This window comes from Pituophis catenifer, unplaced genomic scaffold (genome assembly GCF_029215685.1).
Source record: "Pituophis catenifer annectens isolate HBS135680 unplaced genomic scaffold, rPitCat1.0.hap2 SCAF_6, whole genome shotgun sequence".
Classification (NCBI taxonomy): Eukaryota; Metazoa; Chordata; class Lepidosauria; order Squamata; family Colubridae; genus Pituophis; species Pituophis catenifer.
The window spans coordinates 33610919-33899276 of record NW_027256886.1 but is presented as its reverse complement, the minus strand read 5'-3'; the positions used below and the strand labels follow the sequence as shown (position 1 = coordinate 33899276).

Sequence of the window (288358 nt, the reverse complement as noted above, 5' to 3'; positions counted from 1 at the left end):
TTTTCAAATATCTGGTAACTTTTTAAAAATTTACAGTTAAGCTGAAAAATTTAGGTTGGTCCCTTCCTACCTGCAATGGTGCTGATCATTTATTTTACAAAAGTAACATTTTTATAATTCATTTTTATAAAGAATTGGAGATTCTGATTTGCAATGAAGTCATTATTCATACTAATTTGATTTCAAGAGAGGGTTTAATATTTTTAGATGTCCATATTTTTAAAAATTATATACCTATTATGCAGAAATTGGATAGATAACAAAATAGATTCTCAATCTCATTCTTATTGCTAATAGACTTATTTTCCACCTTGAAAAAATAAATATTTGGCATCAAATATTCAGTGGACAAAAACATTGATGATACTTGCAACTTTGTTCCTTATAAACACAAATTGTGCATGGAAAATTCAAATGAAATGCAAACATCTTTGCTGAAAATTTTATTTAAAGTTGCATGTACATACAGACATGTAGGAGATGGTTGCCTTTTTCATTTATTTGTTTTCTTTAAGAAAAAAATTAAAAAGTTATAACTACATTATATACATTTTACATAGTTTGGTTCTTAGTTTCTATCTTGTATTGACAAGTACACTGTTGGATTAACTGGAAAATACTGTTTGAAGTTGTATGTGTAAAAGAATAGTTTGAGTAATCAGAATGGTACCAGAAAATATTGATACATTAAATATAACTAGCAGGAAATCCAGTTTGGTGAAGTGGTTAAAACAGCATGAAAATCTGCAATAAAAAGAATGTCATTGTAAATATTGTTGTTTGCTGTTACCATTTCAGTGATGTGTTATTGTGTGTGTGGGGGAGGGGGGGGCAGTATGAACAATGGTAAAGGACAGGACAATGTTTATGTCAAAAAGTATCATTATCATAAAAACATGCAAAAAGTATGTTTAGCAGATAGAAATATAGTGAGTTTTACTATAGATCTAGACATTTCTACTTGAAGAAGAGGCACTGAATAGGTATACCAAGGTTTGTATTCTTCTTATCATATTTTGTTAAACTTCATGGAATGTATTTTCATCAATGCTGAAGGACTATATCAGAAACTCTCTTTTATGTTACAGAAAGTAAGAACCTTCAAATGCAGTGACATTGATATTGCCTGCTCTGTGGTTGTTACTGCTGGGTGAAATTCTGAAGAGGCAGTTTGATTTGATGAAGCTTCAATCAAAGTGCCTCTTTGAAGCAGTGTCTTAGATTGAAGCCATGTTTTCCTAAGTGCTGTGCAGCTTCAATCCAGATGTTAAAATGTGAGGTTGCACATGTGGTGCCCTCTTTCCATTTGAGCAAAGCAGCTGGCCAGATTGATGCAGCCCAGTTCAGTGCTTTGATTCAAGACACAGAGATAGAGCAACTCAACTTTCGAAGTTGAGCATTGCCTCCACTGGGATCACTGTGATGATCTGGCTTGAAGGTCTGCCTGAATTTGGAGGGGCACCATTCAAGAGCCCTACTTTGCTTTTCACAGAAATGAAAAACACTTTGTCATAGTAAGCAGTGGACAGAATCCCAAGAGTTTCCAGGAATAAGGCTAACTGAAAATACAGTTCTCCAAAGCTCTCCAAAGTTCTCCATAAACAAATAAATAGAATAAAGTAAGATAGATAAATTATTTATTATTCCATTTTTTGAATGCTCAGGTCTCTTTTCTAGCTGAGCCAATTCAAGTGCAGTGCCACCTTTTTCTTCAGTTCATCTTTATGTTATCTTTCTTTGTTCCAAGATGAAATGGATATTCTAAACATCAGAACAATTCAGAGTTACAATCGACTCACCCACTGCTAACAATGCTTCTTCCCACCTGAAGGTCACTGGTTCAGAGGTGTCAATAGGTCAATCCCGTCAGCTTTTAAAACCTAAATCTGAGAATTCACTCGGCTTATGGTTTTGGAGATCAGCATCTGCAAATAACTAAGGTTTCTTGTTGCAGGTGTATGCTTTTATTGAAACAAACTGTTATGAAGATTGTAAGGTGTGTATTTTTTTTTCTTTTCCCCCTGCCATTGCCTTTTGAAGTTGACTTGAATGCTTGTCTGTTGTCTTCCTGCAAGTTTAGATCTTGGATTACAGAATGACAGTTACATTTACATAATGAGCTGATTTAGAAAAGTTGAAATAAAAAAAAGCTTACAGTAATCAGAATTAGAAAAAGCAAATAAAGTCTGAAAACAAATTGTAGCAAAAAAAAAATGCTATTGTTGTCTTTTGGTTTGAAATTTATTGGAATGATTTTAAAATGTTCCTTTTTGTCAAAGCAATGCATGCTATCCTTTGCTATATTTCCATTATTTGGAATTTATCGAATTGTCTTGAACTGTTTATATATTATTATAACATAACTGCTTATATATTATTATATTATTTTTCTTATTGCTTTGCTTTATTTTTACATTATATATAATATTAATTTCACACAATACATTTTTATCTTTATGTTATATATTATATATATTAATATATTTTATTTAAAATATATTAATACATAATAAATTCAGTTCGGTAAAGTTTATTTTAAGATATATGCCACTCAATATGCCACTAATATTAATAATAAATAATCCTGTAATAATAATCATGATAAAAGAAGGCACTGTGGGTAAGTGGTTCTTTGCTCATGCCCAGTTATAATCTGTTTAATCTATACTAGATAAATTGCATTCTTCTTCAAAGAGCAGGTTTACAGTTTATAAGGATCCCTGGATCTAACCCTGTTACTTGAGATGCAAATTACCATGGCAGCATGGGATCCCTTAACCTGGATTTGCTGATGTACCTGCCACATCGATGAGGTATAACATGTATTTGTGATCTATGCTCTCCAAATATATTGATTGGATTACTTAATTTCTTCAAAATTAAGAAGAAACTTCAACATTATTCAGCTGTCTGGTTTTTAAGTGATACTGATCGATCTGATACTTATTTCCTAATCAGATTAATCAGCTATGTGCTATCAACTTTTTTGGTCAATGGGCATATTTAGAATCCCTAAACACACATACAGTTTTATGCTACACTGTTATCACTTTCACTGGTTGTTTTCTATCCTTCTCTCCTGTCTGCACTCTTATGAACATATGTAGGACTTTGGACACATGGATTTCCATGTGTCCTGGTAATAAAGGTTTACCATTTGTACTGATAGCCACTAAAAGAAAGAATGCAGCTTGGAAGCAGAAAAAAGGCAGACAAAAGAATAATTCCAGCCACCCTATTTTCCAACAAAACAATGGATTGCAGCTACTCCTTAGTTACTACTCTGTGATGTATGTATTTCTCTTTAGCCAGGTTCTTCCTACGTAAACCAAGATTTTTATGCAGCCCTAGTTCAGTGAAATCACAATCCACTAGTTTCTAGGCTTTTTTCAGGCAGCCAGCAAGCACCCTGCTGCCCATTGGGAGACTAAGGAGACTTAAGATAGATCTATTTCAGACTTATTGGTCTCATCAGTTAGCCACACCCTCATCCCATGTATCCTCCCTGTAAAGGTACAATATTTGTCTGTAGAACCTGGCTAAAGAGAAATACACATAAAGGCCTACGAAAAGAAAAGAAAACAAATACTGTACCTTCACAGGGAGGATACATGGGATGAGGGTGTGGCTAACTGATGAGGACTAATAAGTCTGAAAAAGATCTATCTTAGTCTCCTTTTGTTTCAATTTCTACTCTCAAAATGATGCTATAGAGCATTGCATACCAGAACAACTAGACACAAGGACAGTTTTTCCCCTATGCCATCACTCTGCTAAACAGCTAATTACCATAACACTGTCAAACCACTTAATAAGACTGTATTACTATTATTCTTCTCGTAGTTTCCATTGCCTTTCTCCTTTTCTATTTATGACTATAACTTTGTTACTCGTATCTTTATGATTTATATTGTTTTATTTAGTTTCCTAGTATGATTTCTGTTGATTGCCTACTTAGTATCCTATGACTATCACTAAGTGTTGTATCTTATGATTTATGATGAATCTATTTTTATGATGACTATGATCATGATTTATCACTTATAGCTTTTATGTACACTGACAACTTAGGCACCAAAGACAAATTCCTTGTGTGTCCGATTACATTGGCCAATAAAGAATTCTATTCTATTCTATTCTATTCTATTCTATTCTATTCTATTCTATTCTATTCTATTCTATTCTATTCTATTCTATTCTATTCTACTCTACTATTTGTATTTCTATTCTAGTTTGATGATGTTGAATGTATTGCTGTGGGATGTAAGCTGCTCCAAGTAAAGGTACCAAGTAAAACTACCTTAACTGATGGTGATTTTGTCAAAACCAATGGTGTTCAAATGGTCCTCCAAATATTTTCGGATTATGCTCAAAATGCCTAGTACTATTGGAACTGTATTTGCTTTCTTTTGCTACAGTCATTCCACATTTGTTTGGTCTTTGTATTTTGTGATTTTCTCCAGTTCTTTTTCTTCTCTTCTCCTGTTTCCAGATGCTGCCAAATCCTCTATCCAGACTTTTTTGCCTTTTTTATTGACAAATTTTATTATTAGTAGTAGAGGTACCCTTGACATATGACCATAACTTAGCCCAAAATTTATTTTGCTAAGTGAGACAGTTATTAAGTGACTTTTGTCCCATTTTATGACTTTTTTCACCAGTGTTGTTAAGTGAATCATTGCAGTTGTTAAGTTAATAACCATCATAAATATGAACCAATTGCCAAGCATCCAAATTTTGGTCATGTGACCATGAGGATACTGCAATGATTGAAAGTGTGAAAAATGGTCATAAGTCACTTATTTCAGTGATGATGTAACTTCAAAAAGTCACTAAACAAATGATTGTAAGTCAAGGACTACCTGTATATGGCTTTCAGCTGCCAATTTCCCTGGTCAGGTGGTTTGGTTGAGATTTCTGCAAGTTGATATTCCTGGAGGCCTTCCAGGTTCAGGAAGACTGGAGACAATAATGAAAGCCTTTACGAGATCAAGTGCTCCATGACAGAGACGGCTGCATTTTTGTATTTCTCTTTCTAATTATCCTCCAACATTAGTAACTTGATGTCATGGTTTTCCCCTGCATGAAGAAAAAGATTATCTTCCTTGTGGTAAAGATGTAGAAGGATGGCCCACCTACAAAGAAAGCTGTTATGCATATCACTGCCCTGGGGTTTGCAACTTCAAAACAGGAAGCATATCCAGATTGAGGTGCTCAGGAAGAAAAGTGATGTGTGTGGTTATTTCATACACTTGCATGAACATATTAAGCATTTAATTTGAAGAGAATCAACTTCAGGGAGGAAGCTGAACAATGGTTAGCAGATTGTGTAAAACAGCTCCAGGTCCTCCTTTGATGTTCATTGTAACTGACAAATATCTGCTGATATAGTCTACTTTTTTTTTTTAGAAATGTTTTTGTGATGCTTTAAAACGGCTTGACAAATCATTGAGGAGAGTGAGGCAGCTATAGCTTAGTGGCAGAATACATGCCTTGTCTGCAAAGAGGCCTAGATTCAACTATGAAATCTCCAGATAATCAATGATTGCGTATGTCCTAAATATGTCCTTTATTTGCACATTTTTAACATCTTTGTACAATTTCTTATTATGTGTTTTCTAGACCAATAAAATCATTGTCCAATATGTACAAAGAATATTTCACAAAAATATTTATTTCATTTTTAATATTTAAGAAGTGATTTTATGGTGAAAGAAAGCTCTAATTCAAAATAATTGAGCGCTATGCTACTGAACATATCATTATTCTTAGTCTACCATTAGAAGAGACAAGAAAAGTGTCCTAAGGTATCAGATGACAAATAATTCTACTATGAAGGGGTTTATTTACACATAAAATGCGATGGAAAAAAAGGGCAAACATAGTATTTGACTTATCCCAAGGAAAATATTTTTCTTAAAAAATGCTAGTATTTAATAAGCTAGTATTTAATAACATAAAATCTTGTTCTTCTTATGATGCTCCCAGATAATTTCTAGTATCGGTCCTATAAAAAACATTGAAGAGCTTGCACCTATTGTGTGCTATATATCAATCACAGAACTTATAAAATAAAATAGTGAGTTAAAAATGAAAATTCACACTATTCCCTATGAATCTTCAACTTTAAAAATATATTGATATCTTGATCCTTTAACTATAATCATTTGTGTAAAAAAAAAACACCCATGCAATCCTCCATTTTAGGACTAGTGACTGCATTTTTCTCAACAACAACAACAACAAAAGAATAAGAGAAGAGTAGTAACATTTCATAATTATTCAAAAAGACTGTCCTAAGGAATAAATATAGGAAGTCCAGAATCCTTATTGAAGAGGCTACAAGATCTTAGAATTTTAACATTTCTCCTTCTGAAAAATACAATTAAATCAAGTAGACTTGATTTAAAATTTATATTGGCTTAAATATATTGATATCTTAATTTCCAAAAACTTAAGTTGTCACATTTGACCATTACAGCAAACAAATATACATACATTATGACTAAATAAAACATTTAATAAATAAGTAAGCAAGCCTTTGAATTTTCTAAAACTTTTCACCCAATTAAATGTTGGACATTGAAAAAAACCCATAATCTTTAATTATCGTGAAATATATTGCAGATATTAGAATTGATAATGAAGATATTGAAGTTCAACATTCTGCCATTTAGGATCAACCATCAACAATGAGAGAACAAGAAGTAAAGAAATATGCTGCAGACCAATACTTGGCTAAGCAGCCATGAAGACTTGGAAAAGAAAGCCAGTGGGTCCAGTGGGTAGGGCACCAGGCTAGAAGTCAGGAGACTGTGAGTTCTAGTTATGCTTATGGCATGAAAGCTAGCTGGATGACTATGTGCCAATCATTCCCTCTCAGTCCAATCCACTTCATAGGGTTGTTGTTGTGGGGAAAATAGAGTTAGGACAAGCAAGAATATGCTCACCACCTTGAGTTATTTATACAAAGAATAAAAGCAGGATAAAAAAATCTAACAAAAGTTATTCAAGGGTCTTGATGTGTCTCTATCTATAAAGATCAGACCCATGCAAGCATTGATATTTCATGTGAAAGCAAAATAGGAAGAATATTGATGCTGGATTTTGAAGAAAACTCCTGAGCAAATTTTTTTAAAAAAATCTAATTATCATCACTATATCATCAAACAAATCAGACTCAGTGCTGATAGACATGAAAACCAGATTAGGGACACATTGTCATGGAGGAAATCTAAGTAGTTGCTAAGAGTTGACAACAACTTGATGGCACATAATAATAGATATTGCAGGAAGTTCAGGTATAAATGATTTATGTTGCTAGATGCCAAATATGAAGGCACGTTTGCAGCGCAATTAAAAGCTGGATTGCAATTTGAACTAGCTCGCTTTATCCTGAGCTTTCTTTCTACATGGATCATCTTTATTGTAATCCTGAGTAAAAAGGGCTGCTGATAAATAAATACTATTCTAGGCTTTATAGACAAATTAAAAATTAAGACAAGTTTTTTAAAAATTCATATTATTTGATACTTCTTAACTATAGAATTGCTGATCTTCTGCCAACAATATGTTTCTTCTTCAAAATCAGTATATCTCAGAATCTTCCCATGGAGACTATTTATTAATAATGGGGAGTATGATCGTTTTAGCTTGAGAAACTATGCAGAGTTTCAATAGCCTGAGTAGTTTAGTTCAGCCTTTAGTGATATATCATCATGCAATTTCAGCCCATGGTGAAAGTTGCACAGACTTTGTTTACCAACAATTTGTTTTCTGTTTGCACTTAATATAATCTTCCAAACCTCCCAAGAGGAGCCATTACCAACTGCACAACCAGGTGTTACTGAATTTTAACAGTAGAATGGCCTCGGAATTGGTGGAATTCCAAAGGCTACTCACAGCTGCCAGTGCCTTTTGTCCCCACTTTTATCCTGTTTTCTGTCTGCTACAGCCGGGTCCCATTTCGGAGCAAATGACAGACAGCTCCCAAACTTGACCACCTGGCTCTTAACAAGAGGCAGAAAGGAAAAGCCTTCGAGGACCCACTCCAGATGGAACAGAAAATTCATCAGCAAGGCTCAAGAAAGACACTTGAAGCACTACAAGCTTGTATTTTGTGTTCTGATTCTTTTTGCCAATGACAGAGCATTTGTTGGTTGAGATTTGGAGTTGTCAATTGTTTGACCATTCTGACACAAAGTCAAGGTCTTTTTGAAGGATAGCAGCATTGTTTGGTGGTGTTAAATAGTTTTACATCATCAGTGAAGAGTTACTTATAATATGTTAGTTAATACTAGTTAGTTAAAGAAAGCTGTGTCTTCTAAGAAATTTGCACCAGGAACAATGAATAACTTAAATCATATAACTCTTCTTTCCTGATGATACATTCAGAATGATACTTTATTTGAGAATAGATAAGGAAAACGGGTGCAAAATAGGCACTTTATTTATTGTATCCAAAGAAATCTGCAGCTACTTAATTAGTGTGGGATTTACAGAAACCTGAGATACTTGATGATCCTCTCTAATGCCATCTTATTTAGACTGACTTGTTCTGTCCTTTGTTGTTGTTGTTAGTTGCGAAGTCATGTTTGACCCATCGTGACTCCATGGACAAAGTTCCTCCAGGCCTTCCTGTCCTCTACCATCCTCTGGAGTCCATTTAAGCTCATGCCTACTGCTTCAGTGACTCCATCCAGCCACTATCGTCCCCTTCTTCTTTTGCCCTCAATCTTTCCCAGCATTAGGCTCTTTTCCAGTGAGTACTTCCTTCTCATTAGTTACTTGGCTTCAATATTCACTTCCACAAAATACAACTACTGTACATGTGGAAAGAAGCCCTCCCAAGAAAACAAAAGGTCTTTTCTTGCTCTTAAAATTCCACTGTTTCCAGAATTCCAAGTGATGTTTGTAATAATTTAAACATCAGCTAAGGGATCTATTAAACACTAGTGACTAGTGACATTTGTTTCTTAAAACTGATTATTTCTAACACAATTTCATATTGGCCCTTCCTCTACGTTATTATACTGAATCACTTTCTAATAGCTGTTTACCCTCCATCTGTCTCATAGCTATTCTTACTCTCTGCTTCTTGAATCTTCTCTCTCATATTTATTGTTGCACTGATGGGCTAGTTTGGAAAATCCCCATTCATGAAGATAAAGATAAGAATACCTCAGGCACAGCTCTGTGATTAACCCACACTGCTGGGTCATCATATGACCAACCTCTTCAGCAAGTATCTCCTCAGCAGATGTTCTTTTTTCTCATTAGATTGATGTAATATAGATTGAAGAATAAGAAGGACATTCTGAAATAAGATAAGACAGGCTCAGAGAGCCTCTTACTGCTTTCCTTCTCCTTCCACCAGGTTCATTTGATATCTGTGAAAGAGTTTCAATGCCACTATACACTTCTATCTATTTCTGCAGGAAAGAGAACAGCATTGAATATAGAATGATTTTAAACTTTTGCCCATAGCTTTTTGAACCCCACAGCAAAATATATAATGTATACAGTGGAGCTATTCTTCCAGTTGCATCCAGAGGTTGTGTGAGGATAGTAATTCATCCCTTTACACTGCTATATTTTTCATCTTCAATTAATATCAATATTTAGAAGCAAATCACTTTGACTTTAATGGAAGACACCCCTCAGACAAATTATTACAAGAATGCAGCCTTATTCCCAATTGATACATTGAGAGAGAATTTAGTAGATTAACGCTAAATGTTTTGGGAATTTCCATGGGAATCAAGTAATTCTGAAGTTTTTGATGTCAAATTTGGCTTTATGTGTATTTACAATGCCTTCTTTTAAAGGCAAAACGAGATATAGGCATATCATTTCGATGAAAAACGTATTGTTTGGGAAGAAAATCATGATATGAAACAGCCTCAATTAATAAGAAACTCTCATAATGCTGAATCATCCAAAATGCTTGCATAATCAAACAATTGCATACTTATGTATCACATGCATATTTTGCCCTTATATGGAACTCTCAGCACATCTCAGCACATCTTCTCCAGAAAGTTGACCTGATCCACACACATCTTTACATTAGCAGCATCTCATTCATTTGACCCCACTATAATCTGGTAACAAATTCATTGGTAATTTATATGATGATTAGTCACAAACCTTTTGTATGCTGATAGCCAGAACAATCATTTGAGATTGTATCTTGAGACAGGACACTAAGGTTATTAAAAGAAAATGTATTATACTTTAATAAGATGACTTCCTTTAATGAAAAACAGAGCAATTATATATGAAACTGGAAAACCTATGATTATTTATCCACCCATCCATCCTGGACTCAATGAGCACATTTGTGAAGATATTACATGCATAGCTTTGCATTTTTAAAATTATATTCAAGTATAACTTTACTTAAAGTTCTCAAATTGTGGCTTTAATATGTTTAGCAAATTTCCCAATTTTAAAACATATGTTTCCATTTCAGGGTATTGTGCACATATAGTTATGAAACATATTTTTCAAAAGCAGAGGTAACACATCGGGTAGTCTCATTTATGTTGTCTTACATTGTAATTGTCTAGTGTTAGAACATGAATAAGAATAAAATTAATCCCATATTATGTAATTATGAGAAACACATACGACACCACTCTCTTTCGTTTCCACATAATTATATAATTGTTGAACCTAGAATATTTACTCAGGTTTTCCATAGTCTTATATTTTAATTAGCACAGCAGTCTACTTTTTGTTTTGGATATGTTGACAAAGAGAATTATTGAAATCTGGCTGAGCTGGGGATGTAGCCCTGGTAAAAATCTCCCTGGCTGTATTTCAACAGCAGAAGTGACAACAAGGTTATGGAGGAGTATTAACTGGGATTGTTTAGGAGATTCTTGCATTGACAAGGAGCACTGCCTAAAGTGATTCTTTTTAAGTGAAATTGGGCTACAAGCAACTCTACTGTTGGTTCACTAACTGTCTAAGTAACTCCCCTCCCCTCCAACCCCCCCCCCCCCCATGCTCCATAGCTTCTGCAGCTTATTTGGGGTAGTGTTGGACTTATATCTCCTGAGTTGGGTCTCATGTAGCTTGTGAGTTCATATCCTCCTGGGTTTTCACAAGATTGTCATCAGTATCAGTGGCATCAACACATATGGACATGATCTTTACTATAGAACGGATGACACATGATCTGAACATGTAGGACATTAACATCTGACCTTTGCAGTAGTAGAGTACTTCCTAGTTAAACTGTAGAACATGGAGACCTGGACCTCTTCAAGGGCAGCTGACCCATTCACAGGTGTTTATGAATACACATGATTTTCAAATACTTGAGTTTCCCAATAATTTAGCAGGCAGTACCAACTTGGACCTGCTCAAAATGTGGAATATGGAACGGTACTTGAGGAAATACTCCAGAGCCTTTGTCCAGTAGTTAATTCTGAATGGATACTTGGTATATTGAGGAGCATCTGAAAAGATGCCTAGAAAATGGTGACAGAACACCAAAAGTAGATGTGAACAAACACTGTTAAGAGTTCAGTTTAGTGGCAATCTCAATTTTTCTCTGGTCTTACTTTATCTGCCAAAACAAATACAGGGATGTCTTAGAAGTTTTGAATCAGTTCCTGAAGGCTGTAAGAATTTGACTGGGACAAAACAGGCTTAAATTAAATCCTTTCAAGATGGTGTGACAGTTTTGTCAGTAAATATGTGGATAATTCAGTAACTTCAATTCTGATAATTATTTTTGACAGGATCATATTCCCTCTGAAAGGGTTCATTTGTGACTTACAGGTCCTCTGGAGTTGCAACTCCTGCTTTTGCTCAGCACATCAGTTATGATCTCCCTTGATCAGGATGCCTTGGTAACAGTTACTTGCCCTGTTACTTGTGCCTGGATGATCAGAAACATGTGTTCTGTGAGGCTGCCTTTGGAAGTGACTGAGAAGCTATGACTAGAACAAAATGAACTGGCAGGGCTGCTGACAGAATTATTCTATCAATGTAGAATAACATTTACTAACCCATTAACATTTTCTGGCTTTCCAGAGAGGGACTACTCTCTTAGTAAGGCTCATGGGGCATCAGACATTCATGGTAGTGACCCCACCTTATGGAACACCTTATCTCCAAAAGTACAAGTGGCCAAAGCCTTCATTGCAATGAGGAAATAAGCTAAACTATTACCATTCTAGTAGGAATTTGACTTCTAGTTTTGTTTGGATAAGCATAACAGTTATCTGTCTGATATTATTTTAATTACTCTGATTTTTACTCTGTACTACACCATCCATGGTCCATATAAATTTGGTTTATAAATATATGTAAGAAAACAAAACACAATAAAGCTGTTTAATCTAAACCCATGATGACGAACCTATGGCACACGTGCCCGAGGTGGCACGCAGAGCCATCCTTCCGGGCACGCAAGCTGTCGCCAAACTCACCTGTAGCTGTGAATGCACGTGCACCCCACCTGGTGTTCAGGCCTCCGGTGCGCATGAGCGCAATTCAGGGGACCCAGCTGGTCTTCAGAGCTTGTCTGTGCATGTGTGCATGTTTGTGCATGTGCGTGAGAGTACTTGCATACAGATGCGCATGTGTACATGGCGTTTGCATGCATGCATTGCATGCACAAAAACTATGTGCATGTGCAGATGGTGCGATTGCGCACACAGCACATGGGAGGGGCTGCAGAAAACCTACTTGCATGTGCAGATGGTAGAGCTACGTGAAAGCCATGCGCATGCGCAGATAGTGTGGTTGCATGCGCAGCTGGTGCGGTTGCACATGAATGCACGTGAATGGAGAGGAGCCACACATTAGTGCAGATATCACGTGCATGCATGAAGCAGCAAAGCATGTACCTGTTTGGCACTCAGTGAGTTTGGCACTCACCACCTCTGAGCTAGACTATTCGGTGGGCTGTGAAGGGACTTTATGTCATGATGTATATTCACTCCAGACGTACATTTTCCACAGTATTATAGAATTGCTCAGGCAACATAATCTGAAGCCGTTACACTGGTTTATGATACAAGCAACATTCCATGGAAGGCAGCCTTAGCTTCTAGAAGTCGTTCTTCCATTTGCTCCACTTAAATCACAATAGGGAGCTTTTTGTCAAGCTGAAGAAAATAACAATTTTCTGCTTGGATGACATGTTAGAAAACTAAAGAAGACATGATGTCTTAATACTCTTTCTCTTCCCTGCTGTGTTCTCAAAACCAAGCTTTACATAGTTCAGTTTCCACTATTGAGCTAAGAGAGATGTGGTATTTAGTGGTTTCCGAGCTTAGTTCTTTGTTTGCAGGCATTTCATTATCTATATAGCTAACATCATCAGTGCTGTGAATGTGGGGTGTAATCTCTGTTTATGTACTCTGGCTTGCCCTGCCAGAGTTGCTGGGTATGCGGTTTTCTTCTTGGTTGTTCCTTGATTAGGGTATTGTCTTCAGCTTGATTGTTTAATTCAAAAGAGACTGTAAAAAAACTAAGAAGGAAACAAAAAGATCGGAACACATCCTTTCCAGCAAACAATGCACAGATAAGAAGGATGAGCACCAGACAAACTATCAAGCAGAAAATAATATCCCAATAAAGGAACTGTTAAGGAGAAAACCTTGATGACACCTGAGGTTTCTTAATGTTCCATCTTCTTCCACCTCTACCTCCATCTCCTCCCAAGGCATTAGGTGCTTCCACTTATTAGGTCTTAATTGCACTATAAATGGGACTATAGATGCATATCTGAGTTCTTTCAAGGTGTCAAATATGTGGAACAAATGAAATCCTTGCATAGATGGAGAAAAGTATTAAAGTGGCAGCATCTGTCTTTGTTTTTGTATATATCATTTAATGGCTAAAATGAATAGAGTAATTTTCATTTGGAAAAAACATAAAGTCATATCTGTATGAGTTTGTGTATATCATCGTAATTTAAACCTTCTCTTTAATATCAATATATGCCATTTTTCAGAAGGAAAAAAAATGAGGGAAAGAGATAAAGCAATGTATTTGAATATGTTGATAATTAGATAGATTTTCAATTTTATTTTTTTTAATAAGGAAAATTTGTAGATAAGTAATGAAATTGTATTGCCAAATGCTCTTCCTTCCTCCCTCCCTCTCTTTCCCCATAAAACATTGCTAAACTGTTGGTGAACTTTAGAAGAAACAGACCATGTGTTGACCTGTGTATAATATGAAACCTTGAAAATATTAGGAGGTTGCAGACTTTGGAACTGTGAACCTCAGCTGGAACTTCCTGCTGACTGGCTGCCCAGGTTTGAAGGTATCAGGTTGAGTTTTGTGCTTTGTCGTGAACAGCATCTCTGATCACAGTTGACAGTCTACTTTGAAAGTTTGCAGCATTGATGAAAACTCAATCTGCAACATGACATGATTGCAAGGAAAGTTATTGATTTCGGTGGGAAGGCAATAAAAGAAAGCAGCGTTCCTGCTGCTTTCAACAAATATATATTTCAATAACTATCCTTATCAATTAGTATGTAATAAATAAACATGGCATTTTCATCAGAAAGAATTTTGGAATGAAGTTTCATGACAGCTAGAAGGCTCTTTTTTTTTCTTTCCAAAACAGGATTAAAGATATATTACATTATTTATTCTGATCAAAGAAGGTCAGTGCATATGGAAGTGCACATATTTTCTACTGGAGGGTGAATTCGGCAATGCAAATAATAAGCTACAATCAAATGGAAACCATGCAGAATGTCATACATGTATTTTTGAAGAGGCAAATTGGAATAGATACAGGATTAAAAAAGACTTTATAGTGGTGATATTTTATGATTCCTCACTTATATCTAAATCCCTCAGTGACCTTATGCTATTTCTCTAATCAGTCCTAGTTGGCTGCCATCTTATATTTGCAATAATATTTTATAGTCATATCATTTGAATATTTTGTTCAAGGATAAGTCAGAAATGAACTCATTTCATCTCTGAATGGTAATCTAACAAATACAAGAAATGAATTTGTGGGCAGATCATTATGTATATGTATATGTATATGTATATGTATATGTATATGTATATGTATATGTATATGTATATGTATATGTATATGTATATGTATATGTATATGTATATGTATATAGTCACCCAAACAAACATGCATCCATGAAGAGAAATTATAGTTCTAAGTGCAACTATTCATATTAATGAAAATAATTTAATGTATTAAACTTGTGGCCTATGGGCCAAATGCGTCATGCACTGGCAATGCCCAAACCCCATTTTAGTGAAGTGGGAAAATGCGATGAAAACGTGACACTGTGAGTTTGACACCCCTGTATTAGCACAATGATTTATATCCTAAAATAAGTCAAGGTGGTCATATAGAGAAAATGAATTGCAAAACAAGTATATGAAGAAAGGATGAATGGATTAAATTGATCAAGTGACTAAGTGGACCTGATAAGATCCACAAAATAAGAGGTGACAAGTTGAAATGGCCTTTGAATTTAAACAAAGATGGTTTGCAAGTCTAGAAAGATATAAAAAAGTACACTGACTGGTGTTGATGTAAACTAGATTTAGATATATTTTCTTATCTTTTTTTTTTACCTCAAACTAAATTATTGAGATACTATTATTTTTTTCTGTGCTTTGGCTAATGTTGCTTACTCAGAAAAGGAATATATATATATTCTTCTAGCCAGGTTTTCCCTACGTAACCAAGGTTTTTCTGCAGCTCCAGCTCATATATTCATATATATGAATATTTATTTATATTCTTGTTTAATAGTTGTAATGAGCAACTCAGTTGTTAAGTGAAGTGGTTTATAGGTGAAAAAAAAGTCACGTGATCATTTTCTTTTTTATTTTTCTTTGGCTTCTCTTTGCTTTACAGCAGGGGTGTCAAACTCGCTTCCCATGGGCCAGATGCGTCATGCACTGGCCATGCCCACCCATTTAGCGAGGAGGAAAAAAGTCACAATATGTCACATGATGACAATGTGACATCACAAATTTGATACCCCTGCTTTACAGCATCAGAAGGATATGATCCCAAACAGCCAGGTGACCCTAAATAACAGGTAAGATTTTTGGAACTTGACTTACAAGGAAGCCAGTAAAAGGGAAAAACATATAGCTTCCCTCCCCCTCATCATTGGAATGCTCACCCCAACACTGAGATAATTAGAAAGAAGAGAAATGATGTTTGTATTTATATTCATTGGAGAACAGATTACAAAAAAGTAAGCATGCATACAATTACACATAGAAAGGAATGTGCCAGTGAGGGCAAATAAAAACATTTAATGTGAAACTGATTAGAGTCTTGTCAATTTCAGGTAGCAGCTGCATGTTGGCCAAGCATTCTAATCAACTAATTAAAGTCAGAGAACTGAGCTTGTTAACTTGCAATTATCACTTTTAGGAAAATGATGTGCTGCAGAGAAAAGCAATTCAAGAAGAGATAGCTTGTTTTTAAGCAATCTCACAGCCCTGCAAGGGGACAAAATGGTACAGGATAACATGTACTAACCAACTATAATGGCAAACATATAACTAAGAAAGATGCTATGAAAATCATAACTGTGGGTATTGGTTACAAAGTTACTTTTTGCATCACTGTTGTCCCAAAGGTGCTTTTCAAAAGGCAGCTGGACATCTTTTTTTTTTCTTGAAGATGTTTCACTTCTCATCCAAGAAGCATCTTCAGTTCAGCTGAAGAAACTTCTTGGAGAGAAGTGAAATGTCTTCAAGAAAAAACAAAGAAGTTCAGCTCCCTTTTGAAAAGCACTTTTGGGACAACCATAACCTGGATGACTGAGAATCTCCATAGACATTACTATTGTGATTGTGAATTGCCACTGTCAAGACAGTTACTAAATGAGGAGTACCTATATTTATTGATTTGATTTGTATAACCACCCATCTCACTTTTACATGACTTGAGTTGCCTTACAATAAAATAAATAAAATAAACAATATCACTAAAATAAAATGAATTAAAATGCATAGCAGCCATGCATCATTCAATCAACAGGAGATGAGCTCTATCCAGAATCCCATGTCCACATTTTCAAGGCTATATGGAAGGCCAACAGGGATGAGGTCAATGTTATTTTCGGGGAGTGGGAAGATAATGTTCCAAAGGGCAAGCACTAATGCAGAAAAAGCCAACAGGAGTGGAGCCATCAGCTAGATCTCTCCCCTTCTCTCCATCAACACTAACTGGAACTGATCCTGGACAAAGAAGAAAAACCAACATAGAACTGTGCTGCTATGCCCCAACTCCCTGACCCAGGCAAGAAGAAAATTATGATTAATAGTACCGAAAATTGTTGAAACATTTAAAAAAAGAGCAAGGATGGATGCACTGTCCTTATTCTGCTCCTACCAAGGTAATCAAGAATGTAGTCAATGCCATCTTGGTCCTATACACAGGCATGAATCTTGACTGAAAGAAGCTCAGATAATCTGAATGAAATTTGTCCATATTTGTTCCATCCCAGAAGGTCTTGATCAGCCAGAAGGGATATATATTTAATATAGAAATGGCTACATTAACAAACTGAAGACTGTTTGTTATAATTATGTTTTCTAGAAGAACTGTGTCAAATATACTGTATGTGGAAACAGAAAACTTTTCTCTTTGCCTGCATAAATAATCTGTGATTGGTTTGCAGCTCCATACTAGATGTAGATGACTGAAGATGTCTTTTGAGAAGTATAGCATCAATTGATTAGAATATTCTTTTAAAAAATCATGTCTTTTTAAAGAAAGGGAAAAGAAACAATTCTTTTCATAGTGTAATTAAAGGGGAATCCTAAATAGAATAAACAGTGGACTTTCGTTATGACTTAGTTTTATGACAGAATCAGAATTCTAAATACTTGAAAACTGAAGAAGAAGATAGGTTTACATTTGTTCAGAAGGTAAAATGTGACTGATAAAAATCCTTCCTATCTTGGTATTAATTAGTTAGGACTGGCTATTTTGGAATAACTGCTCCTGTAGAACAGTAGAACATATGCCATCATATGAATATTATATTTTTTAAAAAAAATGCTCCTCTCCTGGCTAATTCCTGTTTCACTTGCACAAAAAAGCCATATAATGTTTTTGATAATTCATCATTTAAAAATGTACACGAAGTATCCTAAGTAATTATTGCCATTCTCTCCTTATGAGTAATATCTAGTATGGAAAACACTGTAAAAGATGAAAACACTTCCTAGTATAGCCATTAGATTTCATGGAACTTGTACTTGTAATATACAGTAAATGTTCCGCAGTAGATGTCTATTGGTGTGTGTAGATGTCCTTCATCTATTTGCTGACCAATGAAAGCAATGATTCAATCCAGTCTTAATTACTAATGAAAACTGAAATTTGTACATACAAAACAATTATTAAATGCTGTAGTAAGTTGAGTATCTATATTTTGGCAACTTCCTATTTGTAATGCTTTCTGTTTTAGAGATGCTTTTCCAAATGGTGCAAAATATTCAGTTCAATATAGTATGGCAGAAAAACTAACTGTGACTTGCTTTGTCAACCATATAACACCAGTGCCTTTTTTTCCTGCCAATCTCTTTATGACCCAATGTATAAAGCTCAAAAGGGTTGGGATTAAGTTACTTTCCTTCCATATTTAGTCCTAGTCATAGTCCTGCCCAGACTGAAATATCTTTTTCAGGGTCTATTCCAACAATGCCTTTTCCAAATGAAGTTCAACAGAGGGCAAACATAGCTGGATGGGGAGAAATGGGCTCAGGCTCAACCCATCCAAGACCGAGTGGCTGTGGTTTCCGACGTCCCGATATAGTCAGCTGGCGCCATCGCTGGCTATTGGGGGCGAATCATTGGCCCCCACGGAAAGGGCTCGTAACTTGGGCGTCCTCCTGGACTCACGGCTGTCTTTAGAAGAGCACTTGTCAGCCGTGACCGGGAGGATTTTTCATCAGGTTCGCCTGATTCGCCAGTTGCGTCCCTTTCTAGATCGGGACTCGTTACGCACAGTCACTCATGCCCTCGTCACCTCTCGTCTGGACTATTGTAATGCTCTCTACATGGGGCTCCCCTTGAGGTGCACCCGGAGGCTCCAACTGGCGCAGAGTGCGGCCGCGCGGGTGGTTATGGGAGCAACATGGAGCTCCCATGTAACACCTCTCCTGCGCGAGCTGCACTGGCTCCCGGTGGTCTTCCGGGTGCGCTTCAAGGTTCTGGTTACCACCTTTAAAGCGCTCCATGGCTTGGGACCTGGTTACTTACGGGACCGCCTACTACCATCAACAGCCTCCCACCGACCAGTACGCTCCCACAGAGAGGGGCTCCTCCAGGTGCCGTCGGCCAAACAATGTCGGCTGTCGGCCCCTAGGGGGAGAGCCTTCTCTGTGGGGGCACCGACGATCTGGAATGAGCTCCCCCCAGAGATACGGAGGATTCCGGATCTGCGCACCTTCCACCGCGAGTTGAAGACGCTTTTATTTCATCAAGCTGGCCTCGCCTAAATCTTCTCCCTTTTAAGTGTAAATTCTAAATTTTTAATGTATTTTAAAATATGGGTATCTTAAATTATGGGTATTAATTCAGCCAAATTTATTTAATTCATTTTATTCGATTTTAAATTTTGTATATCTATGTGTTTTTTTTCATGGCTGTGCACCGCCCTGAGTCCTTCGGGAATAGGGCGGTGTAGAAATTCAATAATAAAATAAAATAAAAATAGCATTTTGGTCCTAGTATCTAAAATATGAAATGACTTTTGCAAATTGCCTAATCATTGTGATCCTTTTGATGTCAGGTAAGGAAGAGTTTTCATGGTAAAATCATTTTAGGAATGTTTAAAATCACAAGTATATTCTGCTATGGGTATTATTTTATGATGATGCTTTCATTTCTCAGTCTAATTTGCACTAATTTGCAGATAGAGTTTAATTTACCTGTTTCTAAATTTTATCATTTCAGGGTTTTACATGATGTAATCTAGAGCTGCAAATAAAAAAAATTGTATAATAAAGCTAGGGAACACTTTCACATAAATGCACAATGCAGATGGTCTTTGATTTACAACAGTTCATTTTGTGACCGTTCAAAGTTACAATAGCACTGAAAAAAGTGAATTATGACCATTTTTCACATTTATGACTGTCGCAGCACCCCTATGGTCATGTGATTTACATTCAGACACTTTACAGCTGACTCATATTTATTACAGTTGCTGTGTCCCAGAGTCATATGATCCCCTTTTGCAACCTTATGGCAAGCAAAGTCAATGGGGAAACCAGATCCACTTAATAACCACGCACTGCACTGATTCACTTAACAAATGGGGTGAGAAAAGTCATAAAATGGGATAAAACTCACTTAACAAATTTGTCACTTAGCAACATAAATTTTGTTGTAATAAGTTGAGGATTATCTGTATAAATATATTTCATTGATGCAGGAAACCTGGAAATAGAGCCCAAGAATAAAAAGAAAAAGACTGAAAGAATACAAGAAAATAGATTCACTGGATCGAAGATGGTGGCAAAAGATGTCATATTTGGATGCCCAGATGCTGGAAATATATTTCATACTTGAGATCGAGAGAAATGGTTTGCCAATATCTTACAGAGCAGTGTTTCTGGATTTAAAGTTGCCAAAGTTGAGAAACACTGCTATATCGGCAAACCATTTTTTAAAAGTGAAGATGATGGATTTCAACTCCCAGAATTTCACCAACTGGCTGAGGAATTCTGGAAAATTTATTTATTTATATCCCACCATCATCATCATCATCATCATCATCATCATTATTATTATTATTATTATTATTATTATTATTATATAAATAATTCAGGTGGTGAATATATCTGATACTCCTTTGTCCTCTTATTTTCCTCAGAACCATAACCATGCCAGTTAGGTTGGGCTGAGACAGAGAGAGTGACTGGCCCAAAGTCAAGGTTGAGAAGCATTCTCATAGTGAAATAATTCACATGTAAAATTAGGGGACAGAATCTAGAGCAGCATGTGACAGAATGAACATGTGTATTTCAAATTTCTGCATGCTTCCCTTTAACTATTTGATTCTCCTTTTCCTCAACATGGCCTAACAAGGCAAAAAGAATGTGACTTACATTTCTTCTTTTTCTTGGGGAAAAAAAAAGCTGTACCCATAAAATTTTGGATGGTGAGGATGAATGAGCATTTCATTCAGTTTGTTTTTAATAAGAAAATATTTTACTCTCTTTATAAAAAAGATCAAGATATTAAAATGATGGGAGAAGGAAGCAACTTGAGTCATTCATATATTCAACTTTTCTACAGTACTCCAAGTAGGAGTATAAATTCCTGCCTTCCTCCCACCCACACCCCCAAAAAGACCTATAGTAAAATGTACTTGAAGTTCAGGTTGACTGTTGCAGTGACATTAAACTTGCTTTAATTGCAGTAATGTATCCTTTACCCCTTGCATATTATATGTATGAATTTCAGAACCTTAAAGATAATCTAATCCTTTCATCACAGGTGATGTGGCTTGTTTAGCGTCACTTCAAATATTTTTCTCTGCCTTTAAATCCAATATTGGATCCACACATTTAAACTTAAGCTCATTATTTTTTTTACAGTGAATATGTTCCACTTGTACACTTTTATTTTAAACAAATAGTGAAAAGGCAAAGCTAAAGGAGGACACTGAACCCCATGAGGCCATCTTCCTTTGAAAATGTAACTAAATTAGGGGTCCCTTTTGAGGTAATTAGTGATGTTATCTTTCTGGCCATTTTTTTAAAAAAATTGTTGCTGAGAGAGTGAGAGCAGAAGAGGGAAGCTTTTTAGTGTACTTGGGAGGTCTGGCAGATTTACTTTTTTGGCATAGTGCATTGCCGGGGAGTTGAAAAATCATCTGATATTGGATTGTTTTAACCAGATGCAACCATTTTTCTTTTTGTGTGCCTGTAAGTCAGACAGCAGCCTGTGAGAAGAGAACATAACTGTTAGGAGAAAACTATAAAAGTATGAGACCTTCACAGATGATGGCCCCACTTTCTATACACCTATGTTTGCTTAAGTAACAAAGGGAAATGCCCACAGACTTGAATTTATCTTTCTGCTGAAATGCTGTGATGATAAAGGATTGAGGAAAATACTGTATATACAAAATCTCATAGGAAACCTAAATCAAAAATATTTACTAAAATAAGTGCCCAATCCATTTTGAAACCAAAATATTCCTTACAAATTACATTTTTGTTATTCTGCTGAAATGGATATCAAAAGCAAAACAAAATAATGGAAGGTTGCTTTATTGTTGCTCTGTCTTCTGCAAAGTCACAATGGTTTTCCTTTTAAGAAAACAATAATATAGATTTATGAAATAGTTTTCAGAAAGCTGCTAGTCATCCTTTTAAACTATTAATCAAGCCTGATCAATATTTTCTACATTATGCTATAGTGGTTGTAAAGAATATTATTTTGTATAAACCATAATGGTTCACAACTTTTCCCCACTGTAGACTAGGTTTTTCTTCAGGGACTATAGCAAGTAAGTAATTATAAGTAATTAGTTTAACATTGTATGTATGTATGTATATATGAGTGTGTGTGTGTGTATGTATGTATGTTTTTATGTATGTATGTATGCATTTGTTTGTTTGTTTATTTGTTTATTTATTTATTCTATATTATTTGCAGACAGGACTGCCAGTTTGTATACAGGTACAAAATACGAACTCAAGATAAAAATATAACTCTACGGTAGGAACTTAAGAAAAAGATTTTATTTAAAAAAAACTTTAATCACAAAGATTTGAGAAATAATTCTGTTTAAAAGTCTTATGTAGTTATGATTAACTACAGAAACTGAAAAATGTATGGAAAATGTATGGAATGCCATAAATGTGACGAGGAAGATTTCCAAGTAGATTGACAGCTTATAATGATAATGCCACATACCTGGCCCTTCCATGTTTTTGTGTTCATTATGGCACATCAGAGAGTCATATTTTTATGTGATCATTCAGCACAATTTTTAAAAGCATCTACTTTTGTTCTGGAACTGCATGAGTCCATCATTCTGGCCAAAATCTCCTTTAAGCATTGAACCTAAATTGGGGAAGTGACATAAACTAGAGACAGAGATGGAGGCAGACTTGAAAGAAGGAGTTGTGCTGCTACAAGACTACCAGCCTGAAGTGATATCAACATTAGTAATTTTAGACATACAGTGCTTTGGTGTTTGGGTTGTTGGATTAACAATTCAAACAATTATTAATATATGGCTTTGAGCTATTTATCATCCAGTCTGTGGGATATGATGGTTGCAGTTTATCACTAGTAACAAAGAACATTGAGGTATGTTTGACCAAGAGTAGTCAAGAGGGGAATAGAAAAGCAGAATGCTAGGGACACCTCCAAATACAGCCAGTCATAGTTATTGAAGACTCAATAGACGTGAACATACATTATGGTTAAGGTGACCAGACGTCCCGCTTTTGGGGGGACAGTCCCGATTTTTAGCAATTTGTCCCACGTCCCGCGGCGTTTTAAAAAAGTCCCGATTTTTCATTCTGCCTCCTGAGTCCCGGCTGCCTCCTGAGTCCCAGCTGATGGCTAGAGGAAAAAAAACTGTTTAAACTCTTGCTGCGGGGCTTCAAAGGGCCGACCTACAGCTGATCAGTGTTAAAAGAAAACAAATGAGTAGACCCATGCAGTTAGCCCCTTACAGTTTCCGCATAGGTTAATTGGCTGCAAAGAGTTCCTGGAGCAGATTTTTTTTCCCCCTAGCTATTCTGAAAAAGCAAAAGCGAAAGTAAAGCTGCAACGTGACAAAATGAGACAGAGAGAGATTACTTTTTCTTTTTCTTTTTCCTCACCAAAAAAGGTAGGTTGAAAACTGCAAACAATGGGAAATTTAGGGCAAAAGAGGAGAGTTCAAGATTTTAAAACACAAAAGAAAAAAAGCTCCATTTAACTAGGGAATTGTAATAATTGAGATACTAATAATAATTGTATATTGTGTTGAAAGCAGAAATGGTTAAGTTGTGGTTGGAGGAATATATGTGGGAAATTATTTGGTTTATTATTATTGGTAAATATAATTAATTGATTTGTAAGAAATTGGATTGCATGGAAATAATTGGAATATTCATGTTCATATTGATTAATATACAAAAAGATAGTTATATAACTAATTGATTTATATTAAAATGTTGAATTTGTATTAAACAACTGTATTACATAATTACATAATTAACCAACGTGAGGATGGATATAAAAATAGATGACAATGAGAAGGGGTATAATATAGAATAGAAGGGAAAAATTGAATTTGATTAAGATTAGAGATGAGGATGAAGGGTAATATTGGTTTTTTAAAAAAATAGATGAAGAATAAATATGGCAAAAAGGAAATATAGAAATTGTAAAGTTAATTGAAATGACTAAACACTGTTTAAATTTGTGACCAAGCCAAATATTCTGTTCAAAGAAAATACATTGTATGTTTGTATGTGTGTTTCTAATTATTGGTATTTATTTATATTTGTTCTCTTTATTCTTTAAAGTTTAACAATTCATTCTTTATCTTAATATCTTTATATTTGCTTGGGGTTGGCTTTCTTCCCTTTCATCTTTTTTATTGTACAGCAATCTTTCTCTTCAAACCTACCACCTCTCTTTTCTTTCCTTCTTACTTTCTCTTCCCCCATCCTCTTTTTCTCCTCCCTACTTCCTCTTCCTTTCTCCTTCTCCTCCTCTCTTCCTCCCTGTCTTACCCTCACTCCTACTCTAATTTCCCTTCCTTCATCCCTCTCTATTGCTGTAATGCATATGGACTACTCAGAGGGCTGAAAAAGTTATTTTTGACTGGTCCTCACACTTTTGACCAGTCCTCAAACTTACGACTGTCCTCACATTTTACGTTTTTTGCCCTATCTTATCACCATGGTGAAGAGAAGCAGTTGTGAAATGAGTGACATGGTTGTTAAGAATGCTGCACGGGCATAAATGTGAGGATGGTCATAAGTGTGAGGACCAGTCAAAAGTGCGAGAACCTGTCAGAAATGACTTTTTTCAGCCCTCTGAGTAGTCCCTATACACATAGCCATGCCCACCAGTCACATGACCTCCAAGCCACACCCACAAAATAAGCCACGCCCACAATGGTGTCCCTCTTTACCAATGTTAAAATCTGGTCACCTTAATTATGGTGAAACATAGTCTATATTGATTTTTGGTGTGTTTGGATCCTAGCTTATCATGGGTTAGAACAAAAGACCTTATTTGAAGAATAAATTCCAAATAGATTGTATGAATTGGTTCTCAGGCAGTAGCTTTAGATCAGTGAGTTTATCCTCAAATATATTAGGTTTAAATCAAGACTCTTAAGTATATCGATATGGTTAACATATAAAAATGAAACAAACTTAAAAATATAATGTGATAGAAAATTGCACCAAATTAACCATTTAGCAAGCATCTCCTTTACACATTTTTTTGTGTTTTTGCTAGGCCCCCAGAGCCTTTAGGGATCATATTGCAAACTGCAGAGAATGCACCCAAATGAGCCTAGACATTCCAACATGCTTCAGAGGTTCCCAGGAACAAACTGATCCATAACCATGGCCAGCACAGTGCTGGTATTTAGGGAAATTAAATAAGGTCTCTGAAAGATTAATGGGATGTGTAAAGAAACATCCTCAAGACAATCCTTTCAGAAAACCACTTCTACCATCTCTTGATATGCTGCACTCAAATACCATATTTTTTTAACAGCTTTGATGTCTCCCTGTGACTTCTTCAACTACTGTTGCTTCCATTTTCCTTCTTTGCTGAAAAGTACATTCAATGATGCTGAAAAAATTTGCCCTGTTGTGAATATATCCTGTTATAGATAGCAGGTAAATACAGCAGCAGAAGGTTATGTGGCAAATATCTTTTAAGATATTAATCGGAAACATAATAATTACATGGGTATGAAAGCTAAATAGACTAGCTAAAGAAAGGTGTCACCTAAAACAAAACAAAAACTAGTGATGGTTTTAATGGTGATGAATTGTAGGTTGTTGATTTAATACTTTAATCCTCTTATTTGGTAGAAACAAAACCCAATACTACAACAGCATTTGCTAACATTGCTGTTTACTATTGAAGTCTATGCCATGTGTTCATTTATTAAGGAGTTTCCATTGTTTATAAGAGAGTGATTGTTCCTCTTAAATGATACTTTGTTATGTCCTGTTGTTTAACCCAGTTCTCCTGAGTCTTAGAATTTTTTCTCTAGGAATCTCTCTCTCCCAAAAAAAAACTGTTTAAGTGAACCTTCTCCAGACAGGTGCTCTCCAGATGTGTTGCACTGTAGTTTCTTTCATTCCTTTAAGACCAGTGGAAGTCATAGTCCAACACATCTCAAAAATGGAATAGGAGTTTGATAGTATATATTTACTGAACTCTATCAGGAAAGAGAGCCCTATCTGGAAAGAGAAGCACAAATGTTTGTGTGTGTTAGCAATGCTAACATATATGGATATATATACCAGTATATAAAGTATATATGCAATACTACACAATCCAGAAATTGTACCATGAGACTTTTATACTGCATAGACAATCTAAATTCAAGAAGCTATATTATGAAATACTTCCCTTTACAGTCTATTGATCATGTGGATATATTGGGAAATCATGAATATAATTCCATATTTTTCTCCATAACCAAAGCACAGAAGGAAATTACAGTATACAGAGCTAAATATAAGAAAAAGACTTTTATTTTTGCGTGATATTTGCCAACTTGATTCACAAACTTTTAGACTAACGTGGCACTGTTTTGCATTTCTCTAAATGTTGCAACTGTCCTTAGCAACCTTAAAAGAATCCACATTTGAATGGAACAATATTTTAAAGAAGGAAAATGTTTAAATCAATTTTTAAGTAAAAATTTCAGATAAGGTTTTGTTCAAAAAGTACTAACTGTTGTAGGAGTAAAAGGAAACAGAAATCTACATCAAATGTCATGAATGGAGCCATCCATATCAGAAAGATGACAAAGAGGGTGTTTGGAATAATAATTCAATAAAAGGAATTATTCTATTTACCTGTAGTGTATGCAACATAGTCACCTCTAGTTATACTTAACATTTACAAGAATAAATTTAGTACATTTTTAATTTTTAATCCTTTCTACAGCCTCTTACTATAGATGGGACTGGGCCAGAGGTGGGTTTCAGCAGGTTCTGATCAGTTCTGGAGAACCGGTAATGGAAATTTTGAGTAGTTCAGAGAACCAGTAGTAACAATTCTGATTGGTCCCACCCCCCTCTATTCTCTGCCTCTCGAGTCCCAGCTGATCAGGAGGAAATGGAGATTTTACAGTATCCTTCTCCTGGAGTGGGGAGGGAATGGAGATTTTACAGTATCCTTCCCCTAGATTGGGGATGGAATGGAGATTTACAGTATGCTTTCCCTGCCATGCCCACCAAGCCATGGCCACCAAGCCATGCCATGCCCACCAAGCCACACCCACAGAACCGGTAGCAAAAAAATGTGAAACCCACCACTGGACTGGGCCTTTGTAGATTTGGCACTGTGGCTAGATGTTAAAATTAAACTGAGAATATTCTTATGCAATATCATGGAAGCCAAATACAATGGAGACACTTTCAATATAGAAAACATGATCTTACTTTATGTAAATTATGTCAAACAGAATGCCAGAGAAAGCAGGCATCTGTCAGGTACAGATGGAGAATTATGGCTCCAAAGTGAAATGTTCTTATTTCACCCGCAGATTGACCATATAACCACAAACTGATCACTTATTTAAACTTCATATTTGGGGGGTTGTTCACCGAAGGGTTTACATCCAAATGTCAAGATAAATTTAAAGTAATGAGGTATGCTGAATCAGCACTGAAGACTTGTTTTGATTCTGCCATCAATATAGTTTCCAAAGTAGCATGAACATTTAGTTTGGTGATGGATTTGATGGATTTGTACATTTATATAAAGAGGCTCTTCCTTCCCCCACCCCCATTTCTCTCATTTTGTAAGTTTTTCCAGTATTCTACAGCAGATCCTGCTACAAAAAGTTGCACAGGAGAAACTCTTTTATCAATTGTCTGTTCTGTCACTGAACAGATGTATCAGATTCAATCTTGAGAACTTTTTGTTAGAGAGTTTTTAGTCTTTTATTTATCAATACATCTCAGGAAGACGGCAGATGGAGCATGGTAGATGTTTAGGTGGCTGTTCAGTAGGAATTTTGGATAATCAGTTGCCCCTATTTTTAAGACAGAAAAGTTAGAAATGTTAGGGAGTGCTGAAAATCTTTTACTAAAAGATTTTCGGGGAAAATTCTTTTCGAGATTTTAATACATCAGAGAATTACAATCCTTTTTTATACCGTAGACTAAGTTTTAAACATGCTATTATCAATCCTTAGGAAACTCTTGCTTTGTAAGTATTAAATATCACCCACACACAGACACACAGACACACACACACAAATACAGCTATGCAGATTCAGATTTTGCTCCATTTTCAGCTTTCAGTTTTTCCAGTGTTGAAGATGAAACATAAAGTTAGATGGGTTTGCAGGTCTCACTCTTTTGTAATTGATACCTTTTAAATGTTGCTTATACAAAACAAAGGCTTTTTATTTTGGAGGCAGCTGCAATCCTGCAATGCTTTTATGGGAATAAACATATTTAAACAAATGTTATGTTTGAGTTAGCATTTTTAAACATAATCTTATGTTTACCTAGAATTCTTTACAGGCTATTTAACTCTTAGCAGCAACCTATAAATATTTGGATCAATAAATGAATAAAATGCCCTGTAATGTCCTAAAGATTATATATATATATATGTGAAATGAATGTTCAAGGAAGTTTACTTCAATACAATAATGTTTATTTTAAAAAATCAGTAAAACAAGCTTTGGTTTGTGAGAACGTAAACATAATATAAATTCCAAAACGTCCAATACAAATTTCCAGGTTCTTTTTTTTTTTTCAAGAAGAAGTAGGGCTTTCACCCCCTTCTGTTTTCAAAAATCTAGATAGTTTACATGTCTAACTTGAAACATTCAGTGTTTAACTCTCCCCAACACAATTATTATATGTATATCAATAATACAATCCTAATTTTCAAGAAGACAAATAGTTTGTTCATATTCAAAGTTCAAAGCCAAGGACAGATCTGAATCTTCTTCAGAAGGATTGATTTATATTCATTATTTGAATAATCTCTTAGATTAGGCCTTGCTTCTGAATGAATTTGCATTAAATTAGGCTGTAGATTTGTAGGAATATCATAGTTAAATTATGTACAGTTATGCCTTTCATTTGGAGGTTGGTGTATTTCAATATTCTTTTCAGATTAACAGATAAAATCTCATTTGTTTAATTTCTGATTTATAAGCACCCTTTCACAGCACCGAAATTCCTATTTCTCACAATTTCTACTTATTACTATCTGTTTTGCTTACTGATAACCAGCAATGATTAATTGACATGTCCTGCTGTTTCTGTCAAAGTAAGCAAAGAAGGGAGCTGCTGGCTTTAGCAAACTTTTCTTCACAGGTATTAATCACATGAATTCTCCATGAAAGAACAGAAAATGCAGCAATATTTTTATTAGTAGAGTTTGTTTATGTGAAAACATGACATACAATATTTGTGTAATGCCTGTGAAACCTTAAACTTGGCTTCAGGAACAAAGACCTTTCAACTGATGCTTGACTTCAATCATGCAGCCTTGTCACTCCAAGCAGCTGGTAGGAAAACTCCAAAGCAAAAACAGAATACTGTTGCTTAGACCATTCACAACTTCTACAAAGTAACCAAACAAAGAAGTGCAGCATTTTCAGAAGTGTTTGAAGAACCTGACTAGGTGTCTAGATGGCTAAGACACTGAGCTTGTTGACCAGAAAGGTCGGCAGTTTGGCGGTTTGAATCCCTAGTACAGATCTCCTGCGTGAGCAGGGGGTTGGACTAGATGAGCTCCAAGCTCCCTTCTAACTCTGTTAATATGTATCTGTACTATTAACTGTTAACCATTTGAGTGAAGGTTCCTTTCTTTGGTGACCCATTTCAGCTTTACTTTGGTGGGTGTTCTTGGAGGAAGTTGCCTCCCGCTGGTCACTTTTTATTGTACACTGGTAATATTTGTACTCGTCATTCAAACTGCCCAGCTCCTTTTCTCCTTTGCTTCAGTATTGAGGGAATTCTAGGATTGTTGGGCCTTGTAAAAACAAGTTCAATAGATTTCTTTCTGCAAAGCCCTGCAGCCATAGAATCTTTCCACTTTAGAAGCAAGAGAATCAAATATTTGTACTTTTCAATAAGAAGATTTTGGCTCTTGTCCCTTGGTAGGGTGGTCAATGGCTCCAATGATAATAGCTGCAATATTAAGAAGTGCTAAGTCAATGGTGAGGAAAGGTGAAGTTAATATCCTTACCTTGCCCTGAAATCTAGATTATATCAAAATCAATTGAAGGGAGGAATTTATATTCTTACTATGGTATGTATATCTATGTATGCATAGATAGAGGTGCAAGCAAGGTCTTGTCCCCAATGTTTATCCATCTCTAACTAAAAACAGGAAAAGTAGAAGCCTGAGAATCTCCATTACCAATTTAGGGAGGTATTAAGTCCTATCTGAACCTTTTATATCGCAAAGACATAAAGGTGCTTTACAGATTAAACATTTCTGCTGTTTTCTGCCTACTTGCTGCTGAAGGAATATGGTGAAAAACAGTGAGGGCATTGTGACCTTCTTGCGGATTGTTCTTAGGATGTAAGATAACATATTTGGGGGCTGCAGTCCTGTATTGTGTAGCGGGGGTTATCCCAGTCAAGACAAAATAGCTATCTCAAGGTAAAAGTCTTGAAAAATTGCACTCTATCAGTTGTTTGGGTCAGAGATACAGACATACTGGATCCTTTGGTTGGGACCTGGGACAAGGCATTCCTTGAACATTGATAGCTGTAGCTGCAGATTTGCAGAGTAGGACAAACACAAATGTTTTCATACCACTTCTTGAGTTCTAAACAGGTTCTTGATTATACAAAGATGGATTTTCAGAGCTCTTTAAAGCCACAGCTCTTTAATATTCAGGTCTTTAGCAGTAGTAAATAGGAATGATTACACTTCAAATAAAAATGGCTTATCATAAGAATGTGATGCTTTGATGTTATATTACCATAGCCCATCTCTTATTCCAGATCACTTTGATGCTTATTATGATCACTTTAGTTACTTATTATTTTACAGAATGTACTATTAACCCACATGTCATTAAAATAGCACAAAGGCAGATCCCACTGTTTTTCCTATGCTACCTAATAAACAACATAGAGTATAGGGATGCAAAAGCTGTAAGCTTTTGTTAAAGCCAATTGTTAACAAATCAACTAGTATTCAAGCAGCTGGTAAAAGAGCTGGTTAGGACCAGACAAAGAGGAAAGTTTTATCTAGCTGACATAAAGGTGCTGTGGAGGAAACAGGTCTGCCTAATATTTCACAGGAATTATGCTAGAAGATGCTATAGCATCTTAATAGTTGAACATTTCCCAGTGGCCTATGCAGTGGTGGGTTGCCCCTAGTTTGCACCGGTTCTATAGAACTGGTAGTAAAACCAGCGGGAGACTCCGCCCACCAACCTCGACATCATCAAAATACTTCTGCGCATGCGCAGAAGCGCGCATGGCCCCGTTGTGAACCAGTAGTAAAGGTAAGTAGAACCCACCCCTGGTCCTATGAGTTATTTCACACAGCAGCACTTCTTCAATAGAATTGGTTAAGTATAGTAGAGTAGAATTTGTAAAATGTGTAGAATTCTCCATTCTACACTTCATTTCTTGGAATCTCATAACACAGCACTAGTATGCAGTTTTGTTTGTACTGTATAATCCTGTTTTGGATATAAAGATCCATGCATCTGATGGTAATTTCATACCTAAATCCAATGGCACAAGAACATTTTTCAAGGGGAAGACTGATGGTTCTCGATCTTATTTCTGGATCCTATCTTCTCTCCAGAAACATCTGGCCCCATAATTTGAGAAATATATATTTCCATATTACTTACACAGCTCAACTTAGTCATCTTTGAAAGCTAGGTTTGAATGTAAAAAAGGAACTGGTTCCATCATTATAACTGACTCCTGCATCTGAAGTGATAAGGACAGATGTTATCCATCAACTACTCTTAAGAAGTTAATGATATCTTCATTTTATACGTATCTTCTGAAAACACTGCACACTCTATTTGTGTGGGTGCTGCAGCTTATGAGGAATCAAATTCCAGCTTGTTGACATGACCAATTTCAGCTGTTCACAAGGCAGAGACTTTAGAGCTAATGTAGACTATCCATTAAATTCAGTTGCTGTCTCTTGTAACAGTCCATTAGTCAATAATACTCTTGCACCAATTAAATACAATAATACCTTACAAAATTTAGCAAAGGATCAGAAATATAAACATTTTAAAAAGATACTTTAAAAAGGAGCTGCGGTGGCGCAGTGGTTAGAATGCAGTACTGCAGGCTATTCTGCTGACTGCCAGCTGCCTGCAATTTGACAGTTTGAATCTCACTAGGCTCAAGGTTGACCCAGCCTTCCATCCTTCCAAGGTTGGTAAAATGAGGACCCAGATTATTGGGGGCAATATGCTGATTCTGTAAATTGCTTAGAGAGGGCTGTAAAGCACTGTGTAGTGGTATATAAGTCTAAGTGCTATTGCTACTTTGCATTGACCTAATCTTTAGGGACTAGACCTATATGCTCAGGGATTTGGTGTAGCAGAAAATGTCAGGATGCTTCTCCACATACCAGAACATATATATTCAAATGAACATTTCATGAGCTTCATACAGTCCCTGCCAACAAAAACTGATCTAAAATATATGGAGCAATTTTCTAGCACTATCCACATCAACAAATCCAAAACTAAATAAATTACTGCCTTTTCTGCAGTAGTCCCCTCTGTGTGGAATATCCTTTCTTCAATATTTGAATGGTCCCAACTCCGTTGGCCTTTTCTAAGACGTTAAAACTTGGCTGTGCTTCCAAACCTGGGATGCTGAATGTGTTAAGGATCCCATTTCTCAGCCTTACTGTTAACTTGGCTGCTGTGCATAGTTAGTTTTGTATATTTTTATTATTTTGAAAATTGTTTTTATAGCTTTGAAATTGTAAGTCACCCAGAGTCATTGATTGAGATGGGTGGCTATAGAAATTTAATGAATAATTATGTTAGAAATAATCTAACTGTGTTTAGTGAGATTTATTCTCCTACCATTAGGCAGATGGCTACTTGAGTAGCAGTTGGTAGCATTCTCCGTCTGGAGCAAAGGATCAGGACCATAGGTTGAGTTGTAGTTCAGAAAGATTTATTGCTCACACCTATACACAAGAATCTAGTCAATTCATGGTCAAGCAGTAAACTTGTGCTTGATAAGGACTAACATAATTCAAGGGGGGGTTGAATTTGTGACAATGCAAAGACTCTAACTCAGGGATGGTGGCACTGAGTACCGAAAAGCAAGCACTTGTTCTTGTCTAAGTCACAACCTGGAAGAGGAGCTGCCCAGGCCGCATGCGCGCACCCGAAAATGTACTTCTGGTTTCCGGTGCATGCATGCATGCCGGCCAGCCAGTTTTCCGGGTTTCTGGTGTGCATGCGTGTGCGACGATCAGCTGGCCGGCCGCATGATTACGCAGGAAAACGGAAGACTAGCTCTTCCAATTTCTGGCACTGCTGCATGCACAAAGGCCAGGTGATTGTCACGCACGCATGCATGCCAGAAACCCGGAAGAGGGACGGGTGATGCTGTGTGTGCCAGGTGACATGGCTCCACCTGCCACTTCGGGCACATGTGCCATAGGTTTGCCATCACGGCTTTAACTGATGATGCTCCACCCTCCACCTCTTCCTGGTCTTCTCCTACATTCTCTCCATTATACCAATATTGAGCAAGCTTGTATGTCTTATGTCACTGCGTTTTTATATTTACCAGCTGAGCTCTCATTTCTGGACTGTCAGACTTTCCGTAGCTTGCCAACTTCTTATCAGTAAGCTCCGTGTATCCGCATCCACATTCCATTCCACACTCATTCTTTCCTTTGTTCTCTTGCCAGAAAAGTCTGGCTGAGAAGCAGCCGGCACGAACTTTTTCAAAATGTAACTTATTAAATCAGTTAGGTGTTTTATTTTCTTTATAACAAATAAATGAGTTTTCTTAGAAAATATCTTCGGGTTTTGTTTTCTTAAAGTATACTTGCAAGGAAAGGTCTTGATCCTCCCCTCGTAATCAGGTGCGATTATCCCAAAAGCAGAATGGGATTAATCAACACCCTGACATCTTATTTATAACCTGTATCTCCTAGGTTCATTTTCTATTTCTGCATAGACTTGGAAATGTTTTCCCATCACCTGGGATAAAACAATATCCATCAATTAGATCATTTGACTATACCTGTGAATTATTAAGGGTGAGTATAGGTAATGCAATATCTTGGAATAGCTTTTAAGGTAGATCTGCGTATAACTGATCAGCTTGTTGTGGTAACAAGTATATGCCTTTGCCTCAGAAAAAAATAATGCCTTCGGTTTATTGGATTATTAGATGAACTATATTTCTGCTTCTTTATTCCATTAATAGAATCGATTGGCCATTCAGCATGGTGAAAGACGAAAGGGAGACAGGTAGAAAGAGTTCTCTACAGTAATCAATTGCACTGAATAAGGGCAAAACGAGAGAGAGAGAGAGAGAGAGAGAGAGAGAGAGAGAGAGAGAGAGAGAGAGAGAGAGAGAGAGAGAGACAGGGTAGTGGTGGTGATGGAGTTTCATTTGGTTCTGCAGTTATTTGTTCAGCATGCACTGCAAATTTTTCTGGCTAGAGACATGGGATATGGTAAACCTTTGGCTGGATCAATGTCCAACTGCTTTTAAGTTACGGAACGAGTTACTCTCTCATAAAGTTCAGACCTGCCAGACTCAATAACTTTACAAAAAGTGTTCAGATGAAAATTGCTTCAAGCAATCCTAGTGGAAAGCCAGCACCTCAACCCTAGTTTAAAGTTATGATCCTTATCATAATTAATTCAATAAAGAAGTAATGTACTTCAACCTAGGCATAGAGAATAATTTTCTATCCTGACTGGTATAAACTTTCAACTAAGGATATTTCAACTCTGGATCTGATCTTTTGCGGCAAATAATACATTACAGATCCGAAGCTAGCAAATTCTGGCTGATGTTGAGCTTGAAGAGAAAGAGTGATCACATTGTTGTAATAGATAATACAAAATAATTTTATAAATATGCAGAATATTTGTTTCCACATATTTTTCCCGACTATCATGTTTTTACCTCTGGAAAATTGCTAAGCATGGCAATCTACACTCTAATTTTGTCTTTGCCACTAAAAATTGATTAATGAAGCATCAAATGAGATTGATTTGCAAAGATAAATAATATACCTTTAAAAACATTAAAATTGTAAAAATAATCCTGAAGAATCACCATTTTTGATAATATGCCTTATTCTCTGATGGTTTATTGTTTTGTAACTTTTCACTGACAACATAATCATAAAACAATTCTGCTACTTTTTTCAGTGGTAATCAGAATTTGCTAAAGATTACTCAGTCATCTGAAATGTAAATTAATAATCATCTGAGTCACATTAAAGTGATGATGACTTTGTACAGTTGAATGTTATTTATTACCATACATGCTTAAACAGTTTTGAAAATATTCTTGATTTATTTAGTGCTATAGGATATTTACTGTAATGTCAATGTTAAATATATTTTTATACTTCTTACTAGTAGAATTATTTCGGCTTTCTAAGATTTGCTTTAATTGCTTCATTTAAATTTATAACAATGTTCTTGTTTCCCAAAATAAACTTTACCAATCATCACTTTTAAAAACATCCAAAATGATTTTTTGTAAAAAAATGACAAATAAATACTTCTGCATTTTATTTTTTTTTTAAGTTGTATCTTAGTATTTAATTTAGGGTTTTCATTTAATGAAATTGGTTGTAGAATGTGATATATTTTTTACTAGTTTAAAAGTTGAAGATTTTTAGGTCATACCGTAATATTTTATTAATTAGCATGACTGCATGTTTTCAGTATTCAAAATCAAGGAATTGCGCTAATCCAAAGAACCACACTTCTTAACGGAAATGGGTAGTTCTTTTTCTCCAGTGGCAGTTTTCTGTGCCAAATGGTATTTTTCTTTGGAAAGTTAATTTTAAATACGGAAAGCTCACTTAAAGTACTTCTTTGAACATTAACCATATTGTGCAGATTGTAATAATTTGTATGTAATAAATACACCGGATTTCATGTTGGAAATGTACTTGCAACGTACGCGCATGTTCAAAATCTATATGCTACTCCTTATCACTTGTTTCTACTCAATTAGTCCCACTGAAGAGTAATGGCTACCTGCTGCCATTCTACCTGCTACCGACATTCAGCCCCCAATATGAGGGATAGACATTAGAAATAACTCTGGGAATATTCAGGAATCAATGAGATGAGTGCACTGAGCATCTTTCTTCCTTTTTTACCACAAAAACTGCAAGGGAAAAAAAAAGAATTAAATAGAAATAAAGTATATCTAAGTGCTGATGTAATATACTAAGATATATTGTAATTCTTTGTACAGCCAATGTTTTTTGTAGGATTTAAATATCTGTGAAATTCTAATGCCCTCAAGCCTTGGCTCTTTTATTTTATGGATGCAACAGTTGAGGTTTTTTGTATACCTTTTGTGAGCATTCACAAAATGTTCTAGATATACCAAAGTTTTGAATCAATGAACCTATGAAGTACAATCCAGAAAAGGCTAGTCAGGATTATGACTACAATTTTATGTGCACTGCATATTGGGTTACAACACACAATGTGCAATAGAATCAATTAGCTTGTTTTGTCCAAAAACGGTAGTCTAGATTAAATTTGTGACTTGCTTCTAATATTAAATATCTGCAGTGTATTTAAACATGCTGACATGGTTCTAGTATATACTATACATTAAAAATAACATCTAATCAGCCATTGTTTGGGAGAGTAATATTTACTTTTGAGTGGCATTTCTAGAGTTGTAGCCCCAACACATCTGGACTAGCTGGGGAATAATTTTATAGACTATATTAACCAGAACCAACACCTAAAACATTAGTTTTTAAAGAGCTAAAGTGTCACCCATTGATACTTGTTTGATAAAAGAACTGTGAATGATGTAACCCATCTCTTCTCCATGTTTAATAGAAGAAACATGATAAAAAGCAGTAAGATTTATAATAAGCATATTTTAAAGGAACTTGTGGGTATCAGTAAAAATATCATATAATAAAAAATATGCAAAGAGGATTATTTGGAAACCACAAAGTGTGTCTGTGCCATAATTCTGAATATATTTACATGGAATTTTTTTGTATTTTTTTTGTGGGATTTTATTGCCAAGCAGTGGTATTTAGAACAAAACATGATAACTTTTAGATTAAAGACATCAGAATAAAATTCCTAAAAATGTGACAATATTGTTCTGAAAACATTATTCCAGCTTTTTCTGCAAGCATTTTCACCAGAAGCCATTGTGTAGTGATTGAGGCCAGTTTAGATTAGCTAGTTGAAGACAGAGCAAAATGAAGTTCTAAAGAAGACATATCCACATATTGGACACTGGTTACATTTCAGCCGAATATTTGACCAACACTTATAATCCCCCTCCTTCTCTTCCTTGAATCCCCCTTGGATTGATTAAATTGGCTCAAGATGACACCAATAATTGGCTCAAGATGCTACTTGAACAGACCCAATGATCCATATCTTCGCATTCCCTAAAATCAGTCTTTTTCAGCTCTGTGTTAGATTTAGGAAGGTTTACATTGGCTCTGTCACAAACATTTTAATAAAGTCCCAGGGAAACCTCAAACTGGTGACATCATTGAATGGTGTTAAAAAAAAGTTTCATTTTCCTGGTAAGCCATAGGCATTTATGATCTTACCGGCAGTTCTCTTTCTCTGTGTTACTTTGTCATTCCACATTTCTTAGAATTAATAAAGCAGTGTGTCAAATGGGAGAAAAATACTGTTAACTAATCATTTTAAAATTTCTGAATATTTTTTAAATATTTTAATATTTACAAGTAGTAAAATGATATAAAACTTCTAAAGATTTAAATATGTATTTTGCCCTAAGGATAACAGATTTTAATTACTTTTGGGCATTTAAAAATAAACAAATGAATAATGGTATGATATACATTAAATGCAACTGAAGTTTCTCTTCCTTAAAAAGTGCTAGCATAGTAAAGGAATCCTATCTCATCTAGAAGATGAATATTAACTTGCCACAAAACTGGACCACACAAACTGTCATCTTAAATTTGTTCCTTGTAGGCATCAGCATCAAATATTATATTCTTTCTGGAAGGAGGAAGTAAAAATGTCTTTCACTGAACATACCGTGAAATTGATTTCTCTGTATAGTACACATATTTCTTTGAGAAACTGCTAACGAGTATGTACTCTGGATTTACTGTAAAGAACATCAGCATCTTTTCCCCTAAATTTTTATAGGAACGGCTCTTTTTCAGGATTGTAACAAGAATCATTTCAATGTGCAAAACATCTGGAGTTCTGTTCAAACTTGCAGAACTGCAAGGGTTGAGAACTACTCTCAACCCTTTCCCCCCCCAAAAAAGTAGATTCTTTTGAGAAAGAAAATATTTACCAAAATAAAAATAAAAAAAGGAGAACATATTATGTTCTTGATTAATTATATTTTTGATCTTGATTAATTATAACTTAATTGACACAGCGTAAATATTAGGTTGAAAGGTCATCATTCTAGTCTGGAAAACAACAGATAATATTTTTACTTTGATGTGTAATTTCTCTCCTAGTCTCCTCAATGGAATATTTTTCAATGATCATATAGAATTTGAATTCCTTCTTTTCTATAGATAGTTTATGAAACCTTCTACCCAATTCTATGGGTAACAACATCCTCTCAGCATAATTGCTAATACTGTATGCATTTTGTTTATTTCAACCATGTTAATTCTAATTGCTCTCACAATAGGTTGGATAAATTTGTCTTCTATGGTTTTATTTATGTATTTAACATTTTGTTAAATATTATGTTTAATCAACCAAAGAAAAGAATTGTTAAGCAGATCTATCAAATGGACCTGTATCACTTATTAATACATACTTCCTGTCTGTCAAAGTACCTCAGTAAATGAACTGAAACACATGGTAGTCATTGTGTTAAATGTTATTTTAATGTCGTACTGGATTTTTGAACGTAGTTATACAGATCTTTTCCCCCTCCAAATGAATAATTTGATATCTGCTTACTTTGTAACAATAATTAACAAGAAAGTTAATTATTCATGCTTTTTAGAAGACATTATAAAAATATAAAATTTTAAATGATATTTATTCTCACTTCTAACAATATTACTCTTTAAGATCAGTAATTACGGTTTTATTCACTTAAAATATTTATCTTCTACCTCTTTCAGAAATAACTATCAAGGTAATGCAGAAAACTCAAGCACTAAAACAAGAGTTATAATAATAAAAATTATTAAAAACATTGGCAATTTGGCATACTTAAAAACAAGTCAAATGACTAAAATAAGGCTCCTCCATATCTCCATTATCTGGAGACATACATACAAATATAGATAGCTTACAAATGAAAATCAATATTTTAATTAACTTAGAAAGAACTGGCATTGAATACAGAACTTTCAATAAGAACTTTAAATAATTATCTGGTATTGTGGGCAAAATATCATACCAAATAATTTTGTACCAGATGAAGTGTCTGTTTTTTAAAGGAACTCCACAGAAGAGCTAATTAGAGAAGTCAACATCTGAAGTAACGAACACATAGTGAGTTATTAAATAGGATTGACTCAGATATACTGCATCTGATACACGAAATATAATTGTGCAGTGCAGAGTAATATAGGATCAACAACATTTTCAAGAATGTAAGTTTGATTTTTCAGGTGACGCATAGCCTATTAAGATTGAATTCCAATCTCTGAGCCAGGCTTTCTATTAACCAACAACACTATCATCTTGTCTGGATTTAATTTAAGCTTTTCAGTCTTATCCAGACCATTATTAAACTTAGGAATTGTTCAAAGATATTGACTGTTCCAATGGAGTTGTGTTACACAGAACAATATAACTAGGTGTATTCAGCATATATCCATTCTTTGTGGGGGCTCCTTGTCACCCGAACCCCACTACAGGAATAGTTCCCACTCTTTAGTCTTTGGGACTTGAATGCTATAGTGTTCCTGGGGTAAAGAACAATAATTATAATTTTAATCACAATTTTATATTATATGTTATACTATACTGTGTATTATTTATTGTTGCATTGACTATGGATATTGTTTTTATGTACTACTTAGAGTGGTCTTGATTGAAGCAGTTTATAAATAACTAAACTATTTGCTGTAATTTCATGTTAATATTGGAAAACTTAAAGGATAAGAAAACACACAGGTTAATGGAATGTTATGTGGCAAAAGGGAAAAATGCCCTATAGTAGAGTTTATGGCAGTGTACATAGGATAGGAACCGGAATTCAAAAAATGGAATTCCACTCGTAATGCTTCAGGGCTTGACTCCTCCTTTTCTTTGCAGGCCACTGGACATTTCTGCAATATGTTCTGGCGGACTATCATTTCTTTAGAATTCCATGGGAGATTATATAAATGTGAAGAGAAATTGCTAAGGAATGTTAAATAAGAATTGCACTCTTTCTTTTCCTGCTCATTGATCCTTCTCTTTCATGGAAGGAATCCTGTTTACAAAAGTATACCTGCAGTGAATAAAAAGACATTTTAGTATCTTATTTACTGTTCTATGATCATTTTTCTCCCAAATTAAGAAGGTGAAATCAGGAAAAAATTAGCATAGCAATACCATCTTTTCATTTCTCACTTAGGTTTTGTAATCTAACTATTAAATTATCATAATTCTCAAAGCCTACATTTATTGTAATTAATCATCCCTCCCAAAAGTAAAGATAGCACTCATTGGTGCTACCTATTTAGTAGGGACCCAGCCTTCTACAATACTGATTTTTATTGGGCAGATGGTTGAATTCCTGTAAAAAGCATATTTACTAGATCATCTTAATTTTCAATCTGATAATTCTTTATGCTTCAGATGCAACTCAGATGAACTTATGACTACTGGAAAAAATGACAAATGGAAAGTTACAATACAAAAGTAATGTGTATTTTTTATTTTTAATCATCTTTTATTATACTTAATTTACCATGAATATTTAGATTTTGTAGAATTTGAAATAAGATGATATAAAAATAGAATAAAGAAACAGATTTCTAGCCACAATGACCCTTAGCCTTTAAGGCCTTCATATTTATAGCAGGAGAGACTGCATTATTAGATTTCACCGCAATGTGTGCTTAACTCTATGAAATGTTTGTATTTTAACCTAATTTTGTATAAGTGATACTCTGTCCTTTTAGATACAGTAGAAATAAAAAAAGGTAAATTGTCATTTATAGCTCTATTGTATATCTAGTTCCAAATGGTGGTGGAACCCTACTGTATTGGATTAAATCTAGCCCATATTCTAAGATTTTAGTTTGGGGAAGAGAATTTGGATAGACAAAATTGAATTTTGTTCAGATTGAAATATGTTGGCTGCAACATATTATTATTCAGAGGTGCAATCTACTAACATTGACAAACAACAAGATTTATGGAGATAATTTTCTATGGTGTTCCCTAATTTGTTATAAACTTATGTGTTTATTTTAAGAATTAATAACTTGGCCCTTTATCCAGCAGTGAGTTTTAGGTAGTGTACATAAACATTTGAATGTAAAAAAAGAAAAGCAAGTTAAACAACATCAAGCATTTGATAATCAATAAAACTGAGAAAAGCCAAACTTTTTAATATCTTGAAATTCTTAAAAAGAATGCATGTCAATGTCAAATATATATATTTCTCAGGAGACATTTCAAAATTGGGGTACCATAATAAATAAAGAGCATTTTTAAAAATATACTTACAATATTATTTTCCTAGAGTTGGAAAACAAAAAACAATATTTTCTGGCAACCAAAATGCATGGCTTCTTGTTCAAATATTTATGCTTTACAACTTTGGAACCAAATTAATGGATACATCACTTCTGCTAATATTTATCAGGAAATGTTTTAATGATGATGATCGGATTGTAGAACTATTGTTTCAGAATTCCAATTTTCTGCACAGTGAATACAAAACCATGCACTGGATAATAATATATATAGTTCACCCCATGGCTATTGAAACCTTGGGGAAGAGATATTCTGCATTTTTCCAACAGCACATCTGACATCACCTTAGCCAGAAAGGCTGATAAGGGTAGCAAGAAAGCCATTATATCAGCAGAAACCCTGATCCATCTATCTGGCCTAACTCCAGATGCAAGCATTTAAGTATAACACATGAATGGACATGTCTATAGGGGGAGGAAACTGAATTACTTAGAAATGACAACAATACCCTCTGAAGATGTTATCAGTTAGAAGATGCACAGGTCATTGCCAACAGCCTTTACAGTGCTTTACTTCATCAGCATTGAAGTTGGTTATCCCAGGTCAGCTACAAATTCCCTACTCGCATATGCTGGTCTTATAGGATAGCATGATATGAAAGATCACTTCTTCTTGGCCCTATATATCCTTTCCATTTGGATGCTTTATCAATGCCTTGATCATTTTGAAGATTTGCAAAATCAAATAGCTTTCAATCTCTTTTGTATGAGAAAAAAGACACCTGTAGGGTAGCTGATAATTGTACATTTTTTTCAAACATTCTTTTTATTTGAAGATTTTATTTTACCAAGTAATTTTATATTTGATTCTTATTTTCTCTGGTTGTGGCGGTCTATTCTTTTTTTTAGTCAACATTTATTTGAATTAATTAGGAGTTCAGACAGCCCTGTTCCTAGCATGGCTAGCTGTTCGGGAGCCTCATAAAAGCACTGTGCATGTTGTAGTAACATCAAATAATTTTTCAAACAGAATTTGTAATCAAGTAGTATTATAACTATACTTCACCATGGGAATTAACTTTTAACAACATATCTAATATTATAGGGTTAAAAGGAAGCTGGTGTTAGGGGGCTGCACTTTTAAAAACATGAAACCATGTCCTCATTTGGCAGAGATTTTTCCAACTGTTAATCTTAGTGAAGTTAAAACTGATTTTCATTAGCCAAGAAATTGCTTTAAATATACACTTCTCACCAAAACAAATTGTCCCAAGGCTTTGTGAGTCTTAAAGTTAATTTCAGCTTTCCTTCAAATTAAATACAAATAAAACATTCTAACTATATAAACAAGGACATATTTATTCTTAACACATTAGTTAAAGTATGATACCATTCCTTAACTGGTTAAGAAAATAAACAGTACTTTCAAACTAGAAGCTGTTATTTTAACTACAATTCTAATAGGAGTTCTATCAGACTATATGGATGGTAAGAAATGGAATAATCTCTGTCAAAAATGACACAAATTTCAGTCAACAATATTTTAGCCAAATTTAAACAGATCTCTTCCTCTTATCTTTTTTACTCCCCTCTATGTTTTGCATCAAAAAACTTTAAAAAAAATAGCCTTTCCTTCAGAAAAAGGGGGAAATGCTTACAGTATTTGTGAAAAGCTAACTTTTACCCTGAAAAAATGTTAGATTAAAAACAAAATAACTGTATATGTTTAAATCATGCTAACTACAAACATATTTCCAAACAAAAATAATTTAAAAAGGTGATTTTCAGGTTTCAATATGCAACAACTTTTTAAATTTTCCAGTGCACTGACTTGATGCTGTACAAATGTTCCCTTCCTTCAAAGAGACAAAAAGCATGTCCTGCCAGATCTGATTGTATGTTGAGAGTGGATCTGATCCCCTTGTCACTAAGGTTACTAATCAAATTTTCATCTAATATCAATATGCTCATGCAGGATTTCCTGATCAAACACTAAAATATGCCCCTCTGTACCCCCATTAGCTAACATGTTTTATATGTACTGGGGTCATCAAAAGTGTAATTCCCTGAAAGAAATCTAATCCTGCCTTCTTGTCAACTCGCAGATAGGTAATAATAACTTTCTATTCTATACTTTTTACGAACATCAATAGCATGCCAGAAATTAATATCTTATTTTAATCTCACAGCACATGTTTAAAATAAAAGTAACCTTTATGTATGCTCGCATTATTTAAACCAGCCAGGTGAGAAAGACGGCATTTTCAATCAAAAATGTAATTTGTGTATTTCTTTATGTTCCTAAAGCAATCATAAAAATGGGCTTGATTTTAGGGTCATTTTGAAAGCTATAGCACTAACCTGAGAAGGTTTCTAGAGCCCTTCATTTTCAAGTTGAAAGCACTGAGACTCCTAATAGAACCAGAGATTGTTTAGAAACAAATACAAGGATTAATGAGAATCTGAATGATACATAATAAGCAAATCAACTCATATGCAATAACGTATCAGGAGAACCAATGTGCGTTTTGAAAAACTATTGTAAACTAATTGACTCTTTGCTCTATGTTCATCATTTCATGTCATCTTGATGTGGTGTGATTAAGTACTACTATTACTCTTACAATGATTGAGTATTACTATTAAATGTAATGGTAATATTTTTTAGCATAATTTTTTACATAATTTTGCTTAGTTTTTCAATGTACCATGTTCACCTGGAAAAAAATAATTACCTAGGTCTATGTGCTTTTATTTGTGTCTGCAATATTTCTGTTAAAACAATAAATGAACTCAGTAAAATTAGAGCTTCAATAAACACTTAAGCAAATAATGAAATCATCATTAACTTAAATCCACTAAATGAGTTAACCATATTGGAAATATCCCATCAGGTAAAAATAGGTTGGCATGGCAGAGCCCTCAGCCATGCTTTTAAGAGTTCTGCATTTTAATGAAGATGGTGGTCACAAACAAGTGAAGACCTACCAGGAGATTTAATCTGACTTGCTCAGATATGGACTGAATATTCACATTTCAGAAAACCTGTGTTTGGCAGGCAGCAGTGGATTGTATATACCTACAGTATGTTGGGACACATATTTAAAATGTTGTCAATTTGGATTAACATTTGCCGCACAAATTGCCAGATCATGTACCTTTCAATGACTTCATGCCATTTTTTAGCCAAAGAAAAAGAAACCTCAATTGATGAAGGACATTTGATTTTATCTATAGAAGGACCATTTTGACCATTGTATTTTGTCTTTAGAATTGTGTAAAGGGGAGGTGTCCAACTTTGCCAACTTTAAGACTTGACTTCAACTCCCAGAATTCCCCAGTCAGCATTAGAAAGTGCTGTGCACAAGTTGAATGAAGTTGAAATCCACAAGTCTGAAAGTTGCCCATGTTGGACCACCCCTAGTGTAAAGCATATGTTAAAAGCCAGCAGTTTTTTTTACAATGTTTTACATTAACTGGTAGAATGTAAGTATTGGTATGAATATGATGCTATGTGAAATTCAAAACAATAGAAAGATTATACATGAAATCTTTCATTTTTTTATTCTTCAAAGGCTTCTCAGAATATTTTTAAAAATCATATACAATCAAAACTAAAAATGAATTCATAAATGGCTGATATAATTCATATCAAATATTCTTTTTATATGAAAATGACCTTGATTTGAAATAGTATTCAAGTTTGTTACCATAACTACCACATTAATATGTGCATGCTACACAATAACAGGATTTAGAATCCTCTTGAGGGGTACTGTGATCTATGCAGCATATTTAAACAAACCCCAGTCAATCAGAATTTCACTGTTCTGGATGTGTGGAGAAATAGAGAGAGTGGTGAGAGAGAAAAGAAATAATGTTTATGTGTTAATTTGTAAAAACATTAGTTATAGTACTTCATAAATGTTTTCGTAAACTTATTTTTTTAAAAAATTCTTTCTTTTTAAGCCATTTGGGAAAGTGGAGCATTTTAAAATGCATTTTATAAGGAGAATATGGATTTTGTGATATTTTGTATGAAAAATTGCTTAACGCATTGAAAGCCGCCCTGAGTCTCTGGAGAAGGGTGGCATATAAATCAAATCAAAAAAACAAACAAACAAAAAATAACGTGTATTTGTTGAATTCAAATTTTATTAGCTGTTCAAACAAGGTTGTTGCATTTGAAGAAAGCTGCTCTTCAGTATTAGTATTACATATCATGGAGACTTATCAGCACTCAAATATTGCTCAAAAAGTATGATTCCCAAAATTGTAATTTGAGCTTAAAGTTGAGATTTCAAATTAAAGTAAAAGTGAGTCTGCATACACAGCTGATATTGCATCATACCTTCAAATCTTCTTTAAATTAACTATGTCAAGGGACTCCTCTAACAGAATGTGATTCTGATAAAGAAAAAGAAGTTTGAACAGTATCAGTTTACTCTGAGATTCAAAAGTTTCTTTGGTGGTATTTCAAATAGCAACATCTTTTTTGGGGAAAAAAAACTAGAACAATCTATGTATTTGTTTAATTAATCTCTTTGTTTTTTCACTGCAGTCAGACTTCTATCTGTATTAAATTAGATACATGAATAAATATTGATGTTTGATCAAATATATAAAATATGCATAACTGTAGAAACCACTCAAGATTTTTTGGGTGGTAAAGGTAAAGGGGCTATTTCTATATAGTAAAATCTGTACTTCTGAAGCACAATTGTATAATGCTTTACTTTGAAGAAACTCTTATTTATGTGGTTATAGCTTATTTATTTATTTATTTATTTATTTATTTATTTATTTATTTATTTATTTATTTATTTATTTATTTATTTATTTATTTATTTATTGAACTTCTATACCGCCCTTCTCCTTTTGGACTCAGGGCGGTGAACAGCCAAGATAAAACATTTATACATAACATTACAGTTAAAAATAGATTTAAAATAATTACATAAATTTGGCCCGTAATTTAAAACTTGTCAATATAAAATCCGTATCAGAATTTTAAAACCAACTATAAAATCAAGACAGACCGGCTAACTGAAAAAAGTAAGTTTTTAGGGCCCGACGAAAAGTCCGGAGGTCGAAGATCACTCGTATTTCTGGGGGTAGATTGTTCCAAAGGGTAGGTGCCACCACAGAGAAGGCTCTCCTCCTGGGGGTCGCCAGCCGACATTGTCTGGCTGACGGCACCCTGAGGAGGCCCTCTCTGTGGGAGCGAACCGGGCAGTGGGAGGCTATTGGTGGCAGAAGGCGGTCCCGTAAGTACCCCGGCCCTAAGCCATGGAGCACTTTAAAGGTGGTCACCAACACCTTGAAGCACACCCGGAAGTCCACCGGAAGCCAATGCAGCTCACGCAGGAGAGGAGTCACATGGAAGCGCCCCGTCACTCCCATAATCCCCCGTGCGGCTGCATTCTGCACCAGTTGGAGCCTCCGGGTGTACCCCAAGGGGAGCCCCATGTAGAGAGCATTACAATAGTCCAGACGAGAGGTGACAAGTGCTTGAGTGACCATGCGTAGGGAGTCCCAATCCAGAAAGGGGCGCAACTGGTGTATCAGGCGAACCTGATAAAAAGCCCCCCTGGCCACGGCTGTCATATGCTCTTCTAAAGACAGCCGTGCATCCAGGAGGACACCCAAGTTGCGGGCTCTCTCCATGGGGGCCAATGATTCGCCCCCAATAACCAGTGATGGCGTCAGCTGGCTATACCGGGACGCCGGCAGCCACAGCCACTCGGTCTTGGAAGGGTTGAGTCGAAGCCTGTTTCTCTCATCCAGACCCACACGGCCTCCAGGCACTGGGACATCACTTCCAAGGCATCGTTGGGATGGTCTGGGGTGGAAATGTACAGCTGAGTATCATCAGCGTATTGATGGAGCTCCACCCCAAAACCACGGATGATCTCACCCAGTGGCTTCACATAAATGTTGAACAGGAGGGGCGAGAGGACCGACCCTTGTGGCACCCCACAAACAAGGCGCCTTGGGGTCGACCGCTGCCCTCCTGTCAACACGGATTATGATCAGTTGGAGAGATAGGAGGAGAACCACCGCAAAACGGTGCCCCCCACTCCCAGTCCCTCCAGCTGGCGCAACATGATACCATGGTCGATGGTATCAAAAGCCGCTGAGAGATCTAATAGGACCAGGATAGAGGAATAACCCCTATCCCGGGCCCTCCAGAGATCATCCACCAACACGACCAATGCCGTTTCCGTGCTATACCCAGGTCTGAAGCCGGACTGGAGTGGATCCATCCAGGTACTGGGGGAAGCTGTTGCGCCACCACACTCTCAACAACCTTCACAATAAAACGAAGATTGGAGACTGGATGATAGTTAGCCAAAACAGCCAGATCCAGGGATGGCTTCTTGAGGAGAGGCCTCACCACTGCCTCTTTCAAGGCGGCCGGCAGGACACCCTCACTCAAAGAAGCATTGATAATCCCCTGGAGCCAGCCTCATGTAACCTCCCGGGAAGCCAGCACCAACCAGGAGGGACACGGGTCCAATAAACATGTGGTCGTGTTCAGCCGTCCCAAGATCCTGTCCATGTCCTCGGGAGCCACAGGATCGAACTCCTCTCAGATAACACTCTCAAGGCCTGCCTCAGTCATCTCGTCTGAACTAACCCAGTCGGCGGCCAAGTCTTCCCGAATCTGAGTTATTTTATCATACAGATACTGTACAAAATCCTCAGCTCGGCCCTGCAAGGGGTCCTCCCGCGCTCCCAGATGGAGAAGGGAGTGGGTCACCCTAAACAGGGCGGCTGGGCGATCATCTGATAACGCGATAAGAGCGGCAAAATAGCTAGATTTTGCCACTTTTATCGCCACTAGGTAGGTCTTAATATGAGACCTTACCAGTGTCAAGTCGGATTCGGAATGACTGGCCCTCCAACCGCTCTCTAGGCATCTTTTCCGGCGCTTCATCTCCCTCAGCTCAAACTCAAAAGTGAGTTTGGTGCCGGGTCAGAGGCCGCAAAGGCACAACCCGGTCCAAAGCCCCGGCAGCCGCATTATCCCAGGCGGCCACCAGGTCATCAGCCGAGTCATGAGCTAGAGCTTCAGGAAAAGGCCCAAGCTCCATCTGGAACCTATCAGGGTCCATCAGGTGCCTGGGGCGGAACCACCTGGTCGGCTCCGCCTCCCTACGATGGGGTGCGGCGGTCAGAAAGTCAAGTCGAAGGAGCGAGTGGTCAGACCATGACAAGGGTTCAATATCTACATCCCCTATATCAAGGCCACTCAACCACTGACCAGAGATAAAAACTAAGTCCAGAGTGTGTCCCCCCATATGAGTAGGGCTGTGAATTACTTGGGTCAGCTCCATGGCCGTCATGGAAGCCATGAACTCCCGAGCTGCCTCAGATGTTTCACCGATGGATGGCAGGTTGAAATCCCCCATGACCACAAGTCTGGAGGTATCAGCTGCCACCTTGGCTATAACATTGAGGAGTTCAGGCAGGGTTGTTGCCACGTGGCAGGGAGCCAGGTACGTGATCAACAAACCCATCTGCGCCCCACGACCCCACTTCACAAAAAGGGACTCACATCCGGCTATCTGAGGTACAGTGGTCTCCCTCGGATCAAGACCTTCTGTTAGAATGACCGCCACCCCCCTGCCCCTGCCCTGAGCTCTCGGCTGATGAAATGCATGGAAGCCTGATGCACACATTTCCATGAGGGAAACCCCCCCTCATGGCCCAACCAGGTCTCCGTGATACCTGCCAGGTCCGCTCCCCCCTCCTGAATAAGATCACAAATGAGGGGGGCTTTATTTACTACGGACCTGGCATTACACAACATCAGCCGGAGACTCGGGCCCTGAGACTCTAAGCAACCTGGGGAACGGGAAGAGCTAAGGGGACCGGGACATGCAATCGCTCGAAGATAGCGAGCGCGTGTCCCCACCACATGATACGGCCCCCTGCTCCCGCCATACCTGCCCCTCCCACTCAGCGTATTAATGGAGAAACCCTCACTAGAAGGCATTCTAACAGTCCCCTTTCCCCCAGAGTCCATACCCCCTGTGGCACCATTAATAGCAGCCGGACTAGTCTCCAACCCCCGTGAGTTTTTTTCCCCCAAACTCACATTACCTCCCCACCCCTCAGAACCCCTTAAAAATCTATTTAAAAATGTCCTTAAAAAAACCCTCAGTCCCCTTTTTGCGACATGCCACCTCTCGGGGTCGCAAGATCCGTCATTAAGGTAGGCCTTCGATAACATAGAGGGCCAAGCCTGCGAGAGGGGGGAATCTCGCAGCGCAAGAGGCTTTGCCCTAGAATACATTTAAAAACACTAGAGTGATAATACAAATTTGGCCCAGACATGGCCTAGGGGTCTATAATGATGGTTTCCAATGTCCAGGAAGCAAGACTAAGTTAATCGGAAGAGTCACCACTACCCTCTCACGGTAATGGGTAGGAGTTCTCACGTTCAGTCCAGCTGGGGGAACTATCCAACCACCCTCTCACGGTGGTTGGCCATACTAATCAAGGCAAGATGGAAAAAGTCAGAAAAGTCCAAAACTACCCTCTCACGGTGGTTTGGCCCTACTGGCCTTGAGAAGATGAGCATCCCATCCACGGCGAACGTAGTATGGAACTGGCTCTATCCATCCTCCCCTAACTGCCTTGTCTTCCATACAGCCGGAGACAGGACGAAAAACAGAGCCAGATCCCAAGCTCAGGGGTAAGAAAGTCCACATTGGGCCGATAGGCCGATAACAGGGCCAGAAAAAAGGGGGAGGGGGGGAGGCCATCCATAGCGACCCAATGCTTGAGCCGTCCACCAGCCTCTCCAACCCCAGGTCTTTCCACGCAAGCCCTTAATGTCAGCCATGTGTCCTTCAGCCCCTGAGCACAATGGGGTTTAACTCCCCCATTTCATTTCAATGCCGAGGCTTGATGTTCCTCTCCTCTCCTCCAACGCCAACGCCAACAGCTCTCCAGCACCATCATCAGCCACTACCGCCTGATCTGTCCCCGTCCCCACACACACACACAGCCAGTCGAGGGTTAAGGAAACACTTTGGAACGCACCCAGTTCTTATCTCCGACTTGGCAGCGATAGACACACCGTCTGCCAAGTTACTTTATTTTCACAAACAGACAGATAAGATACGAACGTTCAAGAAAGTCCAAACAGAAATAATATTCCTCCCAGCAGTTCCGGACGAGGCTTTAGTGACTGTCCAAGGTTTTGCTTTGTTCGTCACAAAAGATCCTTGACCACCACTGTCTATTATATAGTCTCTGGGGTGTGGTCTCTGGGGTGTGGTCCAGTGACTCAGTTCTAATCCCTAGCACGCCTCCCAAGCTGCTGCAAACGTTTATCACGCCTTCGGAGGCGTGCGTCCAGGAATGATGTGTCATTATCACTCTGATCCGAAGCAGCTGTTTCCTCTCCCTCGGCCGGCACTTGAAACAATGCCAGAGGGGAGGGGCCTGGAGAGGGAGGCCTGGCTGACTCCTCTTCCTCATGCTCGGAGCTTTCTTCCTCCGATGGGACAGGCTCAGAGGGCGGGGCCACAACACTATCCCCCACCGCAGGGCCCTTCCCCCGGGTCTGACGGTCGGGATGGGGTCGGGACGGGAATTGTTCGTGGAAAGCCCGCACCAGGTCAGGGGCCTGAACGGCAGACGCGTCCACCCAGGTGAAATCCTTGGGCCCGTACCCCTTCCAGGCAATGAGGTATTGGAAGCGCCCCTTCAGCCAACGGGAGTCCCGGATACTGTCAACCTCGTACGTCGAGGCATCGTCCTCGTCGGCTGCGGCTGGGGGGGCAGGCGTCGGCAGGCGGCGGAGATGGCTCGCGGGGGCCTCAGGGACCAGGAGGGACCGATGAAAAACAGGGTGGAGCCGCATGGAGCGGGGTAGAGTCAACCGGTAGGCCACCGGATTGATGACCGCCTCGATAGGGAAGGGACCGATAAAGCGTTGGGCCAGTTTCCTCACCGGCCGGTCCGTGGGGAGGTGTTTCGTGGACAACCACACCCGATCTCCTACTTCCAGCGGTGGCGTCGCCCGGCGGGCGCGATCGGCGAACCATTTATAATCCTCTTTCGCCCGGATCAGCTGCCGCCGCACCAGTTGCTGCACTGCCTGCAGCTCCGAGAGGAAGTCCCGGGTCTCGGGAACAGGGGAGTCCATGATGGTCAACGGGAAAAGCCGTGGATGGTATCGGACGTTGGCATGGAACGGCGTCATCTGGGTGGAGGTGTGTTGGGAGTTATTAAAAGCGAACTCTGCCAGGGGAAGGTACTCGGCCCAGTTGTCCTGCTGCTGGTTGACAAAACAGCGGAGGTACTGCTCCAGTATGCCGATGACCTTCTCCGTGCCCCCGTCAGTCTCCGGATGGTGCGACGATGACAGGCACACCTGCACCTCCAGCGCGGCCATCAGGCTTTTCCAGAAGCGAGCCGTGAACTGGGCCCTGCGGTCTGAAACCACCCGGTCCGGCAGGCCGTGGAGGCGGAAGATATGTTGCAGGAACAGGCGAGCCGTGGTGCGGGCTGAGGGCAGGCCGCGGCACGGGATGAAATGTGCCATCTTCGTGAGCGCATCCACCACCACGAGGACAGTCATGTACGTAGCGGACAGGGGCAGGTCTGTCAGGAAGTCCATGGAGATGGCTCCCCACGGTCTCTCCGGTGTCGGTAGCGGCTGGAGGAGTCCGGGAGGGGGGCCGGACACGGCTTTGGCCTGTCGGCACGTCACACAGGACGTCACGTAGGCGTGCACGTCGTGCCGTACCCGAGGCCACCAAAAAGTCTGCGTCACCAGGTTCAAAGTCTTAAAGAAGCCGAAGTGCCCCGCCGCGGGGTTGTCATGACACTGGTTCATGACGAGGGCTCGGAGCGGACTCGTGGGCACGTACAGCCGACCCCGATGTCTGAGCAAGCCCTCCTCCATGGTCCATGGGGACGCGGGGCTGACGTCCGCTCTCCGCTGCTGCGACCAGTCGTCCCGTCGCTGCGCTTCCAGCACCTGAGCCCGCAGGTCCACCGGTTCCTGGACTGCGGCCAAGGAGTCCGCTGGCAGCACCGTCCGGGGGGGAAGGGAGTCCTTGGGGTAAAAGTATTCCGGCTTACGGGATAGCGCGTCCGCCCTCTGGTTGAGGTTGCTCGGAATGTAGGTGACGTGGAAGTTGAACCGGGCGAAAAACAACGACCACCGGATCTGCCGCTGGTTCAACTTCCGTGCCGTGGTGAGGTGCTCCAGGTTCCGATGGTCCGTCCGCACCTCCACCTGGTGTCGGGCCCCCTCGAGGTGATGTCGCCAAGCCTTGAACGCGGCCTTGATGGCCAGCAACTCCTTTTCCCAGATGGTGTAGTTGCGCTCGGAAGGGTTGAGTTTCCGGGAGTAGTATGCGCAGGGAAAAAGAGTGCCGCCATCCACCGGAGCCTGTAGCAGCACCGCCCCAATCGCCACGTTGGACGCGTCCGTCTCCACCACGAACGGACGGTGTGGATTGGGGTGCCTCAGGACTGGCTCCGTGAGGAAGGCCTGCTTGAGGACCTCGAAGGCCTGCTGCTGCGGGGGCCCCCACTGGAACGGGACCTTCTTCCGAAGGAGCTGGGTCAACGGCAAGGTCAGGGTGGCGAAGCCCGGGATGAAGGTCCGATAGTAGTTGGCGAATCCCAACAGACGCTGGACGTCCTTCACCCGACGCGGGGGTTCCCAACTGCGCAAGGCCTCCACCTTGTGCGGGTCCATCGCGATGCCCTCGGGGGTGATGATGTGCCCGAGGAACTCTATGGAAGTCTGGAAGAAGTAGCATTTCTCCAACTTCGCATAGAGCTGGTGCTCCCGCAGGCGCTGCAGGACCTGGCGGACATGCTGGAGGTGACTTTCCGGGGTCCGGGAATAGATCAAAATGTCATCCAAGTAGATCACCACGAACCGATCCAGCATGTCCCGGAACACATCGTTCATCAAGTGCTGGAAGACCGCGGGGGCGTTGGTCAACCCGAACGGCATGACGGTATACTCGAAGTGTCCGTACCGCGTGCCGAACGCCGTCTTCCACTCGTCCCCCTCTCTCACGCGCACCAGGTTGTAAGCCCCTCGGAGATCGAGCTTAGTGAAGATCGAGGCCTCCCGCAACCTCTCCATCAGCTCCGGGATCAGCGGCAGGGGGTAGCGATTTCGCACTGTGATGGCATTCAAGCGCCGGTAGTCGCAACACAGGCGCAAGTCCCCCGTCTTCTTTTTAACGAAGAGGACCGGGGCCGAGAGCGGGGAGGTCGATGGATGGTCATTACATCAGTACTGTGGGTGGGAGGGGCAGATATGGCGGGAGCAGGGGGCCACATCAGGTTGTGGGAGCACGCGCCCGCTGGCTCCAAACGGTGGCACGCTCCGGCCTCCAATGCTCCTCTCGTTCCCCAGGTTGCACAGACCCTCAGGCCCTGGGCCTTCGGCTGATGCTGTGCAACGCCCGGTCCATGGTAAATAAAGCCCCCCTCATTTGTGATCTTGTTCAGGAGGGGGGAGCGGACCTGGCGGGTATTACGGAGACCTGGTTGGGCCAGGAGGGGGAGGTTCCCCTCATTGAGATGTGCCCACCCGGTTTCCGCGCATTCCATCAGCCGAGGACACAGGGGAGGGGCAGGGGGGTGGCGGTTGTCATTAGAGAAGGTCTTGGTCCGAGGGAGGTCACTGTTCCTCAGACGGCTGGTTGTGAGTCCCTCCTTGTGAAGTGGGGTCATGGGGTGCAGATGGGTGTGCTGGTTACGTACCTGGCTCCCTGCCACGTGATGGCAGCCCTGCCCGAACTGCTCAATGTTATAGCCGCGGTGGCGGTTGACACCCCCAGGCTTATGGTCATGGGGGATTTTAACCTGCCATCCGTCGGTGAGGCGTCTGAGGTGGCTCGGGAGTTCATGGCTTCCATGACGGCCATGGACCTGACCCAGTTAGTTCATGGCCCTACTCACACGGGGGGAAACACGCTAGACCTGGTTTTTGTCTCTGGTCAGTGGTTGAGTGATCTTGAGATAGGGGATATAGTGATCGAGCCCTTGTCATGGTCAGATCACTCCCTCCTTCGCTTTGACCTTCGAACCGCCGCACCCCGCCGCAGGGAGGTGGAACCACTGAGGTGGTACCGCCCCAGGCGCCTGATGGATCCTGATAGGTTCCAGACGGAGCTTGGGCCATTTCCTGAGGCTCTGGCACACGGCTCGACTGAGGAGCTGGTGGCCGCCTGGGATAGGGCGGCCGCTGGAGCTTTGGATCGGGTCGTGCCTTTGCGGCCTCTGACCCGGCGTCGATCTCGCCTGGCTCCTTGGTTCACCGAGGAGCTGAGGGAGATGAAGCGCCGGAAAAGACACCTGGAGAGTGGTTGGAGGGCCAGCCATTCTGAATCTGACCGAACACTGGTAAGGTCTCATATTAGGACCTACCTGGTGGCGATAAAAGTGGCGAAGTATAACTATTTTGCCACTCTTATTGCGTCATCAGATAATTGCCCGGCTGCCCTGTTTAGGGTGACCCGCTCCCTGCTCCACCAGGAAGCGCGGGAGGACCCCTTGGAGGGTAGAGCCGAGGATTTTGTACAGTATCTGTATGACAAAATCGCTCAGATTCGGGAACATCTGGACTCTGACTGGGTAGATTCAGCGGGGAGGACAGAGGCAGGTCTTGTGAGTATTATCTGGGAAGAGTTTGATTCTGTGACGCCCGAAGACGTGGACAGGATACTGGGCAGACTGAGCGCAGCCACATGTTTACTGGACCCGTGTCCCTCCTGGTTGGTGCTGGCCTCTCGGGAGGTTACACGAGGCTGGCTCCAGGGGATTATAAATGCTTCCTTGAGTGAGGGTGTCTTCCCTGCCGCCTTGAAAGAGGCGGTGGTGAGGCCTCTCCTCAAGAAACCTTCCCTGGACCCGGCAGTGTTGGCAAGTTATCGTCCAGTCTCCAACCTTCGCTTCATTGCGAAGGTTGTTGAGAGTGTGGTAGCGCGACAGCTCCCCCAGTACCTGGATGAATCGTCGTATCTGGATCCGTTCCAGTCGGGCTTCAGGCCTGGGTACAGCACGGAAACGGCATTGGTCGCGTTGGTTGATGATCTCTGGAGGGCTCGGGACAGGGGTTGTTCCTCTGTCCTGGTCCTATTAGACCTCTCAGCGGCTTTTGATACCATCGACCATGGTATCATGCTGCACCGGCTAGAGGAGTTAGGGGTGGGGGGCACCGTCCTACGGTGGTTCTCCTCCTTTCTCTCTGACCGGTCGCAGTCTGTGTTGACAGGGGGGCAGAGGTCGACCCCGAGGCCCCTTGTATGTGGGGTGCCACAAGGGTCGGTCCTCTCGCCCCTTCTGTTCAACATTTATGTGAAGCCGCTGGGTGAGATCATCCGTGGTTTCGGGGTGAAGTACCACCAGTACGCTGACGATACTCAGCTGTACATCTCCACCCCGGACCACCCCAATGATGCCCTTGAAGTGATGTCCCGGTGCCTGGAGGCCGTGCGGATCTGGATGGGGAGGAACAGGCTCAGGCTCAACCCATCCAAGACCGAGTGGCTGTGGTTTCCGACATCCCGATATAGTCAGTTGGTGCCATCACTGACTATTGGGGGCGAGTCATTGCCCCCCACGGAGAGGGCTCGCAACTTGGGTGTCCTCCTGGACTCACGGCTGTCTTTAGAAGAGCATATGACGGCCGTGGCCAGGGGGACTTTTTATCAGGTCCGCCTGATTCGCCAGTTGCGTCCCTTTCTGGATCGGGACTCGTTAAATACGGTCACTCATGCTCTTGTTACTTCCCGCTTGGACTACTGCAATGCTCTCTACATGGGGCTCCCCTTGAGGAGCACCCGGAGGCTCCAGCTGGTCCAGAATGCGGCCGCGCGGGTGGTTATGGGAGCTCCCATGTGACCCCCCTCCTGCGCGAGCTGCACTGGCTCCCGGTGGTCTTCCGGGTGCGCTTCAAGGTTTTGGTTACCACCTTTAGAGCGCTCCATGGCATCGGACCGGGGTATCTACGAGACCGCCTTCTGCTACCAATAGCCTCTCACCGACCAGTACGCTCCGATAGAGAGGGGCTCCTCAGGGTGCCGTCGGCCAAACAGTGTCGACTGGCGGCAACAAAAACAACGACCACCGGATCTGCCGCTGGTTCAACTTCCGTGCCGTGGTGAGGTGCTCCAGGTTCCGATGGTCCGTCCGCACCTCCACCTGGTGTCGGGCCCCCTCGAGGTGATGTCGCCAAGCCTCGAACGCGGCCTTGATGGCCAGCAACTCCTTTTCCCAGATGGTGTAGTTGCGCTCGGAAGGGTTGAGTTTCCGGGAGTAGTATGCGCAGGGAAAAAGAGTGCCGCCATCCACCGGAGCCTGTAGCAGCACCTCCCCAATCGCCACGTTGGACGCGTCCGTCTCCACCACGAACGGACGGTGTGGATTGGGGTGCCTCAGGACTGGCTCCGTGAGGAAGGCCTGCTTGAGGACCTCGAAGGCCTGCTGCTGCGGGGGCCCCCACTGGAACGGGACCTTCTTCCGAAGGAGCTGGGTCCTGGAAGGCGTCCATCAGCGCCACCTCATTCCAAGCCGAATCCTGGCCTAGCAGTCGGAACTCTGCAATATAGTCCTGCAGGGGGTGCTTGCCTTGGCGGAGGTCCTTGATGCGCCTCGCTGCCGTCTGCACCCGGAGGGGGTCCTCAAACATGGTGCGCAGGTGTTGTAAAAAGCCCTGAAAGTCCAGGAGCAAGGGGCTATCTTGCAACAACAGGGGCGTGGCCCATCGGGCGGCAGTGCCCGAGAGGGAGCTGATAACAAATGCCACCCGAGCCCGGTCATCCGGAAAATCCTCCGGCCTCATTGCCATAAACAGTTGGCATTGTCCCAAGAAGGCCGGAAACATCTCCTGCTGCCCAGAAAACCTATCTGGCACGTTCACTGGGCATCTCGGACGGGGAGGGGGAGGAGGTGGAGCTGCAGGAGCATTTCCCAAAGCAAGTTGGGCAGTTAGCTGTGCTACTTGCTGTTGCAGAAGCTGATTGGCCTGCAGTATCTGCTGTAACTGCTGCTGCAGCTGTTGGTCCATCGTGGGTTAACAATGGAGTATGCGGTGACGAACAAGATGATCTGTCCCCGTCCCCACACACACACACAGCCAGTCGAGGGTTAAGGAAACACTTTGGAACGCACCCAGTTCTTTTCTCCGACTTGGCAGCGATAGACACACCGTCTGCCAAGTTACTTTATTTTCACAAACAGACAGATAAGATACAAACGTTCAAGAAAGTCCAAACAGAAATAATATTCCTCCCAGCAGTTCCGGACGAGGCTTTAGTGACTGTCCAAGGTTTTGCTTTGTTCGTCACAAAAGATCCTTGACCACCACTCTCTATTATATAGTCTCTGGGGTGTGGTCTCTGGGGTGTGGTCCAGTGACTCAGTTCTAATCCCTAGCCCGCCTCCCAAGCTGCTGCAAACGTTTATCACGCCTTTGGAGGCGTGCGTCCAGGAATGATGTGTCATTATCACTCTGATCCGAAGCAGCTGTTTCCTCTCCCTCGGCCGGCACTTGAAACAATGCCAGAGGGGAGGGGCCTGGAGAGGGAGGCCTGGCTGACTCCTCTTCCTCATGCTCGGAGCTTTCTTCCTCCGATGGGACAGGCTCAGAGGGCGGGGCCACAACACCGCCCTCGACCTGGTTGCCACGCAGCAGCTGCCATTGCCACAGCGTCGTCCTCGGCGTCGGCCACACCCGAGCTCCCAGCGTACCCTAGCACCCCTGGAACATCCAAACGAAACCTCCAGAGGCATCCAGGGCATCCAGGGCCAGGGGGAAGCTCGCTGGGCATCACCACTGCCGCCGCCACCGCAAACGCTCCGGCCGCCGCCGCCTCAGCCAAACAGGAAGGAAAGCGGTGGAGCCGATGCAGCTGGGCTGTCGGCATTCGGCCTCGGCGTTCTTCCACCTGCGCCGTCTTCTGCTCACTTCTCCCCAGCCGCGAGGTTCCGGAGGGCAAAGAAGCCCTCATCAGGCTGGGGAGAAGCTCCTCAAGCTGGGAAAGGGGCTGCCGGTGTTCATGGCAGCCCCAAAAGACCCCTACCAGCCCACAAGCCAGCCATCCCTAGATGCGATCAAATGGGCGTTGCCATCTTGGGGCATGCGCAGAAGGTTTATTAGTCTTATGTAGGAATGCAGCCTGGAAAGAAAGTGACTTTTAGAAAGGATATCATATTTCTCTCATCGCCACATAAGCTCACCTAATTTCAAATATGCAAGACCATAGAAAAGCCTTCTACACCAAAATATTTCTCCTGTACCAGTGGTGGGTTTCAATTTTTTTTTACTACTGGTTCTGTGGGTGTGGCTTTGTGGGTGTGGCATGGCTTGGTGGGCGGGGCTTGGTGGGCAGGGCAGGGGAAGAATACTGTAAAATCCCCATTTCCTCCCAATCAGCTGGGACTTGGGAGGCAGAGAATAGATGGGGGCAGGGCCAGTCAGAATTTTTACTACCGGTTCTCTGAACTACTCAAAATTTCTGCTACCGGTTCTCCAGAACTGGTCAGAACCTGCTGAAGCTCACCTCTGTCTTGTACAGTATTTTGGTCTTACTTTATATGTTAAGAATTCTATATCTGCATGGGACAACAAAAACATAAGACTACAGGGGAAATCTCTAAATAGACGAAAATGGGAAAAAGTTATAGGGATGGTCATGACATCTATTTCTGACTACAAGTGATATCACCATGATATGGTATCTTAAGTATGCAAGATTTGCAGAAGAACCAATGGTTTAAATTGTTAGACTGAATGAGGAGGGCAAGTTGGGCAAACCTGGCAAAATGTATGGTAGTATTAAAAAGTGATATATTCTACTTATGTGTCCCTTGGTATTCCAAAGCCCACTCTGCCTTTGAATTAAAGCACTTGCACAGCTCTAATAACTTAAATGGCTAATGATAATGAAGCAGACATGTCTGCTGGGGAATGAAGGTAAGGATAATAATTAAATCAGCACTATGCCATTGCAATACAAACTTGCCCTCTTTGTACATTTGTCATCTTGATCCTGTGGATGCCCCTAGAGGAGCCACAAAAGTGCCTACTTTATTATATATAGAAGATTGTCCTATGTGTCCTTGACTTATAACCATAATGGAGCCTGGAATTTCCATAGTAAGTCATTGTGGTCATAAGTTGACACACCCATGTAAGTGGACCTGATTTTACAACTTTTTCTGAGGTGGTTGTTAGGTGAATTCAGTAGTTGTTAAATGAATCCATATATTTCTATTGGCAGGATTTTTTTTTTTACCAAAAGCCAGCTGAAAAAGCCAGAAACCAGCAAAAATCATCAGAAGTTATGGTCACATGACCACAGAATGCTGCAAGCAGCCATAAAGATGAGCCAGGTGCCAAGTACCTGAAATGCAAGTCATGTGACCGTTGGGGTGTGTGCAGCTGACAAAATTCTGGAACCAGGTAGTAAGAAGCTTTAGGGTCCATTATACCTTTGACTTCTAAGCCACTGGTTGTTAACTGAGAACTATCTTTATTTGTAGTTCAATACATATATTATGGTAAAGAAGATATAAATCTTTCTATAAGGCTATTGATTGCACTGGGGATGGATATAGAATATAAAGGGTTATTTATTTATTTAAGAGATTTATATAACCACCCTTCATATCTGCCAGGTGTGAAGAATCAGGATCATGTATAAGTTTCAGTTCAGAAGATTTATTACGCAAGCCAATATACTGTACAAGAATCTGATCAACTAGCAGCCAGCACTAAATTGGCATTAGATAACAGTTAACAGAATTCATGATGGCTGGTAGAGCCCTCTCTTGCCTCTACTCTCCTGACTCTGCCTGTTCTTCTATAATATCAGCCATAACTCCGGGTAGTTCATATCAACATGTGGATAAAAATATAAAAGAAAGACTACAAAGAAGCATCCAAAAAGCAACTCCCGGTGCCCTAACATTCCCCAACACATAAACAATCACTGGGCTCCAACCTTACTCTATTCCAACATCTGGGGGAAAAGCCAGCTTTTGTTGGAGAAAGACTGGCTGACCCAGGGGGAGTAGTCAAATGGGGAATTAGTCTGGAATCCTGTATGGGCACAAGGGGAAAAAGTCTGACCCACTTGAATGCTGTTGAACCCAAATGCAAACTGTCAAGTCTGAGGAGATTCCTCTGTGTAGGCTTGAAGATTCTGGAACAACTACTAATTTTCTAGATTTAGATCCCACCATCAGAAGCCAGCAGGGCTGTTGCAACCTCTCCCAATACCTTCCGTGCCAATCCACCCTTGGCACGGAATATCAATGGATTTTATTACTGATTTACCTCCAATCCACGGCTATACCTCCATACCACCATTTGGTAAAAATGGATCTTTTTACCAAAAGGATGCATTTCATTCTTTGCAAGGGTTTATTATTGCCAAAGAAACAGCTCAATCTTTTTTGGACCATGTCCAAAAAGACCACAGGCATGGTGTTTAGATTTCATTATTCTTCTAAATTTATACATAAAGTCATCTTGCTGCAGTTACCATATAAAATATTAATTCCTCATATTTCTTTTACAGTTCAATGTCTCTTTTGTAAATCCCAACAAAAACAATTCTGCTTTCATCGTGATACTTTAACAAGTTCACAATGTATAATAGAAGTTTCTTTTCCTCTTTCTATCAGTATTTCACGTAAAAATATCAAAAAATGAAACAATGTTTTCCATTCCAAAGATGTACATGTAGCTTAATCAGAGAATTTCAGTTATTCATATGTTTATTCCTATTATATTCCCAAAGGCATTCCAATTTGGAGCTCTGTGAACTAAAAGCAAAGTATCTGTAACTGGAGGAGGAGATGATTTCTGGTTGCATTTCTCAAACAGAATTCTTCCTTTAAGGAAGAATAATTATTTGCTTCCTTAATTCATGCTATAAAACAGCATGTGTCAAGTTCTTACATAATGATGTCCAGGGATCCCTGTGTACTGTCTCATTTTACCATCAGGAGGGTCTTTTCAACCTCTCATTTGAGACTGTTGCTGAGGATGGATGTCAACTGTTTTCAGAAATATTTGGCTCAGTCAACACCCACTTATTGCTTTTACATAAGCAAGACAAGAGAAAGAGTAGCAGAGAAATGTCAAAGATTTGAAAACAAAGGGAGAGCAAAGCAAAGAGAGATTAGAGACACTGAAGATTTCATTAAAAAAAAGATAATGAAAAGTATAATGAAAAATCCCTATCTTCCACAGCAAATTTGACCATTTGCTTTTGTCCCAAAGTGAAAAATGAAAAAAGATTGATTAAATTGAAGATGAAAAGAGACAGGAAAGACATTTGAGCAATTCAGATTTTAATTCTAATTTATAAATTTTACACTTAAAATTCAAGTTATGTAAATTAAAAATGCTGGGGCTATCACATTTCCAAGCTCACAGTCCTCTGAATTTGCTTTCCCCCCTTTTTATATAAAAAGTTGATTTATCGGTTAGTATACACTAAATCAATGTCCCAGTGAAGACAATGTGCAAAGATGCATTGCACTACAGAGAAAAGTTTGCAAAATATTTGCAAATATTTGGCAAAATTGCATATATTAGGAGAGACGGGCTCCCAATTGTATATGGTGTTTGTGTGAATTTTAAAAATAAAGTTTGTTGCGGCATGTATATAATTGAACATAAGATTTAAATATAACATCCAAGCTTTAACTTGGACACGAGAAATTATTAGGACATTGAAAAAATAGGAAATTTTGATCAGCCCCTCAAAATCTAATGGGATTAAATTTATTCTTAAATACCTTTAGTTTTAGTTTTATTTTGTTTGCAAGTCGAGTGTTAGGCATGAAAGATCAGATCCACACATGAAGGTCCAATGAAACTGCTTTATTGCTAAACAGCTGATGTACAGCATACAAATCTTCTTAAGCAATGGTTAACACCTTGGAGTTAGATAAGGATCCATGGAATTCAAGAGGGGCTGGACTTAGTCTGCTTGTGGCTACATAGGGATTCTAGGTTGGTCCCTCTTTTAACTCCATCCCAGGTTCTGCCACTCTTTCTCCTACACTAAATTGGTTCTCTCCATGTCAACTATGTAATTTGAACACAACCAACTAGGAAGTTACCCAGCCATCTCCCCTTCTACTGCAGAGATGCTCCAGTAATTCTATTTCTATAGTTATTTCAATTTTAATTAATATTCCTGTGATAACACAGACAAGAGTTTAAAAAGGGATAATAGTGGGTTAGGCATACCCCTGTGATAAAATGAAATGAGGAGGTGGATTCCCAGGTGGGAGGGCTGCATTCAGAGAAATAAAAGGCAATATAATTCCAATGTTATGTGTGAAAGAAAGAGGGTAAAGATAGCCCTTCCCTAATAGTTATTGAAGTATATGATAGATACAGATAGTAGAGTTTAAGCCTAGCAAGATTTTGTCCATAGGTGTGAAACAATAACCGAAGTCAGCTTGGAAGAATCTCACTCTGTCATTTTTGGTTTTGGATCTGACAATCCCCTAATTCTATTTGTGATTTATAACAATTTTGATTGTGCGTGGGCAGATTATTTTAAATTTTTTTAAAAATGAAAATTAGAGAAAGAAGCCCTCTGAATACTAAGAAATCTAAAAAGTTAGCTCAGTAATCCCAGGTCATGTGTTTGAAGTGTGTGAACTAGACAAGGGAGGAAATTACTGGGTATTTATATCATGTGAATTATCATTATTATTATTATTTATTAAATTGTATACCGCCCTACTCCCGAAGGACTCAGGGCGGTGAATGTGGCTTCTTCACTTCTATTCCACATGTTTGGCTGCCACTGTAATGATGGAAAAAGAATTAAAGACAAAGCTTGGTGTTTCTGATTTAGTGATTGAAAGAAAAAAAATCCACAGAATATTTTTTTTTTTAAAAAAGTAATATCTAAACATAAAATAGGAGGACTAGGTGACTCCTGATACTATCCAAGATTGAAAGCAAGGGCTAAAACTAGAATGGAAATGTTTAAGAACTAAACCATAATTAACACATTTTTACTTTCTGATCTGGTAGAAAGTTCTCTACTTGATGAAAGGAAATACATTTTTAAAAGTCCTATACTTATGGACAGTATTAAAATTAAATCCACTTAGGAAATGTAAACACCAAAAACTCTTAAGCATATGTGGTACCAATTAGCCAATATAATCAAACTTGATGGAAAGAACTTGTTTCAACAATAGTTTTGCTCCATTTGAAGATTTGTTCAGTGAAATGAGAAAGAAGTAGAACAGGATTCTAGTCTGCTACTTATTTCTGGCACAGTGGATTACCTTTAATTAATAGTCATTTCTGTTCAAGGTGTCAAATATGGAAAAATATTTCTTGTAAGTGGGAACTTTGATTATTTATTTGTAAAAGGTTGTATCTCTAGAATGGGATGAAGTACAGTAGAATTGTTGCCTACAAAAAGACAAGCTGTTCAAATAACTCTTTGAATACTTTTAGGTTAATATGACATCAATGCTAAATAAGGAATTGGTGTTTCAACATTCTATCTTCAAAGTTTTGCTAATACAGATAAATATTTTACTAACATGGACATGATACAGCAGTTAAAAGTCAGATAAATGTCAAAAGCAATGAATAACTGCCATGCAAGCACTGAAGAATATGAAGGGTCCTACTGTTTTCACAGTGTTCAGATAATTATTACAGAACAACAATTTTTCTCTTCTAAAGAAGTGGACTTTACTTTTTACTTTAGCAAAACTAAAGCAAAAGAAAACAAAATTCTTCAAAGTACTCATCTACAAAATAGTTTTGTATGTCCTTACTAGCTCCTCATCATCAGCTGGGGTGTGATTCTGGGATCTGGTTCAAAAAAATTGTTTCTGAATATATAAACATGAAAGTGACAATTTCCTTCATGCCAGCAGTATAACACAATACATATCCTCTGAAATGTCGACAGGGTACGTAATCGAGAAAAAAAAATATTAGAGAGAACTCTTAGTATAGTCTTTGTTTTGAAATGTGAGAATAGCAATTGTAGAATGTTGTATTTTTGTTGTATGTTTATAAAATGAATGCTTATAAAATAAAAGCCTGTGGCAACCGAGATCACATGGCCAGATGGCTGTGGCTTTCAATCGTACTTTCAAACATTTGTCCTATATGAGGCTGCTGCTGAAAGATTGCTTGGGTGCAAATGGATGTGTAGCATTATTTATTAAAAACCATTTTAGGTACCATTTTATGTTCTAAGTTACTAGATTACTTACATGTACTAAAATACTGGAAGTATTTAGGGAGTAAATGACATGTTCATTTATCATATCTAAATCCAAACATTTGTTTTATAGGCTGTGGCTGTATTTCTAACTTAATATATATTGTGCAACATGCTCTTTAGCCAACTTATTCCAACACTGAGGGAATCTATTTTTCATGAATGAAGGCAAATATACATGTCCCAGGATAATGTTGCAGGATTCAATCTGGGCTGGATCTTCCAAGGTTTAGTCTTCCGAGCTTTTGGACTCATGCTGGAGCCCATCTTCAGGGAACTTCTCTCTCATCAGAATGTGTGCTTTGGGCTATTCTATGCATAGTATTTTAGACTGATTATATGGCACACTCTGCTGTACATCAAAAACATTTCAGAATCAATAGAAAACAGCTTCCGAGATCTGCAAGTGGGCATTGCACACTACCCAGAGGTTACCACACAAGGACAAATCATGCATTGCAAAGCTCACTTAGAGATGGGAGATACTTCTAATATAATCTCCTGGATCCCCTGCATGGATTGCTCCTGTGACTATGTAGGACAGACAGGGAAGAAGCTCACCACCAGATTGGAAGAACACAAGTGAGCAGTCAGACGAGGAGACCTGAACTCATTGGTAGCCTCTCATTGAAATGAACAAGGACATACACTCAATATTGCAGCTACTAAAATTGTTGGCCAAGCCAGGGAAATTTATTTATTTATTATTTATTTTATTTTATTATTCATATTTCTATGCCGCCCACTCTCTGAGGACTCTGAGCAGCTTACACCAAAGACAGTATACTAAATAGCATATTGCCCCCAACAATCTGGGTCCTCATTTTACCCACCTCGGAAGGATGGAAGGCGGAGTCAACCTTGAGCCGGTGAGATTTGATCCCCCAAAGAAAAGGCTCTCCCCCTGTGGGTCATCAGTCAACATTGCTTGACCGACGGCACCCTGAGGAGACCCTCTCTGTGGGAGTGGATTGGCTGGTGGGAGGTTATCAGTGGCAGAAGGTGGTCTTGTAAATATCCGGGCCCTAAACCATGGAGCACTTTAAAGATGAGAACCAATACCTTGAAGCACACCCAGAAAACCACCGGGAGCCAGTGCAGCTCGTGCAGGAGAGGTGTTACATGGGAGCGCCATGTTGCCCCCATAATTACCTGCGCGGCTGCATTCTGGACCAGCTGGAGCCTCCATGTAGAAAGCATTGCAGTAGTTCAGGCAAGAGGTGACGAGGGCGTGAGTGACCGTGCATAAGGAATTCCGATCCAGAAAGGGACGCAACTGGCATATCAGGCGAACCTGATAAAAAGCCCCCCTGGCCACGGCCGTCATATGCTCTTCTAAAGACAGCCGTGCATCCAGGAGAATGCCCAAGTTATGAGCCCTCTCCATGGGGGCAAATGACTCGCCCCCAATAGCCAGCGATGGCACCAGCTGGCTATATCGGGACGCCGGCAGCCACAGCCACTCGGTCTTGGAGGGGTTGAGTCAGAGCCTGTTCCTCCCCATCCAGACCCGCACGGCCTCCAGGCACCGGGACATCACTTCAAAGGCATCGTTGGGGTGGTCTGGGGTGGAGATGTACAGCTGAGTGTCATCAGTGTACCGATGGCACCGCACCCCAAATCCACGGATGATCTCACCCAGCGGCTCCACATAAATGTTGAACAGGAGAGGCGAGAGGACCGACCCTTGCGGCACCCCACAAACAAGGTGCCTCAAGGTCAACCTCTGCCCCCCAGCCAATACGGACTGTGACCGGAATCCTGAATCTATTTTTCTTTGTAAAATGTTAGAGGCGGTGCATGCCCTTGTTTCTTTTTAGATCTAGTTCTGTAAGAATGATAAAAGAAAAGGTGTCATTGTGCAAAATTTTCAAGGACAATATCTTCCAAAGTTTTTACTTTTATGGCTAGCCTAGCCATGCTGTTTCTCTTAGAAAGTTCCAATAAATTTTAGAAATAAAAGGAACAATTTTCCAGGTACTGTGTTTCAAAGATGTTCTTAACTGACACTGCAAGCTCTGGTTTTAATCTTTTTTTTCAATCATCATCATCATCATCTAGAAACTTTTATTGGCAGAGTCTGTTTTACATGATTGCCTGAATGTGATTTTCTTTCTCATGCACTCATGACCTTTCTGACATTGGAATAAATCTTGCTTAGTGGAGCTATCCAAAGATATACTTGGAATCATAATATTAGAAACAAGTTTGGCTTTCATGCATTAGGAGCCAATTATAACCAAGCATATTTTCTACAACCAAATGGAAGTTATTATGAGATTACTTTATCTTCACTAAAAGTCAATTGGATGAAACAAGGATTGCCAAAAGAAGGTTCCCCAACTAGATTATACCTTTCAAAGTAGGTTCCTGATCTAACCCAGAAACAAGATACTGCATTTGTTTGATTTGTTTGATTCCCAAACAGCACAGTAAAGTTTGATGACAGTTTGAGAATAATGGAGAATGTAATAAGCAGATAAAAGCAGATAAAAGCCAGAGATTCATAAGGAGTCCCTAGAATTTGGGACATAAAATTTCTGGTTTCTAGTCTTCCAACCTTTGAGAAATGAAAAGAGATTAGTCTTTTCTCTTAAGGCTCCTTAGAAATTTTGATGAAAGCTTGTGGTTCTGTTTGCATTAATCTGTAGGAAAGGCAGAAAAAAATGGAAAAGATTCCCTAAATTGAATTAATTTGATCAACTATCTCACCAGTTTTATGCTTGCTGATGTTTTGTTATTAAAAAAAAACATTGTGGGCATTATTTCTCAATTTAGCACTAAGCAGGGCATCAACTTCACTTCTGATGCAGCTAAGCATCTGCAGTGATATTGCTATGTGGGGAATTAGTAATAACAAACCAGTTTCAAAAAAATTCAGGAGCGCTAGAGGCTTTTTGCTTCAAAACCGGTAGCTCAGCAGAACAAATTCCATAAATGCCACTTGGTTTGAAAAGCAAGGCTTGCAATTTAACTAATTATGAACACAAGGTCTAACCAGTTATCTATAATTTGATTTGTATAAAATGGATTAACATAATGGTTGTGATTATTGTTAGATAACTTCCTCCTCCCATTCTGCTGCCCAACCTACCACTTTTAAATTCTGCTTTTTTTCAAAAGCAGTCTGCTCTAGAGCACAGAAATGTTTTGTTAAAAAAAAGAGAAAAGAACAAAGTCCTTTGGGGCTTCAGATACCAGTATGTTGTATTTATTTTTAATTTCCCTTCCATAGAAAACTGTCACCAACACTCTGTGGGAAAGATCCCTGAAGGGAGAGGGAAGCAATCAGGCTAAGATTATTCCAAAAACCTGTTCAGCTGAATGCTTTCCTCCCTTTTCCCAAGGTCATGATCACAATGCTCCAATTGGAAGGAATCCAGAAGCTTTCCTAAAGAATATTTATTCTATACGTATTTACCATTTTTAGAATGCCTTCTATTCTTCTTTGGAAAAATTGTTAGTCTAAGATATTAATAATTATCATATAGATTTAACATTTAGCATTATTTATTCCTGAGGTGGTAGATATGTCTGTACTATGATCGTCTCTGGATGACTATTTGATAATCACTATATCTCAGCCTAACCTAATTTAGAGGCTTGTTATGAAGGTGAAAGATATATATGCTTCTTGAAGTTCCTTAAAGTAAGTTCAAATGTGAATGTATAGAGAAACAATACCACTTTTGGGGAACTAAATTTAATTGCAAGTCAAGATTCAGATTTCCAGATAGTTACATCACCATATTACATAAATGGGCAGAGCATTCCGAAGGAGAAACAACCCCAAATAACTAGCTTTTCTATAAGCAGCTAAACTGCCTGTAATATCACTCACCAATTTTGACTTCCCTGCACACTTTCCCTTTCAGAAAAGTGTAGTATAACCACACTGTTGATGAGAAAGGGAAAAGGACCTTGGTCAAAAGCCATAATAGATTGGATGGACCAGTCTGGTAGTGGCATTAAGATTAAGATCTAACCCAGGAATGAAATCCAGCAGGTTCTGACAGGTTCTGGAGAACCGGTAGCAGAAATTTTGAGTAGTTCAGAGAATCGGCAAATACCATCTCTAGCTGGCTGGGATGGGAATGGAGGTTTTGCAATATCCTTCCCCCAGGAGTAGGGAGGGAATGGGGATTTTGCAGAATCCTTCCCCTGCCACGCCCACCACGCCACACCATGCCTACCAAGCCACGCCCACAGAATCGGTAGTAAAAAAATTTGGATTTCACCGCTGATCTAACCCAATGGGTTCACACAGGTGCATTATACAGTTATATCTATAAATCAATTGAAAACATCATGATATGTTTATGATTTGAAACTGCAACAAAAATGAGAACATACAATCTCAGAATACAAGGGATGTAGTAAACATCCCCAAAATTGCCTATTTGAAACCCATATGAATTGTACTTCTCAGATAAGCTGCCCATTAATTTCTCCCTTTTTTTGTTGTTGCACTGCAAAGCATTTTTTATATAGAGACTGTATAGTTTGCTGCATTCACTAGTTTATTTTTTAAAAAAATATAGAAAAAATTTCTGGTTTATGTTGCAATATGCAGCAGTCTGATGTTTAAGATGGCAGAACACAATGGGGAACTATCAATATTGTTTCCTGCATGACTCAGGCTGCTTCTCTTTGACTGTATTCTGGCTTTATAGCAGTAAATTGCTTACAGGTATTTGAATTGCATTCCAAAATATGAATGATGCTAAGTCATAAAACAAATTCCAGTGTCTAAATTAAACTATAATGTGCTTGATTAGATTTTGGCTTCATTTAGTAAATCAATTTTGCCATTTATTAGTTGTTATGAATGAACTCTGTGTACAAAATATGTGTAACTAGGTCAATAGTGAATTAACTCTGCTGTCCATAAGCAAATCCAAAATGGCACAATTTTAAATTCCAATCCAATAAATTAAGACATTGTTGAATATATACAGTACATTAATTTAAAAGCCACACTTCTCCTTACAAAATTAATTTCCAATCCTTGGCAGCACAACTTCCAAACACTTATAGGCTGCGAGTCTGACTGCCTGACTAGGTTATCAATCTAACTGCATTTACTCCTATCTGACCAGACGGAATGGTAGCGATATAATGAAGCTTTACCAGTCCATTTGTGGCAGAAGCGGTTATGGCGCTTCCCAGGGATAGCAGCAGAAACTCTGCATCTATAAAATTGCAACTTCTGGCTGATTTAATAGAACGCAGCCGCGCAAGCTTCTTGTGGGTGCACCTAGGTACACACACATTATACCAATTCTCCGTGAGCTGCACTGGCTCCCTATTGGTCTCCGGTCACAATTCAAGGTGTTGGCTATTACCTTTAAAGCCTACATGGCTCAGGGCCAGGGTATCTTCGACACAGCCTTCTACCGCATAACTCCCAATGACCGGTAAGATCCCACAGAATTGGTCTCCTCTGGGTCCCGTCAGCTAAGCAATGCCAGCTGGCGGGCCCGCGGGGGAGGGCCTTCTCTGTGGCTGCCCCAACTCTCTGGAACCAGTTACCTCCTGAGGTCCGGACCATCCCCACCCTATTGGCCTTCCGAAAAGCGGTGAAGACCTGGCTTTTCCGGCAGGCCTGGGGCCGTTGATCTTGCTCTTGCGATCCGACGAGATCCGGCCATAAATGGTGTGAATGAGTTTTAATGTTTTTAATTTTAAAATGTTTTTTATAATGATTTTAAATGCATTGTGAGCCGCCCTGAGTCTTTGGAGAGGGGCAGCATATAAATTGAATAAATAAATAAATAAATATGTTGCAGAATCTCTGTAAGATCTGATTGCAATGGTGGCATTGTGGATCCATCAAATAACCATTAGCAGGGAATGCAATACATGATGTCACACATGATGGTACATTAGGTTCTTTGTCAATGTAATTCCATGTATTTCCATTTAACCTAAAGTTTTACATTCTGCTAGGAAATTATCCTATGAAGTCACCCTGTTATACCCAATGTGAATTATTCTACTTTTTATCTAGATGGGCTATTTCTAAGATGATTTGGTCTGGAAAATATTATTCAAATATTTATAGAATTAAAAAAAAACTTTTGACTGCTTCATAGTGGCATTCATATTTTCAGCAAAGACATCTTTAAAGAAGGCAGGAAGGACCATTCTTTCCCTGTCTGTGTAATGATTCATCACAACCTCCTGTAAGTTTAACGACTGTGGAATTTGTAGAACTTAATAGCAGCATGTTCTTTTAAAATAGATTCAATTATTTATTGTTGTTGATGAAAATTGAATTTCAGTACATCCAAATGTGGATCTCAGATCTTCATGAGAATCCTTTCTCTAAACTGGAAGGTTTATTAATCAAGCAAGAGAAAATAAGGGAGAAAGAAATCTTAAATTTTCTTTAATAATTAGAAACCTGAAACTACCTTGTGGAAGCCTAAGAGAACTGGAAATTGTTTTAACACTTTGTTTCATGAGAAAGGAATTCAACATAAAGATCAGTCAGTAATGTCCACATATTCAATTTTCTTTCTTTTTTTAATTCTTTAAAGAGCCACAACTGGCTTTCATTATATTTAGCTGCCAATTTAATCAGTTTAAACTGTTTCAAATTTTTCCCTCTGATGAAAATCTTAAGTCAGATTCAAATTTGAGCCACTTTAACCTGCAGCTCCTGTCAGCACCTTTGTTTATATTATATTGTATTATTATATTATATTGTATATACTGTACTATACTATACTATACTATACTATACTATACTATACTATACTATACTATACTATACTATACTATACTATACTATACTAAAGGTAAAGTTCCCCTCGCACATTTCTGCTAGCCGTTTCCGACTCTAGGGGGCAGTGCTCATCTCTGTTTCAAAGCTGAAGAGCCAGCGCTGTCCGAAGATATCTCTGTGGTCATGTGGCCGGCATGACTAAATGCAAAAGGCACACAGAACGCTATTACCTTCCCACTAAAGGTGATTCCTATTTTTCTATTTGCATTTTTTACATGCTTTTGAACTGCTAGGTTGGCAGAAGCTGGGACAAGTAATGGGAACTCACCCCGTTACGCAGCACTAGGGATTTGAATCGCTGAACTGCTGACCTTTCGATCAATAAGCTCAGTGTCTTAGCCACTGAGCCACCGCGTCCCCTATTACTATACTATACTATACTATTATTAACAGTGCATTAAGCTAAAGAGCAACTATATCTTATGAATGTGAATGTTAACATATGTCTTAATGCAGAAAATTATGAATCTGATGTACCCATATCCAAAAACATACTGTTTTTTTATCAGTGTAAACTGGTGTTCTACCGATTTCTTCTTAAAAATAAAAATTATACTTATTGAGTTTCATTTAACATGCATATCATGATTCTCAGGAGAGGAAATTATTCCATCAGGAAGATATGATGTACTACACGTGAATACAAATTAATGTATTATCATCACCTATGCCCCTCCTCAGGCTGTGAAATGTATGAGTTTGAAAACAATAGAATAGAATTCTTTATTGGACAAGTGTGATTGGACACACAAGGAATTTGTCTTGGAATTTCTGCATATGCTTTCAGTATACATAAAAGAAAAAATACATTCATCAAGAATCATAAGATACAACACTTAATGATAGTCATAGGGTACAAATAAGCAATCGAATCGTATTAGGAAACAGTCAATATAAATCGTAAGGATACCAGCAACAAGGTTACAGTCATACAGTCATAAGTGGGAGGAGATGGGTGATAGGAATGATGAGAAGATTAATAGTAGTGGAGATTTAGTAAATAGTTTGACAGTGTTGTTGGATCATCAGTTTAATTACAGAATGTCTCTAATAGATTTATTGATGTAATAAATACACCAGAAGAATTTGCCTTTTTTCAGAGATTTCACATAAAGAAGAAATAATATGAATCCTGTATCACAATAATCAACATAATTGTTGACTGATCAGTATCTTGGAGTCCTGTATATGACACAATTCTCCATGACAAATTATTATCTCCCTCCACATGTAAGAAAAGCATAGGTCGCTAGGTCAGAGGCTCATGTAGTCTAAGACTGTGATACACAGTGGTCAAACAGATGCATTTATAAGTTTGCAATCATAGACTTGTGAGGAGGGCAATAGCTTTCTTTGTTTTAAGGCATGCTGCTTGTGATTCAAAAGGTAATGAACAGTTAACAAAACTATTTATCTGGTCGCTTTTTGCCATGCTATTCTTATGAGTGAGAGAAGCTGGAAAGAATGTTTCACTGATTTCCTAAGAAATCAGTGGTTCCTAGTTGGCAGGAACAAGCAGAATTTTTAATCAAGGACAAAAGATACTTGAGGTCCTTATCAGCTGCCATTTGTCATCTTGGACAATCTATCCCACATACGGTTTGTCATCACACAAGAAGCAGAGTAAGCATGACCCAATGAGGATAAGACCATTAAAATCATGGAAGAGTCATGAAGTATATATTCTAATCCCGAGTCTTTAATGTCATAAAAAGATATTTAGTGAGAATGTCCATATGCCACAAATTAGTTTATGTTTCATTTATTTATTAAACTTGCATACTGCCCCTCCCCTCAGAAGCAACTCTAAACTGCTTGCAGCCATTCAATAAAAATATACTATAAAACATTAAAACAGTAAATATGGATCATAAATTTTAAATTCAATTAAAATAAAACTTGTCAAGATGGAGAGAGAGGGAGCAAAGTGCACATAGGGAGAAGGTGGGGTATTATCTATTCCATTAAATACCTCCAAAATGCCATACACCCGTTGGGGCCCCAAACTAGTCGGGCACAGCCATGTCTTCAAGGACTTTAGAAGGCCAAAAGAATGGAATGGGTCCCAGAAAGAACATGATGTTCCAGAGGGCAGAAGCCATGACAGACAAGGCTGTTCTTTTGGATCCTGCCAGATGAAATTTCTTGGCCAGGTCCATAGCATGGCCCTTCTGCTGGCATGGGTGGAAAAGGCTAATCCCATCAAAGTAAGGACCAATGCCATGAAGGGCTTTAAAAGTGATAACCAATACCTTGTATTGGATCCAGAACCAAACTGGCAGCATGGCATAACATGGATCAACCTAGAGGCCCTAAGATCTGCTCACAAAGCTGCATTCTGCACCACTGAAACTTCCAAATACTCTTCAAGGGTTGGACTACTGCAATGTGTAGAGCACATTGCAGTAGTCCAAGCTACTGATCACGAGATGATCAAGGCATGAATGACTGAGCACAGGGACTCCTAATCCAAGAAAAGGTGCAACTGGTGTTTATCCCACCATGCAGTGACAAAAGGGGTTGAGAATAAGCATACTTCCTAAAGTACTTTGAATTCTGACCATTTTTTGGTAGCCCAGAGATAGAAAACATACTTTTATATTCTAGGTTTATCCATCTTTGTCAGGCTAGCCATGGTCAACAATGCTGAAATAGATAGTCTGATACAATATAAGATCTGTTCCAATGCAAATAAGAGATAATCAAACAGAAACCATCTTAAAAAAAGAGTGTCATAGAGGTCTAAACTTCAAATAATTTTTAGTGAATTCCCACTCAACATTTTGTGGCACTTTAAAGTCCAACAAATTATTTCACAAAACTTTTCACAACACTTTTTTTGCTGTTTTAATCAAGCAATCTGTCTTTGAGAATTAATTCTTCAAAAATTCTATCCTGTTTATATAAACAAAGTATCAAAATTAGGAAGAACCCTAAAATAGAGGGAGGGGCCCCTAGCTTTTGCCATATATTAACTGGCAAAATTGGCAGCTTCTCTTAAAAAAACTAATAAGGATGTTGGGAACTGATTTCTAGATAATGCCCTCTGTTCACAGCTAATCACAGTGTAGATAATAGCTGATAAACATCATCACTATTTAAACTACTTGGATGTTTATAAAGTTCAATTCCTCTTCAATAATGTAGGAAAATTACATTATGGCAAGTGCTACATATGTTTAGCTATATGTGATTTGACCCTTGTGTCAAATAGTTAGACACCACTATTTTTTCTAGACCTAATATTCCTTCTATACTAATTAGTTTACTAATTAATTAATTAATTTACAATGTTTGGGATATTCTGTTTATCCAATGAAGGTGTCTAGATCCCTCATAATCCAGAGTATAATTAATCAGTGTGGGGCAGTTATATGTTAGGATCATCAACTACATGACAAGTAATGATTGGACGTATTAAGGCATTCCATTCCTTAAACTCAGATTGTATATATATGATCTCTGTTGGTCAGTAAAAATCTATTTTCACAATGGAGGAACCCCACTTCTGAGATCACAAGTGTAATTTTCAACAATATATTCCTTGAGCTGAGCTATTATTTTTTATTTATATATCTAATTTGAGATTCAGAACTCTTGGATCCCATCCAATATGATAAGTGTCACAGCGACTGACAGCGTGTAGTTCTTTCCTTATATCAATTTTAGATTTCCTTCACATGACAGCACATGAATATGACCCAGTTAGTGATGCAAAGTAGAAATATTTAACTGCCAAATTTCTTGGAAAAAAAATGAGAAAAACCAAACCCCTGGAATGTCAATGAAATCAGAATGCCTGAGGGGAAGACTATGTCCCTTGTGCTTCATATTATCAGTTCTTAATCCAAGTCTATTTAGACTCACATGAAAATGGAGAACAGGTCTTTCTTTGAACCTGACCTGCCCCAGCTGCAATTCACTTATCTGCATTTCATTTCTCTCTCTTTACCGCTTCTCCTACTCTGATCTACAAAGCTAGCTTTTTAATTGCTTGGAGATACCAAGTTGTTTTGGTGCGGTCAAACCACAGAGGCGACGTTTATCACAAGCTAGTTACACAGAGAGCCAGGTCAGTTCTCACCATCGGGAGCTCTTATTTCCATCAGTGACATTTTGTACTGAAAACAAGGCTACTGATTTGGCGAACACAAACAAGGCTGCTTCCTTCTTTGGAGATAACTCTCAGTTCCATCAGTAAAAATGGGGAGAAGGGAGTCAGTGGCCCAAGGATACTCCTGCTTTTGGGTTATGACTGATTGGGACCAGCTTGGAATAAACAAAACAAAGAAAATGCTTGATTTTAATATCTAGTCTTCTCACGGACAAAAAAAAGAATGCCGTAGTATTTTCATTTTTAAAAAATCAGTGTGACCCATTGTTCTGCTGAGGCTAATGTGAAATGTAAACATGGCTCAACAAAGCTACTCCCACCTAAAGCACAAATGATACAAATGTTTAGACTGGACCTCAGAGAGTAATCATTGGAAGGAATTTAAATAAAGTACAGATCTTTCAACTGCGTTAAGTACAACTGTTAGGATAGACCAAAAATCACACAGAGTTTTCAAGTTTCCTTTTTTTTTTTTAATTTGATTTATATGCCGCCCTTCTCCGGAGACTCAGGGCGGCTTACAATGCGTTAAGCAATAGCCTTCATACTTTTTGTATATTTATACAAAGTCATCTTATTGCCCCCACAAACTGGGTCCTCAATTTACTACCTTAGAAAGGATGGAAGGCTGAGTCAACCTTGAGCCTGGTGAGATTCGAACTTACAGTAATTGCAGACAGCTGGTGTTAATCACAATGCTATCAGTCTGCTGAGCCACCAGGCACCAGGTTCAAGTTTCCTTGAACCCTTCCCTCAGCTAAGTGAGGTGGTGGCCATTTCAGAACATAATAATATTTATATATTATTATAAATACATGATATAGGTGGATAGAAATCTGAAAAATGATGGCAAGAAGTTTGAAGATGAGTACATGTGTTAACTCTAATGTAGTGATTTTAAAGAATATCACAGAAAGCTGAAATTACTTGCAAAATAGTCCCATTGATTTCAATCAATGGACAGCTTTATGATGTGATTTGTGTCCAATCAATTAGGCGATACCATTTGATGATGGCTAGGAAGCATCTTTTACAGCGTGTATCAGGTTCAAACAGGTTCATCATTAGGGACAAATGGTTAGGGACCCATAGAGGTAATCAGATTTAATTCTCCCAACAGGGGATGTACTAGTAACACCAACACCAATCAGAAAACCTGGTTGTGGAAAGTTGCTATACTTTATGTTATATGTACATTCACAACTCTACAAGAAGAACACATATGCAGCACCAATATTTAAATTATATCAAATACGACTCTAACATAAGGAAATTCCTTATTACTATAATACAGGCTAATAGACTGCCTATAAAAATAGAGGGAGGCTGTCAATAAATCAAATAAATTATCAGATCATACCGTATTTATCAATAAGATTTTTTTCAGTTTTCTTTTTATTTCAGCAGATCCCAGCACATGTGTCAAAATTTGGGGAAAATTTGGCATATGCTGATTTTTTCTCAGGAATAGAAATGAATGTTTCCTTTGTTCATTGTTATCAATACTTATTCAATTTGCAGCCACTACCATGAGTAAGGTAGCAAAATTAATTGGCAAAATTCTGTGATTCTTTAGTCAGTTTCTAGGGAATGTTATTAATCATGCTTTCATTCCATTAATAGTAATAACAGTAAGAATAGTGATTCCTGACAATAATCTTACCAAGCATTAAATATAAAAAATATGCATAAATTGCTGTTTATCAATACAATACAACACAACACCTTTAAAAAATAGAATCTATGTATAAAATATAGGTTCAGTAGTACCATCTGAAATGATTTTTTTCTAATGATGGGACTTCTCCACTCAACATCTTAATGATATAGCTACAACATGGAGTCAGCTCCTGAAATGTTACAAGAATTCTAGGATCAAGTTCTATTTTATTTGTTAATATTTTCTGAATTCCTACATGTAATTGTTTAGATTTCCCAGAAATAAATTACGAGTTCACAATCACTTGCAGAAACCAGCTGGGTGACCTTGGATCAGTCTCTTTCTTTCAACCCTAGGAAGGAGGCAATGGCAGAACACTACTAAAAATCTTGCCAAGAAAATAGCAATTGCTGAACTTGGAACATACAACAAGCAAAACCTATGCTATATTACTCATTTGCAAACATTATCCTGTCTATCACTGGTCAGGAAACTTTAAAGTATAACTGTAAAGAATTTAATAATGTACTGTCTTAGAAAATTGTAGATTGGTTCTTGAATATTCTGAAACAGTATCCGATTTGCTTATATACATGCTTAATATTTCCTTGACAATTTGTTCAGTTCCTTTTCTGTTGTAATAAATTGCTATTATTCCATAAACAATGTATTTGTAGAAAATACAAAACAAATTTCTTTTTTACAATTCTTATTACATTTATTTAAGGTAAGCCCAAATGACCAGGACTTTATCATTTGTTCATTAAACTATCCCAAACATTATTGGGTATTAAATGCAACTGCCAGTTAAAGCAAAATAACACATGATGAGCTATAAATGAATGAATTCTTCTGACAGCTGAAATTTAATTGATGTTTGTCAAAAGAAATATTCCTTAACTCAATGTTCTTTAGAGTTGAACTATTATTATTATGGTTGATCTCACACAGTCAGCCAGATATTTACACTGGATTTGTCATTTTTATCCACCTATTGAGTCATTATTATTATAATTTTATTATAGTTGCCCACATCCATTGACTCTAGGAAGCTTACAAATACAAAACAATTTAAGCAGTTAAGACATACAGTATCATAGGCAACATGGAGTAAAATAATCATAACAGAAAAGAATGAAATCAAAAGCCCCACAAAACACATCAATCTTGAGGCCTGCGACCAAAGCTAGGTAGTGTTTTGGGATTCCCAGGAGAGAGGGCAGTGTCTACATCTCTGGAGGGATTCTGTTCAGCACAACAGAGAAGGCACATTTCCAGAAGATAACATTTAGTAAAAGGAACCTGGAGCAAGATCACTCTATCAGAACATGGCATGCACATAAACAATTGGATATATATGGTCCCTAAGGTATCCAGACGCTATGCCAGGGAGTGACAAACTCACGGCCCACAGGATGGATGTGTCACGCACTGGCCATCCCCACCTCCATTTAATGAAGGGAGAAAAGTCACGATATGCCACATGATGACAACATGATGACGTGAGTCTGAGACCCCTGCCTTATGCCATAAGGGCTTTATAGGTCATAACTAGCACCTTGAATTATATCTAGAATGTTATCATCATTTAAAGCATGAAAGTGAGATTCAGGATGATAGGAACCATACTTCAGCCTTGATGAAAGATAGTCTATTGGGACAGTCTATTACTAACATTAACATACTAGCATATAATAATTTTCAAAGCATTTTAAGATGTACTCCTTTTCACACTAGTGTAGGAATAAAATCCAAAGTTTCCAATAAAGCTTACTTTCCAGTAAGACTTGAAAGATATGTAGATGACTTAGACTATAATACTATATCCACATTGGAGGAAAGAAATCTCAGTGAATTGAATAAATTTGCTTCTGTGTCGTCAAGTATAGGATTACAATATTAGAAGATATGAATTATTTTATCTTTCTATTTGCATATCTGGATCTCCATTTCAGCAACACTATATTTGCAGCCAGATTAACAAGAAAGAGAGAGAAAAAACCTCAGCTATTCTTAAGCAGTCTAAGAAAGGAAACAGTGAATATCATAACCAGCTGAATCTACAGAGAGAATTAATATTAGCCGGATATAATTAGACACATTGGACTTCAGCCAAGACATCAGGGTTAACACCTTTGTGCTTGTAAAAAGTACCATGGGATCCTTAATAACCATAAGTAGTTAGAACTTTAGCTTTTCCTTCTCATTGAAAACACAGATTGTCAATGAAATAAGTCCTCAGTTTTAAAGATATTTTGGTTATATTTAAAAGCATGGATAATAATTCGTCTGAAGGGTGATATTTGATAAGAATACAAGGTATAGACTGGAAAATCCAAGAGATTGGGTATTCTGAATAAAATTTTAGTTGGATTAATACACTTCAGTAAATGATTTAAGTTAGTACAATGTGTGTAGCCAGCCCTTTAGGCTTATAAATCTGGTTTGTGGTTTGAACCGATGATGAATACAATAAATCATAGTTAAACAAAACATGGCTTAACCTTGGAGATGGACCATCTTTGATGAATCAGGGCACACAACTCAGCTGTCAAACTTTCCAAAGTGCCATAGGGAACCATCCAGTGCTGAGGCTGAAATTTCTTGAACTCTTTTCTACCCATACATTTTAGAATGGGAATGGAAAATGGCTGATCTCTGGGATGCAAATTATATAATTATAAAATTATAAAATATAAATTTTTCCCAAATTTTAATTTGCGAAAAAAGACTTGTCAATTCACTGTCAAAACTAATCAGCTTTGCTTTTGACCATTTGTGGTGTATTCTCATGGACTAGGACTAAATGTGTGGTCAGTCATTAATCATGGTTTTAAATAGCTCAACACTAAACAACCACACAATTTAATATGGTTTCTGAAGTAAATAATTATAATGCCACACATATGCATTTCAACACCACGGCCTTTTCAAGGCTCTGGATTTTGTAGTTATGCTACCTGGTTTTGTGACTTATTAGACCTTTAACAAATCTTCCAGATTCCTTATTAATTTGTCATTCATTAAAGAAGCAATGATTGTGTAGCTTGATCAGTTAACATATTTAGAGTATCTTGTACATTGGAACTTTCAAGGAATTATTCTGCAGAATAATAAAGGGGAGGAAACGCCAGACGTAAATATCTTAGCTTCAAGTTATCTTTCAAAATGCATTCCCAGTATGCTTGGTGCTCCAATTGGCTTCGTTTATGCCTTTGCAGAGATAGCTGTTAATTGCTTCTCTGATTAGGGTTTGCACCTGCATCTGTGGAATAGAAGCTATTTAAAATGAAGTGGTTTAACAAACTGCTAGAGTGAAGAGCAAAAAAGTTTGACAGATAACTATCATGCTTGAAATAATGATTTTTCTATTAATATAGAAAAGTAAGCATATTTCAAGAATCACATATTCTCTACCTTATTCTGTTTTAGTATGTTGAAGCAAGAGGGAAAGAAAGGTACAGTTTTAATTGGGCTTTTTCAGAAGTTAATTTAAAGAAACCAATGTGCTGATTATTTGGGTCAACCAATATTTTACATTGCATTTTTCACCTAGTATTTTGGAGTTCTTTTAAGCAACATAGAGGAACTAAATAGTTTGTTTCCTCAGCTGCATTTTTTAATCAAAGTGTGATTTTAGAACTATAGTAGTATAAAAATTAATGACTGAATTCATACTATACATAGTTTCATGGTTGGCTTAACTATGGCTTATTGAATAACCATTTAGTGGCTGTTTTCACAGATAGGATCCACTATATGACATTGATTCACTATAAACCTTCATTTCTAACCCACAGTGACTGACTCTGTAGACGATACTAAAGTATTCTGGTTTGCTTGGTTTTTTGGCTTAACATGCTGTATGAATTCAACTAATACATTAGTTTTTCTGTCTTCTGTGAGGTTATTTATTTATTTGTTTGTTTTAATTTGTATACCGCCCTTCTCCAACAGGACTCAGGGCAGTGAACAGCCACGGTAAAACACAACATATAAAATTTAAAAGTAATTTAAAAAACATTAAATAATTTTGGCCATCAATTTAAAACAACCCAATTAAAACCAATTACAAATTAAAACTGCAAGGATGGGATCAAGCCAGCCCGGCTAGATGAAATAGATGTGTTTTCGGGGTCCGACGAAAAGTCCGGAGGTCTGGTATCATGCATATCTCTGGGGGTAGGTCCTTCCAGAGGGCAGGTGCCGCCACAGAGAAGGCTTTCCCCCTGGGGGTCGCCAGCCAACATTGTCTGGCCAATGGCACCCTGAGGAGGCCCTCTCTGTGCGAGCGAACTGGCCGGTGGGAGGCTATTGGCAGCAGAAGGCGGTCTCGTAGATACCCGGCCCTAAGCCATGGAGCGCTTTAAAGGTGGTCACCAACACCTTGAAGCGCACCTGGAAGACCACAGGAAGCCAGTGCAGCTCGCGTAGGAGAGGTGTCACATGGGAGCGCCCTGTCGCTCCCATAATCCCCCGTGCGGCCGCATTCTGGACCAACTGGAGCCTCCGAGTGCACCCCAAGGGGAGCCCCATGTATAGAGCATTGCAGTAGTCAAGGCGGGAAGTGACGAGTGCCTGACTGACCGTGCGTAGGGAGTCCCAATCTAGAAAGGGACGCAACTGGCGTATCAGGCGAACCTGATAAAAAGCCCCCCTGGCCACGCCGCCGTATGCTCTTCTAAAGACAGCCGTGTATCCAGGAGGATGCCCAAGTTGCGAGCCCCTTCCGTGGGGGCCAATGACTCGCCCCCAATAACCAGCGATGGCACCAGCTGGCTATATCGGGACGCCAGAAGCCACAGCCACTCGGTCTTGGAAGGGTTGAGTCGGAACCTGTTTCTCCCCATCCAGGCCCGCACGGCCTTCAGGCACCAGGACATCACTTCAAGGGCATTGTTGGGGTGGCCTGGGGTTGAGATGTACAGCTGAGTATCATCAGCGTACTGATGGAACTCCACCCCAAAGCCACGGATGAGCTCACCCAGTGGCTTTACATAAATGTTGAACAGAAGGGGCGAGACGACCGACCCTTGCGGCACCCCGCAAACAAGGCACCTCGGGATCGACCGCTGCCCCCCTGCCAACACAGATTGCAACCGGTCAGAGAGGTAGGAGGAGAACCACCGAAAAACGGAGGTTAAAACAGGAATCATGAATTTGTGGCTTAACATATTGAATAGCCCAGCCATGTGGTTACTTGAAACTTTAGTATGTTTTGCTAACTGTGGCAATTGGGTTAATTCAGTAAATTAGCAGGCAAACACAACTAGTATGGTCTGTAACAATGGCTTAGTGCAGGTTTGTCAAACCTGTGGCCCTCGAGCTGGATGTGTCAAGCGTTGGCCACCCCACACCCATTTTAGCGAAGGGGAAAAAGATCACGATATGTCACATGACGACAATGTGACACTGCGAGTTTGACACCCCTGCCTTAGTGCAAAGTGTGAACACCATCAACAAGAAAATTGTTATGAAAATGATGTCTATGGCTAATATGACAGTCAGAGTTGATGTAGCAAATTTTTATTGGCAATAGTTGGCTCAAAGTTTGCAACTACTGTATGCTTATGATCATGAGATACTAGAGTATAAAGGAGGTTTGTATTATCTTCAAAGTATTTGAGAACATGAAAAATAAACTAAGATCAATAAATTATTTTATATTGGGAAAAACCACTAATTTTACTTACAGTAATGGAAATTGTTTTGAGTTCAGTAAGAGTACATTGGTAAAAGTAATTTCCCCTGAAATAAGAACTTCCCCTGATTTAAGTGGTCTTGATTCTGCATATTCATTTAATTTAGCATCAGGCTAAAATGGGATAGATTTCGCAAACATTATTGTTTATCTCAAGTTGCATCATTTTGATGTTCCTTGGTACTAATTGTGGCTGGAATAGTTTCTAGCAGCCAAAATGAGCCCAGACTGCTACTTTTGGATTCTGATATTTCAGCTATGATAGTATTCATGGTTATTTGATTCATGGTTTGCTCAATGAATCCAATTTTCGAAGTTTGTTAAACATACTGAAGTATAAAATCACATAAGCTGGGTTTGCACAACATATTAAATTAAAATGTGGCTGGATAGTGTCTATTCACTGTATACTATAAGCAAATTTGTTTGGCAAAATACTTTTTCATAATTGAAAAACAGTGGTTTAAATAAAGTGATACTTTATTTAATTAATTTCCTTTTGCCTGCAGTTTAAAATATTTAAAATTTCACATTAGAGATTTGGATTCTACATAAAGCTCTTTTTAAGGAAAAAAAGTGTACCAAGTATATGTGCATTCTTCTTTTTTATAGAAATTCAAGAATTCATATTTTGAAAACAACATATTATCATAAAGTATCAAATCATTAAATCATTCAGTAAATGATTAACATTCCTCCTGTTAATTCTGGTTCTAAAAGCTAGTCAAACGAAAATTCAGTAGACCTTTCTGATCAATTAATGTTAGAGAAAGTAAATTGTAGACTTGGATTAATCAGTTCTTCAGCTATAGTGATTTATGGAATCTTGATCTATGAATACTTTTTCACTTTGTCTTTTATTTACATTAAAATAAAACTTCTCATAGAATAGGGGAACAATATCAGTGTTACCTAATGAAGTAGAAGGCCAAGTAGCTGCTGCAGGTTGAAATATGCCTAGATAGAACCATTGGTCCAATAGGCAAAACAACTTCAAAATCATGAATACAAATCTTAACTATACTCTTGCATAAACATTTTTGAAGCTTTTTTTCAAATTCTACCCAAAAAGCTAGTGCATAAACAAAGAGAAAATAAATAAAATACCATTTTATCTTCTATGAACCTATGAATGCTAGGCTTTAAAATATTGAAAAATGGAAACAATTTAAACTCCAATGTTAGTGGGATGTTGAACGCTTCCTATATTTTCTCAGGCATACTATAGGCACTCCCAAAATTCTTGGGTTCCTACTGTCTAAGCTAAAAGCATTAGATATTATTTATTGGCTACTGGGTATTTTTCCACCTCTGACTCCCATACTTCTCATCCCTGAACAAATCGAGTATACTTGAAACTCTCATGCACTTAACCTAAAATAAAATAATCTGGAAGAATCATGAGACTGGTTCTTTTGGTTCCATCCTGACTGAGCTGAAGCAAATAGCAATACAATGAAGGTGGCTTGCCAACTGACATCCTCCCAAGTCTCAGTTGATCAGGAGAAAATGGGGATTTTGCAGTAACTTTTCCCTGGAGTGGGGAGGGAATGGAGTTTTTACAGTACCCTTCTCCTGCCATGCCCACCAAGCCACGCCTACTGGTTTGCTTCATGCATGCACTTTGTGCCCAATAGGAGCAAACCGGTTTGCTCTCACATCAAGATTTCCACTACCGGCTCTGCCGAACCAGAGAGAACCGGTAGCAACCCACCATGGGATGTATCTGTGTCAGGGGTGAGTTCCACTTACCTTTGCTACAGGTTTGCAATGGGAGCGCGCATGCGCGCTTCTGCACATGCACAGATTTTCCATGATAACATCTGGGCAGGTGGAAGGAGCCGCCCGCCGCCATTGCGAGAGGTTTGCAAAAACCCAACTGAACCAGTAGCAACCCACCACTGATCTGTGTGCTTCAAATGGTAGAGTTATCTAAATCAGTTCCTAAGCATTAGTGATTTGCTTTCTGTAGTCTGGATTTTAGTAGATTCATATTAAAATAAGATGAACAAAAGAAAAACCAGAAACTTGATGAAGATCCTTGCTCCCCTTGCCTGTAACATTTTCTAGATGTTTATCAAATTGGAGGGCTTTAACTCTTTTATGGATTTCTTCAAGGTTCATTTTATTATCCAATTCACTTTATAATTTTTTTTTTGTTCTCTATATCCTGAATCCAGAGTCTTTTCTCTGTGCAGAACATTGCATTTCCTGTATGGGCACTGACCCATAACTGTGAACAGATGTGGCTCTTCGGACTAGACAAAGATTAGAGATGATCTCCTGCCAGAAACACTGCTGTTATTTCAGTGCTGAAAAGAGAATTTAGAGCACCTTGACCCATCCAAGGAACACCTTACCCTTTGCTTTGCTGTGTTGCCAGCTTTTTCTTCTTTTCACATAATGTCACCGATGAAGCTTTAATGTGTGGGAGGAGAAGCTATTGCTGTTTATCAAACCCTTTGAAATGTCCAAACTTTTTTTGGCCAGAACTGGGAAGCACAAATTTTATTTAACTAAATAGTGAACTCAAAACAAAATAGTGGCTTTTCCCATTCTAACAAGACATTAGGAATATGGCAGCAATGGCATATGTGGCTACAGTATAATTGCTAATGTTGCCACTAATTCTGGTAGGTTGCAAACATTACGACTAATAGGACTTCATTTGTACAAAACTCAAAATTCCATTGCAAGGTAGCATGGGACCAAGAAACAAAACCCAAAATCATGATTATAGTTTATAGGTGTGCTATGAAGATGAAGGCTGGTCCAGTTCTTAATGACTACCACTGAATTGTATGAGTAAAAAGTTAAAGGTTTCCCTGTCAGTTGTGTCCAGCTCTAGTGCTCATCTCTATTTCTTGACCAAGGAAGTCAAGACTATTTCCATGGTCCTGTGGCCAATGTGGCTATACACCAAAGATGCATGGAATGCTGTTACCTTCCCACCGAAGTGTAGTAATTAATCTACTTGCATTTGCATGTGTTTGAACTGCTAGGTGGACAGGAGCTCACCCCACTGCATGGAGCTTGGCTATTGAATCTAGCTGTCAGCTCTTGAGCTGTATGAGTATTCTATAAGTAACTGTACGAGTATTCTATAAGAAATCTATAAGAAAATGCTCTTTCCTCTTTTCTTTCTTCTTCCCACATTCACTCAAGATATGGAAGTAGATATTACAGTGTTATGGCCCTTTGTTTTCCCCTTAAAATTCTATGGAATTTCACTTACATATATAGATAAAAGGTACACACCCACATTTGTATATTGTATAGAACATACAAAGCTAACATATTCTGCCCTGTGGTCAATATCTGTTATAAAAGCACTAAGGTTGGAGTAAGGTCATTAGATGCAAGGAGGCAGAATCTTGCTCCAACATTACAACATCCATGCTATGTGTAAAATGAATACATGATATGAAAGGAAAACAGAGTTAAAATAACGTATGGAAATGAAGAGCCAACCCATGCCCCAGGAGCAGTGGTGGGATTCAAGTAATTTAGCGCAGCAGACTAAAGTGCAGCAGACTAAAGCACTGTTATTAACATCAGCTGCCTGCAATTACTGCAAGTTCAAATCTCACCAGGCTCAAGGTTGACTCAGCCTTCCATCCTTTCTAAGGTAGGTAAAATGAGGACCCAGATTGTGGGGGCAATAAGCTGACTTTGTATAAATATACAAAAGTATGAAGGCTACTGCTTAACGCATTGTAAGCCGCCCTGAGTCTTCGGAGAAGGGCAGCATATAAATCAAATTTTTTAAAAAAATTAACAACCGGTTCTCTGCCCTAATAATTTCTTCCAACAACCAGTTTGCCAAACTGCTCAGAAAGTTAACAACCGGTTCTCCCGAAGTGGTGCAAACTGGCTGAATCCCACCACTGTCAAGGAGCCACTAACAAAGTCGACCATCTCTTTGTTATGATTATGAGTACAATCTATGAGCATCCATGAGTCTGTCTTCCTCATTTTTTAATATACAATGGTTAGCAAATAAAATATGATTAAATAAGTCAGCTGGGTTTGTTCTTTAGTTAATTTTAGGATATTTAAATAAAACAATGCTCAAAGAATGGTGATAACAAAAAGATAATGCAGAAATGCACTAAGCATGTTTAGCAGTTGTTACAGTTCACAAAGAAGGGGGGAAATGTTACTTTGCTTTAAAATTGCCCATTAAATTCTTAATATCTGCCCACCTTTTTGAAGAATTTCGCCAAAATTCTCTTCCCATTGAACAGCAAATAGTGTCAAGAAAATGAAAAAAGATCAGCACACCTTTTGTTAAAGTATGTTTATTTAATTATTTTAGCCAAACAAACCTTGCCACAACTCAGTGGAAAACTAACAATCGCAATTGATTATCTACTGACATATAATTTTTTACATAGCCCATAGTAGTTTACACCATTTTTTCCCTTTATTTATTGAAAACTCAAAGCGCAATTGTATATTTCTTTACACTTAAAGGATAGAGTTCATTTCTTAATATTTTTAGAACGAAATTGAATAAAAGAAGTGCTAATTGAATTCATATCTCTATGCTTGAAATAGATTTAGAAAATAATGTTTTTGAAAATTAAAGGAAAAATGTGCCAATTTAAAAAGGAGCAAGAGATTCTTTGGAGAGAAAAAGGATGTACCAGGTGCTCCCAGCTGTTAACAAGGACTTTTCTAGTCATGTCAAAGTTTAGTTACATTAGAAATAAATGCTTCCCAAGATACCATTCTGTTTATTACCCTCCATATGAATACTAGAATGATTTCAGATTTTTCCAAAGATTTGGAGCAGCATCTAAACATGATGAAAAAGATATTCTTGTCATTGAGTTTTATGTATCCATCATATTTATTTTCGTCCACAGAGTGGCTTATGTGTTTATCTACATTAGATTCTGGAGTTCAGCCAATGTACTAAATCTGACTGTGAATTTGTTTAATTTAGGCTTGCAAAATATGTGAGGATTTGATCATGGTTTTGTTAAATCTCCCACAGTTAACAATGTATATGTGTGTGTGTGTGTATACATATATGTCATCATTATCATCATTTTAGCCATTTTCTGTGTACTGCAGGATGAAGGCCTCTTCTGCATGTTACCAATCAATATGGTTCTGAGCTTTCTTTTGCCAATTGGGCCCGCAATACTTGGTTATGTCATCGATCATCGTGTTTTAGGTATTTTTTTTGAAAAAAGTTTTTTTATTTTTATTTCTTATACACATATTGTAAATGTACATTCTCTTATCCATAATTGATCATATATATACATTTTTTTTAATGAAAGCATAAAAATAAGACATTTTAATTACATTTGGGGTTACTCTTCTACTCTCTCTTTTCCCTCTTTTTACAACAAACCTTCTTCTTCTTCTTTCTTTCTCCTCCCTCCCTCTCTTCTTCAACTTTCTTCCTCCTCTCCTCTCCTCCGCTACTTCCCCTTCCTCTTCCCCACTCCTCCTCTCTTTTCCCCCTTTCTCACCTTCTCTCCTGCTCTTGTCCCCTATCCTTTCTTCCTCTCCTTCCCCTTTCTTCCATTCCTCTCTCTCTCTCTTCTCCTCTTTCCTTTCTTTCTCCTTTGTTGTGCAATATTTCCCTTATTTGGTATCCAAGCAAATTCAATTTTCTAATTATAAATACTTTCTTTTCAATTTCTTTCCCATTTTACCCAAACTATCATTTCATGATAGTTCATGACAATGAACTATCAAAACAATTAATTTGTTTTCTTTTCAGCATTGTTTTCCTTGACTTTATTTTTCCATGAATGTTTGGACATTCCTTTGCATAGCCTTATTTATGTCCAAATCGAAGTATAGGTTAAGAATTACAGTACTTGAAATAGCAAAGAATAATATTCACCAGTGTTTAGTAATACTGTACTTCTTTTCTGTCTTTCATAGAAGCCATAAACAATTCTGTCTGCTGAACATAAGTTACCTAAAGTGAGAGCTCCTATGTCAGTGTTTCTCAACCTTGGGAATCTTAAGAAGCATGAACTCCCAGGATTCCCCCAACCAGAATGGAGAATTCTGGGAGTTAAAGTTCACATATCTTGAATTTAATTGTTCCCAATTTAAGAAACACTGTGTCTCTGGCACATCCTTAGGTATTACTTCCGGATGAAACCTGGAAACAAACTTTATGCATTTTCTACCATCTCAGGACAAGCTGATAATGGTTGTATTCTTTTTCATTAGGCACATTATTGCTCCTTTTGTACAGAACTTATGCCAGGTGCTTATGAGAACTCTTTGAACCCAATTCTATGCTTGGTTCTCCAGTGCAGTATTTCTCTGGCTGGGAATGCTGGGAGTTTAAATCCACACATCTTAAAGTTGTGAAAGTTGAGAAACACTGCTCCAGTGTGAGAAAAGCTTTTCTCCGACACAGATTATTAGTACTTATCAGCATCCCAAGGCTGGTAACTCCCTGTGCTTGTAATATCTTGCAGCTTCTTTCAGATAACTGGAGGGTTAGCCACACCTGCATACGCAGATGCCGCCAACAATATTCTTCTTCTTTGTCAATTCCATGGTTAATTTTAAAATATCATTTCTAATTAATCCAGGCATTTCAAAAATACTTTTGACTCTGAGTTTGATATAAATTTTGTAACATGCCAGTTATTCACATTCTGTTTAAAAATTGTTTTAATTTTGTAAATTTCCTTTAAAATTTGATCATGTCTATATAAATTAAATTAGATAAGCATGTAAATTAGGCTTACACTGTATTTTTATATAATTTTAGAAGCTAGAAAGTTTCTTTATCTTTCCCTATGAATTGAGTTATTCTACCCAAATAATGATAATTCCTTTATTTCATAGATATATGCTAAAATGTGTGTGTTGTTGTTTTTAATAACCCAGCTGGTACTCATACATAAAAATGATCTAACAACCATCTCAGAGAAACCTAAAAATACCAGGGGAGTAGCAGCAGTAAATGAGAACTGAAGATGCTCACTGACTACAGATTAATGACTGGAGAGAGAATGAGTGGGCGTAAGGAGAATGGAATGCAAGATGTGGAAAAGGAAATGTCTGTCTGGCTAGAACCCTAAATAGAAGAATTTGATTTTAGCTGTTGTTGTTGTTGTTGCAGGCTACTTATTATTTGATTTGCTCTTTTAGAGCCCTTTAGTCAAGGAACATTTAAACCCTTTGAAAAGTAACAATTTGTTTGAAGCATTTCAAGATAGATGCTGCCCATTATTCACTGCTGAGTGAAGAGTTTCTATGACCATACAGATATACAGTCATTTCCCATATCAAAGTAGATGTTCTGAATGATTAGGATGATTTTCCTATCCATCTACAATCCTTTCCCAATTGGTTGTTATTTCATCTTTCTTTTAGTCAGTGGTATTATTTGTACCAATGATACTTTATTTTCTTAATAGATTCATGATGTCATAATATATCATGAACATAAAAACCCACAGATCTTTTTAAATAATCCATTTATTTCTTAAATCTCTTGCTGACAATCAAGGAAGTGAAGTAAGCTTCAGGTCAATTTTGGTTTCTCAAATCACCCACAATTTATTTATATATATATATATATACATACATATATACTGTATATATACAGTATGTATGTATGTATGTATGTATGTATGTATGTATGTATGTATCTGTATGTAGGTATCAGTGGTGGGTTCCTCCCAGTTCAGCCCAGTTCCGCCAAGCCAGTAGCAGTGACAATATGACGTCACCGAACTGGTTCTCTTTGTTCGGGAGCTGGACCCTCCTGCCCCCCCATCCCCCTGCATTATTCTTACCTTTTATTTGGCCCCACCTCCAATCTATTGCTGCCTCCTGAATCCCAGCTGATTGGCTAAAAGGAAAAAAACTGTTTAAACTCTTGCCGTGGGGCTTCAAAGGGCCACCCTACAGCTGATCAGTGTTAAAAGGCAGTGTGGTGGTAGACTGGTGCCTACAAAAACAAATGAGTAGACTGGTGCCTGAAAAAATAAATGGGTAGACCAGTGCCTCCAAAAACAAATGAGTAGACCGGTGCCTCCAAAAACAAATGAGTAGACTGGTGCTTCCAAAAACAAATGGGTAGACCGGTGCCTCCAAAAACAAATGAGTAGACTGGTACAGCTCTGCAAGCAGTTAAAAGCCTGATAGATCAGTGCCCCTGCTAAATCCTAAAGAATTGTCACATGACCATCAAGCCACACCCACAAAATAAGCCACGCCCACAGAACTGGTAGTAAAAAAAAATTAGAACCCACCCCTGTTATGTATATGTGTATATATATATATATATATATATATATATATATATATATATATATATATATATATATATATATATTGGAGAAGAACTAGGCATAGTACACCACTACATATACCTTGTCCAATGGATCTCAATGGAAGATGATACAATAAAAGAAATTGAGTGATGTGTTAAATGTGGTTGGCAGGCATTCAGCAGGCTAAGCATAATTTTCAATCACACTCTCGCCTTATGTCTGAGAGAAAAGTTTCTATCAGTTTGTGCTACCTGCTCTAACATATGCCAGTGAAACATGGGCACTAATCTCACAATCGATACAAAAGCTACAAGTGGCATAAAGAGCCATGCAAAGATACATGGTCAGCATTACAAAACAAGATAGAAAGACCTGCACATGGATTACAGAACAAATGAAAGTATATGATATCATCAAGAGAGTAAAAGAATTTAAATGGAAATGGGCTATTCACATAGCAAGAAGAACTGATGGCAGGTGGATAAGGCAATCATAGAATGAATCCCACTTGATAAAAAGCATCCACAAAAAAGACCTAAAACATAAAAAAAAGATTAAAAAGTAATAGAAATTCAGATGAAACCAAGTAAATGGAAAAGGGGGATTGGAGGGGAGGGAAGAAGATTATAAATATTGCTGAGCACATTGTAAGCCGCCCTGAGTCTTCGGAGAAGGGCGGCATATAAATCAAATTAAAAAAAAATAAAAATAATTGAAGGTATCCAGGATCAAATGGTAACTTTAGTATGAGGGCATTCACAATATTCCATGACATACTTCAGGAATAGGAGAAGTAAGAAAGCAATCCATATGTATGCTACCTGTAATCTCACTATCCCCATGCCTGCTAGCTTCAATTCCAGAAGGTTGCCCATTTAGAAGAAGATCTGAAAGAGGTACTGAGACAGGAGGATCTTATATTATAAATCATATTAATCTATGTATTGTATTATTCACAGTATTATGTTGCTATCAGAAGTGTTGACGTGGGAGTAGAAGTTATGTTGCAAACCTCAGGAAAGTACAAGAAACAGAAATAAGGAACTTGTTAAATGTACTGATGAGCTTAATGATCTATGTTTATATCATCCCTGTAATGAACTTATATTAAGAAACATATTACCAGAAGTGTTCACGGAAAGTAACAGACGGTGTACCCATATATGGAAATAGAGTCAGAAGCATAACGCCTCTCGCGTGGCTAGAATTGCAAAATGTATAAAAGGTACACCTTGGGCATAGCCCAAGATTTGGAATCTGACATGTGAATGCTCCGAACCTTTGCTAGCAAATAAACCTGTGTTCTCCAACTTTTGTGGTCTTGTCTCCTGCATTTGGGAAAGTGGGTTCTCCCGCTTCATTTCTGGCACCCAAGATGGGACACAACGAGTCATTGGGACTCTCTGGAGGGTCACCCCTCTGCCGGGGGCCTTGTTGAGTTAGAGATGTTCAACTTTTCTTTCTTCTCTGTGCTTTTAAGAAAAAGCCCAAGTTTATGTGGAAACTAACTCTAGGACTAGGGGGAACCTCTCCCCTTCTGGTGACACTCCGGGAGCTGTCCCTCTATGAATGGAAGAAGTGAAGAAAACTCCTGCAGGTGTTACTCCGGAGGCTAACACCCAACGCACGGGCGACGAAAGGAACTTATCCTGGAAATTGCGATCCCACAACTGAACAACTTGACAGAATCTGTGTAGCTATATGTATTGTAGGCCTTGTAGGAATCTGATATGTGAATGCTCGGAACCTTTGCTAGCAAATAAACCTGTGTTCTCCAACTTTTATGGTCTTGTCTTCTGCATTTGGGAAGTGGGTTTTCCCGCTTCAGTACATATATCTAGGCTCTAAGCCAATTATGGGTCCAGATTCAAATTAGAAGCTAATAATTAGCTTCTTTATTAGAACCTAATAAAGCTTCTAATATTGACTGGTGCAATATATCCATAATGTAGAAAACACAATTGTCATGCAAAGCCTGTCATTACAATATATCTAATGACAGAAAAGGGCAAGAATCTACTTGAGTACTGCTGTTTGCCATTGTATTCCCTGATTGTTATATTCAAATGCATGTATATAATATGTTTGCTGTTCTCAGTTACCACAGTGTCCAATAAGCCAGCATCTAATCTTCATTTGATTCCAAGATGATTGCTTAAGTTTCAAAAACCCTGGATAGTCACAGACAGGGCAATGCACTTTGTAAACCTCAAATGCAATGCACAAAAAAAGTAAGCTAAGTTCTGTTACATAAGAAATGCCAGAAAATCCCTCTGAGTCTTACCAGTTCAGCTTAGGTTGGAATTTGTACAAGTAATGTTATCTAAAGGAAAAACATATGAGAGCAAATTGAGCAGCACAGAATGAAAATGATTAAAGCTGAACCTAGAGGCAAACTTACCTTTAAAGGATCAGCCATGGATCCTTATATCTTTGAAGGATTGGCTCTCAGGATATCTTAGACAGCTTATACTAAAATAAATCAAAGTATTGGTTAATTTATCCAGATCTGTCCCTACCCGCTCCAGCATTCCTGTGGCATGATCCCAAAACTATCACAGCAGCACACACATTTTGGATTAGCTGTGACTATTGGTTCAAAGAAGTCTGCCACTTGAAGAATGAAGAAATAGTGAAGGGGAGGCATCAATATTTTATGATAGAAATCGTTGCAGATAACCCCTCCAAATGTCTCTGCTGCATGAAACCAAAGGACCACTGTTGAATTTAGCACAGCCAATTATGAAATGATTCATACCAAATTTCTCCACAGTATGTCATCTAAATTAAGCAAATATAGATGGAACTACATTATTGGCAGGAAAAGCAGCAGTTATCCGTGGATTCAATATGCGTGGTTAATGTAAAATAGCTGCATTTAGTGGATATATTATGATTATATGAATTTGGTATGGCTAGCAATGTCCATGTATGCGGTAGGTTAACAACTGTGAAAAAGAATTATATTTCAAGTTGTTTCTTTTTCTATCACTAGAAAAATGGAGGTTTCATATTTGCAAGTATAGATGAGTCATGCCTGTTCTGTATTTCCGACAATTGTTTGTCACTAATTTGTCACATGGATGCATTTTTTAACATAGTGAGTTAATGTGATTACCATATAACAACAGTACAAATACTGAATTTGGGACATGCTGAATTCTGAATTTCTTATCCAATCTTCCAACCCATACTACTTAACAAAACATAGTATACACAATTCTCAAGTAACCATGAAGGCAGGTTTCAACTTTAATCACTGTTAGTAAAACATTAATTGAATTAGCTGCATGGAAAGGAGCAACATTGATCCTCAATCCCACCAGCCAACCATATCATTAAATTAAGCTAATCTAAATAACAACAGCCTACTTCAGCAACTGGAGCTAGCTGAAATGGAATTTACTGAATTAGCTTATGAAAATAAAAACAAATGTTTAACAAACCTATTGATAAATATTATTTAGCTTGTCTTTAACCAACAACAGTTTGTGTAACAATTTTAAAAGAAAAATATTTAAACAAAACTTATGAAATATTTTTTTATTGTATGAACTATCTTCATGGATCTATATATCTGGATCTTCGATTAGCTATGATGAGTCACTTAGATGACAAAGTATATTTCTAATAAATCATTCTTCTTATTCCACAATAGGATGGGGCAACTTGCAATTTGCTTATGATATACTCAAATCAGTGGAGTCTTTGTTTGTGGCCTGTATGTAATTTGAAGGAAGAAAAGCCTAAAGACACAAACCTCCAAAATGAATGATTTGAGGAGCTGGAAAATGGCTGTTGCTGGACCATATTACAACCTTCAGGTTATCAAAATCTGACTAGACAGATATCTGCTATCATGTTTTCCAGCTCACTTTTGAGAGTGTTCCTATTACTACTTACTTTTTATGGAAAGTAGAAGACCTCACATGTTCCATACATGTTGCTGCATTTGCCCTGTAAAGTAGATAACAACATGTTCTAATGCATTCACAGAAAGCCATATCAGAACATTGAAGAGTTTAGTACTTTGGAGAAATCCACCAGTCTCTTTCATGCTATTAGATTTGCCACAATAGAAAAATAGAAGCAGAGCCGTAGAGACTTATTCTGAATGAGTCTCTTGGAATGAAGTATTATGAGCAAGAGTCATCATAGAGGGTCTGTGTGTGAATAATGGTTTTGCAAGCTACTGACAGGATATATTAATGGAAATATGTGGCGCACAAATAGCTAAACCTTAGATTTCATTTTGAGGAGAGACCCTCAGAATATTGATGGGCAAGATTGCCCCCAAAGTTGCAGCTTTTTCAACAACAGACATTGTGGAAGGTGAGATGAAAGCAAGTCTCTGTCTTAGACTGAACAAGCAAGTAGCGTTTCAACAAATAACACATATGGATAGTCTGGAGACCAAGAGGTATTGGGGAGAGAAGGGTTAAACTACTTGACACGTGGGTGCTTATAGGTTTCAAATCCTCTAAATGATCTAGCAATATTCTTGGTTTCTAAGAACTCTTGGAGGACTTGAAATTAATATTTTTTGCAATGCTAGCTGTCCATATTATCTCAGATTAATTCTGAGTTATCAGCTAAAAGCTCAAAGTTATGAGCAGGCCATACATTTTTTTAAAATGAAACTAATATAAATCAAGAAGTATTTGTTAAACAATTATAAAAATGCAACTATTGGGATGCCAATTGAAATGGCTGTGGACCAGTAAATCATCTGGACTTGGTTTGTTGTATTATCTGGCACAGGAAAGTTTGGCAAATAGTTTATCCATGGTTAACCCCAATCCTTCATTCTATCGATTTCATTGCCATGCATGCAGATTTGTATCAGAGAATATTTATTACACAAATTGAATTTTGTGTGCAACCTTAGAGAACAATGTTGCAATGTGGGAACCTCTTGTCCTGCACCAGCTATTACCTCCCAGGATTAGGCTGTCAGTCTTCAGTGGGCTGTTTTAACTTTTCAATTTATGGTTTATTTTCCTAAAAACCTGAGGTTTAACAAAGTGTCTTGAGCCTGAATGGTTTTATTTTGACTATGTCAGCATTAGCGCTCAACATCTGAGTACTGGAAAAAGATGGAACAGTATTTTTTTTCAAATATTTTTCAAAGACTGCTTAGATTATAACTAAGATCACTGACCTGTGTATTACCATCCAGTTAATGAACTACTAAAACTACAGAGTAAAAGTATTCCTTGAAAAATAAAGGATTTCTGCAATGTTTAAATTCATAGTTCTGCTCTCTTTATAAGATTTAGAAATAATCTAGTATATATTTTATAGGTCAGCTGGCAATACAGACTGCGGCCACAGCCATACAACCAAGTAAGCCATCATAATAAAACAATTTCTTTCTTTGTTGGATTTGTACCAATAATCTTACATCGTCTTAAAACTGTTAACTCAGCATTAATTCAGTTTGTCTAGATGACGTTGTTCAATATCTCAGATCATAAAAAATCAATTTCTTGCTAATGGAAAACAATAATAAGCGCAATGGCACTATCATCTGAATTTAATAAGAGTAATAATGTGCACAATAGAAATAAACAAACAACTCCTTTTAAATTTAAGTTCTGATCAATTTCTAAACAAGATCACTTCCATATTAAGCACATATCTCTTTAGGTTCTACTGATTATCTTGAATTACAGAATATTTTATGCATTGAAAACATTTGACATTCATTTATAGAATTCTAGACAATGATAATTAAATGTTAAATAAAAATATAAAACACAAAACAGCAGCTGAATTGCAATAATTGAAAAGCTGTAACTTTCTTTCTCTGAGGTATGGAATCCTAAAAGATTGCATTTCGTAACAGTGAAGGCTAAATGATAGCCTTCTTGTTTGTTCTTTCTTGTTTGCAGTAAACAGGTGTCGTAGGGTGCTACTGATTCTCATAATAATTCTCTATTTTGAATTTAGAATTCTCATGGGAAAACAGGAATACAGTTTGAAAAAATCAGATAGTTTATTATAGATACTAGTAAAGACGAAGGATAGCTTCTACTTAGATCTCTATATATGGAAATTCTATGGTTTAATCCTGAGCTTCTTTTTCCCACTTTTTGTGATGGATTGTTTGCAATCTGTTTCTCACATTGGCCAAGCTTCAGCACCTGGTCTGAGTTTACAAATCAGTTTATCTGGACCTAAGCTACTTGTTTTTGGTCTTGCCAGGTTTAAGCCTCCCACAGCTTCAGATTTTATTTTACTTTAGCTCCTGACACTGTAAAAACAAAAAACAAAAGTTGAAGAATTCAGCTCTCCAGTAATGTCACCTTATCATTAGTAAACCTCCTTCTACCATCAGAGGTCATTAAAAATGTGTCACCATCAACTAAAAATTCTCCCCCTGTTTGAAGGGAAGATTTTTACTAACTTCCAGAAGGTTGTCTGTAATGAAATGCGATAGGCTTCCTTTAGAAAGTATGTGCTAAATCTTGTCACTATAAATCAATACATTCTTCCAATAATATTATTGGGACCTAACATTTCTTATTGTTGGCTGGATTAATTCTTTAGAAACAAATTGGGTGCTGATGTTGGTTCTCAATAATTATGACATGTCTAAATATTCAATTAGGAGGTTGTGGTGGGTATGCTGAGTTGATGACATGCTATGAGTGACTATTAAATATAATCACACCTATTAAGCAGATATTCAGAATGTGAAAACTGAAGTCCTTAAAATGTATGCTGTCACAAAATTAAGCAATTTTTAATGCAATAAATCTTTCCGTATACTAGGCAATATCCTGAAAGATGACCCAATATTCAAAAATTATTGAATTTTTTTGCCACAACTTGACAACTATAAAAAGATACTCTGCAGTAATCTCTACCAGATCTCTGGAAGTGTTTTCAAACTTAGATGAAACACTCCCTAATCAAAATTGACTTTGAGGGAAATGAAATGCATAAAGAAATGACAAGCTAGCAGAAAGCTAACCACTCATGTGCCCCAGAGGCTGCTTCCAAAGTTCACAACCAAACCAAGACCTGGGAGTTAACCCTAAATGTCTTTCCTGAAGAGATGTGACCCATGGTATGACATTTAGATGACATGGTCAAACTACTGGGAACAGAATGAAGACTTTCATACTGTAGATCAAATCTTTACAATGCTTTTCTATTTCCATGGCACCTAACAAAAATTTCATAACTTTCATTTTTATTAGTCATCGGTCCGATGCTTGAATTAAAAGGTAAATTCTCTCATTCCAAATCTTTTTAGGATGCCTTTACATAACTTTACAAAATTAAAATAAGATATAATTTAATAAAAGGAAAAAATGACAGCTAATAAAGCTTGTTTCAAAAAAAAAAAAAAAGAAGAAGACACAAAACCACACAAAGTTGTTAAATGATATGCAGGTGCTCTGTATACATTCCTTCCTTCAATATGATATGAGGCAGATAGATATACTGCAAAGCTGGGAAAGCTACAGTAGCATGTCCTGAAATACTGAAGGCCCACACTTGAACACTCATCAACATCAGTTCTACTTCACATTTTTGTTTACTTTTGTACAGATATCAGAGTACAAAATAGAAGAGTACAAAATGGATAATCAAAAGTGAAGGGCACATGTGTATAAAATTTGATGTGTTTCAGCTATATCTGTCACTGTGTGCAGTAGGGTGAGGGGCAATCTGATTCCAGATTTGCATTTTGCAATTTGATATGTATACCCCAGCACAAAATATACAATCCCACCCATCCAGTGCAAAGGGCACACATGTATAAAATTGATTGCATGTTCCTTTAAATTTTTTAGAACGTGGAGGCCAATCATTTATAGAACACCATCTCATATTTAAATATGGGACTTGAATTTTTATCAAAATGCTTTTTTAAACTTAATGGGAACGATTGTGTATATTACTCAGATATTCACTATAATATGCACAATATTTATTCTGGAAATATTTATAGCATAAGACCTGTTCTGTACAATGGAATGTTCTTTTCCTTGAAACAGAATCTAGATTTTTGTTTTTAGAGTTCCCAAATTAAGAACAGTTTAGGCCATAACCTGCAATGTATGGCTGTGAAAACTGGACCATAAGAAAGGCTGAGCGCCAAAGAATTGAGATCTTTGAACTATGGTGCTGGAGAAGACTCCTGCGAGTCCCTTCGACTGCAAGGTGATCAAACAGGTCAGTCCTAAAGGAGATCAACCCTGACTGCTCTTTAGAAGGTTAGGTCCTGAAGATGAAACTCAAATATTTTGGCCACCTAGTGAGAAGGAAGGACTCACTGGAGAAGAGCCTAATGCTGGGAAAGATTGAGGGCAAAAGAAGAAAGGGACAACAGAGAATAAGGTGGCTGGATGGAATCACTGAAGCAGTAGGCGTGATCTTAAATGGATTCCAGAGGATGGTAGAGGACAGGAAGGCCTGAAGGAACGTTGTCCATGGGGTCGTGATGGGTTGGACACGACTTCGCAACTAACAATAACAACAAGGCCATAACCATGCCATGATTTTTAATAATAAAATACACAATTAAAATGAACTACTCTAAAATATTACTTGAATAAGTGCGCAAAGACTGTTATCTCTGTATTTATTTCAGGATTTAATTAAGATTCTCAATAAAACTAATCACTGTTCATTGTCCCTGTATTCACCAGGTTATGGATTGGCTGTGGTCTTTAATATATTGTATTATAATTGACAGAACTGGAGGACATCAATTGAAAAGAGGCTCTCTTAAGTTTAATTGTTTGTTTCAGTTGATAAACAAGACTGATGTTTGTCAACCTAAGTATTATAGGGAGACAATGAGCTAGAAATCAATTTCTCTAGCAGGAAAAAAAAAAAAGCAATAAATGTATTTTTTTTAACTTGGGAAAAAATTAAATCTAAACGACTGCCTGACTGAAAAGGAAAATATTTTTCTGTTTGTTTAATTCATTGCACTTTGACTTCCTGATTATATTTATTCATTATCTTGCCAGAATGATTCATTTGTCATTACAGACTCATTCTAGAATAGCCGTTGAAGTCTTTATTGGTTTGATTTAACACATTCTAGTTGCATTTTCCATTCCAAGAATATTTTAAAGAATGCTCACTGCTAAGAGCTTCAGCCATGACCACACGCATTTTGGCTGGATTTCTTATACCATCTGAGTTTCTTTCTTTTTTTGAGACAGAGTAAATTAAAAAATGCGTTGAACAAATTTACAAAAAAAGTTGGACATTTGCATGTTTAGTTCAATTAAAAGCCCAAATCACAAATAAAAATGGTATCACTGCAAGGCTGTGTTCACCTACAAAGAGTAATAAGCTTAATCAGTAATCCTGGATTTACATCTGAATTAACATGAACAGGACTATGCTATAGATCTCAGAATGGCCAAATGTCTGTATGTTTGTTACTAACTTTTTCTCTCTGTACTGAGTTTAGAACTGCTTGATTTAAAATATGATTGTACTCTGTCTTAACATTCATTATATGGGACTTCAGAGGGATATGCCATATAAATATTAATTTATTTAAAGAAAAACTCATTTAAATGAAAACTAATATTAAATGGTAATCATAAAAATGTTAGTGTCGTATTTCACATGACCTTACTGAGGTAGAATAATGCGTTATACTGTACAGATAAATGTGCCTGTGCAAAATAAACATTTATCTTATGCTGAAATGTTTAAATAGATCGTCGTTTCAGCTGAAGAATGATGAAAAGCGAAAAGTCTTCAAAGAAAAAAACCAGAAAGTCCAGTTAATTCTTGAAAAAGCACCTCTGGAACAACCATGACTCAGATGACTGAGAATCTCCATAGACATTTAAATCAGATGATAATATTAGATAATACAAATTGATAGCCCGGCTATCAATTTAATGATTTTTAAATTGGGTTTTAAATTTTTGGGCTTTTAAATTTCAGCCGAATTATGTAATAATTTTAATTATTTTTAACTGATGTTTGTCTTTGTGTTTTTTAATAGGCTGTACACTGCTCTGAGTCCTTCGGGAGAAGGGCGGTATAGAAATAAAATTATTTATTTATTTATTTATTTATTTATTTATTTATTTATTTATTTATTTATTTATATTAGAAAGACCAACATTTTAAACTTTGGATACCATCACAGAAAAAGTCCTTTTGTCATTATTAGTATGATCCTACTGTTCCTTAGTTAGAAGAGGAAAATTTATTTGTTTTGAAAGATGAAAAAAGTATGACATTTTCATGAAAGATGCAGTTTTTGCATTTACTTTTGTTGTGAGGTGTTCAAGGGTTGTGAGTAAATGAATTATACAATCCTAAACTCATTGTATAATTATTTTCATAACCATCTACAGCCTCTTGCCATTCAGATAAATCGTCAATGGCAATTTTATTGCCATTCAATAAAATTGTCATCTTCAGGCTGGTGCCTTCGGCTTCGGCTTTGCTCGCACGAGTGGGAACTCGTCGAAACGTCGCCAAGATACTCTCAATCTTACACAGGAAAATACACCAAATACACCAAAACTTGCATATATATCTATATAAATAAAAATGTAAATGTCCATTTGTACATAACCGCACATCTCCGAAAGTTCTTCACCGATTGCTTTCAAATTTTGACACAATATTGCATTTGACTACAGGCATGTTTTTATATACTTATATTATATACATGTCACACCTGTGACAGGAAAAACATGAAAAACATTGGAAAACATTGAAAGACATTGACAAACATTGAAAAACATTGAAAAATAGCGCCATCTGCTGGACGTAAAACCTGATTACGTCCAGCAGATGATTATCCCAGCCCTGATTACCCTCAACAGATTTCTGCTCCTTATATTTAGACTCTCCATATTGCTTGCAAGAAACTGCGCATTTGGAAGGCAGAGACGCCCGAGGCCATATTCTGCCAGCAGGCTCGGCAGGTATGCAGCCGGCTCCCCGGGAAGCCCTCTCAGCCGGTGCTTCTAGGGCTGGGCAGGGCCCGCTTGAGCCTAGCTGTGACCTCCCCCTCCCCCGGCCACCCCACGAACTAGCCTCGCCCGCTGCTGTTACCCATCCCCCTCACCAGCTGCTCTCGGGGCTCCCTCCAAAGAACACCTGGCAATGAGGCTGCCTAGGTCTCCTGAGTGGGAACCCTCTGTCCCTCTCCTGACTCGAATCGCGCCTGGCCCAGTGCTACCATGGGCCCCGAAGTCAGAAAGACCAGCCACTAACCGGCGCTATGAGAATCTGGTCGGTGAGTAGGAGATGGAGGCAACTGGAGCCTTGGGGTCGCCTTTGACCAGTGCCGCCTTTGATTCCCAGGTGGGCACTCTGGCTGTTCATGGAGCCTACATGAAATTTTCGGCCTCTGGTAGAAAAGGGGCTCCGGGGAAGCTTCGGGGGGGGGGGGGAATGGGCAGGGGGGAGGAATCCACCAATTGTCTATTATTGTTGATAATAATCAATCAGCTTTCCCATGAAGGTCTGGTCTGGAAGTCTAATTTGCTATTTTTGCTATTTTCTTCATAAAATATTTCTTCTATTTTTAAAAATATCACTGTCACCTTTATCTGTTTAAAACTTTCTTGGATCCCAATCTTGTTAAGCGTTTTGCTTTTAAATTAAAATCCTTTAAGGTAGTGTTTTTTTTCCTCTCTTCCTAATTTCAAAAAGAAGATACTAACTGAAAATCTTTGATCTTCACTACCATTCAGGGTATCTTTCTGTGGTTGTAAAATAATTAAAATGTAAAGAATTTAAACTCAGTTCCTTCTCCTTGCAAAAAGCAGCTCTTCCAGAGTAAAAATGAGCAGTCCCAAGTATCTCTCCTTATTTTTGGCCAGTGATTCCACTACAGTGTTGTCTCCCACAACAGAAAGATATCCTGAATGGTAGTGAAGATCAAAGATTTTCACTACCTTAAAGGGTTTTAATTTAAAAGCAAAACACTTAACAAGATTGGGATTCAAGAAAGTTTTAAACAGATAAAGGTGACAGTGATTTTTTAAAAATAGAAAAAATATTTTCTGAAGAAAATAGCAAAAATAGCAAATTAGACTTCCAGACCAGACCTTCATGGGAAAGCTGATTGATTATTATCAACAACAATAGACAATTGGTGGATTTTATAAAAGAAAAAGATAGTATTAGCTAGACTCTGACTCTGTAACTATGCAGAGCTGAGACTAATGTGCTAAAGACAAAGAAAAGCAAAATAGAAAATAAAAACCTGCATTTTACTTTCACCATTAAAATAAACATACTTTCACTTTTTCAACATGGCAACCATAAGAAAAGCTGCTAAATTAGAAAACATACTAGAACAACTTACAGATAAAGGCATTTCACCAGATTTATTGCAGAAAATATTTGAAAAATTTGGCAAAAGATGACTGCAATAGTTAAAAATGAAATGGAAGAAGGCGGCGTAGGGCAACTGGCTGCAAACTAGAACCCAAAATGGAAGATTTGGGACATGACAGAAGTTATAAATAGAAAGTGAGAGAAAGGTTTGGACAATTAGCATTACTGAAACTGAGAGATTCAACTGAAGCCAGAACTTTCCCCCTTTGGACAAAGAAATAGCAGTTAGAAAGAAGCCAAGGAAAATTATTTCAATATACAATTACTGTGGTAACATTATTATATATAGAGAGATAGAAAGATTCAACACTACCTACTATGGAAAAATAGTTGGTGAAACTTACAAAACTTGCTAAGAGAGATAAACTATTTCATTTATTATAGAAAAGACACTATCTACATTTATTGGTGTCTTATAGACCTTTTGTGTACTTTTAAAAAAATGATTTATAATGATAATTTTTGACAATTAGACAGGATAGATTACTGAAAAAAATATTATGACAATATAACTTTTGAGAAAAGGGTTAAAAAAGATAACAGTATTTATTATCATTGTAAAGAATATTGGAAGTCACTTTTTTGTATTCTTTTTCTTTTTCTTCCATTTTTCTTAAACAATTTTTCTTTTCTTGATCTTTTTGTGTTCTCTTTTATTTCTTTTTTCTTCCTTATATTAGTTTAGTTTTTAGCTTCTTTTTTAAAATTTTCAACTAAAATCACATTAAAAAAAATAAATAATAGGGCATGGGTCACTTGGATAAAGAATGCATGAGTAAGTTGACTGGTGAGTCTATGCTTAGAAAAAAAACATGTTTCAAATATGTAGTTCAAGCATTCCCATTTGTTTGTATACATGAAAAAGGAATTAGTATAAAACTAAGAATTGACTGGTGCCTTTTTTATGATGACTGAGAATTAGTGAAGGATACAAGGATGATGAGAGGTTCTGAATAGGTTAACCATTGTGGGCAGTGTCAAGAATATACATGGAACAAAAGGAAAAAGGAAAAATACTGAAAGCAGAACAATTGCAGGACAAGAAAATAATAATCTTGTTTGAAAAAGTAATTAAAAGATAAATTAATTTTCAAACAAAATTAACCATAAGTATGTGTAAAGAAAAAGAATATGGAAGCTGCGCAAAAGAGAGTGAAAATTATGAACAGAAGATCCCAGAATCGTATGAAGTGATGCCAATGGGAACTGAGAAAGTGACACTTGTTGGAATCAAGTGAAAGAGGCTGTGGTAACAAAAAATATATACAGTATATAAGTGAATGACTGTTGCAATATATATATATATATATATATATATATATATATATATATATATATATATATATATATATATAATGAAATTGAAAGATATGTAATATCAACAAGGTAAAAACAGTGGCAAATAATGTAGTCAAAGAAAGCAAAAGAGAAAAAGGGGAAACCAGAACAATTTGGATGTATAGCAGACACAGTATTGCATATTTGGATGTATATATAACATTTAGCAGCACTTAGACAAATTAGCCAACTACAGGCACATCAAGATAATTTACATTTACACATCATTCAAAAGAGACAATAAAAAAGCTAAGATGGAAACAAAAAGAACAGGGCAAGCTACTGTATATAAACAGAAAGCAAACTATACTCACTTGTAGCACTGAAGATGTTATCTAGTTGGATAATGAAACATCTCTAACTAAACAACTAAGCTCAGAGAGCACCAAGGACTCCACAATACAACACTGTTTTGGAAGCGGGTGAAGAAGATTGAACAAGAGGAACAACTTATTAGAATTATGAATTAAAAGATGAAATGATTTGGGACCCAATTAGTTTAGAGCACTGTATCAGAATGATAGTGATTTGTTTAAAAAAATAACACAATAAATATTAATGTCCAAGAAAAATGATGAAAAAGAGCCTTGATAGTACAGTGGTCTACGCACCCTGTTATTAACACAGCTGCCTGCAATTTGCTGCTGGTTCGAATCTCTCCAAGGCTCAAGGTTGACTCAGCCTTCCATCCTTTCTAAGGTAGGTGAAATGAGGACCCAGTTTGTGGGGGCAATAAGCTGACTTTGTATAAATATACAAAAGTATGAAGGCTATTGCTTAACGCATTGTAAGCCGCCCTGAGTCTCCGGAGAAGGGGGGCATATAAATCAAATTAAAAAAAAAAAAAGAAGTGATGTAATAATGTGGAAATGTTGAAAATTCGTCAGGCTGCAGATACCGTACAGTGTAAGATTTTTGCTTTTCAGCAAAATCATACAAAGTGTAAGAATTTACAAAAGACTTATTTGTACAGTTGTTATAGAGAAAGCATACGATTAAATTAAATATGGAATGTTTTGCATATTTATGGAATTGAAGATCAGTAACTGAATGTAGTATTCCCTTTCCCTTCCTTATTATTTTTACTCCCTTTTTGCTAAATGTTGCTTACCCTACAACAGAATAGTATGATGCATGCATATAGTAGGCACAGTAATTAGTTTTAAATGTGTTCCTACATCTGAATATTAGCACTAGTGGGCCATAAACTCTTTGCAACCGGGTCTTGGAAATGATGGATGAGCACACACACATTCCCATTTTTGCAGGCAGCAGGTGAGTTCCTTTATGTGTGCTCCATTTGTGTGAGAGGCGGGCACGTGTGCATGCTGCTCAGGCAAAGGGAGCTGCCTGCTCATACACATGCTTGCCGGCCACTTGCGTGGAACCATCCCCTGCCCCCCAGTCCAGAAAGCCAGAAAGGTTGGGGAACTCTGCATTAGCATATGCATTTTAATGGCAATCTCTATACCCTTTGCTGTCTGTTTTGCAATACAGAAATGATCAATGTCTGAATCTAATGCACTAAGATGAAATCAACCTATTATTTGTAAGCCACTTATAAGCCCCAGCAGTTTTTTTTTAGTGTCATGTTTTTAGTTGATTTTTTTTCACCTTAAAATAACTGGAGAAATAGGCATGTTAAAGTTGTATGAGATAAAAGACATTTCCACCCTTATATCATTCAACCTGATATATCAGGTGATATCATTGTATCACTTGATATGACTCCTATGTATAATACTCATCTATTAAGTTCAGTATTCAAGCTGAATAATGCTGCCTACCTCTGTACTGAACTGTGGACTACTCTCGTTATCTTCTGCCACAGGAAATCAACATTATGTCAAAAATCCAAATCTACATTCCTTCCAGCAATAAAATTCTGAACAGTAACACAATGTGCTTTTAAACTAAAGAATTCATTTCCAGTATTTTTTAATAAATTTTGCCTATAGTGTAATATATTCCTTAGGCTAATAGCAGTAGAAATGGCTCTAACATATCCAAATTTCTAAAAATTCGTTTGCTCTGATACTAGTAATCTGCATTCAACCTTCTATCCATCCATTTTTACTTCCACTTTTACAAAATCTTTATTCAGTTTCAAAAGCAAACATTAAAATATAAACTAACATAAAGAAAAAAAAGGGAAGGAAATAAAAAAAGTGACTTTTATTATATATTTTCTTGATGTATTTTTGACACATTTTATGTCCACTTTTAAGATTTTGGTACGATTTTCTTCAAAAGCTCTGAATTTTTGCAAATGAATCATATGCAAATGAAGTATATGCAAGCACAAACCATTTCATTCCTTCATGTTTTTTAAGGAATGTTCTGATGATATCAGGGATTTAAAATTCCTTTCCTGTCTTTTCTAATCGTGTATATCTAAATTATCTGGACTTTCCTTTGACAAAAAGGACGCACATGGTAAACTCATTCTGCTGTGACCCAATTAAATAAAATTTTGTTTTTAGAAAACTACAAGTAAGGAACATCAACGAAGAATAAGAATGATTTTTAGAAGAAAAGAATATAATCACCTAACATTGCTTGTTTTTGCAAATACAATACTCTCTACAATATTTGAAAATAAATTTGTATTTCTGAAAGTTTTGTGATGTATGGAATAATGTTTCTTTATCCATCCAGAGCTCCAGGTGAACACACGAAGAAAGACAGTGCCGCCTAGTGGTCTACTTTGAAAATATGTCTCTGATTATTATTAAAAAGTTACAGGCTAGTTTTCTTTTTAAACAAAATAAAGGTTTCCTTTGCTTTATGCTTTGTTATGAAATTGAGTATTGTTGTCTGAGAGTTTGCTTCATAAAAATGCTACTATGCAATTAATTCCAGTATAGACAATTTTGACACATGGCAAAACTCCTTTCTGCCCTCACTCACACATTTATCATGTTGTGTGGTGTTCTAATTGTGCATCCTGTCTTCCATTTACTTCCATATCTGCAACTGAATATCTACTGCGTTTACTTTAAACTCAGCAAGGAAATTTCAAAATCTAAATTAAACAATATAAATAATTATTATTTAAAATGTCATGAAATCTGTGCCAAAGAAAAACATATTGCATCATTAGTATTTCAAAAACAGATAAATTATGTATCTATTTAATTTAGTTCTTAGTATCAAGAATATTTCTTTTTGTTTTCTCAAAGTACTTGTCCGAACCCAGTATAATTATAACTTCTCAAAAATAATTAGATTCCAAAGTTTTGGGACATAATTGAATATAAAACTTTATAAATATATAAGGCTTTGCACATAAATCTTATGCAGAAGATTTATGTGCAAACGGCAGAAACGGCATTGGTTGCACTTTTGGCTGATCTCTGGCAGGAGCAGGATGGGGTAATACATCCATTCTTGCTCTACTTGACCTCTCAGCGGCTTTCGATACCATCGACCATGGTATTTGCCTGGAGCGGCTTTGGGGGATGGGAGTGGGAGACCTTGTGTTATCCTGGTGCACTTCCTTTCTCTGCAGCTGCTTTCAGTCAGTGCTGATAGGAGGGGAGAGATCCAGTCCTCGCCCACTGCTATGTAAGGTTCTACAGGACTCAGTACTCTCTCCACGCTTCTTCAACATTTATATGAAGCCACTGGGTAAGATCATCCGTTACCATGGACTGAGGTATCACCAATATGCTGATGATACTCAGCTGTATGTCTCAGCCCGTGGTGAGTTAAGTGATGCCATGTTCGCAGTTCCTGGAGGCTGTTAGGGGTTGGATGGGAAGCAATGGGTTGACACTAAACCCTGGCAATATCGAATGGTTCTGGGTTTGGGGTTTGTTGGCTTAGGGAGAATTGCCATCTCTAGTCTTGGATGAGGGTGGTACTACCGCAAACAGACCCTGTGCGTAATCTGGGGGTTCTCCTGGACTCACGATTCCTGCTTGAAGAGCAGGTGATGGTCATGGCCAGGAGGGCCTTCGTACAACTCTGAGTTGTGTGCCAGTTACGCCCTTTCCTGGACCGGCAATCTCTATTCACAGTCACTCATGCCTTAGTCACTTCCCGTCTTGACTACTGCAACATGCTCTACATGGAGCTGCCCTTGAAGAGCATCCAGAAGTTCCAGTTGGTGCAAAATGCAGTGGCCCGCATGGTTTTGTGCAGACCCCGGTGTGCACATATATCACCTCTCCTATGGGAGCTGCATTGGCTGCTGATTTGCTTCCGGGTGCAATTCAAGGTGATGGTTGTCACCTTTAAAGCACTTCATGGCTTGGGACGAGGTTATCTGAGGGACTGTCTCTTGTTGGTCACATCTACCCGACCCATTAGAGCAGGAAGGGAGGGAATGCTGCAGGTCCCATCCCCAAGGGAGATACACCTGGTGGGACCCAGAAGAAGGGCCTTCTCTGTGGTGGCTCCCTGTCTCTGGAACAACATTCCCCGAGATTAGAATGGTTCTCACCCTAATTCTCTTCCGAAAGGCACTGAAGACCTGGTTCTGCCAGTGGGCCTGGGGAACTCAAAACGGGATGGAGCCCATTAAATAGCTTGTGTGATTGGCTGTCGCTGGGGTGGGAGGTGGGGGTTAAGGGTGATTTTAGTACATTAATTTATTTGATTTTTTATGAGTTTTACTGTTTTTTAAATGTGTTTTTTTATATTCTGTAAGCCGCCTTGAGTCGCTGTGGGTGAATAGGTGGCAATATAAATCTAATAAATAAATAAATATGAAAATATTACTCCAAAGTTTGCCACTGACTCACAAGGCCAAATCATAATTTTTGTGGCAGCATCTGACTCAAGGAACAGCATTTCCCCATTTATCCAGATGATCTTTAGCCTTTCATAAGACTCCAAAGACCTGGCTGTAGTTCAGGCAAGCTTTGTCAATATGGTTTTATGATTCAAATGTATTATTTAGCTTGGATTGGTTTTTAATTTTCATATCCTGCCAGAATCAAGGGCATAAAGATGGGCAGCCATAAAGTTATTTAAATAGACACATACGCTTTAGCATTAGCATTAGCTCCTCCCATGCTGTTTAGCATATTGAGCAGCAAGGGATCTCCAGCGTTTTTGATTTCGGCTGAATACTTTAGTGTCTTCCCATGTGTTGTTTAGAATCTTTAAGTTTTCCATGAATATTCTCTGTCATGCATTTCGAGGTTGTCCTCAGTGGGTGTCATTTTGGGAATTCAATTGTTCCATATGCAGAATATGACCTCAAGCTGGAGCACTTCTTCATTAGTAATATGGTCAAAATCAGTGGTGGGTTTCAAATTTTTTTACTACCGGTTCTGTGGGTTTGGCTTGGTGGGCTGGCGTGGCTTGGTGGGCGTGGCTTGGTGGGCATGGCAGGGGAAGGATATTGCAAAATCCCCATTTTCTCCTGAACAGCTGGGACTTGGGAGGCAGAGAAAAGATGGGGGCGGGGCCAGTCAGAATTTTTACTACCGCTTCTCTGAACTACTCAAAATTTCTGCTACCGGTTCTCCAGAACTGGTCAGAACCTGCTGAAACCCACCTCTGGTCAAAATAGTGAATCCCTAGAATACACGCATACACACACAATTATAGTGGAAGCTAAAATATTCTCATGAAGAGAAAGAGTTAGCTGGCTAGATAAATAAATAAATTTAAATAAATAAATTCACGGGATAGAAAATCCAGATCCTCTCATCTTTGTAATCATTGGTCCAAACACTGAAACCTTTGACGCTTCTTCCAAATGATAGCAGTTGCCTCACAGAATCTCACAGGTTTCCTCTTACCAAATTTGCTTTGTGCCCACTAGAGATAAATCTCTTGGGCTTCACTGATTATTTCTAAAAATGTCTGAAAAACACGAAATCTGGCTTTGTGACTTTAGTGCACGATCTTTTGGGAGTGCTATGAACTAGATACAGTATATTTTCATCTATGATATTAATGTATAGAGAACTAACTTTATCTCAAGTGCCAGCAAAGCTAATCCTCCCAGCAGCTGTTACCACTCAAATTCAAAATGAATATGATTTTAATTTACCTCGATCTAACCTAATAAATTCTATTGTTTTCCTAAGCACTTCTGTGAATTAAAGGGTTGACATCTAAGCACACATACAGAACTGGAGTGGCTTTTAGGCATGTAGCCAAATATCTTCCCAATTCACTAATAGGGTATATAACACTCCCACTAGAAAGGCTTTGACCAAATGATAAAAAACAAACTGTTCTCTATTTCTCTTTCAAACTTTTTAAAATATTCCAGACTTGTCAAAAAGGCCTCCGCAGGGCCCATGAATGTGATCCCGTAGCAAAAATAATGTGTAGGCTGCCTCCTATCAATCTATTTCATCAGTTAACTCTTATTACTAATTTATAGCACTACTCCAAATCCTTCAAAGGAAGGTGCAACAGATGCACGTATAAAGCATCTCTTTAAATCACCAGATTAAATCACCAGAGTACTTAGATCCTTCAGAGTCACATGGTGACTTTTTAAGTTATAATTGGCTGTTTCCACATACATGCTCAATACTTCCCTGGGTTGCACATTCTGAAAAACAGTAGGTACAGGTAGTCCTTGACTTACAACAGTTCACTTAGTGACTGTTCAAAGTTATAATGGCACTAAAAAAGTGACTTATGACCATTTTTCACACTTATGACTGTTGCAGCATCCCCATGGTCCTGGGATTTATATTCGTATGCTTGTCAACTGACTCATATTTGATGGTTGCATTGTCCTGGGCTCATGTGAGCCCCCCTTTTGTGACCTTCTGACAAGCAAAGTAACTGGGAAACTGGATTCACTTAACAACCGTGTTACTAATTTAACAACTGCAGTGATTCACTTAACAAATGTGGCAAGAAAAATTGTACAAAACTCACGTAACAAACTTTCCCCTTAGCAACAGAAATTTTGGGCTCAATTGTGGTCATATGTTGAGGACCTGTATTGCTGCTTTTATGATTCAAAGAGAGGTGTTTCATGTAATAATTTTGCATTATCTAGTTCACAGGATTTGTGGGCTTCCCAATTTAGACTCCAAGACATTGCTTCCAAGTGCCTACTAAGTTTTTGACATTAATATAGCAATTGCACTTAGACTTATACACCACCCCATAGTGCTTTACAGCACTCTTTGGGCAGTTTACAATGGCAGCATATTGCCTCCAACATCTGGGTCCTCATTTTACCAACTTCGGAAGGATGGAAGGCTGAGTCCATGTTGAACCCTGTCAGGATCAAACTCCAGGCTGTGGCAGTTAGCCTGTAATACTGCATTCTAACCGTAATGCCACAACATTACATAATATTTTCTAGCAATGTCATTCATGAGCCTGTGTGGGTGGAAACTCTTGTGGCCTCTCAATGCAGTTTATAGCAACCTCTTTTGAGAACATAACAGAATTCTAATAAGATTTTTATGCATTATGCAAATTTATTGTAAAAGTGTACTCTTTTAAACTCTAATGCAGCTTTGCAGGAATAAGATTTAAATTACAGTAAATACATACACAGACTAATTCACATTTCTAGACAATTGTTGGTTTAGAGTAATGTAAATGCACCTTGTTTATAAACCATGTTTATAATACACCATTATCATACTTAATTAGCACAGCAAATGAATCCTATCTGCAGACATATAACGGTTTGACATACACAAGCCTCACAATATGGCTCACTGCAGTGTGAGAAGTAACTAAAATTCTCCTTTTGAAGCTGCAATCTGATCTAGAGACAGAATTCCTAATTCCATCACCTACTTCCAATTTTCAATTTTCTGATCTGTGTCCCTTGTCTTGCAAATGGTGCAAACCGCCACCTCGGCAGAAGAAAGATTAAGCAGCTCGTCTTTGCCATCCCCTTTCCATACTTTCCATTTAGAATTAAGGATGATCAGAGATACAAATATTTTGGCTTCATCTTTTACGAAATATATATTATGGGGACAAGAGGCAATACTTTGCTGTCTTGAATTTCGAAAGCCTAGTATAACTCAATTAGCTAGGCTAAAGCAGAATGGATCAAATCGATTATCTTCCGTTTGATCTCTTATATCTTTTTAAAAATAAATTCTTGTAATACACTAATGTCTTTTTTTTTTTTTGCTTAGGAAGTTGGGAGAACCCAGTACGGTTTACAAACCGCAGTTTGTTCAGGAAACCACGATTGGGCAAGCACTGCGAAAATACAGTTCTGAATGTATTCTTAACATACCATAACATTAAGTTAACGTAACATAAATGTATTCCCCCCCTTCTTAAATCCTCCGTCTATTTTATTTGTTTCTTTGGTCCAGCAAAGCAATTTTACATTCATTTCGGACTAATTAAGAAAATTAGCCCCAGAAAATTAAGTCCCCAAGAAAAAACGTCTCTCAGATCGCCGAGGGCGGTCTCAGAGCCCAGTTAATCAAAGTCTGACGATCGAATCATTTCAGACTACATTTCCCAGGACGCACCGCGTTTTCTCCGGAACGAATAGCTGGAGCACTTCCGGATCACTCTAGCATGGCTTCTCTTGGAGTAACCGGCTGCTTTAAAAGCGGGAAGGCGGGTTTGTTGCTTCCAAGGTGTCTGCTAAGAGCCTCGTGGGGATGGAGGGGGTATTGCGACGGCCCGGGTGCAGGTGAGTTTTGGCGGCGGCATCAGGTAGTGGCCGCCTCTTAGATGTAGGGATGGCAGAGTAGGGGGGAGTACTTCGACGGGAGCAACTTCATTGAAAGAATACGAACAAATTATGGTTGCTTTAGTCCAGGGGTCTCCAACCTTGGCAACTTGAAGACTTGTGGACTTCAACTTCAAGCTTTGCTGGCTGAGGAATTCTGGGAGTTGAAGTCCACAAGTCTTCAAGTTGCCAAGGTTGGAGACCCCTGCGTTAGACCCTCGTCCTTTCCTCCGTTCGAATTCATGGATTTCATGTGCAGCTAGATCCAAAAGACCATTAAGTAAAGCAAAGAGGTGCAGTAAACTTTGCTGTCATTGCTCACCGTCCAGATTTTTGCAACCCCATCTGAGTTGCTCAGTTCAGGCACCCACAACTTTGTTGTCGGCTTACTGGAAATCATCCGGACCGGTCTTACTTGAGCAGCAAAAGTTTGAATTGTGATGATGACACAAATCGAAAGAAAACAAATCATCAGGATTTTGGTAGCTCAAATATGGTAGTCCGAGGTTACAGGAATTGAAGCACACACACGACCCTTGGAAAGCCTCAGACTGGAGAAAGTGTTCATTTGCCAAACTGAAATGATTTCTTTCAAGACGAATGTGCCTTAAAGCCTTATTCATCTCAATGGGATCAAGTTTCAGTTCATTGGGTTTATCCTTTTTGATTGCATTGCTAAGTTGGCAGTTCAGTTGATATCAATGGGAAATACTTTTCACTGTTTTTATTGGAATATCTGACTTTATGATGGTAGGATGTAAAGATGTAAAATCTAACAGTGAAGACAGGAAGTTGCTTACTCAGGCTATATCCATCATAATAATATATACTGACATATATTAGTATGATTAATGTATGTTAATATGATTTTTTTGGTGGCTCTTCTGGATCTCAGACCGAAAGAAGGCTTAACTGTAATTTGGGGGTGGGGGGGGTGCGGGGTAGGGGGAGTGTTCAGTGGATTTACTAATGTATGGTAGTTATAAGCGTAGTGCAAAAGGACAATAGACCTAAAGTCTAAAAAATGATGTTTCAATATTAGAATTTATTTATGAAATGTATATATATTGCCATGTCTACATTGATGTTTTCATGCATGCTTTCATCTGATGATGTTATAGTCATCTAGTCATCAGTATAATTCTGAGCAGTTTGCTTTTACTGTCCATGAGCCTGAAGTCAGATCAGAATTTACTTCCCAAAGACATGTTTCTTTTGCTTTACATGTAATTCTCGACTTACAACTACAGTTGGGGCCTGAATTTCTGTTGCTAAGCAAATTGCACCTGATTTTATAACCTCCCCCCCCTAGTGATTTCCCAGCAAATCACTATGAAACACTGCAGTTAATCATTTGGGCATTAAATGAATCCGACTTCTCCCATTAACTTTGCTTGTTGGAAGCTGGCTGGGAAGGTTGCTAATGATGACCAAATGATTCTTGGATGCTGCCAAGAGCTTGAATTTTTATCATACAATCATGGTGATGCCGTGACAGTTGTAAACACAAAGACCTATTGTAAGAAAATGTTTTTCAATAACGTTTTAACTTTGAAGAGTTACTAAATGATTGTAAATTGAGGACTACCTAGACCAGGGATGTCATGCCGTTGTCACGTGATGTATCATGACTTTTTTTCCCTTTGCTAAACCGGGCTTGGGCATGGCCAGCGTGTGATGCATCTGGCCTGTGTGCCGCGAATTTGACAGCCCTGACCTAGACTATCCTTTAAAGTAGGATAGTATTCTTTGACTACAGACAAATTATGGGTAACAACCATGTGTGGTATAATAATTTACCTTATATTTTGCTGTTTATAAATTAAGCCATTTTTATTCATGTCTCCTTGGTTATATTAAGGGAAAATTACTTTGTTAATAGTATCCTGAACTCCAACACTTCTTTAATCAAGATCAAAAATCTGTATGAAATCCCTTTGAAGTCTTCATGCTTGTGTCCTTCAGTTGTGAGGGAGCTGCAATTTTAAAGCCAGCACATGTTTGGGATTGACTGTTTTATATCCTTGGAAGCATCCTAAGAACCACAGATTATATACTGTCATCTGCAGGTGGATGGAAAAGTCTACCCATAATAGCTCTGCTATTGTCACTTTAATGGATAAGATAAAGAGAGAGTATGCCAGGGTATACTTTATATCTCCCAAGATGACACTAGAATGAGAAGTAATGCATTTATTTTTCCTTTCTTGGGATTAGTGAGATGGAAAATACAAATTAAGCAATAAAAAGTGTCCGCATCTTCTCCTACCTTTCCAGAACAAACCTTGCAAGCCATGGATTTCTATTTGTCCCCCTGGTTTCTTGCCTTTTATTCACAGTATGATTCCTCGGCCCATAAACAACCTATACCGGTAGTGCAATTACTGTGCTTACCCGCAGTTGCATATAAGGTTTTAACCAACAGTTGATAAACTTTTAAAAGTTTTTTTTCTTCATGATATAATTTAATGTTTTGCTGTTGTGTTCTAGCATTTGTGTATTTTGTGTGAACTGCTTGTTTTACAGAAGAAACCAAAACCGATCTTCCAAAGCCTTGTTTCATGGATGAAAAAGTTCAGAACTTGCTCTCCAAGATGACAGGGATGGATTTGGAGAAAATTTTCAAGGCAAGAAAACAAGAGCGTAAGCCTCCTGTATACAAGGTCATGACAGAAGCTCAACTGGAAGAGGTATTTCAACTGTTCTATGACAATAAATAGATGATGTGTTGATTTGTTTCTATGTAATTACTTACATGATTTCTTTCCTTTAGGCTTCAGCACAAGCTGTTAAGAAGGCTAAAGAGTATCTTAAAATGCCTCCTGTACTAAATGAACGGGAACCCATTGATGATGTATTAGCTGAGGACAAGATAATTGATGGAACTGAGCCCTATAAATATGTATTTACTGATTTAACATATGACATCTCACACAATGTAAGTCTTTTAGATACCTATGGTAATAACTCTGAAATGTAGTATGGCTTAATTCTATTTTCAGTTTTACTGATAGGCAGTGTTGTACACAGAGCAGTAGCTTAATAGTTTATTTTTAGGGCTAATTTCAGTGACTGAGGCTTTTCATATCACTTATGGGTTTATGAGAAATCAAGAGTTTTTCAAAGCATGCCACTTTGTGACATTGTATACCCATAGCATTTAAGTTTGACTTGGGCTAAGCGATACTTTTAATTTAGGTTAGCTTAGTTATTTTTTTTATTTTCCCAGATCTGAATTGCCTTTTATTTTTTCTTTGCAATATTCTAGAATAAATTAATATGCATAATGAACATTTAGAATTAATCAATTAGCTTTAAAATAGTTAACAAGTAGTCCTCGAATTACAAGCAAAATTTAGCTCAACATTTCTGTTGTTAAGCAAGATGTTTAATGAATTTTGACCCACTTTACCCCCTTTCTTGCCATAGTTGTTAAGTGAATAGGCTTCCCTATTGATTTTGCTTGTCAGAAGATCACAAAAGGTGATCACATGTCCCTGGGACACTGCAACTGTCATAAATTTGAGTCAGTTGTCAAGCATCTGAATTTTGATCACATGACCACAGGGACGCTGCAGTGGTCGTAAGGGTGAAAAATGATCATGTCACTTTTTTCAGTGCCTTTGTAACTTTGAACAGCCACTAAATGAATTGTTGTAAATTGAGGAGTACCTGTAATAATGTTTGCAGAACAGTTGGGAAATGGCTACTGAATTCTACATGAGATCTCAGTGCCTAATTTTTCAATTTGTAACTACCTTATTTTTTTTGTAAAGGCAAAAATAAGAATTGAGAATTGAGGCAGCAAGTTAGTTTCTAAATTTTCCCATTGAAATAACAGCATTAGGGTATTTCAAGTGACTCCTTTGTCTGGATATATCATGGATGCAATCTTTTTGTATATAAATACAATATATGTCACCCATTCAAATAGCTGCTAGGAATTTCTCAAAAGTTAGTTGATATTTTAAATTTATATTAATTCCTGTCTACTTTAAAATGAAAAGAATTAATGGCTCTGTGAAAAATTGGAGCTTACCTATATTTTCTTTTTCAATTTTAGCAGCGATTCATTGTAGTTCGAGAAACAAATGGAGTATTACGCAAGGCCACTTGGGAAGAACGGGACAGGATGATACAGATCTACTTCCCAAAACAAGGCCGTAAAATTGTCCCTTCATCTATATTTAGCAATAAAAATGGTGCAACGGTAAATACAGGAACATTAATTTTCCTCTCATGGTCTTTAGATCGATTTAGTTGGCTTATTTGAGGACAATTGTCTAGTATTATCTTTTAAATTATTAGGCACCTAACTCAGCTTGTTAAACCATAATTTAGCATGCGGATATGAATACATGGACATGTTCCCCCTCAGTCTTATGTTCTAGTTTAACTGGATTAAAAATAAGGTGAAGTCAATTTAAGGTTTTGATTAGAAAGTTGATATTAAACTATAGGTATGTAGCTTTAATACCGGAATACTAATGGTTTTCTGGTGGGAAAATTTACCTTCATTTGAACACTTGATTTGCATACCTGAATAGCTTTTATTCCTGGAATCTTACTGCAGAACTGGGCTAAGCATTCTAATTGCTTTGTGGAAAATTTAACCAAAGTTTTTGACATGAAATGCTACCTTTCATTTGTATACAATATTTCTTGTTTCAGACTATGTTTCTTCAGGACCGTCATGAAGAATTCCTTGATCGCTGCCTTCTGCAGTTTGACCCAGATTCAGCTGAATATATCAGAGTGAGTTATCAGTATTTCTCAGTGGAGAGGTGAAGCTTGGGAACTGCTCACCAAAATACTGTAAATGAAAATTTGTGAACTCTTTAGCACTGTTTGTAGTTGCAGTGGATCTGAACTTCATTTAAACCTTATTAATAGATTAATTCTGGCTACACTATTCTTTTATGTATTTTATTTCTATCCTGTCACAGTCCAAGCAACTCCTTATAATTTTAGACAGTATAAAAACATTTGTGTTCATTTTGGGATTTGGTTTATAGGGGAGGTGTGTACATTGATTTCACTAAGAAGTGCGGAATCCGCGTGGTAGACTTATGATCATTTACACTAGAAAACATGTAAATAGCATGCAATTCATTTGATGTACCTGTGGTTATTAGTGACCCCCTGAAGTATGCTTTGCAAATCACTGCTCAGAAAGACAGTCCAATATTTTCAATAAGTTCATGATGCAATATATTAATTTTGATGGCATTTGTTCAATCAACTCATTCATGGACTAAGACGAGGGCACAGATCACCTTGCACTACTATAGAATTATATATATACTCAAAACTTTGCTAAATTTCACTATTGTACACTTCTGAAAACAAATGTTTTATGATTAGTAAATATGCTTAAATATCTGAACAGATTCATCATGAGACATATGAGGATATTGATAAATATGGAAAATATGATCTGCTGCGTTCAACAAAATATTTTGGTGGGATGGTCTGGTACTTTGTAATTAGGAAGAAAACGGAAGGATTGCTGCTGGACATGATCCAGAGAAATTTGTAAGTACTTTGGTAAACCAATATTTTTGTATGAGAGGAATTCACTGAACTGTTTCACTTGGCAATATTGTATTAAAAATGAGCCATGTTTATTCATATTATCTATTCAAATTGAAAGCTAAGCTGATTAGTACTTTTTGGAAGTTCCCCAAGAAATTCCATTGCTCTGGGCTAGACTGTAAAGTTTTTTCTTTTGGTTGACATTGGCAGTCTCTTCTATACAGCTGCTGAAAAACTCTTTTCTGTAAATCCCTAGGAGTTGAATTTCAGTTGAGAGCAAATTTATGTTTGTAGAAAAAATGTACTTCACAATTTTAGATTAGAATTTTATTGCTCTTTAATTTTCTCTTGCTACTGTTACAAGTATTTCATAAATAATTACCTGTTTTATGTTGTGTCTTAGTTCTTGGCAAAAAAATTGGATTGCTAAAATTTAAATATTAAGAATTGGATTTGAAATGTAACCTTTGTTACAGAGAAGCTGAACTTTTTTGAACAAAAGTTTATGTGCTACACAGTAATGGATTATTTAAATTCATCAGTATTTCTTTTGCTATAGGCTAGTAACATTAAGCAACCTCCCGCATTCTTAATTATCAAAATGTTCAAATTAAATATATGAAACTATTTAGCAGTTGTTACAAATTAACTTCTGAATTTCAGGTTTGAAGATGCTGTAAGTTTAATTACCCTTTACCATATGCTCCATCCTCATTGTGAATCAGCAAGACAGGCACAAGAACAAGATATCCAAGGGATAGATTTAATTAAGGTATAATATACTTTTTATGAATGTAAAAAAGTTGACTGTAGAAAAAGCATACATCAGCATTTGCTGGGAGTCACAACTTTGCATCTTCCTAGTGGCTGTTAGAAATAAATGCAGTTTATTCATATTCAGAATTTGTTTTTAAATTTTGTGTAATTCTTCTCAGCCCTATTAGCTGTCAGTTCCTTATTAGAAGTTTAGCCACATAAATTCACCAATTGTGTTAGTATAAGAGTCCAGGATGTTATTTTCAAAATCATATTGTACACCTGATTATCGTTTTAATCTTTTTACAGGCATTTGCAAAGGCAGAAACATCAAGAGCCAGCTACATTGAACTTGTCCTACAGGCTTATGAAGCACTTTCGCTTAAGACTGCAGCTTCACAAAGTGACTAGATCAATAAAATCATTTAATGTCAAATGTATGGGAAAGGAAGAAAAATGTACATAAATCTTTAAAAGAACATTTTTATACCACGAATGATAAAAATAATTATTCCACAATTTCCTCAGCACGCCTACTTTTTCATCTTTCTTTTAAATCAATCTCATTCCTTTATACACCAGAGACTGAGGGAATCCAAAAGACATTTATTGGAGAATTGTTTGATCATGTGATACCAGCTTGCTAATGTATCTAAGGAAGCCTACATCACAATGGGGAAATCTATATCTGTACTGTAAAAGACTGTCCCTATTTATTTTCATCTTAAATATAAAAAAGAGCCACTTTTCAACAAGACTACACTGACAAGCATAACTAGGTGTAAGAATGCACATCAGTTTAAAAGTTCAGTCAGACATTTCTTCATCCAGAAAAATATCGGTGGTATCAATATCCTCCAATTCCAAGTTATCCAGATCTACATCCAGGTCCAGTAAAACCTAAAAAAAGATATAAGTAGTTAGGGTAGAAAAAAAAAAATCTAATATTATTAGCAAAAAAAATAGACCATCATTTTGCAATTTGTAATGGTCACTTGAGTAGTGCAAATGGATGTGGAGCTGCCTTGGCTGCAGGATATATTCTGCCCTGTGTCACAGGGCAGAAAACATCCTGCAGCCAAGAAGGCTCCACGTCCATTTGTACTACTCGGGTGACTGAGGATATAGATAAACCTCCAAGTGCCCTCAGCTACTCTCTAAAGGAATGCAAATGACCAGCTGTTTTCAAGGAATATAAATCCTTCCATTCCCCACCATCCAGTCAGAGCTGAAGAAACTTCTTGGATGAGAAGTGAAACAAAGAAAAAACAAAGTCCAGTTACCTCCTGAAAAAGCACCTTTGGGATTTAAGTGTTAACTTGTTAGAATAAGTATACAATCCTTATTCAACATACAACTAGTTCTATAGTTATATAAGTAGGTAGAAGAGGTTGGGATTGCTATGACCCACAGAATCAATATTAGAATGAAATCATCAGTGCAGTAGTATAAACCTGCAGAACATGATAATAAGTAAACAGCTTGTAAAAAAAACCCCAGTCTTTTAGCATGCTTGGGACACAAAAAATAATTCCTAATAAACTAAGATAATAAAACAATTTTAGTAAAAATATTTTGAACTACAATTACTGAAGCTTTTTACTATGTTGGATCAATGCAGAAATTCCTTAACCTCTTGCCTTGGTTTGATATGATTAACTGTATTCAAACAGTTTATTTCTTAGGAACAAATTGGAAAACAAATATATTTTAAAAAATATTGTTTATCTTAATTCCCACTGCTCTTTGAAGGCTTTTAATTAGTATTTTAGAAAATAAGGCAAAAAACTGATGTATTAGTGTCCTAAGGCAAAAAACCTGATCTATTAGCGTAGAGGGCCAACTTATATAAAAGAAAGTTTACTGGCTTGCACTCAATTTATACTATTACTTGGGTCTGCATAGCCTGCAAACAGATTTAATTTTGACACTATCACATAAGAAACTTGAAACAAGGAAATTACAGTAGTAGGATTAGAACTTCCAAAGTGCTTTCTTTCCTTTCTTTCTAGTATAGTAAATTTACCTTTTCATCTTTGATCTCAACTGAAACTTTTTCAGCAACTGGAGGCACTATTACAGGCCTAGGAGATGGGACTGATTCATCTTCTGGTTCCTTATAAAGAGAAGAAAGCCCCGCCACATAATGAAGAAATAATGTATACCATTCAATTTCTTTATTTTACTGACACATCTTTTCCATTATTTATGGCTATCAGTACTGTAAACATTGTTCTCCTAACATAAACTGAACATACAGTGAAACCTTTAGACCAGTGGTCCCCAACCTTTTTATCGCCGCGGACCAATCAGCCTTTGATAATTTTACCGTGGCCCGCTGAGCGCGCGCAGGGGTGGGGGCTTTGGGCCACACGTGCGTACCTGCGCGGGGCTCTCTTCCCTGGAGCCTTTGCGCACGGTCCAGGAGCTTTTGCGCACGGCCCAGGAGCCTTTGCGTTGCAGCGTTCATGTCCCCCGGCCGCTACGCGGCCCGGTGCCAGGTACTCCACGGCCCGGCACCGGTCCGCGGACCGGGGGTTGGGGACCACTGCTTTAGACCATCCATTCAGTGGACTTTAAAAGCACCAGATAAAATTTTACTTTCCCACCGTCTGTTATTTCTAAAGTAATCTGAACAATTTGTGTTACTATTTTTTAAAGATTTATCCCACCCTTATTACTAAATCAATGAACCTATATAAATACGCCTTTCTCTTCCCATTTTCCTGACAAACAAGCTCTTTTGAATCTGTGAGGTGGGTTGGACTGAGTAGCCCAAAGCCACCGAACTGGGATTCATACCTAAGGAAGGACTAGAACTCTGTCTCCTGGTTTTTATGCCAGTACCTTAACCACTATTCCAAACTGGCTCAATGTTACATCATCCAGCTACGTTGTATCAATTGCACTCATCGTCTAGATGCTTTTCAACCCATGTGGGATAAACACAGCATTGATTGTTCTTATAGATCATCATTGTTGTAACCTGTATGGGGAAGTTTTCTGCCTGGACCATCTGTGATCGTCAAAAACACTGTCACAGCAGTTCTGTTCTTTTCTAAGTAGATAAGAAATTGGTCTAGTGGGAAATTTCAGGACTTTTAAAGGAATTTAGGCTCCTTTACCTTTTTATGCCCTCCAAAAGTTTATTAAAATCTGAATTTTCCAGAAAGCATTCCAATGATCATTTTTTTCTATACCAGAACCTTTTAAAACCTTCACATTAACTAGTCAACGTTGGACTATGAATTATCATTTTGAATACCTAGTTGATATGAATAGCCAAGATATTTCAAACTAAAACAATTCTGAGGAAAATAAATGAAGAATGCACCCTTGCCTATCAAATACAATCTATTGCATTCTACAATGCTGTATAAATAGAATCACCTGTATAAATCCATAAAAATACTATGCTTTGAAATGCTATAATTTATTTATACCAGGGATTGGCATTATTTTCTGCAAAGTGATGAAATCTTGGAGCCCATACCAAAAAGAGTGAGACCATTTATCATGTATTTTTTCCATCTTTTTAACAGTTTTTTTCCTACTGAAAAAAACTTAAATGATTATTTATCAGAGATCTGAACTGTATAATTGCAAAACAATTTGGAAATCATGCAAAACTTCACAAAAATATTTTATCTTAAAAGCCTTTTGGGGGAGAGAGGGGTATATTTGTCCAGCCCTGCTTTCCTTGGTGCTCTCTAAAAAGTGTGATATTCTCAAATATTAATACTGACCTCTGAAATTTTGTTTTGCAGTGTGAAATCTTTGGCTTCTTCCAAGATATTTCTTTCTTCATTTGGCTAACAACAACAAAAATAAATAATTCATAAACAGAACTTCAGTGGCTCTCAAGACTGCTAAATTCTAAAACTGTTGGTATCTTGCATGAACTTACAGTAACTAGAGGGTATTCACTGGCTGGCCGTGATACGGTTTGGGAATCTTTTATGTATTCTTCTGCAACAAATGCTTCCTTCAATCCAGGGAACAAATTTTCATACTCCGTGGGATCAGCTAGGGATTCAGCAGCTTTCTGATTGATTTTAGAAAGATTTTCTCTCCATAGTTTTACAACCCTGAAACAGATTAACAGAAGCTCAGTTCTGAACAAAATATTTATACTGCATAACATTCATTCATTCATTCATTCATTCATTCATTCATTCATTCATTCATTCAACCAATTAATTTATATGCCGCCCCTCTCCGAAGACCCAGGGCGGCATAATTTCACAGTTCAGTTACCTTGAAACTTGACTTGGCAAATATGTTCGTGCTAAGAAAGCTGCTTCTGGTAATCGTCCAGTTTTAATCAAAAGTTCAAGACAATGGTCAAGCCTACAATGAAACAGAACTTCTTTTTAAAAAATGGACTTATATCAGTAATATAACAGATGTGTGAGAAGTGTGTCTACAATATTTCTATAATGCTGCAAAAATCTGTAATATCTTCAAAACAACCTATTTACCATTGTTTCAATATTCAATATGGGTTCCTGACATTGGATGCATGTAACAATGTTACCTGCCTGTACTTGTTTCCAATTCAGTTCTTGGCACAATTTAAAGTGCAGGTTTAATTTATTAAGTACTTTAGGCTTTGGCACTTTGATACTTGTAGCACAGCACCTATAATCTAAATATTAGTGGTCAGGGCAGAGAGAAACTCCATGTCTAACACTTCTAAGAAATGAGAAGAGCTGAGCATTGACTAGAACAGAGTTTCTTAATATGTGGGCCTAGGAACTCTAGGCATTCCCCATGATTCTCAGTGGTCCACTAAAACAATCTGCCAGCCTATGTAGAAAAAATAATTCAATATTACATTACCTTCAAATGACTTGAAACTGTGTCAATTTAATTTTTAACATGGTAAATATAACCCGGACAACATAGGATCCTCCATAATTTTTAAAGTGGTAGGAGGTCCTGAGAGAAAACGTTTAAGAAACACTAGCCTAGAAGTTGCTGCTTCTCCGTGGCATCTTTGATATTGTGGAATGATCTCCTCGCAAAGATCAGATTCTGTTAAAGTCTAAAGTTAAACAAAAGGTAGTTCTTGGGGTATAAAATCTACCCACCCAGATTTGGAAATCATAGAAATTGAAGAATATTGGTCAAAAGAAACAAAAATAAATAAAGATGCTGACCAAGTTGAAAGACAAATACATGGTTACATTAATACTTTTGAGTCAGGTTTTCCCAAACTTTAAATAGTCATGGGGTTACCTTGTTTCAGTCTTTTATTGACTGAGTTGTCCCTTTACGCATGTGCCAAAGGAAGCTCTTTTAATGTGAAGAACACCCAATTGCCAGCCACTGAAAACAGCTGTCTTAACATTTTCACCCTTTCCCTAGAGAACCTACAAGACTCTGGTGGTTGCAGCGATATAGTCAGAGAGGAATAGAGAGAGATTTTTGTGTATTTTCTAAACACCATATTTATTTTTTGAGGATACTTTGGAAATGCTACTGAATATGACTGAATGTTTGATACTTACTCTCCTTGCAGAAAGTAGCTCATAAATGCTACATTGTTCTTGCCATCTTTTTCTGCTGCTTCAGCTAGCTTGTTCACCATACTAGTATTTCCTGAAGCTGTGGCTAAAAGCAATAAGCCACCATAGTCTTGTGCATGATGCAGACATTCTTGGGCAAGGCCAAACTGGCACTTATTGATAGCAAGTTCAGCTAGCTGCTTCCACTTCTGCTCAGACTATAAAAACAAAATATTTTCATCTTTTGAGCATCAAACATGTTAAATGGTTTTGAAGATCACTGGGTTCTTCTAGGGCTTTTTACACTTTCTCTTTTGTATATTACTTAAAGAAAAATATTATGCAACTGATTATCATATCAAAGCTATGAATATGCCTTTTCCAAAGAGCAATATGTGTTTAATTTATAGAAAGTTACTCCCAGATAATTCAACATTCATATTATGGTCACTAAACCATGAACTTTCAGTAAGAACTTAAGAAGATTTTGAGCTAGCTAAAAAGCATGACCATTTCCCATCTCAGAAGAATCATCTGAATCATTCATAATTTTTCAAGATAAGTATGTGTTCTTTTTAAATGATTCAGAAAAATGTGTCTTTAGTATAGTGTAATTGACTGTTCATGATTTATCAATAATTTGGACAGGAATGATTTGAACAAAGATAGCTGGAATTCATTCTATTCCCAGGCACTCAAAATTCTATTTCTTTTACACAAGTCAGATCTGGTGCTGATTCATATAAACATTTATTCTGTTACTAGGCTTATATGCAGTTAAAATTATGGTCGACTTTGAGCAGTTCAGCAGTAAGAATAAAAACAAAATTAAAAATGTACAGTAAATTACTGAGACTCTGAGGAAGTCTGTTCTCTTCTAAGACATCTTCTCACAGAGGAAACAAATACAATGACTCTGGAGACCGATTCTTCATTGCTTTCCAAAAAGCAAATGGAGTTAGGCCATTCAAATATTGTGGAGGATTGTGTTCCAGAGGATGGGGTACTTCTACTATATTTTTAAGATGATACCAACATACCTCTGCTTCCAATGAAAGTTGATATGCAATCTTAAGCTCACCAAGCTGAAGAGCAAGCTCAAAACGATGTTCAGGGTCTGTTGATACGGCAAGTGCTTGCTGTTTGAAACCCTAAATACATTTTAAAAACAGCAACTTGTTACTGATGTAATTTTCTTAACATCCTATAGAAAAGTAAGCTTTATCCCGATAGCTATATAGTTTCAAATGTTTAAGTATTAAATGTTAATTGATCATTTCCATTTTGCTAAATATGCAGCTGTGTAGTGCTAGAACAGGGGTGTGAAACTCAAGACTTATATCTGGCCCACAGGGGCCGGTCTGGAAAAGCAAAGGACTGGCCTGTGGTGCCTCTGCTAGCAAAAATGGGGCATGGGTGGTGTTCCCCCCTCCCCAACCGGTTTTGGCCTCCGGAGTGGCCCAGGAGGCCTTCCTTGACTCAGAAGGTTATAAAAGGGAGGAAAAGTAAAACATTTTACCTTTCAGGCTTGCAGGATTTTGCTACTATAGCCTATGTCAATAATTTATAGTTCTAGTCTTCCTATGGAGTCAGTTTCTTGATCTGGCCTCTCTCTCATAAGGTGATCAAGTAGATCAAGTAAGTATTAAAAAACTAAAATCACAGAAATGTTTGCCTCCCTATTTTTTTAAGTTTATAAAACCATGTCTGCAGAAGTGTGGCCCCATGCCATGTCCACCCTGGACACGCCCACCATGGCCAGCATTTCCCACCCGGCCCTCGAAGGTCCTGATGTGGCCCGCATTGAAATTGAGTTTGACACCCCTGGGCTAACATATTAAAACAAGACTAAGCAATACAGGCTGCCTATTATTTCCCCTCCCCCTCTTAATTTTTGGTGCCTCAAGCATATCAAGGTGGTATTGATACACTCCAACTGTAAATTGCCGAAGTATAGCTCACTTTTCAAAATAGGTGCCTGATTACACCTATTTTACACCCAGGTATTACAAATAAGGGTTGAAAATCCTGTTCTTTCTGATAACACTGTTGCCTTATTAATACACTGTGGAATCCTTGGTGTTCTCTGCATTTGGCTGTTTCCTTGCAGACATTTCATCATTTGCTTGCCCTGTCAGTGTTGGTAGGAGTATGGTTTTTCTTCTTGGTAATTAATACATCTGATATTTTCTGAGTTCATAATTGCTCCTTACCCCCCAAAGCAAAGAATATTGGGACATCTTAATTTTAAACAAAACCTCTGATTGTTTACAACATAAAATTCCACTACATATTAGATGCGTAGTTGTTATTGAATGACAAGGGCAAAAGTTTTTACCTGCTTCTCAAGGAAGTGTGCAACTCTGGTCCTCTGTTCCTTTGGAATTGTAGGGAGAACTTTGTCAGCCATACTGAAGTCTCTCCTCATGACTGCAGTCTGATATTCTAGCACTGAGACTAGTAAGGAATAACTCACTATATTTAATTCTTTGTCACCAAGGTAAAGTCTGTTGTCTTTGGGGATATACCCCAATAAATACATTGTTCTTTAAAAAAAGAAAAAGACAGAAGAAAGTATGTTTCAACACAGATGTAAAGTTTCAAATAGTTGGGTCTGAGAAATAAGAAAGATTAGAGCAGTTATTTATCTAATGTAAATAGGCAAATTGCATCAGCAAGCCTGTTCCAATTATGAATAGATACGACAAGGTATTATCAAAATATACTAAATAGGCACTGACAATAGTGGAAAGGTTTTTCTGAAGCAACCAATTAAAAGCAACTGTGCTGTAATCATAAATATCCAGAATTCTTCTTTTTCCTTAAAAAATAGTTACTGAGGAATAAAGCTGAGAAATTGTGTAAAATATTTAGTTTTATGGATTACATAACAATAAAGAGTTAGGATTATGAATCCTCAGGACCTTTACTGGAGTCCTAATAGGACTCCACCATATAACTATCAACTCTTCCCACCTTCAAGACTTTTACTAGAGTGCTGGAGTCCTGTCAACGTTATTCCAATCTGTACAGTACCCTAAGGACTATATTCCTGTCCATTTCTGGCACAGCACTATATGCATGTCCACTTCTGTCCATTAAGAATGGATAGAAGGCACAATGGCAGAATCATTTTAGATCAACAACAACTATATCTTAGGAGCTACAAAATGCTTACCGGTCCAAATGTGCAATAGTGACAATTTCTCCTCCAACATAGTAGTTTAGTCTGTTCACAGAGCTTGTATAAATAAAACAATCTCCCACCCAAAGTCCTGTTTTCACAATCTCTTGAATTTCACCAAGGACCTAGTGGAAGAGTAAAGATTTTACACTTTGTAATATCCCAATATATTCAGCAAAATGTTGTCATTAACAGAAGTTTAGCCATATTGGCAAATGCATGATTTCATGAGCTCTGAAATGAAGAGCTCTTAAAATATGAATTTGCCAAATTGAATAGTATTTTACTAAAACAGTGACGTAATAAGCAAAAGGTGAACATTCACTACCCGAATATATAGTTTGATATCTTATTATGAAGCAAAAATTCACAAGTATATTGATATACCCATTCACTTATTTTATCAGGAAAGTACATCTATACTAATACAATAGACTACAAGCTTATTGTTTATTTATTAACATATATTGACCAAAGATCAGATCCCACTGTACAGATACCTCAAAGGCATCTTCAATGCCATCTTCAGTGACTCCCTCATGTGTATCTTGTGCGGTTGCAACTTTTTCAGAAAGGTATTTCAGAATGAAGAATGATTCTTCTGTAGCAATGCAGACAAGTTCACCCGAGTCAGACCAAAAAATCTAAATCAAAACAACAGAAGCCATGGGCGGTGAAAAGTAAGTATATTGAGCTGAATATTCTGCATTTGAAGAAAAACATTAAAAAATTCAGTAAGTACTAATACTGTATTTATTGAATTTAAAAATTTTCTTCAAAGGGGTTACAATTAGTATCAGTTTAGCTTTATAAAAATTTAAGCTTTATTTATTTACTTACTTATAACTCATTTCAAACAATCAACTCTAAGTGCTACACAGCTCCCCAAATATATAATCTGGGGTTAAAAACTGATTGGTAAATAATAAAATTTAAAAACATGTCATGCATTATGATTGCATATAAAACGAAGAATCACATTCGTTAAAATAAAACCAATTCACCTGGAGGGATACTCATAACAATCTAGTCTCCATGGCTTCATCAAATAAATGGGTTTTCACCACTGTTCTAAAAATCAGGAGATTCTTAGATAATGAATGAGAGTCAAGTGAAAAAACAACTCACATGTTTGGGTTGTATTTCAATTCTGCGTACCAGTTCTGTATTTTCCCAGTCATAAAATGCCAAGCCATTGACAGATCGGACACCCAATAAGAAACCACCATATATACCTGTACCAAAAAGAAATAGAAGTTAGTATCTTACTAGAAAATGTTTGTTCCATCTGACTAAATAGAATACTAAGTATTAAAGTGCGTAACATGCCTTCTGCTCCAAAATCAGGTTTAAAGGATTTCTTCTCTTTGAAGTTTTTAAATATCTTGACACTGCTGTTGCTTTCTCTGATTGCATACCTGCACATAAAAGAATTCAATATAACTTCAACATGGCAATGCACATAATAAGAAGTAGGCAACAATAGGTACCCAGAATGCCTATGGTTTGCTCAAACACTTCATTATTCATGTTTTCCAGGGCTCAAGTGAAATAAGTGAGACATGGATTACATATAAACCACCAGCCATGCAAGCCTTTATTAAAATGTTCAAATATTAGAGTTTATTTTTAACATTTTTCAGATGTTTCACACTTATCTGAGAAAGAGTAGTTCTTTCAGTTACACATTATACTTTTTAAGTGAGCTACTTTGTGTGCTCCATAATATACAAAACTCTTACTATGATTACTTTACTTACTCAGAAGAATCATGTGCCCATGCAAACTCCTGAGCAGAGCCAAAGCTCTTGTTTCTCAGTGCCATAGCAGTATAAATGATGTATTCGCCATCCCCACATACTACTACAAATCTGAAAAACATAAACATAATAAAAGAATTAGACATGGCTGCCAATTGTAAGACTCAAAAAAAGTATTAGAAATATATATATATGTATGTATGTATGTATGTATGTATGTATGTATGTATGTATATGTATATGTATATGTATATATATTTGTTTTCTGAGGTTTTCGCGGGTGTTTGTATGTAGGTCTTTGGTTATTCGGGTTTTCTCCCGCATAAAATTGGAGCCAAGACACCTCCAATTTTACGCGAGAGAAAATCCAAATAACCAAAGACCTACACACACACACACACACACACACACACACACACACATATATGTATATGTATATATAAATATAAATATAAATAAACAACAGCGGCAAGGTCCAAGCCCTGGGTACACTCAAATAGCACTGTGAAAAAAAGGTTTTTTTTACAGAAAACTATTTATCAATGCCAACAAAACTGATTGGCAGTGATGGTGTAATTCAGAGTAACAGAGTTCCATACAGTATGTTCCTAAAATGCCTTTAGCTCTGCATATAATTTAAGACAAACCTTTCCCCTGAAACCTTCTGAAAAATGAACCTTACCGCCCATTCGGATTATGCTGAATAGTTTGAGGATATATTTCACAGCTGCCCATATCTTTCACAGCAAGCGGTAGCCTCTCCCCATCTTTAATTTCTGTATCTCCCATTGCTTTGAGATTAGCTTGCTGAATTTCTGAATGCTTGGCCCAAATAATCTTTCCATTTGCATCCATTGACATGGCTGGCTCTTCCCGACCAAGCTAAGAAGAAGAAAATGAAAATGAAAATAGAATAAAACATCCTATACCTTCTCCAAACCACTTTGCTTACACCTATGACATTTACAAAAAGTAAGAAAAATCTCAACCAGTGTCTGTTTCTCACTTATGAAAAATAGGCAATCTTCAGCTGGTGTATATCATTATAGATTTTCTAAGGCAAACATACTTTGACAATGATGCTACCCTCATCATATCCAAGGGCCACATTGTTTGATCCTCTTAGGCTTGCAACACACCACACGCGTTCCATGCCATAATTCAAAGTACTTTCCAGACGATAAGTGCTTGAATGCCAGATGCGAACAGTTCCTGTATTTAAAAAAAATAGACACCATAAATAAACCTATACCATGATTTATTATTAGGTTTTCTTTACAAATTAAATCAGGAATATTCCTATGAAACCTGGATTTGAATAATTTATAATTTTAAAGCAAAAAAATGTACAATATGGTTGTGATAGGCATTTCTATTTTTTACTCTTATAATATATGGGAGTGGAGTAAATAATATAATGCTTTAAACAAAATATTAAATTAATTTCATAAATGTATTTTCATGTAATTTCATAGAAGATTACCATCTTCAGAGCCAGTGATGATAATAGGAAGTTCAGGGTGAAAACTGACACAAGAAACATTCTGTGCATGTCCTTCCAGAATTTGCACACAGGTTTTATTCTAGGAGAAAATAATGAAAATAACCGATAAAAGATTCAATTGCATTAAATCATCATGATGATCATCAAGATTCAATTTTACTGGTAAAATAATAGCAATAATAATAATTTACAAAATTTATATATTGTCCAACTCTCAATGACTCTTAAATGATAAAATGAGAGTTTTTAGAAACATGTTTAGCATTCTCCAACAACAACAATCTTCACCTGAATAACAAAACACAATCATAAATCCAGTTTTCAGTTAAAACCCAGCATGTACAGCTATTTTCTATCATCCCCAAATAGTTTAGAAATAATATGGTATTTCATACCTGGTAATCCCAGATCTTAACAAGACGATCATCTGCTCCTGAAATTAGGTAAGGCTTATCACCTCCACTGTAGTAATCAATACTATTTACACCTTTCTCGTGCCCTTCTAAAGTAAAGTTGGGTGAAGAAGAGCCAAGCTGCCACACCTTCCCAAAAAAAATGAAATTAGATTCTTAAAAAAACAGTAGGCATAGATGTACCACCACAAGTTAATAAATACAAAGTGATTCTGAAACCTTCAGCTACATTAAATTTATAATATTCTGCTCAAATTCTTAAGTAAAATTAAATCAGAAAGGAAAAATAGATCATTCTAAGAATTTAAAATCTTAATATATTAGAAGTTTGTTCAGTTTTCCAAATGAACACTGAAATTGAATAAATGATGAACTTGCTGAAACAACTTCAAGCTTAATCAAAAGGAATACACATAAAAACTTTTTCTTTAGTCTGTCAAACACTTTCTGCATCGTGACAAGCTGATCTTAGCATTCATATTGAATCTCCACAATCCATACCTCGAACCCTCAAGCAATAGCTAATTAAAGCAAAAACTGCACTCCAATGTAATGTTTTAATACACCAAATATACTTAAAAGTAACCAAGTGCACTTGTATTATTGATAATCAACTTCTGTAAATTCATAACCAAATATCATAAACAATATATATATTAGTTTAACTAGGTACCTGGAAGTTGTCAGTGCTGCTATAGAAGTAGTTAAGCATTTACAAGAAAGAGCCTTGGTGGCGCAGCAGATTAAAGTACTGTTAAGTAACACCAGCTGCCTGCAATGACTGCAAGTTCGAATCTCACCAGGCTCAAGGTTGATTCAGCCTTCCATCCTTTCGAGGTAGGTAAAATGAGGATCCGGATTGTGGGGGCAATAAGCTGACTTTGTATAAAAAAAAAAGAACACCAGCTTGTGTGTGTGTGGGGGGGGGGGGGGCGAAAGCCCTACTAAGCAGGTATATACAAAAGTATGAAGGCTATTGCTTAACGCATTGTAAGGCGCCCTGAGTCTCCGGAAAAGGACAGCATATAAATTGAACCAATAAATAAATAAATAAATAAATAAATAAATAAATAAATAAATAAATAAATACAAAGTGATGAAATTATTTTATTTTAAATCAATAATTTTGACTTTCCAAGTAACAGTAATAGTAGTTACTATTTCCAAAAATAAATTCTTTATGCATATATTATACCTTGATTGTTCTATCCAGAGACGTACTAGCAAACTGGTTATTGTCCTTGGGATTTATGACAATCTGCATTACATAATGAGTATGCCCTTCAAACACTTGAGAACAGGCCCATTTTTTATCCCAATCCCATAGTTTAATAAGCATGTCATCTACAGGAGAGAAAGAACATAAGCCATTGCAATTTTTTCTATCACTACTATTACCCGCTTCACAAAAATTCCACATTTTTATTACAATGAAAAATTTAACTTAGGAATTAAACAGCATATATACATGTTTAACTACCTTGCAATAGTCAAATAGTCTTGAAATTTAGAAATAAATTTATAAAATCTACTTGACAAAAAAAGATAAAACCTAGACAACACATCAAGCATCCAACTATAAATACTGGCATTCTGTAGTTTTGATTGAATGGTATTGTTGAGGAATTCGCAGAACAACCCTTGAGTAGCAAGGGTATGCACATGAAAAGCGATTGAGAGTAGTTAGGAAATAATACAGCCAACACACAGATACACTGAGTTGCAAACTCAGTTGCAAACAGTAGCAAACACAGCAAAAAGCAAAGATATCAGCAAAAAGAAGCAAAGAGAAACAAATCAGGTTTCTAGCTCCCTTTTAAGGACATTGGCTACAGAGCTAACCAATCAGGACACAGTACGATGCAATACAGCAATACAGTGGTCTTAAAGCTATATTGATGTTTTATATATTGCCAACCCAACAAGTTAGGTAGAATCATTACCTAACAAGTATTGAGTTATTCCATTACAAAAAAGTACTTCAACCAGGGTGGATAAAAATCAATTTAAAATAAAAAAATTGGATTTTAAAAATTTAAATTGGATTTTTTTGATCTTTATCAAATTTATTTTAATAAAATGCTTTTAGGGTGAAAATCTAAAGATAGTTTACTATTTAAGATAAATTAATAATTTAGTTCACTCATTATGAAATGGAGCTTAGTTATATAGTATGAGGCTGTATATTCTGCAATATTGGGACTGCCAGTGAGTTAACAGCGGGTCAGAGAAGGAGCTGCTGAGGGACAGAGATGACAGTTGCTCTTTAAAAATCATGATTTAAATCAAGTTGATTTAAATCAAGCCTTTTTACTAGTGATTTAAATCATGACTTAAATCCACCCTGGCTTCCACCTTCAGAAAAAGAGGTTTTGAGCTCAGGGAATGAAAAGAAAGCTGCCAAGAAAGTATTGATATACTTACCACTGCTAGTTAGAATGAAAGGCTGCGTAGGATGCACAGCAATGCAGCGAATATAATCTGAGTGTGCTTCAAACATATGTACCCTTTCCAAAGTATTATAGTTGAAAACTTTAATTTGCATATCATCCTGTGGGGGGAGTAAAAATCAAAGGAATAAGTAAAAGCATCACTGATTGAACTGTTATGATAAACAACTGAGAAAATGAGTGCAGAATACAAGGATGATGAAATGTTCTAAATGTAGAAAAGACCATATTACTGCAGTTGTATCAAGAGTGGAATTTGGGAGAAAATGGAAATTGAAGGAAATGAGAGGAGTGAAAGAAATGGAATACAGTTACTGTAGTTAGCAAAAGATTTATGTAAAAAAATGATAAAATTGATAAGAGTGAATGAAATGTGCGCATTAAGAGGAGATGTGAAAGATATTGTAATGTAGAAAAAATATTATGAAACCTGAATGTTGTGTGTAGCAAAATCTGAAATGTAACATATAAAAAAGCATGCTCACTGAAATACTGAAAAAATAATTTTATTTGATTTTTTTAGCTGCCCAATTCCAATGGGCAGATAACAAATTGAGCAGAATCCAGACTTATTTAAAAAAACATAAAGGTAAAGATAAAAGTTTCCCCTGTCCAGTCGTAACCGATTCTGGTGGCGGTGCTCATCTCCGTTTCTTAGCCAAGGGAGCCAGTATTGTCTAAAGATCCTTTCTGTGGTCATGTGGCCAACATGACTATACCAAGCCAAGATACACTGAATGCTGATAACTTCCTACCAAAGTTGTACCTATTTATCTACTTGCATTTGCATGCTTTTGAACTCCTAGATGGGCAGGAGCAACGGGAGCTCACCCCATTGCGCGATACTCAGGTCTCGAACTAGGCTGTCAGCTTTCCAGTTTACAAGCTCAGTGTCTTTAACTGTTGAACCATTGCACCCCCATAAAAATGTCAAATCAGACAGACAGACCATCTAAAATACTCTAATAAACAGATAAATAAACAGAACAAAAATAAGCCCAAATAATAAAACATAAATTCCGGGCCAGGCACAAAAAGCCAGGTTTTCAATAGGCTAGAATTTTAAAAAAAGCATACAACACATTAAGAGGGTATGGTAAAATGAAAACTTTTGAATGAAGGGATTTCTCAGTAAATATGGAATTGCATGTTGATTGCTAATATGATCAGTGAAATATAACAAAAGTAAAGCATGCATGACAATTGATTTACTAGATTGTTGTACGCCACCCAGAATCACTTTTTTGTGAGATGGACAGCTATATATATTTGATGAATGACTAAATAATGAAATGTTTAATGAAGCATTTAACCCCAAACAGAAAATAAGACTCTTGACTGTTTTAGGAATAAAAATATGAGAAATGTTGTGATGAATTTAGAGATTAGGAATATGTACTTTTCTTTGCAAATGTCTGATATTTGATTGTATTATTCTTTTTTACATTGTTTTCTGTTCATGAATTGATCTCCATCAATATCATAGAAAGTTCAAATACTATTATGTGACCAAGTTTTATAATGACATGCTTAAAAATCTAACCAAATTACTTATTACACTATAATCAGTATGATTTTATTTGCCTTTTCTATTTTTCCCTTTTTCAGGGTATTTTATTTTTATTTTTATTTTATTTTATATCTAATTTATATACCGCCCTTCTCCCTGAGGACTCAGGGCGGTGTACAGACGAATAAAAACATAAATTATAAACATTAAAATAGAATTAAAATAATATATATAAATTTGGCCCCGTAATTTAAGAACAATAACAAACCCATTTAAAACATTTAAAAAATTAAGAAAAAAAGTTAAGCCAGCCCGGCTTGCTGAAAAAAGAAGGTTTTAAGGGCACGGCGGAAGGCACCGAGGTTTTGGATTCTCCTTATCTCTGGGGGCAGTTGGTTCCAGAGGGTGGGTGCCCCCACAGAGAAGGCCCTCCCCCTGGGGGTCACCAGCCTACATTGTTTGGCTGATGGCACCCTGAGGAGGCTCTCTCTGTGGGAGCGCACAGGTTGATGGGAGGCCGTCGGTAGCAGCAGGCAGTCTCGAAGATATCTAGGTCCTATGCCATGGAGCGCTTTAAAGGTGGTAACCAACACCTTGAAGCGCACCTGGAAGACCACTGGGAGCCAGTGCTGCTCATGCAGGAGAAGTGTTGTATGGGAGCGCCATGCAGCTCCCGTAACTACCCGCGCGGCCGCATTCTGGACCAGTTGGGAGCCTCTGGGTGCCCCTCAAGGGGAGCCCCATGTAGAGAGCGTTGCAGTAGTCCAGGCGAGATGTGATAAAGGCATGAGTGACTGTGCGCAGGACATCCCGATCAAGAAAGGCCGCAACTGGCGTATCAGGCGGACCTGACAAAAAGTCCCCCTGGCCACAGCCGTCAGATGTTCCTCCAAGGACAGCTGCGTATCCAGGACACCCAGATTGCGGGCCCTCTCCAAGGGGGCCAAAGACTCGCCCCCAATAGTAAGAGATGGAGTCATCTGACTATATCGGGATGCCGGGAACCACAGCCACTCAGCCTTGGAAGGGTTGAGTTTGAGCCGGTTTCTCCCCATCCAGATCCGCACAGCCTCCAGGCACCGGGACATTACTTCAAGGGCATCGTTGGGGTGGCCAGGGGTAGAGATGTACAGCTGGGTGTCATCAGCGTACTGGTGGTACTTCATCCCAAAACCACGGATGATCTTGCCCAGCGGCTTTACATAAATGTTGAACAGAAGGGGCGAGAGAATCGACCCCTGAGGCACTCCACATATGAGAGGTCTCGAGGTTGACCTCTGCCCCCCTGCCAACACAAACTGGGACCGGTCGGAGAGAAAGGAGGAGAACCACCGTAGCATGGTGCCCCCCATCCCCAACTCTTCCAACCGGTGCAGCATGATACCATGGTCGATGGTATCAAAAGCCACTGAGAGGTCTAACAGGGCCAGAACAGAGGAGCAACCTCTGTCCCGAGGCCTCCAGAGATCATCTACCAACGTGACCAATGCCGTTTCCGTGCTGTGCCCGGGCCTGAAACCCGACTGGAACGGATCTAGATAAGACGTTTCCTCCAGGTACTGCGGAAACTGTCATGCGACCACACTCTCAACAACCTTCGCCACAAAGCGAAGGTTGGAGACAGGACGATAGTTGGCTAATACTGCCGGATCCAGGGAACGCTTCTTGGAGAAGCCTCACCACCGCCTCTTTCAAGGCCATGGGGAAGTAACCCTCACTCAGCGAAGCGTTAATAATTCCCTGGAGCCAGCCTCGTGTAACCTCCCGGGAAGCCAGTACTAACCAGGAGGGACACGGGTCCAGTAAACATGTGGCCGCACTAAGTCTCCCCAGAATCCTGACCACATCATCAGGGGTCACAGAGTCAAATTCTTCCCATATAACATTCTCAAGACTATTTCTCGTCACCCTGCCCGAATCTACCCAGTCAGAGTCCAACTCCCCCTGGATCTGAGCGATTTTGTCATACAGATATTGTCCGAAATCCTCCGCCCTGCCTTCCAGGGCGTCCTCCCGCGCTCCCGTGTGAAGCAGGGAATGGGTCACCCTAAACAGGGTGGCCGGACAATTCTCTGATGACGCAATAAGAGAGGAAAAGTTGTTAAACTTTGCCGCTTTTATCGCCACTAGGTAGGTCTTAATATGCGATCTTACCAGTGTTCGGTCAGATTCAGCGAGACTGGCCCTCCAACCGCTCTCCAGGCGTCTTTTCCGGCGGTTCATCTCCCTCAACTCCTCGGTAAACCAAGGAGCCGCGAGGGATCGGCACTGGGTCAGAGGCTGCAAAGGCACGACTCGATCCAAGGCCCCACCAGCCGCCCGATCCCAGGCAGCCACCAGGTCCTCGGCTGAGTCGTGTGCCAGATCCTCAGGAAATGGCCCAAGCTCCATCTGGAACCTATCAGGATCCATCAGGCACCTGGGCGGACCCATCTTATTGGCTCCGCCTCCCTGCGGTGGGGTGTAGCGGTTCGAAGGTCCAGGCGGAGGAGCGAGTGATCTGACCATGACAAGGGTTCCATGTCTATATCCCCTATAACAAGATCACTCGACCACTGGCCAGAAACAAAAATCAAGTCCAGAGTGTGCCCCCCCCCCGTGAGTGGGGCCATGAACTAACTGGGTCAGGTCCATGGCCGTCATGGAAGCCATGAACTCCCGAGCCATCCCAGATGTTTCACCAATGGACGGCAAGTTGAAATCACCCATGACCATAAGCCTGGGTGTTTCAACTGCCACTGTGGCTAACACGTCGAGTAGCTCAGGCAGGGCTGCTGCCAGGCGGTAGGGAGCCAGGTATGTAAGCAGCAATTATTAACACACTAGAAATAATAAAAATATTGCACTATATTTTATAAACAAAATACATGTAAAAGGACTTCATTTTATCTTTATTATTTATTTATTTATTTATTTATTTTTCATATTTGTATACCGCCCTACTCCCGAAGGACTCAGGGCGGTGAACAGCCATAATAAATACAAATACATATAGAAGTTAAAAACTATTAAGAAACAGATTAAGTAATTTAGGCTCAAAGATTAAAAAACATCCAAATTTATCTAAAGAGGTTTAAAACCCAATTTAAAAGACAGTTTAAAAGCCAATTAAAAAGGGAGAGTTAGGCCAGACCAGCTTGTTGGAATAGAAATGTTTTCAGGGCTCGGCGGAAAATGCGTAAGTCTTGGATGTTTCGTAACTCCGGGGGAAGCCCGTTCCAGATGGTAGGTGCCCCCACAGAAAAGGCTCTCCCCCTGGGGGCCGTCAGTCGACATTGCGGGCTTCACTAGATATAGATTGTCAAAGCCATTCTCATCCTGATATTAGAAAAAAAACCCTGGGCAACAGTTAATTTGGGGAAAATCCAGCATGCAGGCAAACTAAGAAGCCTAAATTTCCATACTAACATGGGGCATATATTTTAATTGTTAAACTGCAAAAATAAAGTTTGCAGTTTACAGAAAAAGTTATCACAGTTAAATTTGAACTTCAGGATCGCTAATTTAAGTAAACTATAGTATATCTCAGTAGTTTCAGAAATATATATGACACAAAGGAACAACTTACAGCTCCTGTAACAACCCAGTTCTTTCTTGCCACAAATTTAGCTGCTCTGACAGGTAAGTCACATACTTCAAAAGTCTTCACCAGTGTCTGAAAATAAAATAGTGTTAATTATTTTCATGCAAACAGATTTTTCAAAGGGTTACTCGTCATGTAAATTATAGCATTCTAAGGCTAGAGCTAAACATTTCTAATAATTTTGTTCTAATACTACATATTTGGTGTGTGTGTGTGTGTGTGTGTGTGTGTGTGTGTGTGAAATAATAAATAATTCAAAATTTCCTGGATACGTCCAGAGAGGAGAAAAAATACTAATACCATAAGTGTAACCTTTAATGGGAAGACATGAGAGTTAATTTAAAAAATGTATAAACTGATTTTTTTAAAAAACATACACAAGAATATTATTTTTTGCATAAATCTATCTCTATAATAACAATTATCTTTTCACAAGGGTTACCAACTATATTTAATATCAGGCTTACTTGTGTTTCATGGTTCCAAACACAAACACTGCCATTGTAAAGGCTAGCCAGCATCCATGGTTCTGTGGGATGCAAGTCCACACTCTTCACTCGGTCAGATCGAGCTGTTAGTTTCCGCTTTATATCAAGTCGGAGAGGCTAAACAGAGGAAGATTTATTAGGCTATTTCAAACAAAAACAGTATCTATGTAACCCCAGACCATAAAGCAAAACTAGCAAGCAAGCAAATACTGTCACTGACTTCACAAAAACATTCATGATTATGTAAAAAGAGCACAGTATCTATGTAGATTAATCAAAGTAAGATTTATGGCAATAAAAAACAATCACAGTACTGATATTAATAAAATAGTTTGGGGCACCTCCTAGAAATGGGCAGGAATGCAATTGTACAAATAGAACAAGAGGCCTCTAATTTGTGAAAACTAAAACCACAATGAAAGCAAAAGCTTCAATATAATTTTTTAAAAATGCGATGCCTCTTTAATGCAACTGTTAAGAGAAAATTAGGAGAAAACAAAGGTCACTGGCAAAGCATGAACATTTTATGCTTTTATGTTCCAGATTTCTAGTCCTTCACTCATGTCTGAAAATGAAATACAATAATCAAAAAAGGAACACTCTGATAAGGTTGAAATAATCAGAGTTGATGGTACTGGATCAAGTCATGACAATATGTCAGTTAAAAAAACTAGCAGTGTTATTCTGCTCAGTGATAAAACAACTCCCATCTGTTCAAAAATGCATTTAAGCATATGCATTTCTCTCTCTAAAACTCTGGAAATGCAGATTTAGTTTTGAACAAGTAAAGGAGAATCACTACAAGAATCATGAAACTTTTACCAATCACCTAACCCATGGGTTAGCTATGGGCTGCCATAGCTATGGGCTGCCATAGCTATGGGCCGCCATAAATTAGTCCTAATTTAATATGTCTACATTAAGGCAATTATTATCCATACTGAGAAAATCTGGATGGCCATTAGATGGAAACACACAGAAACAGAAAAATCTCTTTTCTGCCAATAGTGACTGTCCGGTTAGGCTCAGTTACCCAGTCTGAAAAGGGCATGAATGAAAGCAACAATTGCAGCATTGTTGAATGTTCATATATCATAACAGAGCATGTACTTCAAAGCCTGTCCTTTTCCCAGCAACATTTGGAGCAGATAATGAGCTAAGTCCCAGGTAAAGTAACTGACAATAATTGACCTAGGTCCTAGGAGGTAGGTCATGCCTAGCAGTTAAACCCTCTTCAGATCATAGATGTCAATTCTAACAAAGAGAACCGAAAATTTTCAAGTCGTATGAACCCATGCGGGGCTCTTTTGATTCAGCAGCATCTCTTGCAAAGGCAAATTGCCAGAAATAAATGAAATCAAGCTCAGACTCAATAAGTTTTCCTCTCCCGATCATTTTCCGACGGAAAACAGATTTTGCAAAGAAATCATCAAATAGGGGTTTGCTCTCGCCGTATATCCGTATATCTCGCCTAGAGTCACGGCTGGATTTCTGCTTATTGCAAGGCTCACTAACACGCCGAGCTTCTATCGTTTAACCTACGCAAACAGCTGCTTGAAAGAGCAACGCTGCGGCTCTTGCACGAATGGAGGTGGAAGCAAACAAACCAAGTCTCTTCCACACGTATTCTTGACCCGACCCTTGTTCGATCTAGCCACGTTCCTCGGCCTACTATTTATATGGAAGCCTCCACTAAAACTCTTGTTTCTGAGACTCTCAACCGGCCCCACCTTACCATAGCGCTGGCTCCCGCGTCGGCTGCTCAGGCCACCCAATTTGCCGAGGTTCGCTCCCAGCTCAATTCACCGACGTGGAGTTTCCGGCTTTAATTGTTCTCGCGAGAGCCAAAAACTAAACGAGAACGTCGGGCAAAGACTCTTCCGGCGCGCCTTCTGAGCAGGGATTTGAAGATTGAAGAAAGATAGAGATAAGAAAAAGTGAAGAGGAGTTTATCCCGCTTGGATAGTGTGTTTTGACATTCTCTATTAAATGGAGGTCGTTTCTGTCCCCTTCTGAGCATTTAGAAAAAAACTATTAAATATACTATAATATAATACCATACGGATTTACTGGCTAAAGCTCATACTGTGTCTGTGTAATAATCTGCAGACTTTGTGATTCACATTTTGTGATGCAAAATGAAAGAGTAGCATTCTCCTATATGGATACTTATTTTTCTTTCTCAAACGGGCCTTAATTGTAAGAATTAAATATAAGAAAATGAAATGAAATGATTGGTTATGTAAACCTAAGTTTAAAAGTTTAATGAAACGGCCATCCAGTCTAGAATTACTTAAAGATTGTGTATGTCATCCTATAGGATTGTCTTTTGTTCAAGTTCCCATTGTCACTGCTCTATTGATATTATTATCCCTGTTCCCCTGATCCTGGCTCCACAAAGGCAAAAAACATTGTGCTACACCGCAATATATCACGTGACGCAATCGAGTTTGACACCCGAGGCCCTAGTTGATTCTAACTAATAAATAGATCTCAAAGAATCAAGTATCTGCCAACTTTTAACTCACCTTCAGCTATTGTGGGAAAAAAAGAGTGTATTTGATTTAGATGTACAAAATAATAGATCCACTTTAAGTCTTCACTATTTTGCTTTTGTCTACACTTCAAGTATCTTTACAGCATCCTCTGCCCTACACAGAATGGAGCTCATCTCAGAAAGATTTGATACTCTGAAGGTGATGGTGGAAATTCAACAATACCTGTTTTCAAGAGCATATTTGCATATGTTCAGAATACATATTTTCCTTAGCTGTTCTCTGTGCCATATCTAATGCTTAGAGCTAACTTCCTTACACAACAGCGTATATGGAGGGAACTTCATCAGAAATTATTTTCAAATTGAGAGTTCATTCTGCAACTATTGCAATCTCTAAGAAACTCACAATATTCTGCACTGTCTATGAGATTCTCAGTAATCCAAGTCCTGGTTTTCCCAAAGATGTTTTTTCAAGCGGCAATTGGACTTTTGTCAGTTGTCAAAAGTCCAGTTGCTGCTTGAAAAAGCACCTTTGGGACAATATTCTGTACTGTTACAATTACGGGATGTTAAGTCTAACAGGAATGCCTTTTGTCACTTACACAGTCTAGTCTTGATTTTTTTATACAGATTCGAATTTTTCTCTGTTCTTTCCATCTATTGTTAACTGCTTTATGTGATCATTGTTATTTTTTACAGTCTGGTCTATAACTGTACAGCAAGTACATAGAGACATAGGAAAATAGAAAAGTCATATGTCTTCAGGGTATTAATTCTATAATGATTGAAACTAGTGATTAAGCTATTGGATAACTACTGCGAAGATTCAAGAAATGGAAAATCATTGAGTGGCTTTAGATCAGTTATTCTCTCAATCCAACCTACTTCACAAATTCAATGCTAGAGAAATAAAATGAAGAGAGATCCCCCATGTAAGTTGCTTTTAGCTCTTGGAAGAAACTCTGAGTATAATTGTAATACAATGTAATATTTGGTTTTGGACTTTGAAAGTATAAATATAGTGAGTTGAAGAGGGTATTTCATGTCAATGTCTAAAAAATAGTTGTCAATTGATAGTAACTGATACAAAGTTAGTTATACAAATAACTAAGTTAAGATTAAAACATTTCTGCATGTTTTCCATTTCATTAGCTGGTTTGCTGGTGTGTAGTGCAATTGGAATGGGTAATAAAATATGAAGTTAATTGTAGCAGCAGTAATAAGCAAAAGGCAAAAGATTATTTTGTATCAGTTTAAGATGAAATAGTGGAATTTGTAATGAGAGGATTTGCTTGAAGGACAAACAAATGAGAACTATGAACCAGTGGGAACTTAGTAAATTTCATTTTTGCCCTTGGCCCATCATAAATCACCTTCCAACACAACACTGTCATTTCATGCCAACTTTATTTGCATAGGTTTTAATTATCTGAAATGGACGTTTTCCTCATTTTACAGAACAATTTGGTTAATGATCTTTATGTCATGATTTTCAACCAGATAGAGATGATAGGATGGGTGGCAAATACCCTTTAAGAGGCTTTTGTTGAAAATAATATATACTTCATTAACTCTTATTGAGCAGATGGTAATTTTAAAAATCTGGCCTAAATCTCAGTTTATGATTTTGGTGTGATGGAATATCTATTCCATTACCCATCTGCTAATTATTCCATTGTCCAGCTGCTGAACTCATGAACTAAGCAGCCAAGAGCAGTAAAGAATATTATATATATTCATTCAGATGTTTAATATTGTTCTAGCAATGAAAGACTAACATAATTTCTACGTGCTTGTTTATGAATAAACCCATTGAATCCAACAGGTCTTTTAAAATGCATGTTCTAAATGAAATAAAGGATTGCACATTTAGTTATCATCATTGATTATATATTTATCTTGGTACTTTTAACATTCATTTTAATTATATCTGCCAATCAGGATTTCGGCTTTTAACCTGAGAAATGGTGAAACACAACTCAAGCAGTGTAGTACATTAATATACACATTTTAATGTGCCAAAGGACAAATGATGGCTGGTGGAAAACCTCCAGTAATGGAGCGCCCACAACTTCTGAAGGCAAGCCTTCTACTGGTTAATTTGTTTTTTGTCCAAATTACTGCCAAAACAGCTGCATCAACGTTTGGTAATTAAGACAACTGGGAGGGAAAAAATCCAAAATTTTATTTTAGCACAATGTTCTGGAAAGTGTCTATTTATTTTCCCGCATAAGGATACAATTATACAATTAATTCTGATTTAGTTAGAGTGCGGGGTCTGGACTGTTAAAATTCAGATACAAATGTTAAGAAAAGCTTTGCTGCCGCCTCTGATCATCCGGAGTTTTGCAGCCCCATCTGCTATGAAATCAGCCTGAGACAAAAGATATTTTGAACCGATGTTTCCTAGGACCCAGCAGAGACGTCGGCAAAGGACCGATTCAAACGCGTCGTAGGTGACCAGGGATCTTCAGACTGCTGCAACCTCAGAGTGGGCGATCGCCATGAGTTTGGAAGCGCTTCGGTACCGCAGGGGATCCCTGCAGATTCTCAACCAGCTTCTGCTGCCTCATCAGACTCTCTATGAGGAAATAAGCAGCGTTCGCCAGGGCTGGGAGGCCATTCGGTCTATGAAGGTGCTGCCAAGGGGGGTGGGACAAGATAGCAATTACCGAGTTCAGCAAAAGAACGTTGCACGTGTATCTCTAAAAAGCACGGTAATCAGAGTCACCGCCACGTAGTACGGAGACACGTTGGTGTTACAAAGTCTCTGGAGAGTCTCTCAGATTCTGAATATTGACATAGATGAAGCTTTTGCGGAGTTAAAAGTCCCGCAAAGTTTAGAGTAAAAGTGAGGGCATATAAGGATTTTAGGCAACAGACAAAGAGTCATAGTTATGTTCATATCAGAAAGGCAAAGTAATCTTTCACTGCAGTTGAATCAATCCCAATTGGCTCCTATGGGGAACCAATATCCGCATTATCAGCCACAAGGGCAGTCTTCACAAAGCATGCTAATCTAAAGCCAACAAAGTATGTTTGGGTTTAATATGACATACAATAACTGTAAATCTCTTTGCAGGTGTATGCTTACTGTTACCTTACCGTATATTCAAACCACATCCAGGGTACTAAGTTTAAGCTACAAAAATCCCAACAGCCAGTAGTGGTAGCAAAACTGACTTTATGATGCGATCTATGAGGACCCAGATTGTTGGGGGCAATATGCTGACTGTGTAAACCACTTAGACAGAATGCTGTAAAGCACTATGAAGCGGTATAAAGTGCTATTGCTGTCTAATGATTGTTTAGAGTTGCGCAAACCCATAATAAGCCTTATGTAAGGCTTATTATGTGGTAGCCTTACATAAAGCAATATTCATATACCACATTAGAATAAAATAAGGCTTTGCATTGGATTATGGTTCATGTTTTATCCAAATTCAGCCATTGTGTAACAGATCTGCATTCAGGTAGTTCTTGATTTACAATAGTTGAACCAGTATTCAACTATTGTTGAATACTTTTTTTTTTTTTTTTGTTATCCTGGGCGAATATAATTCTTGTGATGGGACATGAGCAATGTAAAAGCAATTTGATTTTTTGGGAATTAAAAAATTATATTTCTCCTGATTCAGCCTTAAAATTGTATTTGCTTTTTTCGCAACCACCAATTTTGCTGAATGTTTTGAGTTTATTGATTGCTATTTTGTGTATTGATTACTATTCCAGTATCTCTTTCACAGGTACCATTTCTAAGCTACATATCCCTTATCCTATATCTGTGCAAGTTTATTATTAGAATAGTTCCAATATAGCCTACTTTCCATTTCTCTAACACTCGGTTTAGAAAGATATGCGGATGTTACATTATGCCCTTATTTATAAAGATTTACCTGACTTTGGTACCACCTTTGGGGGAAAGGGGATTTTTCTATTTTTACACCATGTATAGCCTGTGTAATGGTTTCAATTACATTGACCACCAGGGGGCAGTGGAAAACTACTTAATTTAAGTGACTAACTGCACTTGTATGTTAAAATCAATTTACAGGCAGTTCTTGCATACCCAGCATTTATTTAGCAATTTTTCAAAGTTACCAAGGTGTTGAAAAAGAAAACTTATGACCAGTTCTTGAAGTGTGGGTAACCAAAGTATGGTCATCTGATCATAATTTGGACACTTGGCAACTGGCCTGCACTTGTTGCAGCGTCCTGTGTTCAAGTGATCACCATTTGCAACTTTCTTTGCTGGCTACCCACAACGAAAGTCAATGGAAAAGCTGGTAAAGAAGGATGCAACTGACTGTGGTAAGTCGCTTACCTCCTGCCCTGCCTGGCAGTGTTGAATATGAAGTTCCGCGCTTTCTATGTGTTATTTTAAACTGAAAATAAATGTCTCTTCTTAGGTGCGAGGTGCTCCAGCCATTGCCATTATCGGTTGTCTGAGCTTGGCAGTGGAATTGCATAATAAAGGAAATGAAGAGCTGAGTTTGGGTAACCTGGAGATTTTTGTGTTGAACTCACTAAACTACTTAATAAGTGCCAGACCTACTGCTGTCAATATGGCCCGGGCAGCTCAGGAGCTGGGACATTTTGTCCAGCAGGAGGCAAAACATGAAGGGACTACTCCAGAGAGTTTAAGAGAAAGGTGAGGGTTCAAGACCCTATCTTCTTTCTTCCCCAAACTGTAAGCAAGAAACATGCAAGTTTGTGTAACCTCTTATTGTAGCGTGATCAACTGGGCAGAAGCGTTGCTGGACAAAGACCTGGAAGACAACAAAAGCATTGGGAAACATGGAGCTTGCCATCTCTTGCAACGGGTAGGGCAGGACAAAGTGAGAGTCCTGACTCACTGCAATACTGGCTCATTGGCCACTGCTGGTTATGGCACTGCACTTGGTAAGTGGCATCTCTCTGCATTCAAGAAGCATTACAATTTCTGTTTTTTGTGACAAAAGGGTAAGAGAGTATGGTAATATAGGTAGACCTTAACTTACAACCATATTTGGGACCAGAATTTCCATTGCTAAGCAAGATGGTTGGAAATTGCTATGCCTTGGATGCTTCTGGATTGAAAGGATCAGCCAGCTATAAGCAGTTGTCCAGGGAATGCTCAAGTGTATTAATAGCACATATTCTTTTGGGAGGCTCCTTTTATGTTTTTATGTTGTTTTAGGTCATACAGTATGACATAATTTTTGTCACTTTGTGTCATATAGTATGCCTTATTTTAATTGTGATGTTTCTGACACAAATAAACAAACAAGCAAGACAGTTAAGTGACCTTTTTTGTCATAGTTCTTAAGAAAATCACTGCAGTTGTTAAAAGAGTTCTGTTGCCAAATGAATCTAGATTTCTCCATTGACTTTGCTGTTTGGAAGGTTGCAAATAGTGATCACATGACCCTAGGATGCTGCAACCATTGTAAATACATACCAATTGCCAAGCCTTTTGAATTTTGATCACATGATGCTGTAGTGGTCGTAAGTGCAAGTACTGGTTGTAAAAGATGTCACCTCTTATAACAGCCTTCCTCACTATTCCAAGTTTGCTAGGATTTCAGCTGAAGGAAGACTTCAAATTGCTTGGTATGTTGACAGCTTGTAGCTTTTTATATAGTCTTGTTATTTTGACTTGGTTGTAACATTGATCCATAGGTATCATTCGCTCGTTACATGCCATGGGCTGTCTGGAGCATGTTTACTGCACTGAAACACGGCCATATAATCAGGGGGCCCGGCTGACTGCTTATGAATTAGTATATGAGAAGGTGCCTTCAACACTCATTGCTGATAGCATGGCCTCCTTGGCAATGAAAGAAAAAAAGATATCAGGTAGATGTCTTGATTTCTTCTTTTTCTGCATTACTGCTGTCCTTTCTAGATATCATGCTAGGAAATGAGTACACATATGAGTCAATGGCTGGCCAAGAGGTCAAGTTGTTAAGGAAGATGGTGTTCAGGTCCCTTAGCAATACCGATGTCTTGGTAATGGGCATTCTATTTAGTTGGATAATAAACAAATCTAAAAGCCATTAAAAGCTTAGTTACAGCCTTCAGTATTCCTTGGTAGAATACTTAGTGTATATGATTAGTGGCAGCGCTAATCATATACAAACGTGGAAAAGAAAATCTTGTTGGAAGGAAGAACATATGGAAGTCAGACTTGAAAGCAATGTTTGTTATGTAGGAGTCTCAGTTTGAATCTCTAATTTCACTTAAAAGGATTTCAGATGAAAGGACAGAGAAAACCATACTTGAAATTCTGGGAGGGCTGCTGCTACTATGAATATAAAAATATATGGCTTACTTCTGTGAAAGGCATAGTTCTGTTTTCTGTATGCTGATCCCTAATTATATTTTCTTACTGAATAGCCTACCCTGTTTCCCCAAAAATTAGACATCCCCTGATAATAAGCTCAATCGGGCTTTTGAGTGCATGCACTAGAATAAGCCCCCCCACCCCCCAAACACATGCACAGCCGTCCCCGCCATTTTCTCTGGTTAGGGTTAGGAAGACAGAGCTGGAAAGCAGGTAAGATGGCAAGAGGAACCCTGTCTTGCTCCACGTGCCCAAAAATAATAAGACCTTCCCAAAAATAAGGCCAAGTGCTTATTTTGGGGTTCAAAAAAATATAAGACAGGGTCTTATTTTCAGGGAAACATGGTAATACATGCAACATCCCAAGTCATCATCTGACTTAAGTTTTAGCATATGTATTGTGTGAACCCAACCGATAGGAATTTAATCAACAAGCCTTACTTAAACCATGGCTTCAACCCAGTTTAACCAAAATTTCTACAGTCCCAATAAACTCTAGGACAGTGATGGCTAACCTTTTCTGGGCCGAATGCCCAAAGCGTGTGTGAATGAATGCGTGAGAACCCCCCAAATGCAATGCATGCACAGCCCCTGTGCATGCGCCCCAGTGCATGCGGGCACACCCCCTGTAAGTGTACCCCAGGCATGCATGTGCGCCCTCACTCATGTCCCGTATGCACGCGGGACATACTTTGGGACATACAGGTTTTAGCATTAGGCTTTTAATTGTCATTGTCCTTCTTTTTTTAATCCAGCTGTCATTGTGGGAGCAGACAGGGTTGTTGCCAATGGAGACACTGCCAATAAAATTGGTACTTATCAGCTGGCAATTGCTGCAAGATACCATGGGATTCCCTTCTATGTGGCAGCCCCCAGCACTTCCTGTGACTTGCAATTAAAACATGGAGGGGAGATCATTATTGAGGAGCGGCCAAGCCAGGAACTGACAGACATCAATGCTGTACGAATTGCAGCACCAGGTAGCAAAACATTGGAAGGTTATATGTAAACAAAGGTGGTTTGTAAAGAAAGGAGACATGATAGAATATTAATATTTTCAGTACTATTTGAAATCAGCGATCTAACAATGGCTACCTCCGTTTACATAAATCTAGATGATGTATATATTTTGAGCAAGTTGTCATTGATCAAGAAAATGTATTCTATCTTGAATCTCCTTGGATACATGACAGTCTAGTAAGCTATTATCTACTTTTTGAAGAATGACAATTGATTATGAAAATTTAGTCCAAAGTTTCTTGAAGGACATCAAGTTGCCTACCATTGTCTGTATAATTTTTTTTAGTCTTAAAGCATCTAGATATCCTTTTTGCATCTTCTCTTTTTAGAGATGCTTGTTTCCCATTTTAAAATTACATAACATTATCCATAACATTATCATTAATGAAATAACTACATCTGTTATATAACACTAATGGAACAGCACATATACTTTCTTTCTTCCTAGGCATTGGTGTTTGGAATCCAGCCTTTGATGTCACTCCTCATGAACTGATAACTGGTGGTATTGTCACTGAGTTTGGGGTCTTTCCTCCTGCTGAACTTCAGGCAGCCCTGACACGGGAAGTGTATAAAATATAAAGAACCTGAGTTAAGTTGTTTCAGATAGGGTGTGAATCTAATTTTCAACAATTGTTACTAGGGCTTCTTTCCCTAATCTGCAATGTTTCCAGATGTTTGGAATGCAGAATTTTGTACAACTGAAAATTGTAGTTCCAGTACCTCTGAATACCACTGGGATTTGGGGAAATTGTTCTAGAAACTTTTGATTTTGATGGGAATGCTTGATATTTCTGCAAATTCAGCAAATTAAATAATGTTTGTTTCTTGAGTTTCATCTACTTTGGCTTTGTGAAGGTTGCTTGGTTTTGGAATTTTTGAGTCATACTATGACATATAATTTTTCTTTGACTTCAATATGTATAGTATAATTTTTTATCTGAATCATTTTTCATTTGTTGCTTAGATCTCTTTATTGACATTCTACTATGTATTCATTGCCCTGGTGGCACAGTGGTTAGAATGCAATATTGCAGGCTAACTCTGCTCACAGGAGTTCGGTCCTGACAGGGGCTCAAAGTTGAGTCAGCCTTCCATCCTTCAGAAGACTGTAAAATGATGACCTGGATGTTGGGGGCAATATGCTGACATTGTAAACCACTTAGAGAGTGCTGTAAAGCATTGTGAAGCAATATATAAGTCTAAGTACTATTGCTAATGCACCATTTTCAAAACTGTTCTTAAGGTCCTTTGGTGTTGTATTTCATATGATTTTAATCTTATGACAACAGTTTTCTGCAGCATTGCCTTCCAACGTAGGAGTTTTGTACCAGAAAATCTTTTGCAATACATTTTATGTAAACCTTATCTTGGTAGATATAAAAGTATGACCCTCTACTGATCTCTCTATTGTGGAAGAGGCAAGGAAATTCAAAAACAATAGCCTGACATAATAAGGTTCATGGCAGAGGTCACCATTGCATTACTTCTGCTTTACTTTCAGTAGGGTAACTGTTTAGGGTCAATGTACATGACAAATATAAGTTGTGAATGTATGACATGACATTTAAGTTCCTTCTTGACTACCTCAGATCTTGCAAGCTGATTCTTGTTTTCATTTTCTGTTCTTTAGACAAAATTCATTCCTCACAACAGGCCATGTATTTGTCATTACTTTTCATCAGAATAAGCTATGCTATTTTGAAATGAAAATTGGGTGCAGAAGGAGAAAGATAAAACTTCAGAGCAGTGGAATGGGATAAAGTTTCTATTGTAACAAATAAAAATTAAAAACAAAGACAAGAATTGTTTTGAATGAATATTGCTTAAATACAAAAGTATGATGAGAATGTAAGAAGTTTATTAAGGTAGACTGAATAATTGCAAATTGAAATTCAACACACATACACATACATATATACATACACACGAAAAATGAAAGGGTTGAAAGAAAGAGAAAGACTTAAAATATGATGATTCTCAAAATCAAAAGTTAATGAGATCAAAAAAGAAAAAAGTGATAAATCGAAAGCTCCAAAGACAGTTCATGACACAATGTATGGACGTAGTGGAAGAAAAGATAGTTTGCAAGTATAGAAAAGTATGGAGAAGAAAAATAGAATAGAATAGAATAGAATAGAATAGAATAGAATAGAATAGAATAGAATAGAATAGAATAGAATAGAATAGAATAGAATTCTTTATTGGCCAAGTGTGATTGGACACACAAGGAATTTGTCTTTGGTGCATATGCTCTCAGTTTACATAAAAAGACAAGATACATTCATCAAGAATCATAAGGTACAACACTTAATGATAATCATAGGGTACAAAGCATTCAAATCATACTAGGAAACATCAATATAAATTGTAAGGATACAAGCAACAAAGTTACAGTCATGCAGTCATAAGTGGGAGGAGATAGTATTAGTGTTAACTAGATTTAGTTAGATTTTCTTTCATTTTCTCTTTTATTTCTTTTCTGAAGTATTTCCTACTCCTTTTCTGTTCCTTGAGTAACACTGATAATCCCAAAGGAAATTGTGTGATGATGCATATGAATATGAACACTGCTCATATTTGACTTAATAAGGAGATATAAACAAAAGCATGAATAAATAAAAGCATATACCAGAAAGTGCGTTGATCCATAAACATGATCAAAATAGATAGAAGTTTAATCTATCTTCTGTCAATGATGCTGTTAGAATTACTGTGATTATGTATTGAAATGCTTTGAACTCTTCAAAGATTCTGTTCCTTAACTGTTTTAATACAGCAGAATTAATGCTGAAATGAAAATGGACAACCTCATATAGAAAGGAAGGATCTGTGGGGGTCTGTATAGGTATGGGCCATTTTAATTGGACAGAATGAAAACAATAATAGTTCATGCCCATAAATCTGTTTTTTCTAAAGCATTTAAATTTCCTAGGGCTTCAGAATCTATATAGGAGATTTTAAATTTGCAACTAATCATTTTCCAAAAGTATAGCTCAAAGGAATCTAAATTTAACTTACTGGGGGAAAAAAAGAGATTATGTTAGCTTTGATTGACTATAATTTTCAGCAGCTGCAGATCTAACCCTATTTTTAAAAAATGCTGCATCAATTAAATGAACTGAATTTGAAGTTATGACTGCTGTAGTAGAGCTGATCACTACCTGTGTAAATGTTCTGTATAGTTTGGTTGCGTTTGACTGACCCTAATGATTTTTTATTTCACCAATTCACAGATGGGTTCTTGACGTACTGTGTTCATGAAAAATCCTAATGTGAAAATTTGCTTAAGGTCAGGATAATTTAAATAGGCTGTCAAGAGAAGCTTTTAGAAAACCCAGTATGTGACTCTAATCTGCAAGAATTCTCATTAGGTATGCCTTATATTAAGACATTGATTTTTGGCTCTGTTCCTTCAAGTGGAAAGTTCCTCTTTCATCAATGTGGATGGTGGGTATATTAAAAATAATTTCTCTCTCTGGATGTTGTAATGCCTATTTAATGGTCTTGTTGGAAAGGTTAAAACCAATTATTGTTGTGATCTTTTTCCTGCTGGCATTTCCATTGTGTATCATGGGTCAAACAATTAGCAACTATAAAAACCTTCATTGTAGAATGCTGTTCTTGTTCTATCTATGTATCAAGAGCAAATTAACATTTTTTTTTCATTAAAATGAATTCCCTAAGATTAGGTTATTGTTATGGCTTCGTAACATTTACTACAAAATGTACCATTTCTAATCCACATGGAAATAAATTATTCTTTATTCCAACTATTGCCGAATATTTATTTTAACCACAACAGGAAGCTATGTGGGTTGTAATGGCCAGAAAAGGCAGGGACTTGGACATTCATATGTAGCAGAAATTATTAAAAAAAAGAAAACTATAGCTTTATAAAAGTATTGATTTTATTTAATTTGTACAAAATCCATCTTTTCTTTCAGAAAATGTACTTTTGATTTCCTTCTTTCCTTGTCTAGTTTGGGATTCTTCAAATGGGACAAAAATGTCTTGTATTTGTTTAATTAAAATAATATCTTTTAAAATATCCTATTTATTTTGTACTTTTGTCTTTGGATCTAAAACTATGTTTTTTTGGCACTAGGTGGCATCTGAACTCTGTCCATTGTTTTAAAATGATTTCTGCAGGTGGAAGAATAAAATAGTTTGCTATTGTTTGTTTTTATTTGATTTACTGTAAAGTCATTTTGACAATAAATTTGATGAGCCTAATATATTTTATTTATTATTACTATTATTTATATATTGTTCATTGCTTGTGGCTATTCTTTCTACAGCTTTCTTTCTTTGGGGGACAAGACACTTAGTTTGATCAGAGTTTTGTTTGTTGTCTCCTCCTTCACTTATCTGTTGATTAAACTGGAGGTTGTTTGAAATAGTAAAACTTCAAACTTCTCTTTGAGAATTTGTTTCAAGCAATTTCTGGTTATAATGGTTATTAACATTAACTGTTATTCAGGTATCAAGAAAACATCAGTGTTACTTTAGACAGATATTTTGCTGCTAGGGAGACTCTTTGCCCCAATTTATTTTTTAAAAGATATAAAAATAAAGAGGAAGCTACTAATGACAGTCTGAGTCATACACATGATTCAAGATTCCAGCTGTCATTTATAAAGCTTTACATGGCACAGAGCAAAATATTTGCAGGCATACCTTTCTCCTATTCTTTATGTTTGCCCTACCAGACTTAGCAGTGGCAGCATGTTCTGGGTTTTTTCCTTTGAACAGGACTATACAAATTGGCAGAATAGAATAGAATAGAATAGAATAGAATAGAATAGAATAGAATAGAATAGAATAGAATAGAATAGAATAGAATAATAGAGTTGGAAGGGACCTTGGAGGTCTTCTAATCCCCCTGCTCAGGAAACCCTATACTCATGATGGCGAACCTATGGCATGCGTGCTGGAAGTGGCACACAGAACCATCTCTCTGGGCATGCCAGCCATTGCCTGTTGGTCTTCCGGGTTCCTGCGCGTACATGCCAGCTGGTCTTTTCATGTGCAGTAGCGTCGGAAACCGGAAGAGCAGCTCCCTGGTGTGCATGCTGCCAGTTTCCGGGGCGTGCATGCCACTGGCCAGCTGGTCTTCGCGTGTGCATGTGTGACAGAAACCAGAAGACCAAGCGATGGGCGCGCATTCTGAGACTGGAAGCTCAGTTTCCCGGTGCGCATTTCTGGTTTCCGGCGCTCCCACACATACATGCCAGGAAGCTGCTCTTCCGGTTTCTAGTGATCCCCTGTGTGCGCGCACACTCCTGTTTTGGCACTCAGTGCCGAAAAGATTCGCCGACACCGAAAACCAGACAAATGGTTGTCCAATCTCTTCTTAAAAACTTCCAGTGTTGTAGCATTCACAACCTCTGTAGGTAAGTTGTTATACTGATTAATTGTTCTAACTGTCAGGAAATTTCTCCTTAGTTTTAAGTTGCTTCCCTCCTTGATTAGTTTCCACCCAATGCTTCTTGTCCTACCCTCAGGTGCTTTGGAGAATAGCTTGACTCCCTCTTCTTTGTGGCAACCCCTGAGATATTGAAACACTGCTATCATGTCAACCCTAGTCCTTCTTTTCATAAGACTAGACATATCCAGTTCCAGCAACTGTTCTTTATATGTTTTAGCCTCCAGTCCCAAATAAGTAAATAAAAATAAAGTGCAAGTTTTTGATGCATCCTAGCTCCTGATCTTGTTTCTGTTTCTGTTTAACTGTTTCTAAATGGTTTTAATTGTTAATTTTATTGTGTTTTGCAAAAAGTCACACTTGTGAGATCAGTGGCCATATAAATTTTATAAAATTAAATAAATATTGTTGGACCCAGAAGTTATGCCTTTTGGATGGCAACATTTTCCTTCTAGAACAGCATCTCTCTGGAAAGTAGAATGTTGTTAGCCTTTTGAACAGCCAGGCTTTGTTTCCCCAGATATTTGGACAAAAAGATGAGTAAGCTGTGCTGCTAATGCAGTTTTTGTGATTTGGACTTTATTGCTTTAATCATGGATACCTAGTTTATGTGTAGTTCTTGTTTTAATCCTTGGACACTACCCTCAATCATGGTCTTGAGATGGGCAACCGTATAAATAATTTAAACAAAATAAGTAATCTGTCTTTCCAATACAGTTCTAGCAGTATTTATTCAGAATAAGATAGTGAAGTATGACAATAGGCTGAACCAATAAAGAAAATTGGAAAGAAAGTTTAGAATGAAGAGGAATACTCTCTGTGTAGAAAGTGCCGAACAATCCCTACATTACAAATAGAAGACTGCATCTGTTGACAGAAGGATGTTCATATAGTCATCAGTTAAACTTGGCTTGAAAAAGAACTTAGCTACATTGTTTGGCAGCCATTTTATGAGAGTATCCCTAACATATAAAAATTCCACTCACTCAAATAGGTCAAAGGCTCCTGGTTTTAAGATTTCGTAATAATAAATCACTCTAGTTAATAATGGAAATTCATGTTCTCAATCCCCTTCAGGCAATGTCACAGGAAATGGAATCTGTAGGCTTGAGGCTTGTTCTCATAATGGTAAATTATAGCTGTTCATGGTAGATGAACATAACCATTTTTTTCATTAAAGTTCCAAGAAGTTCAAAATTATGACAAAAATTGGTGGAAGTTGAACACCTTTGTCTTGAAGCCAAAGAAGAGGCAGAGAATCAATCTTGAAATATAGATTCTTACTTGGGTTTTTTAAATGGAACTATATGTCACTGTTAATGTAGTCCACAAAGAAAAGTTTGTTTTAACCTTGATACCATGTATTTAGTTTAACAATTCTGAACACCTTGTAAAATCATCAAAGCCCTTTGATTTAGCTGATCTTTGCATTAACTAGTAGATGACAATCTGTAGAACAATATCAGCGAGATTTTTTTTTACTGGTGAATATTTAACACATCTTTAGAGCTTAACAATGTACAATAAAAGTTCAGCTCTCTTGTTAATTTTCTGTTAGATTGCTTGTCCTGATTTCTGAGCAGTGTAGGTGTATGCTAAATTATCTTCCCTCCAATTGTTCTAAATAGAACATGATTAAAATGGGACTGAATTTCAAATAATTAAAGGAAAAAAAGCCCTGAGTATAAAGTGTAGGTGCAATCAGTACCTAGAGATTAACTATAGTCTATACAGTAATCAGAAATGGATGAGAGCAAGAGTTCATTAAACTATCTTTCCTACATTCTGAAAGACCATAATTTACAATTGTCTATAATTCACATTCACTAGTTAAGACAATAGAATAACATAAATCTTTTTTGTGTGGGTGTGCTGCTGCATTCTTTAAAAGGCGATGGATATCAGCAGCCAGATGGGCAACGATAGGTATGAGAAAGAGATTTGTGAAAAGACAAGTCACACATCTGTGAGGTAAAAAAGGTGGGATAAAAAGCTGAATTGGGACAGAATCAAGACTGAATGATTTGATCATACTAAGAAATGAATAGCAATCAAACCAACCAACTCTTAGAATAATGTGCATCTAAGTAACATTTCTTGGTAGCAGTGATTTGATTATGAATAGCAGTGAAAAGCAAATGAGAAGCCAAATGAAAGATCTAGTTAGCAGAAACAGCAGAGAAACATGATAAAACAAAACAATTTTGTAAGTCTAATTAAGGCTACTTGGAAAAACTACTAAGTTCAACAGAAATTGTTGCAAGGTCAGTGGGTACACAGCAGTGGTGGGTTGCCCCCAATTCAGACTGGTTCTATAGAAACAGTAGTAAAATCGGTGGGAGGGTCTGCCCACCGACTCTGATGTCATCAGGATGCTTCTGTGCATGCAGCCCTGTTGCGAACCAGTATTAAAGGTAAGTAGAATCCACTCCTGGTACATGTCATTTTGACACCACAGATTGCCCTTTTTTAATTACTGTTTTTTTTTAAACTGGGAAGAGCCAAGTGGGGTAGAATTTGCTATAGTGTTAAGAATAGAAAGGACTGGAATCTTTAACCTGCTTTCTTCTTTTTTATATTTTATGGATATGTTAAACTATTGGATACCTAGTCCAGTAATTTTGTTTCAATGAAATCATATGTGGCATAATGTTTAGGAGTTCTGGGCTTTTCATAGAGTGCATGATTCGACAGGGAGTGAGAAATTTGGAACAACAGAGTTCTAGTGCTGAAATTAGAATAAAAATGGATGTCAAAAAAACCTCCAGACTAAGATAAGGTTCAATTCTGAGTTTGGCGAAAAGGATGTTTCACATTAAGAATAGAAAGGAGAGTTGAGTGAATTAAGGATGCATATGCTTTCTTACACCAAGGAGAACATTAGGTTATAGAAAAGCATGCTAAGGCATAGTCCCCAAAACATATGTGTTCAGAGAAAGAAGTGGGTGAGTCAAGACAAAAATTAAATTTGACTTTAATTTTAGTTAAAGTAAAATTCAATACCTGGGCAGGAATCATGTAGAGGTATTTAATACTTTTTTTTACATTAAATACTACATTTCAGTGACAAATTCTGGAGCTGCATCCAAACCTTGGAGATGGGATGGGGAGATTGCATGCATGACATCATGAGATCAGGAGTTAGTCAACTTTGTTTTATCAGATCCCATGATAGGTTTACTGTTTGGCATGTCTGCTTTATATATCCAAAATTATGGCCAAGAGACACCTATACTGAAATAAATGTTTCCTTTTATTACAAAAAACTTTTACTATGCTTAGTAATTTCAGATTTGCTAATAGTTTATCAAAATGTGCATGCTTCACTTGAGCGATTTGCTAATGCTTTCACATCCATTATTGGCAAAGAGCAATATATGTTTTAGAAGTTGCAACCAGTTATTTTAGGAGGCAAGCATTCTCTCTGCTCTTTTTATCATCTACGTATTAAATTTAATTTCCCAGTATGTTTGCTAAATATTTGTGTATGTTGGCATTTTGTTTCTTCAAAAAACTACAGATCTTGCAGCTATGAAATTATTTACCATTTATATTTTTTGTTTTAAAATGTCAGTTAAAAAGCCTGTCATCTTTGGGAAGTAAGAAAAAAGTTGCATTTGTTGAGACTTATTAGCATCATGGTTATTTGCTATGAAAAATCAACAACATATGAATTTAGCTAGAAAAGATGATAGTAAATAGATGCATCAACTCATAAAGATAGTCCACTGAGCAACTAGCATAATTGACTGACTGTTGTTGATCTTAAAAAAAATATATCCTAGGAATTTATTCATAAATGGATGGAAAAATACCTGGAGAACCGGCATGGAATATTGATTAATATATTGAGCTGGGAGATACAAGTTCAAGTCTGCCCCCAGTTCGTGGGAACTGGATGGCTTTGGGTCAGTCACTCATACTTAGACCAATTTATAGGATAGTTGCAGAAATGAAATGGAGACTTTCAAGTAATCTGCCTTGTGCTGTTGGAAGACAAGCAACATATACGTTGGATAAATAACATACAAAACAAAATAAATAAACCTTGGGGTTATAGATTAGTTTATCTAAATAAGCCATTTATTCAGAAAGCCTTGAATGGATAATTTTAAGATCAACTAGGCCAAATCTATAAAGTATAAAAAATTTAAATAAATCTGTATACATTCCAATATATTTTTTTTATTATTCCTGATGATTTCCCTCAAATGTCGGTCATATAGTGAGAGACTGACAATAATAACACTTCTAAGAGAGTTTAGCTTCTAGTCTCTTAGATGGGTATGGATGCAAGCTTTCTATGTGGCATCAATCCCACGCTGTGCAAGGTTTTATAGTGCCTGTACAAGCATACTAATCCTGATTCAGTATGTTACAGCCAATTGCAGGTCCTTCAAAACAAATGTAATGTTCACTGTAAGTTGCCCCTTCAGCAACTTAGGATAGTGCTTTGTACTAGCACAGCCTCTGAACTGATATCAAAAGAATCTTCTTGTAAAATAGATTGTGGTGATTCATTCTTGAAGTTACCAATATCATGGCCAGGTTTATCCTGCCCAGAAATGATTTGGCAGGTAAACCTGCGGAACTGAGAAAATATAAAACATTTAAAACTGTGAATCTGAGATCTTCACTAACTCTTTTCCATGCAAATTAAATTTGCAGTCTTTTGTGTGCAATGTTCTTGTACAGTAGGTACAATATTGTAGCATAACACAATACCTCTATATTTTGCTAGTTATTCAGCCATTTTTACTCTCAAGTAATGATCTAGCCATGCAATCATTCATTGTGCAGCATAAGATCTAATTACAGCAAGTAGTAAGTTGGGAAAAATAATTGACAACATCTTTGCAGCTTTCAAAATGCCTGTCTATCTAATTTTCCTTTAATCACATTTTCAGAAAATGATTCCACCTCATCTTCTAATCTTCACATCTGCGTAACAAGTGTAATCAAGACGACCAAAATTAAAACATCCCTACTGCTATCCTTTCAATCACTCACAAATTAAAATTGAAAAGAAGTTCATCTAAAAGAAATGGGTAGGGGTGGAGGAATCTGGAAATAAGAAGAAGAAACTGCATTAAAAACTTAAGCATATCTGTCCCAATTATTAATCTATTAGTATTAATCTAAATGAACCTGCCAATTAGAACAGAAGCAAATGTAATTAAATGGATTCTGTAATTTAATGGATTCTAGTCTTTATGTTTATTAGAACAAAATTTCCCAAAGTTTTTAACCTAACTGTCCACATCCCCAGTTGCCTGCAGTAGTTATGATCAGGTTCAGAAATCTTGTCATGTAATTGTGTAGAAATGGCATCCCAAAGGTGATACTTGAAACAATTGGTGTTGGCCTTGCACAAGCCAAGACTTGGATGAATCTAGTATCTTGTAAGAGACAATTTTCATTGCTTCTTGCCTATAAAGTTTCATAATAGCCTAGGAATAGTTGCATCCTTGTGCTAGGTTGGGAGACACTACAACTTGGTTGCTTTCTCTCTTAATGCTAGAAATAAGAATAATATGCTAATCCAGAAGCGAAGAAGAAATGAAAAAGTTTCTTGGATGAAAAGCAAAACGTTTTCAATGGAAAAAGACAAGAAAATCCAATTGCCTTTTGGAAAAAGCACTTTTGGGACAACCATGACCTAGACTAGGCTCTTATGAATTTCATAGGTAAGAATCAATGAAAAGTCTCTCCTACAAGATACTAGATTCATCCAAGTCTTGGCTTGTGCAAGATGACAACACCAATTGATTCAAATACCACAAAGTTTGCAAAACACATTCAAGCATATGGATTTCAGAGTTCTTGTTCTAGAGCAGGGTTGTCAAACTCACAGCCTGCACTGGCCATCCCCACTCCCAGTTTAGCGAAGGGGGAAAAGTCATGATTTGTCACAGAACAACATGATGTTGCAAGTTTGACACCCATGTTCTAGAGAGACAACCATGGTCAGGAGTATGTAAAGACTTGTATAGGTAACTTTCAGAATATTATTTATCATATGTTATGCTTCATTATTTATCATATATTATGCTTAATACCCATGCTTATCCAAGTATAATAATTTTGATTCCCTATAGCCATGATGGCGAACTGATGGCATGTGTGTCACAGGTGGCACGCAGAGCCCTCTTTGTGGGCATGCGAGCCGTCGCCCCAGCTCAGCTCTGCTGAGCATGCACATGTGCCTCCCGCAAGACAGCTGGTTTTTGGGTCTCTGCTGCACATGAGCAGTGGGCAGGGTGCATGCGGGAGATGCATGCACATGCACAAGGGGCAAGGGGCATGCAGGGGGGGGGTCACACACGCATATGCAGGGGGTTTGGCACACGCGGGAGTCATGCACACATGGGATCGCATGGGGGGGGTCATACATGCATTGCATTATGATGTGCACTCAGTGCCGAAAAGGTTAGCCATCACTGCCCTATAGTATGTGAGAAAAGACATAATGTAAGAAAAGATTAGAAGCAATAGATAGGTCTTCTCAGTTTAGTTTTCCTTTTTTGTATAAAACATTCCCTTGACCATTAAAACAAGTCTTGCTGTACTGAATGAATAGTAGTGGTGCAAGTGGACTTTTCAACTCACCACTGGCAGCTAGCCCAAAGTAGTCAGAACTCATTAAAGCATGCATACATATATGAATATGTAACCAGGTAAGCATGAATGTCTGCTTACATGACTAGGATAAGTGATGGCAAGCAATATAAGAGTGTTACTATTTCATTCCTCAGTAAGCAATGGATTAAGGTACTTGATCAAATAAATCTGCCGTTTTTCTCAGGTTGTGTGTTATTTAGCTCATGAAAAGACCATTTTATAATATGCTGCTCAGAGTTGGCTGTTAAGAGCAGCCGATAAGGCCTGTACCCTCTTCCAAGTCTTGTTATGTTTCTTCATAATGGAAATGGAAGCATTGTTAGAAGGAATGCCAGGAGAGTATGCCAAGAGAATATATTCCAGCAGGGCCACTTAAGGTATGAAGATCATTTGATCTGCTGACTAAAATAAGCAAATGCCCACAAAATAAAGTGATAATACAGTGTCAGATGATGGACCCCTCAGGTAAGAAGGCACTCAATATGCTACTGAGAGAGCTGAATGTATTTCATAAAACTAGATTATTTTTGACGCAGATAAATTATGGGCTTCCAGACATTTAGTTGTTCCTGGATTCATAAAGGAAAAGAAAATCCAAAACTGAAAAAAATAGAATTACAGTGGGAAAACAGAACGTGAGAAGACTGAAAATGGAAAAGCTCAGAAAAAGATAAATTGTCTACATCTTTGTCTAATTGACTATGTCTAATTGACTACGAATTAACATATTAGACATCAGCAAATTGAAATGGCCTGGAATTGATACTTCATTCAGAAGACCATACTATTTTTACAGCTCAGGACATGAAAAGCAATGGTGTCGCTTTCATAGTTAGAATAGTTAGGTCAGTACAGTATACCACCAAATACCAATTTTATCAGCTGTGGTGGTGTAGAGGTTAGAATGCAGTATTGCAGGATAATTCTGCCATCTGTCAGCAGTTCGATCATGACTGGATCAAAGTTGACTCAATCTTCCATCCTTCCGTGGTCGATAAAATGAAGATCCAGATTGTTGGGGATAATATGTTGACTCTGTAAACTACTTAGAGATGTAAAGGATGTAAAGCACTGTGGAGCAATATATAAGTCTAAGTGCTACTGCTGTCATGAAGTGTACAAACAACTTTTTAATATGATTATTGAAGTTTATGATCCAATCATTGATGAAGAAAAACAGGAAAGCAGGAAATCCTATACCATTTCAGACAAATGGTTGTTCCATCTCTTCTTAAAAACCTGAATGTAAATATCTGCTGAATGTAAAACCAACATGGTAGCCTCCTAGCCCTGATTACGCTCAACAGATTTCTGCTCCTTATATTTAGACTCTCCATATTGCTTCCAAGAAACCACGCATTTGGAAGGCAGAGATGCCCGAGGGCCATATCGTGCCACCAGGCTCGGCAGGTAGGCAGCTGGCTCCCCGCCGGGAAACCCTCAGAGCCGGCGCTTCTAGGGCTGGGCGGGGTCTGCCTCTCTCCTGGCCGCCCCACGAACTAGCCTTGCCTGCCGCTGCTGCCCATCCCCCTCGCCATCCGCTCCCTCCAAAGAACACCTGGCAACAAGGCTGCTTGGGTCTGCCAAGTGGGAACCCTCTGTCCCTCGCCTGGCCCAAATCGCACCTAGCCCAGCGCTACCACCGGCCCCAAGGTCAGAAAGACCAGCCGCTAACTGGCACTATGCGAATCTGGTCGGTGAGCGGGACATGGAGGCAACTGGAGCCTCAGGGTCGCCTTTGACCAGCGCCGCCTTTGATTCCCAGGTGGGCGCTCTGGCAGTTCATGGAGCCTACATGGAAATTTCGGACTCTGGCAGAAAAGGGGCTCTGGGGAGGCTTTGGGGGCAGAAACTGGAAGGAAGGAGGATGGCCGGCCCTTCGTTTCGCCTGGAAGAATGGGGGATTTAATCATTCCCCTGCCCATGGCAGGCAGGGGAGGAGAACTGCACAGCAGGGGTCCAGTGGGGTGTGCGTGGCTCCTAGCTTTGCTGCTTTCTTCCTTCGGGCCGGAAGCCCCAAACCAGACTTGAACCCCCGCTGCATCCCTCCTTCCCTCCCTCCCTTCCCTTCCTTTCCCTGCTATGCGTCTCCCTGTCAAGCCCCCAGAGAACATCTGTGTAGGGAGGACGGAAGGGGCCCCCCGAGTTTCTGCTGTGGTGCAGAGAGCTGCGAAAGCCTGACCTGAAAAGGTAAGGGCAATGGCGGGGGATGCAGAAGAGGCCGGGTCAGAGACAGAGATAAACAGAGAGAGAGGGAGAGAGAGAGACATAGAGAAATACAGAGAGACGGGGGGGGGGGAGAGAAAGACACATACAGAGATACAGAGAGAGGGTGGGAGAGAGAGACAGAGATAGAGAGGGGAGAAAGAGAGAGACATAGAGAGATACAGAAGGGGGGAGAGAGAGACAGAGATACAGAGAGAGAGTGAGAGAAAGACACCTAGAGAGATACAGAGGGGGGGAGAGAGAGAGACATAGAGAGATACAAAGGGGGAGACAGAGAGGGAGGATTTTGTGGTTCCCATTGTTTTTTAGCAACCAGTTCTCTGCCCTAATCACCAGCTGGGTAGGCGTGGCTCGGGAGCTGTCATGTGACTGATGAAAGTGAGTGACGTCGAGTTGGCCACGCCCACCAAATGTTCATGGAGAGTTTGGAACTTCAGCCTCACTCTTTTAGCCCAGCGGAAGCACCAGACTGGGCCACAGCAACACGTGGGCGGGTACAGCTAGTTTATAATAATGCCTAATATAGAAAATGAAGTTGGATCAATACTCTGGGCATTCCTGTATCACAAGGCTACAGGAATTGACAGAATATCTACAGAAATATGACACACAGCAGAAAAATTTGAGGTCCATTGAAATAACAAAGAAAAGAGACTTAACAGAATGTGCGTACATAGTATGTGATGTAAGCAGTTTAAGAACATCCAAAAACTAGTCTTCTAAGTAAAAAATACTCACCTTTGCAGAAATATTCAGTATGTTCTGCTGTTCTTCACATACAGTTTCTAGTCAAATTGTAGCTTCATTTTGTTGTGAAGGCAAGCACATGCTGGCTGAGTTAGCACATTATTTTAAGCCATAATGTGGTTGTGTTAGTTTTGCTTTGCATAATGTAAACTCAATTATTCTAATTTATAAATCAAGGTTTATGATTCAGCATGTTCTATGAATCCAGGCTGTTTAGATTAATCAATAATCAATCAATCATAACAAACAATCATTTAGTGCAATGAATTAGCAATTTTTATGTCCCTAATTAATATAACCAGATGCTCTATATTTGAAGATTAACTATACAGATTTTTAAATTGCATATTTATACATAAACATATGTATAAATTTAAAATATCTGAAATGACTTTTAGTTAGATTCTCAACTGATAGTTTCAAAGTAATTGAAGCTTGCTTAATTTAACGATAAGCTTAGTGGTATGTCAAGAACCTTGAGCAGCATAAGTTAACCCTTTCTAAGAAAATCATTTAAATTAATGATCTCATTTTTGATGTTTCTTATCTTTCTAGAGAACCATTTTGTCACAAGGAAAGTGTTTTAGTGGCCCAGATCTACACAAGGCAGAGAAAGCCTAGGTTATTTATGTTACACTAAACCAGCATTTTTAAATATAGTTTGTTTTAAAAATAGTTTATTAAAGAATAGAACAGAACAGAACAGATTTCTTGTCTTCCTTCTATGCCTCTGCCTCCACCTGCTGCTGGTGCCGCCGCTCAAGCCTCCCGTGAGCAGGCAGCTGCGCAGCACATCTGGATTGCTTGCCTTCTCCCTGTGCCTCCACCTCCACCTGCTCCAAAATCCTTCTCACAGTTACTGTTTTTGAGCCAGGTCTCGCCTAATTTGTACTTATACCTTTGATTTTTCCTGTCTAAATGTAAAACTTTGCTTTTCTCCACATTAACATTCATTTTGTTGGATAGGGCCCATTGTTCAAATTTGTCAAGATCTTTTTGGTTCCTGAGCTTGCCTTCTGGGATGTTGGCTGCCAGGTTAGTGTCATCAGCAAATTTGATGAGTTCTCCTTCTATTCCCTCATATTAGTCATATATGAAGATATTGAAGAGTACTGGCCTAAGGCAGAGCCTTGTGGTACCCCACTGCTTACTTCTCTCCATGTGGATGTAGTACCATTAACTAGAATATCTTACTAAGAGGATACCAGGCAAATCACTTACAGCCTCAGTACAATATGTGAACCCAATCAGTGAATCAGTATTCTTTTTATTTATTCTTAGATACCACCCAAATGTATTAAGAAGACAAAGAAAAATACAGAGATACTATTGTCAGCATGAACTTTTTAAAAAAAGTCTTGCATCATTGCACCAGGATATTTCTCTTACTAGAAAACAGACCTGCTAAGGTTTGGGAAATAGAACAAAACTTTTGCTTAATTTCTATTTGGAAGGCAAAGATGCTTTCTAAAGTGTGCAGGTGTTTGACATTATTTTTAGACATTATCTGCTAATCAAACAGAGCCATGAATCACTGACAAAAATCATACTTTTATTCCTATAGTTAAAAGAGAGCAAAAAAATCATCAACACAAATGTGGCAGCTACATCAGCTTCATCAGTCTATTTTGTCTTCTTGAAGACTTGATGGCACACCTGGTCTTCACAAGTCAATTCCTACAACAGAAAAACCATTAGTAAGTACAACTTTTTCATTGCCCTTATTTTACTCCAGGCGTTCCCTTAAACTCAAAAATAAAAATAGCTCAGCCACCACATTAACAGTGAGGCTGGGCTATTAAATAGAAAAGAACAATGTATTTTATGTAACCAATCAGCCAGTAAGCACTACAGGTTGCAGTAATTAGATTTGGACACTTCAGTTGAGTTTTTAAAAGGATAAAAATGAAAAATGTATGAAAATTGCTCTGTAACAGTAGGACATTTCATAGTCTATTATTAGCCCACATACTGTAGTGTATTAAAACTACTGGAGCAACAAGAAATTGCAAAAGGAGAAAAGGCAAGGTTTTAAAGGTAACAAGGTAAGTACAATAGTATTTGCCAGTAGCCAGCTGTGTATCTGCAGAAAGTGGATCTTAACTTGGAATGTTATAGCAAGTGTTACAAAGTGGGTCAGTAGCATTATTGACAAATTTTGAATGAATTTTATCATGAAAGACCTGTCTATGTGGATATCTTTTTTACCTAGCAATTTTTTTTACATAGCAATTTTTTTTTACGTAGCAATCTCTCAACTTTTGCTATTAACCCCTTAAGTGGTTCTTAAAGTTTGATTTGCAGCAATAAAAATGAAGAGAAAATGCTACAGAACAGTAATGATGTTATTGCCAGAGGGGCATGGGCAGCTGATTTTCTTCAGCTTTTGTTTTTGCAGTCAGCTCAATAGAATAAACCACTATCGAGTATTTCTCTTATCTCTAAAATGGAATTAATGATTCTGGGATGAAATATTTTAAAAATCACTCCCAAACACAATTGTGTTTTTAATTTAATTTAATTTTAAAATTGGAATTGCCTTGCAGTTCACATGAAGCTACTATGAATTTTGTGATGTTTTAAGAGCTACTATGAGCATTATTACTCAGAAGATGAAATATCAAAGTATTTTTTTAATATGGTTAGTATATTCCTACATTATGGATTCCTACCAAACTGATTAGGGTTCAGCACAATCTTACTAGGTATGCCAGCTTTAAGAGATCATCTAAAGTAGTTTCTTGTTTCCCAAATTATCCAGTCACATATCTTCTGGAAGTCTGTTACCTAGTTCTTTTATCAGTGGACTACGTAAAAAGTTTTAAGATAATAACAATTACTACCAATTGTGACAGTAAATTTAATAAAGTAATTGAGAACTATGGGAAGATTTTTTTTGTTTTTTTCACCACTAGAAAATCATGCTCTCCATTTTTTTGACAATTCAATTCTGCTAAGTCATAGTTACCTTTTTAATATAACTCTCAAGACAGCAGAAATTATAGACTATGTCTTCCAAAGTATCTGTGTTAGTCGAATCTCTAGATTTATGACTATTTTACTAGAATAGTCATATCTATTCTAGAAAAATGTGGGTCTTCTTAATAGATTTTGAAGCAGGATTGAATAATGGAACTGGGAGAATGTAGCAGGATATTCAGATGCTCTTTTTTCCTTAGAAATTATGCAAGCCAATGTTTCCATCTAATGAAAAATGAATTACGGCTAAGAATGCTAAACATTAATGACCTAAGTTGCAATATTATTTAGAAGTGTGAAATTGTTCTGAAAACAATTTCTTTACCTTCTGAGAAATGTGGTTTGGACTTGAATATTGACAATGTTTAAACATGATTATTTAAAATATCTAACTCATTAAGCAAACTTGATCTCAGTGGAAAAAATGAATAAAGTTGTCAAATGTAGGCTGCAAAAATCGGACAGCCACTAGTTGGAAGTAAAGCTTAGTTTCCTATAGCCTTTTAAGGCTATTTAGTCATCATCTGGATTTCTGCAGCCTTGCTCTGATACCTTACTTAGGGTTTGCTTTGAGCTTGCTGGAAGTCCTCCTTCTTTCAAGAATTCTGCTTAAGAGATGCCAAAATTCATTAGCAAGAACTTTATTTCCTCATCCAGTTGCACCTATCCATCAGTTTTAGTCATCCTGACAACTTTGATGCCTCCTACTTAGTGGGCTTTACTTCCCCTTTGCCGTGAAACAAAAGGACAGAAGGGTTTGCAAAGTGGTGGCTGGAGAGGCATATTTTATATGCTCCCTCCATTGGCCTGGTTGAGGGGCACCCTAGAGAGGGAAAGATGCTGGAAGAGATCCAAGTTAGCAGAAATACAACTTTGTGGAAATGGGTTTGCACCAGCCCTCACTTTTGAGATTGTTCACGTGAACATTTTTATTATTTAATCTCTCATTTATTGTTTCTCATACTTCAGTGACCGCTTAATTTTCTTTACATCATTCAAGTTTTCTATATATATGAATTCAGCTTTTCTTCAACAGCACTAAATTTTATGTTTTAAAGATAAAATATTGTATGCCTGGTGATTAATCTAGTCCATTTTTTCCATCTTTCAATTTTCTGTGCAGCCTGCGGAAGAGGGTTCTTGTATTAAATCGTATTCCCCATAGCTTATAAGGAAGTTGAGGAAAATAATTATCACTGTCAATTACTGGAAAATTATATTGTGACAAAAAAGTCGATTTCACTTCACATTTCTATCTTTTCCATAGCACTTTGTTTGAGCTATTTGTTTTTAATTAACAAAAATGTGCAACTATTGCAATTTCATAACCTCAGTATGGAACATTGAGATTATCCCGTGAATAAATGCCAGCCGGCTTGAGTCAACTGATTGTTCTAATCAGTTGCAGCAGGTTTCATTGCTAGAATATCCTATACTGTATACTTTAGTCAATAAATAATGGTAGTGTTTTGGTCAGCGTTTTCCTAATTTTAATTACTACCTGGAATTGCTTGTGGGCTATTAAATGAAAACAGAAGCAAGACTATCAAACATTAATTTCTAAGTGTTCAAATAAGTACAAAGTCTGCTGATTTGCAGACTAATGGAGCTGAGACGGTTTGAGGAAATGAGAGTATGGTTTGTTGGGTGGTAGATTGCACACTTTTATATCATTTCTGATTGTGGAAAAGTTTGGAGAATCCCAACTCTGCCATGCTGCTTCATATTTGCCTGCTTATCTCCTTATCTAGAGGGACTTTTCAACATAAAAGAAGTACCATTTAAATCCATAGGTACTGTTGAAAGGATATTCTGAGATTGATTTCCTCTTTAAATAAATGGAATTTGTTACTCACTATAATGGCCTCACTGCCTTCAGTGCTGTTCTTTATGATTGACATAATCTGTAGGCTATCTCATAGTAAAACTGACAGGTGAAACAAAAGTGCTTTTATATGTTTATAGCTCATCTCCCACTATTCCACCAAACAGAACCAATTTTATTTCTTCTTAACATGAAAAGGAGTCTCATGCTTTAATCCTGGATAAGAAGATATTCCTTTAAATTCAGAGTAGACCAGTGAATGTTTATCAGATTATTTTGCTTTAGCCTTAATTATTTTACATTATTTGTTATTTTGGGGGCACAGTTTAAGATAGTGATTCCTGACTTATAAGGCAATAAAAGACTGCTTTCTCTCATGTGACCCTGGCTCAGGAAACAAAGGGGAAACACAGGATAAGCCCCTGCAGATGCAGTATCCCAGTGATGAAATCAATTTAAGTTCATCTCAATATTTATGGAAAGGACCACAAGTTTCAAAATAATCTGACTTTTTAGGGTTTTTTTTACTGGAGTATTTCTTTTCTTGGTTTTGTTAGGAATTCTATTAGCCATTTAGCTCTTACAGGAAGTAAAACATGGCTTGCATTTTCTTGAAAAGCAGTTAATAAACCTATTAAATAAAGACATACCCACATAAGCAAGTTATTTATATAATATTCTTATTCCAGGTAGTATCTGTGAGGAAAGTGGCTGATTTCTAAATTCAATATATAAATAAAATAAATGTATATATCAAATTTAGAAATCAAATATAACCATAAATAAATATATGAAATTGTCACATTTCATCTTTATAACAGATGCCATTTGGGGCTGAATCAGTAACCCTGTTATCCGTTATCTTCTCCAGACAAGCAATCCAAATAGCTATCCTAGTGCTACTCTTGTGATATCTGCAAAAGGAGAACACATACATAATGCAATTGTACATGCATAGGCTCTTTTTTGAAGGCATTTGTTAGCAGGAGTGTGGCATAATTAGGGAACTTGTATGGGAATAGTGACTGGCCAAGGTCATTTTATAAGAAAAGATCTGAACCTTAGGTTTAGAACTTCACATGCTGCTTATTCATACTTTGTCTGATGTGTGGTGATAAAAATTACAGAGTAACAGATCCAAAATGAACATCCAAGCAGTTTCAGAACAAGACAGCATGCATAAATATACAGGTACAGATGCAGGTACATATAATGTAGACTTGAACCTTTAAAACATCCTTATAAAAGTGAGTTGATGTGGAACAGTTTTTAATTATACAAAATCAATATATTTGGTTCTTACTAGATGCAGTTTATCTCCTTCAATCCAATGTTTCCAGCCTCTATTGTTCTTTTCACCTTTCTGGACACAGACAAGTTTGTCACCATCCCAGGTCACTGTTGTCTTCAAGGATTAAAAGACAGTATTAAGCAATATTCTAGAAATTTGAAATATTCAAAGCTGGAATGGCAAAAAAGAAAAAAGTGTGGAAGGAAATACAGCCATTCCCCTGCAAAAACTGAAATTCTGGTTGCAAACCAAGATTGTCATTTATGTTTCATGTTCCCAGCTCTTCATCCTGATTCATGAAATAACATAGAAACAAATTACTTATGATGGAAGTGTTGCCTAGAAAGGGAAACCAATATGAAATTTGGTTCTGCTTTAAGAGCTAAGTAACTAATCTCCAATAGAAAAGTCATGCTTTATTTAAACAATGCAACATCCACACACATATTTCTATTTCAGTAAAGAAATTAAGGTGGTGCTCACAGCAGAATAAATTAAATTATTTTGTATAAAAGTGACACAACTGATGATTAAATCTTCCAGTTGTTTTACAAGGTTGCAAATAAAGCAGCTATTTATTAGAGACATAGTACAGGATAAAACAACTGAAAATTTCTTGAAGAAAGATACCACCTTACAGATCAAATTATTAGGATAGTTTCATCCTTATGAAAGCCTGCTCTGCTTGTTTAGGTAATGCCTTGTTTAGTGGAAAATATTTTTTTCATTTCAATACGGTATATTTTTTTCCAAAGAGAACGGAATTTCACTGGAAACTGGAGGCATGTGGGTGTTTTTGTACTTATTTTATTATGAAGAAGTTGTGTGTGAATGTCCATGTAACATTTTGCAGTCATTTTTGCAGTGATATACAACCTCCCTGAGTTCCCATACATCCATCAGACCCCAAGGAAGGCATCTTGGGTGTTTTCAGTCTGGAAAGCCTAGCAACTAGGAAAGTATCAGAATGACAGAGAGGTTAACAATCCTAGCAGTCCTATTCTGCCAATACCAAGAATAACAGCAGCAAAATAATTCAAAGCATATTCAAAGCATACTCAGAGGAAAAGGTAGCAAATGGTAGTTCCTGAACCAGTAAGAAAGCTTTTGACAAATTGCAAGGTGAATTTCAGTGTACTAATAACATCATGCAAAGGGGCAGAAAAAGTTTTTTAAAAAAAAAACCAACAACCCCAAAACATTTTTATTCTGTTGACCATCAAACCCGCTATTTTATTAATGTTGGTGGATATTTTCAGAGTCTCTATTCACCTTTTTCTTACTATTTTTGAAAAATCTGTAGACCTGAATTGGGCTAGACAGCTTTTAAAATATAGCAAACTTGGATAGGTTATTCAGTTTGAGGAGTAACCTTTTTTTTTTCAACTGGCAGACTATCTTCAAAAAAGTAGATGATATCAGGAAGAAGGGAAGGGGTTGGTAAAAAAATCCTGTAAAAATCTCTCCTTTTTTTGTTTTGAATTCTTTTTTTGAAAAGAAAATATTGTTCTTGGTGATTCTTCATTAACTGAATCTTAATGGCAAATTGTAAAAATTTGCTGGAAATTTTAAAGTTAATGCAAAGATAGCATAGGCCCGTAATGGCAAACCTATGGCACACATGCCAGAGGTATCACACAGCGCCCCCTCTGTGGGCACACAATCCGTCACCCTAGTTCAGCTCTGCCGCACATGTGTGCGTGCTTCCCGCTGGTCTTCTGGTCTCTGCTGCACATGTGGGGTGGGCAGGGGCACGTGCATGCATGCGTGGGAAGGGCGTGTGTCAGGGGCACATGCACAGGGTTGTTGCATGCACATTGCATTCTGGGGATTCAGGCGCACTTTGGACACTCAGTCTGGAAAAGGTCATGCTGGCCTCTACACTGAAGTAGAAAGTACAGATATTTTTTCTTCTTAACATTTTCCCAAATGTACAAGGTCTTTTTTTTTTTTTAGTATGAATTGAATGTTAATTCATTGGTTGTGACGGGAACTAACTGACTGGCTTGTTGCCCAAGACTGATGTCATGGGCTGAGAGAGAGTGACTGTCCCAGAGTCACCCAGCTGGCTTTCATGCCTAAAGTGGGACTAGAACTCACACTGCTGATTTCTAGCCTGGTCCCTTAACCACTAGATCAAACTGATTCTCAGAAAGCAACAGAATGACTGCCTTAAAAATAATTAGTCCCTGCTTCTGCTGGAAAAAAAAAATAAGTAGCAGTGTGTTGGTTTAGGAATGCTGGGCAGAAATCACCGTGATAAGAAATCAGAGAGAATTATAAAAGAAATGAGGTGCTTTTTCTTCCTGTAGTCACATAACAGGACTGAGATAGAAAGAGAAAATTGAGGTTGCTGAAAGTTCACCAAAGCAACAGTTTTGTGCTCCTGAATAGGGCTGGTAAAGGATGGCTTTGTTATAAGGAGCATGCTGTGATGTCAGGGCACAGAAAGGTCACGGATGATAAGGAAGATGTTGGCTATAAGTAGCAAATCTCTCCATTCTCCTTGGAAAAAATAATTAGGTGATTGTAAAGTTTGCTGTTCTGTTCTGGAGATCTGATATAGAGGCACATAAGACACAATTTACATTAGGTTCTCTGACACACTATTAGAATCAGGTGCAAAGAGTTACACATTATGAAACTGGTATTAGTGAAATTTAGTCGCCAATCTCATTCTGTCTCAATCCAGGGTGGAAACAATAAAACAAACATTTGCTGGCATTTGACCAATATGTTCTATGAAACTCATCAACAATCCAAGCAGCACCCAGCATCCCAAGGCCAGACTGGCTGTTGATTGGAAGACAGCAGGAAAGACTAGATTGCCCTTGTAATATACATTAAAGGTTTTCCCTATTTCTCTATCTTCTCCAGACCTGACATTTCAACTTCCAGTCTGGTCAGCTTTTGTTTGCAGGATAGTGAGGAAAGGCCATCTTGCATCATAACAGCGAGATGGATTTGAAAGGCTTCAAGTTGGGTAAGAGGCTTTGCAAAAACAATAGGTTCTAACCTAGTTTTGCTCACTGTAAGTAAAATGTTTTGTGTGCTGCAGCCTAGAAGAATAAATAGCAGTGACTATTGTGACTAACAGGAATCTGCTTTTCTCTGTGCCAAACTATGAAGCATGGCTGTCAACCAGGGAAATATAACAGTCTGGAGCCATGAAGAGTTGAAAGGAAATAAAAAGTAATTTTACCTTGCTGTCATCTGCTTGAGAAATTGTCATGATTTGCATATAGAACAAATAGTTGCACTAGCAAAGTGTCTAGTTTCTGAAATGCAAATTTAAGCTTCTTTATAAATAAGCATTTCTTTAACATCTTAATTTGCTTTCAACCTGTTTACTTGAATGTCAGGCACTTATATTGACTGCTGTGTAAATGGGAAACAAATAATAGGTTTTCTACCTTCACAACTCGACTATCAAGCCCCTTGGTGTGCTCTTCAAATTCCACTCCTATGGTATAATTCAATTCATAGTTTCTGAAAGTGCTCAGTGTTTTTGTCTTGAAATTGTTTCCATCTTGAATAATTTCTTTTGTTTGTTTTAGATGGTTTGCAATCTTACGGGTAGCAAAATCGATGCCTGCAGATGGAATAAAAGATATGCATTTTAACAATGTGCCTGATTAAATTCAGTTTCTAAATGTAAAAACACAAACTTGTGAGGTTATTAGGCAGATGCCTAATAAGACTTTTTGGCTTTTTAAGGGGAGTTCGCATCTCTTCTATACTATGAACTGATTTTTAATAAGTTATTTTGAAGTGGTCTATACATCACAAAAACCCCTTGTTAAATTGCATGCCTGCCCATTTTTGAGTAGGAATTTATCTCAAGATAGCAGACCTCCACATAAAGATCTGTAAGTATTTCCCATTGAAAACAGTGGGACTAATTTTGTAGGAAAACACATTCAAGACTGTGTTCTAAAAGAGGTCATATACTTACACACATACATACATTTATGCGTATTTTCCATTAGAAGAATATCTCATTATCTAAGGCTACTTTTATAGACTTGTACAAATGTTAATTATATGCTGATGTGGTACATTAGAAACTGCAATTATCAAATAGGATTCTGAATACAAAGTTCTTTCTCTGTCAATCAGATAATTACTTGTGCCATCACCATTCAAGTTCTCTAACTATTACTGTTCTCCTTCTGGCTAGTAAACTGAGTTTTATGATCAATTCTTCACACCAGAACCTATTGTATGCCAAGGTTTCTGATGTCAAACAAGGCACATACAATTTCTTAAATACCCCTCAAATAAAGATATTTAGTTATCTTTCTGGAGCAGTGCTGTAGTGCTGTAACAAAAAGGAAGTAACATGATGGAGAAGGTTGGTTGAGCATCAGGGACAGCACAAGATGAAAGAATCTCCTATCTGCAACTGAAGTGTCTTGTTGTCTGATAAGGTAATATCTATTGTTCCTCATCACTTCCATGAATTAGTCCAATCTTTTTTTTCAAGCCAGTTAGCTACTAAATTTCATTGTGGCAAATTCTAAAGTTTTCCCCACAACAACCACCCTGTGAGGTGAGGTGATTTGGGCAGAGAGAGAGAGAGAGAGAGAGAGAGAGAGAGAGAGAGAGAGAGAGAGAGAGAGACTCTCGGGAAAGTCAGCTGGCACAAGGTCACCCAGCTGACTTTTCTGGCAAAGGCAAGGCTAGAAGTCACGGTCTCCTGCTTTCTAGCCTGGTGCCATAACCGCTAGACCAAACTGGCTGTCTCATCTTATTATGTTCAGATCTGGCTTTGAAGAAATGGGTAGAAACCATTAGTAGTTTTGTAGCTTAACCATCATTGCCTTCTGTTACACAATGGCTTTTGTTATCACTTTATTTTGATCATGAGCCGTGGGAGCGCAGTGGTTAGAGTGCAGTACTGCAGGCTATTTCTGCTGATTGCCAGCTGCCAGCAGTTCAACAGTTTGAGTCTCATTGTCTCAAGTTTGACTCAGCCTTCCATCCTTTCAAGGTCAATAAAATGAGGACCCAGATTGTTAGGGACAATATGCTGACTCTGTAAACTGCTTAGAGGCGGTTGTAAAAGTACTGTGAAGCAATATATAAGTCTAGGTGCTATTCCTGATCAGAATAAGATATGGCATACAAAAGATTAAATACAAAAAAGAATATACTGGACTGATTTCTTTCTTGTCATATTTCAGTAAAAGATGCTAGTGATGATCTAAACAAATTGATCAGTGGGAATAGCAGTCAGTCAAGATTGTTGTAAACACGTCCTTGAACTCAAGATGTATTTCACCTCTGTCAGCCAAAAGCTTAAAGAATGAGAACTGTGTCATTTATTATCCATTTCCCCCTCTAGCGATTGCCACTGATTGAATAAGATTGTAAAGCATAAAACAGCAAATGCAGTGTTATGATGTAAGCCCTAGACCATTTGTTCACGTGTGAGAGGTATTAAAGAGGTGGAACTTGAATCATGATGCATCTGCATCTTGCTCATTTTGTTCCTCTTTGCAGATGCCAGTGAAAGCTTAGAATATTTGATAAATAAAATTGAATGCTTTTTCAAAGTAGATAATATTTTGCAGCTAAAATATCTAGCCAGTTTCCTCAAGAGAGACATAATACAATCCTACCCAAGAAATAATTTAGTGGCACTTAAATATAAATAAACATATACTTACATACATACATACATACATACATACATACATACATACATACATACAGAGAGAGAGAGAGAGAGAGAGAGAGAGAGAGAGAGAGAGATACACAGATATTTTATTTTGCCATCCTTTACATTACCCTGTGAAATAATACATTTTATTCTTATAAAATATGAATACAGTTTGCTCTTTTATTGAATTTTTTGGTATTGTCTTTAGATAGAAAAACCTGAACAAAAAATTATCCCTTGTTAAACACAGTAAATATTTTAATTTTAATTTAATTTAATTTCCCCCCAGATTTCCTATTCTGATGCACAGTTATGTTATATTCCTTTTTACTTTCTTGTGAAAGTAAAAAGGGCATACATAAATATGATAAAATATTGAAAATATTGACACCGATAGTTATACTAGTGTGCTTATTGTATTGCAACTAATGTAATTATATATAAGAAGAAACCTGTCCCAGAAGTCATTAATGAAGTGAGAATGTAATACTAATATATCATTGCCTGGTTACTGTTCAGAGGAAAGAATATGCAACAGGTATAATATGTATAATAAAAAGAGAACCTTTGCAAAATGATTGCCCCATAGTGGCTGGCACTATCTGCAGGAGGTGTACATCTGAAACTCAGCACTCTTTAGAACTGACAGCCTGAGAATTAGAGCTCATATTTAGTCTAGGAACTCCAAACAGTTGACTAGTTTTGTTAATATACCAACCATCTGTTCAATGCTACCAGTAATTTTTGTTTGTTTGTTTGATGTCCCTTAGTATGCATATGCTATTACAGTAAATCAGAATTTATATATGCAATTCATTATTAGGTAGAAAGTGAAATGAATAAGAACAACTCTACCAAGCAGCAATACTACTGATTTCCTTTTTTCTTTTTAAAATCTGGCAACCATAATCTTTAGATTACTCAATTAAGATTAGATCTGTTGTATGAGAGAATACAAAGCATAATGTTCTCAATATATATATATATGTTTTTGTTTCTTTTTCATAGGTTTTATGTGTATTTCTCTTTAGCCAGGTTCTACCTACGTAAACCAAGATATTATGCAGCCCTAGTTCAGTAAATTGTGATTTCACTGAACTAAGGCTGCATAAAATCTTGGTTTACGTAGGTAGAACCTGGCTAAAGAAAAATACACACACACACACACACACACACACACACACACGCACTGCTCAAAAAAATAAAGGGAACACAAGCAGAAGACATCCGAGATCTGAATGAATGAAATAGCCTTATTAAATACTTTAATAATGGAGGAGAATTATTATCCCATTTCTGTCCCGGGCATTGCAATCATAGTTGCACTAATCTTAAATACTGGTAGAATATGTTTTACTGAACATTTCAATGCTCCCTAATTTGTATTGGGGATAAATATACTCTTGAAGCATAGATGGGAAATATTATATTTTCAGGGCCAGATTCCTGCTATTGTCAGAAAGTTGATCAAATCTGTGTAGAGAAAAGGAGGGTTTCTATTATTTTCCAGAATTCTGCTTATGTTTTGGCTGTTTTAATTTATTAAACTTGCATGCCACCCAATTCTTAATGGTTTTGTTGAGTAGAAATAGAGAAACACGGAGAAACATGGAAAAACACTTTCACAATTTATGCAGTCAAGATTCTTGCATATGGGAAAATTACAGGAGTGAATGCACAACTATTCTCATCTTGGCCCAGCCTTCATGTTCTCTCCTGCTAGGCAAGTATTCATTATTATATTGAATCAATAGAATATAGTCTCATAAGGTCTACAGTCCATAAAAATAAGTAGAAGTCCCTCATCTCCCCATTTGAAGCTGTTCCCAGTTTTGTAAGCCATTTTCGTATTTGCCAGAGATATACATAAAAATGGTCACATGATGCATGGTACTTTGTAGTATGAAAGAATAATTTACTACTGTTGCCTTGATTGGCAGTGCTAAAACTTTTGAACAGTGTACATAAATTTAGGTTGTAATTTTAGGTTTTGAATTATTTTATGTTAATCTATACTACTTTGCATGCATATGGTCATGGTCTACAGTAAAGTAAATCAAAGGATTCATATACCTTCCATGGCATGTAAAGCACTGCTTTAAAAATATTTGAATTATCTCTTATTTTACAATTTAATACATGCTTAAGCAGTTGTGTTCAAAGTACCTTCTTGTATTGTAAAGATAGAACTTAATCATTTGAATTAAGTTTATACATACCTAAAGCAATCATATAACCTTCAAAGTTTTCATTTAATATCATTTCCCACGTTCCATTGTAATCGGCTGGCATTGCTGCTAGGTGATTAAATCCAAGGATAGTTTAGCTATGGAATATGAAATGGTGTTCTCCAAAAAGAATTAACTGTAATTCTATCCTTTTTATAGTTCTTTGGATGTAGTTTATGATTTTCAATATAATAAAGTCTAAGGGTCACTGAGATAATCTAAGCAGAACTTTATGTTCGTTATTAAAGTTCAAAGGAGAACTAGATGTGAGAAGGAAAATGATGTTGCAATGTAAAATGTAAGAAAAAGGACAATAGAATATTTTTATGAAAGCATATGGTTGAAATATGTGTTCCATAATGGCAAATGGTTGCTTTCTTTGTTTTTAAAAATATCTAAGATCCTTGACTACTGTTTGAATTTTATTAGGTATGCTATCTAACTGTTTCAGTTCAGTTTGAAAGGAGCAGTAGCTAATTTCTTCCCAATAATCCCACTCTGTTTGAGATGGATACGTTCAATGCACTACTAGAGCATAGCTATTCAGGCACTTCTGGATGCTCTGATGTAGAAAAAGTGGGAGGCCTTGGTACAATGCAAGGTGACAAGATAACCACACTGTAATTTTGTTTTGTCCTTCTGCTTCTTTCTCCTAATGTGGATTTCTTCAAGCAGCTACAACTAGGACACTTAGTACTGGATATTCTATCAACCCTATAGTTGAAGTGCTGGTTTTAATTTATAAAGCTGTACCTAACTTGGCACATAGATACCTCCAGGTACCTATGTCAACTACAATTGATCTGTTTGAAGAGATTATCCTGGAAGAAGCTGCTTGTGGTCTTCCAATTTCGTGTAGTGATGATCCCTGAGCTAGGAAAAACTGCTTTTACATCACGACATTGATAGCCTACAAAAGCCTCTTTCTAGAAGCTAGTTTGTTTCTTTGGTGATGGCCTTCCAGAAGATAGTGAAGACCAATCTTTGATAGATTTTGATGAAGGATTGTGCACTGGATTTGATTAACTAGTTTATTGGTATTGTGTGTAATTCATTGGGGCTTTGTTTGGATTTGGAGTTATAAGGGTTTTCTTACTTTTTATAATGTTCTTTAGCCACTGTGAGTTCATTACAACTCAGTGGCATAGATTTTTGACAAATTTAAAAAAATTAACAGCCCTGTATTTCATGAATGCTCTCCCAACAGTGCCTATTAAATATATTTATATTCAGTTATCCATGTAGACAAAAATTAAAGTCTAGCAAGGATTCCTGTAATGTTAAGGAACAGTGAGGAAAAAAATCTATATCCTGATGGTTTAAAATGTTAGATTAGCTGTTTTATGTATGTGTCCAGTGCTGCTTTCTGCTACATGGTACAGGCAGTCCTTACTCACAACATTTCACTTAGTGACTGTCCGAAATTACAATATCACTGAAAAAAGTGATTTATGAGCGTTTTTCACACTATGACCATTGCAGCATACCCACTGTCACATGATCAAAATTCAGATGCTTGGCAACTGATTTATATTTATGACAGTTGCAATGTCTGGAGGTCATATGATCTTTTGCAACCTTCTGACAAGCAAAGTCAATGGGGAAGCCAGGTTCACTTAACAACCATGCTACTAATTTATCAACTGCAGTGATTCACTTAACAACTCTGGCAAGAAAAGTTGTAAAATGGGCAAAACTCACTTAACAAAGGATTCACTTAGCAACATAAATTTTGGGCTCAATTGAGATCGTAAATTGAGGATTACCTGTATCATTTCCAGATGTAGTGGGACCACAAGTACCAACGGACACACCTGGCTTTCTTTAAGGGATTGAGAGAACTATTGTTCCTGCTATGATAGATAAAAATGTGGGAATGCCATTGTAATTTCTCACATAATTTAACATATTGTGGTTTTAAGGCAGAAGTAACAAACTGAGACCTTGCTGCAGGAACCTTGAGTATAGTTCCCAGAGTATCTCAAAAACCTATCCACAAGATGATGCATATTAATTATATTTAATTAATGTAATTATAATCAAATGTAAATGTAAAGGTGGAGCCACAGAGCATGAATAATTTAAGTGAACCTTATGTTGGCTCTGGTGTAAGGGTGATAGTATCGCTGTCAAGGAAATGCAAAGTATAATTTCTGAAGCAATCTTGATATCTGAATTTCTAATGTTATTGGCAATGTACAATTTCAGAAAAAAAATGAGTAGGGAAAATTGGGAGATAGAATATGGCCAAGTATTTCCTTGTCTCACCTATGATTAAATTTTATTTAAGGCAATTCTGGAAGTATTTGCTTTGTTAAATGACATTAAGTAGTCCCTCTTTAGGTCACTCTTTCTAAATCAATTTGTGGAGTTCCCAGAATTTCCTAGTCAGCCTGGCTAGCTGGGAAATTCTGGGAGTTAATGTCCATGCATTTTAAAGTTGCTAAGTTTGAGAAATACAGTTTTAGCCTGAGGAAGCTTAGAGGTCATCTGGAGTGTCCACTAAATAAATGATTCCTTGCTATATCTGCATTCCAGATATGTTATTTTTTGGTAGCCTGTATTTGCAAACATACTAAAGTGAGGAAAAGGGAGAGAGAGCTTCCCGCTTAATAGGTAGATGCTTGTCAGAATGCCTCTAGAGACAAGCCATAAAACACAAGACAGAATCTGGCAAAGTTTTTTTGGTAAAAGGTAAGAGGCAAAAGCTAAGACGCACAAGATAAGCATCTAGGAAAAATTTGATTCCACTAAATGAGATTCTGTAAGAAGTATCTCGATAAAGTAAAATTGTCTTAAGGAAGAATAAAGTGATTCCCACCAAAATATTCAGTGTGGGAAGAAAAACAAATGGAGACCAGTACTTATGTTTTCCTGAGGGCTATCATGATATTGAGATATCATGGTAACTATATTAATTCACAAGTCTTTCCTAAATTAAATGAATTCTTGAGCAAACTCGACTTAATTAATGAGGGTTAGGCTTTGGTGACTTTAGTGTTTTTATTAAGCCAGAAATTTATTGTTTGATCAGTTTATTATTCATTATATTGTAAAAATCCAGAACATGGAATAGTTCAGTTATGTTGAACAAACATATTTAGTTTATGGATGAAGCTAAATAATAAATAATGACAAGTTGTGCTCTTAAATTTTGCTTTGTATGTAAATCTGTAGGTAAAAGTTTAGCAGTAACATCAATCACAATTTATGGACCAAACATATAAAACGAACTGAGATGTTTCTAAGTGCAAGGAACAAGAAAAGAAATGGGCTTAGACCAAAAAGTAATTAACCATTCATTAATATCTATTGCTCTAAATGTTATACATAAATAACCTGTCAAAGAGATGTTAATATCTAAGTTGATCAATGAGCATATTATAGATTGATTTGAGTTAATGTAAAATAATTCTAACCAAATTATTTATACCTATTAATATTAATGCATCATTTGAAAAAATGAAAAGCTATTTAAAAATAGCTTTTCATTTTTTCAAATGATGGAATTTCTGAATCAAGTTTAAACCACAGGCAGGAATGAACATTCAGTTCATTCAGGAAAGTCAGCTTGTTAATTCATATTGAAGAAATTTGCTATGGCCCTCTAATGGGCCATGAGCTGTTGCAACTGAGCCACAGAAATATCTGGTGAGCATGGGCACATGTGCATCCCCACTTGCATGAGCATTTATGTGATTGGCAGGCCACTCAGGCAGAACCATTTACTCTCTCCCACACACCGGTCCACAAAGCTGGAAAGATTGGGAAACTCTGCCATAGACTATTTGGCCCAGTAGTGGGTTTCAAATCCTGTCACTACCGGTTCGCTCATGGGTGTTCGTGCATATGCGCAGAGATGTCTGGGCAGGTGGGAGGAGCCTCCTGTCGCCACAGCTACTGGTTCACCCAATCTGGGGTGAACCAGTAGCACCCCACCACTGGTTGGCCTCTTCCTTTGAGTGGAGTGCTCTAGCTTCATCTGTGTCTTTTGTTTCTGCAACCCTGTCATATTTCTTCACTATACGACACCTATCACATCTGAAAAGGTGGGAAAATTGTAAAATAGATCTGGAAAAAGTTAAAAGGGATAATCCTGATTTCAAATTTATGCCTAGGAATTATAGGAAAAATAGCAATTAATGGCTAGAACATCCATCACAATCAAAATCTTTTAATGACAGGCATTTGGGAATTCTGACAAAGAACTTTCAGGTAAAGAACAAACCACGATCTTTAGACATATTCTTGCTTTCAGTTGCTAACTGGATTTAAATAGAAAGGTTACAAAGTTCACATAATATGCTGTGAAAAAGATAGCATAGTAATTCTGTAATTTGACTGACAGAATCCACAGTAGCTTCTAATAATAAAATGTCGGGTGGAGCTATGCTTTTCCTTTATTAAGACAATCTTTGTTATTGAAATTGTGATTTTAAATGATTAATATCAGCCAGTAGCAGAACGTATGCATGTTGCTTCCCAAACTGCAGCCCTCCAGATACATATGGATCTTTAATAGAAATGGAGCTGGGAATTAGGGAGTTAAAGTCTGACTCCTATAGAGGGTTATTTGTTAAGATAGAAGAAATGGGTTTTTATATTAGAACAGGCTAGAGACTCCACTTACAAATCCAAAGAAATGTCTCAAGCTTTTGTGTGCTTTCCGAATTCTATAGATTAATTCTTAGCATCCACAATCTATCACTCTAATTGTACTTATTCTGCAACAAAGTTCTAATTGGTGTTGCCAATTTCTATCTTCCTCAGATAAAGGTTAAACTATTCCACAATTGAACAGCAAGCGTGATAGATGGAATTTGAATGGAGAGGTTCCATAGAAAGCTGTATGGGTTATTTCACCCTTCTAGTCCCTCTTTGACAAGCATAATTTAGCTAAAAGAATATGTACGCCATTAAGCTTTCTCATGCCTGACCATTGAGAATGCCATAATGTCAATTATTAACGTTTTCCATTTGTTTCAGGAACATTTGAAAGGAAGGAGCTGTGAAACACTCAGAAAATTATTGATTCAAAAAAACTGATGGGGAAATTTCATATTAAATGTACCATCTCTATTTTTCTGGATATATTTAATGCTAATTATGTACACTCTGTTAAAATATTGAATGGTAATCAATTATCTAGAAAGGCAGTGAAGTGATGTGATTAAAGTACTAAAATCAAAGCAGGAACCTAGCAATCTACCACATTCACCGGATCATGTGGTTAGTCCATTGTCTTCAGTAAAGAGTCTCTCGCCTTCAGAGGATTAATTTGGGATCATTATAACAATAATCTTTCATGTAACTCTGTACCATATGCTGACATCTTCCTAGATGTTTGAATCATAATAATAATAATAAACAAAGGGTTTATTTTCATATATTTTCATTCAGTCAAAGCACATGGAATGTGCAAATATAGTGTGAAGAGGTGTTGAGATCACAGTGACAGGGTTCTTCCCAAGTGACACCCATAAATTGCATTAAATTTTGCTTCTTGCCTGAAGAATCCTGCTTTTGTATTACTTGCACCTATCTGTACATATATAGAAATGGTAAACAAATTCCAGGGAATATAGTAGTGGGATTGTCAGTGTTCCAGAAAACCCTCAACTCCAAGTAAAGACGCAGAAGCAAACAATTTCAAAAGTTCTCTTTACTAGAATAGGCAAACTGGCACATCTGGGAAAACCTGAATCTGAAAAGCCCGGGTTTTCCTTCAGTAAGTCAAAGCTCCCAAAACCATTCCTTTCCCCCCCCTCAGTTGGTCACATGCTCCAATTTATTCCCCTCTCCTTAATCTCCCCTCCTTCTTTCCCACACATGAGAAGGTGGCAGCATTGGAGCTTCCGGCCTACGGCCTAATATGGCTTCCAAGGCTGGCAGGGATAACACCTGATTCTGCACCCTGTGCTGTGTGAGTTGGCTATATTTTGAGTGCATTTCAGTTTGATATTAGTGTATAAACAAATGAAAGTGGATTGCAGCATCAAAGCAACTGACTTCTTTTTCAGTCTGCATTATGTATTTTTATTAATTACTGATATATAGTCTAACACATTGAAAGCCTTTCCATAAGCATTTATTACAATAATTGTTTCTGATCTTCTGGAAACATTTGCAATAAGTATTTATGAAAATTAACTAATTTAATATAATTACAGTTGTTAATTATCATACAAAAATATGTTAGTCTCAGATTTTCAACACAATGTCCATATCTACAATATATCTACAAATCCCTGCTTTGGTATCCTTGACTTATAATAAATAGATTATTTTATTTTTAAATGGCAAGTTGGAAAGTGGCCACGTAAAACATTTGCCTCCTTATATGTGTTTCCAATAATGAATGTACATGTAATGGATGTTTAGTATCTGGCCACATGGTGGCAATTTTGTGACTGGTAGCGCTTCCTCAAAATCACGATTTGTCTCCTTGTATAAAATTATTTAAAATCCTTTCAACATTAGACTATTGTCTCTCTTCCTCCTTCCTTCCCTGAAATAGAAATAAATATATATGTTGGAACTAGAAAAAAGGCATGTGAAATATTGTTCCGCTGATTAGGAAGGATGGTGTTACGGTCAAATGAGCTAAATCAGTTGGAAGCACTGAGTCAGTTTATGTTGCAAGCTACCCAATAAAATATATGCAATTATGTATAATCCAACACAGCTTAGATAGGCTAGTTCTTTTATCTTCCACTCAATTAGCTCTGAAGAGATTTGTTCCAGGACCTACAGCTGTGATTTAAAGAGAGGAATAGTGTGTGGATAATTGATGCAGAAATCACAGTGCTATTGATTAGGAATCGTTCTTTGGTGATGGGATCTTGCTATTCAATAAAGAATCACTGGAAGTGATTTTCATTTTCTTAGCAACAGCACCTGCAAAAAAAATAGTGGCTGTTAACGGTGTGCAAAGACACATTTTGGATTATAGTGTATATAGATTTTGTCTTCTGCTGCTCTTTTTCCAGATGATTTATATTTTTAACAAATATTCCTTGTCCCTTTGCTGGCCTTCCATTTGTATTTTCCCCACATCCTGCCGCTGTCCTAAATGCTAAAAGAAAAGTATTTATTTCTTTGCTGCTTATAGACCATGAATCTTACATCTGATGCAAGGGTGGGTTCTACTTACCTTTACTACATGTTCGCAATGGGAGCGCATACGCATGCGCAGATCACCCATGATGACATCTGGGTGGGTGGGGGGAGCCTCCTGCCACTTTTACTACCAGTTCACAAGAACCGGACAGAACCGGAAGCACCCCACCACTCATCTGATGCCTTTCCATTAATGACTAGAGTTAAAATCTGACATGCCTAGAGGATATCCAGTTGGAGATGGCTAATACAAATATTTTATTTGTATTATGAATCTCAATGCAATGGAGGTTTTATTCTTCAAAGGTTTATTATCCCGTGACAATAAATACCATACTGATTGGTGGAGATATTTTGTGTATGAAATTGGAAAATATGTAATTTGCCCAGATCCTAAAATTTTAGAAGTTATTTTCAAGAAAAACCTGGATGCAGTACTTCTCTTTTTGCAGCAACAAAAATAAATTATTTTCCTGGATATATTGTCTAAGAGATTAAAATGAATCTTGCGCTTCATTGGTATGAAGGTCAAACATACAACTGAAGTTTAATCTTGAATATTATCACAACTACTGCAATCAGTGTTTATAATGTCAAAGGGCAAAATCTGTGGAAGATAGCAAAGGATTGCCTTGAGCAATTTTGTACCTCTTTGATGTTTGTAATCAGATTAAAAAGTGCTTAAAATCATTTATAGGTTTTAACTGTTAATTTTCTTTGAATTCTACTGTTCTTTCCTTGCCCGGAGAATAAAGGTTAAATAACTACGTGGCACTTCAGACATTTCTTCAGAGGCTTATATCATTTTTTTTTCAATGACTCAATGTGCTTGTATTGATCAACTCACTTGGTTCATGCTATTAAATATACACACGGAGTGATGTAAAGACATGATTTGATATTTATTAGCATTTTGTCCATTGCTACAGAAATGAGCACAGGACTTTGAGATCCTTCCTGTCTCTTTCTTTGTACATTCTGCTTAATCAATTAATCCCTTCTTGTGGCATCCCTTCATGTGAGAGGGAAAGGATGATAAAAGACGGGGACAGTTGATGAAAACAGCTGGCTCCTGCAGATGCCATGACCCTTTGATTTGAAGAAACAATAAGTTGGCCTTATATCTATGCTGCCAAACTGTGGATTGTGTTGAGTTTTAAATGAGAACTGCTCTTCAGGAGTTCACAGTTCTAATTCCTAATGCCAGCATCTTCATCTTTATCATCACCAAAAGAAAGTCCCCAGTACTAAACTGAATTCTGTATTAAAGTCTGAATTCTGTATTAAATAAGGGCCTGTAGTACAGTGGACTAAACACTGTTATTAACATCTGCTGCTTGCAATTACTGCAAGTTCAAATCTCACCAGGCTCAAGGTTGACTCAGCCTTCGATCCTTTCAAAGGTAGGTGAAATGAGGACCCAGATTGTGGGGGCAATAAGATGACTTTGTATAAATATACAAAAGTATGAAGGCTATTGCTTAACGCATTGTAAGCCGCCCTGAGTCTCCGGAGAAGGCCGGCATATAAATTAAAGCAAAAAAAAAAAAAAAAAGTCGACCTGAAAAAAAAAAACACTGACATCATTGAGTTGACAGGAGAAATTGTATTTTGGCTATTTTAGATATACTTATGTACTGCGATGACTCCCCTGGATGCTTACTCTGGATATCTCTCCAGATATTATTTTGGATGAAGATGAACCAGTTCCAGACACATCAGGAGAGTTGGTCAATGGTTCCAAGCAGTCATCGGAGAGTGATTTGGCTGAAGCACAGGTGCAGCAGGACAGCTCTGAGTCTGTTCAGATGGGGAAGGATGCAACTGCAGCCAGTCAGCGATAAGGAAGAGGAACTGCCTTCTGCACTGATCTAAGAACATGTAGGGCAGAGAAAAGGCAGGAGAAGCTAAAGTCAGCCACATTACTCGTGAGAAGACAGCCTCGCTCTTCTTCATGGTTCACAGCAAGGAAACAAACACATTCTTCCCAGAATCATTTCCATTTGTCTGCTGTGCTAAATAACACAGACAGATGGAGATGATTCTGGGAAGAATGTGTTTGTTTCCTTGCTGTGTGTTCTTGCCTTGAAGTTCATATTGTGTCTCTTCAGCTGTTACCTTTGCCTTACCTTGCCTCACTTTTGCCTGTGGATTTGCCTGTGGATTTGCTTTTGGCTTGGGACTAGCCTTTTCCTTTGCAACTTGGGAAGGACTTGCCTTGAGGACTAGTGTTGACTTCATTTGAGTAGCCTGTGGAACTCATTGTGTTGAGCTGGTGCTGTCACAGGGAATTGCTGGGGAATACCAATTCAGGCTCAGAAGCCTTAATAAAGACTCCTTACACCTGTTTGTGTGTGCGTGCGTGCGTGAGTGGGAGAGCACATGTCCATGCACAGAAAGAGAGAGAGAGAATTCAGTAATTGTTCTTATCATTTAATATTTATGTGTTCTAAGTGGTAATCCGTGCATGCACTGAAGTATGGAAACTGTCAGCTCAGAGAAAATGCAAAAAACAGTGTATCTATACACCTAAGCAAAATGCTCTATTATGACCTGATTTCTGCACTGCAACTCCTATCTCCCAATCACACAAATAATATCCTAGTAATCAGAGAGACTAGAAGAAAAGTATTATGATTACCAGAGGACAATAAATAATCCCTTGCCCAGATACTCCTAGGGACAATCTGTTGAGCATAAGACAACTTCCTTAGAGGCAGCTACTGATGAAAATTGAGGATAATTCACACTTCACTGTGAAATGGACGATAATTCACTGACTGCACAAGCCTCTTTGTGAAAGTATAGTATAGATTACTAAGTATAGAAGACTATAGGTTTTATTTTTGTTTGTTTTTTCACCTGAATCTTGAATAAAGCTAATGATGGTCCTTGTTACAAACCTTCCAGCAACTTTGCTGCCCTTCTCCTGGCTGCGAACTAGAACATAATCTTTAGTTTCTAGAATAAAGGTAACATAAGTCCTCCATATATTTTTCACTACAATTTTCAGTATATTTTATCACTGATCATAGCATCTGGGATAATTGACAATGACATTCAACAGTCTGGAAATCCAGAAAACTTCAGTCCTAAATTCTATGTCCTGATTGGAACATCAGTTGACTTTCCTTAATCAGGTCAGTATATTCATAGTATTTATTCCTTCTCTCTTCTTTGCTCCCCAAAATGTCAAGAATGTAGGCATCTTTTTTCATAACTGGCGTGCAACAAAAGCTTTTGGTTTATGCAATCAATAACTATTTATTTAACAATATTTACATATAAGCCCAATAACAAGACTCTGGGAAATCCACACCAGAGGTAAGGACAAAAAAGAAACAATCTCTTACTCCATAAAATAACATAACTAATAGTTATATAGTTATCCTTAATCACACTAAAAGCCACAGGGCCATTGCGATCGAACACAAAGATGGTTGGGGCTAAATATACCTTTGGGTGTGGTATATTCCATAACATAAGGACTATTATCAAGAACTAGCATATAATCAGCAAACTTGTAGCTCATGTAAGGCTAGGGCATCAGTTGATATCCCCTACGTCCTCATATCATAAGGAGGCAATTCTTAATATACTGAACAATGTACTTTTAATATACACCATATAGATCTTGATAGATAATAAGTAGCAGTTTTAATTGATTGTGGAAACTTAGTGGCTACCAATGCAGTGATCTCAAAATAGATATTACTCTGCAATAGTAAGTTTGTTCTGCTAGCAATATGACTATTTGTACTAGTGGCAGTTTCCAAATTTTTCCAAAAATAGATCTGAATATAATACAATGCAGAAGTCCAACCAGATATTGATTAGTGTGTGACTAACTATCTTTAATGTTCTCAATCCAGATAGGGCCATAACTGGAGCACCAAATTAAAATGGGCAGAGGCTCCCCTAAGTACAGTTTCTACCTGCTGATAAGCAGGAGCTGAGAGTCCAAGTGGACCCCAAAGTCATGGACCATCTATTCAGAAAGAGTGCAACCTCATTAAGAGTAATTACTGAGACTAGTGTTACCAGATACCGGGTAGTCCCAATTAACAGTAACTTTGTATTGACAGGATTTAATCTCAGGCCATCTATTATTTAAAATCTTTCCAGCACCAGTTTCCATGTTTCAGTTTAGGGTGATACTGAGAATTCTAACAAGACTAAGAGGGACATAGTTACTGCATCAAGGTTCTGATGAAGGTTCATAAGCATCATCATTTTAGCCACTGTTTATTCACTGCAGCATAAAAGCCTCTTTCACGTGTTTCCAACCAAATGAAAGTATATGATACCATCAAGAGAGTAAAAGAATTGAAATGGAAATGGGCTGGTCACATAGCAAGAAGAACTGATGGCAGGTGGACCAGTGCAGTCATAGAAAGATCCTTGATAAAAAGCATCCATGAAAGAGACCTAAAACAAGATGAAGGTTATCTACCAGAATACCAATGCTGTTTTGAATCTGTGAGTGGTCTGAGTCCTGACTGGATTTCTCTAGGAGCTTGTGTAGCTGATTCCCCATTATCTTCTCAATGACATTTCCACAAAAAAAGGTTGGGGATAGTGTGAAAACAGGAGGAAGGAGTATTATGTTGTTCGCTGCCTTGAGTTACTTATAAAGTAATAAAGGCAAGATAAAAATCTACTATATCTATATATATGAAATATATGACTGGATTGAAAGATATCTTCTCCAAGAGAAGGTGCACCACCACGTCTTTAAAAGATTATGTGTTATACAGTAATATAACTTCAAGGACACTGCCCTTGCTTTCTCTTAAATCAGTTTACTGGCTTGTGCTTTACTAACGTAGAGGAGTAGCTGCCAGTCTCCAGAGCAATAGCTTAATCTTATGCAGTGAGCAGCAGAAGATACTAAGATTCAGCAACAATAAAACTGTATTGATCTCAAACTTTGTAAAAAAAATTCAATCAAATATTAAGTCACCCATACCAATATACATACTGCCCAGGGTTGAGATGGCTGAACTCAACCTGGTTGTTGGGAATGACAGCTATATAGCATGGAAGATTGGAAGAAAGGCCTGGACAAGGGAGTCTTCCTGCAGATTTTTTTTATCCTTTGCCACAGGGCTCATCTCACATTCTTCCCACATCCCCGCAGACTTTTGCTGACCTGTTAAATTGCAGAATCAAATTGACTTACCTCCATGGCAGTTAATAACTCATTTTATTTTGGTCTCTGATCTTTCTTGAATTGCTTCCTGGTTTCATGCATCAATGCACAACCTTAGCGTGTATCCAGCTGGGGACCCTATTCTTCTAGACCCAGAATAGTGATAAAGATATTTCTTTCATTAATCTACTTTTACTAGTTTAGTAGGAGTTTAAAACTATTACTTATGTCAGCTTCCTTGCTATCACCTAAAGTTCAGGAAAAGGTAAAACGAAGCTGCTTTGGCGAAACTATAACTGATGGCATAGCACCATCCTCAAAGAAGCATTTACCATCTACACAATACAGCTATATAAACCCTAGAGGGGAGAGAAATCTAGCTCACAGTTACATGTTCATTTCCTTGAATTCTCCAAGCTCAAAAAATTCCAAATTGACAGATGCTGTCCATCTCCAGCTGACATCCATACAAGAGCGAATGAATAACCACCAGCAAATAAATTCTTAAACACATTTGGATGACTTGAAAATGCTTTGTCATACCCTCTAATTTAAGAAAGGCAGGAGATTATGATAGGAAGAAGATAGAAAATTAACTTCCTCTCCCTCCAATCCCTGCTGATCTTCTATCTGTTTAAGGCTCTTGTTTTGTAGTCAAAGGTAGTAAATGAAAATTCAGTCACATTTATTCATTCACATCACAGGCAGCATTAACATTCTTTTCAAGCCTATATGTCAAAAGCTGTCTGAAAATAAGATACATCAGTCTGTTTTGATTTTACAGACAAAACAGGTTTTTTTTTCAATCAAATCAGCTTTAAAAAAGAAAGAAAAAAGTGTGAACATTTACAAAAGTTAAACATTAAGCAGTTTCTCTAGACAGCCTGTGATGCTAATATAGAGATGACAGCTTTGGGAGTAGAGAAGGGGTAAGAATAGATGATTGTTAATCATTGGAGAATTACGCTTTAAAGAGATACGTTGTATTGCCTCAGGGTGCAATCTGTCTACCTAGCTGACAGCATGAATGGACTTGACACTTCTCTATGAAATGTTTCTTCTTCTTTTGAACCTTAAGAACATGGGCAATATTGTTTTTCTCTTAAATCTCTCTCTCCCTCTTAGAAATGAACACAGATCAAAGCTTCAAAACACTCCTCTATATTAGCCGTCTCCTTGTCTATTTAACAATAATTTCCCAAAGAGATTTCAAGATTTTGTTTTACTACTGTAATCTGAAAATTCAGTGCTTTCTCACCATTGTTTCCCTTAATATCAAATATAGTTACTATCACCTATAATTTTTATTTCCTCATTATTCAATTGTTATTATCTTTTCTGAATGCCTGGAGAGATTGTTAAATGTGTGATCCATCTGATCTGCAGACATGAAAGAGAATATTGTGTGTGTTTTTTTTATGCAGTGGTGCCTAAACCACTGTTAAAGAGACCATGATGACACTTGTGTTCTTATGGATCAATATTATAATCAATTGTATGTCTCAGATCCATCCCCTTATACTTTCATTAACTCCTATATGCTGAAGGCTATCTTCAAGGATTGTCTTCCCACCTGCTGAAGTTTACATCTCTACACAGTGCCCATGGTAATGCTTAGAATCTCCTGATTGTACCATCTTATCTCATGCCTGGAGGCAGTGACGGTCTGGATGGGGGACAAAAGATTTCAGATGAACTCTGGCAAGATTGAGTGGCTCTGGGTGTCAGGGTTCCAAGAATTAACCCCTTTCAAAACAGAACTCCGAGGCAGATTCTCAAAGAACAGTTTTTATTTTGGAGACATCATCTTGGCATCAACTGGTGGAATGTCAACTCTGAGCTTTTCCGGGCTTTCCACTTAGATAAAAGTGAAAGTTTCACTTTCTCACAAAACAATAAATCACATTGTCCAATCCAAGCCTGGCTGTTACCTGGCAACTCCTTCCTCCACCTCCAGCCAGCCGGCAGTTGGAATGTCCTTGACCTAGGAATGAACTAGTTTATTTTAGTTGCAACCCCCCTTCCTCAGCTCCAAACTTCGTCAAGCCTGAAGCAAAGTGAAAGAACCCCTAATAGAACTACAGAACTACAGAAAAGGAGAAGGAAAACTCCCATAGCCAGAAGAGCTTCGGGGTTGACACCTGCTGGTTCCAGGACAATGCCATTTTTGGTGCTGGATGGGGTGGCACTGCCCACAGACCCAGTATGCAATCTGGGAGGGGGGGAGACTCGGTGAGCAGGTGGCAGTCATGGCTGGGAGGACCTATGCACAGCTTCAAGTTGTGCATCAGTTGCACTCTTTCCTGGATTGGCAGGCTCTGCTTACAGTCACTCATGCCCTAGAACCTCCAGTTGGATTACTGTAATGTCATCTATATTTATAAGAGGGCTTCCTTTAAAGAGTACCCAGAAGCTTCAACTGCAAAATGCAGTGGCACAGGCAGTTATGTCTACTCTCAGAAGATACATATTATTCTCCATGTCTGTGAACTGCATTGGCTGCCACTTTGATTCTGGATCCAGTTCAGGGATTGGGTTGTCTAAGAGACTACCTCTCCCCGATTACATCAGCTTGTCTCATTTGACAAATAAAGCATGTTGGGGTACCATCTGCCGAGGACCTATATTTGGTGGGTCCCAGGAGGTGGACCATTTCTGTTGTGATGCACATCCCATTTCTGTTGTGATGTACACCTGTTGTGATGTACACCTCCCATGTCCTCAAAATTAGGTTAATTTCATCCCTGTAATCATTCTGGAAATCCCCTCAAGACCTGGTTATGACCAGGTCCATGCAAGCCAAGATCACTATTTGATCTTTCTCCTAGTTTGGAGAAGTTAAGTCCTCTCTGTTTTTCTGTTTTCCTTAACTTTACTCATGAACTTTGTGCAGCGTAGCCCATTCTTTCTGTCTGACTGCTGCTTCTGCTTACCAAAATGACTGAATGTTACAGACAGTCTAGTAAAAACAGATATCAACTAAAAGATATGTATATACCTTCAAAGTCTTGGACAGGGCTGCAGTTCACTGACAGAACATTTGCTTTTAATGCAAAGTGCCAGCTTCAATTGCTGGTATTTCTATCCAATGGTTTGACTTGAGGTATGGCAAGTATTTTTATTCTATGGAAAACTTCAAGTCAAGGAGGTGACTTGGTAGCTTTCAATGTCAAACATTCTACCATTGGATCCTGACACAATAAAACAAGTATGGTATCATCGATGTAAAAATTTCTACTAACAAGGCCAGTGTGTTCAAAAAAAAAAGATACTTTATTTTATTGCAAAATTTCTGTGCAAAAGAATTTTCTTTTGATTATGAGAGTTAAGTTTTTCTTTAAAAAAATAATAGTCACATTAGCAAGCACACACACATGAAATTTAAATGTGATCAGAATGTATGGGCAACAAATTATATTCAAAATGAATAGTTTCTGCTCTCATTTCTGGCCAAAAACCCTTGTTTTCCAGCACAATTGTATCTTTTTTCTTGTCCATCTTTATTGTTAGTGCCTAATTTATATTTCCTGGCATTATATAGTCTTTCCATAATGTCTTTCTCCTCCAGTCAGGAATTCTTCTGTAATAAAACTCAACATATTCAATATCCTGTTGATATTTTACATATTTCTTTCCTAACCTTGTGCTTTCAAGATCGGAGGTAATATAATTACCATAATCTCCAATCAAGCAAGTTGAAACTAGCTAAAAATACTGAAATTTTAGATAAATTCACTTGAGTAGCTGGTGGGAAAAGTGGGTCTAAAGTTTAAACTCATGGTTGATGCTTATTTCAACAGAGCTTACATAAGTCTTAACACCGAGTAATTCCAAATTGCTCATGAACGCAGGTATTTCTATATAGGTAGTCCAAAACTTACAATCACAACTGAGTCCAAAAATTCTGTTGCTAAGTGAGACATTTGTTAAGTGAATTTTGACCCATTTTATGACCTTTCTTGTCCCAGTTGTTAAGTGAATCATTGTGGTTGTTAAGTTAGTAACTGGTTGTTGAGTGAATCTGGCTTCCCCCTTGACTTTGCTTGTCAGAAGGTCACAAAAAAGGACTATGTGACCTTGGGACACTCAACTGTCATAAGTATGAATCAGTTGCCAAGTGTCTGAATTTTGATCATGTGACCATGGGAATGCTGCAATGGCCATAAGTATGAAAAATGGTCATAAGTCACTTTTTTCAGTGCTGTTGTAACTTTGAATGGTCAATAAATGAACTGTTGTATTGTAAATCGAGTACTACCTGTAAATTTTGCTTAATTTAAATATAGAAGCTAATTAGAGCAGAAAAATCTTTAGGAAAAATGTTCAAGTACAATTAATTAATTGCTAATAATTATTTGGTTCTTTCAGCTTCCATAATAATCCAAAGGTTCAGCTGTGCTTTTTCTCCCCCCCCCCCATTTAACAGGTTGAAAATTTAGGTTGAGAAATATTCTTTATATCTTATCTATTGCTCACATATAATTTCTTTTGGATGAAAATAAATTTCATAAAGGGAACATGTGGAACATGTAGCCAATTTTTGGTAATTGCTGCATAACTTTATTTTTATAACATTAAAAAGCCAGATATTACGATCTTCTAAACAGTTTATGTTCAAATATTGGATTTTTATTTTTTTTAAATGTCATATATTTAAAAGTAACTTATGAAACATAAAACTTCTCATACCTAAAGCAGTTCATATATGAAAAACCAATGCTTTTCTTTTAAACAGGTTTCCCCTCCTTTTATTTACTGTAATGCTAATCTTGCCCTGCGTCAAATGTCCCCAAGGAAAAAATATTTATATTATCTAATTTATATTATCTAATTATAGTGGTAACACAATTCCCAACAATTTGTTTTACTTGGCTAGTTGTTAATTTAACTACTTAAGACCTTTTCACAGAAACATAGGATTGACAATTAACAGCCCGATGGGTTCACCACTACACCACACTGGCTCTGCATAACAGATAAAAGAGCTCTAATTTTTTGCAGTGTCGTCAGACTAAGTAGCAATTCTATTGTTAAACCCAGCACAGCTATACACAATGGATACATCCAAATGAAGCTAAGGGTCATTATTGATGAATATTCTTGAATGAACATCTTCATATTACTGAATATAGAAAATGAAGCTGTTGATTACTTGATGCAAATAAAGGCTGTAATCTATCACTACATGTTGAGAAATAAATTATGGAATACACAGTAAGATACAATAGATTAGTTTCTCTCATTTGTTTCTGATCAAATATAAGAACACACAAGGGATTTTATAGAGTACCCTGTACTATAAACTAATGTTTGGTAAATTAGATGAGTCTCAGATAAGTATGAAAATCAACATCAAGAACCTTGGTAGTACAGTGGTCTAAAGCACCCTGTTATTAAGACCAGCTGCCTGCAATTACTGCAGGTTCGAATCTCGCCAAGGCTCAAGGTTGACTCAGCCTTCCATCCTTTCTAAGGTAGGTAAATTGAGGACCCAGTTGTGGGGACAATAAGCTGACTTTGTATAAATATACAAAAGAATGAAGGCTATTGCTTAGCGCATTGTAAGCCTCCCTGAGTCTCCGGAGAAGGGCGGCATATAAATCAAATTAAAAAAAAAAAAACACCATGTAATCATAACTTTAGTCAGCAGTCTCATGCTTGTTAGGACAGTGTAGCGTTGTCCACTACCAGCTTAGTTGTTAGTTTGACTAGAGGTTGCACTGCTAAAACAGCGCAAAAGAACACAAACTAGTGCAGCTATGTTGGTTGGGCTGCAGAATTAGGAGTTACAAGGTTTTCCTAAATAGATAGATTTGTGTTTGGGACTGGCTAATGAAGTTGAAATGCTGTCTCACATGAATAGAAGTTCACAAGATTATCCAGAAGGTATTCTCCCTTCTTTTAAGAATACATAACAATACAAATACGTTTGGACTTAATCAGTTGTCAATATGTTTCTAATGATTCTCCTTTCAGAGTTTGCTGTTTTCAGTTTTCGCTGTTATATTTTTTCATATTTCAAGTCTTCCGTCTGCCTATTTTTTTCTCTTTTCAAAATACAACTCCTGTTATTGTCTCTCTAGACCTGACATCCTTTTCTTTGTGTTTGTTCTTTCATATGCTACCCACTTACAAGCAAGTATAAGGCTCATGATTAAATGTAGTAAATCTTAATAAAATTTAAATCTATTCTGCCTGCTCATTGAGTCATCTTGTATTGTTTCTTTTAGAGGCTGAGATGATGTTGGTGACCCAAAAAAGCAAACAGCAGTCACAGAGTTGGAATAAAAACATTTCAGTGCAAACACCCTATGTTCTCAGTGACTGACTTCTTGCTTGGATTATGTCAAAAATAGCTTTTAGAAAAACAAATAACTCTTGTAAACAGAATCCTTAATGAAAAAAAAATTAGTGAATACTTAGGTATTCCATATCTGTTAGTATCAAGGGTCAGTTTCAATGTTAGTCATGATCTATAGCCAAAATTCTTTTGGGGTCAGTGATATTACTGCAGTTAGCTTCAGCTGTTCCTTAGGAATAATCTCTTTGGAACTATTGCAAAGTAAATATCAATCAGCTTCGGCCTTCATGGTCCAAGTGAACTTCACTCCTGCCGATGTTTTAGCTAAAGGCTTCTAATTAGTGCTAAATTACAAACTGTATCCAGTACATTAACACAGTGTCAATTAATTAGCATAAGATTAACATACATTTACTTTTCATTGAAATATGATTGCGGAAGCGCAAACTGTTTAGCAAAATTGAAGGCACCTGTGCTGCCTCCTTTCCCTGCCATCGAAGCCTTCTCTTCAGCTTGAGCACAGCAAAGGTGCCAATAAAGCTGCAACCTTCACACCAGTGTGGGAGGTGATGTGTGTTTCGGAACTCTAAAGACACCAGCAAACTACCCCTACACTAGCCTAGGGGTATCCAACTTTGGCAATTTTAAGACGCGTGGACTTCAACTTCCTGAATTTTCTAACTAGCATTCTGGGAATTGAAATCCACAGATCTTCAAGTTGCCAATGTTGGACACTCTTGCAGTAGCCAAAGAAAATAATGTGTTTTTCCTTCAGAAGAATTGAATGGTCCAAAAGAGATGAAAAGGAGTCTAGCAGCTCAGTAAGACAAAGCACAACAGAAAAAAGATGCAAGAGCTTTACATGCTGGCAGTTAACAAAAAAAGAAGAAATCTCAGAGAGGAGGCTGGGTTTAAGAAATAAATGTTGATGCATAATAGCAATAGTATAATGCTAAGTACTGTATATAGGTGATTGTAATAGATATAATATGTAGTGGTGTAAACATTGTCATAGTAATAGTATATTGTAATTGTTATCGTAATAGAATAAAGCAGGGGTGTCAAACTCGTGGCCCATGGGCTGGATGCATCACGCACTGGCCATACCCATACCTGGTTTAGCGAAGAGGAAAAAAGTCATGATACATCACGTGACAACGCCATGATGACGCAAGTTTGAAAGCCCTGGTATAAAGATAGGAATAGAATAGATGAAGCACTCACACACATCACTTTGAAAATGGAAAATAAACCATGGGAGATTTCTCCCATAGAACAAGAAGATTGGCCCAAATTCTCAACTTAAAGATTTTGGGCTAATCTTCTTGTTATATGGGAGAATCTCCCATGGTTTATTTTGTGATGAGAGAATGAAATTTGACCAGTGAAATTACAGAGGATACTTAAATTTATTTTATTATTTATTAAACAAATTTGTATATTCCTTTGCTGCCTTTCCATCAAGTGTATTGAAAACGCCTGTTTTAGGAAAGAGGCACTGCAACACTTGGACAGGTAAAATGGAGAGGGGGGAAATGAGGTGTTTTAGTACCACTAGCGGAGTAGAAATGATGGCATGAAAGTGTCATTTTCATGAATTCCAGTTTCCGAAGCTTTAAATCTTTGCATCTTGATCAGAACTTAACAATAGTTTGAACTATTTTAATCACTGATGCATCTTACAAGCATGATTAAAAGTATTCAAAAAACTAATTATAAAATCAATTATATGACATCAAGCCATCTGTATGCTATCACCTGGATTTTTAACAAAAAAAAAGCAATAGATTGATAGACAGTGTTAGCCCATTACAAACGCTCAGGTTTATTTTTAAACAAATACAAATAAGTACTTAGAACAAAGGCATATTTGCATCACATAGAAATGGATATTATTCTAGGATTCAGTCAGTGTAGACTTTTTACATGCTCTTATTGGACAGATCAAAGATGAAAGAGAACAGGTAGTCCTCCACTTACAACAGTTCATTTAGTGACCTTTCAAAGTTACAACGGCACTGAGAAATGTGACTTATGACAATTTTTCACACTTATGACCTTTGCAGCATCAAAATTCAGATGCTTGGCAACTGGTTCATATTTAAGACAATTGCTGTGTCCCAAGGTCATGTGATCAACTTTTGCAACCTTCTGACAAGCAAAGTCAATGGGTAAGCCAGATTCACTTAACAACCGAGTTACTAACAACTGTAATGATTCACTTAACTAACAACTGCAGTGATTCACTTAACAACTGTGGCAAGAACGGTGGTTAAATGGGGCAAAACTCACTTAAAAATGTCTCAACAGCAGGAATTTTGGGCTCAATTGTAGCCATAAATCGAGGATTACCTGTACTAACTCAAGAGTATTTTTGTACAATCCCAAATTGGCAGGAATGAAGATAATTAAGTAAGCTATATCAATCTGCTTTAGGGGAATTAAAAAAAGGTGCTGCCTGAAAATGCCTTTAATGAGTATATTGTGATCATAGTGTACAGCTCGGGTGTCAAACTTGCGGCGTCACATAGTCGTCATGTGACGTATTGCGATGTTTTCTCCTTCATGTAGCTGGGTGGGCGTGGCCTGCATGTGACGCATCTGGCCCGCGGACCGCCAGTTTGACACCCCTGGTGTACAATATGTTGATTTTATTCTCAATGACTATGAGTGATAATTCTCTACAGGTAGTAGTGACTGTTTTGGATAGTGATTATTCAGTTACAACAGTGCTGAAAAAGTTGCTTTGTGATCAACGTCCACAATTACGACCGTCACAATATCTCTGTCTCTATTCTTGGTCTCATGTTCACCAGACAGTATGTGTTTTCCTGTGTAAATTCATAAGCCAATTGTGGCTGTATGATTTTTTTAATCAGCAAGTGCGTCACTTAAGGACTGAGTTGCCAGTCCCATCTGCAGTCGCTAAACAAAAACTGACTATGTAGCACATATGAAATTGTGGCAAAGTATTTATAAAATTGTGTAATTGGGTGAATCTATCTAAGAGAGCTTATTTATGGAGAAGAAATCTGTTTCAGAAAAATGGATTGTTTAAAGTTGTGACTCTACGTCCATGATTTCAAGCTAAATCAAATCTGAATTGGTTTCACAGTTGAATTCCTTGTGGACAGTTCTAGCATGTATTTAAATTTAGTATCCATCATATCAAATGTTATAATCAACGGAACATATATGTTCACATGCAGTAGGTTTCATCAACGTTAATGTGAATTTATATATTATATCTAATTTGAGAAAATTAGATACAATTGAGAAAATTAAATACAATTTCATGTTGGCCATGGCTTCTTTTCTAAGTGTTACTAAAGAATATTACTGCACCACAGCATCTGTAGAGTTGGCAGCAGGCTCAGTCATTCTGTCCAAGCTTCTTGATACCTGTGGTTAGGCTTATCACTGTACCTTCTTAAATACTTGCTTACACTTGACACCACAAGCTCTGATTTCCTGAAAAAGAAGTTCATTTTTAACTGCTATTTAGTCAAATCTATATGTTTCTCATGCAAAACCTTTGCTGTCTAAAAAAGAAGCATATGCAATTAAGGAGTCCTGGTAGCTCAGCAGACTAAAGCACTGTTATTAACATCAGCTGCCTGCAATTACTGCAAGTTCAAATCTCACCAGGCTCAAGGTTGACTCAGCCTTCCATCCTTTCTAAGGTAGGTAAAATGAGGACCCAGATTGTGGGGGCAATAAGCTGACTTTGTATAAAATATACAAAAGTATGAAGGCTATTGCTTAACACATTGTAAGCCGCCCGGAGTCTCCGGAGAAGGGCGGCATATAAATCAAATTTAAAAAACAAAACAAAACTCAAAAATTAAAACAGAGAGAATCTCAGCTTAATCTTAAAAATTCATTGTATGACATTTCTTGAGGGATCCTTGGTGCTCTCTGAGCTTGGTTGTATTCTTGCAGATGACTACTAGTTCTAGTACTGATTATTAGCATTTGCTTTCTGGCAGAAGTTTCTAGCACTGATGATTATGAGCACTTGCTTTCTTGGAGAAGTTTTATTGGGCAACACAACTTCTCCAAGAGAGCAACCAAGTTCAGAGAAGCATCAAACAACCCTCATTTCAACCCTGAGCTACAGATATTCTCCTTTATTGTATGATATTTCTTGTTTCAGTCCAACTCACCTTGAGGATTGCTGTGAAGATATAATGAATATGTAAAAAGAATGATATATACTGGCTTAAATTCTTTCTTTCTCAAACATAGACATTTGATATACAAGTAGACATCATCTATTAAATGCCCTTGTGTACGGCAATGGATTCAATTTTGCTGGATCATATACTTTTACTGGAAAAGAATTTTGTAACATAGAATCCCTTTTGAAATATCAAAAGCTTTTTTTTTTTTTTTGAGATTTTAGAATTCCCTATTTACATTTAACATCAGCAGTCAGTAGCTGCAATGATGCTTAAACAAAAAAGTATCCAGGGACAAAGCATCAATAATACTTTATAAACTATAGTCAAACAGACTTGTAGGTTAAGCATCTGTGCGCATTTGCAGCAGTGAGGAGGGCAGAATATTTGACCCTCATCTTGATACTTTAAGTTACCATGTTTCCCCAAAAATAAGACCCTGTCTTATATTTTTTTTGAACCCTGAAATAAGAGCTTGGCCTTATTGCTATTCGCTCAAAAGCCCGATTGGGCTTATTATCTGGGGATGTTTTATTTTAGGGGAAACATGGTACTTGACTGTAGTTAAAATAACTCTTAACAAATAATAACAAGTATGTGGTTGTATTGCCAGCATAATTATGTATTGTACTGAGTGGATTGAAATAGCAGAATCCGGCTCCAGTTATAATGTCTTGAAAGTAAATTCACAGGTAGGAGGATGTCATTCAAAAAAGAGGATCTTAGAATCCAGTCCTTGAAGAATGAATGGGTATCTTGTCACACTAAGGATGTGCCTTTAGGTTGTGATGTTTACTATATGTGGGGTTTGGACTATTATTAGAAGTACACATACAGTAGATTAATAGGATGAAAATAGTAGACATTACACACTGTTTAGTTAGGTAGTTCTTGCAGGAAAGAGTAATCAAGATGTTGGATGTTCCATTTATGTTGTTAAGCAGTTGGTTTAAATCAGGATGCCACAATTGATTTGTCAGTAATGATATTTTTCTTATAGACAGTGCTGAATAAGGCAGAGCTGAATAGTCTCAGTGCATTAATGAGGCAGTAGAAATGTTTTAGATTCATGAATTATCGGAATACTTCAAGGGACAAGGCAGGTCTGGAAAAAAGGGTCATGCTGCACTTGTACAAGACAGGTGGACACATAAAATGAAAAATGGGAAAGAACAGATTTTAAATTGATCCCAAGAAAACGTTGTCAGGATGGAAAGACCTAATTCTGGAAAAATTATTCCCAGAAGAAAAAGGTGATTTGTTGGGGTAAATGTTCAGAGGAATCACCGCAGTCAAAGTCAAATTTGAGATGAAAAGTGTCACAGGAAATCTAAAATGGAGAATTGATGTAGGTCCTTATATGCCAATGCTAGGATTTTCCAAGCTAAAATGGAAGATTTGAAGTCCAGGAGCATAGATACAGATCTTTTAGAAATCTTGTGGAATGGAAATAACTTTGAAGAGAAAGAAAGCTTTAACTTTGCTGAAAAGAAACCAGCATGGCTTTTGTAAAGCTAAACCTAGTCTCTCTAAGCTACATTTTTCTGATGGTGTCAACAAGCCTATAAATCCAATAGATGCTGTATGTTTAGATTTTCAAAAAAAACAGAGCCTTTGATAATTCTGTTATCAAAGGCTCTTGGAAAAAACCCAGGCATTGGATAAGAGCACAGGTGGCCTCAAGGTTCAGAAAACCATTAAAATACATTAAAGTAGAAATAAATAGATGGCTTTCTTTTAAATTGTCTGTTTGGAATCACCCACTGTGGCTTCCTGTACCTGTTAGGAATGGAAGTTTTCCATTTGTATCCCATTTTCCATGGAATGAATACTATGGAATAAATTAGCCTTTTTTGTTTAAGATGATAAAATAAAAATAAGATTGTGAAAGAACTTCATCAAATTAAATAAATTGGCTTCAAAATGGCAAATGTAGTTCTGGATAAACAAATGCACTTTAGCACAAATAATAATAATAGCTAGGACAGATTTCTAGGTCCCTGGCTAGAAGATGAATGACCCAAGAACACCAGGCTAAGATGTGATTTTTTTAAACTTGTTTTTCAAACTATATTATTCAACAATGATGACGATCACATCAACAGATTCAGAATTTCTTCTTATACATTAATTTGATCTGAGTTGATGCTGATGGATTCTGGGGATTACAGTAAACCTGATAAAAGTTAGCTGAGGGTGCAATTGCTATAAAGAAAGGCAAATTCCATGCTTAGCATTATTAGGAAGGGAACTAAAAACAGAACTGCAAATATAATAATCTCCTTGTACAAATTCATAATGAGATTGCCTTTGGAGCAATGTATATAGTTCTGGTCACAAACCTTACAAATTGTGTATCAGGGACTAGAAAACAGAGCAATCAAAATAATTAGGGGACTGGAGCAACTTCTTTTGATGAACTACTGTGGCAAGAGGGTCTTTTTTTGGTAGAAATGTGAGAAGTAATGGAACAAGGAGAAGCATCGTAAAATCATGCATGGCATCACTATTTTAATATAGATATATGTTTTTCTTCCTCTCTCAGAAGATTAGAACTGAAATGTAATACAAGGACATTCAAGATAAACAGAAGCAAATCTCACTTTTTCTCATAACACAAGAATTGGGGAATTCATTGTGCCAGCAGTTATAGTAATGGAAGCTCATTTGGATGCTTTTAAAAGGAGATCAGAGATATTTATGGAGAACTAGCGTATCAGTGGCTACTAATTTTGATGGCTGTTTACTACCTCACTGTGCCTTAAATACTTGTTGCTACAAGCAACAGTGGGAAGGATTACTGCTGTCGAGCCAAGGTTTCTGAACTTCTGAAATGCATCTGTGACCTAGAAAGCTAGATTGGATGAGTTTATACTCTGATGCTTTTCATGTCATTTTCTCGTGTCTTTGATTTAACACAAAATATCAGACATGAATTTCTATAGGAGAGACTTTAGACAATGGTACCAATATATTCTAAGAGATAAATTACTTGGATGCTCTGAACATAATTTTCTCAGTCAAAATTGGAACTTTTGATATAACTTCTCAGAGAATAAAAACATTTCGGGGTGAAGTAAAGGGGTGATCTGAATGGAATTTGAGCAGGAAGGAGAGGAGCACTTTGGATTTAAAAATGGGTCAGCTGGAATGGAATTAGTTCAACAAAATTTTAAAAAATATAATGCCATGTACTGTTCTCTTTTGTATCAAATGAATTCAGTTACAAAATAAATACAGTTGGTATGTAAAACACTGTGACAGGAAGAGCATCACATAAAAGGCCACCTATAGAAGAGAAAAAATCATTTAATTAAAAGAACTTATGAATTCTTGTCAAACTTATGCTTGACAAGAACAGAGAAATGAGATCTAGAATGCTATGGAAATTAACCTAAGAAAAATGTGTGCATTAATTGACTTGAAAATGCTGACTTGAAACTGAGCTGTCCGGAAATAATCATGAACAAATCTCTGAAGTTTATGGCAGATCACTTAATAGACATTGCAAAAGGATTAATTAACATTTGGAAAAGTGTCTGGCATTCAAGAAGACATAAAATATTATTAGTGAAGCATCATGGAATAATTCTTGTGTCAAGATGATGTTTTGCAGATGAAAAGTTTTTTCAAAAATGCAAAACTGTGTTGAGCAGACATTAAAATATATTAATAAAACAACATTCACATATTTGAAAGGTAGAAGGAAAGAAAAATAAACATTTCAGAATGTTTAGAGTTTAGAGAAGTGATAATGCAAGCTTATAGGCATAATAAAAATACAACAAAAAGCAGTTTAAGATATAGGAGAGGGTACGAATAGGACAAGTCCCAGTTATATAGGGATTCTCAAATTTATTTGGTTATGGTAAAGCATGAAAAGCCGAAATTTGGCTATTTAAAGGATGATATTCTCTATTCTGAGGTACTATAGATTTTAAGAGCTGTGGTACTTTCACAGTAGTAAATGGAATGGCTGCCCCATGGAGGCATGGCTTGCTAACGTTTTGGTGCCAGATTAACATGTTACTTGTTATTTTTGGATTTATTTTTTTAAATATGAAGTCTCTTCATATTTGAGGTTTTAGCATCTTCCTCTCTGTTGGCTTAAAGATTCAGCTACCAATCCAATTGAAATACCTAAAGGTTCACCTGAATGCTTATGCATGTATTATCCTGACCTAATAATGCATTTTATAAGCACCAAGTTTGGAGAGTTAGTTTTGTACGCTCTTGTGGGGAACAGAGCTTTCAACACTATAAAGAACTACTTGAGAAAGAAATGATAAAGTTTATTAGGTGCTAGTAGCTAGAGTGTCAGAGATAATGGCTGGAAAGAAAATGATGCTTTCAAAAGTGAATTGCTCACTTTCATTTCCAAAGCTATAAATAATTTTAATTTTAAGGGAAAAAAGAAACATTAAAAAGAACAGCTGTTCTTCCTGCATTATGCACACATTGTTTATGATGTACTGTTTAGGGTATAAAAATAACCCCAATTCAAATTTTCTTTATACCACAACTGGTGTTAGGAATGTTCCTATTACATGCTTTCACTGATACAGAAAGATTGATACAGCAAGAAAAAATTGATAGTTTAATAGAATGCCTTCTTCTATTTAGCAAAATGCTGTTTATGATAGAACATAGTAAACTGATAGTAAACTGATGGTATTGCTGATAGTATTTCGGCAGTATGATGTTCAAGCAAGCTTTTTATTACTGCATTTAGTAAATAAAGGAAAAGGATAGGAAAGAGAAGAGAGGAAGATATACATTTTAAATAATTTCATATCTGGACTACTGGGGTGAAAAACTGAAAATAGCTCCATTAAAAGAGTTGATGATTGTGAGCTATTCATGGAGAGGACTTGTACTCACTGTAGTGCTCCAAACAGTTGCTTTTCAAGATAGCACTTTCCCACTGGCTTAGAGAAAGTCATTTTTGTTTGAATGGGGCCAGTGTCTTTATAGACACTGGGTTTACATACTTCCTTTTCTAATCATATTGGAAATTGCTTGTTATTTGCTTTTCAGCTATTATGAATATGCAGATTGATAAATTTCGGACAGCACTGGGGAGTTTCCTCCAATAGCAAAAGAATTGCTTCAAAAAGCAAAAGAAGTTTTAAATTTAAGGGCTTTAGATAAATAAGTATTACTTTGATGGAAAAATAACAGAATAATATGAAAAGAAGGGTTTCCTGGCAATTGTAATGTCACCAGTTAATCCTTTCAATTCAGAAGTGCCTTGGTAGGTGCTTCTGACATGAATGTAGTAATACTAGGTTTTTAAATTTTGGAATAAACAGGAAAATGGTGATTGCAACACTGAATTTAGAAAGTTACAAACAGAATAGAGATTCAGATGGATTTGAAATAAGATTCTTTCTGTGCGAAAATGCTATGGTTTGAATCTTTTTTATTTTTTATTTAAAGAACCATGTTAGGATGGAACTTTAAAGGTTAGATACTAGGTAAAGGAGTCCCTGTGGATTTTACTTTGCTAAACATTGCCGACTATGAGGGGCAGTACTCATCTCCATTTGAAGACCATTGAGCCAGTGCTGTCCAAAGACATTTGGACAGCATAAGGTTCTGGAGCAATGTTACCTTCCCATCTTAATGGTTCCTATTTATCTACTTACGTGTTCATATGAGTGGTGGGTTTCTACTGGTTCACTCCGGTTCAGGTGAAGCGGTAGTGGTGGCAGCAGGAGGCTCTGCCCACCCACTCGGACATTATCACCACCCGGACATTATCATGGACACTCTGCGCATGTGCAGAAGTGCCACACATGCACAAAGCAAGCGCGCACACATGTACACTCCTGGTTCCAAGCCAGTAGCGAAGGTAAGCGGAACCCACTACTGGTTCATACTTTTGAACTGCTAGGTTGGCAGGATCTGGGGGAAGGACGGAAGCTCCCTCCATTGCATGCACTCAGGTCTTGAACCTGGGCTGCCGGTCAACAAGCCCAGGGTCTTAACAACTGACCCCTTTAGAAACTAGAAAGAGAACCAGAAAAAACTAAAGATTATAATTAAAGAAGAATCCTTACATTTGACTTACTAATACAGAATGGAGCAAAATACTTTAACATTTGATGTACTGAAGGGTATTTTTGAACAATGAACCCAGAAATTAATTTTAAAAGACACTCAAAGAGATTCATTAGAGATAGACCAAGTTTGACAGATGTTATGGAACATGTTTTACTGGATAAAACAAAAGTGGATATAAAAATGATAGGCTACAAGAATGATATGGAAAAAGATGCCATATTGCAATACAAACAAAATCAGGATATTAATACTAATTAAAAGGGATATAGAAGTAACAGATCAAAAGAGTGACCTGAATAACTTTCCTATATTGGATTTACAAAAGAGATTTCTGGAAGGTTCAAAGACTTTTGAGAGAATAGGAAAAGAAAAAATGAAATCAAGTTCTAAGACATTATTTGAAGTTTTTATTTACATTGTTTTTAATTTCTTGATTTTTTTTTTCAAATTGTTATTTCAACATTGTTAAAAATAAAAGGAAAGAATATAAAGGCTTATTTGATCAAGGTTAAATTTGATGTTAAATAGATCAGGCCTGACTAACAATGAGGCTTTAAGCATTTATAGATAAGAGATGACATATTAGAAGAAGATATTTGTCATTTGTTGTGTTTGAAGGGAATTGATAAATTACTAAAATTACTTGTTAAGATACTTGTTAAGATGAAAAAGGAAGTACAATTTTTTCTTTACTATATTTTTATTTTTTCCCTATTTTTTCTATTTATTCTTTCTTAGTTTTTACCTTTAATGATAATGTTTAATAACATTATAAAAAAACAATAATAACATCCTTACTAAGTGCATTTCGTTTCCTTCAATCCATTGGTTCCAACCACGGTCCTCTTTTTCTCCTTTCTGCACACATAGAAGTTTATCTCCATCCCACGTCACACAAGTCTAATAAAAACAACAACATCCAATTCAAACCAACCAACAAAAATAAACTGTAATATATACTATTTTCACCCTTTCTTAAATACCTTTAGGAAATAAAATTCAATATTTAATTTTAGAAGCTAGAGTATCTTTAATAAAGATTATAATAAAAATGAAAAACTTTTTCCCAACAGGATTATTGTTCTAGGCTATATAAACTCCTTTTAATCTCATAAAAAATAAAAATAAGTAGTTTAAAGGTCTTTTAAATTCTATACCAGAGGTTCAACTCAAACTTTTCTTAAGTAGAAGACCAAAAAGGCAATATATGATAACTTTATAACAATTTTTTTGTATGACGAAAAACATTAGAAAGTCATATCACCCATGGTCTCTCCCCCCCTCCCTCCCTCTCTCCCCCTCTTCCTCTCTCTCCCTTCCTCTCTCTTTCTCTCTCAGCAGAGGACATAATAAATCTAATTTGTTCTGCATCTATGTCTAATTAAAGTTAAGAACCAATTAATAAGGAAAACCGTTCAGTTTTTCAACTGTTCAAATTATATATTATCGAGTATAACTTTTAATATTTTTCTTATATACATGTGACACCTCCCTTACTTAAAAATGATAAAAAAACAAGACTTGGTGAAAAGTTATTTCCTGGATAAAATTTTTAGCTTATTTGACAGAGAGAATGAGAAACAGGCAGGCAATAGGAGATTGTTTCTTGAGTATCTGAAATATAATTTGGTCTAAGTAGTTAAAAATCATTTAAATTAAATTAAAATTAAAAATACTTGATAATATGTCATTTCAGCTCCATTAAAATTACAACTTGATAATAACTTTGGGGAATATTCAGAATCTGTACTTATGTGTTTCCAGGCTCACACAACTGCATTAATCCAGGATTATTTCAAAATGTTGCCAAGTATGTGGTGTTGTCACATCCCACCTTTTTATACTACATTTGTATTTCAAATTTTGTCACAACTACAGAAGTCATGGATTTTGCATAATAATTTAATTTAATGAAACATGTTCACATATGTGTACCACTGAAGGAAGACAGCAGTGATGTTCTCTTTTCCATGTTGATATCTTAACTACAAGCCGAATTAATCTTTTACAATGTTATTCTGGAGCTGTTAAGAATTAAGGAGATGGAAAACTGTTATAGCTTCTTTTATTAGGCTGGTGAGGAAATTATTTTAAATGTATGATGTTTAAATTAGATTTGGTTTTCATCTTTTTGCAAAAGTGCATTTAAAAACAATTATCCCAAACGTGGAAAAAATAATTTATTTTTATTTTCAAGCTGCCATATGTAAAATAAAAATAACATTACATTACATTACATCAACAGTCCCTAACTCCATTTGAGTTGATTAATTTAGTCTAGGTACTAGAATATTATCTGATCACTCCTCCCTTTTTTTGGCTGACACTATTTCTGAAAACTAGCTTAACTCCTTGTGTACATGTAATAATACATCTTTTAGAACGTCATATAGCACAGATTTAGTACAGTAAATCCATGGTAGAAAGCCCTTTTATTTTATATAAAGCAAATTGGAGAAAGAGGGAGATGGTGAGGGAGAGGGAGAGAGATATTTTAAATAATGCCTTTTTAATGTATGGATTTCTGAGAAATGTCCCTGCTAGACATTGCCTACAAAGCTAATTGAAGCTATTTTCACTGAAATTAGTGGGGATTACAAAAATGAAATCTAGACAAAGTCAGACATAAATTCTATCTGCCCAATACTTCAAAAGGAACACCTTAACAGCCCTTGTGTCAGTGGATCAGTCAAAAAAAAAAAAAAAAAGACTTTCCACCAGTAGAGGGAACCCTTATCCAGCATTTGCAAACTGAATAGAGCACCAGCTGACCTTGAAAAAATACAATAATTTTGATGGTTCTGTTTCATTAGTTTTTCCTTTTTAACAATTTAATATGACTTTGGAAAAACAGAAATTCTAACCTATGATGCAGTTTATTTTGTTAATACTATGTTGTTTTTGGGTAGTCCCATGTAATATAACATCATTCTAAATACTGTGGGATCAATGCCACCAAGTTCCAACAGTGGACAATTTCTGTTCACTTCATTGAGCGTACAAAACTCCAACCTAAGATATGCTTCCAAAATAAAAGAGTTTTATTTTAATTCTTCAATAATTTTGTTTCAAACATAGAATCAGATGATGTCTTCAATTTGTAGTCTCTCAGTATAGATTCCACTGCCTTTCCCACATAATTTTTTTAATCTGTGAAGAAGACGTACACAATGTGTTTTGAAAATTCACAAATAATTCATTTATAATATTCAACCCGCTGTCCTAAGCATTTTTGTTCGACCAGCAGTTGTAGTTCTGGTTTGAAGGTGAGATTTTCCTACTAAAGATTCCATGCTGTCTTCTTCTTAAACCTTAAATTGTCACTGCTGAATTATCTCCTTTAGAAAAGAGCTTTCATAGAACTGGCATAGGGTTAGGGGGAAAAAAATTAAGCTGAATGGAGTTTGATTGCTTCCTTTATTCTGGCTTGTCACTTATTTCCAATGTTCCCATAAATCACAAAAATGTTAGCTTCTATTTTGTCCAACTGACCAGTCAACCTAGATTCTTCTTGCATTGGCATATGTTTATAGAGAACAAAGTAGAAACAATATTTTAGATATACCCAACTATTACTGCTATATATATTTTTATAAATGTCTGAGAGAGATGACTTTCCTCCATAAAGTTTTTCATGGCAAACTTTTTTTGTTTACATAGTTCCATATGTTCAGGGACTGTGTTTAGTATGATATTCTGGTAAATACAAATTTTCATTGCATGAGACTACATATATTAAGGGTTCAGAAAAGTACACCTCGAGTAATCATTATTATTGATAGCTTTACCATATGTAGATTAATAAAAATAGTTTTGTGCTTTCGTTTGTAGTGCTTTGCTAATAGCATAAATCCAGTGTATCGTGGTTGCACTCCTAATCATACATTCTTTTTTAGCATCAGTGGGGTTGTTTCACAATATACAGTTTTAGAATTGAAGTATAGATCAATTCTGTGTAAGTTTGTAGACCAGTTTAGGTGTCAAATATATGTCACATCCTCTGATTGTACCTTTGTATTACTTTCTGCACTCTCTATGGTATTGTTATTTACCTTTTCCCCATTTATAGTCCTGCCTTCATAGGAATTTGAGAAATCAAGTGTTCTCCTGGCCCTTACCATATTTTTCGGAATATAAGATGCACCTTTTCCCCCCCTAAAAGAGAGTGAAAATTTGGGTGTGTCTTATACACCGAATGTAGCCCCGCCCACCCACTGGCTCCCACCGTTTGGCCTCTGCCTCACAGCAGTTACCTCCTTGCAAGCAAATATCAAGAAAAAACAGCTCCTTTCAGCTTCAGCATAGCCTAATTAGCACAAGTTGATTGGATCGGCCTCCCAACTCTTAGCTAATTTGCTCTCAGATGTTTTACGCAGGGCTGTTTGCTGCAATGAGGCAAAATTGCTCAGAGGCAGAGGATTTGTTTTTCTTCTTTTCCTCACCAAAAAAGGTAGGTGTGTCTTATACTCCGGTGCATCTTATACTCCGAAAAATACGGTAATTCTTTCCAAACCCATTCCTTAAAATGCATGTAAAGCAATCATAGCTATATCGGCCCATTTTAAAATAAATGTAATTCTATTACTGGCAAACAATAAGCTGATAAAATGACACAACAGAAAGTAAAAGTGTTGTAGTTATGTAAACTCTTCCTTAGACATAATAGTAGTCAGCGGTGGGTGTCACATACTGTAACAACCGGTTTGTCCAAAATTGAAAATGTGAGTGTGTGTGCGGCATTGAAAAAATAGCGATTATGTAGGACAGTGCCAGGGCCCGAACTGGTTCAAAGCGGCAGCAGCCCACTTCTGGCAGTAAATTAAGAAATGGGGAAATACTGGGAAATAAAAGCAAATACGCAAAAACCTCTGCTGTAGAACGCCATATGGTGTTGCTCTGCTGTAGAACTCATTAATGGTGTTGCTCAGCTACAAAGTTTGTATTTTCAAGGTAATCTGAAACTCCACCCACAGCTGTGTAAAATGTAAATATAAAAAGTAAAATACATGCTTTGTACATTGTAATTTAAGTATGAAAAAGGAAGCCATTTGAAACCAAGGCAAATACATTGAAAAAGTAATGTAATATTTTGATTTAAGCATATTAATTAATTCATAAACATTGGCATTTATGATTAAGCACAGTTAAACGAAAGTTATTCTGCTTTTATTTTACAATGAACATTTCAAGAAGCTATAATCAGAAACAAGCCTTTTGGGATATATTCTAAGAGAGTAAAACTTAATACTTAAAGAACTTCATTATTTTTGGTTAACTAGAATTTTGTTGTTGCTTAGAAACTCCTCGCCAGAAGATGTACATTTTCTTTAAAATGTAATTTAGCTTCATAACTTCTAGAATTAATGTTGCTTCCATTTCCAATTGGGCATGAAACATACTAAATCTGCCCTGCTGTCTTCCATCTCTTAAAATAAACATTGCTTTTAAAAATTATGATTGTAAGTATTTCCCACGGCACTCAGCATTGACAATAGAGAGTAAAAACTATCTATGAGAAGAAGAAAAAAGGCAAGGATAGCTAAATACATAGCATGTACAGAGAATTCTCTAGAAAGTGACACGTGGTTTACCCTGGAGATAGTACCTGCCTTGAAAACTGCCAAACTTGAATTATTTCTGAACCTGAAGTGTATAGGTTCTTCTTTTGTTAGAGCATGTTACTTTAGGAAATAAAACCAATATTTTGTTAGGGAAACATACTCCAGGGGTGAAATATCTACACTAGACTTACTGTAATCAGGATGCTTAATAGATTCTTTAATAGGAAACTGTTCTCAGAATCTGATGGTGCTACCTATTGCTATTGCTGTTCCAAGTGCCAACATCTATTAGCATGGTTTATGCTGGCTTCAGAAATACCTGGAAAGCCAAAGATTCTCTGTTACTTGATATTATCATTTTTCTAGTCATTTAATAAATCATAAAACATATAGTACAAGCCAGCTAAAATGATTGAAAATCAATAGCAATATATGTTTTGTGCCTGTGTTTCCCTGCATCTTTCACACATGTCTGTTCACCAATCTCTCCCACAAGCAGGGGGAGATATGCTGAAATCGTCTTTAGCTGTTGCCAGATGAAGTGATTATTGAGATCACTACCCCTTTTTGCTTTAATATATTGAAAAGAAAGCTCAAAGGAGCATAATATGACAACAAACAAAACACACACACAAAGATTATATTGTCCAAAAAAAATTGCATACAATGCAGTCTAATTTTTAAATAGGTCATTAAATCTGTTTTAACTGCATTATTTAAGCCATTGTTTGAATAAAGAGTTAGCTCATAAATAGATGAAAATCTTGTGTAGATTTATTTCATTACTGAAGTATGACCTTCTTTGTTATCTCCAAACTTGAAGATCTATTGTTCTTTTTATATGGTGATGAACAATTTTTGTAATAATGTGATTTTTAAAAAAATTTCTTGGTTTTACCTGTTTGTTGTATGCTGCCCAGAATCTCCTTTGGTCAGCTACATATATTTGATTAATACATTAAATAAGTAAGGAAATTTTGGTAAATAATTCAAAACATATTCTACTCCACAACTTGCCTATAGAAAAAGCAGCAATTCTATTGCTCTTACTGAAATGTTAAAAAGTGGGATAGGGATTTTGAGAAATATATTCTGTAATGGAGAAATAAGATAATTAATTGATGTTATTGTAAGAGATTAGGAATTAATGGTGGATAGTGATACTGTTTATGTATTAAGAGAAAGTAAGATAAGACAAAGAAGTATGGAAAAATAATATTATGGCTGAAATTGGAAATGGTGACTGTGCCAAGAAAGCCCTTTCACAGGTCCATCTTGTGCATCTTTTATGATTTTTCCTAGAAGGGAAAGTTTCACTTACTCACTCACTCACTCACTCACTCACTCACTCACTCACTCACTCATCACAATCATCTATGCCTTGGCCATGTCCCTTTTGAACTATGCAATGAACCATAATGAATTTAAATGAATTGAAAAATAATTAAAAGCTATAGCTGGTTTTAAAGGCAGCACCTTGAGTCACTACTGATACATGTTGATGTGACCACATAACACCACTTAGAAAGCTGCACTGGTTACCAGTTAGCTTCAGGTGCAGTTCCAGCTGTTAGCTATCATATTTAAAGCACTTTGTGGTCCAAGGCCTGGATATTTGCAGAAAACCCTTCTCTCAACAATTCTTCCCATTCAGAAATATCAAAGAGGGTAGGTTTTCTGCATATTACCTTGCTCATCTGCAGTGAATGTGTAATAGTATGTGGAATGACTTTGGAAGATAGGCAACAAGGCTGAGCCAAGGGACTGGTCAGATAAAAGGCAGGTTTAAACTGCAGCAGGAATGTGAGAGTCGGGGCAATTTCAGAAGAAACCCTCCCTGGTTTCTTGGGCTGTAAAGAGAATGGGGGGGGGGGCAGGTAGAAATACTTTCAGACTTGCAAGATTCTATTTATGTTACCTTACAATAAAGTAGGATAGCATCCCTCCAGATATTGGAATGTTTCTCTCGCTCCTGGCTTTATGTAAAAATATGACTTTTCTGAGTGCATCAGTGGTTGGAATATTATAGCAATAACATTTACTGTAGACTTACATACTGATTCACAGTGCTTTACAGCCCTCTCTAAGCAGTTTTACAGTCAGCATATTGCCCACAACCATCTGGTCCCCATTTTACTGACCTTGGAAGGATAGAAGGCTGAGTCAAACTCGAGCCCTGGCAGGATTGAACTCTTGACTGTGGGCAGAGTTTGCCTGCAATACTGCATTCTAATCACTGTGGCATTACCAATATGATTATTCCCTTTTGTGAAAAAGTAACCATTTGGGTTACTATTTGTTTTTCTTTCCAGATTAGGTGTGTTAATAGATTGTTTGGATTGCTGTTCTATTTAGATCATAATCTTATTTATTTTTAATGTAACTGTAAATAGTCTCTCTCAGGTTTAAGTCTTGTGAAATAAATAAAAATAAATTTAATATGGATGAAACCTGATTATATGCATACTCTTAGAATACAATAGAGTACGATAAAGAGATATTGCTTGGAACCCAAATGAATATAAGGCATCAGAAATGGAAAACATTTGTATTTCCATTCAGTTCATAGATCATTGAGCAGAGAAAGCTGCAGGGTCTCTCAAGAATACCAAAGTTCTATTTAAAGAACCATCTTTTCTCCCATTTCAGCTTCATGTTCTCCCAGGTGTAAGGGGTATTTCAGAATCCTGGAGGTAATTAAGGTAATGCTTTTAATGTGTTGTTGCTGTGAGAAGCAGGCTGAGAGCCAGTGATTTTCAGGCTAGAGTGGGCAGTTATGCTAACACTCAACAGCCACTCAACTTCAAGGCCTCTAAACAGCACACAAAGAGTCTGTTAATCTGTGGGAAGAAAATACTATGGACTCCAATAAGCATTTACTCCCTTACAGAGGCAGTGTACAGAGGCAGAGGAACAAACAACTGTTCTGTACAGCTTCAACTAGTTTGCAATAAAGATTCTTATCCAGCTAAGTTGAGTCTTGAAGACTTCTGCAGAATATTAGCTTAGGCAAAAGAGTTTAGCCAGGCAATTTAGTAAATTGAATCAAGGTTGGAAAAATTTGACAATTGATGCTACAGGGGCTCAGGACAAAAATGATGAAGTTACATTATATGCCTTTTTTCCATGATGTAAATAGTAAAAGTTGTACTGGAGTAATTATTGCAAATAAAATAATGTTCAGTTTGCAGATGATTGGTGAATAATGAAAAGCTTCAGTAATAGGATATGTCAAGAACAAATGAAAATGTTTGAAAGTCATTTTTTCAAATCCATGCAAAAGATGGATAAAATAAGTAACACTTTGCAATTCAAGGTCCCAGCAAGTCCATGCGGACCGATGGTATCTGGCAGCCACTGTAGCCTGCCAGTCCCTTGGTTGGTGCCCTCTGGTGCTGCGCAGAATGGAAGGCACGGAGGGGAAGACAGGCAAACTGAGAGATGTGAAGATGAGCCTCCTATAGCCACCTGCCACTCTGGCCCACTGTGCTCTGGTTTCTCGCAGCCTGTGTCACCTGATCACCTGCCTCTCCCCACCTCTCTGCCTGTCTGCTGCCAGCGTCGCAGTGCAAAGATGAACCTTCTGTGGCCACCTGCCATTCTGATCCCCCATCACTCGGCTTTCCCGTGGTCCATGTAGTGCATCCGGACCATCTGCTTCCGTCTGCTGCTTGCACTGGTATTCAACTCACCTGTGGTGTGTGGGCTGCGGCTGCTGCCAGACACCACTGGCCCATGCTTTCTCACCGCATCCTATGTGGCCGCGCCCACCCTCCTTCACTAGGACTTATTTTTGGGGTAAGTCATATTGATTTCTGGAAAGAAGAATTAAGTTTTTAGTACTATACTCTTACCTTTATTTCTTCTCTGGTTCTTAGAAGTTTGATTGTTTCATGTCTACATTTAATTCAATAAAATGATAGGTCTTTGGAAGCGCAATCATGTGCTTTATATGCTTTAAAACAAAAGGCACTACTAAAAATTGAATTTAATTTGACACTAAATTTTAGCCTTCAGAATCCTTCAGATTCTGAAGGCTAAAATTCTCTAGAATCTGATAAACATTCTGGGTAGGTTACCCTGACCTATGCTAAAATTAAAATTAGTTGTCACCTTAGACTGTGTGTGGACTTTTGTTTCTATATTTCCATTTGAAATAATATATTTTAAAAAATAAGTTGTCTACTAAGTTCAGATGGTCCAGAAATTGTAGAGGTTCTTTTCATCTGCTCCCACACTAATACTTGAAGTATTTTCTTCCTAGCTTTCTTCCAAACATACGCCCATGGGAATGTAAAGTTGTAAAAAGACTTATGTTTAGAAAAATTGTTCCTATTCTTAAAGTGTGATTAGCACATTTACTTGCACTTTCCCCACTTCTCTACAAGAAACACATTTCTATTGAGTTCTATTGAGTTTAGATAAATGCTATTGAGCATTTATCTAAATGCCAAATCATTACAACCTATGAGCATAGTACTAACACATCTTTGTATATTATCTACAACCCACATTTGGCACTTGTAAAGAATACAGAGTCCAGTTGTTTCCAGCTATTGTGGAACATAAATCAATTTCATGCCAAGTCTTTCTGATTCAATTGCAATGGATTGTATGTAACAAGGTCTGTAATTTCTGTCATGAGGATGCTAAGGATGTTAGGTAGACAAGTTAATGAGACCTGCAATTATCGAGAGGCACAGCTGGGTATGGTAAAGGTCACACACACACACACACACACACACACACACACTCTCACACACACACACGTTAAAACCTTAGGTTTTTTTATATTTTTGGTGACTTGCATTTACTGATTAATTACACAGTTATTCAAAAAATCTTTGAAATATGAAAATCTGAATAATGGAACTTTAGACCTTCATACATGTAATTGGATGAAAAGCAGAAAGCTTCATACATTTTAATAATTTTTCCAGCAGATACAGAGATAATTCATAACAACCAGATTGCCACATGATCTTTAACACTGTGCTCTGTAGGACCAGCATCTTTAAATAATTGACTATCACATTTGAGTATACATATCAAGTAGAAGGTCTTCAGAGATGTTTCTTTGAGAACTTCTAAAAGTTTGGGAAGGACAAAACATGATTCCTTCATTAGCAACATTTTAGTAAAACTTCTTTCAATACCTTTAAGCTGATAAATGAAATCTGTCTTTGTTGTTTCAATGTAGAGTTGGGACTCTCCAGATGTTGATTAAAATTCCAAGCAACTTAAACAGCATGATCAATAAAAAAGATGTTCTAGCAACATCTGCACAGCCAGATTCCCTTCCTTAATGTTTTCAGAGAAGCTTTTAGATTTGGTCACATTAATATAAACACGTAACTGCAGAGAGTTCTATTGAATTTAATATAATTTATATCTGAGAATATATGACATATCCATTAAAATAACCAGGATTTTTTTGCAATTTGAAAAATATTTTTCCCTTTTAAAGATGTATATTTGACTGCATATTTACTACAATTATATGTTGGTACAGAAGAAATAAAATCCATGAGTCTTTCGCATCTCAAACTAGAGAGCTGAACAAAGGAATTATGTTAGCAGTTCTTGTTGGCCAAAGAGAAAACAAGTGCATATAACAGGCAATTACAAACAGAATGTAGCCACTAAATGTTACACTATCCAACTTGTGACATACATTGGTGTATTTCTGTGTATATTTTACCCATAGACAGGACACCAATGAGAATTACAACAAAATTCAAATATCAAATATCATTTTAAGCAGAAAACATAATTTTTGTACATTTTACTTTTAATGCCAATGATATCCTTTTATTTTATTTACTAAGAAAAGCAGTATAATTAATGAACTTTGCAAATCAGCTATCTTCAGCCAACTGCCCTCTATATATACCAGACTATAATATCCAGAATTTCCAACTGGTAAATTCCTGGGATTACAGTCTCAGAATATCTTGAGGACAGCAATTTGAGAAAACTATTCTAAATCCTCTTTAAATGCTGTTTCTGTTAAAGATAATACAGCTTCATTACGGTTCCTGCTATTAAGCAAACTGTCACTGTCTTATGTATGCTTGAGATTATCAGCTCCAGGCAAATTCGAATCTACAATAAATGCAAATTACACTAGTTATGATATTGCTTTCACTGTAGATTTATTAAATGATGGCAATTAGTAAAAAAACAAAACAAAGCTGTTAGTCAGATCTTTGTATATCCTCCATCTATTGTGCCAGAGCCAAGAAGTGTAGACATATTTGACATAAGGTGAAGAATATTGATCTTTGCAGCTTACAAAGGTAGTCGCCAAAGTAATTGTTTTATCAGTAAACAATGTATCTGCCCTTATGGTATATATGAAAAATCCTTTGTAACATTTATAAAGCATTCCATATTTTATTGATATTCTATTTATTGACCAAGTATCTAAAATGATCTGCAGGACCAATAGCATATCATAACAGAGCCAATAAATGTTTTATTAACGCATTTCAATCGTTCTGTAATCAACTACGCAAGCTTTAATTCAGGGCAGACTGGTCCAATATTTTTGCAGAATGCTATCATTTGTGGAGACACACACGTGTGCTAGAATGTGTTCTAGAATATGCTAAAATTACTAGACAATATGCTTGTCTACTTGGTTATTAGTTACAAAAATTTGAATCATACTGAAAAAAAGATTCCTTGATAGATTAACTCTTGAACAACAGTTACAGAGTATGATAAACACAATAGTTCTTGGAACAGCATTTTTCCCCACATATATCAGACCTTCTAGAAACTATGTGCCTAAACAATCTTTGGAATCATGAGCTGGTTCAGGTCAATCACATTAAAACTTATTTGCAAAGGAGACTGCCAATTAGAGGTGTTTGCCAGAGCAACTTCACAGCTGCTTTAGAGCTGCTATGAGTACGCGATTCCCCACTATAATTGCAAAGAGAACTTTTTCTTCCGAGGAACGATAACAAGACTGAATCTCTGCCTAGGATAGTTAGAGTTGGCTTGGTGTAAAGAACCAGGAGACAGCTTGAAATAAACCATTATGCAAAGAAAACATTCCTTAACACCTGGGAAGGGAGACAGTATCAAAAGAAGAGCTAGCAGATGTCTCCTACCTGATGTAATGTGTTATAGAAGAAAGGGCAGGAGGATCACAATCAGATTTGCAAGATTCTATTATTAGAGCCGATCTCATTAAAGTATCTTTAATGAACTTCCCACGGAATCATTTCTTAATCTGGTCTACTTTGAAGAGTTTATACTTAGTATTAGACAAACCAAATTAAGTATGACTTAGCCAACAACATGGTTAAAAGATAAAGAGAGTAGCACAATATGAAAATGGAGGTATAATATGTACATGTCTAAGTATACTCCTGTGAAGAGCTTACTGATACAGGATGCAGCAGCAGTGCCTGTCATGGTAGTGTGGAAACACCCAGAACTGTGTAATGGTTTTGGAATTGTACAGAAGAAATACAGTGTGGTACAAGATTGCTTGAAGGTGATGGTAGATCTTGGCATTGCTACCTGGCTGTCTGCAGGACCCAAAAGTTCAGAACAGAGAAAAGATGTCCAGATATCACTACAGCTCTTCTTGAACTAAAGAAGACAGGATCAACTTTTTTGCTAAAGACAAAGAAGATAAGCAAAGAAAACCTTCTAGTAAATCTCCTATCATACCATATCAGAAGCAAATATTCGTATGAGCCGCACTGAGTACATTTCTTTCCCTTGTATCAATCTTCAGTGTCTTCTCGAGTCATTCAGCCATTTGTTGTACTAAAATAATATACAAGGTTTCCAACACTTCAGCAAAGGCAAGATGATGCTAGGACAATCCTATACATTGTTAGTCAGAGTGGCCCATAGGATTGGTTTTCCACAATGGATGCCTGTTCATCCAGTCCAAATAATTATTAGCGTTTCATCTACGGCACGGAGTTCCACAGTTACTGGCAACAATGTTGTCCCCAAGAAAACTTTGATATAGCATTTCTAGTGTATCACATTACATTTGCCGCATCACAAGAGCCCTATATTTGGTGTGGAAGAGATAGAGGAATTATTCTTCATTTCTAGAATAAAAATTAGATTCTCTGAGGCAGGTACAACATCAGCAAAAAATCATTTATTCTGAATATGTCACTGCTAACTGGGATAAATTTGACATGAATCTCCATTATTTTATCCTGCATTTTTGTAACATTAAAAAGCAGAAATTGAAGAATGTCCCACTAGAGATGCCAATTTGAAAGCATATAAAAGGTTCCTTATTAAGGCACAAATTTTCTTTTCTGTAAATAAATGAAAATAAGAATAGCACAGGAGCCCTATTGTACTGGACCATGCAGCTGACCAGTCTAAAAAATTATTCAACCTGACATCCTAAGAGTAGAAAATGAAACTTAAATCAAGTAGACCTGTGAAAATCAAATCTGATTGGAAAACTGAGGGAATTTGCTTCCCTAATTTGATAAGGGATTGATGCCTATGTAGCAGGCCATCAAATTGTTAAATAAATTCAGTTTATTTGGAAAGTCAATTTAATACAGAGATTTGATCCAATAACAATTGAACTGGCTATATGAAACAAACATCTCTACTATAAAATTAAAAAGCCACTTCAGTTGAGGAGCTGAACATAAATATCTAGCCATCAATGATTGACTGCCTCTAAATATGAGAATTCGTTTCACTGTTAATTCTTCTAGCAATTGATGAACAGTATTTGCTTCAATACAAGATTATCAGTGTTTTGATTCTTCTTTTGTATTCAATTTTCACCCCAAAATCAACTGAAGTTCTTATAATCTAAAAAACCCCCAACAATCTTGCATTTACATGACCTATCTTTAATAATATAACTAGAAAATATTTCCAGTCTTTATGTTAACATAACCTAGTAAGTGCATTTGAGTCAAGTTTTATTTATTTATTAAATAAATAAAACTTGCTGCCCATCTCATAACAAAATGAGTCTGGGTGGCTTACAGCAATAAAACCTCAAAGATCTAACAAATAAATATATCTAAAACAATACAAATAGCAATCCCAGTCAAGATAAAATCATAGTTAAAAGAAGGGGAGGGAAAGAACAGGATGCACAGTTAATTCAAAGCCATCTCCAGTATGATGTTCCCATTAGAGCCCCAAACCAGGGGTGAAATTTAGCAGGTTCTGACAAGTTCTGGAGAACCAGTAATGGAAATTTTGAGTAGTTTGGAGAACCGGCAAATACCACGTCTGGCTGGCCCCAGAGTGGGTGGGAATGGTGATTTTGCAATATCCTTCCCCTAGAATTGGGTGGGAATGGAGATTTTGCAATATCCTTCCCCTAGAGTGGGGTGGGAATGGAGATTTTGCAGTATCCTTCCCCTGCCATGCCCACCAAGCAACAACACGCCCACCAAGCCATGCCCACAGAACTAGTAGTAAAAAAATTGAATTCCACCACTACCCCAAACCATCTAGGGGAGCCAGTTCTTTAGGCTCCTGCGGAAGAACAGAAAGGAGCCAATCTCAGCTCAGGAAGTAAGATGTTCCAAAGGGTAGTAGCCACAGCAGAGAAGGTTTTTCACTTGGACTCTGCAGCCAGGTTCCTTGACTGACAGGGCCCACAGCATGCCTCCTCTGCTCATGGGCGGAGCAGGCCAGTTGTTCATTTATTACATTTAATTAATTTGGATGTTATATAGAGCCACAGTGGCGCAGTGGTTAGAATGCAGTACTGCAGGTTACTTCTGCTGACTGCCAGCTGCCTGCTGTTCGAGTATCTGTATTTGGCAGTTTGAATATCATCAGGCTCAAGGTTGACTCAGCCTTCCATCCTTCCAACATCAGCAAAATGAGGACCCAAATTGTTGGGGGCAATATGCTGACTCTCTAAACGGCTTAGAGAGGGCTGTAAAGCACTGTGAAGCAGTATATAAGTCTAAGTGCTAGTGCTATATGAATAAATGAGTCCTGTATTCAATAATAGAGTAAATAAAACTCAATGAGTTGCAATTCTGAAATAATATGTCTTTCCCCTATAAGCAGTTAAAAACCAAAAGGACTTAGATATTACTTCTCGGCCTTTTGGCTAAAATCAAGTGTAATTTGTGTGCAGGACTAGATTATAATCTGAACTGCAACAAGATTGGAGGAACCGGCATTGAAACAATTACTTTATATTTCCTTGTATTATGACACAATTTTTCCTACATCCTCAATCAAGGCATATAGGCCTGAGGCAGATTTAAAGATTCTGGAAACTGACAGCACAGTCAATTTTCACCTCTATAACTTTATAGAAAATACCAGTGATGAATTCACAAGAGACAGATTCTAGGATACAGTCATCACTCATGTTTACAGCAATATATCTATTTGGCAAAAGAGCAAGATGTGGGAAAGTATATTGTTTCATTATATTTACTGATTTGCTTTATTATTTAATTTTGAGCTGTGTTCTATTCTGGAAAATGTTTACAATGTATATCTGAAAATGGAGTGAAAAGCTGCCAGATATTTTTGAATAAAACGGCAGATTTGGTTATTTCAGTATTGCCCAATACTTGCAAATTACACAAAAATTAAGGAAAATACAAAACATATATAATGCATTGTATACGTTACTGTCAGCAGCATAGATGCTTATTGAATTTTCCAAGTTTAGGACAAAAGGGCAATTTTTTAGCCTTGTAGAATACAATTTTAAACTTGAAAATTACTTTTTTTTGAGTCAGCAAGGAACCAATGGAGGAGCTAAGCTGCAGTCAACTGATAAGAATCGATACTCAGAAAGATGGGGTACAGAAAGCTAATTTAATAGTGAAGGAAATAATTAATTATAAGACAAATGCATGATATAAAATTGTATGCAAGGCTATGTAGTTCGTGGAAGAGTTTCAAATCAACCATTTCAGTAAATGGCATTTTCCTTTGCTCTTTATTCTTTGCATAAATTGCTTTTCAGTATTCTAATCGTTCAGGCGCTTTTAAAATGTAGAATGCTTACTGTGCAGCCTTGAGAAGGATAAAGTGCCAGATTATAGTGCTTAGTTGGTGTGAGCACAGGCAGGGATCAATTTTTAAGCACACTGTCATTTAATTTATTTAATGATTTACCTGGTGCGTGTATTAGTAACAATAAACAAATTGCATTTTTGTTTATGCATATTTAAAATCCATCTGCTGCACATTATAGCCAGGAAGAAAACATTCCTTACCAAGTTTTCAAGAATCCTATTCTCTTCCCATGGCTATGTATCATCTCTATCTGTGTCAGGTACTTAAGGACAGCCGTTAATGTTTCAGGGACAGGGGAGAGCCATGAAGAAGAGAATGGTAAAACAAAAAGCAAGGTCACCTTGTGCCTCTTGGCTGCTTTTTTACCTAAGGATATTTGCCGGGGGGGGGGGGAGGGGAATTTTTGCACAAGTTTTGTTTGGTATAATTGGAAATCATTGCAACAATTTTTGGCAATCATGTTTTAGAAAAGAATATTGGACCATACACTTTTTCATTTCATTTGTAACGGAGCATTTCTTCTAGTGATTCCAAAGTAACTCATTTGTGACAAACCTGCCATAATGGAAAGATGTAAAAAGTAAGAATGAAAATTAAGTGGCAACCAAGTATAACAGCTGAAAAAAAAGAGGATTAATCAGTTACAATTTGTCAGGCCGACCAGTATAATACAGTGGTTAATAACTGATTCAAATTATGGAAGACTGTTTCAAGTCTCCCTCAACCATGGAAGTCCTCTGAATGTCTTCTGGACACTTGCTTTCTTTTAGTCCAACTTACCTCATAGAGTTCTTATTGTGGACAGGAAATTAAAATAGATAATTTGCTTTGGGATCTCAGAGATAAGGGGAGACGCTTGCAATTTGTTAGTCCAATAAATCAGAAAATTTGAAAGACATTTCTAGAGAATGGTGTTTCTTATTAGTGACAACTCCTATTTTTATGGAAACAGCCATACTTATGGAGAGAATCTTCAGGAAGATATTGTATCTTCTCTTCATACATTTAGATTAAAAGATTTTAAGTTATTTAGAAAGAAAATATTAGCACATTATCTATTTAAAACCAATAACCTGTCACTCATTTCATTTCCACATCACATTCTGTTTTGATAGACCAGTGTATAGAAGGTGAAATTGCTTAGTGTCAAAACAAAATTCACACATATCTTTTCAACTTCTATAATAAGAGAATCTTTTGTTTTCTTAAGTATATAATGAAGCAGTGCTCACTCAGAATGTTTTCTTTTCCATTTATAAATCTTTTCCCCATCTAAATAGCTTTTTGCAGTTGGAAATCCCTTGATTCGTGGTTGTCTGAGACTAATAGAGCAGCATATTTTAGACTTTGATTTAGCAAACTTGTGCCACTAATTAATATGATTTCTTACAAAAGTCATAACACTGCTTGTCTGTCAAAAGATGACCTAAATGTTCACTTCAAGTAAGCATGTTGTTTCTGATATAAGTATCTTTTCAAGAAAAATGTGCATTCATTCTTGGTTTATTTAGAGTGATTAGTGAAAGGTGAAAGGAAAAGTAATAAATACCTGTGGCTGTCAACTCAATTTATGACAAGCAGGAGTTTATTCTATCAGAAATCCCATTCAAATGAATAAATATACCCTAGGAGTGAAGGAGTTTTGTATAACTAGCAAAATATACCTAGAAACTATTTTTGTAAATTTATGAACATATTTGAAAAATCAAATGTATTTTTTATAATGCAGTTCATTGTATATGGATACAATCTTAATGCCATCAAGATTTCCATGCAGAAATATATTTATAGGATAGTCAGATACCAGATACCTAAGTATTGTGTTATATAAATTATCAAAATGTGCCTAAAAACCACCTTTGTAAATTTTATCAATTTATCAATCTATTTATTTGTTTGTTTGTTTGTTTGTTCAACTTGTATGCCGCCTTTCTCCGAAGACTCAAGGTGGTTTACAATGCATTTAAAGATCATATATAAAACATTAAAAGTTAAACCATTAAAAACAATTAAATGAGAAACCAAGTTTTTTTTTACAACCCTGTTCAGTATTACATGGAAATATCCTTAATGCCATCAAGATTTCAACACAGAAATATATTTGTAGGTTTCTAGCCTTAATGAAAAGTATACTTTTTGGATTGAATTTTTTGGCTAAAATGTTGCTGAACACTAAAGCAGGATTATCAGAAAAGTCTTGCCTCAAAACCAGTGACAATAGTGAAGCAGGATTTTTAAGCTCATAATTTAGTCTTATAGGAGCAACATTCTAAATCTTACCATACATTTGCGACCATCCACCCCTGTTAAATCCTCTTCAAATTCTGTCCCTATTTCAAAATCCATGATGTAGTTTTTAAAAGTGCTGAGGGTTTTAATGATCATATGGTTTCCATCCTGAATAATCTCTTTGTCAGGTTTGAGCCTACTGGCTATTTTTCTCACTGCAATATTTACATCTGGAAGAAAAAAAGAGAGGCTGGAATATTTTATAAAATTAATGATCCAAAATTTGGGAAACACTGAAAACTGTGCTGCTGTTTAAATCTAAAATTCAATATAGGTTAATATTCATGCTTCCTTTTAAAATAAGATTACGAGATCTGGGCTGAAAAAAATCCAGACGATTTCTAGATGAAGTCAATGAAAACTGGCTCTTTGCTAAGATTTTTCTGTCCCCAATCTGGTTTCTTATTCTTGTGTGGAAATTTATGGTTTAAATTGGGGAGAGGGGGGGATCTTCTTAGTTTTAAATCCACCCTTCCAAGTCATTAAACTTTGTACCTTATGCCATATATAGAATAAATAAAATTCTAGAATAAAATTCTGATAATTCATCTGGATAAATTGAAAATATTGCAATTTGTATTACGTACTTTATGGATTTTATTTCTTTCAAAATTGCTTCAGTTCCTATTTAGTCAGAAGAGCAATATTAATAAAGAAACTAGCTGCTATGAATATTTTCATGCAAATTGCATATCTAGTGAAATCGTATAATTCATCCTAAGGCTCAAATAAATGGAAAAAGTGGGGAGAAAAAATCTTACCTAGAGCTTTCAAATACTCCTCAAAATTCTCATTACTGAGCATTTTCCAATAACCATTGAAATCTGCAGGCATACTCCTGTTTGCTTTCTAGTTAAAAGTCAAAGATTTTTTCTAACGTTTTAATTCTTCACCATCCAGCTCAGTCCCTTTTCTAGAAGCAAGTTTAAATTCTTAGTTTCCTTTATCTGCTCGTTCAGCTAAGCTAGTTCCTTTAAGCTGATTAGCATTGAAGTGTTATTTTTAAGTTCTTCCACAAAGCTGAACATTTTTGCTTGTGGGGTGGTTTGATTTCAATGGAATATGTCACTCCCTTTCTGCAGGACAGCTGTAAGGTCACTGATTATCTGGATAGAGATTTTAACAATGGTAGATTTTTGCTTTCAAATGACTAAACAAAAAAGATGGCTGTTACTGATAATGGTAAATTCTAACCACTGTTTGGAGAAGGCATTTTATTTAATAAGGCTGATGCAATGTTATAGTCTTTAAAAACTGATTTCCAATTGCAAAAAGGTTACACCACTAAAAAGGAATTTTATATTTTTATGAATAACCAAATTTGTTGAACAAACCATGCTTAATGAAGTAATTCCTTAGTGATATAAGACGGCAGATATTAACTAGCTAGTTAATAGATGGCTGACAATGTGCCAGGCATTACTCATTCAACCTTGTATTATTGGACTAACACCCAGCATCTCTAGCAGAAGTGAGCATTTTATTAATCAGAACACGTTTTCAGCTAAGAGAATGTGAAGTCTTTTCAGGCTGAGGAATAAGCAGTACTTCACAGAAACCCATTAACTCCTGTGCAAGTAAGCAAGTGAAGAAAAAAATACATGTTGTACTGCATTATTCAACAATATGCTGTTGCTTGAAGGGAATCACATTAGACTGTAAAGTCTTCTCATCACTTAGAAATACAGCAGGGAAATTTTAACAATCCTATTATAGAACAAATACTTTTCAGGGTAACATGAATTCAAGATTAAATTAATTGAATTAGTTAATTTGGAATATTTGTAAAGCCTCTAAATAAAGAGATCTTTGAAAAATGTTATAATCCGAGTTCTACTGAATTATACCAAGATAAATCATGTGTCGTTAATTTCATGTATTCATTCCAAAGTCTTCAAGACTCAGCTCAGTTATCAAAACAGTGTATTAAATTTCTGATTACTTTTATTTAAATCTTGAATTATTATGTTTTAATACTCATATCCACACCATGAGTTGATATGACTTTTTAAATGAAATGCTTGTTAAGACAACCTTGAGATATAATAGTAGCATCAAATGGTGTAACATGTTCAGAATAACATGCACCCATTAGCTTCAAAGATGTACCATCTGAATCCAGGCCTCAATAGCTAAAGTCCTATATTGTAGCTATAGGGTACCTGAAAGTTGCCTGGAAAAGATAATCTTCCTTTATCAGATGTTCTTACTTACTTTTTCTCTTTACCCTCAAAAAAAAGAAAAAAGAAAAAAAAGGGAATATTATTTGAGAATGGCAAAGCTCAGACTAGCTATTTTGAAAGTGTTTCTGGGGGAAAGGAAAGTTTTATCAGAAACAACTAGATACAAAATATTTTTTTTTTATATAAAATTGTATAGAAATCAACATTTCTTTAAGCCTGAATTATATTCTGCCATCAGAAGACTGTGAAAGTATAGCAAAATAAGTATCTTTCAGAATTTTGACTGATATTGTCTCCTCCTAATAAGAGGGTTGAAAATGTTTCTGTGAATGGTTTCCTATTGCTAAATAGCAGGTCAAATGAGAAAGAACAGGAAAAAAGCAATAAAAAGTATGTTTGCTGCTTGAAAAGAAATGCCAGTTCCTGCTTACTTAAGACAATGTTTGTGCTGCTACCGGTCAGAATCAAGGAATAGACAAATTTCTCCATAGCTTGTTGACTCCACCATTGAAAGGGAATATGCCAGTGGTGAAATCCAATTTTTTTTTACTACTGGTTCTGTGGGCGCAGTGTAACTTGGTGGGCATGGCAGGGGAAGGATATTGCAAAATCTCCATTCCCACCCCACTCTGGGGCCAACCAGAGGTGTTATTTGCCGGTTCTCCGAACTACTTAAAATTTCCGCTACCGGTTCTCCAAACTGCTCAAAATTTCCACTACCGGTTCTCCAGAACCTGCTGGATTTCACCCCTGGAATATGCTCTTCAGCTAATCAACTTTTTTGATTGGTTCTAATGAGCCCATTTTTCACTCTTAAAGCATATACTCAAGTTTCAGGCAACATTTTGCTTGATCAGTTTCCTGAAGACCTATAAGATAGAGCAGCTTGATATATTTTTCGCTTAGACTATATTAAAAAATAAGCATGAATGTCTTCTGAACTTTGAATTCATGGTTAAAATACTTACATATTTGAAAATGAATTAATTTTCTTTGAATTTATTTGAAGGACTAGTGAAATGCCCGTAGATAATATAAAGTAATTAACCAAAAACTATGTAGCTTTTTTTCTTTAATGTTTAGAAAATGTGAATGATGCAGTGGCATAAATGTAATCAGGTAAGCCTTACAAATCCAGTGTTGACAAGCAGAATTGTTTCTTCTACTGTAACATGACAGTGGCTGACAATTTAATACTAAAATAGATCCATTAAGTATATTATGGCACTTGGTATAATGAAAGGTTTAGAGAAATAATTCAAGACATATAAAAAAATTCACACTGAAATGTTAACTAAAAACATTGAAACAGAACAAAACAAAGTAAAAATACTTTTCATACTAACAAATTCCTAAATAACTTTACCACATTTCAATTAGGTCAAGGCTTCATTAAAAATATGATGTTTCCAATGTGTACACATGACTGACTCCAATACTTTCAAGTTTTAGTACCATGAAATCAGATGAAATTAAAATGGCTTTATTTATTGACTTTATTAAAGGAACAGCATCTGTCATGAATCTTGATTGTTTATGTAGAATGGGGAAATCCAGTTTTAAATGCAATCTCTAGAAATGTTCACATTGTTGTATGCAAATTTTGCATTTAGTTGGATTTCTTCCAAATTATTATCTCCAACAGGTCTCTCACACACATACATGCATGAACACATACACACACACACACACACACACACACACACTTCTGTCCACAGAAAATAAACCGATTATTGGGAGCTAAAACTGATGGCAGAAAAAGTCCTAGTGGTCCATTGAGTCTGACTTTTGAGAGTTTTGTTTGTTTGTCTGGGTTCACTTTCTTTTTAATATTTTAACTGTTTGTTTTTTATTCTATTTTTAAATTTTTTGTCAAGATGATAAACATGTATTTATCCCAAGCATGTTTAAACTTAGTAACTGATGACTTGATCCACTATCTCTACTGGAAGTTGTTTCCAAACTTCCCCAGTCTTTCTGTGAAATAATACTTTCTAACATTAGTTCTGAACTTTTCTCTTATCAGATTGAGGTTTGATTTAAGTTTGATTTTCACTTAATACAGGTAGTCCTCAACTTACAACAGTTTGTTTAGTGACTGTTCGAAGTTATAACAGTACTGAAAAATGTGATTTAAGAGCATTTTTCACTCATGATCATTGCAGTATTTCCATGGTCATGAGATCAAAATTCAGATGCTTGACAATTCAGTTGCTGTGTCCTGGGGTTATATAATAAACTTTTGTAAACTTCTGACAAGCAATGTTTATGGGGAAGTCAAATTCATTTGACAACCATATTACTAACTTAACAACTGCAGTGATTCACTTGTGGTAAGAAAGGTTGTAAAATGGGGCAAAACTTATTTAACAACTGTCTTGCTTATCAACAGAAATTTTGGGCGCAATTTACCATATTTTTCAGAGTATAAGATGCACCTTTTTCCCTCTTAAAAGAGGCTGAAAATTTGGGTGCGTCTTATACTCCGAATGTAGCTTTTTTGAAGGTTTTTTTCAGCCCTAATGAGGCACTAGTGATCAACCTTCCCAGCTTTGCCTGCTCCCTTGACTCTCCGTTGTGCTTTAACGAGGCACTAGCGAGTGAAGTGATCTCCAGGCTTTGCTCCGACTCTCGGCTGTTCTTTAGAAGCCTTTTTTCAGCCCTAACTATGTGCTAGTCGAGTGAAGCAATCTTCCCCCGTGCTTTGCCTGCTTTTCTCATTGCTGCTTCCTCTCAGCTGTGCCTTAGAAGCTGTTTTTTATCTCCAAGCAGGGAATTAAAAAAACCAGCAAACCAATGTGCTGAAGCTGACCAAACTAAGGACGCTAGCCAGATGAAAACCTGGTAGGCAGATTTTTTTCCCCCTATTTTCCTCCCCAAAAACTAAGCTGCGTCTTATACACCGGTGCATTTTATACTCCGCAAAATATGGTTAAGTAGTAAGTTAAGATTACTTGTATTAATTTTTTTTCCTTCTAGAACCTTATTCACACCCTTAATATATTTGAAGGTTTCAATAATGTTTCTCCTTTCTCTTCTATCTTCCAGGCTGTACATATTCTCTTCGTCAAATGTCTGCTAATATGTTTTATTCCTCATACTTTGCAGCTTTTTTTGTTGCTCGTCTCTGGTCTCACTCAATCTTATCAAAAGATAAGTAAGCAGCATGAACACTTTAAAGGGCTACACCAAATTTTCTTTAATTTATTTCATTCAATCTTTTCCATATATATATTGTGTTGTTTAATGTAAGAAATAACAGAGTCTGGCAACAAGTATTTCACACTTTGTCCTTTGTGCAAGGCACACCTTATGCTCGTTGCACTGATTTCATTTAGAACCCACTCTTTTACTAAATGGATGTTATGCTGGTAGTTATTTAAAAACTCTAAGTTAGTGATGTCCTGGGAAGGATCATGGCCAGCACGACTAATACAGACCAATCCAAACCTTTCCACTATTTCTATAATATGTTCTGTTTTCCAGAGGTTAGGTGTTTGAAATGTCTTCAAAACATCAGCTCCGCAGAGAAGTTTTAGCTCTGGAACAACTGCAAGAATGATGAGAGTATATTGTGAGAAATATTATTTTTATTGTCTGTTTTCTTTGATGACACACAGTTTTTGCTTAAGAATAAATATTAAAACTCTTACCAATCTTTCTACTCTCCAAAAAGCAGATGGCTACAAAGACCTTCTTAATTTTGCCTATTTCAAGTTTCAAGTGAGAATTTTATACCTCCAAACCTCTTTTCCTCACATAAAATGTGCATTCTCAATGGATCTTCATCAGTGCTGGTCAAATAATATACATGAAGAACAATCTAATGACATTTCCCATTTTATTTATTGGACACAATTTTACATATCTACAGAATTACTTAGTAGCTGAATAGCTACTTTAATTAGTAGAGGTAATTTAATTAGAGGGTATTCACTAATGAAGCAGGTGCATATCATTACATTGACACTCTGCCTTCTCCAAGTAGGCCTTAGATGCATATCAGTAGGTCATTTCACATATAATCAAGGACATAAAGTTAGGAAAAGGTACTAAAGTGCATTGCTTTTCCTACATCCAACTTTCCACATACCCATCCCAAGTTAAGGTTTAGGAGCAGCAACCAAATCTTAGTTGTATTACACCTTGTATTCTAATGTTTGCCTTTTTTAAAATAGTAGCTTAAATTATCCTTTTCATGAATTCTTTACAGTCAATACCGTAACTTATTCTGCTCATTGTATCTTCCATCTCAGGTACTTTAACCTTTATATGCTCTTCCTTTCACTTTCTAATATTTCCTCAACTTCCTTAACACTAATCTGTTACTAATTAGAAAGGTGTTTCTGTGAGGTTGTTCTCTGACTCCTTTTTCTAATGGTTCTTTAGTACCCTGATGGCTCTCATACTTGAATTGAGCTATCCAAACATCTAGGCAATTTCTATCCCTTCTCATAAAATGTTGGTGCCTTTATTCCTCACAGCTGCATTAATGTGCTTTCTTTATATCTTTCAGTTGGGAGGAAAATATGCTGATATAAAATGTACTGCTCCTACAGGAGTACCTTGACCAGGCCTTAGCAATATGGCAGTGCTGCTGCTTTCACATAGTTTATTGTGTGTGAGGAGAGGATGGTTCAAGGCAGCAAGGAGGAGGGTTCAAGGTGGCTCCCTGCTGTTCCATCCCCACCTGGCATTTTTTACTTTTAGGAAAACCAACCAACCGACAGGCAAAGACTGGCCTCCGGGCTCTTCCTTTCCCTTCTTTCTCTGTTCTTCTTGTATTGTAACAGCCAATCAGCTATTTATCTTTTATTTTTGACAGATCAGTTTTTCGTTCCTGCCTGCCTGCCTGCCATTGGTATACTAGAATTTCCCTTTCTTTTATTGCCATTGGAATATTGATCTTTCAGTCTCCCAGAAACCTGAGAGCTTGTTATTTCTGTGATAAAAATAGTCTATTTTTTGAAAACTGCTGCACTAAAGAGCCCACTAAACCATTGCTTTTTCATCCCAGCATTAGTGTTGAACTTTGGTGTCGCTAGCTTGTCTTGACTTGAAAGCCTGGCTTTCTTAACTTTGTTTTCCAGAACTGTCCTGATCTGTTTCCACGTTTTCCAGAACTATCTGAAAACATATTTTCAGGGTCACTGATACCCATAGGAATGACAAGCTATCCTTCTTTTAGCAACTCTATCCAGACCTGTCTCTGGATACATAATATCCACAACTTTAACAGTCAGATAAGTCACCATGCAGTCTACACACTTTTCATAAAGCAATTGATCAGTGTTTGTAATTATTAAATTGCCCAGAAGCAAAAATTATTCACTTTCTGTGAAATATCATCAGTATGGTGGTATTTGGGTTCATCATCCAAGGATGGGATCGCTCCTATGGAAAAATTCTTATATCAAAATGTCATTCTTTCCTGCAACGCTTTTCTTTAGCACCAATGCACCTATCATCTGAGAATGGACTCACATCCTATACAATCTTGTCTACATACATTTGTTTTTCCAGCTTAGCTACCAAGGTTTCAAGGGGATTAGCTTCTTACTTGACAGCCAAGAGCAAACATCACTGAATACAGCGAGGAGCCTTGGTGGCGCAGCAGATTAAAGCACTGTTAAGTAATACAAGCTGCCTGCAATTACTGCAAGTTCAAATATCACCAGGCTCAAGGTTGACTCAGCCTTCCATCCTTTCGAGGTAGGTAAAATGAGGACCCGGTTTGTGGGGGCAATAAGCTGACTTTATATAAAAAAGAACACTGCTTGGGGGGGGCCCAAAAGCCCTACTAAGCAGGTATATACAAAAGTATGAAGGCTATTGCTTAACGCATTGTAAGCCGCCCTGAGTCTCCGGAAAAGGGCGGCATATAAATCGAACCAAATAAATAAATAAATAAATAAATAAATAAATAAATAAATAAATAAATAAATAAATACAAATCCAGTTTATATGTAATAAAGGCAGGGAGTAATATATTTCACCCTTTTTGCTTGATACAGTTCAGTAAATTGTAAAACAGCCGCTGCTGTACTGGCTTTGTATTTCTCAACAAGTTAGCATATGCTTTGTTTTATTCTTTAGAAATTGTCGTAAATGTTTGTTGTTTTGCTACTCTTTTACAATTTGGAATTTGCAGTCCTAGCTTCTTCACACAGATATTAAATTCATTTTGATGCTCACTTCTGGAGGCAATGAATCAGTATATTCACCCTCTTCCTGTTTGCCCTCCTTACTAAAGTAATGAAAAGTTCTGGTTTTCCTTTACTTCTCCAATTTCTTTTTGTTTTGTTATAAGAATATAAGAAGGGCTTTGCTGGATCAGACCCTTGGCCCCATCTAATTCTACATTCAGGTTTCAAAGTGGCCAAAGAAGTCCACTAGTCCCCCAGCAGATGGCATTCAGGGGCCATTAGGCAATCAAGGCTAATAGACATTGATCCCATGACTTTCATGAACTGATCTAACCCTTTTTTGAGGCCACCAAACTAGTAGACAGCACCAGATATCTTGGTAGTAAATTTCAAATTTTAATTACATGTTGTTTCACAAGGGTATTTCCTTTTGTCTGTCCCAATTATTCCAGGATCCAATTTCATTGGTTTTAGTTTGGGAAGAGGAAAATAGCTTTTCCTTATCTACTTTATTTGCATTATGCATAATTCTGTATGCCTTAATCATGTTCCCTCTCATTTTGTCAAATGTTGCAACCTTTCCTCATAGGGAAGCTGCTTCTTCATCATTTTAGCTGCCCTCCTCTGAACATTCTATAGCTCTACTATACCATTTTTGAGTTGTAGCAACTAGAGCTGTATCCAATATGCCAAATGTATATGAAATACTGATTTATATAAGGACATTATGATATTGACATTTCTTTTTTTTTTTCACAGTGGATGCCCAAAGCCCAAAAATATTTGGTGAGGGGCTATTAAAGTAGTTAACTTTTTATTTTACTGCTATATCTGCTATACCATTTTATCTGTAGAATGGGATAAAGGTGATTTATATAAAACGAATATTGAGTTAAGCTCCTGTTTTCTGGAAAATTATTGCTTAAAATTTTTTGTCTTGCAATAGGTCATTGGTCCACCTAAGCCATAATGCATCATGGCTTCTCTAGAAACCCTTTTCTAATATTCATTGGTTACAACCTTATATATGGAAATGCCAGAATCTAATCCTTCTGAATTCTAAACTTAATTGCATGCAGGATGTTTTCACATAACAATATGATTAGAAAGGCTCCTTGGAAATTGCATTCTATATTAGCCTAAGGTACCCACCAGCTATAGATTTTAATTTCAATTGCAATGAGTTCATTGGGACTAAACATATTAGTTGGATTTGGTTTATATTTTGAAAATGAACAGACATCAAATGTATTAATATTATCTCTTTTTTAAAAAAGAAGAAAAAATCCAAAACCAGCAAGAGGAGATTAGGAGGCATCATAGGCATAAATCAGGATATGTACTAAAGTCTGTATGGCAGATTTTTTCCTGAATAAACAAAACAAAGAACTTTGAGAGATGACATGAAATGAAGTGATGGAGAAAATATGTATTTCCTGACAGTCACAGAATAAAACGTGTGAGAAAAATAGGTATATCTTTTTTTTTTTAAATCAAATATTGATATGTAGCCAAAACTGAACAACTACATGGCTTTTCAAAGAAGGCTGACAAAAGAATCAACTTCAATAGAAAGAAAAGTGAGTATATAATATCCTTCGATTTTTGAGAGCTACTGTTAAATAACAATCTTGCACTTTCACAACTGATAATAGCTTTTGCTGAAGTCAAGTGCCTATAATAATACTCCAGCTCTTGAGCCTTTGTTTTTGTACACTTTTGACTGGCGTTATCAGAATCAATACTGATAGTGCAAAAGTTATTATAACACCCCCTAAGACATTTCCAGAGGACTAGCCAGGTTAGACAATGGAGATATTACCAACAGCACAAAAGAAAGATAGATTTAACATCCAACAAAATCTTTCTAAAAGGTAGAGCTCTTAGACAACCAAGGAAAAAACACATAAATTATTTGGCTGAGTTGAAATTAAAATAGGTATTCCATCCTAAAGAAATAACTGTGCATATAATGCTAAATTAGTGGCCCTAAACAGAAATGCGAAGAACTACAATAGTAATTTGAAGAAAAAGAGGCGTAAAACAATAAGAATCCTTAAAAATGCCTGGGTAGGTTTTTTCTTTTTGAAGGCAAACTGCAAATAACTGAAATCTTGTCAAGCTAAATTAAACTAAGAATGTAGAAATAATATTTTCTCAATAGGCTTAGAAATTTGAAGACTGTGTCATATCTAGAAAGGGAAATTTTATAACACCCCAATTCCAACTTTTCCAGTTAGCAAAATGCATTGCTGGGTAGAGCTGTGCATAATCAGATCAGTGCTGAAAGATTCCACTGATATTTTTAAAACTGGTTGTGACATGTTTGATACCTATCAATTACTTTACCTGTACCTACAATCTCCAGCTTTTAAAGCAGAGCTACTGAATGTAAACTACTGAATTGGTAAAAGTAAGCATAGACAAATCATATAGACATTTTAAACAAGTTAGGTTTCTCCTACATTTTGAGGTTCGGCTCCTGTTACTTTTTATTGTCCTTTATTTAATCCTGTAGAACAGCATCATTCTCTTTTACTGAATAGGTTTACTGAATAGGTTTCAGATACTGAAAGATGGAGAGTTTTCCTTAGCCCGATGAATTCAGACCTTCAAGTTTTTTTCAGAAGGAATCAGGTTATTCCCAGAACCTTAACATAAGCTATCTTTTTTTCAAGAAAAATTAAAGAATATCTGAAGTTACACTTTATACTTTGTTCAAAAACTGTCAAAAGATCCATTCTCTGCCTTTGAAGGCATTCTAGGACAGACATTGTGTGTCTTGAACATTAGCTTTAATTTGTCACTATCTTGATTTTATTATTCTTTGACAGGTCTCTTACATTGTATTTTCTGTCTCTAGTGCAAAATATAACTTGGTTATTACAATATTTGTTTAGCCTTCAAATTTTGATGCAGTTATAACCTTCTAATTATCGTGCTTAACCTTCAAGTACGATTATAGATTCTTTATCTCCTTTCATTGGTTTTCTATTGTGAACCATGAAGTAGAAGAAAAAGATGACTGTACATTCTATGACCTACAACACAATTATATTAAACAAACCTGTAACTGATGATCTGATTGATGGGTCAGCTGCTTCTTCTTTGGACCAAGTATTATCTCTACACAGTTTTTTGATATTGTGTGATTTAAGTAGCTCTTTGAAATGATGCCTGTACAAAATAAAGGTGTCGGTATAAGGTAAATCTCTCAGGGATACTTTTTGTGATTATCTTCTATTGGCACTTTCTAAAATTCAATCGGCTTGTTGCCAACTTCAGGTCAGAGTTTAATGACAGGTTGAAGAATTTGCCAGATTAATTTTGTGCATTGCAAGATGTGTGCGAACAGTACTTCAAACTCTTCTTCAATTGGAATGTCTATTGGCCATTTGTTATTTATATAATCTCCTAAGTGATAGATGATAAAGAATAGCATTTTGTTGCATCACTTAACAAAATAAATGAAATAATTTTCATATATTACTTAAAAAGCTGCAATGAAATCACCTAAAACAATTAAATAATTGTTAATAAATGCTTATAATTTAAACCAAGTGCCAAATATCTGTCAGCTCAGGTTAAACTTTGTGGGGAATATTGACACTGTACCCAAAAAGTGCAAGAGAGTTTCCCAAATTCTAAGAGTTGCCTTAAATGCCCGGCTTCCCAAAATGCAATGACTAAAAAATGATATTTCTATTCCCATTAATTCTGGGAAGAATGAGGATCTGGAGTGCAATAAGAAAACTATTTGTCCCTTTAATGCTTTCAACATTTTGTAACATTACTATGTTTTAATTTATTTAATTCCTAACCCAACTTTCTACCCTAATCATTAATCACATTTTTTTTTTACAAAAAATAGAGTATTATAAGGAGCATGTTAAAATTAACAGTACTTTAGATACTAAATTACGTTAATAATTAAAAACCTGCAAAAAGAGATGCAGCTGTTTCTTACTTTTTAAAAACATATAGAGAGAAGGGAAAACAAATATATGAGGGACTATATTGCACAGTCTGGGAGCTAAATCTTCCACTGAAGACTTTCCAATTGATTTTCCTTAAAATGGAAATAACGAATTACTTGTTAATGGAAGTCCTTTGAGTGATTATCTGTGAATATACAAAGATGGATGATGCATCTGAACAGAGCCCATTTATAATATTCTAGAGTTTACAAAATTCTTGGTAGGAGCTTCTGCTCTCTCATTCTTACCATAAATGACTAATTGCAACTGACATTAAACATCTTTAATTTCTTCTGAGCCTGATTCAGAATAATCAAGAGGAAGACTGAAGTCACACAAAACCGAAAGAGGGCGGATTCTCAAATAACTGCTCCTGTTCCAATCATGGTCTTGGTGACTAGCTAGTTTATTACCTGGAAGAGTATCTAGTAGTCCTAAGGTGACAAAGAAAGGTCTGGTTTTCCAAATATTGCATTTCATTGAGAATAGAATCCAGCCAATGATCATACCAATCCTCTTTCCTTGCCTTATTTCCCCCTCAACAACCACGCTGTGGGCTGAATTGGGATGAGAGTGTGTGATTGGCCCAAGGTCACTCAGTCAGTTTTTAATTCCATGAAGAAAGGCTGCAGATGTTATTGTCATAGACATAGAATGAGTGCAACATTGAGGAATTTGAATGAATTTGAAATCGTATAATCCATGATACTAAACATTTGCTAGGCACAGTTTAGAATTAGAACATGAATGTAAAATTTAATCAATATCAATATGTAAAAGATTGAATAGTGGGAATTTCAATCAAAAATAATATTAAATTCAATATTAAATTCCCTTTGAATATTACACCCACAATTGGTATAAGATGTTTTATCACTGATATATTATTACTCTTTGCTTTTGCTCCTCTATTCACATTTAATACATATGGCAAAACATGTTTTGAATACTTTGCATAGCCCTATTACTTAATATTAGTCTAACTAATTTTATATCATGAATGGATGAGAAATCTAGTACTACCTGTTCAGAGAAAATACTACGCAATTTGAGATTTTAAGAATGTAAAACTTCCTCTCTGGAATAATGGCTAATTAATTTGGGAAAATATGCTTTGATATCTTGAATAACTTCATATTTAAAATGTAAAGTTATGTACAATTTAATCTTATTTAGAAATCACTTTTGTTATTTCATGGGATTGCACTGCACTTCAAAATTGAGTTCTATACGCATTATTTACTATATTCTCTTAGTGTATTTTGTAGTGTTTAATTTAATTTTTTTAAAATTGATTTTAATTTTGTTAATCAGTGATTTTTATTGTTCAGTTGAGATATTTTTTGGACAGAAATATGGTATGAAATGACTAATACTACTCTATGTTGTAAATGGAATACTAGAATACTTGTATTTAATCTTTATATACTGCCCAGAATCACTTGTGTTAGACTTGCAGCCATATCAATCATATCAGCAAGTTAAATGGTACATTTGATGTGCTGGTTACATGCGATTTTCTGGAAATCCAACCATATTATACTGCTTACATTGTTTTTTCCCTTGTCTTATGATATTCTCTACATTTCTTTAAATGTGCCAAAATTGCAGATATCTATTTATCTGAAAAATGAGCCAAATAAGTCCTGAAATAGAAAGTGCTGTAAGGCCTTTCAGTTCAGGAACTTGGTAATTGCTGTCTACACAAGAACTATATAGCATATTAAGGGCTAAATGAAAGGGATTGTTAGATCTGCAAGTCCAGCAGTGGAGGAACTAATAGGAATGGAACAGATGGAAATCAAGCAGGTCGGAACTTTTCAAAGGCCTTGGCCATGTTTTAAGCAACTTTCCTTGTGCTGATAGCAGTATGACAGACGGCAGTGGATTTCCTGCATGAAAATCAAGCAGTTTTTCCCAAGCAAACATATGTTATGGTAGTAGGAAAAAAATAACAAGGATTGCAAGCCAAGTAACTAGGAAAATTCTTGTTATCAGAGTATAAGTTATATATAATTGACCTACATAGTTTATTATAGAAATTTAAAATGAAAAATTCTGAGAATATACAGAATCCTGCATTTTCAGTAATCAAATGAATTCCAAAACAATGTTCTATTTTGGGACCTAGATATGATAACACAGTACTATACCTAGGCTTTTTTATGTGTCAAGGGAAATGTTCTTATAATCAGCCCTGAAAAGAATTAAGAATTTTTTTAAAAAGGAAAAGTAAATGTCTGAGAGGAGGAGGAGGAAGGTATTGTTAAAAGTTATTAGTCTACCTTATTCTTATCTTCTATATATATGAAAGGACTCTACTTACAACTGTTTTAATCTAAGCAAAAAAAAAAAAAAAAAAAAAAAAGGTTGCTACCTTCCTTGCTTGTGGATTATATCTTTTACTAAAATATTTGATTAAATTCTACTATCAATATTATTACCTTAGTACTATGAGAGTTTCAGTCCACTGACTTTGCTCACTCTCCCAAGGATCCACCCTGATCCAGTCGGATGTTTCAACTGCAAGCCGAACCATTGCGACTCGATGCTTTGCTGCTACCAATCCTTGCTTCCCATAGTTGTCACTAACTGGTGAAATTATACCTTCTATCACATGGTACTTACCTAGATAGAGAAAAAAAATATAAACAATGTTATACCTTTTCTTGCAATAGTGATAAATGATGGACTGAGAAATTCTTCACTGTGTGAACAATAAAAATGATTGTTCCTTCTTTTATGCAATTAAACTATTGAAAGCTCTATTATTGAAGCATTAGTGGTAAGTTATCTATTTAAAATATTTATAGCCACACATCTTATACTGAATTCTGGGCAGCTCCCAAGCAACAGTTATAACAGCATCATTGTAATATATATTGCAATAGGTCATTGGTCCACAGACAGACGGACAGATAGATGTGTGTGTGTGTGTGTGTGAGAGAGAGAGAGAGAGACAAATAGTAAAAATCTGGCACCTTAATAAACTTTAACCACAGTCCACCACAAAAACACTCTTATCCAACAAGTGTTTAGGGGAAAAGCCAGGTCTTAAGTGATCTTTGGAAAGCTCTCGAAAGTGATCTTTGGTAGGGGCCTGCCAAACCTTAGGAAGAAGGGTGTTCCATTGGGCATGGGCTGCCATGGAAACGGCATGATCCTCAGTTCCCCAAATAAGGCAATATTTAAGGGACGAGACTAGGAGCATACCCACCCTATCTAATCAGTTAGGACAGGAAGATATCTTTAGGGAGAAGGATCCTGCAGATAACCTGGCCCTGTGACTTTACTAAACAGAAGAGCAGATAATCATAAAGGACTCTGCAAATGCAAACATTTTTCATTTATAATGTATATAGGATTAGAATAATTGAAGATTGGGTTAATGATTAATGTACCAGAACTATATGTACTAGAACTTTAAGAACAGCTTCAACATAACCTAGCTAATGTATGCTTTTATCTGATAACGATTTGCTTTTTGGAATAATGCATTCTAGTTAAAATCTTGTACTTCTAAAGTAACAGTGCCATGTGTTTTAAAATGTTTTCTGCAAATCTTCATAACAGTGTTAGCCAGTGAAAAAAGTAATTATCACAGATTTTAGACCATGTGTGAATAGCTGCAGGTGACTAATTTAATTAATATCATGTGCTGCCATCTCTCTATATGAGTGACAATGTTAATTAAAAGGTAAAGTCAAGAATCTCCAAGAATGTTCTGAAATATAATTAATTAATGTCTACTTCAAGGCAGATGATAAAGTTCATAATTTAGATGAATAAAAGTCACTGTGGTGTTTAATAACACTTTTTTCTTATAAATTATAAGCAAAATATAGAGAAAAACAAAAGTCCCTGAAATACTATTCTTGTTTCCCCCAATTGAGCTGAAGTTACATTTTAAGTTAGATAAATCTAAGGCATAAAATCAATATTAGACTTAAACCCACTTTTTTCCCATGACTTAAAACAGCAGATCCTCCTACCAATGTTTCTACAATGTGATATTGTAGAGATGTGAGAGTGATTTCCCCAAACTTATTATAGAGTTATTTGTAGAATACCATACATTTGTAGAAAGAACAATGCCTCTTTGAATCATTAAAGTATCTGCAGCTTTTGAGATGTTCACATATCAACTTGGAAAGCTGTTCTTGTCTGTCTCACTTTGCTTCTCCTTTGCTTTTTGTTCCACTTGTCACATTTAACACACATGGCAAAACATGTTTGGATTGCTTTGCATAGTCCTATTACTTAACATTAGTCTATCCAACTTGGTACAATGAATGGATGAGAAATCTACCACCCCCCATTAAGAAAAATATTTTTCAGAGAAAATACTATGCAACTTGAGGCAAACCTATTACTGAATTTATTTACTTATATATTTATATACTATCTTTCCATCAAGTAATTGAAGTTATACTTTGTTTTAAAATAAAGTAATCTTCATTTAATGACCCACTCATTCAGTGACCATTGGGTCATTGAACAAGTAATAATTATGACTGAATCTTGTATATGTACATACAAATTCAATGGGTAAACTGGCAAGAAGTTGGAAGTCACATGAGGTCCTTGCTTAATGACTCATTTGATGTTCACTTAATAATGGCGTGATTGCCGTGTCATTAAGCAGCTCAGTCACATGGTATTTGAACTTATGAATGTGTTGCTTAACAACCAAGTTCTTGGTTCCAATTATCATTGTTAGTTGAGGACTACCTGTACTGAAATTTTAGAACATATTTTTCTCATCTTAATTAAAATTCTATTCAGGAATGCATGGCACCAGCTCAGTAGCCTGTTCTATTTTGCTACCTTCCATTTGGACACAGAGTTCCTAAATTAACAATAAAAAGGGGGGGTGGGGAGGCTATCCAGCAGTTTTCCAAAGGGCTGGTATTCCTTGTGTATTGATAGTATGGGCTTCCTGAACTGTTTAATTTATGGCTGCATTGGCACCAATAGAGGAACATAGCAAAGAAAAATAAACTATTTATTTAACTATTGTTAAATAAACTATTGTGGTTCAAAGGTCAAACCAAATAAAGTAATGGGACAAAATTTGCAATAGTAATAGGAGATCATTAAGCAGCTAGTACAAACATAACCAGGAGTTTTGCATGAAAGACCAAGAAGGATTTACAACATTAAGGAATGGGCAATACAAATTTCATTTCAAGAGTCTCACTGAGTTCAGTCAAAGATAATACTTGAGAAAGTGAGTCCCAGTCTGCAGCATAAATGTATATTTGATTTATTTTCCACTCATCTTGCGAAGCAATTTGTGGTAGCTAAGCAATAAAAAACCCCCACTGTATAATAACAAAAAACAAAATGATAAAAGCACATGAAAACAGAAACAAAGGAAACAATGGCATTTAAAGGTAAACCCATCAGAACAAAATTACATAGCTCATCAGTTCAACACCTTCAAAATCCCCATGGCATTTCTCCTGGTGAAATAGTGTTTCAAAAAGTATGTGTTACAACAGAGAAGATACGCTTCCTGAGTCCCACTAGATGACACTCTTCAAGCAACAGGGCCAGCAACAGGCAGATCTAATGGTATTGTTAGAAACAATTGGAGTGATGCGGTCCCTCAAATATCCTAGCCCATTTTTGAATGGTTTTACTGGTGACAACCAGCATTTGAATTGCACCTTAAAAACTATTGTGAACCAATGCTGCTAATATAACAAAAGTGTAATATGGATATATTGAGTAATGCCCGTAATTTCTCACACTATTGCATTTCAGACTAGTTGCATGTTCTGGATGTTCTTCAAAGGCAATCCTATGTATAGCACATAGCAATAACCTACTCATAAGCATGAGTGTCTGTGTGCAGTGCCTCTCAATACAGGAAGGGGTGAAATTGGTGTACTACTGTTTCCCCCAAAATAAGACATCCCCTGATAATAAGTCCAATCGGGCTTTTGAGCGCATGGCAATAAGGCCAAGCACTTATTTCAGGGTTCAAAAAAATATAAGACAGGGTCTTATTTTTGGGAAAACACGGTATACATTGGAGTACTATATAAAGTTTTCAAAAGGCCTTGAACAACTGTTGAAAATCCAGGATTTCCCAAGTTTGCATGTCAGTTTTATCCGAAGTAGTGTTATCTCATTCAGAACTAAAGATAGAAAATGATTGGATCTAGAAGTCCTAAAACTTAAAGCTGCTCAGTTTGCTAGGGTTGATCTGAGCTCAATTATTCTCTATACACACATCACAGTCTTCAGACACTGAGACAGGACCTTCAAAACATTACTTAGTTAGCTAAAGACAGACAAGTATAGCTGGATGTATATGTGTATAACACACATATTTCTCTTAAAATGAGAAGGTTGGAGGTAAAGTGAAAATATTCCAGAAGTTGGGGTCTAGTGTTGGTTTTTTGAGGAAGGGGTACACAATAAAACAAAGAAGCATACTATTGGCGCTTTAGATGCGATTTCTGGAGAGGACCTTCCATTATTAAACAGTTTTGTTTTGTTTTTTTTAAAAAGCTAAACCAAGTATAAACACAACATAAAGGGTATTAAATTTATGTTTATAGAAGGCTCTGCATTTCAGAAGTTTGAAAATGATACTGTTGCAAGACTAAAGAGATGATGCTAAAATGAAGCTCTAATCTTTTCTTTAGATCACATGATAATATCTTAACCATGCAATATTTAATTTTTCCAAGTTTCTGGAAAATTATTATTACAGAATAAATTACAGAAAAATAAAAAATAAACTCCTCCCAGCAATTGCTGTGACATTAATAAATTCTAACACCAATCTGGCACCTGTGATCAGGCAGTTTCTCCACATAGCTTTTGGTTTAAATAGAAAGTAATACTATTCTCAACAGAATCATTGAGAAAATGAGGAAGAGAATAGTAGCACATAGACTATTTCATTCCTGTTACCTAAAATCTCAGAAGATGTTCAGCATCTGTTTGAGGATTAAAGGACAATCTCTCATATGGTTGTTATCAGAACTACATCTTGCTGCTAAAAAGCCTTTTTATGTCTATCTACTGACAACATGTGCCATCCTTTTGATTATAATACAAACATGTAACAAAAAGAAAGAAAAAAAAAGATAAGAATCTAAATGTTTTTTTTTTTTTAATTTGATTTATATGCCGCCCTTCTCCGGAGACTCAGGGCAGCTTACAATGTGTTACGCAATAGTCTTCATCCTTTTGTATATTTATACAAAGTCATCTTATTGCCCCCACAAACTGGGTCCTCAATTTACCTACCTTAGAAAGGATGGAAGGCTGAGTCAACCTTGAGCCTGGTGAGATTCGAATTTACAGTAATTGCAGACAGCTGGTGTTAATCACAATGCTAACAGTCTGCTGAGCCACCAGGTCCTCTTCTTGGAGTTCCATCGGTAGCAATATTTTCTATTATCATCAAATGTTGGTGATTTTAGTATTCTAAATAAGGTCTGCAATATTGTGTCCATATGTCTGCGTCTATGTATCTGTCTGAGTTAGGTGGATTTTACATTGCTAATCACAAATGTTAATATATCTACAAGAGCTCATATAAATATATGACATTTCAGGATATGTCCAGCAATAGCTAAATCCATTCCTGTATCTCTATATTAGGCATTGTAAGATTCTTATTTTTTTAAAAAAGTTTTTTTATTATAATTCAAGTTAAAAAAAACAATGGACATGGTTTAACGTCTCTGGTTTTCACCATTATCGTCAAATTTAAGCTAATACACAATATACTTCTTTATCTTTGTACAAATTTACATTACTTCTTGCATGTCAAGTATATAAATTAATTCCTCCTAAACAGCTACATCTATACTCAATATAATCATATCTTATTGTAAGATTATTCTTAATTAACTGCATTAGTTATTAAGGTAGTGATGTAGTAATGAATTACATAGATGCATACCTTTGAAATTAAAAAAAATCTTTAATGTGAACAAGAATCTGATAAATATTACATTGCAAATGCTGCCTCTAAAACTGAATTTAATTTGTACTATATAATATTAAAGAAAAACTAACAGCAAATAGTCAAGAGTTTAACTTCATAAAATTTTATTTTGAAGTATTATATGTTGTGGCATATTTGTGTAATCCTTTATTCCTTCCATAAGAGTGAGGATATTGAAGAAAGGATTTTATTTTTAAACAGAATATTGCCAGCTCCAACACTTTTAGCTTCAACATGTCTTGGAAGAGCTACATCCATACATTTAGTATCCATCTCAGTCGGTGAGCAACTTTTTAGTTTTGTATTTTCTCCCCAAATGCATTCTACATTCTTCCCATGATTTCATTCTACAGAGAAAGATTTCATTAAAGGTAAAACATATAGATCATTTTTCACATCTTTAAATCATAGCAAGTGGTGCAAGATAATAATGTACAGAGGAACACATGAGTGGAGAGTGTTAGCAGTAAGAGATTGCCAAAAGATATTTAGCACCATCAGCCAGGACTAAAAGTCATTTATAGAACAATAAATTGAATCACGCAAAAAAAATAAATAAATAAAAAATCCTAAGCAAGCATGATAAGGCATGGAAAATAAATAAGGTTGCACATTAATAATAAAATTCAATAGGATGTATTATTCACTAATATACAGACCTATCCATTTTATTTAAGAAATTATTTCACAAAATTTGGCCATTAGTATGCATAAAACAGAATGTGCCTGAGTTTTTGTTCTTTAACAGAAATTAGAGATAATCAAAGAAATACTGTGTTAAATGGTGATGAAACAAATCCTTCTTTCTATCCCCTAAAAGTAAATAAAATTCAAAGGAAACTCTAAGAGACAATATACATGAACTTTATGACTACAAGCCCTTGTTTTTGCAGAATGAAAGATCCAATAAACCTCAAAACAAGCTCATTTCCATCCTGTTCTGTTTACACATGGGAATTAGATAGAATGAATCCTCTGTACGACCTTGTATAGCTCCATCTAGCTCTCTATCTTGCCTCAATAATATATATATATATATATATATATATATATATATATATATATATATATATATATATATAAATGAGTAGACAGAACAAGGTTTACAGCAATTTAAAAAAACAGTGTAGATTCTATGCTTTGAATATTTTTTTTTTTTTAATTATCTAGGCAAGAAGATATCTGGGGTATCATTTTATCCTAACAGTTTCTGAGATCCTTACTCAGTTATTCTTTCCAGGACAAAGCCATTTTTCAGCAAATATATATCTTTAATATTAACAAAAAACAAGACATTTAAACATGATTTAGATTCTAAACTTTTCTTGTAACACTATAAAAAGAGACCAGTATTGGCAAAAGTGAAAATAGAAAACTCTTCATTAAACACTGAAAGGATCTCATTATATATAGCTGCATGTTCTATTCTAAGAAAAATTACCAGGTGCCATCAGTTAAGAGTCAACAAAAGAATGAAAAAATAATTTAAAAAGGAATGCATGGGGGTGGGGGAGGGGAATAGAGTCAACAAAAGAATGAAAAAATAATTTAAAAACGAATGCATTCGGGGGGAAAATAGCCTCCCTTTTAAATCTTATCTAGCATTGTGAGAATTATCTTCCATTTCCACAATTAACAGAGATACCAATACGTTCACTATTTGTATCATCACCGAAAACTGAAACAATAAGGTTCTGGTTAACCTTGAAATCTAAGCCTGTGAGTGACCTTATGTAGCAGTATACCATTAAAACAACATTTCTAGATTGCCCATCATTGACTGCTATTGCTTGTAAACTATTTCCTGATGCTTTCCAAGCATTCATGTCTTACAGTCCATTTATTAGTGATATTGAGACTGAATGAACTTAGTCATCCATATCTTAGATCATTGCTAGTGCTTGAGTGAACATGACCCAGTCAACTCCCTGGATCATTAGCTACTTGGATCATTACGGCTGAACACAGAAGCAGCTAAAACACAGTTTTTCCTCTTCTGTAATTTCTATTTTGAAGAAACAGTTCAAAGTCATAATGAATACATAGAGGGTTTTTTTCCCTGATTTCTCTTCATAGTTAAAATTGCAGACGATATCACTTCTTTAGCTTAAGTGATAAAATTAGCATACAGATGTGACATTGCAGTTTAAGTGTTTCATGACACCTCGAAAAGAGAACGAGAGAGAATCTGGGAGAGGAGTTAAGACCCCTTTCATCACAAGTTAGTCTGCAATTATTCTATTGAACCATTGGTGAAACTTAATTATACTGACGGGGAACAATTTTATAGTTTTATTTCAAGAAGGAGTAAATGTGTAAACTTTCAATTTAGATGCTGTGAAATAGTTGGTCTAAGTCTTGAACTTTTAATTAACAGAAATTAAAATGTGTTGAAACGATGTGGAATGTTGCCCCATTTTTGGAGATACAAATGATTCCTTATTGCAAAATAGCTCACTCAGTTTTTGGAGACATTAAATAACTAACCTGTTTGGTGAAGGTGATCTCTTGCTAGTTCAAATAAACGCATGTGCATATTTGTTATGGGATTAAAGGAACCACAGGCAAGAAGAATGAGGGGTGTCAGATGTTTCATTGAGCCAAGTAATCTTCAATAGCACACCATTCATCTGAAAGGAGAAAATAACAATTGTAATAATTCATCCAGTTTTTCAATTATTTCTGAAAATAATAAGTAATCACCTCACTTCCAGGGAAAGAAGATTCTATAAGGCTGGCACCATGGCAGAAGAAACCCTCTCCGCTCCTGGGACCTGCCAAGTATAATTTCCTAACAGACAAGATCCAGTTATCAACACCTTGATATCAAAATTATTCAGATTCAACAGGTCAATTTTAACAGGTTCAGAGAAGGACAACAAGGATGGACAAATGAAACAACCAGGCGTGTTTAGAATTAAGAAGAAAATATAGATGTGTTAGATGTAATTGCCGTTCTTCAAACACCTAGAAATATGTCACACAGAAGAAAGATAAGACCTCTTCCTTGTTTTTCTACAGTGCAGGACAGATAATTATGAAGTTAAGTTATAGGAAGGCAGATTTCAATTAAATGTTAGGGGGGAAAAAAATAACAACAGATTCAATAATGGTACAAATGACCCAGAGAGGCAGAGGCTTCTTTCACTAAATACATGGAGGTTGGACAGGCACCTTCCCTAGATTTTTTATTTATTTATTTATTTATTTATTTATATGCCGCCCTTCTCCGGACACTCAGGGCGGCTTACAATGTTTTAAGCAATAGCCTTCATACTTTTGTATATTTATACAAAGTCAGTTTATTGCCCCCATAATCTGGGTCCTCATTTTACCTCCCTTAGAAAGGATGGAAGGCTGAGTCAACCTTGAGCATGGTGAGATTTGAACTTGCAGTAATTGCAGGCAGCAGATGTAAGTGGATGTTAATAACAGTGCTTTAGTCTGCTGAGCCATCAGAGCTCCTTTTTAATTTGTGCACTGAGCAGGCAGTTGGATCTGATGGTCTAAATGTACGTGGCCAATTATATGATTCTGCACAGTTGCACAGATAATTGGTACCTCACACAAAATCAGGTCAGCATTCCAGGAACTGTTCCATTCCCCCATAGTTTTCAATCTGCACTTCATTTTTTTTTCCAGCATGCATATCTATCAAATTCAATTAATTCTCCTTGACCTTTTTTGTTCCATTCCTTTAGGCGTTTTAATTCGAAAGCTATTTTGCATTTCCATAAACTTTTGGGATTTTTTTTTTTTAAATCAAGCCTGTTGTTAATTCTTTTCTTAGTAGATGGTGAAGCTTTGACTATCGAAATAGCATATTCTGAACATTGGAAATAGTAGGAACATTGGAAATAGACCGATACAACCCATTCAGGTTATGTCAGTCTAAATACACAAAAGACTTCCACATAAAATTATGTCAATCTAGTAAGATTCAATAATAGCATAACGAAAAAAAAAAAAAACTGGGGTGGGGAGAGATATTTTTTAGCTCTCAGGGAAATCTAGTTACTTCTTCTGTAACTAGCTTTAGTTAAAATAGTTAAAATAGAATTTCTTTGTTTAAAGGCAAGGCTGGATTATTTATTTTCCTTTGGAGAATGTTTCCTTAACTATGCTAAAGAATGAAAAAGAAAAGTGTATCATTTTTTCTCATCTCAAGTCCAGAATGCCAAATTGTTTCTGATGTTCAACAATATTCTCTGTAACTGTTAGTATGGCCTCTGATTCTTCTCAAACAGAAAAGAAAAAAGGAAATGTCCCTAGAATCCTTAGATGAACAAATTATTGGGTGTTTTTCATCTGTCTTCATATTCAAAAAGCAGTTTGCTGCTACATGGCTTAGAGGTTGTAATGACAAGCTGCTTATTCTGATATTGGCATCTCTTTATAAGTAATTATTCTACCAACTTCCATCATAAAAATTCTATTAAATTTGGGATCTTTAAATATAAACCAACCTACAGAAAATGTATTGTATTTTAAATAAAGACACTGAAGCAGAACATTAGATCAAAGAAAGAATCACAGCTGTAAGGATTATTGCTTTAAAGAAATATTTTAGAAATATAACCTTTTCTTTGATAGTTACAGAGCACTGATAATGTGCATACAACGACGAAGAAGGTAAAAGAAAGCCTATGGCTAAAAATACTCATTTCTGCTCAGTAAGTATGTCAAATTAAGCATCCACATGGCTCCAGAAATCCTACACTGCAATACCACAAGCTGAGCATACTGTTCACAAATTTCCCAGCGATATTGCTGCTATTCATTTTGCATGATCTTGCATGCTTAAGTATTTAATTTTAGTTAATACTGTGGACCAAAACAGTTATGGAAGGCATTACATTTCTATCTAAAGAAAAGTTAGGAAAAATCTATACAATATTTACATGTATGTGAAGAAAGCTAGATAAGCCATCTTTATTTCATACTCTTTTAACTTCTGTTTTCATGACTACCTAGAATTAGTTATAAATAATTACTAAAATTTATACAATATAGTAATGAAAGCTGAAAAACTCAGTAAAATTCTTCCTTATTCAGCATAAGTGAACACTTGTATTTTAAGGTTCATAAAATAACACAGTAAAGATTATGAATTATGTAATTAAACATAAAAACAGGTAATATACATAGCCCAGTATCCAATACAAAAGAGAGTAAGAATACTGCAGAAAGGGAGAGAAATAGTCACAGCTAGTTCTAAGTAGTGTCTGATTTAAGCATCACATTCTTCATACTGGATTAAGTGATCTTTATATCCCCTGAAATGAACTGCAAGCCTACTGATTTGTCTTTGTTTCTCCTTTTATGTCCTCCTTTTGTACTGGTTCTCAGTGATTCTGATTATTTTAACCAGAAAGAAAAGACTTAATTCTTGCTTAAGCAGAAGTTATTGCCAGGTAATTGGGGTGGAGGGAAAAGATGAGGGTAGATACAGCTACTTAACAGATAACACCCACAATTTTGTCTGATCTGATGGGATGGGGTGGGCAGAAGTAATTGGGGAGAGGTGGTCCCTGAAATAACATGGCCCCATGCCATACAGGTCAAAACCAGCACTTTGAACTAGACCCTTCTGCAACAATGAACATTATCACAGGTTACAATCATCTATCCCCTGAATTTGAAAAAATACTCAGAGAGAAATTGTACAAGAGTTGTAATCTCACATGAGCCTCACCTCAAAACCTGTTCAGGGTTTCTTATCTTAATACAGAGATATGTAAATACTACATATTTGGAGACAGTTATTTTCCATGGATTGACTTAGAAACAGCTACACAATCATGTGAGCTGCACTTGGTAGAGGAACTATTGATTCAGAAGAATGAATGGAATAGAACAGGTTTATTACTTAGCAATCCCAGTTGTGTCGATGGCCGCAGAAATAATTACTTACAGTGTGGCTTCTTCAGTGAATGAATGTACTGCACTGTAATGAATAGATGACTAGGAAGAAAGACCAGTAGTATATCAAATATCACAACCCTCTTCCTCAAAAATTATAAAGAATTATACATAAGGGTTTGCTCAGATTTGGAATGATGATTAAGCATATTTATTTGTTTGAAGGTATTTAAAATCTGGACTCTTCTGCATATCTAGTCTTCATTTTATTTGAAATCAAATGCAAATGACATGAACTCTGTTTTTTCTTTTCCCAGCTTACTATTTTTAGATTGCAACCCCAAAATTCCAGTAGAGTCTTTGGTTATATTCTCTCATAGCTAAACTATTCTTACATACAATTAGGGAATTAAATTGTATATTGGCAAACCCAGGAATTAACTATTTTAGAGATGATACATCAATGTTTTGGCCCAATTTTAATCAAGTTAGAGAATACCTAGTTTTATTTATTTTGATCATTCAGGGATGGAAGTCCATCCTTAGGTTAGGCCCATTCACATAAGAAGACATTTTCACTGTATTGCTAACTTTTTATTTAAAGTTAAAGTACCTTCCTAACATTTAAAACCCTCTAGAAGTTAAATAGCTTTTTCTTTGAAAACTTCAACTTCATATTATTCCTGCACAAACAAGGAAAGCTTAAGGTTTTTGAGTTATATTCTTTAACAAATAATAATTGCCATTTTGTGTGATATATTTTTGCTCTTCATGAAACTTTCTATATTCTATAACTGGTTTACTGCTGTTTAATCAACTTGCATTAGATAAATTTGGGTAAACAATACATTGACAGAGGTTTTTTTAAAAAAAAAACTTTTGTACCGTTATGTAAAGTTAATACCAGGAGACCTTCAAATGGGTTTCTCCCCAAAGATCACACCTAGATACTTGACCAGACTTTAGGTGGTCATCAGGCAGTAATAAGCCAGAAGTTTTGGTCAGGAACCTACATTAAGAAATATTTAATATTTTTCAATACTTCCCCCCCTCCCATTTTCTCTGCAAAATAAGTTAAATTTCACAGAACTGTTAGTCAATGAAAGTCTTACATAGTTTAAGCAATGTAATCATACCAGCTAATTCTGTTTTATTCCTGTTAAATCTGTTCATCTCCCCAGAAAAATATGTAAAACTGGTTAAGCTCACATCAGTCATTTCTAATCATAGTCTATGTATTAAGGGACACTTCCCCATAACACATAAACAGTAAAATTGGAGTCATTTATGTTCAACTTTCATCTTCCACAGTATCACAAGTGCATGGAAGAATATCCAGAAAAAGGAGAATTCTTATAAGCAGGGACGGCATAAACAAGGAGGAAGAAAAATATTCATGTAGCAAGATAATTTCTCTGTGTGGTAAAACCAGGCTGAGTCATGTAAACACCAAGAAGCTCCAAGCCTAATCAAAACACTTGAATGTAGGAATATCTGCCTTATAGCTGAAAACATAAAAGAACAGAGGTGTTAAACTGTGAAGAAGGAGGTTATTGGACATTGCTGAATCTGCTTTTGCACAGCATGGCCTATGTGTAGGTGGTGGGGCCTACAGCTGAAGAACCAGCAGGACTATGCACAGCCATTGATGAGATCTGCTGAAAGATTAGCTGGAAGAAAGTAAGGCTGCTTTTAGAGAACATCACTAAGAATAGCACAACAAGGATTCTGAAATCTAAAAAGGAGTTATTTTTGTCTTCTTCCCAGTCTCTCCAGTCAAGATACAAGTTATCCCAGAAACGAAAGTACTAATGCTCTATGATTAAAAGTAAAGGTTCCCTTCACACATATGTGCTAGTCGTTCCTGACTCTGAAGGGCGGTGCTCATCTCCGTTTCAAAGCCGAAGAGCCAGAGCTGTCTGAAGACGTCTCCGTGGTCATGTGGCCAGCATGACTAAATGCTAAAGGCGCCCAGAACGCTGTTACTTTCCCACCAAAGGTGGTCCCTATTTTTTCTACTTGCATTTTTAATATGCTTTCGAACTGCTAGGTTGGCAAAAGATGGGACAAGTAATGGGAGCTCACCCAGTTATGCGGCACTAGGGATTCGAACCGCTGAACTGCCAACCTTTCGATCAACAAGATCAGCGTCTTAGTCACTGAGCCACTGCGTCCCTGCTCTGTGATTGAGAAACTCTAAAAAGATTCCATTTGGAATTGTCTGGTAGAATTCCATATGTATAATTTGTTAAATCAATGTCACTTTATCTACTGGGAATATGCATAAATTATATACCTAAAACACCACAATAGTAAATACTATAATTTAGGGAAAAACAATGTATATAAATCTGCAGTTTGTGTCCCTTTTGTTAAACCTCTTACAAATACATAGTTTTGATCAATATGGAAATTATAATTCAGCTGTAATATTTTAAAAATTCACAGAACATGTGTTAATGTCCAAGATCTTTTCCCCAAACTTGTTACAAAATTTGAACATTCACCTTTTTAAAATCAAATAAATCAACTTAGCTGGACATTAACAGGTATTAATAGATGAAAAAGATATGGATGGTTAAATCAAAATCTTTCCAGAGTGGGCCTTAAAAGTTTTAAAAAGTTTTCTATGTTAAACTGCAAATTGTGTTTTTTATCATTTCTATTGTGGGAGTTGGCAAATGGGCATATATACCGTATTTTCCGGCGTATAAGACGACTGGGCGTATAAGACGACCCCCAAATTTTCCAGTTAAAATATAGAGTTTGGGCTATACTCACCGTATAAGACTACCCCTCTTCCAATGCACACCAAATAAAAATTAAAAAAACATCAACTGGCTCACCCACAATGTAAAAGCAGCTGTGCTAGACCCAAAATGGCCCCTGAAACAAGCAGGAACCTCACACAGCTACAAAAAGGCCCAAAACCCAACTTTCACACTTTACACACACAAAATTCCACATACAGCTTTGTGAGATTTTGTGTGTTTGTGTAGTTAGAGTGAAACACTACAAAAACACATTAAATCTCAGAAAGCTGCACAAATATTATTTTATTTTATTTTTATATGAAAGCCAAATTTAAAACTTCCTAAACTTTAAATGGCTAGGTCTAAAAAAGAACAACTAAAAAAAAAACCAATTAACTATTTTTTTTAAAGATCCCAAAGGGGAAAAATACTTACCCAAATAGAACAGGGGTCTCCAACCTTGACAACTTTAAGACTTGTAGACTTCAACTCCCAGAATTCCTCAGCCAGCTTTGTTTTGCTGGCTGAGAAATTCTTGGAGTTGAAGTCCGTAACTCCCTGCCTGCTTGATTGCAGGCAGGGAGTTGCTTGCTGATGGAATGGATTCAGGCAAGCGAAGCAAGGCAAGCAAAGCAAGGCAAGCAGCTAAGGCAGTGGTTCTCAACCTTCCTAATGCCGCGACCCTTTAATACAGTTCCTCATGTTGTGGTGACCCCCAACGATAAAGTTACTCCTAAAACCATCAAAATGGTTGGTCTTAGGCCAGGGGTCCCCAACCTTTTGGACCTCAAAGACCACCAACTTCATAATTTTAAATTTCGCGGTTCAGACAATAATGATTTTACCCAGCCAACAAAGCACACTGTACTTATATCCTTCCTCATCCATTTTCTTAAAAAAGAAGGGGGAAAAACACTTTTAAGGTTTTACTAAAAACAGTTTCCAATTACATAGTATTGGCATAAAGCCTGGTTAAAGCAAACATGCTTAGTCATAAAGACTTGAGGAAAGCCATTCTGCTTAAGGTTTAAATTGAACTTAAGTGCATTATCCGGTATAATGCAGATTACTTCTGGCTGAAATACCATAAATTGGGCATCTTAACCATAAACCAGGGATATGAATTTTTTTTTGTATGGATGCTGAAGGCTATAGTAAGTACAACATGTTGGAGCCTGCACTGCAATAGGGGATGGAAACATATAAAAGCTTTAAAAATACAGGAAGATTAAATATTGTTACTGTTAATGTAATCATCTGGACTCCCAGTACAGGATGGGGTCCTTCAGGCACTCTCCCTCCTCTCTGTCTCCCACTCTTTCTCTCTCATTTTTGCTTTCTCTCTTTCTCTCCCTCTCTTTCTTTCTCTCCCACTCTTTCTCATTCTCTTTCTCTCCCCCCCCCTCTCTCCCCCCCTTTCTCTTTCTCTCTCCCCCACTCTCATTCTTTCTCTCTCCCACTCTTTCTCATTCTTTCTCCACCCTCCTTCTCTTTCTCCCACTTTCTCTTTCTCTCTCCTTCTCTCTCCCCCCACTCTCTCATTCTCTGTCCCCCTTTCTCTCTCCCCCCACTTTCTCTCTCTCATTCTGATTCTTTCATTTTGTCTCTCTCTCTTTCTGATTCTTTGATTCTCTTTCAGTCTCTTTCTCTGTCTCTCATTCTCTCTCTCTCTGATTCTGTCTGTCTCTTTCTCTCATTCTCTTTCATTCTGTTTTTCTCTCTCTTTCATTCTTTGTCTCTTTCTCTCTCTCTCATTCTCTCTTTCATTCTTTGTCTCTTTCTCTCTCTGTTTCATTCTGATTCTCTCTCTTTCTCTCTCATTCTCTCTCTCTCTCATCTCAATGGCCAGCCAGTGTCTTGGGGCTGAGAGAAAGTCAAGCATCTCCCTGAGAGACTGAGGGCCGGAAGAAGTGTGGGAGCGAAGCACTACTTGAACTTGTGCGGCATGAGCATTCGCCTTGGTATATTTGCACCAGCCGATGGCCAAGGCAGCCCTCATCTCTCTGCTGAAAGTGCAGCATCAGCATTCTGCCTTGGTAAATTTGGGGCACAAGGCAGCCCTCATCTCCTGATGCTTGGGGCTCGGAGCAGTAAATGTTGACTGGTCCGGGGAGCAGCTGGATTTTGCTCTCCATTGCGGACGCCAGATCAGCCCCCTGCAAGATCTCATCTTTCGAGGAGCGCTCCCTGAAGTGGCACTGGAAACTTTGGGCGGGCTCCTCCAGAGATGAGAGCTTGCAGGGGGCCGATCTGGTGTCTGCAATGGAAAGCAAAATCCAGCTTCTTCTCTCTCAGACAGGTGGGGTTCGCCATCACTGGGGGTCAGCTGGGGAAGTCGGAGCGTCGGTAATATCCCCCTGGATGCCTGGGACAGCGGGGGAAGCTCCACGTAGCAACCAGCTGGGTCCAGCATTCAGCGGCATGCAGGCTTGACGAGATCGGCACAGCTTCCCCTCAATGTTGTCGGTGCTCCCGTAGCGTCATCAGTCAGCGCCAGCAACTCAGATTCGGGTACCCGGCTAATAAGACGACCCCCAACTTTTGAGGTGATTTTCCTGTTAAAAAGTCATCTTATACGCCGGAAAATACGGTAAGTAAATCCTGTAAAATTATGTTGCATGTAAGATTATATGTTAAAAGCTCTGATAATTATTTTTCAGTTGCAGACAGACCAATGGCATTTTTATATTTTTAATAAAAAGCAGCAGTTTTAATCATCAAATGGCAGTAGGTCATCCATGGGCATAACTCATAACACTCAACCTATACTTTATTTTTCTATCATTAATATTAAAGGTCTGAGAGGTTAATTGAGAAAGGAATTATCTGTAGAACAGCCTAAGATTGCTTTCAGTTTAGCATTGTATGATTATCTGATGTTAGTTCAAACTTAACACTTCAAAGATATATTTAAAACAAATACTCCAAACTCAAATTTTCATCTCTATATTTAATTGTAAAATTACTTTAATCTTAACTTGGGGGTAGGAATAGCAAATTTTAAATATTAGTTTAAATTCAAAGCCAATGCAGAAGGTTTAGTCAGGATGACTTCAGAGGCTTTTTGGATATTTGATCAAAGAAGCTGTCAGATCTGCCATCACATTACTTCAGACCAGCTTCACTATGATGCCATCCTGCCATAAAAGGAAGAGGGGGAGTAGGGGAAGGTGGGATGACAGGAAGCAGAGGTACCAAGAAAAATAGGAGCCGCGGTGATACAGTGGTTAGAATGCAATATTGCAGGCAACTTTGGCTGCCTGCAATTTGGCAGTTTGAATCTCACTAGGCTCAAGGTAGATTCAACCTTCCGAGGTCAGTAAAATGAGGACCCAGATTGTTGGGGGCTGATTCTGTAAACGGCTTAGAGAGGGCTGTAAAGACTGTGAAGCAGTATAGAAGTCTAAATGCTATTGCTATTGCTACCAACCTGAGATAAGAGACAATGTTTGAAAGATCCAAGGACACAGAATGGAATGCAAATGGCTATCAAAGAGGACCCAAACTTTAGAACTGTTACCAAAACACTAGTTTCAATACTAGTGAATACTAGTATTAACGAAATGACCAAGTGGGGGAGGGACTGGGAAAAGAGAGAATCACTGGGTTTATGCAGGAATATTCAGATCTGGCTTTGCTTACGCTTTAACCACTTGGCTTTAATAAAAGTATACCTTTTGCTACAAATGGGAGTCGAGGGACTTTCTTTCCTAAACACCCAAGCTGGGACAGGCCTGGTGTAAACCCAGGTTGCATCTTGCTTTTATATTTTCCCATCTTCACCAAAGATTTCAAAAATTATGTTGCAAGAGTGGAGTAGTAGAGATAGCAAGCTTTCTTACTGTAGCATGGTATCATATCTGGTTAGGGAAATGATGCAAGTCAGCTATTTCTGCCACAATGAACACACTGGGGTTTGCTTTGAGTATTCTTTTAAGAATCCTATTCTTCAATAGGATTAAGTAATTCTATTACTTCTCTCATTATTTTTACATGTACTTTTTACTATTCCTCTGAAAATAATAGGCACATGAATGTCTTTGACCTATTTAACTGTTTTAGTCTTTATGTCAACTGTTAACAAACTAACTACCAATCAGAATGTAATTAAACATTTCATTTTAATTTTAAAAACACACCAGATGCAATATTGATTTGGTGTGCATTATTACATTACATCAGAGGCTTAATCAAGCAAATTAAGCTCCTCGGTACCCTTAGAAAATATTAAGATATTTACCACTTTATCATGTTAACTAATTTTGACATAGGCATAGTATTATACTGTAAGAATACGTACTATATAGATACTTTAAAACCTTGTTGGCAGATCCTTTCCTTTAAGGATCTTCCTGTAAAAAAGATAACTAACTAAGATGTGGGATTTCTTAACCCATTTAGTAACAATTTCTCCAGATTAGTCCTGGGAAAAACAGAAGGGGCCTTTCTATCCCAAGCCCAGTAATACAGACCATAGCAAAGTTTGGCTAATTTTAAAGGGAAAAAAGGGAGAGATAATTGTTCAACCATAGTCTTGCAAGTGAAGTTTAATGAGAAATATCCTTGTGAAACATGGCACTACATTCTTAGATAAAAGGAGTTTATTATCTCCTACTTTGTCACAGGACCTACCTAGGAGGCAAGCATATAATTAATAGCAAGTATGGACACATCTAGATAAACTCAGTGAATCTTAATTTTCAGTAGCTAGGCATAAGAGATCAATACTCAGAAAAATCAAATAATTACAGTCAATGTATAAAAATTTGAAGATGATTTCTAAGATTTTCAAAACCTCTGGAGAAACACACGTTTATAAATAACTGTTTGCAACTTATTTTTGTTTACACCTGTTTGCAACTTATTTCATATAAAATCTTTTAATGTTCTGTGCCCAAACTGCAAATTTTTCTTTTCCTGTTATAATTATTTATAATTTCTTCTTCACGGTGAGCATAAATTAGCTAGGGCTAAACCATGAATTCCAACAATAATCCAACACCTGCAGAGAAAAGAAATTATTGAATGCAACATATTAATTGTATGTCGTCTACAGCAGCAGGAGAGACAAAATCTAAATGTTGTTTTATAATACTATTCAGTTGCAAACAACATATTACACATCAATGCAGTACAGCCCTGTGATGATTTATATGAGTATGTGTTAGACAAAGTTAATGTGAATTTTTTTAAAAAAGGAGCTGGGAGGGCTTAACCTCTTCTTTAGTCACAGTTTTTATCTTCCAAATTCTCTGCTGTAGTTCTTCTCTACTTTGCAATATTCCAGAAATAGACATCTAGAATAAATAATGTGGGATACAATAATTATAATATTATAGGAGGAAGATAACTGGATCAGAAAATCTCAGTTCATCTTCCCATAAGAATGGGCTATATGAAGCTATTTTTCACCACTGTAATGAAATGTAATCCCATTCTGGGACTAGGTCAAGGAAGATCCCAATATCTTATTATAGCAAGATAGAACTATGAAATAAAACAAGCAGAAGTCAGTCCGGAAATATACTTTCTACTAGAAAAGGGAGACTAAATACTGGAAGCAGTCTACATTTTAGATTTAGGCCAGTTGTTTCAACCTTAGCAATTTTAAGTTGTATGGACTTCAATTCCCAGAACTTCCCAGGTAGCATGGAATACTGGGAGCTGAATCTAGGGTTAACATTTCCAAGGCTGAGAAACACTGCTTTAAAAACTGATTTTAATTACTGAAAATCTTAGGTGGTTTATAAAGAACAAACATGCTGCCAGAGGACTGAACTACCTTGCAGTTTTGGTAATTCCTGTGTCTGTTAGTTATTCTGCAGTTTAATATGGGGGAAATAGGAAAAATATTTCCACTTCTGAGTTTAACAGGACTGCTGGATAGCTAGACTGGAAGTCAATATTTCGTCCATCCCTACCATAACAGAATTTCTACCCAACAGATGGAAAAATCCAAGTGTGGATACATCTGATGAGTATTCTGTCCAAGAGAAATCTGATCCATAAATCACAGAAGACAAAAGCCAGAAGCATTAGATGGGACCTGTACAAGTGATTGCACTTGAAAGGCTGACTCAGAGGCTACCAGCATTAACACACGAGGGACAAACTGGTTATGGGCATGTTGGACAGAATTTTATCTCAAAGCCACAAGTCTGAAAGTTAAAAACAAAATTTAGCCCTAGAGATGTACCGGTAATGTCCTGACAGTGACCATTCAGTTATGATGGTGATGAAAAAGGGACAGATATACAACCTTTGCAGCATCTCTCTTCTCTCTCTCTCTCTCTCTTTCTCTCTCTCATGTTCGCCATTATAGTCAATTTAGTACATGTTCTATGTTTGACCTGTTTTCCGTCCTCCCTTGCAAACGGTAAGGATTATCTAAGGAAGCTGTCTCTTACTGAACTGCTTTCTTAGCAGTGTAGCACATTCCTAAAAAGTTCTATCCGCAAATTAAAATGTTCAGCTCTGTGACCTTAAGTAATTGATTAGAACCCTAGGGCTGGCTCATGTTGCTGCCTGACACTGACAAGACCCTAATCAGTTTCACACCAAAGGCTTTTGCTTGCCTCCTAAGAGGCTTTCAGGAAGCACAGTAGGCAATCAGTGGGCATTAGCATATCACTGCGCATTCCCTGTTATATACCCACTTATTCTCTTGCAATCCTTTCTTCTTCAATGAATGTAAATACAAACATCAATTGTTTTCTTGTTAATTATCCCAGCACCAGGGTGAGCATTCCAAAGGAGTGAAGAAAAAATGTGGCAAGATTTACCCCTTTGCCTGGATTCTTCATGAGTAAAGTTCTAGAAATCTTCCCTGCCATTTGGATTCACATGGCTGCTTGGCATATCTTTCTAATGCTGTAAAGCAAGGGTGTCAAACTCACAACAACACATTGTCATCACGTGACGTATCACAACTTTTCCCTCTTTGCTAAAATGGGGTGGGGGTGGCCAGCACGTGATGCATCCGGCCTGCGGGCCGCGAGTTTGACACCCCTGCCATAAAGGAAAGGAAAGCTGAAATAAAATTATAAGCACATTTGTGGTTACATAATTTTTCACTTAGTAACCACTTTTCTGATTGAATTACCATGCTCCCTAAACAAGGACCACCTGTAGATGATAAGAAACTCTGAAATGTTCCAAGTGCAGAAACATGACAGAGGAATCTTCCTGGGCCTACAAGAGATCAATATAAATTCCTAACAATACAAAACACCTATGCAGAGGATAGAGGAGAAAGCTACATCAAAAATTGCTTCAGAACCAGGGTGGATAAAAATCAATTATTTTTTTTAAAAAAATCAAAAAAATCAGATTTTTTTGATTTAAATCAGATTTTTTTAAATAAAATGCTTTTTGAGGAAAATATATTACTATCCAAAGGTTATTCCATCATGAAATAAAAATTAGTTTTTTAATTATGTAGAATAAGGCTGTATATGTTTAATTTTTTGGGTAAATAAATTCCATTAATCCATTCACAATGTCATGCTCTTCCAGAGGTTTTTGTAAGATTATTGGGCAGTTTCTCTGCCTACAAGATATTATCACAGATGCTTGGTTTACTTTTGCAATTCTCAAAACTGAATTTGACTCAGCAGAGATCACATGCCTCTTCTTCACAGCAAAAATGTTATAACATGAACAGAGTTGAGAAAAAGACCTTAATCCTATTGTTCTACAAACCTATGAATACAGAATCAACCCCTTCAGTGCTAAGTTTCAAGAAGTTCAGTGAATAGAATAGAAACAATATTTTTCTGATTGTTTGGAGTGGAATAGCTGCACAAGAAGAAAGTGAAACTAAGTGTGAGGAGGAAGGGGCAAGCAGACAAGCAGTACAAAATGAAAGTGAAACTTTCTGAGCACAATATTGCACAGCCACAGACAGCCAAGTCTTTGGATCTTTTTGTGTGTATGACCTGAGGTTTATCACATTCTTTCCTTGGAGGAAAAAACCTATAATGGCAGCAGGCCGTAAAAGAGACCCAGTTTGGCAATATTTTAATGAAGTTCCTTTACCTATCGGTAAGGCAGGCATGCGTGCAAACTGCAAACACTGCAATAAAGAAATGCAAGGCCTGGTGGCCCGAATGAGGCAACATCATGAGAAGTGCTGTGATGAAGATGACCAAAGAAACACATTTGAACAGGCAGGATCTTCACGTTGGTAAACATTTTTATTGAATCATATTTCTAAAGATTGCCTTGAACTGTCATGTTTGAGCAAAATTATATTTCTTATTATTACTGCATGTTACTGTCATTTCGTACAGTTATGAAGTACGATGCAAATATTCCTTTTGGGGCAGTGCTGTGTACAATAAGCAGAAATTGTATAAACAATTAAATAACAGCATTGACTTTTTTGTTTAGGGGAATTCATGGATTCTGGAAACTATCCACCTTCAAGATCACCATCCTCCTGTTCTACAGTTTCAGAGTTATCCATCCAGATAGTGCTTCATTAGCATCATCATCATCAGACACCCACAGCCACATATCACTATCACCTAAAAGAAAGAAAAAATCCTTCCCTCCTGGAACCACCATAGATAAGTTTGTGATAAAAACTAGCAGATTAGAAAAAGAGTTAATTGATGAAAAAATTGCCCGGTTTGTTTATGCAACAAACTCTTCTTTCCGTCTGACTGAGAACCCACATTTCATTAATATGGTTCAGTCACTGAGACCAGGATACAGTCCACCCAGCAAAGCAGATGTTGCAGGGAAACTGCTGGATAAAGAGTATGACAGAGAAATGGAGCAATGTGCAACAGCTCTGGAGGGTAGAATTGTTAACCTAAGTATTGATGGGTGGAGTAATGTCCACAATGATCCTATTGTATGTGCTTGTATAACAACAGAAGAAGGGAAAGTCTTCCTTGCACAAACAATTGATACGTCAGGAAATGCACACACAGCAGAATACTTACAAGAAGTGGCAGTAAAAGCTATAATAACATGTGAACAAAAATTCAAATGTCTAGTACGCAGTTTGGTCACAGACAATGCTGCAAATATATCCAAGATGAGAAGAAATTTAGAAGAACAGGAAGGGAATACTAAGCTAATAACATATGGTTGCAGTGCTCATTTACTGCACCTCTTAGCCAAAGACTTAAGTGTTCCAGAAATAAAGACTAATGTTGTTGAAATTGCTAAATACTTCCGTAACAATCATTTTGCTGCAGCAGCTCTGAAAAGGATGGGTGGAACCAAGCTAACGCTCCCACAAGATGTTAGATTGAACTCTGTGGTGGATTGTTTTGAGCAGTATAGCAAGAACTGATTCTGATGACAGTTTGTGAAGAAAATCGAGATAAAATAGATGGCACTGTCACGGCCAAAATCCTCAACATTGGGCTTAAGAGAAATGTTGAACATATGCTGAGCATCCTGAAACCCATCTCTGAAGCTTTAAACAAAATACAGAAAAATAGCTGTTTTATTGCTGATGCTGTTGAAATTTGGAAGGAACTGAGTGAACACTTAAAAATAGAACTACACATGGACAGAATTAAATTACAAGCATTAAAAAAATGAATGGGACAAATACTGTCTCCAGCTCATTGTTTGGCAAATATTGTCAATATCAAATATCAGGGTCAAAACTTAAGTGCTGAGGAAGAGGAGTTAGCTTTGACATGGTATCCAGCAATCATCCATCTGTAATGCCAACTATAATAAACTTCAAAGCTAAGGGGGAACCATTCAAGAAATATATGTTTGCTGAAGATATTTTAAAGAAAGTCACACCAGTGAACTGGTGGAAGTCACTTAAGCACTTGGATTTAGAGACTGTTCAAGTAATGATTTCACTTTTAACAGCAGTAGCTTCTTCTGCAGGCGTTGAAAGAATATTCTCTTCCTTTGGACTCATTCATTCTAAATTGAGAAATCGTTTGGGACCCGATAAAGCAGGAAAGCTTGTTTTTCTTTTCCAGATTATGAACAAAGAAGATGATGAAGATGACGAGTGAGCTACAGAGGACAGTATTTAAGTTTTTCATGTGTAGGCTGGGCTGACAGTCTAAGTTTCTTAAAATATATATATTTTGTTTAGCCGAATTAGTTAACAAACATTTGTTTGTTTAAGCAAATAACATATGCTGTAATGTTATTGTTTCAGTTGAATAAATCTATTTAAATTGTTATTATTAAGATAATGATTATTTTTCTCCTTCCTAAGTACAACAGAAAAGTTGTCCAAATATGAATGATTAACCTATTAAACTGGAGATAAAAAAACTAATATGAAAAGTTGTTATTCTAAAAATCTTCATCTACTTGCATATTAAAGTTATACCAGCATGAATTAGTCTTTATGTAGAAAACTATGATTTAAATCAAGCCTTACTGACTAGTGATTTAAATCGTGATTTAAATCAGTTTGATTTAAATCAAATCCACCCTGTTCAGAACCAAGATAATTTTCACTAATACATAAAACTGGCTACAAATTCACCTGCTCTCCAAACACATGCAAAGAGGAAATAATGTCTTGATTAGACAAATGTATAAAAATAAGTCATTTTGCAGCTGTGTGTTATTAAGTATGTTGAAAAACATTCTGGTACTATTTAGTATTTATTTTGGGGACTAACTGTATGTTGTAAAGATTCTGCCAAATTATGGGAAATGTCTTTGCAAATTAGTGGTACTATAGTATATTTTAACACAAATATGGGCTCATATACAGTATATCTCAATGAGAAATGAGTCAGTTTGGTCTAATGGTTAAGGTCTATTAAGCTTGAAATCAGGAGATGATGAGTTCTAGTCCTGCTTTAGACATGAAGGACAGCTGGGTGACTTTGGGCTTGTCATTCTCCATCAACCCACCTCACAGATTTATTGCCGTGGGGCAAATAGGAGGAAGGAGTATTAGATATGTTCACTGAAACTAATCCAAGGAGAGAAACAACCTAGAACTAAGGAGAAATTTCCTGACAGTTAGAACAATTAATCAGTGCAACAACTTGCCTCCAGAAGTTATGAATGCTCCAACACTGGAAGTTTTTAAGAAGATATTGGATAACCATTTGTCTGAAGTGGTGTAGGGTTTCCTGCCTAGGCAGGGGGTTGGACTAGAAGACCTCCAAGGTCCCTTCCAACTCTGTTATTCTATTCTATTCAGTGTCTGAAGACTGTGATGTGTGTATAGAGAATAACTGAGCTCAGATCAACCCTAGCAAACTGAGCAGCTTTAAGTTTTAGGACTTCTAGATCCAATTATTTTCCATCTTTAGTTCTGAATGAGATAACACTATTATTTATCCGGATAATGCCCTGCACACCTCTGCTCTGCACTTCCCAAATTTTGCTCAGTACTATCTATTATATCCTTTCATCAAAAATTCCTGGAGCAATTAACAAACTAATCCACCATTTAGTTCTTGCATTCACACTTTACCTTCTCTTTAGAAGGGAACAGAAATAGAATTATTCCAATCATCAAGGCCAGATGCAGAATTCAGACATGGGTTAAACAAATCACATTGTCCCAGCAATTTTAACATTTTTTGAGTCACACCATCTAAACTTGCAGCCTTGCCATTTTTTAAATAATCTATTTCCTGTTATTTAATTTTTATTCATCCATTAAGTAGCTCAATACATAGCATGTACTCCTCTATGTCTCCCTACAGCTGTAAAGTAGGTTGGTCTGAGAAAGAATGACTGGCTCAAAATCACCCAATATAAAGGAGATTATTGCAAATCTGTCTGAATGTCAGCAAAAATAGAAAAGGTATTGGGTGAGAGGCCAGCTAAAGAAAGGTTAAATTTGAAAATGGATCAGATCTGGCTGGATCAGTAGGGTAAAATGTTCCAGAAAAAAAATCCCCCTATATATCTCTACGGAAGAAGCAGTGGACAGTGCCTCAAAATTTTTCCTGTTTCCCAGTGTACACAAAATAATAGACACCAGGTATTATTTTATACAGTTTCTCATACAGAAGAAAATACTGCTTCCTTCTATAGCCACAGCAAGTAAAGGGATTGGAAAAAATTCTAGGATTCATGCCCTTTCCTCTACTTTGCTGTTCTTTCCAACTCAATAGAATGTTGGAAATAAATCATGAAGATGGCCCAAATATCTGTACATACTACCATCTATCTGTCTATTACAACACAACAGGAAAGAATGAGACTAAATTTGGTGAAGAAGCAAACTAATGAAGTTGAACAATATAAATATTGTTTATTTATATTGGCCAGATCTAGCTAGAGATTACATTAAAAATAACAACAAAACCCAGGAAAAATTATTCTAATACCTATGGAAGAGAAAGCTGAATAGCTCCTTGGAATGTCTCAACTACCGATACTCCATTCTTCAGTTTTCCTTTCTTCTTCCTTACCTCGTATGGAGGCCGAAGCACTTTAATGAAGGGCACTGCAATTTTTTTTGGGAAAAAAAACCCCTCCAAAAGTTGTGCATTCTGTGCATTTCTCCTTTTTAAATATAAGCAATCTAATTCAAGCAGAGAAATCACCATTGTTCTCGGTACTGTTCAGTGGTGGGTTCCTTCCGGTTTGGTCCGGTTCGGCTGAGCCGGTAGCGGTGACGATATGACGTCACCAAACCGGTTCTCCCCCCCACGTTATTCTTACCTTTTATTTGGTCCCACCCCCAATCTATTGCTGCCTCCTGAGTCCCAACTGATGACTAGAGGGAAAAAAACTGTTTAAAGTCTTGCCGCGGGGCTTCAAAGGGCCGTCCTACAGCTGATCAGTGTTAAAAGCAAACAAATGAGTCGGGTCGTAAGTGCGAGGACTGGTCGTAAGTGCAAGGACCTTCCAGAAATGACTCTGACCAGCTAACCACGCCCACCTAGTCACATGACCTCCAAGCCACACCCACAAAATAAGCCACGCCCACAGAACTGGTAGTAAAAAAAATTAGAACCCACCCCTGGTACTGTTAAATAAATGAATCGGAAATTCTTGGTGATCTACTCCACTAAGCTATCTATTATGCTCAAGAGATGCCATACCTTCAAACACTTCCAGTACTTTTCCATCACCTCCAAAAGAAAAGAAGTTGAAGCTAGTGCTGCAAACAAAAGGGGTTTTTAAAAATATCTCTGGTACAAGAAACATAACATGGCAAGCAGACAAGATTGCCATTATATAAAATTAATGATATAAAAGCCCCTGATATGTTAAAAGAATTCAGATAGTTTAGAAATAATGCATATTATAATCACTTACTTTGCAAGTTAAAATGATAGTGATTTTTCAGCACGTACATCAATAATACTATGCAGAATGCAAGAAGACTTGTGATAAATGGATCTGTAGTTTTTAGCTAAGAAGGGTATAATTCTGATATGGTCAGTATTTAGTTTTAGTACTGCAAAAGCAATATTTTTTTATCACCAATAATCATAATTCTCAGTGATTAAGTACTATTTTACATTCCTTATGCATTTTTGGCAAACCAGTTTAGCAGGCAGAATAGATGAGAGTCACTAGCAGAATGGTCCTACTATTCTAAATAAGTGGATCTACTTCTGTCAGATTAAATTAAGTCAAAAATCCAACTTCTTCATGGGTGACTTAATAGACAGATATGTTTGTATTCTGACAGATATGAGCGGGAGCAATTATATGTATATAGAAAGAAGCATTTTTAGTAACTAGATTGTATTTTGAAGTACTAATACTTTTCCATTTCCATTTTTTAAAAAAGCTTTATATGATGCAGAAAAGGATTCAGATCATTTTTATGAATTTAAATATTTGTTCCCACTTTCCAAGCAGTGATATGGCTAACATTTTTCAGCCTACATTTTTACTGTCTACACAGAAATACTCTTCTTTTCAGCCTTTCTAGAATCACTGGGTTAGATTTCAAGAACTAAGGTGTTTTCTTTCCTACAGAATCAAACTACATCTACAAACTATTTTATTCTGCGGAAACAAATTCTAGAGCTCAAAGTCCTATAAAAATTTCACTGGTTTAAGAATGGAAAGAGCTAGCAGATATTTTTTAAGACTCATCATTTGTAAAAAATGTTTATATTTCATTCATTCCTGTTTTTATTTTAGTGAAAACCCTAAACATAACATATGCTGCACAGAAGGGATGACATTAATTCAACAGATAGTATTTCAATGACTTATAAATGTAAACATGCGGAAAACAATCTAGACGCTTGGCTAATATCACAGATGGCATTGAGATATTAAACAAATGCAACAATGACAATCTCCCCTTTGCTTTGTATTTTGTACTAAAGGTTGGTATTAACAACCTGCAGTAAGGTCTGGTGTGCACAGATATCAATATATATATAATTTAAAAAAACAATTAAGAATAAACAGCAAATGTGTTATCAGCGAAAATCGACTGGGTTCCAAATGTAATTGAAACCACCTCTCTTATCCAATCTGGTCCTTTGCAGAAGTCATTAATCTAGATGAGAAAAGCCATTTGTTAATTACAAAGAGTTCACCTGCTTCTTATGGCCATTGAAATACCGGGCCTTTAATAGCCGTTAGCCCCATTGCCTTTATGAAAGCGTTTTTTCTTCAGATTGCCTCTTAGTCCCGAGGACATCCCCGAAGTCAACAGAGTTGCTCCTTTTAAATGTTCTCTTTTTGGCCTAAAGTGAAAGCCTGCCACTTCCTCAGGCTGCCTATGACCTAGAGGGAGAGCCTTAAAAGGTCAAGTGGAAATCCAAACCCGAGAGCTTCGACAAGGTTTGTCCCTGACGCAGAACGATTTATTTTCACTTTTGAAGCCCTTCCTCATTCCGATCTTTGCCTCTCCTTATTTAGCACAGGGAAAGCGCGGTCGCACACCCGCTTTCCGAAGCCGCTTTGCCATGAACCTCCCGCTCCCTTCGGCTCCTCACCACCCTGCATTGCCCAAACGGAGCACAAGACTTGAACCGCCTTGTTCTCCCTTACCAGCCAGAGTCAGTATCGCTAATTTCCGCCGAGTGCGAACTTGATCACAGTTCTGCCCCTCGAAGGGAGGTGCTGCTCCTGGACAGGCAAGGCGGGGTGGAGTTTGAACGTAAACAAACGTAAACTTAATTGGGTTTTACGCATGGTTACCTTAACATGTGTTTCTCTTTTCTGCTTTTCTGTGTTCAGCGCTAGTGCAAAAATAATTCCTGAATTCTGTAGTAGTCGCTGGTTGCGCTGCACTCCTTACTTTTTTTTTTTCTTTCCAACAAGAGAAATACAACGGGGAGAAATTTTGTGTCCAAATATTGTATTGGGAGGTCCATGATTTGGGAATACCGTAAGGTCAACGTCCTGAATGAAACCAATTCATACCTTTGTGTCCCTAAATTTCTCTTCATCTCACTCGCAGTCCAGGAATGATAGAGCCTGTACCATTCAGCTGTACCATTGTTAAACCAGCATTTCCCTTTGCCTCTTACTAGGACACCATCCAAGGGGAATGCTAAAACATCTATTATCCACCGATTAGTTTGGAAGGAAGGCAGATTACTTCAGTGATCTGAAACAGAAGCTAGAGTGGTAGGATACAGTTCAGACGGTAAATGTCATGCTTCTGTTGGTTTCTTTGTTTACGCATAATTTTCTGGTAACTGCCAGGATGCCTGAAGAGTACTTCAACTCAGCTAGCAGCTCTGAAACCGGATTTGCTGCCCTTTGAGTGTCCACAAACTGGATATGAATAGAGCTATAGAGTTGGAAGGGATCTAGTGCAATCTCCTGCTTGGTTAAAGTACTTCTGACAGGTTTCTGTTTAGATTGTTTGGAGATGTTATGTCATTGCAAAACATCTAACTTCATTGGGTGACAGTTTATACAGTCAGGAAATTCTTCTGATATCTAACCTTAATTTATTTCTTTATAAATCCAATGGTCTTGGTTCTGCTCTCTGGAGCAATAGAGGCTAAGTCCACTCCCTCTTCTGACTCAAATATATTTTCACATTGCTATATTATCTCCCCTCAGTCAATTCCTCTGAAAGCTAAACATACTCAGATCGTTTAACTGTTCATCAAAAACCTTAGTTTCAAATTTGTAGTCCTCTTCTGAACTCACATATTTGGTAGTCCTCTTCTGAACTCACCTTTGACTTTCTTCAATATATTGATTCAATTCACTATTGCTCCTTTTAAACTGGAATACTCAAGAGCTGCATGCTCCAAATGGAGCATAAACAGCAGAATGGAGTGAATTCTTGTGACTGAATTCTATGTTCCTGTTGTTTAAGGCAAAGTAATATTTGACTTTTTAATGACTATATCACAGTGCTGGTTCATGTTTAACTTTCACACATACTATTTCCCAATCAGGTTTCGCCCTCCCTGTACTTTTGCCTTTCATTTTTCCTACCATTGCATTTTTTCCTTGTTAAATTCTATCCTATTCATTTCAGCTCATTGCTCAAGGTTATCTAGATCTCCTTTAACTTAATAGCATTAGATCTTCAGTCAGTTTAGCGTCATCTGCCATTTGACAAATAACTTCTCAACCCTCTCATCCAAATTATTGATAAAAATATTGAACAGTGCGAAGTCTGTGAGAAGCCCTGTAGCAAAATCCCTGATACTTTCCTCCAAACTGAATTAATATCTTTAAAGACCATTCAGCCAACTATGAATCCAACTAACAGTTATACACCTAGCTTACATTTTTCCATTTTATTAAAGTGAATCTGGACATACAGAATACAAAATAAAACAGTTGGAAGGGACCTGTTTGAGCAGGAAACCCTATACCATTCCAGATAAATGGCTGCCCAACAAAATGAGTGCAGTACAGCAAAAAGGATCTAGACTCTCTTGGAATATTGTGTCTTCAATAGTTTGGACACAACATTTTAGGAAGGACATGGGTTAATTATAGTGTGGCCAAATGAGAACAACCAAAATGATAAAGGTTTACATTATCATGAGCAATGGACTTAAATTGCAAAGAAGAGGATTTCAATTCTACATAAAGAAGAATGTTCTAACAATAAATGTTTAAATGGAACAGGTTGCCTCAGGAACTGGTGGACTCACCTTTCTGAAAATATTTAAACAGAGGCTGAATGGACATCTCTTGGGAATGCTAAAGTATTAGATTTCTACCCTGAAAAACACTAAAGTTTTTATTTATTTATGGAATGTACTTTTATGTTGCAATCCAAAAAGACTTTTGGCAGTTTTCTCTGAACAGATACAGATTAAAATATCCATGGCAGGAATAAATCCACTACAAACATAATAAAAATAAAAACCCTACAATCTAAATTATAAATAACCTAAATAGAAATAAAGATGGCAACATTCACATTAGCGGAAAGCTCTCCTAAGCAATTACATTTTAAAAATTTCTAAAAAGCCAAAAGGAGGGGGCCACTCTGGCTCAGGCCATGAAATCTCCTGAAAATATGAAATTTACAGCTGTTTCTCCCTGATAGATCTAAACAGGCAGGCCATGGAATGATATGTGGAACCTTCACCCCACCACTGAAACCCTCCCACTAGCCCCAGAAGATGTGACAGTGTTTCCCAGTCTGTCTTTCACTATAGATAAATTCCTCAAACCACCCTACCTCGCTTTCTATAAAAGGAAAGAAAAGGTAAACCAACTAGATGACGCCTTTCTAATATTGACATTTTCTGGATATTACCAGTTATTCTTTGATATATTCTCATCTTGCTGACTTGTTATTTAACAGTAGCAATGCTAATAGTAGTGGGGGGAAAAATCTTTTTATTTTGCTTTTTGCTATCCTTGACAGGGCTGTTGATAGACAGAAAGACAAAATGGAAGAAATCCAACACCATAGAAATCAATTAAAGTTTAGCTATTAACTTCATGGGCTCCTTGCCTTTGTTGAAAGCCATATATTTTCTGTCCCTCTGTGAACAGCAGGAGACATAACATCAATTTTAATTTTGTTAATCCACAATTAAAAAGCACAAAGGGGTGGTTTAATGACATCTTAGAAAAAAATAGCTTCCCAGTTGGCATCTAAATATTCTTTTTTCTTTTAATAAGTTCATTACTATTTAGCTGCCACTTAATTTTAGAGTTTTACTACTTTTTGAAGGGAAGTGTCTGAATACTTTATTACAGTTCTGCTACATTTCTGTTGTTAATGTGATTAATCACAGACAATATTTAAAATCATGATGGTTTGGGAAAACATACAAATAGAAATTTTCAGAAAAGAAATGAAAAGACCATATACAAGAGTCTCTAAATCAACAATAAACGCTACAATTAAGTCACTTAGCACCAGCTCTGTCATGATTAAGTTGCTTTAAAAACTAATTCAAACTTTCAAAGCTCTCTGAAACAAAATGTGAATTAATACAATGCAAATGAGTAAATGGCAAATGAGTAAGTGGTAAATGAGTGTTGACCTTTTATAAAATCTTTAAATCTAAACCTTATTTTAAACAGAAATAAAGGCACACTGAAATTGTTCATGTAACAGTACAGATAATATTGGTTTGAAAACAAGCTGATCAATGTAATTTCACTATTTTTTCATTCAGGATAAATATACAGTCATCTTTTTCTAAATGATGGCATTTTTTCTGATAATTTATGCTGATTTGTTTATGTTTGTAGAACAAATGGTGTTGTTGGAGGATTGTCTGTTTTAATTTGCTCTAAACAAAGAAAGAAACAAGAATTCAGATTTGTTCTCCCAATACAGAAACTTGTGCTTACTCTTTAAAACCCTTTCCAGACTCAGACAATGTTAACAAGTCTTCAAGTTATTAAATATTCAAAGTTTAAATAGAAGTGTTTATCATATGCGACCAATATAATACAATGAAAAATGAGATAGTAAATAATAATAAAAGACTGAGAATAGGATTTATGAGGGAAAGAAAAAAGCAATATTTACAAAGCCAAATAAATGCTTTCCCAATGACTCATCTGCAATATGGCTTTTTAAAAATGTTCAGAAAATAAAGAATATCAATGATATTTTATTGCTACAGGAAATTTTATTTATATCAACCAGATTTTTATTAGCATTTTATATCTTATGACAGTAAAATACACCATTATTGGAGTATAGAATCAGGGTTCTAATGCAAATATTATTTTTCTATTGATTTTGGAGATTAGAGTATATTTCATTAGCTTTCTTTTTTAAAAGGGATAGCACTATCTCTACGTCATTTATGCTAATCACATTTTTAAAGCATGCTTTTTTAGGATGATTTATTTATTTGTTCCATTTATATAGTCACCCATCTCAAATGTATGACTCTAGGCTAGAATTAAAGCAAGATAGGATCATAAAAACAATAAATAATTACAAGAAGGCAAGATGAAAACAAAATCATAGTAAATGTTAGCAACATACACACTCAACTAAATAGCCTAGGCCACAGGCTCTATAACAAAACCAGGTTTTTTAAGTTCATATGAAAAACCAGTAGGGTCAGGGCAAACCTAATCTCTGGGGGAATGATGTTCCAGAGGTAGGCATCATAGCAGAAAAGGCATTCCTCCAGGGACCCACATTTCCTAAAGGATGGACCCAGAGTATGCTTCCCTGCTGGATATCACAGGACGGGTAGGTTACAACTGGGAATGGCAGTATCTACCATTTTATGAAGGTGTAATAGATCCAGCCTCTGTTTCTTTCAAAATTTAGAAATAATTGCCTGAACATTTTTAATCAGGTGCTTTCTTCTTCCAAGAAATGTTCAGCAGTCACAACTTGGTGGCACTTTTTGTTTTTGATAAAATCTAGATACACACATGTTGTCATTACACTGTGGCTGGTTTCATAGGGTAAGTTCATTGTGTTAAGCCACAGTGTGTGGAACAAAACATGATTGCTTGGCCTGGTTTGCACCTAAAGCAAGCTGTAAGTGACAGGGTTAACCTAAAGAGCTAAGCCAAAGCAAATCTCGCATGTCAAAATGTTTATTCATGCCTATAGGCATCTGAGGGAAGACAAAAAGACTTGCACAAGAGACATGAAGTGATAAGTACATTAATGGAGGAAAAGCCGAAGAAGCGAGGGATATCTATATATATATATATATATATATATATATATATGTTTTCTCAGGTTTTCGCGGGTGTTTGTATGTAGGTCTTTGGTTATTCGGGTCTTCTCCCACGTAAAATTGGAAGTGTCTTGGCGACGTTTCGACGAAGTCTCATTCGTCATCTTCAGGCTGGTGTTCTCGGCTTCGTGCTTCCAGGAGCAATGTGAGATCGCAGCTGTCTCTTCCTTTTAACTGCTAGTGGAGGTGTGAGCTGATTGGGTGGGAACTTGGCTGTGTTCTGAAGACGATACCTCCCGCCTACCAGCCATTTGGAAACCCGCCCTTATTGACAAACGAGTCCCTAACACGACGAATGACACCAGACCCACACTCACGAGTGCCACACCTGATGTCACCACCACACATCCACGCAGAAAGCAGACTCAAACCCACACTGATAATGAGCCACGACCAAGGACCAGAAGCCAGACCGCAGCTGCATCATTAGCCACTTTAAACCCCTCCAATCCATACATGAAGCAGACTGACACCCACCATGAAGAGCTCGCACGGCCACAAACACGAAGCCAAACAACAACAACGCAGCTCACCAGCTCAAATCCCCCTGCAACTCAGACTAAGCTGAGCACAACCAAGCCCCCACCCAAACAGAACACAACCCCAGCCAATCAGAGCACAGCCAAGCCCCTAACCAATCAGAACACACCTCCACCCAATCAGAACACAGCCAAGTTCCCACCCAATCAGCTCACACCTCCACTAGCAGTTAAAAGGAAGAGACAGCTGCGATCTCACATTGCTCCTGGAAGCACGAAGCCGAGAACACCAGCCTGAAGATGACGAATGAGACTTCGTCGAAACGTCGCCAAGACACTTCCAATTTTACGTGGGAGAAGACCCGAATAACCAAAGACCTACATATATATATATATATATATATATGTGTGTGTGTGTGTGTGTGTGTGTGTGTGTGTGTGTGTGTGTGTGTAGGTCTTTGGTTATTCAGGTTTTCTCCTGCGTAAAATTGGAGGTTTCTTGGCAATGTTTCGACGAAGTCTCATTCGTCATCTTCAGGCTGGTGTTCTCGGCTTCGTGCTTCTAGGAGCAATATGTGTGAAGATGACGAATGAGACTTCGTCGAAACGTTGCCAAGAAACCTCCAATTTTACGCGGGAGAAAACCCGAATAACCAAAGACCTACATACAAACACCCACGAAAACCTCAGAGAACAAATATGTATGTATATATATCCAAGACTGAGTGGCTGTGGTTTCCGGCATCCCAATATAGTCAGTTGACACCATCACTGACTATTGGGGGCGAATCTTTGGCGCCCACGGAGAGGGTTCGTAATTTGGGCGTCTTCCTGGATACGCAGCTGTCCTTGGAGGAACATCTGACGGCTGTAGCCAGGGGGACTTTTTATCAGATTCACCTGATCCGCCAGTTGCGGCCCTTCCTAGATTGGGATTCCTTGTGCACAGTCACTCATGCTCTCGTCACCTCTCGCCTGGACTACAGCAATGCTCTCTACATGGGGCTCCCCTTGAAGAGCACCCGGAGGCTCTAACTGGTCCAGAATGCGGCCGCATGGGTAGTTACGGGAGCTGCATGGCGCTCCCACATAACACGTCTCCTGCGTGAGCTGCACTGGCTCCCAGTGGTCTTCCGGGTGCGCTTCAAGGTATTGGTTATCACCTTTAAAGCACTCCATGGTATAGGACCTGGATAACTTCGAGACCGCCTGCTGCTACCAATGGCCTCCCACCGACCTGTGCGCTCCCACAGAGAGGGCCTCCTCAGGGTGCCATCGGCCAAGCAATGTAGACTGGTGACCCCCAGGAGGAGGGCCTTTTCTGTGGGGGCACCTGCCCTCTGGAATCAGCTGCCCCCAGAGATACGAAAAATCCAAGACCTCGGTGCCTTCCGCCGTGCCCTGAAGACCTTTCTTTTTCAGCAAGCCGGGCTGGCTTAACACATTTTTAAATGTTTTTAATAGGTTTGTTATTGTTTTTTAATTATGTGGCCAAATGCATATATATCTTTTTAACTGTATTTTAATGTTTGTATTTATATTTTTACTTTGGCTGTGCACCGCCCTGAGTCCTTCGGGAGAAGGGCGGTATATAAATCTGAAAAATAAATAAATAAATAAATAAATAAAATATTGTGTATTATATCAGAAGAAGAAGAAGAAGATGATGATGATGATGATGATTACATGTCACGAAATTTTTGTCAACTATTAATATTTTTTTCCGTGATGATCTGTTCCTAACCTGATCTTTCAGCTCTTCCAATGAGCAATGTGCTCATTGCTACTGTAACTGAGTGAATCTACGTGCTGCTGGTTGTCGTTTTCTTCTATTTTCACAGTAGTAGGGTCTTCCCTAGAGAGCTAGTTTTTTGCATAATGTATCTGAAGCAGGTACTTTGATAATTTGAGCCTGGTCATTTGTGCCTCAAGTGGTAACTCTGGGTTGATTTGTTCAATTTGTTAGTTGTCTTGGCTGTCCATTTGGAGTAACACCAAACTTCACAAAGATCAATACTCTTCCTATCTTCATTCTTCCAAATCCAATTTTCATTTCCATAGAGTGTCACAGGGAATACCCATGACTATCATGATTCCGATCTTGGCATAGACACAATATGTTATTTGAATATCTTTTTCAAGGCTTTATTGGTTGCTTTATGTAGGACAAAGAAAAAACTGATGAACTGGTATATATTATTATTATTATTGATCACATAATTAGATGTTTAGACTGGATTTGGCATTTTTATCCACCTACTGAGTCATTCTCAAGGATTTGAAATAAGGAGATGTTGTTTGATGGTATTAAAGATATTTTTGCAGAATGTAAGCTGTTCCAGGTAAAGCTTAATTGCCTTTTGCAATTAACTGGTGATGATTTTGTCAATGCTGATAGTGTTCAAGTGGTGCTCCAGATGTTTTAGGATTGTACCCAAGACATCTTTTACTACTAGTATTATTTTTGCTTTCTTATGCCACAGTCATTCTGCTTCTATTTGCAGGACTTTGTATTTTGCAATTTTCTCCAGTTCTTTCTCTATTCTACTGCTACTCCCAGATACTGCCACATCCATTATACCAACATTTTTGTCTTTCTTATTAACAGTTGTTAAGTCAGGGGAGTTATATGGCAGGTGCCTGTCTGTTTGAATTCTAAAGTGCCCGAGTATTTAGTTTCTTCATTTTCTATTACTTTATCTATTTTGTAGTCCCACCAGTTTTTGCTTGCAGGCAAATGATTTTTCTTGCAGATAGTCCAGTGCAAAATCGTTGTTACTTTGTCATGCCTTTCTTTGTAGACAGTCTGTGCAACCTTTTTGCAGCAGCTAACTATATGGCTCACTAATTTCAGATTCTTTGCAGAGAAAGAATTTGCAATTGCTGTTTTGTCAGTTTTGGCTTTGTATGCATTTGTTCTTAAGCCTTGGTCTTGTGCAGCTGGAATTAGTCCTTCTGTCTCGTTCTTCAATTTTCCTGCTCTGAGCCATTGTCCCCTCTATTATTTTTATTTTTATAATAACTTTTTATAACTGCAGGTTCTATGCATAATGCTTCCATCTCCAATTATCTGCAGACTGGTTGTGCTGAGAAAAACAACAACAACACCTGTCCTAAAACTACCTAGCCAGTTTTCATGCCTAAAGGAGAACTACAAATCACAATGTCCCGGTTTCTAATCTGATATTTTAGCAACTACACCAAACTAACTCTGATTTTCACAGTACTGTATTGGGATTTCCAGCAGTTAATATTCACATCACCCCCACACTTTTCTTACAGTGATTTGCAAAGGTAAACTAGGGAAACATTCCAAGAACAGGAGAAAACTACAGTTGCTGAATTCTATAAATCCTAGCACATGCATTGTCTGCACTAAACTTGTTTTTTCATCAAATTCACTGATGATGTAAACTGCCTTTGGAAATAAAAATACGTACACTGATGTTTTATTATATCACATTTAAACTAAAGTATATATATATATTCAAATGCATGTTCCTTTCTTAATTTAATGATGCTGAAAATCTAATGTTTGTCTAATGGACTTTCTCTTTTCTTTCTACTCTCATCCAGCAGAATGAAATTAATCAGTTTGTCATCAATTTGCTAGAGAAAGTATTTTTTCCAATTAAAAAAAAGCAAACTTGGACAGGTACCCACAATTTAATTTGGATTCTTAAGAGCAACTGCAATTGTAAGCTCTTGCTGCTTCATTGCAAGTAGTACCATTTTAATATTGTGTACAAAGTCCCAAAAATGATGTTGGATTGCTTGTGATTTTATTTTCTTACTACGCCACCCTGCTTACCACAGACATTGCTACTTATGACTAACTTATTCTCCAATTCATTTAGTTGATTACTTTCTTTCTTTTATACATAGCCTTAGGCCAAAACCCAGAAAAATGCATGACTTCCATTTGGAATCTCCCATGTCACATCCAAGAGATATGGCCACACAAAAATATTTATTTCTTTGTAATGGTTTTTCTTTATAAAAGTAATGAGTAGATGGAAACCAGTTCCCTTTAAAAAGTAATATCAGCTATTACAAAATTATAGTAATTATTGGAATTTTATTTCTTTGTAGCAGTTATTTTAATTTAGTGTAATAAAATCTAACTAGTTTTATTACACCAATTAGTCCATTTATAAAATACAAATTTCTAGGTATTGTTCATAATGCAGTAACCATAAAGTACAATTGGAATCATAACTCATCAAATTCAAATTATATATGAACATTTTACACTTTTATTGCTATAAAAGTGTAAAACAAAATCCCTCATTAGAACAAGTCCATTGGTCTGCTTGAAAATGACTCACAAAAGCAGGCATGTCTGTAAGGAATGCTGCATTAAGTTTTATCTCTCAGTAATTTGATTCATTACCATGCCAGCATTTTATATTTTTAATCACAAAAAGAAGGAGAAGAAAAGATTTTTCAGGAGTTCTGTAATCAGAATGCTTTGGGATGAGTCTTTTTTTATATATATAGCACAGCCTATTGAATTTGCATTCAAAGAAAAGGATTGGGAACTTGGTTAAAATCTAAAAATTTATACACTCCAAAATCTATGCACCTGTTACTGTCAGATTTTGTGTCAAAGACCGAGTAACTAAGAAAGGTATTTCCTGGTAGCAAATAGTTAGCCACTGTAAATTCCACTTATTTCATATAAAATCTTCACCACTGAAATACCCTACCCCTCAGAAGTGGTATTCAGCAGGTTTTGACCAGTTCTGGAGAACCGGTAGTGGAAGTTTTGAGTAGTTCGGAGAACCAGTAAATACCACCTCTGACTGGCCCACCCCATCTATTCTCTGCCTTCCAAGTCCCAGCTGATCAGGAGGAAATGGGGATTTTGCAGTAACCTTCCCCTGGAGTGGGGAACAAATGGAGATTTTACAGTATCCTTCCCCTGGAGTGGGGTGGGAATGGAGATTTTATAGTATACAGTATTTTACTGCCATGCCCACGCCCACCATGCCACGCCCACCATGCCACGCCCACAGAACCGGTAGTAAAAAAATTTGAATCCCACCACTGCTACCCATCAAATAACTTTAAAAAGCTGATCTTCAAGATTAATCCCATTTTGAACCATGATCAAGTCTGGGCATAGCTGGTATGATTTTTTTTCCTATTTAAGTCATTGTTATACATTTAAAATTTAATTATTTTGCTAATTACAATTGAGTGTTGTCACTGTGCTTATTGAAAGCATGCTAGTTGTTTATGGTATAAAATTTAAGATAGTTGATGGAGGTTTGCAAAACAAATATAATAAAATAAAGAGAGACAGAGAAGATGTTTTCTGGTTTATAGTTTGGAATATCTCTGCTTCAGAACAGAAGAAAAATTACAAACAGGACTGCCAATTACACAGTCTCTCTGAAAAATGCCAAAGATCAGCAGCCTTGCCAGAAACTCAGCATTTACTGTGATCCTACTCAGAAGTTTTCTTGAACTTCAGTGAGGCTTATGAATACAGAAATATTTCAGAACTTTAACTGTATTTTCTACAAACTGTCAGCCAATCAATTGAATTAGGCAGGAAAATTTTTCTCTTTCTTCCTATCCTGACTAATTTATACCTCTAGCATAAAGAAATACATTATCCCAAAACAGAAAATATTACCTTTTTTGAGGGGGGATTAAAGATTATTGGAGATATATATTGTAGCTATAATAAGGTTTCCTTAATTCCGGTTAAGTGCAAATGTAGAAACAAAGGATTAGCAAAGAGAGTTCCATCAAGATTAGTTTATCATACATTTCTATAATAATAACTGGATTATTTCCCCAGGTTATTCAAAACTGGTATCTTCAAATATGTTTGTATAGACTGATTTAGTTTACATAATTTACTAGACCCTGAAGATCATTAAGTGGTGTGACTTTTCACAGAAATAATGATTTCCTGAGTGCTGAATGATGTTATTGGGAGGCCAGCACTTGTCTTTGAAGTGGCTAATCTAAGAGTAGATGCTGAAATCTTTTTAGTAGGATTGGGCTCCATGCTCCAATGCTATCCTAATTGATTCCAATTAGCAACACAACCTGTTCCAAAGGCTTTTACCATTGCAACATTAGTATGCTAAAATGGGTACTCTGTATTTTGGGTGGAGGAATGTGCAGGCATAACAATTCTGGATAATTAATGATTGAGCAGTGCTAATGAAATTGCATGTTAATGTGAATATAATATACAAACAGTTCCTCATTTTAACTTCAATAATTTAAAATAAACACCCGTCCTTGAAATCTAGCCTGTGTCCCTTCTATAGCTTTCCAAAGCAACTGTTTTAAGTCAGGCACATTTCTAGACTTAAGCATCGAGACTTATGCCAACGATTAACAATTTGTGACTTATTGATACTGTGGTTTCAGTGAATGGGTTATATTTTCATCCCTTTTATTTCTTTAGTTTTGGCTTGCATATTGCCATTTGTAGGAATACAGCAATTGTGGTTGATAAACCATTGTTATGTCTCAGAATTGCGTATAATTCAAATGTTATTGCAGAGATAATAAACATTGGTTAAAGGAAAGTGGTTTACTATGGTGTGCAAACTTGGAAAGTGCTAGCTATAAAATGTTCTCAACTCCCAAGACAGCTTGGGACTGCTCTGATAAAGCAGTTATCAGAGTAACCTTGCCACATTGTTATGCATCACTTAATAAAAAGAATCTACTAGAGATTGGCAAATGACTGAACAGATCATCACATTTCCTGTCTACCTTTTGACATTTTGCATTTAGACCCAGACCCTGCTCACATGCCAGATGGCAACTCCAGCACAATTTCAACCTGTGGTAGCAGCAAATGAGATAATCACTGCCTTCCTCAGGAGAACTAGGAATGCCAGATTATTTCTTTCATTCAGGAGATGACTTATTGCCAGTCACTGAATGGCTTGTCTGGATGTAGCTAATTCAAAAGCTGACAATAGCAACTAACTGATGTTCAACCTAATTATTTCTTTAGAAATCACTGGTGAAATGAAGCCTTAAAGAAAAGCCTTTTCTATAAAAGGACAAGAGAGTTCCCTTTGTATTATCATTGGTTCAAGATTTAATGCTTCAGTTAATGCTAAGTAATTTTGCACTACAGTCATGTGTAAATGTACTCAAAACATCACTGGTATGAATAAATAGGGCTTCGTTCATAACTTTTATAATTAGGGTTGTCAGACAAATTGGATCCAGTTTTGTGTCTGAAGAATGAGAAAAAGCATATGGGAGTAAACTCTGCTAAAACATTGCATTGTTTAAATTAATTTTAAATTAAAGAACAACTCTACAAAATATTCAATACCGTATTTTTAGACCCATAAATTGTAATACTATTGTTAACTATCATTTCAGTGCAGTAGTTAAAAGGGAAGAAACAGTTCTGCTCTGGGAGTATAATGAACTCTTGAAATTTATTCTCAGAGTCAGCAGTTATCAATAAGCTAGATCAATGTTATCAATATTGACATGTGATCCTATTATTTTTGATAATTTCTTTACACTGTTTTCTTTATCAAGTGACTTTCTTATGCTACTGCAACATGTGATGAGAGTTTCCAATCTATATAGCTTTATCTGAATGAAGTTTTACACACACACACACACACACACACACACACACACACACACACACCACTGTTCTTTTTAATGTGCTTGGGAATCTTACAGAAGTCTTTGAACAGTACATTTTTCATCCTGCAAAACATCTGCCTGATTAGAAGTTTTCTTTCAATGCATGTAACCTCTGTAGATAATCTTTAAGTAGTTTCCTTTACATAAGTATATTGAAATTCTCAACCCAATTAAAGAAGCAATATCATTTCCAGAAATTTAGAACTAAATAGAAGGAATTAGAAGGTCTGCAGATAATATTTGAAGAATTGCCAGGAAATATTAAAAATAATTCCGATCAAGTAGTAAAAGTGAAATCTTTGAAATAAACTGTCACTCTAGTAAAGGACTGTTACACTAAATTTCATTGTGGGCTGCATCAGGTTCTGAGGAGCAGGAAGTCTCAGAGCCAGATGCAGAGCAGGGCCATCTACTCATGCTCAGGTGAAGAGACAGCTATTTTCGGGGCCTGAGTTGAGTGAGGGGGAGGAACACTGGGCCTTGTCCCAAATGTGCGTATGCGCAAGTGCGGAGAGGAGAGTAACACAGAACTGAGAGCCAGTTATCCAGGAAAAGGAGGAGATATTAACAAGCCCCTTCTTGGCTAGATATAAGGAGGAGGGGTGTGGGAGGGGTGGTTGTTGGAGATATCCGTTCATGCTTCAGAAGTTACCTCTGGCAGAGTCCTTGCCAGCATTTCCTTGCCACTAACCATGTTGGTTAGGATTCTTGGTGTTGGGATTGAGGTGCTAGTTCCCTGCGGGGAACTCAGAGACTGCTACGGCTTGTGAATCACCTAAGGATGTGTGACCTGGAGCGTTGTCAGTGAATGCCATGTATTCCTGCCTTTCTAAATAAAAAGAGGTTTATCCTCACGAGTAGGCTGTTGAGTGGGGCTTGTGAAGGCTGGGTCAGAACAGCATGGCCAACTGGGTGGGTGTGGCCAACTGGGTGGGCATGGCCAGCTTGACGCCACTCCCCAAACTTCCTCTTCTCATTGAATAGACTGGGCCGAAGCCCCTTACATTTTCCAGGGCGGGCCCGTGGGCTGGATCCGACCACATTGAGGGCCGCATTTGGCACACGGGCCTTGAGTTTGACACCCTGCTCTAGTAACTACATCAAAACAGTCATGCAATTTCTTGGCAACATTATATGGTGGTTTGCATTTGCATCCTTAAAAAAAAAAAAGAAGCAACACCTTAGTCTAGACTTTTCTCCAGGGATTCCCTGGACCAGAAAAAACACGCTTACATTCTGAACTCAAACAGACAGCATAGAAGAATTTTAAAGGGGACACAGAGAATTAATTGCTACCAAAAATAGAAGTAAGATACACTTACATTGCACACATGCTGTAGTTAGCTAAAATGTATTAAGATACAGTCAGGTCCAGAAATATTGGGACATCGACACAATTCTAACATCTTTGGCTCTATACACCACCACAATAGAGTTGGAATGAAACAAACACAATGTGTGTTAACTGCAGACTGTCAGCTTTAATTTGAGGGTATGTACATCCAACTCAGGTGAACGGTGTAGGACTTACAGCAGTTTGCATATGTGCCTCCCACTTGTTAAGGGACCAAAAGTAATGGGACAATTGGCTTCTCAGCTGTTCCATGGCCAGGTGTGTGATATTCCCTCATTACCCCAATTACAATGTGCAGATAAAAGGCCCAGAGTTCATTCCAAGTGTGCTATTTGCATTTGGAATCTGTTGCTGTCAACTCTCAAGATGAGATCCAAAGAGCTGTCACTATCAGTGAAGCAAGCCATCATTAGGCTGAAGAAACAAAACAAACCCATCAGAGAGATAGCAAGAACATTAGGCATGGCCAAAACAACTGTTTGAAACATTCTCAAAAAGAAGGAATGCACCGGTGAGCTCAACAACACCAAAAGACCTGGGAGACCATGGAAAACAAGTGTGGTGGATGACTGAAGAATTCTTTCCCTGGTGAAGAAAACACCCTTCACAACAGTTGGCCAGATCAAGAACACTCTCCAGGAGGTAGGTGTATGTGTGTCAAAGTCAACAATCAAGAGAAAACTTCACCAGAGTGAATACAGAGGGTTCACCACAAGATGTAAACCATTGGTGAGCTTCAAAAACAGGAAGGCCAGATTGGAGTTTGCCAAACAACATCTAACAAAGCCTTCACAGTTCTGGAACAAGATCCTATGGACAGATGAGACCAAGATCAACTTGTACCAGAGTGATGGGAAGAGAAGAGTATGGAGAAGGAAAGGAATTGCTCATGATCCTAAGCATGCCACCTCATCAGTGAAGCATGGTGGTGGTAGTGTCATGGCGTGGGCATGTATGGCTGCCAATGGAACTGGTTCTCTTGTATTTATTGATGATGTGACTGCTGACAAAAGCAGCAGGATGAATTCTGAAGTGTTTTGGGCAATATTATCTGCTCACATTCAGCCAAATGCTGCAGAACTCATTGGACGGCACTTCACAGTGCAGATGGACAATGACCCAAAGCATACTGCAAAAGCAACCAAAGAGTTTTTGAAGGGACAGAAGTGGAATGTTATGCAATGGCCAAGTCAATCACCTGACCTGAATCCCATTGAGCATGCATTTCACTTGCTGAAGACAAAACTGAAGGGAAAATGCCCCAAGAACAAGCAGGAACTGAAGACAGTTGCAGTAGAGGCCTGGCAGAGCATCACCAGGGATGAAACCCAGCTTCTGGTGATGTCTATGCGTTCCAGACTTCAGGCTGTGATTGACTGCAAAGGATTTGCAACCAAGTATTAAGAAGGGAAAGTTTGATTAATGATTATTATTCTGTGCCATTACTTTTGGTCCCTTAACAAGTGGGTGGCACATATGCAAACTGCTGTAAGTCCTACACCATTCACCTGAGTTGGATGTACATACCCTCAAATTAAAGCTGCAGTTAACGCACATTGTGTTTGTTTCATTCCAACTCCATTGTGGTGGTGTATAGAGCCAAAGATGTTAGAATTGTGTCGATGTCCCAATATTTCTGGACCTGACTGTATATGTTGACATACATCAACCTTTTGTGAGTATTTATCTGGATTTCCAGCAGATGTAGATGAGCTGATGTAGCACGGTTACACTAAAAGTGCAGAACTGCCATTATTGCTACCAAATATGAACACAAGAACCTGGACAAACAGATGGCAGGAATGAAATAATATAAAATTCCATCTTTTTTATGTCTTCTGTAAACAATGTGGATTTTTCCATTTCATAGAATGCTTTAATATACATCTTAATTATTTCTGTTCAAAGTGTCAAATTTTTACTATTTTCTTTCCAGTATAATCTTTGTTATTTTTCCAGGTCTTCCATTTAATCTACTTTTGTCTTGTTTTCTTCAGTTTTTTTCCAGATTCTTTTCTGCAAGAGAAAAATAATCTCCAAACAGTTAAAAAATACAATGTACTGCCTTCAATCTGCATAATTAAGGGCTTTACATTTAGTTCCTGCACCACCAAGGGATACAAAAGATCAGAAAACTGATAATGCAACCTGTCCCAGTGTGAAAACACAGCAGAGCAGAAGCTGTGATCCTAGCAAAATGAATGAAGTTCCTGTTGAATAAATATTAGGAATTATTAATCAATAGGCAGGATGGTATTTGTCAAAAAGTGGAACAGCATGTGAAAAAACCCTGCTAATGAGAATATGCAACGCCATGAGAGCAATATTCACCAGCATTGTGTAATAAGACAGTCTGAAAGTTTATGTGCGCTGATTTCTAGACCAGTGATTTCCAACTGCTAGATCAACTACCATGCAATTTGAAGCAAGCTAAGGTTTTTCTTTTTTCTTTAAAAGAAGACTGTAGCCTTACTCTTATCATCTTTT

The 288358-nt window shown here is 37.0% G+C and overlaps 6 protein-coding genes across 9 annotated transcripts; 2 read left to right on the top strand and 4 right to left on the bottom strand.

Moving 5' to 3' along the window:
- Window positions 1-114051: 114051 nt before the first annotated feature.
- Window positions 114052-120910, top strand: MRPS22 (mitochondrial ribosomal protein S22). Of its 2 annotated transcripts, none has more exons than XM_070944869.1 (8): window positions 114052-114169; window positions 116735-116898; window positions 116982-117146; window positions 118275-118418; window positions 118880-118963; window positions 119598-119743; window positions 120407-120515; window positions 120809-120910. In XM_070944869.1, the coding sequence occupies exons 1-8, from the start codon at window positions 114052-114054 to the stop codon at window positions 120908-120910; spliced, it is 1032 nt and encodes a 343-aa protein (XP_070800970.1). The 2 variants fall into 2 exon arrangements, with proteins under 2 accessions (XP_070800970.1, XP_070800968.1); XM_070944867.1 differs by having other exon boundaries at window positions 118272-118418.
- Window positions 120056-142723, bottom strand: COPB2 (COPI coat complex subunit beta 2). Its single transcript, XM_070944866.1, has 22 exons — window positions 142637-142723; window positions 140881-141018; window positions 140399-140485; window positions 135295-135421; window positions 134066-134214; window positions 132853-132999; window positions 132437-132536; window positions 132023-132165; window positions 131636-131835; window positions 130954-131064; window positions 130523-130611; window positions 130322-130428; window positions 129694-129837; window positions 129188-129318; window positions 128348-128555; window positions 127050-127160; window positions 126013-126227; window positions 124757-124849; window positions 124407-124587; window positions 124246-124311; window positions 122526-122615; window positions 120056-121399 (listed from the first exon to the last, which is right to left on the bottom strand). The coding sequence occupies exons 1-22, from the start codon at window positions 142637-142639 to the stop codon at window positions 121307-121309; spliced, it is 2733 nt and encodes a 910-aa protein (XP_070800967.1). The 5' UTR covers window positions 142640-142723; the 3' UTR covers window positions 120056-121306.
- Window positions 142724-145902: 3179 nt separating this feature from the next.
- MRI1 (methylthioribose-1-phosphate isomerase 1) lies at window positions 145903-151325 on the top strand. Its single transcript, XM_070945938.1, has 6 exons — window positions 145903-146034; window positions 147808-148049; window positions 148131-148300; window positions 149060-149236; window positions 150479-150703; window positions 151192-151325. The coding sequence occupies exons 1-6, from the start codon at window positions 145903-145905 to the stop codon at window positions 151323-151325; spliced, it is 1080 nt and encodes a 359-aa protein (XP_070802039.1).
- Window positions 151326-167388: 16063 nt separating this feature from the next.
- Window positions 167389-179817, bottom strand: RBP2 (retinol binding protein 2). Its single transcript, XM_070945789.1, has 4 exons — window positions 179745-179817; window positions 175274-175452; window positions 171873-171974; window positions 167389-167442 (listed from the first exon to the last, which is right to left on the bottom strand). Exons 1-4 carry the CDS (start codon window positions 179815-179817, stop codon window positions 167389-167391), a joined length of 408 nt encoding a protein of 135 aa, XP_070801890.1.
- A 21925-nt stretch (window positions 179818-201742) lies between these two features.
- Window positions 201743-228275, bottom strand: RBP1 (retinol binding protein 1). The gene is made up of 4 exons (XM_070945041.1): window positions 228203-228275; window positions 227433-227611; window positions 209371-209472; window positions 201743-201796 (listed from the first exon to the last, which is right to left on the bottom strand). The coding sequence occupies exons 1-4, from the start codon at window positions 228273-228275 to the stop codon at window positions 201743-201745; spliced, it is 408 nt and encodes a 135-aa protein (XP_070801142.1).
- Window positions 228276-231850: 3575 nt separating this feature from the next.
- NMNAT3 (nicotinamide nucleotide adenylyltransferase 3) lies at window positions 231851-271264 on the bottom strand. 3 transcript variants are annotated; one of them, XM_070945039.1, is made up of 7 exons: window positions 270818-271264; window positions 269354-269412; window positions 250426-250513; window positions 250210-250352; window positions 242192-242375; window positions 238838-238947; window positions 231851-233174 (listed from the first exon to the last, which is right to left on the bottom strand). In XM_070945039.1, exons 4-7 carry the CDS (start codon window positions 250316-250318, stop codon window positions 232834-232836), a joined length of 744 nt encoding a protein of 247 aa, XP_070801140.1. In that variant the 5' UTR covers window positions 250319-250352; window positions 250426-250513; window positions 269354-269412; window positions 270818-271264; the 3' UTR covers window positions 231851-232833. The 3 variants fall into 3 exon arrangements, with proteins under 3 accessions (XP_070801140.1, XP_070801141.1, XP_070801139.1); XM_070945040.1 differs by lacking the exon at window positions 269354-269412; XM_070945038.1 differs by lacking the exons at window positions 250426-250513; window positions 269354-269412.
- Window positions 271265-288358: the final 17094 nt, after the last annotated feature.

Bases quoted from the DNA above. Each gene is read 5' to 3' on its own strand.
- COPB2 (XM_070944866.1), bottom strand. The intron at 140,486-140,880 runs GTAAGCCTGATA...TTTTATTTTCAG, and splicing joins TTTGGAACCATGAAACACAA to ACACTGGTGAAGACTTTTGA. The intron at 124,588-124,756 runs GTAACTGAACTG...AATCTGTTTCAG, and splicing joins TTGCCAAGTCAAGTTTCAAG to GGTTGTAAAACTATGGAGAG.
- MRI1 (XM_070945938.1), top strand. From the start codon at position 145,903: ATGAGTTTGGAAGCGCTTCGGTACCGCAGGGGATCCCTGCAGATTCTC. The intron at 148,050-148,130 runs GTGAGGGTTCAA...CTCTTATTGTAG, and splicing joins CCAGAGAGTTTAAGAGAAAG to CGTGATCAACTGGGCAGAAG. The intron at 148,301-149,059 runs GTAAGTGGCATC...ATTGATCCATAG, and splicing joins TGGTTATGGCACTGCACTTG to GTATCATTCGCTCGTTACAT.
- NMNAT3 (XM_070945039.1), bottom strand. From the start codon at position 250,318: ATGAAACATCTGACACCCCTCATTCTTCTTGCCTGTGGTTCCTTTAAT. The intron at 242,376-250,209 runs GTTAGTTATTTA...TTCTCTATCTAG, and splicing joins AGATCACCTTCACCAAACAG to GTAAGTACCATGTGATAGAA. The intron at 238,948-242,191 runs GTAATAATATTG...TATTTTGTACAG, and splicing joins GAAACTCTCATAGTACTAAG to GCATCATTTCAAAGAGCTAC.
- RBP1 (XM_070945041.1), bottom strand. From the start codon at position 228,275: ATGCCTGCAGATTTCAATGGTTATTGGAAAATGCTCAGTAATGAGAAT. The intron at 209,473-227,432 runs GTAAGATTTAGA...TGTTTTTATTAG, and splicing joins TGGATGGTCGCAAATGTATG to ACTTGTGTGACGTGGGATGG. The intron at 201,797-209,370 runs GTAAGGATGTTA...CTTCTTTTTCAG, and splicing joins AAGGAAACGAAATGCACTTA to GAAATCAGAGCTTGTGGTGT.
- MRPS22 (XM_070944867.1), top strand. From the start codon at position 114,052: ATGGCTTCTCTTGGAGTAACCGGCTGCTTTAAAAGCGGGAAGGCGGGT. The intron at 114,170-116,734 runs GTGAGTTTTGGC...CTTGTTTTACAG, and splicing joins TTGCGACGGCCCGGGTGCAG to AAGAAACCAAAACCGATCTT. The intron at 118,419-118,879 runs GTAAATACAGGA...TTCTTGTTTCAG, and splicing joins GCAATAAAAATGGTGCAACG to ACTATGTTTCTTCAGGACCG.
- RBP2 (XM_070945789.1), bottom strand. From the start codon at position 179,817: ATGCCAGCCGATTACAATGGAACGTGGGAAATGATATTAAATGAAAAC. The intron at 175,453-179,744 runs GTATGTATAAAC...TTCCATCTGCAG, and splicing joins AGGTTATATGATTGCTTTAG to GCATCGATTTTGCTACCCGT. The intron at 171,975-175,273 runs GTAGAAAACCTA...TAATCCTTGAAG, and splicing joins TTGATAGTCGAGTTGTGAAG to ACAACAGTGACCTGGGATGG.